General features: G+C 38.7%; 1 protein-coding gene across 6 annotated transcripts; it reads right to left on the reverse strand.

Moving 5' to 3' along the window:
- Nucleotides 1-27248: 27248 nt before the first annotated feature.
- LOC149140593 (calcium/calmodulin-regulated receptor-like kinase 1) lies at nucleotides 27249-208393 on the reverse strand. 6 transcript variants are annotated; one of them, XM_089446302.1, is made up of 10 exons: nucleotides 207812-208392; nucleotides 207575-207642; nucleotides 206740-207395; nucleotides 149598-149927; nucleotides 130545-130698; nucleotides 88543-88669; nucleotides 44681-44766; nucleotides 44465-44536; nucleotides 28655-28858; nucleotides 27249-28278 (listed from the first exon to the last, which is right to left on the reverse strand). In XM_089446302.1, the coding sequence occupies exons 4-10, from the start codon at nucleotides 149915-149917 to the stop codon at nucleotides 27913-27915; spliced, it is 1329 nt and encodes a 442-aa protein (XP_089302428.1). In that variant the 5' UTR covers nucleotides 149918-149927; nucleotides 206740-207395; nucleotides 207575-207642; nucleotides 207812-208392; the 3' UTR covers nucleotides 27249-27912. The 6 variants fall into 6 exon arrangements, with proteins under 6 accessions (XP_089302428.1, XP_089302429.1, XP_089302432.1 ...); XM_089446303.1 differs by having other exon boundaries at nucleotides 206744-207395; nucleotides 207575-207632; nucleotides 207812-207888; XM_089446306.1 differs by having other exon boundaries at nucleotides 149598-149874; nucleotides 207575-207632; nucleotides 207812-207888.
- Nucleotides 208394-288358: the final 79965 nt, after the last annotated feature.

The raw sequence follows: 288358 nt of genomic DNA on the forward strand, positions 1-288358 counted from the left end.
TTCACCTTTTTTTCAAAAAAATAGCACTGATGCTTAAAAAAAAATGTTAAGTATAAACAACACCTACTTAGACACCTCCCCGACAACGATGCAAAAAAGTGATGAGCCTTGGTATTGCACCAAGGATGTTGCAAGTCCCAAAGACTTCTCAACTTAAATTATCAACCCAGGGTTCATACAAACTTAAAGGTGACAATGTTATATGCACAATAGGTTAGGTTCTACTCATGTCACCCGCATTCATGAAATCAGATCTAGGTGTTCTGAGACCACTCCTCCAACTAATTACAGTGGAAACTTCTTATGAACGCATAAATGAACATGATTCTAAGTACAAAGGTGAAAATTCCATTCATTAAATGTAAATGCTAATTGAAATTGCATGAAAGGAAAAGGGTATTCTGTTTGCAGAAGTAAATCATGCTACTCTTCTTGCACACTTAATCAAATCAAAAACCTACTTGCATGCATAATTTTTCTACTTGCACTTGCTTGAAAATGAGGAATCCAATCTTTAAAATACTTATTAAGAAAAATACTAATTCTAACTCTGTTTTTCTATCTGATGGATGTAGTAAGGAAAGGATGAGGTTGGAGTTGTCTTAGAGTCTTCCCTAATCATCAAATCACATTTTGGGGGCCATTATTCAACTTAACTATGCCAGAGTCAAAGTATGGAGCAAAACTAGTTGAAGAAAACAACGCTACAGGTCTACTATAGGAGGTGCTACAAGAGGTCTTGTATTGCTACAGGAGGCCCTGTTTTGCTACAGGAGGAGGGTCTGAGAGATTTTTTAGGATAGAAATGGTGTCTTGAAGGCAGAGGAAGGTGGATGAAGGTAGAAGGAGGTGAATGAAGGGTGTGTAAGCCCCTGAGCCAAACTTAGTACCCGTCGAAGGTCTATCTTGCACCAAATCTGATGCCCAAGGTGTCCTTCATCTACCTTAACATAGTGACTTGAGAGAAAGAGTTTGGAAGCAAGGTAAGGTGCCTAGGAGGAAGATGGAAATGTCCAGGTGGATGCGGAAAGGTGTGCCCACCCCTGTAGGTCAACAAAATCCCTGCAAACCAATCAAACACATTCATCAAATGATCATTATTGTAGTAAAGTAAATTAACATGGAAAATATGAGTTGAAATTTATTGAAATCTACTCTAACCTACAACACAATTCCAATTTCCAAACCAATGTTTCTAACTCCTAAGTTGCAGAAATTAAACATGCAAAAATATTGCAATCCAATACTTAACAATTTCCAAAAAATCATAAACAAATATTGTTGGTTTGTTATTGTGGATCTTTCCAAGCACTCTTCCCATAAGAGAGGCGATAGGAAAGGCTACAATTACAAGTTTTTATGATATAACATCTATTGAAACAAGGAAAGAATTGCAATGCTTTGAACAAGAACAAGAAAGAAATACAAGAGAGGGACTAAAGCCTATGGGTTGGGCCCAAACCCAAGGGTTTCAACCCTCCAAAACTAACTCAGATGTAGACCAATGGTAAAATTCTCATTAATAAAAAATGATAGTCACATACATCATATGAAAGATAAGAATAACAATGTCAAGCACTAGGCTCTCAATAGCTACTCCTAGCTACAACAAAAATTCAAATCCTAATGAGCCTTTTAGCTGGTTTATTTATACAAAAGTAATTGAGGGGCATCTCCCTTGAAAGGAGGAATGATCCCCTCCAAAATATCGAGATTTGTGGATCTGGTTCCCTTTGACCTTGTCATGCACTTGGAGTTCCTCGGCTGCTAGTGAATTTGAGTTGTTGGTGAGGATTTTGTGATCTCAAGCCAAGTTAGGGAGTTAATGAGGTGGACAAGCCCCCTATATTCTCTCTAGGTGTCTCCATCAAGCCCCTACATGGTAAATATATCCAAAAATGATTCTTTTCCCTGCATATTAACCACATTAATCCATACAATATGACAAACACCCTTTAGTCTTCGTACTAAGTATATTATGGCTAAAAATGTGAATAGATGTGAGAAAAGGAGAGTTTTAAGGGATGGAGGATAGAAAAATGGACCTTAAAATATACCTATTGATGGACCCCATCATAGATCACGCTCTGAAATCATGTGATTGAGTGGATCAAGGTGAAATGGAAGCATTTTGGACCAATTGAATCCACTTTGGAAGTGGCTAATCAAATGAGGGTGTCTCACCCATTATTGTTTATTATATAAGTAAATGTAAAAAAAAAATTATGTATAAAGTTCGTTGTTAAATTTTATTTTTGGAAATAGAACACTGTTGAATGTGTGTGTTCGAGTGTAGAACACTGAGGAGGATGTTCCTCTAAGGGGATAGGGTTTGTGACATCCCTTTTGCTACCCCTCTTGTAAATTTCACTATGAATTGTAATTCATGTAAATAATATGGAAAATGTAAAATATGGATGAGCTACAGGAGTGAACATGGATTCAGAGACTAAGGAGGAGGATTTTCTTGTGCTAAGTGAAAAACTAGGCCACTTTATTTATTCCCCACCTAGCTCCCTGGAAAATTAAATTATATGCCGGTGCAGACATTGAAGTGTGTATGGGAAGCCTAAAGCAAGGACGAGTCCATGATGTCCCTATTCTCATGGGACATTTTGAGAAGTTCAACATGCAAGAGAGGGACAAGAAAAAGGGACGTGAAGAAATGGGGAGCAAGAAAGTGGAAGAGGAAGAGAGTTGTTGGCATAAAAAAACACAAGACTTATAATGATTTTGGGAAAGGATCCATTGGGAAATGGAGTTCCCATAATTATTAGCTTCCACCCATGATGAAAGTGGAAGAAGTTGGGTCTTTGCATGAGAAAGTGGAGTGGTACAAGGGAAGTATATGCATGAGCAGGAATGCTCAGGGGAAGGGGCATTGTAAAAAATCTTATGGTGAGATTGGACATCATTCAACTACATTTTGGTGATACCCTGCCTACATATTGGTGCTAATTCAACCAAGGGATATTAGGGAAATACTAATTCACTCAGTGCTTTCCTTGGAACTAAGAATACACCCTTTGGAGTGAGATTCTATTTCTAGACTAAGAGAACCTTCCCTGAATCTTGGTTGAGTTCCTATGAATGTTTTTTGAGAGATAAAGTGAGTCATTGTGATTCTTATTGCTTGGAGCAATTGATAAACCACCTGAATAGTGGACTTCTCCTCTTGAATACATGTCTGATTGATTACTCTGAATCTGGCTCAGGACTGGTTAGATGCATCAAATATTGCAGTGCAACTGGCCTACGATTGGGTGGAGAGTTGAAGTATGATTAGGTGGAGAGTTGAAGTCCCTCCCTCAGTTGCAAGTCACTCAAGATAATAAGATAAGTATATATGCTTATACACATGTAGCACAATGAATGATGAACATTGTATCAACATTGTGAATGAAGGAATATGATATTTCTGGTTGTTTATAATGAAACATTGATATGAGTGTTCTCATGTTTGAAGGTCTTGTAAAGCATATGATTTTTTATATGTGCTTGAGTTGCAAATTCATTTATATGTTTATGTCCAATTACTTGACATGATCAACTGACTATCATTGTGTGATATTTATCATGGTTTGTTATGCTCTGCGTACCAAGGATTTCTATGCTTACAAATTATTGATTGTCTCTCCTAGAGAGGGATTGTAAATGATATAATGTATGATATATCAATGGATCTAATCGTGTTGTTCAATACCCATTATGTGGCTTAATGTGATGTTATTGTGTTTGAAACTTTATAGCAGTGTTAGCCATGGCTAGGCTTTCTCTTGTTCCTATTAGAAGGCATGTTGATAACCTTATTGATCATTATATGACTGTGTAAAATATTTGGATTGTTAGTGGCAAAATCAAGATTTATTTTTAGAGCAAGTCAATGTTTTGAGAAACTCTTCACTTCAGGGAGGACTTGGGAAAAATACCTAAAAAAACCTTAGAATTTCTAAGTTGAATGATGTAGAATCAGGCTTCTATCTAGGTCTGGATAATTCCTTGTCAGGGTTCGTATCTGGTTCAGATGCACTTTACGTCCATTAGATGTATCTAGGAATCCAGACATCCGAGCCAACTACCCTTATGCATAGTCACAAAAGTGTCAGATTCAAGGTTGATATGGGTATGTGTTGAGAAGGGAGGCATAAGTTATATCTAATGTGGGTCTCATTTTAGAATCCAAAGGCTTGGGGTCCAAATTCCATCACGAGCTAGATTTCATATGAAGATCTGGGGCGGGGCTCTTTAGCAAAAGTGTGGCGCAATACCAGGAGACCCGAATGTGGGCTAGGCCTAGATGTCTTGCGAAGTGGTAGTGATCCAGATATATCTAAGGATCTAGGGGTCCGAGATTTTTTCTAAGAGAAAACTATATCTGCACCAAACTATCTCATGTGGGTAGATATAAAGGAAGTTGTGGATTTGCTTCAAGGTCAGGCCTTATGGGACCCGCAAGCTAGGTTGACATGGCAAGCACCAGAGTGTGTATTTCTTTTGACGTAGACATTGTGAATGAAGTGGGAGGGCCACTTAGGGCTACACGTGGGTGCCACATGGTAACATTTTGATGAAGTGGCAAGAGTTAAATGGTCAAAATTTGAAATGGCATAGTTTTCAATCTAGAAATTAGATTGAGATAAAATTTATATCGTCGAAAATCTCTCGACAAGTTGCACACAATGATATTATTCATGGTTAATTCTACTAACTTTGATAAAGAAGAAAATTATATAACCCCATTTCCATAGTGAGACCATGGAGGTTGGATTAATTAAAAGTAACATCTCTCATTTGCCTAGGAAGTCAAAGGGGGTGGGAGGGAGCATTACATAAATCACTTGGTGACTCAAAATTGACATGACCATATAACTAGGTCAATGCATAATTTAACTATAAGAAGCATGATCGATAGTTATATAGATTTCTATAGAGGTTGTTTATAGCTAGAATTTATTGCTTGTAACTAGAAGTTGTTATAAATGACTAATAACCTTCTTGTATAATTGCAACCCCTCACTCCAATGGAGGGGATTTTTCCTCTTAGATTCAGATTCTTCAATGTTATTCATTATTCCTAGTCCAAGAAATAGAGATAGATAATAGGTGTTTAAAGTTAAAAAATCAATACTTGGATTGGTAAATATTACCCTATAAGTTTGATATACCTTTTAAGAATATTGTGTAATTGAGGGAAATTTAAATAAAATATATACATGTAAGAATAATGTATAAATATCTTTTGAAGTTTTTCCTTGTTTTTTGACATGTCATTTCTATTAACTATATTGGATAGTGTGAGTGTACTCTATTAAATGCATGTGTACAACCTTGGATTGTAAATCCATTCAACCTAGGAAGGTTGAGCCCTAGATATCACTATCATAACCAAACTCATGATCAAAATTGAGTTTGACCCTCTATTTGGTACGAGTCTTAATACTTGATCAAATCCTATATTTTGATATTAGAGCCAATAGAGGTTTGAATCACTACATCACTTATTAGATTTCATTCAATTTTTTTGTTATTGTTGAAGAATGTAACTAATGTTGGTATTCATAATTGTATTTGAGTCATGATGTAATGTATTTGTCAAAATAAAGAAAATTAAATTTTATTATTAAAGAAATTGACTTATTAAAGCGTGGGTTTTATGCTTGGGTCAATTGTTTTTAAGTAAAAATTTCCATTGAAGACTTCTAGGGTTTATGTCAACTGTCCTTATCCATGTCATAATGTAAAAGACCCTTCTTGGGTTCTATTTGTCAAGAAATAAATTTCTTTTATTTGTAAAATAGGTCAATTAGGGCTCCTCCATCAAGTTGACCTCAAGAAAGGATGAGTTGACCTCAATAGGGGAATTCAACCTCACAAACTCACTATATATTGGAGCATCTTGACTCTTTTGGAAGAACATATCTCACAAGTTCGAATTGCAGTAGCTAGAAGAAGAAAAAGAGTGAAGTTCAAGAATGAAGTTGGAATAGAATTGTTTGGGTCTCTCTCTCTCTCATGGGCAGCGAAATTCTGAAGCTGCATCGAAGTTTTGAAACTGCATCGAAGTTGTGAAGTTGCATCGAAGTTGTGAAGCTGCATCAAAGTTGTGAAGATGCCTCAAGGTCAAAGTTGTGAAGCTGCATCAAGGTTGAAGTTGTGAAGATGCATCAAGGTCGAAGTTGTGAAGAAGCTTGGATGAAGCTACTGAAGTTGCTAGATAGAAACTGCAGTCCTAAAGTTGGGTCAAAGTTTTGAAGTTACATTTGAGAAGTTGGCACTTGGTAACTTTGGAAGAGATCATCTATTAGAAGGAAGAGCTGACTTGGTGGAGAAGGAAGGTCTTTTGGTCTAGGGTCTTGGCTTATCTCAATTTGAATCTACTAAAGAAAGAGTTTTGACTTGGTTTTCCCCTATAAAGGGGTTTTAGCCTTGACTAAGTGCTTACATTTCGAGTCCTTGATCTTCACGTTTTTACTTTGATGATTTCTTAATGAGAAGAACATAAAATAAGAACATAAAGGAGTTAGTGAGAACATAATAATATCACAAGTAATTATCAATATAATAAAATATTTTCGCCTTTCCAATTTTCTAACATGGTATTAGAGCTAAGGTGAAAGAAGGAAGAAAAAATGCAGTTTGAAGATCTACTGAAAGGATAATAAGGAGTTTCAAGGTTAGGTCATAAGGATTCAAATACGAAGTTTCAAGGTTAGGTCACAAGGAGTAGAAGACATCAATATGGAAACCTCAATGAAGATAGGAAACAAACTAGAAGGAGCCTCCAACTACAGGACATGGAAAAAGAGGATAGAGCTTATCCTCGAAAAACACAAAGTATTGAATATTATTCAAGGAAATATCAAGAAACCAACAGATGAAGCAGAGAAAGAGAAGTTTAGAGAATTTGAAATTGTAGCCATGAACCTAATAGTGGATGGAGTAAAGGACAACTTAATTCCATACATTTCCAACATAGATTTTTCTCAAGAAATGTATGAGGATCTCTCCAAATTATTCACAATTAAGAACATTGGTCAAAGAGAAAACCTAAAGAATGAACTAAGAACTGTTAAGATGATGAATGATGATACTATTTCATCATATTTTATAAGGATATCTAGAATCATAGATGAACTCCAAGCAATAGATGAGGTTGTACCAGAAAAAGAGCTTGTAATTACTTCTCTTCTAGAACTACCAAAATCTTGGAGTACTTTTGCATCAAGAATCAATAGTTGGAAGGATACACCAACATTTGAGAAAATGTGGAATGTATGTAGTCAAAAAGAAGCTCGAATATTGTTAGTAAACAACAAGAAGGAAGATGAATAATAAAACACCTCTAATGCCTATTCTACTCATCACAAGAAGAAGGGAACCTTCAAGAAGCTCAAAGGACCAAAGAAGAAAGTTGACCTATCAAAGATTGAATGTTATAATTGCCATAAGATGGTTCATTATAAAATCCATTGTCCTAAGAATCCAAAGAATAAGAAGAGAGACATGGATCAAGCAAATATTACTGATGAAGCACCACCGAAGAAGAATAAGACTGAGGAATCAAAAGTCAATGACTTATACTACTAAGTCCTATCCTACATATCCTTCTTAGTCTTGTATTATTTTCCTTTATGTTTTGATTTCTAGAGTTTGTAGGTCTAACATGTCTTGTTAGAACATTTTTGAATTATTTTTTATAGGTTGTAGGTATCCCTCAAAAGGATTGGGTTAAGAGGGAGCCTCCACCATTTCACCAAAAGATAAGTATTTTATTCGTTGTTTCATATTTTCATGTTTTCTTTCCTCCTCACATCAAGACTTATTTATATTATATGCTAATAAAAGTTTTCTTTATATTTTCCTTGGTTAGGAAAGACAACAGAATACACAAAGGTTTTCATTGGAGGAGACCTCAAAGGATAAACTTGAAGCATGGAAGAATTTATGCTACAAAGGAAGCCCTTCAAGCATAGAGACCACAAATTGTTGAATGAGGTAACCTTCTTGTTCACGGACATTTGTTACCTTGCCTATCAATTAGAATGATTATGATTATCTTCCTTCCTAGATCTTGTAGATGAGATCTTATGAAGATATCCTACATCCCTTGATACCCTTTACTTTCATGTAGATCAGATTTCATGTGACCTTCTTCACTGCATCTTTAGAGAATGATTTTATCATCTACATCACTTTGATGTCTCCAATATTGTTATGTGAGGGGATCTTTCATAAGCATCCCTTTCCATAAATTCAGAGACCTATTGATATGTTTAATGACTTCAACTGCTTAGAGGACTATGACTATCCTCCTTCTTCATGCAAGGAATCTTGATGACCCATCTAACCTATAGATGTCCTTGCAATCATGAAATCATTTAACTAAACTTAATTATAGAATGAAAAGATACTTACTTTTCATGTGAAGATGAAATCTTCACCTTGATCATGTTGGAAGTGGTTGAAGCAGATGCATTAATGCTTCCTCCGGATGAGATACGTGTTGTACTGATAGGAAGATTGCCTTCTTTGCCTTCGAGTTACTTCAACTTATACATCTAGAAAACAGTTGATGTACTTGGGATGGCGCTACATTGCTATCACATAAGTAGACCATGGAACCTTGTAGTATGCAGCGTTGTGTAGAATCATAGACTACTGAGGTCGCTTGTCATGAGACCCATTAGTTAGAATTGTTGTATCATAGGACTTCTTCATTTTATATTGAGTATTGTTTATACAAACTTCTATATATATGCCCTTGAATATATATCATCAAGCTCTGAGAATCTGAGATGTCAAGACTGTTCCTTTTATAGAAAGGATTCAATCTGAGGTTGACATCTTCATATAGTGGCACTGAGACTGTGGGTAGAATGGGACTTGTAAAATAAATGTCATCTGGTTGTGTATATCCGAACTGAACTATTGTATGAGCTCTCCTAATTGAGTCTTCTGCCTGTGATCATTTGCATCTTTTGTCCGAGTTTTCTGAGGCTGAGAATGTGGGAAGAATCTGAGTATAGGTCATCAAGTTGAGAGAGACTGTAATTCAAAACTGTGACATTGTATATTGTTGTTGTAGACTGATCCTTGAATGTCTCTTTTAGCTTCCCTTCCTTTGACTTTAGCACCTTAGCTCTGATACCATGTTGAAGAATCTAGGGCAGTTAGCATTAGTAAGATTCTTCTAGACTTGATAACAATTTGTGAAGTGCTTTTACAATTTATCTTAGCTTGATCTTCTTCTTATTATTAGTGTGTGTGTTTACTTCATCAAACTGCTACCAAAAACAAAGAGACAAGAACACAAGATGTTGGCATTCTGCCAGGGCCAAAACCTCTCCTTCTTGGAGAGGAAAACCCACACATAATTCTTCTTATAGAGATTCCAATTGACGAACACCAAGACCATGACCCTTGACCTATCAAGCCACTCCAAGACCAAGACACCAATCCTCTTCTAACTACTGAGATCATCATTACTACTTCACCGAGATCATCATTGTTGCACCATGACTACTACTTGAGATCACCATTGTGCCTTTACTGAGATCATCTTTGCACCTTCATTGAGATCATTATCGTAGTACCACAGAGGTCCTTACTTGTTGCACCATTGCTTGCTTCACCATGTCAACAAGTTCTTTCTATTGTTGCACTCCACTGAGACTTGTGACAACATTTAGTAGCATGCTCCATCGAGACTGTAATTGTATTCTCCTTGCACCGAGATCACAATTATGCCAAGAAAGTGTAACACTGTAATGCCTATCCGAAAATCACAGTGATCTGAGTTTCCTGCACCACTGTACCTTGTCTGAAATTTTGTTCTTCCTACACCCATCCGAGATTTCAGAGACTTATCCGAAGTTTCAGAGATGTCTGAAATTATGTTCTTCTGTGGTGACTTCAACTGTGTATATATAGTAGTTCTGCCTCCATAAATAAGCCGACCTGTCACCATGAACTATTGTGTCTCCACATATGAGCCGACTTGTCATTTAAATATATTTTGAGGCCGACATTGCTACCTTCTTCATCGTTTAGCATGCATACTTCTTCAAGAAGATTGTGCTTGTCTTGGAGGGTTGTTCTAGACACTAGGTTGACTCATATACATTACATATATGCTCAAGAAGAGCTCTTTACACATGATTTTGACTCTTTGACTTTCCTAGACCTATGGAATTAGCAAGAAACTCATTCATATAATTTATAAAAATAATATTTCATTTTTTTTACAAGTACAAAGATCAAAATTACATTGACGAATACCGAACCTAGCTACACTTTTCTTCAACACTGAGAACCAATCAGCAAATGTTGAGGCAAGGGTAACTCAGATGGACATGATGCAGTAGGTGATGGGGCTGCAAAAGGGTGGAAGGCCAAAGGTGGATCCCCATGGTGATGGAGGTTCCTAAACAAGAGGGGACAATCATACTTATCAGCCCACATATACTCCCCAGCGTGGGCAGGCTAGTCGTCCCACTATGCCTCGCTCTGTGGATGAGCTAGAGATGAAGAGGGAGCCAGACCCAGTTGCAGACTTGGTCAACTCAATTGTCTAGTATTGATGAGTATGAGGGGTTGGATGCCCAGATTAAGCGGGTTATGTCTTTTGGGGAGTACATACACATCAAGGAGAGATGTACTATTGGGATTGGAGCACACTACAGAGGGGGGCCATCTAACCAGGACGTGCAAAAGATAACAGGGAAGGTTACACTTCCTAACTTTGATGGGCCAGCCAAGAGTTCAGCCAGGGCTTGGATTTAGAAGTTAGACACATATTTCCACCTAAACCCTATGCAAGAAATCGATGATATACGGTTCACTACTCTTCACTTGGAGGAGGATGCCCAAGGGTGGTGGTATCATGGGCTAATCTTGTTGGGACACATCCACGTCACTTCTTACACATAGTTCACCCGGAATCTACTGGAGAGATTTGAGAGGAAAGACTCGGAGTTACATTTCAGGGAGTTAACCCATCTGAGGTAGACTAGCAGCGCAGAGGCCTACATTACAATGTTCCAAAGACTAGCAATGATGGTGACGAACATCTCAGAGGCCTAGTTGATCATGCTATTTGTGGAGGGGCTTGTTGAACCTTTGCATCAATGGGTGAGGGCCTACAAACCCATATCACTTACGGATGCCATCTCCCAGACCCAGGATATGATTGACGCAGTGCCCAAGACCTGAGCCTTTGCTCCCAGTAGACCCACAACCCCACAGGGAAATCGAGACACAAGACCACTTTAGAGGGATGGGGGGCGTGGCCAGATGGATGAGGAGATCTAGAGAGGCCTCAAGATGAGGAGGTTGTGCTTCACGTGCCAGTAGCCTTGGGCACCAGGGCACAAGTGCACCAAGGGCAAGGCCGATTTCATTGAGGTGTATTTAGACACTAAATCAGATGAGGAGTCTGACAGGGGAGAAGAGAAGGTAGATGAGGGAGGATAGTCATCAGGAGGGCCACCACCACCACCACCTAAAGGAGGATTGTTTGTCCCATCCGGGGGAGTCCTTGCTTCACTCCGAGGAGTACTGAAGTACTTGACACTCAGGATGAGGGGGACGGTACAAGGGCAACTAGTGTCAGTCTTGGTAGACAATGGGGCCACACATAACTTTATTGATGCTCATATTGTGGAGCGTAGGGGCATTCAGACAGAGAAATTTGAAGGGTTCTTCGTGCTAGTGACATGAGATTGGACCATGCAGTGCACTGTATATGTTCCCAGGTTCACTAGAAGGATAGGGAACTACTCGCTCACTGATCACTTTTTTATAGTTGATGTCTGAGACACCAACGTGGTGTTGGGTGTCCAGTGGTTGTACTAGTTGGGAGGGTCACCATTGAAAGGAAGAAGTTAGAGATGGAATTTATGGGGCTAGATGTGAAGCTAGTACTATTGAGGGGAATGCACTGTTACCCACCCTAGATGGTTTCAGCTCACCGGATGGAGGCAGATCTACAACATGGGGACATAGAGTAGGCAATAGAGTTGAGGATCTCAGAGACAGAGGCTATAACACAAGCTATGCATCTTGAGGAGATCCCATCAGGAAGACCACAAGATCATGGGTTCGAGTACACTATTGAGCTGGAAGAAGGGGTGAACACAATCATCATTACTCCGTATAAGCACCCAAAATCCTATCGGGACGAGATAGAGAGGACCATCCAAGATCTTCTAAGGTTGGGGCACATCAGGCCTAGCTCGAGTCCCTTCCCTTCTTCCGTGGTGCTGGTGAAGAAGAAGGATGGGACACTATGCATGTGCATTGACTACAAGGCTCTCAATAAGAAGACACTGAAGAATCGATATCCCATCATGTGCATTAACGAGTTGATGGATGAGCTTAGAGGAGAAAAATACTTCTCTAAGATAGATCTGCACTCGGGTATCATCAGATTCGAGTGAGGGAGCAAGACATCCCTAAGACTACCTTTTGTTTCCACTATGGACATTTCGAGTTCTTGGTGATGCCCTTTGGGCTAACCAATGCTCCAGCTACATTCAAATCATGTATGAACCACGTGTTTTATGGGCAGTTGGGGCGCTTCGTCCTTGTTTTCTTTGACAACATGCTCATCTATAGTCGGACTTGGGAGGAGCACCTTCAACATTTGGAGGTAGTGCTTCGCATACTAGAGGAGCAACAATTGGATGCAAAGATGTCCAAATGTGAATTTCAACTAACAGAGATGTTGTACCTTGGGCATGTGATTGGGGAGGACGGAGTGAAGGTACACCAGGAGAAGTTCAGGGCCATCTTGGATTGGACCACACCCAGGAACGTGACGGTGTTAAGAGGGTTCCTAAGAATTTGCATATACTACATGAGGTTCGTGAGAGGATTCCCATAGCTTGCAACACCCCTCACTGATTTGACGAAAAGGGGGGCTTTTGAGTGGACACAGGTGGCACAAAAGGCCTTTGAATGCCTCAAGAAGGTTATGAGAAACTGCCTTATTTTGGCTTTTCAAGATTTCACACAACCATCTGTGCTAGAGTGTGATGCTTCCGGTGAGGGATTTGGGGCCATGTGTTGAGCCCTAGAACTACCTCTCTTCTACATACTTTCCTAAACCTTTTCTCTTCTATTTTCCCATATCAGTGCCTCATAAGCTATCAAAAGTTGTTACATATTGATTTCAGGAGTGCATTTGAGTGATTTTAAAACTATATCCTTGTGTGTGCTATTTGATTTAGATTTTGTTCATCAGCTACAGAATGTAGCCACTTTCCATAGCTAACTCGCAATTCCGCATCCGTTTTCATTGTTCTGTAGGTTACAGGTGTCGGAAGGAGAAACGAAACACACGGGCAGCTCAGAAATGATCCACACATGGACAAGGTCCTATCTGCTTAGCCAAATTCGTGAAGAAAGGCATCGGTCAAAGGATGGTCAATAGAGAGTCCTACGTCAACTAGGACTCTGTTCCAGCACGTGAAAAAAAACCGAAACCGTTCCTGAATTCTTGGATCCATTTTTGCCATCTGCAGGTCGTCTCCATGACGTAATCTAACATCCACTTTGCGTAGATTTAATGCTTATGGCAACCAAGAGGCTGAACTTCCGGATTCTGACCTATTCACATGTCCATTGCTGAAGAATTTTCTCCAAAAGACAGTTATCTATTTCCTCTATAAATATAAGCATTTGCAATGCAAGTAATTCATCTTGATACTGTTGTTTTAGCGTTATTTTGCTATTGTAACTGAGAGACATATCCTCTGTTCCATAATACAAAAACTCTATTTTTTTTCATATGACTGTTTAAAGCGTGGTTTGAAGTGACAACGTGTTAATCCAAGGCTGTGCAGAGGGCCCCTGCTGGCTAAGGTTTTTCTTTTGTTTTGTATATTTTTCATGCATGTTTTCTCTTATTTGAGTTGTACATTTCTCATGTTTTGTTTATGGTATTAATCGTTTTACTCCTGTACATGTTTTTGCAGCATTGATATATTTTCCACTAACACTGATCAGTGCATTTCAAGATAGGTTATGCTCGAGATTTTTAATGTAGTTTTTTCATCAAGTGGTGATATGAGACTTGCTTCCTCTGTTGTACTTTAGCTTTTAATTCTAGTTGTTATGCTTTGATTTTAGTGAGATTTGTTTACTGCTTTTAGATAGTTTAGATATCAGTTCTTCATGCTATATGATGATATCTCTGGTGCCTTTAGCTTAACCCCGTTTTAGAAGTTAATTAGCGAGCTATTGTGATTATAGGTGAAGTAATTTGATTTTTCTTTCATCAACCTGCAAGTAGATAGTTTAGATATTAGTTATTCATGCTATATGATGATATTTCTGATGCCTTTAGCTTAACCTCGTTTTAGAAGTTAATTGGCGAGCTATTGTGATTATAGGTGAAGTAATTTGATTTTGCTTTCATTAGCCTGCAAGTAGATAGTTTAGATATCAGTTCTTCATGATGCATGATGATATCTCTGGTGCCTTTAGCTTAACCCCGTTTTAGAAGTTAATTGGCAAGCTATTGTGATTGTAGGTGAAGTAATTGTTTTGCTTTCATTAGTCTGCAAGTTGATAGTTTAAAAGTCATTCTTTCATGCCATATGATAATATTTCCGCTGTCTTTAGCTTAACCTCATTTTAGAAGTTAATTGACAAAATATTGTGATTATGGGTGAAATCAGTGACTAGTTTCCAGCTTCTTTACTTTTTGGTTTTGAGTACAGTAGTTTATTAGATTTTAATTTTGTAATTAGATGGACAACAGAGATAGTAACCTCATTTTCGGTACTTCATCTTTTGTTTGATTTATGTAGCTGCATGTTTACACTTCTGTTCAAGTTCTAATTTCATAGATAGCAAGTTTTGAGATCTTTGAAGTGCTAAGTTTGGAAATTACCATAAGAGGCATAAACCTTGTCTTAAATTCTACATCCATACTTGACCTTTAAAAGTATTCTTAAAACCTTAGACTAGGATTTCCATTTGCATTAAACACTTTAGGAGACCAACAAGAACAAAACCCCAAAAACAAGATAAAAACTGAAAACAAGAAAGTAAGAAAGAGGTTGTCTTGCACATACAGTGCACCACACTTCATCAATTTACGACTCTCGAATTGATAATTTATGTAGAAATTTAGGACACACTAAATTGACTAAACATTTTGGCGCCATTTTCAAGGAAGTGTAACTAGGTAGCCTATCTCTTACATTAAATAAAAAAATATAGGGAAAAATTAATAATTTCTTGAAGTATGCTCTCCTCTTGCACCTAGTGTGATCTGGAGGATCAAAAAAGAGAGTTATTAGTTCAATAATTTCCTGAGTGTGCTCTCTTCTTACACCTAGTGTGATCTGGAAGATCAGAAAAATGATTATTAGCCCAATTAAAAAAAAAATCATTAAAAAAAAAAAAAAAACAAACAAACAAACAAACAAACATGCATAGAGAAAGAGATTCTAGGGGAAGGTTTATAGCTAGGGGCAAAAGTTTGATTTTTACAACTCCAACAACTTCAAGGAATAGACAAGATACACCTCCATCCCAAACTCATACTCCCAGCCTTAAGATTCTTGGAATTCAAGGGGCAACAACTGAATTAAAAGATTCTCCCACACTATCTACTAAATCTGACCTAGGAGAAGAACCCTTCTTCACCTCTATAGGGGAACCTATTGCAGTAAAAGAAGTAGAATCACCTAGAGAAGAAGAAGAGGTAGAGACTCTCTCTCATCAGCCATTAATAGAAGAACCAGAAGACTCTGAGGAAACTATCATGGCAGAAGAAGTACAAGATGGAGAATTTTCACTATTTGGAGGAGGGGGTAGAGGTAGAGGTAGAGGAAATAATGGAGGTGGTGGTAGAGGTAACAATGGAGGAGGTAGAGGTAATAATGGGGGAAATAGGGAAGGAGATAACTCATTTGGATTCCCTATAGTCGATGAGGAAACCCATACAACAATGAAAAACATTTCACCATCTGTCCTCCCAAACTTTTATGGATTGCGAAGTGAGGATCCTGAGACATTTCTATTTGAGTTTGAAGTCTTATGCCAAACCTATGACTATCTAGAAGACTCTCAAAAACTCAAACTGTTTCCTTCAACATTGAAAAGGGCTACTCTGAAATGGTTCATGGGATTAGTCACCCAATCTATTAGGACTTGGAATGATATGAGGCAAACATTTTTGGATAAATATCTGGATTATTGTATGCCCACTAATCACAAGGACGAGGTATTCAAAATGATGCAAAAAGAAGATGAGAAATTGGAGGATTTACTTGAAATATTTCAATACAACTTAAAGAGAGAAAAAATGAACGATTTAGATGAGGAAACCTTGAAAGCCATTCTATTGAAAGCCATTAGAGATGAATGGATAGATATTTTAAACATGATGGGGAAGGGAGACATTTCTCAACTTCCACTACATGACATAGCAGAACTATGTGTCCATCTCTCAAGGGGAAAATCTAAAACTGGAAAAGGGCCTAGAGATCCTTCTTTTATTAGAGAAAACAAATCTGCAACTAAGTCCATAAGTAGGGCAGAGATTGGAAATATGCTTGATGAGTTCAAAACTAACATTCTAGGGAGCCTTAGTGAACAACTAGACACCCTCAAAATTCAAAACAAGCAAAAAACAGAAGCTAATGCCTTAGCCATCTTTTGCCAAAAATGTAGAAAGAAACATGCTCTAAGGGAATGTCCCTTGGATGCAAAAGTTGTAGAAACATGTATGATTTGCTCAGAAAGTCATGAGACCAAGGATTGTCCTTCAATCCCATGACTCAAAGTTGTCTTTTAGGAGGACCCAAATTCAGTAAAACCTCTTTTTTTTTGTTTCAAGAAGACCTTGGCAAGGGTAACAAAATCAAGGATTTAACAATCCTATGAATTTTCAACCCCCACCAAATTGGAATTCTTAGCAACAACCTTGCCCCCAACCTCAAAATCAGTATCAATCTCAATCATGGGCACAAGGGGTACAAAATCCTTATGGGAGATTTGCTCAATATTATCAATATCCTCCATCTTATCAGGGCTATCCTCTCCCACAAAATCAACAAAAAAAATCTGCAACTTCCAAATCAAAGCCCACAACTTTCATTGCCATTTCCACAACAACAACCTCCTCAACAAAATCAAAATCCTCAACTCTTGCTTCCATTTCAACAGAAGCCAAATCAACTACCAGTCCAACCATTACCATATCCCAATAACAAAAACTCTCAAAATGCATACATAATAGAAGGACAACAATTTCCTACCTACATGATTGTTCCTCTAGATCTTAATGATGTTCAACTTAGATCTTGTAGGATTTTAGAAAGGGAAAAACCTTCTATAGATGTTCAAGAGAAAGATGTTTCTGAGGAGGATTCTTTGAAAGTCAATAAAAGTTTTGAAGAAGCATCCCTTTAAAACCCAACCATTCAAAAAGAAAAAGAAAAAGAGTCAACCCCCACAACTCCTGCAGTTGAGCAACTTGTATCTACATCCACACCTCCTTTTCCTGAAAGATTACAAATTGACAAGGGGATGGAAAAACAAATCTTGTTGCCTGACTATGATTTCATAGATGAATTAAATAATGTTTATATCAAGATTCCCTTGCTACAAGCCATTAGAGAGATTCCTATTCTAGCAAAAACAATAAAAGAGTTGAGTATCAAAAAACCAGGTAGGAAACCAAGAAACACAAAAAGAATCCACCTGGTAGGAAAAATAGCAGATGTCATGATGGGAAAGACTACCATGCAGAAATATGTGGATCCAGGTAGTCCAATTGTCAAGACACACATAAATGGAATAGAAATTCCAAATACATTGATTGACTTAAGGCTACTATAAACATTATGAGTAGACAAACTATGGAACAGCATAAACTTCTTAATCTTCTTTTTACACCTACCTTACTACAACTTGCAGATAGATCAGTAATCAAACCAGATGGTGTACTAGAAGATATTTCGGTCTCCTTAGATTCTTGGGAATATCCAGTAGATTTCATGATTTTTGACTCCCAAGAATATCTTCAAAGTAAGAAGGAGGAATGGGTCTTCTAGTAAGAACAGAGCTGGATGGAGCTAAATTTATGGAGGGTTATCCACAACTAAAGAGCACGTTAAGGAAAGCAAGATGGTTGCAGTTTATTCAGAAGTTCAAGGGTCATAATAAAGTCACAAAAACGTATGCAAGATCCTTCAATGGCATGGAAGTCGAAATTGGGTACATCAAATTCCCGGTAACAGAGTCATCCATTGTAGCAGCAACAGAGCTTCCACAAGAAGGAGAACAATGGTTTAAGAATAAGGACTTCGATGAAAAGGTTTGGAGGGTCATTCTGCATAACCCAGGTATGGACATATCCATTTTTAAACGAGGAATTCATGTTTCAGCCCTAAAGTAAAAATGGACTAGTTTGTTGTTGATAATTCAGAAATTCATTACGTGTGAAGGAAGATATGGCTCTATGTACATGTACCATATAAGATTATTAATGAATTTCTTTAGGAGTCAAACCATCAATCTTCCTTATTTCTTGTTGATTACCTTGAGAAAAATGTCTACCACTATGAAAAAGAATCTAGATGATGTGAAGCCTCATCTCTATCATCATGGCCTTATTAAAATTCTAGTTGAAAACAATTGAAATAAAGGAAGGATACATGGGAACAATTCCTAATTAGGAATTTATTTCAGGACCCCCCTGAAATGCCTGAGGGAAGCTCAACAAGAAAAAATAGGAGAAAAAGAACAAATGTAAACATCCAAGATACTCCTACTAGTATAACCAAGGAAACCAGTAAAGAAGAAATGTTGTCTGAAACATTGACTGAGATTAGAAAACAAGTAAAACAGAAAGGGAAAAGAAATGTTGAAGATATTTATCACACCCCAGAGCCTTCTTCAGAAGAAGAACAAGTACTTTCTGAGAGACTAATTCATCTTAAGGAACAATTAGCTAAGGCAAAAGAAAAATGAAAGGAGAAACAGAGTATAGAAAAGGGAGATACAAGCTCACAGGGTTTAAGAAGGAGCTCTAGACTAAAGGGAAAATTGAAGAAAACACAAATCAAAGGAGCTCACTTCATAGACCTGGGAGGTGAAACTCTAGATCAGTCACCAAAAATCACTCTTCCTGATCATAGTCCACAGTATTCTCCTTCTCCTCAACTAGATCTTGAAATTAGTCCAAGAAAGACCACACCTGAAATTGATCAAACTCAGCAACAGATGTATGATTTTATTGAATCATTGGAAAAGACTGCAACAGAACAAGGAACTTCATCTAATCAGCATGGCATAGCTCGGGAAACTTTGATCCAATCATTAAAACAAGAATTTTATGAACTAGAAGTCCTGAACAAACATATCAAAAGGTAAAATGAGACATTGAAAGAGCAAAACAAATTGGAAAAAATTATCCATGAAAATACCATGCTGCATTTAGGACTATGGCACAAGAAAAATAGGAAATTGAAGAAGAAGAATAGGAGGTTGAGCAGAGCCCTCATCAACCTCAAATACAGGTGCCTTATGATGAAGCCCAGGATGACAATGACACCAAGGAAGAAGAAGAAAAGGTTAGATGTATTAACAGAAGTCTCAGAGCAAATGAATTAAAGGAAGGATAGTCACAGTTTTGGTTGCATGAGAACATGCAACATCTTCACAGTGGAGATATGTTGAGCCCCAGAACTACCTCTCTTCTACATACTTTCCTAAACCTTTTCGCTCCTATTTTCCCATATCAGTGCCTCATAAGCTATCAAAAGTTGTTACATATTGATTTCAGGAGTGCATTTGAGTGATTTTCAAACTATATCCTTGTGTGTGCTATTTGATTTAGATTTTGTTCATCAGCTACGGAATGTAGCCACTTTCCGCAGCTAACTCGCAATTCCGCAGCCGTTTTCATTATTTTGTAGGTTATAGGTGTCGAAAGGAGAAACGAGACACATGGGTAGCTCAGAAATGATCCACACATGGACAAGGTCCTATCTACTTAGCCGAATTCGTGAAGAAAGGCATCGGTCAAAGGATGGTCAACAGAGAGTCCTACGTCAACTAGGACTCTGTTCCAGCACGTGAAAAAAATCTGAAACCGTTCCTGAATTCATGGATCCATCTTTTCCATCTGCAGGTCGTCTCCATGACGCAATCTAACATCCACTTTGCGTACATTTAATGTTTATGGCAACCAAGAGGCTGAACTTCCGGATTCTGACCTGTTCACATGTCCATTGCTGAAGAATTTTCTCCAAAAGACAGTTATCTATTTCCTCTATAAATATAAGCGTTTGCAACGCAAGTAGTTCGTCTTGATACTGTTGTTTTAGCGTTATTTTTCTATTGTAACCAAGAGACATATCCTATGTTCCATAATACAAAAACTCTGTTTTTTTTCATATGATTGTTTAAAGCGTGGTTTGAAGTGACAGCATGTTAATCCAAGGCTGTGCAAAGGGCCCCTACTGGCTAAGGTTTTTCTTTTGTTTTGTATAGTTTTCATGCATGTTTTCTCTTATTTGAGCTATACATTTCTCATGTTTTGTTTATGGTATTAATCGTTTTACTCCTATACATGTTTTTGCAGCATTGATATCATTTCCACTAACAGTGATCAGTGCATTTCAGGATAGGTTATGCTCGAGCTTTTTAATGTAGTTTTTGCATCAAGTGGTGATATGAAACTTGCTTCCTATGTTGTAATTTCGCTTTTAATTCCAATTGTTATGCTTTGATTTTAGTGAGATTTGTTTACTGCTTTTAGATAGTTTAGATATTAGTTCTTCATGCTATATGATGATATCTCCAGTGCCTTTAGCTTAACTCTGTTTTAGAAGTTAATTGGAGAGCTATTGTGATTATAGGTGAAGTAATTTGATTTTGCTTTCATCAGCGTGCAAGTAGATAATTTAGATATCAGTTCTTCATGCTATATGATGATATATCCGGTGCCTTTAGCTTAACCCCGTTTTAGAAGCTATTGTGATTATAGATGAAGTAATTTGATTTTGCTTTCATTAGCTTGCAAGTAGATAGTTTAGATATCAGTTCTTCATGCTGCATGATGATATCTCTGGTGCCTTTAGCTTAACCCCGTTTTAGAAGTTAATTGGTGAACTATTGTGATTGTAAGTGAAGTAATTGTTTTGCTTTCATTAGTCTGCAAGTAGATAGTTTAAATGTTATTCTTTCATGCCATATGATGATATTTCCGGTTTCTTTAGCTTAACCCCGTTTTAGAAGTTAATTGACGAAATATTGTGATTATGGGTGAAATCAGTGACTAGTTTTCAACTTCTTTACTTTTTGGTTTTGAGTACAGTAGTTTATTAGATTTTAATTCTGTAAATAGATGGACAGCGGAGATAGTAACCTCATTTTCAGTGCTTCATCTTTTTCTTGATTTATGTAGCTGCATGTTTACACTTTTGTTCAAGTTCTAATTTCATAGATAGCAAGTTTTGAGATCTTTGAAGTGCTAAGTTTGGAAATTATCATAAAAGTCATAAACCTTGTCTTAAATTCTACATCCATACTTGACCTTTAAAAGTATTCTTAAAACCTTAGACTAGGATTTCCATTTGCATTAAACACTTTAGGAGACCAACAAGAACAAAACCCCAAAAACAAGATAAAAACTGAAAACAATAAAGTAAGAAAGAGGTTGTCTTGCACATACAGTGCACCACACTTCATCAGTTTACGACTCCCGGATTGATAATTTATGTAGCAATTTAGGACACACTAAATTGACTAAACACCATGTTGATGCAGGGAGGCCATTCTATTGCATTTGAGAGCACAAAATTGATATCCCACGAGTGGTTGTACCCTATCTATGACAAGGAAATGTTGGTCGTGATGCATGTGCTAGCCAAGTTTAGATAGTATCTGGTGGGCAACCATTTCAAAGTGAAGATTGACCACAACAATCTTTGATTTTTCCTGGAGCAACAATCATTGGAGGAGCGGCAACAGAAGTGGGTGAGAAAGATCTAGGCCTATGACTTTGAGATTGAGTACGTCAAGGGGAAGCACAACGTAGTAGCAGATGCACTTTTTCGGAGGTCCACAATACTATCTTTGATGTTACTCATGACTAGAAGGCTCAAGTTTCGGTTGAGTACTCCAAAGATAGACAGGATTAGCGAGATTTTGGATGGCACACACAGGGATGACATGTTTCGGGTGATGGATGAAGTGATCTACTATAAGGACATGATATACTTGGTGCCAGGATCCTAGCTCAAGGAGAGGATTATGCAGGAAACTCACGATTCCCCTCTAACAGGACACCCTAGGTTCCTCAAGGCATGTCGTGCCATCAAGGAGAGATTCTCATGGCGAGGGCTCGAGGGAGACATACTGAGGCATGTGTGAGAGTGCTTAGACTGTCAGAGAAACAAGGTGGAGTTGTCACATCCCACAGGTTTGCTACAACCACTTCCCATTCCAGAGAGGAAGTGGTAGAGCGTGTCCATGGACTTTATCACGGGGCTCCCAGTTGCACAGAGGCGAGATTGCATTTATGTTGTGGTCGACAAATTGACCAAGTTCGCCCATTTATTCGCCATCTCATCGAGATCTCACATTAGGGGAATTTTGAGGTCTAAAATGGGCCGCCTAAGGAAATTATAAAATAATAATGGAAATAATAAAATAAGATTATATTACATCATCAAATTTTAGAGGGGAAAAAAATAAAAATAAAAATCAACTCGTATTTTCAGCTTATCTCCCTATGGGTTTACTCAAATTTTGAGCGACAACACTCATTGAATGCAAAATTTGATTCATCATCCAAGGAGTACTCATGTTGCATATTTTCGATGGACCCTACTATACGAAAAATGAGAAATACATGGAAAATGTGATTGCAATCACATTTTTCATGTATTTCTCATTTTTTCGTGTGTCCATCAAAAGTATGCAACATGGGTACTTCTTGGATGAGGAATTAAATTTTATATCTAACAAGTACTCCCGTTCGAAATTTGATTAAAACTTTAGGGAAATGAGTTGAAAATACGAGTTGAAAAAATAGTTTTATTATTTTAGTATTTTTAAATTTTTTTACTTTTTTACTCCAAAAATGGTGAATCATCCCACATGGTTGACATCATCATCTTGAATCCTAGTGGTTCTTATAAAGTTTGTTTTGCTTGTACATTTTTCTTAGGAGACCCATTTTAGACCTCAAAATTCCCCTAAGAGCTTCCCAAGTGGCCGAGTTGTTCTTTCGAGAGATCTTCCGATTACATGATCTTCCCAAAACCATGGTTAGTGACAGTGATTTATGGGGGCTTTCTAGCAGGAGTTGTTTCTGTTGGTGGGGACAGATCTTACACCAAAAACTAGCTATCACCCACAAATAGACGGGTAGACCGAGATTGTGAACAAGTGGTTGGAAGGGTACCTATGCAACTGTGACAAGGAAACAAATAGCGCGGGTAAAGTGGCTTCATCTAGGAGAGTTCTGCTACAACACCACTTATCACATGTCGATTGGTATGTCTCATTTTTTAGCACTCTATGGATATGATGCACTTTTTTTTTTCTGATATGATGTTTGGAGATAGCAGGGCCCCAAGGGCAAAGGATTGGGTTCAAGAGAGCCAAGATATTCTCCGAGCTCTAGAGAACAACTTGCAGGTGGCTCAAAAGCAACAAAAAATGTATGCTGATAAGAAGAGGCTGGAGAGACAGTTTGAGGTGGGGAACATGGTCTACCTACGTTTGCAACCCTATAGACAGTCTTCACTAAGAAGGGGGCAGAAAAACTTCGACCACGATTTTATGGGCCATATAAGGTGATCAAGAGAGTCAGAGAGGTGGCTTATGAGTTGGAGCTATCTTTAGAGAGCCAAATCCACAACGTGTTCCATGTCTCATGCCTAAAAAAGGTGATGGGCAGCAGGTTACAACAGCAATTGAGTTGCCACCATTAGATGACAAGGGGAATTTAGTTTTGACACCAGAGTCCATATTGGAGACCTGGGAGAGGAGATTGAGGAACTGGGTAATCAAAGAGCATTTGATCAAGTGGAAAGATCTGCCAGAAGAAGATGCTACGTGGGAAAGTGAGCAAATATTGCAACATCTAACCTAGCAATTGTTTGAGGACAAAAACATCCGGGAGGGGAGGATTGTAATGTCCCTTCATAAATATTTTACCAAGGAAGGGGAACCCAATTTTGTAAATTTTGTCATTTTTGGCCTAAAGACAATTTTGGAGAAAATATTTAGGAGATGTGGGTCGAAATCTTTTTAGTGGGATGTGGGGGCCACCTTCCCACAAAATAGTATGCACCACTTGGTACAGAGTTCGAATTTCCTAAGGGAGGTTGAAATCATAGGGGGGACCCACATGAGACCAAGGGCCAACAAGTATAAATAAGGGGGAAGAAGCATCATTTGGGGTTGTTTGACATTTTGATAATCAATTGTTATTCTAGTTGTTCAACTAAGTTAAAAGTGCTACTTATCACAAGGGCTTCCCAATGAGTGAAGCTCAACCTTTCTTTAGTGGACCTTGAATTCCACCCTAGGAAGGATTTTATTTTTGTTTGGAGGCTAGAAGAGAGACATCACACATGCATCACGCCATTTTGGTTCAGTGGGGACGCAGAAGGAGAAGCCACGCAGTTATTGAGGGAGTGTGGTGTTGGAGTTGGGAATCACATTGTTGTTGGGGTGTTTCTTGGCCAAATTGTAGTCAAAGGAGGAGGATTTGCAGGAGAAGAGGAATCCCATCCCTTAGTATGAATTTCTGAACGTGGGGATTGCGTCATCATCTACAGGCCTGCGTAGTCACTTGTGGGTGCTAAGTGTGGGGAGTCTTGTGTGAAGGATTGAGGAGTTGGGCTGTCCAGATTTTGGTTGGAAGGTAATTTTGGGAAGGTTTCTAGCATTTTGGGAGCAACAAACATCATTCTCTGCTACAGGTCGAATTTTTTGGTTGTGGAGAAGGGTCAAACTATTTGGGACTGAATTTGGAGGGTCAAAACTAGGGCAAACCCTTTCTGGGTTTTGGACAAGGATCTCAGCACTAATTTTACAGAATTTTCTGGGCAGATCTAAGGAGCCAAATCAAGGTCTCAATACACCTAGCAGTGCACAAACACTGGGCTAGCATAGATTTCTGGAGCACAGACTTCTACAACAGTTGGGCACTGATACATTGAGCACCTAAGGCTTGTAGCTTGCCTTGTGCAAGCCCAAGTACACTCCTTCCATTTTCCATTGTACTCCAACAGTTCTATATATAATAAAATTGTCCATTTTGGCATTCTCAGCGAATTTTTTGTTTCATAGGTGTTTACTGAAAATTATTTGCATTGAATTGATTGATGTCTTTGGTTACCACTGTAAATTTCTATAAGGAACATTACAGCACATCACCAAATAAGGTAACATGTTAATACTAGTTCATATATATGAAAAATGTGAATATGGTCATTATATGTTGTTACAAAATTAAAAAAATTATCCATTTGTCTATTCTTATAATATTCTTCTTTCACTTTTCATTAATGGCCTTTTGGACATTGTGAACCGTCATTGGCATGCAATTATATCTATATTATTTCCAAAATCGCAAGTTGACGCTATGAAGGCTTTTATTCTATGTTATTATACTTTTTATGTACAATGTGTGTTATGATTAAATCCCACATGAGATGGAGATGATTTAAATGGCAATATCCTAACCAAAAATTTTGTTGATCTAGAAATAGGCTTTAAGATGCAAGTCTCCAGGTTATTGTGATAACATCCTCCCTTGTTATGTTACTAGAGCCATTAGTGGTTTCAATGCACAAAAGAGAAAACAAAACAAAAAACTATCATATATCCATGTTAATTTGAAGTGATTTAAGCAACAAGAGATTTTCTCCTTGAGAGTTATTTCATCCTTAATCATGCAATAATTGTTTGTGTTAAGGATTTAACTTTAAATTTTAACATATGTGCATAACCTTTTATCCTTTATTTTTCATCGAAATAACTCCCCATAAAGCTCCTAGGCACTTCCCTTCATTCCAAGCATCATAATAGGTGTAAAGAGGGCAGCACAAACATAGTATAACTAACCCTGAGGGAATCAAACTAGGGACATTTTTTTTCATCAAAGTAACTCCCCAAAAAGCTCCTAGGAACTTCCCTTCATTCCAAGCATAATAACAGGTGTAAAGTGGGCAGCACAAACATAGTATGACTAACCTTGAGGGAATCGAACTAGGGACATGCAGAGTGTGCTGGATTACCAATGACATCATGGCAACAAAGGCACCGACCAATTGAACTAATCCTTGGGACCTGCAAGTACGTTTATCTATTGCTCCAAACTTCCATTTACTTTTCTCTGTTTTGTCTCACACACTTATTTGCTTTGAGAAAAATGTTGAATGTATTTGTCTATCTATTTATCATGCAGCCAGGATTTGATTCTTCAACTTGTCCTGACGATGAACCACACTCGTTGTTTAGAAATGCGTCACCAAATACATTCTAATGTGATTTACGCTGAAAAACCTTCTCAAAACTTTTTAATAGTTTAAACTTTAACTTAATCTACCATTTCTAGCTTCCGCCTTCTCCATAGTTTATCCTATAATGTACACACCTGATCAATAACAAAGGCATCCCAGGGACCTCTTTGGAAACTTGTGGAAACAGTTTGTTAGAATCCTGCTCTAGACAATAATAGCATGAAACGTAATATGCACTTGAAAGGCAATCACTTCCTTAAGGGTGCCTCCATAACATCCAAGATAACTAGCCTTAGTCTCAGGCAGCATTAATTCTGCATTATCAACTTAGCTTTAACATAAACATCCAGCCTCCATAAACATGGATAAGCAAGCAAATAACTCGACTACGTGAAACTCTTTGTAATATATGAAATTGAAAGTTAAGTAAACAGTACATGCAACTTGGCTTGTTATATACAGTTTGATAAAAAATCTTGCTTCATTGACCATGAGAGTCCAAATCAAGCTCGAAGAGCTGTTCAAGCTGAAGAGTTCCCTTAATTGTTTGTCAGTCATACAGATTCAACATAGAAGCACCCTAATATGAACACCAACACTCAATAAAAGATCACTAGAAATACTAATTTTGAAACCTCTACACTCTCTTTCACACTACAGATTGGATCCCATTCATCATCTTGGCACTTAAGGTACAGTGACTGCATGAGCTCTTGTTAACTGATTTATGGGAAACAGATCTCTACAAATACACAATCCTTTTGGACATCTTAAACAAGCACAGTTTTTACATAAACCAGGTGACTGACTTATTTGTGCCAGCCACAGGTGCATAACAAGTACTGTCTTACTTCCGCTCAAGAAGAATCCACTGACGTTGAAGCATAAGGCTTACCATCGTCAATCTCCTGTGGTATGGCTTGCCAACAACAATTTCTCTCAATTTTGAAACAAACAATTTCAATCTTGCTTACACATCTCCTAACCAGTAAAAATTCTTGAGTAACCTCACAATAATTCCTTTGGCTGTTTTATGAATATCTGAGGTCTTTGGGCAATTTGTCATCGTGTTAAAATAAAAATTTGACAATTAGGCTGAAGAAAATAAATGATTCGAAATGTGCCCACTTGTTCCGATTAAAAAACGATTTATCCCGCATGCTGCATGACCCTATAGAGTGATGCAGCAAAAACTCTTCCTTAATATCTTAATATTGTGTTGAAGCACTCAACAAACGAAAGAATCGGTTACCTGAGATACAAACTGTATAATTGAATGTTAAGTTCCGGCACCAGAACTTATTGAGAGTTGCAAGTACACGAAAAGAGGCAAATGCATCAAAGCATCAGGTACAACTGTCCTTGCTGATGTTCAAACGAAAGTAATCGTCCCTTTCTCTCGTTACTAGACATTATGTTCATCATTCAGCTCGTCCATTGGAAAGTCAATTTCCTCAGCTTCAGAGTTTTCATCAGCTGTAACGTCTTCATTGTCGAACTCAACGTTTGAAGGCTCCTTCTGCTCAACTTCAGAGCTTACCTCAACTGTAATACTCAAGCACTTCCCAGGCTTATCAGTACGTTTCTTTCTTACTATTTCGGAAAGAGCCTGAGATACATCCCTCATAGTTGGCCTCTTTCTTGCAGACTTGTGAACACACTTGTATGCAGTAGCTGCCATCGCACCAGCTTCTTCCATATTACATTTCGCAATTAGCCGTGAATCAATGATCTCCTCCCACCCAGATTTTCCTTCTGCACTGATTGCAGCCTGTTTCATATGATGAATTTCAGAGTAGCAGTCAGTGAATATCCAAACATATGACAGAACCAGGCAAAACTTTTGGTTATATCACTGAAAACAAACATATCTCAGAGAGTAGGCATGCAATGGGATTGTTTAGAATCTACATAATATCTAAATTAAGCTTGTTAAGGTATACATGGTATGAAATCAAAAATAACGAGAGAACATGTCATGCTACTTCATTTGAGGAATTGTTAATCCACGACTTTAGCTCTTAATATGAAGAAAGCTGCAGATGATACAAATGCAAGACCAATATATCTATAAAAGTCTTCACACAAATAAGCTGTATTGAACAATGAACTTTAGAAGGAGAGAGCAAGTGAATGAAATAGATTACAAGATCAATATATTCAATGAGCCCTTGTTGAGGATTCCTCCCCGTGATCAGTTCAAAAAGTAAGATACCAAAGCTATAAACATCACTCTTCTTTGTGAAATTTCTTGTTGATATATACTCAGGGTCGAGATATCCATATGTTCCTCTAATATCTGACACATGTCCATCCAAGTTTTCCTCCTTTGAAAGCCCAAAATCTGCAACCTGATCAATCAAAATGCACTTACAACTTATTAGTCTCAAATTCCAAAAAATTACATGTAATTAGTTGTACCATGTAAGACTTAATACATGGAGCAGGCAAAGGAAAAATGGAGAATGAGAGCATGACCTGAAATAATATTGTGATGTCTCATGAGTTTACACTCTAAATGATAAGGTAGAAACATTGATGTTTTCTCTTAAGAGAAAGAAGCTGGTTGAAGCCAAGGTGCAAGGTTAACATATAAAAATGTTGTATGCCCTCTGACAAGAACAGACAGGCCTACTAAGAGTTACTTGCAAGTTGCATCTTTTAATTATCGCTCAGTATATTCTTTATTCAGCTGAGTTTGCATTGTCTAGACTGTAAACCTACGTTGTTCGGAGTGAAAGCAAAGCGGGAAGCAGGAGAGGGAACTGCCAATTTTCAACAGTTTCTGGGAGCAGAGAATTCCAGCAGTCTTTTATATATATATATATCTATATATATATATATATATATATATATAAGAGACTCCTGGAATTCTCTGCTCAAATATAACACATGCAGATTGTCAAACTAGTTGCAGGAAACATGAAAACATAGATTTAATCACTGGATTAATGATGGTCATTAAGACATCAACATTTAGTGGATATATAACATCAATCATCTAGCAGTTATAATATTGTCGTCAAATGATCAACCATAACATCAACATTCAAGGTTGAACATAAAGCATTTGTCATCAACAAATAGTAACAGATAACATCAACCACGAAATGAAATAGAGCATCATATTCATGACCAAAGAGTTGTAATATGCAGTCAACAATTCAAAGGTAGGTTCAAACTTCAAAGTGTCATATAATGTTCAAAAAAGGCCATAATAAAGAAAACGTACTCTTAAGTTCTAGAAAATAGATTCTAAACAAAAGACAAATAAATCTACTATCTACTAAGCTTCTCTCTTCCGAGAGAAACTTCTAGTTTCTTTCCCATGGTCTATGAACAAGAGAAGAGTAGAAGTAGGTGGAAGTGGTTGTGGAACACAACCATGAGTTATACGACCCCCGTGCAATGCTGGTGGTTGTGAAGCTAAAGGAAAAACTGATACATCTAGAAACCTGCTGTTGGAAGGGGGATGGCATCTCTGTTGCAAGATCACCATCATAAGTTCCATCATGATCACCCAAAAGTTCAAGCTCCAAGCATTCTAAAACTAAATCTCCATCCTCTAAACCAACCTCCTTTGGATTGTCATCCCAAATCATATATGCTATATCATTCTTCACTACCTCACAATAATGAGACAACAATCTCAAGCTGTAGTGCACATCAACCAATCTTTTTCCTACTCTACATTCAAACTATTTCTCTTCATGCTAATGGATGAAGAGGTAGGTGTTCTACAAAATCCCAAAAATACAATTTTAGCAGAAAATTTATTCAGAAATTAATGTCGTCAACTTGATAGATAAATTATGCAGACTGAATCAGAAAATTAACAGAAAACGGAAATATATTCTGCAACTGAAGAATAGACAAGAAAAACTTGCAGAAGAACTCAGCCTTATTTTATTAATATAAAACAGTACATAAATAGTGGAAACGGATGAGAGAATGGCCAGCCAAAGATATCTGCTACAAACTATATCAGGGCTCCAAAATAAACTGAACTGCCGAATACAACCTATGAATTCTGAATGAATTCACCAAGGGGAGAGATGGGTCCTCGCCCATTCACTGAATCACCCGAGGGTTTTCATCCAGAGGCTACTAAGGTAGAGAACTGAATTCTCCAATCCACACCAAGGAGAAATACTCAAAACCAATATGATCTAAAATGATCTCCTCCTCCTCCTCCTCCTTTTAAAGGACCAATAGATAGATCTTCAATCTTCTAGAAGTATTTTATTTTATTATGTTATTATTATTCTAAAAGATCCCCTTTAACGTTATCTTAAGCAATGTTCCACCAAGACTCCGGTGCGGGGAGACGCACAGGGGGGGCGTGTAGGACTACCCTCAAATTTTGGGAGATTTCGGGGATGCGGGGAGACGTCGAAGTATATATATATAATTCAAGTTTATATTCATTGTTCATTGTTCAATAATGAAAGCATAAAAATATTAAATAGACAATTGAATCATTGATACATCCTCATCATTCATTTTGATACATACATCATTCATATGACATACTCAAGTCTCATTATTGAATTATTCATACATACCATGAGATTCGATAAAAAAATTTAAAAATCAATAATGAAATATTCAAATACATTGATCCATATCATTCACCATTCAATGATTCATCATTCTACAATCTACATTGATTTAAAAATTAAATTCATCATTCATCATTCTAGAATCTAAATTGAAAGCAAAACATACTAGTATATTTTCAAAGTTTGAACACTAAATGAAAATGAGTGTTCCATTTAAGTTTTAACTTTCATTTTATTCAACCTAGGTATTAGACTTTTATTTATTTAATATTTTTTTGTTCTATTTAGTTTTAATTTTAAATTTTTTAATTGTTTTGATTTTTCATTTTTTTTAGTTTTTAATTTTTAATTTGGGTCTTATTAGACAAATTTAAAGGGGGCTCCCAGAAGCACCATTTTTGAAGGGGGATGCCCAGACGCACCCTTTTTGGGGAGTCTAGACTCCCACACTGAGGAAACGCACCCCCTTGCGTCTCCCCGAGACTCCCCAAAAAGGGTGAGTGGGGAAACGCACCCCCAAGGGACTCCCCGTCCCGGGTGCGTGGGGAAACGCACCCCCAAGAAACTCCCATCCCGAGTGTGAGGGGTGCGTGCACTCGACCCTGGGGGACGCGTCCCCGTGGAACATTGATCTTAAATGATTTTTTAATTTAATTTTATTTCATTTAAGTCACTTTTAGCCTTTTTCCTCCAATTAATTATTTTCCCCTTTTTAATTAAATGACTAATTAAAGCCATTTTTAATCTGGGAAAAAGGTAAATCACCCACCATACTCTCTGGCCATTGAAAGCGACTGCCAAGCATCCCATCTTGTAGATCTTCTCGTTTCGGTTCCAACGAGCTATTACACCATAGTGTTCCATCAAATATTCCTTTCGAAATGCCACCTTGAGCGTAATTAATTAAGTTATGCTCGGTAATAAAGGGAATAACCATAATGCAATGGAACCAAAAGCGAATGTACTAAGCTGCTCTTGATGGTAGAAAATGCCAAGTGAATACTAGTGTTATCACAACCGGACAGTCCGGCCAATTTTGGCCCAAAAATGGTCCAAACCAGGCCTCCAAACCGGAATAGGCCGGTTTTGGTCTGTAACGGAACCAGCTGGTTCAGTACCGAACTAGCCTATTCTACCAAAGCGACCAATTCGAGACCGGTTCTATGCAGTTTGTACGTTCCCGAGTCATCGTAAAGATTTTCCTAATTTTTTATTTTTTCATTTGGTTGGCCCACTTCCAATTGTCCCCTAGGCCAGCCTAATATTCAAGCCTATGGTCCTATTCTCCTTCATTTTTCATTTCCATCCCTTTACTTAAATTTTTAACATTACCATGAAATGATTCGAGATGTTTGAGAATGGTTCCAACCTCATTGGATTTCATATGGAGAAAGTAGAATTTTAGATTTCACTCAAATCCAGCAAACTTAACAATTTTTTAGGATTTCAGGATTGCGGGGATTGCAACGTTTTCATTGGATTTTTTCATGTATGAGGTTAAGGAACTAATATTTAATAAAGAGCACCAATCCTTCTATGTACTTTGATGTTAGTGGCATTGGTTTGAACTCCTCTATCATGACTCCACTGAACATGTACCCATCACTCAAACAAAATCTTGACTTGACATGCTATGTTTTTTCTATCTTATTTTAATGCTTAGAGGGTTATATTTATGATGAAGATCCCAATATATGCAATGATTTTGATGATATGTAGGTATTTGTTGTAGCATGATCTTTTTTGGATGCTAGAGGCCATCTAGAGCCTATTTGTTGGTGTATTTTCGGTTCAGGGATAGATTGCACTCAATCTTGTTTTGGTTATGTGCACCTTTACATGCTATATAAATGAGAACTTTTGCTTATTTGTGTATAAATGGTTTGGATTCATATGGATGCACATGCATATATCTTTTTTCTTTAAAATTTGAATATTTTGTATGTTTTTGGTCAACAGGTTTTTGGTCCAATTTTTTACTAGTTCTCGGTCTGGTTCTGACTGGTTCTCAGTCCACAAGGTTTTTCGGTTCGATCACCGGTTCAGTTCTATTAACATTCGTGAACACTGTCAAACCTCGTAAAACTCCTCAAAACTCCCCCTAGATCCCTGATGACATAATCCTGCTCCCATGACCTGGCCATCCCATGCCCTGGAAATCCACCGTGGTTGTACTATAGAGGAAAATAGCCCTGGTTGTATTATAGAGGAAAATAAAAATGGGACATTACATGTTCCAACACCTCTGTAAAAGAAGCGTTAGTAGACCATGGAAGCACTCTCAATGACAATTTATGTAGATGTGTGGTACAAATGCCATACATGTGAAAGTTCTAAAGCTCTATAGTAAGCAATGCACACACAAATTATTTATAAACAAAGAAGTAAACATCGACAATCATACATAATACACAAAGGTTTATCCTAGAAACCTTTAACCAAGAAACCAACAAAATGTTTAGAGTTGCACCTCTAATTTTTTTCATCAATCAACATCATCACTTACAGTACAATATATAAGATCTTGTAACATCCAAAACCATAATCCATTTACCTAGATTAGATTACAACCTTACTTCGGAAATTCCTTATCCGGAATTACAAAATCCATAGGCTAAAAAACCATGCACTACAAAACTGCCAAAAGCTAAAACCGTGTGCCGAAAAAAATCAAAACAAACACAAAAAACTGCCCAAAGAAAAAAAACAAAAAAATAAATCAGGGGCTTCGCCAAGAACCCTCGAGCAAGGGGTGCTACTGCCCACCTATCACTCACCTTTTGTGCCCAACACATACAAATGATGCACAGTACTAGTAATGCAAAGAATATAACACATACCCAACAATATGTGCCACCATATGATAGGATTTAATCTATCTTGATTTTTAATTGCATGCAAATTAGCAAAGACTCCATGTTCACTAATGTACTTGCTTAATTCATTTTGTACTAGAGCACACTCCTCATCATCAAGGATGAACTTATCTAATGCAAGCATATACCCACTTTGTGACCTTTGGATCTGTGTGTGGTTTTCTACTAACCTCACCCTTAGGTCCTATTTGGGACAACCAAGATGGACAATAGTTTCTGGGTGTAAGGACATATATTAACTTACTAAGGCATGAAGTGGAATATTCATATTATCCCACGTTTTGAGCACGCATTTATGTGATCATACAAGATTGTATCTCTTTGTTCAACGATGTCTTTGATTTGGCCTAGCATATTGTCCAAGTGCTCATACACCTCCCCAATCACTAGTTGACCTATATCTGCAAACCAAATATTATAAATGGGCTTGGTGAACTACAAAATACACCTAACTTGTGCCCAAAACTGATTGTCAAGGTTTATCAGATGTGGATGCAATGTTGTTTTTCAAACCCTACTATGAATCACTTGATACCTATGTTCCATGAAACCTCTAGGAACCTGGCGTTTCAGGCCATACCCATACCTGAAACTTGGAAACTTGGTTAAAACTTAAAACTCGACTGAAACTCGACCATCATGTAATCATCTATGAGAGTTATTATAGACTTGGTTTTCCTTATAAATCGTCATCTATGGGTATTATTCCTTTTTTTTTTACAAGATAATGTGTTATTCACTTATATATATATGACGTTTCGGCCAACGTTTCCATTTTTGGGAGGTGACGTTTCTAAATGTACCTGTTTCAAAAACTCTAAAACGTTTCAGCGCTTCGTGCAACTTAGCTTGAGACCATACTAGCCAATGCCTCTTTTATGTTCAAAAAGCACTTGAAGGTGAGGTAAAGCAAATATAGTCTTTTTGCAATTTTAAGTAGCTTCAACATGGACAAACAAAAGCTCAATCTTTAAAGCATTTCATAGGATATGTGGGATACTCAAAGGTGATTGCATTTGTTCCAGATGTTGTGGTAAAAGATATTGTATCATAACATGATTGTTTGGGACTAAGAGAAAAATGGATCTCAAGAATTCAAGAGTACTTTTCCATTAAATACCATTAATATTGTAAGACCAATTTAGGTAAATATAGCAGGTAATGTTTTGATGTAATTCTTCAGGATCCATCACATAGTATTTTGGTTCAACATTTCAAACCAACAAGTGTGGTTCATCATTAGGACAATAATCAAAAATCTGATCCAGTCCAAAGGAATAAATAGGGTAGAGATATAACAGAAAGGGACAAAAACCAGAAAATTCAAAAGCCACAAAAATGGGTCAAACACCAAAACTAAACGTTGGAAAAATTCTAAATCAAGCTATGAAGGTCAAAAGGAAATTTTCACCTCCCGAAATTAATAAAAAAATCTATATCCTCTTTAATAAATAAACCCCCAAAATAATCAACAAAGATCATATAACGTATAATTAATATTATAGTCCAAAAATTAACCAAAGCTTTAATAATAATATGGTTTAATATTAATAATAGTAAAAAACAACTCAATGCTATTTAATTAATAAGAATAATGTTTAACGTATCATAATAATAATTATATATTCAAATAATATTCAATATATCATAATATTAACTATATAATTAATTGATAATATCAGTAGTAAAATATATAATATTTTTGACAAATATGAGAACAATATTTAAATAAATAATGTAAATAGAACACATTGGAATAAATAATAATAATAACCTAAGTCTATTAATCAAATAACCAAAAAATAAACAATAAAAATATAATTCATAATATAGACTTTAAATGTATACAGAAACAAAGCTAGGGTAAAGGATTAATTTATATATAATTATTTTATTTAAATATAAAGGTAAAACCTACAAATTACGAGAGAAAACAAAGACCAAAACATTAAGCTCACAAGGATATAAAATAGAAAAAGAAAAGGGGTGGCGCAGCGTGGAACCAAGGACAATAACAAAAAATTGCGGCCGGGGGGGGGGCGCCAGAACAAGGATCATAAAATATAAATTTCAACGAAAACAAAAAGGACAGGCAAAGAATTAACACAATAATAACACAAAGACAAAAACCAAAACAGCAAGAAAGAGAGTTATTTCCAGCCACATACCAAGGGCATAATCAAGAGTAATCATCTCCAAGTTGGTAAGGGGCTGTCTTACACTCAATCTCGTGCTTTTTCAAGGATTTACTCTTCATTTTATTGAATGTTTGATTGCTGTTTTGCATTTTTCTGCAATAAAATATCATTTATAGAGTTGCAATAATTTAAACTAACTCCTAGAGCCCATCACCCAATAGAGATTTACAGGCACTGGTCTACTAATCCTATGGTGGATTGTTTGTTTGTGTAGGGAAGCCCGCCGTGGTATTTTATGATTTTGCCTAAACAATAGGGATTTATGTTGAGGTGACAGTGGGCACTTGTCTTGTGTGGTGCCGCATCTAGCATCTTGTTGGTCCTTTTGCAAGATTGCTAATTCGTGTGATAACAAGCCCCTCTATCCATAATACGATATATGTCTGACAAACCATGAAGAAGTAGACTGCTTCCCTAGATCAAGTGTCTATCTTATAGAATATGACCACAGGAGCTTCACTGGGGGAGCAATACGATACCATGTGCATTCATATTGGGGGATATATATTGAAGAAGAAATGACATAATATATTGGGGGATATATAGAGGCTAAGGGTTTTTATAATGGAAGGCTATGTCACATGGTTCGAGTTCGAATTCGAGTTCAACAACGATTAAGTTCGATTCGAATTCGAATTTTCCAATCAGGTTCGAATGAGGTTCAGCATTAGGTTCGACTATACATATTTTTCAATATATATATATATATATATATATATATATGACCTCGGTCTAATGGAGCAGGAATAACCTTGTATAATGGACGTTGCAAAGATTGAAGGATTAGACATTCTCGACATATCTGTTTTAGCATACAAATCTACCTAGACATATCACAATTGCACAGCTAGTGATCTCGACATACCTGTGAGGATCTCAGCTGAATGGAGTAGCAAAGATCTAGGACAAAGGCACAGTGTCAATGGATCTCGCATAGCAGTCTTGGCATCAAGGCCTCGATGATACTCTTGTAGAAGTCTAGACTCTAGACAAAGAACAGCAGTGATAGAACCTCTCTCTCGGCCTAATAAGATTGATGTTAGACGTTGTCTCAATCACATAAATATATATATACTACAATTGTGGCACAATAACAAAGCCGCAGAAATGATCATTCTCGGAGGATACAATCCCTGCATAACAAAGAGCCACAGTAACCATTACAGTCTCGGAATAAATGAGACAGTAAGGACCTCAATATAGTGAGGAATAGTATCTCATCTCGGTGAATCTATTTCTTAACAGTCAATGTATATATATATGTAATGGAAAGATCTTCGGATCCCTCACTATCTTTACATGATCTCACTGTCTCGGTGTAAGAAAGATCACAATGATCCTGCAGTCATGGAATACACTCTTGCATGATCACAGTCAACATGATGGTCTAGAGTACAGTGATGAAGGTAGGATAAAACAGCTATCATGGCTGTCATAATGAAGTTCTCAGTGCATCATTAAAAAAATCGAACCTTAAAAAATTCATTAAAATTCGCCTTCAGGTTCGTTGAGGTTCGTTTAGGTTTGAGTTCGTTCAAGTTCGACTTGAGGTTCGAATTTCAGGTTCGGCAAACCTGAACGAATTTCAAATTTTTTTCAGGTTCGCCGAATTTCGAATCTGAACCTTCAGGTTCGCCGAACCCTGTGACATAGATGGAAGGTATAAAAAATGGAGCTCAATGTTAATGAAAAAATATAAAGGGGTGTAAAAAAAGTTAATGAAAAAATGGATACCTACAATATCTAATGAAAGTACGGGTTTTTTACATTGGGAAGGTGTATTGGGTTCATATTGCTAGGGGCTTAAATAATGTGATTTTTAGAGGTATTTTCCAATATGTAGTCAAATTAAGGGTATTGTTTAGTATGTCACGAACGCATGTGATATGTCAGAAGTTCATTGAGTGAAGCCACTGTGAATACAACCAATATCAACAAACAACTCAAAGTCCAAGGCACTCTCATGAAGAATGCAATGTCATCCATCATCACCTATTTGCTGAAAATCATCTAAAAACTATGTCAAGTATTAGAAACACATCATAGAGGGGAGTGCATACCAAGATCACGTGTATGTCCCATCAAGTATGGCCATAGGACCATGATAGACACAAAAAAATCCTAGGGCACTCTATCCAAGAAGTGTGAGCCATTAACCATGCCAAAATTAGCCTTGAAACCCTAGTTTCTCCAAAATATGAGGTGAACACTCATCAAAAAGAGTTTTTGATCTCATCAAGTATCACTGTAGGAGTATAATAGACACTCCAAGAACTTGGATGCTCCATCACAAGAGTCTAGTAGCATATCACCATCGCAACCCTCATCAAACCCCATAGGTTGCTCCAAAGTATGGCAAAGAGGTGAGTAAACTTTTAATGTGTTCAATATAATCATAAAAGAAAAATAGACATGAGAAATACCAAAGCGCTCCTTCACAAGAGCCACATCTCAACCTAAAATGACAAACCCTAAAAACAGTGTTGATAATATCGATATCGGCAAAATATCGGCGAGGGTCCTGAGAACATCTTATCGGCAATATAGGCAAGCATAAAAAATGCATAATATATTCATTTTTTTCAAATTTTTAAACATATAAAGCAATAACAACATGAAATAAACACATTGGCACATAAATATGAAGAAAGCACTGATATATATGATGTCAAATAGAAATGATACATCAAAGGCGATGCCAAATCCTGTTGATCCCTGATAATTGTCCAATCAAGGACTCAAATGTGGAGAACCAATACAAAATAACATCACATATATAAAAGTATCCCATCATCATGAGTTATATGTAGCAAAACAAAGAAAACTAGCAGTTATCTATCTGAAATCAGTGCCCTCTCCCCCTTTTACGGGAAAACGTGATGGGTTGTTTATCAGGCCTGCCCCTAGCAGTAGAAGGCCCTAGCCCTACCCTAATGTCAAATAATGAGTGATAGGTATAGAGTTGTGCTCTCCTATATCTATAGCAGATGGTGTTGATGCTGATGTTCCCATAGTCTCCTCCTCCTCCTCTTCGTGTTGCTCCTCCTCCTCCTCCTCCTCTTGCTGCCCCTGTTCTAATGGATCATCTGGCTCTAACCATGAAGGTGACTCCTCCAAGATGGGCACCTCAAACTCCACCCTCCACTGAGACAATACATCAATATTGTCCAAGGAAATGGCATCTGGATCCATTGGTGCTTCTATTTGCTTCACTGGAAGTCGGATATTGTAATGCACATACAGTAAATCATTGAGGCGTGCGAACTCCAATCTATAAGAGTGTCAAAAAAACTAATGAGTCTTGACTCTTGACACTTGAGGGTCATGAATTAAAAATTAAATTTTACAATAAATGTAATTGCTCAACTGAATGAAGCTCAAAGTTATACCTGTTGCGTTTTTTTGAGTGTATTTTCTCAAATACACTCCAATTGCGCTCACACCCTGAAGAGCCACATGTTTGACTCAGGATTCTTACGACCAATTTCTACAAATTTGGTGCCCTTACACCATAGCTTCGCCACCAAATATCTACAACAAAATAAAGAAATAAAAAAGTCAAAAACTTAAAACATAATTAAAGTTTCAAATAAAAGTTACATAATTGAATTTTAAAAATCTACAATTATAAATAAGGAAATTCTAATGAGTGATGACTTGTCACTTACGTGGCATGAACAGGGTCCTTTCCCTAATAGCATCATCAAAGCCAAATAGGCCAACACAATCCCGATAAAAAAGCATCTCGCGATTGATTTTGCTACGAAGCTCAGGATCAGGTACCATCCTATGAATACAGGAATGGAGCCCTTCCATCACCTTGCCATCAAAATCAAAGGCACATTTGTATGAACATGAGAGGTTGAGGAAGAGTGATGCTACATGAATGGGTCGATGAAGCATCCCTGTCCACCGACTATCAATCACATCCCATAACATCATATGCCTATCAAGCCCAGCAAAACCCTTGTATGCATAATAAAAACGAATGGCCTCCTTGGCCCTATCCACGACTTCATACAAATAAGCCATTGCAAGCTTGTCCCCATCTACCAATCTCAGAACCTTTACTATAGGTTCACTAACTGAGCATGCTTCTTCTACTCCCTGCCAAAACGTGTTAGAGTACACAATTTTTGCAATGGCTCTACCATCTTGTCTCCTATTGTATCTATAATCACACCACTCATCAAAAACAAAGATTTGCTTCAACTCGCATTGGCATCGAAGCAAAGAATGAAAAGTAATAAAGTTGGTGGCAAAAAGTGTGATTGCAGGACACTACAACTCCTTGTTTCTAGTGTACCTCCTCATGAGGCTAAGAACAAAAGCATGGTTATAAATAAACTTGGGGACGCTCCTAGCCATATCAATCACCTCCTTTATGAAGGAGAGTTTCCCCATATCCTCAAGCAGCAAATGGATACAATGTGCTACACACGAATGCCAGAACAATGTGCGGTGCCTCTCCATAAGAATCCTGCTGACAGACACATAATTCGTTGCATTGTCTGCTATGACTTGCACCACATTCTGCACACCAATCTCCCAGATGAACCCATCTAACAACTCACATATCATTGTTGCATCTTTGATATGTGTTGATGCATCCACTGATTTAATAAACATGGTACCTTTAGGACAATGTACCAAGAAATTTAGAAGGGTCCTACCCTTCCTATCTGTCCAACCATCAGACATCACTGTGCATCCAAAAACTTCTCATGTTTGTTTCAACTCCGCCAATCAATAGTTGATGTCCTGCTTTTTTGCTTGAAGAATTGGCCCCGCAACTCCTCATATGCAGCACTTTTGTGCCTTGGACCCACAACAACAATAGCATAACACATTGGCTGCCAAAATGGATTGGTTTTGGTGATGTTGAGAGGTAAGTCACTCTAGAAAAGACACCTCCCCATAACTCTATCTGCTTCTTGCTTCTCCTTTTTTTTTAACAATCGATTTTATGGAAGGTTGTGCTCCATGTCCTGTTTGTGGAGCCCTTCGCACTATTCTCAACCTCAAAATCAGAAGAAGATATCCTGAAAGATCTACCTGCACGTTCAGCCTTGTTTCTTTCTGCCTCTTCCTTCTTTTTGTCTTTTTCATCAATTGCTTCAAGAGTTTTTCGTATAAGCTCCAAACTAGAGACTGTACAAAGCCCAACATCATGTCGAGGGAGTCTATCCAAATGGTATTTCAATCGTGTAACCCCTCCTGTCATCGTGGTCCCACACAATTTGCATGATAGATATGCTTGATTTGTCCCACCATCAGGCTCCCCATACTCCCAAAATGGGTCCAAGGCTTTTGGCATATTTGTAGTGAGCTAATTCAAACCTAGGGCACCAAAAAAACAAAACATTGGAATTAATGATTAAAGTTACTCCACCCATACACAAAAAATAATAAGTAATAACCACTTCATCTTACAAAATACTTTTTTGCTACATTATTTGCAATGTGAATTCATTGAAAATGACACTAAGAAAGTGCATTTGAAAGTTAAAAAAAGAAATGGAGTTTGCTATCCAAATATGGAGAAAACCCTTGCATTGGCTCATGGGCATGAAAATCATAGCAAATGGAAAAAAAAGAAGAATAAGCAAAATGCTGGTAGGCAAAGAGGCAAGCAAGAATAACCCTACATCTATGAAAAAAATCATTAACATAGGGGTTTTTAAGAACATACCTGTTAATGGAAGAAATGAAGTTTGTCAAATTGTTCTTCAATCTTTGATCAACAAAAAATTCGTAGTTGGTGGTGATAATGACTCTTCGATCCTCAATTCCTCCTTGACAACTACCACGACGCTCTCCCCTTCTCCAACACTCAGAAAACTAAAATGGGCAAAAAAAAAACGGTTTTTCCCTTTTCTAGGTGCAGGTTAGACGGATCAGTGATATTTACTATCGTCACACGATAATTTCACGAGATATCGGTGATATCTCAAAAATATCGCGATATTTCCGGGGAGCGAAAATATCGTGATATTTCCAAATATCAGGGATATATCGCCGATATTGTCAACACTGCTCCAAAACATGCATGACGAGGTAAACACTCCATGAACTAGCTTGTCTATCTTGTCAAGCATCATCACAAAAATACAGTAGATGCATGAAATGTTAGAGTACTATTCCACAAGAAATTTTTCCACCATACCATACAAGCCATCTAGGGGCAATACCATGAAGCAAGGAGCTAGTACCAAGAAGCTGATCTAAAGATATGAAAACCATCATATCAAAGCACCAAAGAGCATGTCATCACCATCATTCAACCAAGCAATATGTGGCTATGATGAAAGTAAAACGGACAAGACCATCAACTCCATAATCCATCAAGGAAGACTACTATGCTTAACCATCCCCAAGCAACATCATGGAGGATCTAGAGTCATCACTATCTCAAGATGCACTATCATCAAGCAAAAATAAGAGGTATGCAACTCAAGCTCATCATCATCCATGCAAGTTACCCTTGCAAAACTTTTCATGCGATGAGAATCACAATTTACTACTCACACCAATATGAGGGGTAACAGGTTCCATTTGGTTTCGTACTTTCATTTGTGAATCTCAACAATCAATAACCCAAACCCTTTTGAACCTAAGACAAATTCAAATACTAGCATGTCCCATTCTTAGAACAATCTTAATCAAAATGAACTTGTCTAGTGGCCTTGTTTTCAGTGTTTGGTCTCATGGTTGGCTCTACGCTTATCATATTCACTATAAATATAACAAAACATAATAATCTTGCATTACATGACCCTAACAATGCATTAGTGGGCATTCAAAATGTCTTTACCATATCTAGCATTGAAGCTTTGTGGAATCAATAATAAGGTACACACATATATTTTATCCTTGCCTTCATGCATATCCATATAAATCATATTATTGCTAGAAAAAATTGTTAATTGGCATTAACATCTCCACACACAGTCCAAATAGTGAAGTTACCATTGTAAGGAGATGGTAAAATGTTACCATGTTCAAAATAAATAACGATATTGGAGTAACAACTAGATTTGACCTAGATTTATATCCTCCCTAAATGTTTTTAAAGAAAATATGGCTGCTATCATACAAAACAATATTTGTGTAAAATATTAATGTAATTTTATTATGTATCATTTGCAAACATATGCACATTTGCACAACACCCTTACAATTAGGGGAGGAATAAAGTAGGTGGTACATTCCATTATGTAATTGATTTCATATAAGATTATTAGACATTAAGAAAAGCCCCATCACACTCTTATGCAAAATTCTCCTTTCTATTCCAGGAGCTCTTTTCCAACGTACCATCATCCAAAGTTGAGAATACAATACAAGCCTCAAGCAAGTTTTTGGCAATCCCATGCATATGAGAAGCTTCTTGTCAGTTCTTCCCTATATTATATATCCTATAAGTTAAAGAAAACATCTTTTTCCCACAAGGGTGTGGTCTAGCAGTAAGCAGTGAGGTGATCTGGAATTTATTAATTCAGAGACCTGGGTTCATAACCCTGAAGTGGGTATGCATGAGGCCAGCTCCAAGTTCTGGATGACTTTCACAGTATAGATACATCCCTCATAGCATGGTAAGCATTTCCTGATGATGGCTCAAATAGGAAGGCACATGGCACGTTATTGCAGAAAAAATTGTTCCATAGGACTTTTCACACTCACTGACATTACTAATCATTTCATCCCTTAGAAAAACATGTCCTACAGAATGTACTGGGAATATTGATGCCAATTTATTTTTTGGAAGACAAGTGCAAAAGAAGACAACAAAACTTGCCCCATCTGTAGAAGCTTTTAACGGCTCCAGAAAGTGGTTTTAATGTTTAACATTATTATTTGTTCAAGCAATGCTAGAACTAAATTAATTTATGTTAACATGATGAAATAAGAAACAAAGGCATTTTAAGAGCTTTCTTCACACGTAAATACATTATCAATCTCTAAAGATATGTTTGGTACACGGTGTTCTCACTTCAGTTTGTTAGCACACTGTTAATCATGCTTAAGAGAAAAGAAAAATACTTGGACCGATAGTAATACAGCTATAATTTTGCAGCAATTGCAATGGCTTCCTATAAAATTTATATCAATATTAAGTCATAGTTCAGGGATATTTGGGGTGTGTAAGGAGTTTCAATGAATTCTCGAAAACCAAGGAATCACTGCACAATATCGACCTACAAATTTCCACATGTTTATCACTGTTCCCTACTTCAGTTCTATTTTCAACAAGGAAAAGTGAAGCAAAAATGAAGATTCCGAACCTTGCATTCAAACTGAACAAAGTAAAATAATCATACCCTGGCTCTCATAGAATGGTCTAGTAATATGTTGGCAGACTTTATGTCTCGATGAAGTACTGAGGGTACTGCCTGTGACAAGATCAATTAAAGAATCAACTGCAATTTGATAGATTTTGTTTGTATACAATATTTGAAGGACTCAATTGCAGAAAAACAAAAAAAGGAAAAATGATTTTCAACTATTCTATTCATCATCAGAAACAGAAAGTATACCCCGTCATGGAGATATTCGATTCCTCTTGATATATCTTGTGCTATGCGAACCCTTCGTTCCCAATTTAATGGCTCCAAACTCTCGTCTAAATAAAAAACACAGCATAGAGGAAGCAATTTTATCAGTAGTAACAAATAAGCATTTCTCAAAGCATGACATATATAAAAGGAACCACTCTAATTAATTCAATTAACAAAATACTAAATATGTAAGAAGCATAACAGATTTTCTTAGATAAAATATTTCCAATCCCTCATTTCTTGTTAGCATAGTCCATAATATGTACGTGTCTTGTGTGGACAAACAATAGAATATTTATATAATATTGTTGCCTTTGCGAAAACGATAACGTCACTTCATTAACTGTTGATTTCGGGTAGCATCAGATGTAATCTAAACACAAAATTTGGTGGAGAGGTTGGGGCACATGAGATCTCCAATACCTAGAAAGGGTTTGGGCAGATACTAAACAGATCAGGAGATATTAAAATAATTAATATTTTTAATGGAGTTCCTAAGTCTAAACTTAGGAAAAATAAAATATCAACGTGTATTAATATGAATCTATGTTGGAGTGGTCCAAAAGACATGGATCAAGCCAGATCTAATCGTAGCCATTGATTAGGGACTTAATTTCGGCCGTTGAGATGTCAACAGAAAAAGTATAAGAGGAGGCTTGAGAGTCACTTGGAGAATACACCAGAGTGATCAATGATTCTATTCTCTAGAGCAGGGTTTGCTAAGAGAGATAGAATCAGTGATCGGGAGAGCCGCTGAGGGGCATTGAGTACAGAGAAACAGAGAAGGCAGAGATTGTGTCGGGAAAGCAACGCAACAGCCAAAGAGAGTGATGCAGAGCCAGCAAGGGCTCACGCAAAAGCAGCCAAGTGTTGCGCAGAACACTAGAGAGGCCAGCGTATCTGATGCAGAGGCCCAGAAAGCTGACGCAGGGCCTCCTGGGGCTGACGCAGGCCAAGAAAGGCTAACGCAAGGCCAGCATGAGACAGAGAGGGGTTAACGCAGTCCAAATTAGGCAGACGCTGGGGTTGCAGAGCAGTTTTGTGCTGAGGAGCTGTCGGAAGGATTTTCCGGGGTTTCAGCCAAGAGATTTCTCTCAAACTGTGAGGTATAGCTACTAAGGAAATTCTCTGTTGGGTAGGCCAGTTTTCGGCACTCAGATTGTACTCTGATATTGCTTAATAAGAAAACCCTCAAATAGCTACACCGGTTTCCCCCCATTGGGTTTTTCCGAGGACATTGGTCCAAAAATAATGGTGTCATGTGGTGTGTTTGTTCTTGTTTCTTTTAGTTGTTGATCTGTAATATGTTGAGCATGCACTGGTGTTTATTTTCAATATTTACTTTGTAAATAACTTGTTAAAGAAAAATAACAAGTAGGTAGGAATAAATCAGAAAAAATGCATGAAGGGTTTCTAAACTAAGTAAACTTGGAAACTTCAACATGGTATTGAAGCGTGATTGCAAATCACAGGAGGACTAAAAGACATCAACTGAGCGGAGTAATAGCAACAGAAAACAGCAGTCCCGAGGTGACAGAAGTTGTTTCTAGCAGCACAGAAGCCAAGAAGTGTGACGCAGAACCAGCCAGAGCCACGCAGAAGAAGTCGGGAACTGCGCAGAACCTCAGAGAGGCTAGCATTGCTGACGCAAAGGGCCAGGGGGCTGACGCAGACCCATCTGGGGTGACGCAGAGCCAGCGTTGGGCAAAGAGGGGCTGACGCAATTCAGAGAGAGACAGTTGCTAGGGTCTAGAAGGTTGCAAGAATATTGCAGAGTGGAGTTGGTGAGGTACTGTAGTTAGAACAGTACCTGACAGAGTAGGGCCAGAGGAGTTGTTACCAAGGGTTTCTAGCCGAGGAACCTAGATCAGCAGTGTAGTTACACAAGACGATCAGAGTAGTGGACATCTCGACAAGCGGCAGAAGGATTTCCAGGAGGGAAATCAGGACTCAGAGGGAATCCAGAAGAGAACTTTCAGATGGGAAGTAGAGACTCAGAGGAGTGGAACAGAGAACTTCCAGGAGGGAAGTAGAGGAGCGTCATGGCACTTCACGAGGTAAGAGACCAAGATAGACTGAACGGAGCATCGAACTTCGCAGTCTGGAAGGCCAGAATCTTATCAGTGCAAGACAGGAATTGTGTCAAGAACTTCGCCTTGAAGGCGATAGCTATCCCAGTCGACCCAAATGATAATGACAAGTACGAAGAGGTGATGGCGAGGGCCAAGTGCATTATCCTTGACAAGGTCAAGGATCATGTGGTACCACATATAGCCGAGAAGGAAACGGCAGTTGACATGTGGGAGGCTCTCAAGAACCTGTACCATCATACTTCTGTGCAGAGAAGAATTCTACTTGAGAATCAGTTGAGGTCGTATCAGATGAAGAAGGGTCAATCGATTGACACCTTCCTCAGAGGACTGAATGAGATCCGAGACCAGCTGACTACTATAGGAGCGACACCAAATCAGGAGCTTATGGTGAGGAAAACCCTAAATGTTGTCTCAGAAGATTGGGAAGTGTTTGTCCAGAGTATCTTGTGCAGAGGGACTCTCCTACCTTGGGACGAGATGTGGGCAGCCCTTCGCCAGGAAGAGATCAGACGACAATCAAAGACAAGTAGCAGCAGCAAAGGGATCAAAGTTCAGCAAGAGGAAGAAGATGTGGCCCTAACATCTGAGGGAAAGCAAGAGAAGCAGAAGAAGAAAGATCTCTCCAAGATCAAGTGCTTCCACTATGGGGAGATCGGTCACTATGCGACCCAGTGCCCAAGGAAGAAGAGTAAGGGAGAGTCTTCTGAGACTAAGGCAGTGCCAGCACGGGCAGAGAAGGAAGTTTTGACAGATGATGATTGTGCCATGAGTGCACACGCGCCACTTGAGCGGAAGTGGGGAGACATCAAGCTATAGTCAGGCAGACTACAGGCGATGAGGGGCAGGATCCTTGAGGTACCCAGCCTCTTGGATTAGACCTTGCTACAGGAGCCCTGATGAGTAGCAGCAGGAATGGCTGGGTGGGTAGAGACGGATGCGGATGGAGCAGCAGAGAGCTATAGTGCAGGAGTCCCGAGACAGCGCAGATCTAGCAGGCTGCAGCAGTGCGAGAGGCACAGGAGTGTTGCACCAGTGCAGGAAGGCACAGAGAGGTGTGCAACTGTGCGAGATGCAAGGAGTTGTTGCAGCAGCGCAGAGGTCAGAGAGGGAGCACTTGTCAGCGGCAGAGGGAGCTTTAGCATCAGTGGGTTAGTTGGGAGATCAGTGACTTACTTCTCAGTAACTGAGTTGCAGTGCAGCAGTGGGCAACACGATGCAGCTTGATGAGAGGAGGTGTAGTGCTAATGCAGTGCTGGGAGAAAGGACCAGCAGCAGCACGAATGCAGAGGGAGTTGTCGTACAGATGCAACAATGGCAGTGGAAAAACCATGGGCAGAAGTACAGGAGGCAGCAATGCAGAGGACATTGGGCAGGAAGGCCTAGCATCAGCACAATTACCGTTGTCGGATGATCAGAGTAATACTCAGTGAGGAGTATTGCTAGAGCACAGTCCTCGCTAAGAGGGAGTGTTGATTTGGGGTAGCATCAGATGTGCTCTAGCCATGAAATTTGGTGGAGAGGTTGGGGCACATGAGATCTCGAATACCCAGAAAGGGTTTGGGCAGATTCTAAACAGATCAAGAGATATTAAAATAATTAATATTTTTAATGGAGTCCCTAAGTCTAAACTTAAGGGAAAATAAAATATTAATGTGTATTAATATGAATCTGTGTTAGAGTGGTCCAAAAGACATGGATCAATCCAGATCTAATCTTAGCGATTGATTAAGGACTTAATCTCAACCGTTGAGATGTCAACAGGAAAAGTATAAGAGGAGGCTTGAGGTTCACTTGGAGAATACACCAGAGTGATCAGTGATTCTATTCTCTAGAGCGGGGTTTGCTAAGAGAGATAGAATCAATGATCAGGAGAGCAACTGAGGGGCATTGAGTACAGAGAAATAGAGAAGGCAGAGATTGTGTCGGGAAAGCAGCGCAACAGCCAAGGAGAGTGACGCAGAGCCAGCAAGGCTCATGCAGAGGCAACCAAGTGTTGCGCAAAGCACCAGAGAGCCAGCGTGTCTGACACAAAGGCCCAGAAAGCTGACGCAAGGCCTCCTGGGGCTGACGCAAGGCCAGCGTGAGACAGAGAGGGGGTGACGCAGTCCAAATTGGGCAGACGCTGGGGTTGCAGAGCAGTTTTGTGCTGAAGAGCTGTCGGAAGGATTTTCCGGGGTTTTAGCCAAGAGATTTCTCTCAAACTGTGAGGTATAGCTGCTAAAGAAATTCTCTGTTGGGTAGGCCAGTTTTCGGCACCCAGATTATACTCTGATATTGCTTAATAAGAAAACCCTCAAATAGCTACACCGGTTTTCCCCCATTGGGTTTTTCAAAGGACATTGGTCCAAAAATAATGGTGTCATGTGGTGTGTTTGTTCTTGTTTCTTTTAGTTGTTGATCTGTAATATGTTGAACATGCATTGGTGTTTATTTTCAGTATTTACTTTGTAAATAACTTGTTGAAGAAAAATAACAAGTAGGTAGGAATAAATCAGAAAAAATGCATGAAGGGTTTCTAAACTAAGTAAACTTGGAAACATCAACATTAACTGTATTAAGTCCTTGACTGCTGTTATTATTAATTATACACATAAATATCTTATCTAAGTTTTATGTACACTTTTGATGCAAAAATAGATTTAATCAAATATTCAAACCCTATAATTATACATAATGATGTCCATTAACAAATGCCATTTAAGCACATAACATTAATTTCATTTTCGTCCCATCGTAATAGCTTGAGTGGTTGCGAGTATGGTTTGCTCTACCATTCACCTGGGCTCAATTCTAAGAGACATGTTTGGCCCATTGTGATAAGGTTAGAATGTTAGGTTCTCCCAGTACGAAGGGCATCTTGGCCCTTGCTAATTCGTAAGTTATTGGTATGTCTGGCTTGTGGGCTATTGGATGTACTCTTGTTTTTATAGTGGCAGTCATGGTTAATAGAAATATTAATTCCATTTTTGCTTTAATCATATGAAAACCCATTTATTAACATGCAATATGAAAATCTTAAGATGATAAATATAATATGCACCATAAGTTATGCAACAAATGTTGAAGAATGTAACTAGGTTCGGTCTTCATAATTGTACTTGAGTCAAAATGAAATATATTTGTCAAAAGAAAGCAAAAAGAAATTTTATTATTATTTTAATTGACTTGTTAAAGCATGGGTTTCATGCTTGGGTCAATTGTTATAGGTCAAGCCTCCATTGTAGGCTTTAGGTTGTTGACAAAGTCAATTATTGTTTGGTCAAAGACTCCTCCATCAAGTCAGCCTCTTCATCAAAGTCTCCATCAAGTCGGCTTCCCTCAAAGAACACATGTCGGCCTAATATAGGGACACATCTCTTCAAGAAGTCATGTCGGCTTATTTACTATGGGAATCAACTATATATAGGCATGTGCACCTTCGACCAAAATTGCAAAGATGATTTCATGTGACTACAGAGACAAGTTCGGAGAGATAAGAGTTTGGTACTATTGCAGTAAGATTCTCGGCATATCTCTCTGAGATACAAGTACGGATTGCAGTTCGGTACAAACTCTCAGATGGAGACAAGTTCAGAAAAAGTCAGATAGAAGTTTTCAGTGCTATTACAGTGAATGAGTTCGGATCCAATTCAGAGAAGCAATCTCGGTGTACCACAGTCTCGATGTATCCACAGTCTCGGTGTATCACAGTGATGCAAAATCTCAGTAAGAAGCTCGGTTGTCACAGACTTCAGTATGCCTTAGTGAAGTTCGGATCACAGGTTGTCACAGTGATAGTGTATGAAGATGGCTCCTTTGTCACAATGAAGGTTGCCTCAGAACTTCAAGACCAAAGCATAATCTTATTGAAGGACCAAAGCATCTCATTGTTGCAAGGAAGTAGTTGAAGAATAAGCTACTGCTCAGCTGAAGAAGAAAATGCAAGGTTGACTTGATGGAGGAAGTCTCTAGTATAGGTTGTGAAGGTCTTGGTCGTCTCATCTTTTGAATCTACTAAAGGAAGAATTTTGACCGGGTTTTCCCCTAGAGTGGGGTTTTGCCCTGGCTGCGTGCCTACATCTCGTGTCCTCTATTATTTGTTGTTTGGCATTAGTCTTGATGATAAAGAAAAGATAAATCAAACAAAAGAATAATAATAATGAAACATCACAAGATAATGTCATAATAAGAGAAATCGATTAACTGCCACACTTTGGATTTCTCAACATGGAATCAGAGCTAAGGTCATGATCAAAGGCAGTTTGAAGATCACTTATACATCTTTGAAGTATTCTCAGTGAAAGGTTTTGTTTGCATTTGTATTAAAGATCAAGTCAAAAGGACATTTTCTAGGCTAATAAAACTAGGATTCAAAGGCATCTTGAAGGGCTGAGTAGCACATTTCAAAAGGTCTGAGAATCATAGTGAGGCAGTTCGATCATTTTAGAGAATGGGTAATTGTTAAAATTGGTAACTAGGGCCAAACTCCACATGGGTCATCTTATTTATTCAGCTGATATTTTTTTTGGGATTCCTCTCTCCGAGAGGTGTAGGATTGATCTAAAGATCATCTGATTCTGACATGTACAAATGAAGTTCTGAATTTATTTTGATTATGGTCAAATTGTCAAGGTCGTCCAGCAAACTTATGTAGGCTCAGAAGCCCAACAGTCATGTCTATTCATCATCAACGTTGCATATAAATAGAAGGTGACTTAGCCTCATTTGGACACACTCATCTTCACACTTCTCTCTCTCTCTCTTAATTGATTGGGTATGGATTTCTGAGCCTCTCTCTCTCTCCACACATTCGAAATTTTAGGAGAGCGAAATTTCAGGAGGCCAATTTCAAGAGACTGAATTTCTGGACAGTTTGACCAAGTGTTGACCAACATGCATTGACCTCCTTTGACTGTGGTTTTGTGAGGGCTATCTTTGTTTGGGCAGGCCGCATTTCTGGGCACAGAAATCAAGGCTAAACGTTCACTGTTGACCAACATTGACTGCAGCTAAGGCTGACCGCAGGTGGGTTGTTCAACCAGACTTTGACTGGGCTGAACTTGATTGTTTTTAGAGTTGTTTTATCTTGTTGTTTGGAGGCTGAAGTTGATAGAAGTTGACTGATTTGCTGAGGGTCAAATCTACCCTGTTGACTAGCATTGACTTTTTTGGTTAGGGCTCTTTTGTTGCTGTTATAAATTATCAGATTTGTAAATTGTACTATCTCTCTCTGCTGAACTATTGAAGACTAGAAGAAGATTTGATCAAGTGTTTCCCCACATTAGGGTTTGTCCCTGGCTGGTGCCACATCTTGTGTCCTCTTGTCTTGGCTTGTCTTCTATTGTTTATGTTTATGTTCTATTTGCGTTTTAGTATAATGTTGATGTGATTGCTAATTTGAATATTGATACTGGGCTAATAAAGAAATTGAAGTAAAATTGCTCTAAAGCATAGAACATACCATTGTTGCCTAAAATTAACATGGTATCAAAGCTAAGGTGAAGACAAAGGCCAAGCAAGAGTGAAAGAGCAATCACCATGTTGGAAATACTGAGAGGGGGGGTGAATCACTATTTCTTTTCAATTGTTACTTTTACCAGTTAGATCACTTATATTTAGAACACAAAATGAACAATAGGAATAAATGCTTTTATTAATATAAACTTTACAATGAATCAAGTACAATATAGATAGGGCTCCAACCCTAGATGAAAACACCCAGGCTCCAACCTAGGATGTGCCAAGCACCTACTTGGACTTTCCAAGGCACCGACCTTGTCAATTCTGAGGCAACGACTCCAAGGACTCCAATCCTATATCTTCTTCTTCAGGCACCAACCTGGATTCTTGAGGACTCTAATCCTCTAGGGCTCCAACCCTATCCTTCAAGGCACCTGTTAGGGTCCTATAATAATAGGATTCATAATTTTGAATTGGCTATGGTTAGTCTTGTAATATTGTACATACTTTTTCTTTCTGCAAAATGTTTTTCCATATTAAAATTAAAAAATGTAAAAAGGGTATGTCCTAAAAGAATAATCAAAGGATTAAAAGAAAGAAAAAGATCAAAAAAATATAAAATATAAACCCCAAAAAAGAGATAAGAATAGATCATGAAAGTGTGCAAATTCAAATGCCACTACTTTTACTTTACTTTGCAAAATAATATTGTGTGCAGCGTGTCAAAAATGCCACAATCCATGATGATCAAAGTAGTTTAAACTTGATTCATTCATGCTTTAAATTTCATGTTAATAGATAGAGAATAAAGAATTGGCCAAACTGTTTAATCTTGGCAGATCAATAGTTAGGTAGAGAATAAAAATGAGCTCAACAGTTTAATCTGAGCCATTGGAAGTTATAAGGTTAGAATTAGATAGTTTTCTTATCAAAAGAAAAAGAAATAAAGGGTCAGTAAGCTCAAATGCACCCAATGAATGAAAAGAAAATGCTAGGGTAAATAAAGGGTAGGTAGAAGAAGTTTTGCAAGTGCACAAGGTTACTAAGTCAAAAAGCACAATCATCATGCTTAATCCTATGTTTCATGTGCAGGAGGAATTGTGAAAGAGAAATTACATTCACTAAATTTTATTTACTAATTTCCCTTCATTTCACTAGCCCCCACATACTTACTTTATTAATTTCCCCTCATTATCCCTTCATTACTTGTAAAAACCCTTTCCCTTCATTTTGACCTTTTATCCCTTTGTTTCACACATTTCCCTAGACATTACCCTTCAAAAAACATTCCCCCTTCCCAAAATCCCTTTCCCTAGTGTGAAACCCATTCCTATCACAAATAATACATTTCCCCCCTTATTAATTTCCCCTTTTCCCCTTAAAAACCCACTAAAACCCTTTATCCTAAGTTATTCCCTAAAGTCCCGCTTTATAATTCCCCAACACCCTTTAACTCACCAAACCTTGGTGTATAGTTGAAACCCTCTGCCATATAAACCCATGGTCCCCACCTTTATTAACCCATTGTTTATATTTAAATCCTGTGATTACTTTTTAATTAATCACATTTCATTTGTCATTAAACCTCGGGCCTCGCCAACCACGTCCCAACTCCTTCCGTGCAACTTCACTGCACGATATCCCTCCGATCTCCCACCTCTAGATCCAACAGCGCATATCAATATCGCGCAGATTCACAATCTGACAGTTAACGGTCCAAAGGCACGCGAGATTTGCGGTTTTGGCCGAGCACTATTTGGCTACATGGCGGCACCAGGTTATATCACGTGCTCGCGAAAAATACTGCCCCCCACCCAAAAGTGGTGCGATATGGCCTAAAACCACCTCCCCGCCTAAACGAAAACTGCCCACTATTCATTCGCCAATTCTCACACCAAAATGTAACCGTTATTGGTTAAAAGGCCGAAAAAGCCCCATTTTGCTCTTTTCGCTGCAAACCTCTGTTAACCAATTCTGACACCCTGAACCTCTGTGCAACCTTTTTAGCCACCTCTTGCAACCAGAAGACGCTCCAGACACCAAATTGAAGCAGTGAATTGACAATTAAAGCCTCAGAAACCTTTGTTGCTACCATAGAACCCTGTCTGCGCACCAAATCACCAATTTCCAGGTATTCTTGAAAGAACCAGAACGACCCTATAATTTAATCTGTGCACAGTTATTATTAGAAGGTTAATTAATTAAATTAATTAAAAAACCTTTCTAAATTGAAGAAAAACTTATTGTGCATCCAAATCCTTTTCTACATATTATAATTACCCTCCCCACTGTTCCAGACCTTCTGACCTTACTCCTAAAGCCACAGAAAAAGTAATTCCATTGAATAGACCAAATTATGGCTTCCCAAACCTCTCTGGATGTAAGACCTCTGCAAACCCCACACCTGGATATTGACCACCTCCCATAGGCCAACAGAGAATTTCAAACCAAGGATACTGCTTCCCCTAGCCACTTACTGAAACTCCATTGTTGCAGTAGAGATAAATTCCTTAACCAGAATGATGACATTCACCTATGGGAATCAAATTTGCCCAAGTACTTGTTCCCACAGGTACACCTATTCCCAAAAATCATCCACTTCTGCCAAGCCTGCTATGTTCACAGTGAAAGAGGCTACTAAAGCAATTCAAAGAGTTAAGGCTAAACTTGGAAACATGCCAGAAGAAGCCACCAGAATAATTCAATTCCTTAACTCTAAAAATAAATATGAATTGCAGGAGTTGAACATAGCTGACAAGACTAGCACTATACTAGAGGTGAAGAAAGTACTCACCAAGAGGAATTTAATGATGCATCGAGGACAAATGCCAAACCATGGAGCTAGCTATAGGCAGGTTCATGGTTAAATTTGATGTTTTAAGGTAGAAAGGTCTGCAATCTCCCTTGGTAATAAATGACAGATTAATGCCACATGAAGACTATAACAGGAAAATCAGAGAAGTGGCAAGAGATCAAGCCAATAATTCCTCTATGAAAGGGATGCCTACAAGAAAAGTTTTGTACCAGACTTTCGAGAACCTATTTTACCTCCAGCATGAGGTAAAACACCTTTTTGTAAGCAAGCCCACCTTTGCAAAATACACAAAAGCAGATGAAGTCTACAGAAGAATGGTCAATATCAAATTACCAGATACAGAGACTTGGGAAAGATTAAATGATCTACTGTGAAATTGCAAGGTAAAAGTGAATACAGAGCAGTAAAAGAAAAGCAACAGGTCAACCTAGTTAAAGAGTATCAGTTAAAAGGGCAAAGTAAAAAGAACAGTCAGCGTGGAAGACGAACAGCAAAGGAGAAAAAATAGCAAAAGATCAAAGCATAAGACAACGGAGCTAAATAAACAGGGACAGATTGCAGCGGTTGAATATCTGTCTCCCATGAAGATATTTCTGTTTCCTAGAATAATTCCCAAAACAATTTGGGATATTTCGTAATAAGTTTTTGTATAAATACTTCATAACTCGAAGTATAGTGTGTGGATTGTTTGAGATTACTATAGTTGTATTGATCTGAAACCTGAGGGTTCATTGTACCAATTTTTCAAGTCAGCAGACTGGAATGAGTAATAAAGACATTGCATTACAGGATTCATGTGTTGGGTCACTTAAGTGAAGTATTTTCTGTTTGTCAAATTGTTAGCTTCTTAAGTGTTTCACATACTTGCATGTTATCTAAATTGAATGAATTAACTGGAACATTATAACAGAACTTGTTTAAGTACATTGTCTTGAACATTTAATCATTTTAATGTTTTCTTCTGATATCCAGAGTAGGGAGTCCTTCATTGCTCCCTAGTTTCGATTGACCCCTACCATTTCCCTCATTATCCGGTTTGAGGAACCCTTAATTGCTCCTTGACCCCGATTGAAAACCACTTCACCATCCAGCCTAATTCAGTCAGCTACCTTGCCCTGTAAACACTATTTTTAGAACTTGATCCAGTCCTTTTTTCTTGACACATGACCCCATAGCCCAATGGTAAAAGACATCCCTCTATCCATCTAAGTCAATGATTCCACCACCAACTCAAAATCAAAACCCAACCAAAGCTTAAATAACTAGCCTAAAATCAATTAACTAAACAAAGTTAAATCATAAAGAGAGAGCCCTCTCTGAGCATTAGGAAGGCTAGATCCTAATCTCAAAAGTAGGTTTGTGGTTACCTCTATTATTTCTTTCATAACAACTCTAGGGAAATTTTAGAGTGATAACAGCACCAACCTTGTTTGTTCGAGGCTCCAACCTTCCGAGCACCAAACCTCTGGGCTCCAACCTTCCGGGCACCAACCCTCTGGGCTCCAACCCACTGTTGTACTTTGTCTAGATATGTTTGATAGAAAATCACGACTCCCAAAGTCTTCTTCACGGATCCTTGTCAATCTTCAATTTTATCATAGTATCCATGTTATGTCATCAATGACAACCTTGTCATATAGAAGGTGTCACCATTGCTCTTCATCATCCCCAATCAATTTCTTCAAGTTACCTCATGATGACATCAACACTGCATTATGATCTTCAATACAACACTTCAATGTGTCTTCAATGAACTGCACCAAGTTCTGCACCAGCTCTAATAATAGTTCTACACCTTCTTCAAATCTGGTCCAAGGTTAGCCCCAAAGATTACTTCAAGTTACCTCCAAAGGTCTGCACCAAACTTACCTCCAATCAATCCACTGTACAAGAGCTTCTATTTCTTCACTGCTTGCTTTAATTGCTTCATTGTCCAATGCTTGCTCCAATTACTTCTCTATCCAACGCTTTGCTCCAAACAATGCCTAATCCAGGCTTAAGACTGAGCCTCTTCAAATGACTGTAACAAATAGGTACAAGTCTCCACAGGTCAAAGAATAGGTGACAGTTGTTTGGATAGTCCATTATTCATAAATCCTTAAGCGAGCTCCCACAGGTGGCCTTTAACTGCTTGTCAACGTCCTTAAGCAATCCTTCAATGCTGGAGAAGATCACAGTTCCGAGCTTGGTGTAGTTCTGTAGGTGTCTTACTTGCTGCAAAGACAAATGGTCCACAGGTGGTAGCTACAAGACTGAACTGTATGTTGTTCACAGTGATGAACCGAGCTTCTGAGCCTTCAATCTGAACTCCCTAAGAGACTGTATAGCTCACAGATCCGAGCTCACATAATGATGACAGGTCTGTAACTTGGTGCCAAAAATCCGAGCTCCAAAAGACTGAAATTTTGTGGTGTAAGAGTTGCAATAGGACACTGTTCAGCCTTTCGAGCTTCTACAGGAGTCTGGAGACCATGATCCGAGCTGTCCACAATCCTAAACAACAAATCTGAGCTGTAAGGTAAATGAGAATAGGTTCGAAGTGATTTTCTGTACACTATTCCTTTACACAGCTAGCTTATCACAACAGTATTCCTCCTCGGCCTCCTTAAATTTGCCCAAACAGAGGACTACTAAGTCCTCTCGGCCTCCTTGTTCTGTATCTTTTCTCTAAAATGATCACCGAAAAATTGATGCAAGAATGAAGTGTTTAACGTCATATTTATACACATTTTGCATTTTGATGAAGAGTCACGTCCATTGGCCAAGGGACATGAGTCTACAAGTCGGCTTAGGTCGGCTAGCCTTAAAAAATATTATATTCCAACTTAAAAATTCATTTTCTCTTCAATGGTAGGGAGTTTGGGGGCATGTAATAGCTCGTTAGAAAGCTAAAAATATGCTCTAAAGGATGGTGAAGGTCTCATAGGGAAATTCTTCCTCTAAGGTAGTAAAAATTAATTTTATTTGTGATTGTCCTTAAATTTCTGTGCATAAAATATTTGGAACAATATGAGGAATGTTTTGGGACAGCGTGGCTTCTCCATTGTTTTGCACCAATAATGTCATCATGATAGTATCCAGCATCATGATGAAGGTATAACATCATGTATTCAATGATAGTGCAGTAATATGTCATAGTGCAGCCTTCATTAATTTGTCAAAGACACCAAAGTAGTCTTCCAATTATGTCAAAGTGTGGTCATTCTTAAAGAGTATGACATTATCACGTGTATGATTTCATCAATTATAGTCCTCCACTTCAAAGGCTTGTATATTGGCACCTAAGGTCTAGATCACCAATCAAGGCACATGATTGGCACTCAACAACATTATAGTTAGTTCAAGGACTTGTTCGGGCAAGACTTCTTCATTAGTTGCTTGACATCTTCATGGTTTGACATCTTCTTCAAACAAGAGTTATGACATCATCATTTGGAACCAGGCATCTCAAGAATATTTTCCATCTCGGCTAGTGCCATATTGACATCAATGACAACCTAAATTAACAATCTCCCCCTTTGTCATTGATGGCAATATTCTTGCCCTTTCAACATTCTCTCACCCTTTGACATCAATGGGAAATGAGGTGCCCAAGTACTCCCCCTGTCAAGCTGCTTCTTTTCTTTACGAATAGTAGTTCTTCATAGGTATGTTACTCCCCTTGTCATGGTGCTCTTCTTTCTGGCAATGTGGTCCATGATAGATGTGCTTAAATTCCTTCATGTGATGAACCAACTCCCCCTGTCTGCACGACCTCCTCTAGCTCATGAAAGATTACCTGCTTAGTGATCAAGTGGAAGATATCTTCAATAGTAGTTCATGGATGAATAAGGGATCATGTTCTTTAATGGAAATGCTCCCGAGAGACGATCTATCAAAGGATGATTGTCCATGTGGCTCATCAAGGATTTCATAGGGCCCATTCATGGATAGCTTCTGCAAGAATGCTTAATCATCATAAGCTCCCCCTAGCTGTATGCATGGTATTCCTTTTGGCGAAGTCCCCCCATCAAATACTTGGAATATCAAGGATGACTTCATCAAGTCAACAACATGTGTTGTTGGCTAGAGTGTTCAAGGGACTTCCAGATTCAATTTGCTTCCTTCTCCATACTTGTATAACTTTCTTCTCTAGCATTGTTCTTCCTTGTGTAGGGGCCCAAGTCAAGTTACAATCACGTGATATATGTCCAATGTTGTGACACTTCACTTGAAGCACTCTATGTTCATGAATAAGAATTCATGGCTTCTTCTTGCAAAATTGCTTCTCGGAGATTGATGGGGACCATTATATTTATCTTTGTGATATGCCCTACAATACTTTTCCATGTGCCCAAAGTTTCTACAAGAATAGCAATAACCAAGAAATATACTTTGGTACCTGGGAGAAGAAGGTTTCCTTGATGTACTTCTAAAGTCTTTTTGCCTTGGGATCCTTTGAAAGTGTGCAACTCAGGAAAGCTATCCATTCTCACCACAATAGTTCTTTCTCTGACTTTTGGTTGGCTCTTCTCCAACTCAAGGGGGGATTCCCCAAGTTGAGGCTAAGGTTGTCAAGTGGAAGCACAAAGCGATTTAGTGAAAATAAAATCTAAGCAAAACAAATGGATGTAGTATAGATAGAATAATGAATTGTGTGAAAAATAAAGATGAAAGTAGAAACCCAAAGACCAAGTACCCAATCACAACCTTGATGAATAGGAATCAAGGAAGCATAGATCAGAAAGGATGATCACATGAAAATGTAGGGAAATAAGTGTTTCTATGCATGCCACAAATCAGCCCTAGCTTGCTGATTGCAGAAAATTGTACTAGGAAGCTAGCTGTTCTATTCATAATGTAAATGCATGCAATGTGCCACATGTGGCTCCTCAAGTATGCCACACACCTCTCAATAAAGGCCCTCCATAACCACCTCAAATAAAATATATATATAGTCCAAGTCAAAAAGGTTAAGGCACTCTCCAATGAAGGTAGAAATATGACAACTGTAACTGAAATATCAATGCAATAAAGATGGGAGAGCACCTAAGAGATGTCGAAATATGACAAGTCTAACTGAAATATCAATGCAATAAAGATGGGAGAGCACCTAAGAAAGGTCTTCCCTAGAAAATTATGCTATGTAACTAACTCAACCACCCAACAAATAATATAATATCTCCATGTGAAGTGTGCCCTGGAAAGAAATGCCAAGGTGATTAGAATTCATCAATGTCCACGACAAAGCCATGTGTTGTTTTCTAATACCATCAACAAATCCACCAAACCATGTGCAGAAGAGAGATCGTGGCCTAGAGAAGTGTGTCAACCTCTAACAATAAAATAATCATGAATGGCTTGGAAACTATAGGTATGCTCCACAAGTAAACCTCAAATACCCTCCAAATTGTTGATTTTTGTGTAGCAACAAGAGGTATTCCCACATGCCAAGAGGCCTCCTAAGTTGGTCTAGGAAAATTATGAAAATAGAAAATTATAATTATAATTTTTTGACTTCATGTAGGCTCCAAAATGTCAAGTCGGCCCCACCATGAAAGGGTGTGACTCTTGGTCAAATTCACCCCATTTGACTAATATATATATATACACAATGAGAGTTCCTTATTTCGACCATGCACAAGTGTCAAGAACACAACATATCTTCTCAAGCAGCCACAGAAAGGAGTAGAAAGGAGGACGAATTGACCAAGCTTCGACCAAGCCAAAAGAGCTATTATTTGATTGATTTTGACCTGTTGTTTGACCGAATTATATGGCCCACTTTTACCACATAAACAAGCTAAGTTTGATCACATAAGTGGCCTATTTTACTGCAAGTTTGATTGTGGGTTTGACCGTAGAGGTTGATCACAAGTCCAAGTTGACTGCAAGAGTCAACCGCAAGTCCAAAGTTGACCGCAAGAGATAAGTTGACCAGGCCGAAAGTTGCATAAAATTGACTATTTGGGTGGTTTTACCAGTGTTGACTGGCTAGTAGTTTGATCAACTTTGACTGGTGTTTAGACTTGGATTTTGGCATAGATTTCTAGACAAATTTGGATTTGTAAACCTTGCTAAAGAAAATTTCTCCTAGAAGAAGAGTTGTTGGGTTTTCTCCCAAGTTTGGGTTTCCCAGGGAAAAAATTGTTCTCTATTGTGCACGGCTATCTCTTTATGATCTTATTGTTTTCACTGCATTACTGTTAATATTTTCTATGTATAATTGTTCAATAATATCAATGGGATAAAGATAAATTGTTAAAGATCATTAGGTAGTAATTATCAAATTAGAAAAATTGGTTTCTATTATTCATCTTGTTGAAAAGTCAACATGGTATCAGAGCTTTGTTGAGAGAGAAGCCACTAAGGACAAGTATGATGGACATCATTTCTAAAGGACTCAATTTGTGTGCAACAGAGTCGCAGGTAAGAGAAGTAGGCCGAGTTACTTGGGGGTTTGTTGAAGCTCAAGAAAGGTTTGTCTATGGTGTTGGAAGGGATCCGCAACTATAGAAGGAGACACCATAGGATTGAGAAGATCCTTCTAAGAGTAATAAGCCATTGAAGTTAGGGTGTTGTAAGGTTTAGGGTTGTCTAACAAGGGGTTGAGGTTGGATAGAACGTTGGTGAGGCCATCTGCAAGGTTTGTATTATTTACTTGGAGGTGTTACTATTAAAGAAGCCAAAGGTAGCTAACAAAAGGATCCAGAGGACCAAACAGAGGGTTGGTTGGCCCTAATTCTGGTCACAGTCTGTTCAAGGAGGCAAAAGGGCATGCTCAGCGTATAGGAAGAGGTCGAATATATGTTTATGCTTGGGCAGGAAGGGTTGAGGATGTGGAACAAGCCTAGCATAGGTTGACCAAGATTGGCTAAGATCTAGATTAAGGGTTTGTTAGGATATCTAAGGTCTACTAAATAGGTCGAGAGCCTCAAGGCTGAAAGTATAGGGTTGGCTAAGCTTTGACAAAGAGGTCAAGAGTCTAAGGGCTAGAAGTAAGGGCTAGGTGAGATCTGGCAGATAAGAATAAATCAGATCTGAGTTCACAGTAGCTATAGCAGTTGGTCGAGATCCAACGAAAGGATAAAACAAAAAGATAGAGGGATGATTGAGGAGTCTTCTATAGAAAGAAAGCAGAGTGTGGATTGAAGGGATAAGCCCAAACCTGAGAAGTTGATCAAGTAAGTCTGTTAGGTGGGCAGTTGATTATGGTCTAAAGGAGTTGATCTTTGTGTGAGCATTGGATGCAAAGGACAACCTAGTACAAGAGTTAGAAAGTCCTAAGCTCGATGACTAGCTCACTAAGCCTAATCCGTAGGATGAAGAAACAATGGAATCTAAGCTTGATGAGGCTGCATATGGATTCATTGAGGAAAGGATCAAGGGGGAGTTGATAATTCCCTACAACATTCAGCTATTTCTTCCTTAATCAAGAGATAAGTACTTCATATCTTTCTCCCTTGATTGTTTTTTTTTTTTGGTGAGCCTCTTGTCTTTGTATTTTTTGCTAGGTTGTAATTGTTTCTTCCATGCCCTCCTAAATGAGGTTTCCAGGTACATCATGAAGGCTTCCAAAGTAATGATTTTGGCAGCGTATGGTAGCATCGGGAAGAACAAAGCAAAGTTTGTGGCAAGAGGGTTCTCCCAATAAGAGGGAGTACAAGTATATTTTTTGCTTCAGTCTTCGATGGTCAAGCTCTTGTGTGGCCTAAGAGCTTGAGCATAGACTCAGTAGGAGGGATTGATGTTTGAGAGGGAGGATTGTATATATTTCTAAGACATTCAAGACTGTGGAAAATGACTAGAAGAGTGTGAAAATTCGGTGACCCCGAATCCTACTACAGCAACTAATAATGTTTCTTCTATTTGTTAAATTAATCAACCAAATTATTTGCAATTTCCTACAGCAAATATCGAAACATATACATTGTAGCCTTCACAAATACAATACTATGGAAGAAATAAAAATACTAGAAGAATAGATGCACACACACAATAAAACACCATTATTTTTTTACCAATGTCCCTGGAAATACCCAACTTGGGAAAATGGTGCAGCAATTGAGGGTCTTATTATTATGCAGTGGTAAATCTGAGTACAAATCTATGGAAGCTTAAATCTAGCTTTCCATAGAGAGAAAATGACTAACAGAAGTCTAGTGAGAAAAATCTCACTTCCACCGAGATCCAACACTGATCTTAGCTCAAGATGAGCTACCCCTTGTTGCCTCTGTGTCAGCCTACGCAGATCTGTGTCAGCATGCTGGGACCAACGTCTCTCTCACTCTACTGATCAGCTGTTGCTCTGGAAACTCGATCTTCTAGCCTCTGGGCTCCCACTCCGGCTCCTGCCTCTAAATCTCAACTTCTCCTCAGCAAATACGAATCTCCCTCTAAAGCTCTGCGCTACCTCTCTGCACTGCGTCAGCCTCTCTATGGAGTACATTGTCTCTCTGTTATGCACTCACCGGACTGGAAAAACTTCCTTCCGACCTTACTATCCTTGCCCCTCTCTCATTGCTTCAAAACTATTGAATCACCTCCGGTAACACCCAACTGCTACTCTGGAGTTCAATTTCCTAGCAATATCGAATTCCTTACCTCACAAGTGTGTTCTCCAACCCCCATCGAATGTTTTGTTATAATCTCTCATTGAGGCTTCAACGGCCAAAATTAAAACATAATCGATGGCTAATATTAACTAGAAATCGATCTATGTCTTCTTCCAGAAGATTCTCACCATGACGTAATTAATACCCTTTAATTAATCATTTTTCTTAAGTTCAGACTTAGGTACCATTAAAAAAAGATTAATTATTTTAATTAAGTCATCTCTAAGTGAAATTTCTAGAAACGATTTCTGGGTTTTGGAGAATACATGTATTCTAGCCTCTCCACAAAGTTTCGTGGCTAGAACACATCCGATGCGAGGAATGTGTTATAGCGTTGCAACCCACTGAAACAACAACTTGCCTCTCTACCACCTCTTGTTACACTACTGATGTCTGCCTGCTGCTGCCCACCAACTACTACGCAACTCTGATAAACATTGTATCCGTGTTGTTGTTGGCCCTGTTGAACTGCTGCCAACACTGCAACTCCCTCTCCATTTCCTGTTGTTGCAACTACAACAACTACAATGGAAAATCATCCAAAATACTGAACCAACTGTGGTCAGTATGATGCATCTGTCACCCGAGTCCTAACTGCTGCTAGACTTTGCGTTGTCACTGAAGCCTCGGCATTGTTGTTGACTCTGCTCTGTGCCATCTGCATTGCTGCCAACTCTGCACTGTGCTGCCAACTCTGCACTGTGTTGCCCAGTATCTAACCTAGTATTAGATCTTCTTCGGGGGACCATCCGCGCCCACCTTAGGGAGGTTGTTCCATATATCCCACCACAATCCTGCTCCACCTCATCCTCCTAGTCATTGTTAGAAAAGACCTCAATGTAATGTGCGCTGCCTGCAGTGCACCTATGGCCAGGTGCCCAGGGCTCTCTGCATGTGAAGCACAGCTTCCTTCTCCAGAGGTCCTTCCATGTCTCTTCATCTAACTTCCCCCTCCCCTATGTGGTCCTCGGTGGTGGGGGTCTAGTCTCATGCCCCTTCTGTGGGAAAGGGGTCTGTGCAGGAAATGGTGCTCTAGTCTTGGGTATGGCCCCCTGTAGATCTCTAGCACACAAGACCAATTCCTGCAGCGTGTAGGGTCTGTGTGACTTCACTAGTCCACGCAGGGGCTCAAGCAAGCCCTCAATGAAGGTGTACACCCTCCTTGCCTCAGATAGATCCGGGACCATCACTAACACACACAGAAAATCTAAGAAGTACTGCTCTAGGTTGCCTGTTTGGCGCAGTTGTGTCAGTTCCCTGAAAGAAGCCTCCGGATCCCTCTGATCAAATCGCTCCACCACCCTCCGGGTGAAGTCCTCATAGGAAACTATCTGGGCATGCCCCAAAGTGGTCAGACCGTGAAACCACCAATCATGGGCTTCCCCCTCCAAGTGTAGCGCTGCCATCTTAATGGCTTCCTGCTCCGTCATCTAGTTGAGTTGAAAGTATGTGTCCATCTTCTCAACCCAATCCCTGGTCGTGCACTTGGCAGTGCCATCAAAGGTAGGGAAATACATCCTCCCTATAGTTCTTTGCAGCTCATAGTTTTGGGTCCCTTGTCCTCTGTATCCCTTGTTCTTCTCACTCTACTTGAGCTTGCAGTAATCTCTAAAGGAAAGGGCTTCTTTGAAGTCTCCATCCATAGTCTACCACTCTCTGAAGTAATCCCCCATCTGAGGAGTGTCTTCCTCCCTTGCTGGCTCAATTTGTGCCCCTGGCATGAAAGAAGGTAGTGTAGCCCGAGTCGACACACTGACTAAAGGGTGTTGCGCTGCTGGTGAGGGATGATCAAAAGGCTGAGAGGCCCCGGAAGTTTCTCCACATAGAAACCCTCTTGGCGTGGCCCTGTCCCTGTTCTCCTCTAGCATGTCTTTCTGCCCCTTGGCCAAGTCACTCAAGGCCCTCGGGTGGCTGTCAAAAGACTTGATCTCCTCCAGCATGTCTTTCTGCCCCTTGGCCAAGTCACACAAGGCCCTCGGGTGGCTGTCAAAAGCCATCTCCTCCCTGTTCTTGGGCTCTATCATTTCCTCCTCTTTTTCTATTGCTTTCGCTCTTTCCTCCATATCTGGCGTAATTTCTAACTCCCTTTCTCTGCTCCTGTACCTCTGCCTACGATAGGTGATGTTCTGCTAGTCCCCTTCTCTCATAGGAAACAAACCCCACAGCTAAGCCAAGAACTAGGCTCTGATACCACTGTAATGTTCCTAAGTAGGAATGTGAGTGATATTAAGCAAATAGATAGTGCAGCAGCATAGAAAATAAAAACACACATTAGACATCCATGAAAATGCTGTCAATCAGGAACCACTAAGCCATATTATTAAAAATCAGAGGGCTAGATACAATATGAAATGGAATGGTGCACCTGGGCTTGTCCCAATGAACAAGCAAGACCAACCCCAGGTGGGAAAATAATTGAGCTGAACGCTGCCCCGCTGCTGCACTACGCTGCCCCAGTGAACCGCTGCCCTACTGAACTTCGACCTGCTGGAAGGTGCCCAAAAACTGCCCAGAAAATTATATCCTTTCAGCCCCGGACTCCTTGGACAAAACCCAGAAGGAAATTTCACTGGTTTTGAATTTGGATTTTCAGCCTCCTTGGAGCCTCTCCCCGGTTTCGACTGCCAATTTTAACTTGCAAGAGACAACCTGCAAATCCCTCTGCAAACACCTCTAAAGTGTTGTTTTTACCTGTGCTATCCAACTCCTTGCTCCCTAGGTGGCTCTTGGCCAATATTAACTGCTCTCCCAAGTCCCCACGAATTGCTACTACAGGCTTCTACACAATCCCTCCACCCAGAAATTCGAATAATTGATGCACTGGTCTAGCTGGTTGCAAACTCCAGCAAAAATGTCCTCAACAAGCAGCCTCCTCAGCTCCTGGAACTCCTAGCAAGCAATGAACCTCCTTGCTGGCTTCCAACTCCTCCTGCGTGTTTCTGGTTGCCCAGGAAATCCGCAGTTCCCGCTCTGCGTTGTTGGTTGAAGTGTGTGACTGTGTTGAACTCCTTGAAACTCCTGTGGAACAGCCTCCCTAGGGCGGGCATGGATGGTCCCCCGAAGAAGAGGTTGAATCTCTCACGTGAGAGATTCATGGCTAAACAACCAGTAGACTCAATAAGCAGCAAAGTGTACAAAAGAGTGTTTGTTTGCAAATGTTCAAGATAGTCAAAAATGAGAGTTGATCCTCCTTTTATTACCTTGGGCCTCCTTAGCCTCATGTGGGCCCCTCCATCCACCCATTCGATTTCCCTCCAAGCTCATCGAATGGCCAAGTTCGAATTCCTCATGTGGGTGGCCCCCACATTCCACTAGCTGCAAAATAAAGTCGAATTTCCCCCATAGTTCCTAAGTCTAAGTGTGGGGTCCTCCTCCTAAGTCAAAATTGTGCCAAAAATGTGTAGCTGCACCCTGTGACTAATGTCCTTGAGAAGGGACATGACAGGAAGGCTCCCCAGATCTTAAGTTTCGGGAGTCGGCTGGTCCAATCGAGGACGTCCCCAAACGCCCAAAATATGTGAATAAAGATGACTTCTGCACACTTAAAATATAAGCTGTCAAATTAATAGAGGTATAAAATAACGATTACATCTTCAAAGATTGGAGATGCCTGCCAATCGAATAAAAATATTAATGCTATCTTAAAACCCAACAATTTAAGCAAGATACCTGTGCAATAAATTGATCTACAAGAGCTATCAACCAACAGCTTATAAATAAGATCAGCAAAAACTTAAACACACGTTACCATAAGATACCAAAGACGAATATTGTCATCAAGTAAAACCCTAAAGACTTTGCGTTGTATTATTCCATAAAAGTTTACACGAGCTTCAAGAGCTAGTACACAATCAAAAGATTAGATGATTTCAAATGACAAATGACCTCTAATTTATAGATTAATTCTCAACGTCTAGTTGGCTTGACCCCCATCAAAGTAATCTTAGTTGAAGAAAGTGTAACTAGGTTTGGTCTTCATAAATGTAATTTTGATCTTTGTACTTGTAAAAGAAAAGAAATATTATTTTTGTCATTTATAACAATGAGTTTCTTGCTCATTGAATAGGTCAAGCACATGTTTGAGTGCTTCTAGGAAGTCAAAGAATCAATGTATTTGTTGAAGACCCTTATGGGCTTGTTACACCATGTAAAAATATGTATTAGAGTCAAAAGAAGACCTCCAAGCAAAGTCCCAAGCCTCCTCCATATGTCAGCATCATAAAGGGAAGCAATTTGAATTATAAAGATCAAGTCGGCCTCAAGTCGGCCTAATAGGAGGGGCAAACTCCTATATAAAGGGCCATTCGACCTCTCCAATAGCAAGCAATTCATCTCTGAAATCTGCGAAGGAGAAGAAGAGAAAAGGGTACAAAAAAGTCAAGGAAAGGAGCCTCTAGTGCAGCGAAGAAGGAAGAAAACCGAGTTTTAGAGGGTTGTTTTAGGGCCTATTACAGTCACACGTGCGAAGGAAGGGAGGCTCATTCTGTTGTCATAACAGTCCTCCTATTGCAATCATTCAAAGAGAGTTAATTGGGCTAGAAAAGAGTGCCTATTAGGCCTCTTACTCAAGCGAAGAAGGAGACTACTCAAGCGAAGGAAAGAGAAGGAATCAAACACCATTTTCTTGAAGATATCCCCTCACACGTGCGAAGAATTAGGGCCACATTGTTGCTACATCAGATCTGCAACTATAATGTCCTCTTCCTAAGTGAGGAAGTCTACATCTCAAACAAAGGAACAAAGAAAAATATCTCTTCTAGGGAAAGCATAACTAGGGCTGCTATCAGTTGTTGGAAGAAGAACATAGTGGGAGGACGAAGTGCCGAAAGGAGGACGAAGTGCTGCAAAAGAAAAAGGCTTGACTTGTGCTTGGAGGATCTTCTTGTCAAGGGTCTAGGGTTTGGCATTTGTCAATTGAAGCTTCAATAAGAGAAATTTGTAGAAGGGTTTTCCTCTCTAGGAGAGAGAGGTTTTGCCCTGGCTAAGAGTCAATATCTTGTGTTCTTGTCTCTTGTGTTTTGGTAACTATTTGATGAAGTAAGAGAACATACAATAATAATAATAATAAGATCATGTTAATAAGAAAAGTAAAAGTACTTCACAAATTGTTATCATCGTCAAAAGAATCTCTTTATAATCTAGATGCCCTAGATTCTTCAACAATCTCGACCGTTAAAAAAGATTTAATTATCATTTAATCTCCTCCATCGAAATTATTTTATTTTTTGAGGAAATTCGAATTTTTCATTTAATTGAATTTTAATAAACTCAAATTAATTATTTTGAGTTGATTTCCTCATAAAATTGACTTTGACTTAACTACCAAGGCCTGAGGATCCAAAATCCCTTGAAATTTTCAATATCCCCTCAGCCGGGGACCTCCAAAAATTAATTTCTCTGGGACCCACGAAATTTTTAATTTGGAGAATTAATTTTTCCTAGGACACAAAATTAATCAAACTTCTCGCTTAGGATTTTTTAATTTATTTTTGCCACAAAATTTAATTAATTAACTTAAATTTGACTCTGATTAATTAAATTTCTGGCTTGGGATTTTTTTAAATTATTTTTGTCAGAAAAATTAATTAATTGACACATGAGGGGATTAATAATTTTCCCAACCCTCAAATAATTTAGCTATGGTGTCTAAATATGAGATACCATGCACTAAAATATTTTTTTTACATGATTTTACATTTTAATACAATAAGGGAGAAAACCCATTCATTATAGACCCTCAACATTTACCCATTTCTGCGACACAAAATATAATCTAGTAGACCAAGTGAATTGTAATAAAATAATTTAGCCAATTAGCTAAAATTATTCCCAAGTCACTTTTACAAAGACTCGATCTAAAACACTAGGACTCGCTTAATATCTTGAAGAAAAAATCCACCCTAGCTTTGGGGTGAAGGTGGAGGGAAAAACTCTATCGATTATTTGTGTCTAGAGACACAGATGAATCAATGAGACAAAAAACCTCCTAGAATGGAAATTGTCACCAAAATAATAGGTTTACCTAGGCTATTACATACAGACGTGCTCATACTAGGATTATTTACATAATACATATGCAGAATCGGTTGACATCTTTACAAAACTATCGACCGATGATGAAATCTGAAAGGCTTGAACAATCGAACACAATAGATCCCTCTTGCGAAAAAAGGGGTGTACTATTATGGGGTCATTGACACAGAGTGTTCAACATCTGGATCTATTTGGCGACACATTGCTTCATTGGAGGAATGTGAGAATCCAGAATCTACATCCAAGCAATACACAAGATTACATAAGTAGCGTCCATCCAAAAATCATCATATAGCATTAAGCACATGAAAATAGAAGCTCTTCTACCATTAACTATTCTGCTAACATGAAATGTAAATCTAATCTAACTAAAACATGAAATGTTGAATTAACAAGGTGTAGGGTTAGAGATACAATACAAAGGATGCCTTGTGGCATCAGATGTGTTCAATATAGTGCATGCTGAGCATTTCCTACTTTCTAGCAAATATGTGCATTGTTTTTAGGATGTTGTAATGTTCCAAACCCAAACAAATTGTGATATACAAAAGCAAATATGATTCATATAGAGAAAAATTAAACGATCGGCAAATCCTCAATACACAGTAGAAATGAGAACCAGCTGAGCCATTTTATTAATGGAATGGAGCAACTACAATAGTTTGGAAAATGCACCTGGGCTTGCCTCAAGGGCAAACTTGACAGAACCCAGGTGTCAAACAGTAATCTCAATGCTGGAAAGTAATTGCTCCTCTAATACTTTACGTTGTTATCCAAGTAACTACAACTGCTGGCTAGAAAGGAGCTGCAAGAAACCCTATCTCTGGTGCTCAGAAAATGATGAAACTTTAGCCACAAGCTCCTTGGCCAAAACCCACAAAAACCCAAGAAGGGTTTGGCTTGAATCCAACCTCCTCTATGGCCCACGCCCTCCAAACAGCTCCAGAAATACGACCTGCAAAGAATGGCTACAAAGTCCTCCTCCAAGCTCTGAAAAGGAAGTAAACACCACTCCAAATATCTCCTCCAACCTCCATGGCAAAGCTCAGCCTCAAATACGGATATTCTACCCACCAAATGAGCTCCCAAACATTGCCTCTGAACTAGCCCAGGTAGTGTGAAAGTCACACTGCCAAGCCCGAAGTTCAATTAGCTCCCAAACTCTCTCAAATGCTGACAATCCTCCCTAGCCTCCTCTCCATTGTGTCCTCCAGTAATGCAAACCACCTGGAAAGAAATGCTACTGCTGGAAATCACAATGTGATCCTCCTCCTAAAGAAATGAAGAAAACTTTCCTAGGGTGGCACTCGAAGTCCCCCAAAGAAAGGGTGAGTTCTTCGCCTGAAGAACTCGTGCTAAACAGCTAGTGACTCAGTTAAGCAACTCGAGAAACCAAAGAGAAATTGATATACTCCAATGATGAATGAGAAGAGGAGAGTTGCCTTCCTTATATAGTTTTCGTGGAGCACGTTTCCCTCCATTTCGTCCTCCATCGTGGGCCCTCACTTAACCACCATCATGCAAAAGTTAACCCCCTCCATGCAAATCGAACTAGGGAGTGCGTAATTCCCTAGTGAGGGTGGCCCCCATGTGTAACTTAACTAAAAAAAAACATCTTCTCCTAAGTCTAATCTCCTAATAAAATCGAATGGGGTCCACTAACTCCAAAATTGGCCCCATAATACAAAAATTAATCTTGTTCCAAAATGATTTAGGAAGGGACATGACAGTCCTCCCCTCCCAAATGTTGCTTGTCCCCAAGCAACTTCAATGCCAGATGCTCAAGAATGTGCTCTCCCTCCCAAGTGGCATCCTCATCCGGTAAATTCTTCCATCGCACCAAATACTCTCTGATGATCCTGCTTCTAAGCTTCCTTTCCCTGGTCTCCAAGATGGCTTCTAGCTCTAGGATCAAATGCCCCTCATCATCAAGTGGAGGCAACTCCATGACTGTTGTAACCTGCTGCCCCAACACCCTCTTGAGGCATGACACATGAAAGATGTTATGAATCCTGCTCCCTGGTGGTAGCTCCAACTCGTAAGCCACCTCTCCAACCCTCCTACTCACTCTGTACGGCCCAAAGAATCTCAGCTACAGCTTTTTGGCCCCCTTCTACTTTAGTGTGGACTATCGATACAGCTGCAATCGAAGGTAGACCAAGTCCCCCTCCTCGAAATGCCTCTCTACTCGATGTCGATCAACATACATCTTCTGTTGGTTCTGGGTTGTCTGTAAGTTATCCTTAAGAGCCTTGAGGATATCTTGGCTCTCTAGGATCCAATCCTTGGCCTTTGGGGCCCTGTTGTCTCCAAAAACAATATCAGCAAAAGACAAAGCATCATAACCATATAAAGCATGGAAAGGAGTCATACCAATGGACATATGATGGGTGGTGTTGTAACAATACTCTCCCAGGTGCAACCATCGAATCCAAGCCCTCTACTGCCCTGTCACATAATTCTTGAGATAGCCCTCTAACCACTAGTTCACCCTCTCTGTCTGACCATCGGTCTGCAGATGATAGTTGGTGCTCGAGGTGAGCTCAATGCCGACTAGTCTGAAGAGCTCCTGCCAAAATCCTCCCATGAATCGACTATCCCTGTCACTGACTATGGTCTTAGGGAGTCCGTGCAAACGAAAGACCTCCCTGAAGAACAACTCTGCCACCTGTGAGGTTGAATATCGTGTTGGTATGGCAAAGAAGTGTGCAAACTTGGTCAGTCGATCGACCACTACAAAAATACAATCCTTCCCTTACACTGAGGGAAGTCCAGTAATGAAGTCCATAGAGATGCTCTCCCATTTCCCCTCAGGGATGGGAAGAGGCTGCAACAATCCTGCTAGATGGGTCAACTATCCCTTGTTCCTCTGGAAAAATTCGCACTCCTGCACATGCCTCAACACATCTCCCTTGAGGCCCTTCCAAGTGAAGCGCTCTCACTGCCATATATGTCTTCCTAAACCCCTGGTGCCCGGACAAAGGAGAATCATGAGCTGCTCAAAGGACGCGCTCTCTCAACTATGATCCTGAAACCAAAAATATGCGCCCCTTATAATAAATAACCTCATCCATTACCCTGTAGCGCTCATCTACATAGCTACCTCCAAGATCTCGCATGCCCAATGATCCTTGGAGTACTCTACCAATAACTGAGCCTTCCAGTCATGACAAATGCTCATGAGTGAAAGCCCAACTGGTCTCCTGGATAGTGCATCCGCCACTACGTTGTGCTTCCCCCACACATACTCAATATCAAAATTGTAGGCTTGCACTTTGCTGACCCATCTCTGTTGTCTGTCATTAAGGCCCTGCTGCCCCATGAAATGGCAAAGACTATTGTGATCCGTCTTCACCTGAAATCGATTCCCCACCAAATACTGTCTAAATTTGGCCAATGCATGCATTATGGCCAACATCTCCTTGTTGTAAATGGAATACGACAACTCATGAGGTAGAAGCTTCCAACTCTCGAAAGCAATGGGGTGCCCTCCTTGGGACAAGACTACCCTGATCCCTACACCTGATGCATCACACTCCAATGTGAAAGGTTGAGTAAAATCTGGGAGTGCTAATACCGGACAACAACTCATCACCTCCTTGAGGCGATCAAATGTTTCCTGAGCTCCCTCCATATCAGTAAGGGGTGCTGCCAACTGTGAGAAGCACTTCACGAACTTCTGATAATAAATACAAATGCCCAAAATCCTCTCAACGCTGTCACATCTCGGGGCCCTGGCCAATCCTAAATGGCCCGAATCTTCTCCTCATGCACCTTGAGCCCATCTACACCTATGATGTGTCCCAAGTAAAGCATCTCAGTCAGCCCAAACTTGCACTTGGACATCTTAGCATAGAACTGTTGCTCCTCCAATATACACAAGACTATCTCTAAGTGTTGCAGGAGCTCCTCCCATGTCTTGTTGTAGATCAAGATGTCATCAAAGAATACTAGTACAAACCTCCTCAGCTAGCCTCAGAACACATGGTTCATTCATGACTGGAAAGTAGCTAGTGCATTATTCAACCCAAAAGGCATGACCAGGAACTCAACATGCCCATAATGACACCTGAAGGTTGTCTTTGGAATGTCCTACTCTCTCACCTAGATCTGATGATACCCTGACCGCAAATCTATCTTAGAGAAGTACTTGGCTCCTCTAAGCTCATCCATCAACTCATCAATGCACGGAATGGGATACATGTTCTTCAATGTCTTCTTGTTGAGGGCCCTGTAGTCAATACACATGCGGAGAGTCTCGTCCTTCTTCTTCACTAGCACAACCGAAGAAGAAAACGGACTAGAACTCGATCTGATGTGACCCAACGCCAACAACTCTCTGATGGCTCTCTTGATCTCGTCCTTATAGGCCTTGGGATGCCTATAGGGTGTAGTGATGACCGCCTACACACCAAGCTCCAACTCTATAGTGTGCTCAAATCCCCTGTCTGATGGTTGCCCCAGCGGTATATCTCCAAAAACTACCGGATATCTATCTAGTACTGTCTGTATGTCCGGATGTGGTGGTGTAGCCTTTCCCCCAGCCTCTGAAATCCTTAGCTCTACTTCCCATGCTATGTCTCCATGCCCAAAATCGGCCTCCATCCGGTGGACCAAAAATGTCTGAGGGGGTACGAATGCATGCCCCTAAGAACCACCGGCATGCCATTCAATCCAACAAACTCCATCACTGGTTGCTTCCAATCGGTGGTAACCCGACCAAGGGATACAACCATTGGACACCCAACACCACATTGGTGTCTGGTACATCCACCACTGAAAACACCACACTGGTGTCTGGTATTAGGACTGAAAACCCCTCAAACTTTGTTGTGGTGATGCCCCTCCTCTTAACCATCTGGACATGAATAAAATTGTGGGTGGCCCCACTATCTACCAAGACTGAGGCACGTTGCCCCTGCACCGTACCTCTAATCCTCATGGTCAAAAATCTGGGAATCCTGCACAAAGAAGCTAGGACTCCCCCTGCTGGTGCAAAAGATGCTCCTCCCTGAGGTGGTGGTGGTGGTCCTCTCCCTGCTAGATCCTCGCTATCTCCGCCATCAAACTCCAACTCCTCATCATCCTCCTGATCACTGTCTGAGAAGACCTCCATGTAATGGGCCTTCCCTGTTGTGCACCAATAGTTAGGTTCCCAAGGCTCTCGGCACGTAAAACACAACTTCCTCCTCCTGAGGTCCCTCCTCATCTCGTCATCCAACTGCCCATGCCCTTGACTTACTCTCTGCGTTGTGGGTGCTCTAGTGTCACTCCCCTTCTAAGGGTAGGGAGTGCATGCAGGAAATGGAGCTCGAGCCTTGGGGATGACCCCCTGCAAATCCCGAGTGCAAGATACTGCCTCCAAAAGAGTAGATGGTTTGCGAGACTTCACCAGTCCCTACAATGGCTCTGTCAACCCCTCTACAAATGTGTATACTCTCCTAGCATCTAACAAATTGGGCACCATGACTGAGACCCTCAAAAACTACGAGATATAATTCTTCGGATGCCCTGTCTGTCGGATTTGGGTCAACTCCCTAAAGTGAGCCTCTGGATCCTTCCAATCAAATCACTCCACTACTCACCGTGTGAAGTCCTCATAGGAGGTCACCCTGGCATGCCCCAGAGTGAACAAGTCGTGAAACCACCAATCATGTGCCTCCCCCTCCAGGTGCAACGTGGCCATCTTCATGGCCTCTACCTCTATCATCCGATTCAGCTGGAAGTATGTGTCCAACTTCTCTACCCAAGCACGTGTTGTGCACTTGGAAGTGCCATCATATGTAGGGAAATACATTTTCCCAATAGAACGATGTAGCTCATAGTTCTGCGTACCATAACCTTTCCCCTTCTTGTTTTTCTTGAGCTTGCAAAAGTCTCTAAAGGTCAGAGCCTCTCTGAAGTCTACCCCCATGGACTGCCACTCCTGGAAATGCTCCCCCATCAATGATGGATCCTCACCTCCACCAGTCTCTCCCTCCGTCAAGGGTATAAAAGAGGGTAAAATAGCTAGAGTTGGCTCACTCGAGGATGATCGTTGTGAAGTGGGTGAAAGATGGTCGAACTATTGATAGGCCCCTGAAGTCTCTTCAACTGCGAACTCTCGGTGAGTGCTTCGCTCCTGGTTCTGCATTTTGATCTCGTCCAGCATCTCCTTCTGCCCCTTCGCCAAATCACTCAAAGCCTTCAAGAGGCTATCGAAGGGCATCTCTTCCCTGCTCTTGGGCTTACCCATATCTTCTGCTACTGCAGTCTTCCCACGATCCTCCGTGTCTGGAGTAATTTCCAACTCCCTCTCCTTGCTCTGGTACCTCTGTCTTTTGCAAGTAATATTTTGTCGGTCCTCCTCTCTCATAGAAAAGTTTCCCCACAGCTGAGCCAAAATCTAAGCTTTGATACTACTGTAATGTTCCAAACTTAAATAGATAATGATATACAAAACAAAATATGATTCATACACAGAAATTTTAAATGATCAGCGAATACTCAATACACAACAGAAATGAGAACTCGTTGAGCTATTTTATTAATGGAATTGAGCAAGTACAATAGTGTGGAAAATGCACCTAGGCTTGCCTCGAGGGCAAGCTTGACAGAACCCAGGTGTCAAACAGTAATCTCAATGCTGGAAAGTAACTTCTCCTCTAATGCTTTGTGTTGTCTCTTAGTAACTATAACTACTGAATGGAAAGGAGCTGCAAGAAACCCCATCTCCGGTGCTCAGAAAATGATGAAACTTCAGCCACAAGCTCCTTGGCCAAAACCCACAAAAACCCAAAAAGGGTTTGGCTTGAATCCAAACTCCCAAATTCGACCTCCTTTATGGCCCATGCCCTCTAAACATCTCTAGAAATACAGCTTGCAAGGAATGGCCACAAATTCCTCCTCCAAGATCTGAAAGGGAGGCAAACACCACTCCAAATATCTCCTCCAATCTCCCTGGAAAAGCTTAGCCTCAAGGACTGATACTCTACCCTAGTACCCACCAAATGAGCTCCCAAACAATGCCTCTACGTTGGCCCAGGTAGTGCGAAAGTCACACTGCCAAAACAGAAGCTCAATCAACTCCCAAACACTCTCAAATGCTAACAAGCCTCCCTAGCCTCCACTCCGGAAAATCTCACATCATCCACTACTAAGCACCATCAACAAACTTAGCCTCCTCTCCACTACATCCTCCAGTAATACGCACCACCTGGAAGGAAATGCTACTACTGGAAATCGCAACGTGATCCTCCTCCTGAAGAAATGAAGAAAGCCTTCCTAGGGTGGCACTCGAAGTCCCCCGAAGAAAGGGTGAGCTCTTCGCCTGAAGAACTCGTGCTAAACAACTAGTGACTTAGCTAAGTAGCTTGAGCAACCAAAGACAAATTGATATACTCCAATGATGAATGAGAAGCGGAGAGTTGTCTTCCTTATATAGTTTTTGTGGAGCACTTTTCCCTCCATCTTGGGCCCTCACTTAACCACCATCATGCAAAAGTTAACCCCCTCCATGCAAATCAAACTAGGGAGTGCGTAATTCCCTAGTGAGGGTCGCCCCCATGTGTAACTTAACTACAAAACAAACATCTTCTCCTAAGTCTAATCTCCTAATAAAATCGAATGGGGTCCACTAAGTCCAAAATTGGCCCCATAATACAAAAATTAATCTTGTTCCAAAATGAGTTAGGAAGGGACACGACAGATGTGCCATGTCCAACCCTGCATATGGTAGGACTTTGTCTTATTCGAAAATCGAGCTACTCGCGGCCATCAAATGCATCAAACCGCTTCCTTATTCTTTTTCCTTTTTGCTTCAGGGTTTTCTTCCTGGCAGGTTGTATCGTTGATGATGTGGAACATTCTGCTTGAGAACTTTCGGACGAAGTATTTAAGATATTTGTGACATGCCTCTATTCTGTGATAAATGATGGATCGGTTTCACAAGTGTTATGAGTTATAACTTGATCCTTTCCAATTTCTTCTCTGATCATGTCATCCTCAACTAAATCTTCATTAATGGGGTGAGCCACTTTCTCAGGATATTCACAAGACGGGACCTGCTTTAATGGATTAGGAGAGTTATGATCTGTTGAAAGCTCCTTGATTTTCTCACATCTATCATCTGGATCAGATTGAAACTTTTGTACCTATGATTTCCTTTCTTCCAACCTCTTATGTATGGAACTCATTTCTCTGGCATGCCTTACTATTACTTTCGCTTGATTGAGCTCAGTTTTCACGAATCTGTCTTGCAGATTGATATGATTGGCCTCCATAGTTTTCATCTCCCGAGCATGCTTTGCTTCCATTGCAATCACATGATTCTAAATAATGGACATCTTATTAGAATGATTAACTGCCATTATCTTTAATCTGTTCTGAAGAGATATTTGACTAACTTCCATGTCCTTTATAATTTTATAATTTTCGCTTTCGTGCCCATGAAGCAATTTTGGATATAGTTTATGTCTTTCTCATGATGATTCTGCATATCGGTCCTCATAGCCTCCATCTTCTGAACACACTTTTCTACCACTGTGGCTATGTGATCAGATTGATTAATTTTTGTGATCTTCATTTCCTTAATGTGTTTTTCTTCTATAGCCAACAACTTATTTTGCATAGAACTCATTTCCATGGTGTGTGTGAAAATTTCTGAATCTAACAAGTCAGAAATCCTACTGTAGTAAATTGACTTGCATTACCTACTTGTGTTCTTCATTTAACAAGTTACTTTCAGAATTATTCAGAAAATATTAATGAAAATACACTGCAGCCTACACCAATATACAGATTAAGTACAGAAAAATATATAAGACAATCACACAAAGGACACACTTACTTTTGGACTAAACGTCTCCGAAAAACGCAATGCAGAAAAACCGGTGCAGCAGATCTGAAGGTTTTTTATTATTAAGCAGTAATTTTGAATATAAATGTTGGTTTCCCTCCCAGCAAACTAGTGACATAGAAATACAATGGCAAAAAACCTGAGTGAGTTTTACCCCACTTCATCAGGCAGATTTCGGCTGATCTGACAGCAAAACTGGCTAGCCCCAGGTACAACCGCGCTAGCCCTTCATAGTAACTGTGTGGGCCTACATGGAGCTCTCTGAGGCTCTGCGTCAGCTCTGCTTCAGTTCTTCTACCCACTGTGTCAGCTTTCCTGGCTGTTCCAGCTTTCTGTGTGGAAGGCAGCTTTCTCCTCTGCACTACCCTTCTGGCTCTGCATCAAGGCTGCATGCGCCCAGACTAGCCCAATGTCAGCTCTCCTGGCTACTACGCTACCTCCATCTCCACAAGCTTCTCTCCACCTCTCTGTTAGTATTCCCAAACTATTCCTACTCCTTAGCTGCAAGATCTCCCCAATCAATTTTCCTCTTGAGAACTTCTCACCTCAAAAAATCGATTTCCTCAATTTCTCTGTGTGTCTTCTCCAACTGACCCCAAGCCTTCCTTTATAATTTTCCTATTGAGAAATCAACGGTCGTGATCTAATCTCTGATCAATGGCTACGATTAAATTAGACTTGATCCTCGTCTCTTAGAAGCTTCTCACCCATATTTTCATTAATACCCATTAATATTTTAATTTTCCTAAATTTAGACTTAGGAACCCCATTAAAATATTAATTATTTTAATAAAATACAATCCGGGTGGAATTTCACTAAATGATTTTTGGGTCTTAGAGATCTCATGTGTTCTAGCCCCTCCACAAAATTTTGGAGCTAGATCACATCCGATGCTACCCAAAAATCAACAGCGTGATCTTATGTTAATCTAGCTTGGTTAAGCTCCATGTTCTTAATGAGTTGAGCTTGGTTGTCTTCCTTATTCTTGATTACCTACACTTGATTTAGTTGCATATCCTTCTCATGGTCAAAATTATTGATACTATAGGGAGATGTAAAAAGTCTAATTTATTGACTATGCTCTTTAATTTCTGCCCAATTTTCTTGAGACAAATGATATTCTTTATGAACAACATTAACTTGATTACTTGTCCCTGCCATTCTACTATCTATGATTCTTTTGATGACATGGCAAGTAGCCTCTTCATGAAAAGCATCACATGCCCTGCAAAAAGGCGAAGCCTGATTCACTCGATTTGCAGATTCAAGTGGATTGGGAGGCCTCTGCTCACTAGATTGGCCTCTTGTCTACCAAGTACTATTGCTTTGATTATTATTGTTAATCCTAGGTTGAAAATTTTGTGCTTGAGCTCTTTCCATTTGGATCAACCTAGACTACAAAGTACTTATTTCCTTAGCATGGTTAGAGATTAATTTCTCTTGGTTAAGCTCCATGCTTTCAAGTTTTTATAGTAATTTTTCCATAGGGTCATCATCCGATTCTTTAACCTATTTTTCTTTAGGTTCTTTCAATTTGGTTGAAGCCCTATCAAAACCTGGGATTTTAGACTTCCCAGATGCCTTCTTATCTTTTTCAAGCTCTATAGCTAAAGTCTGAGCAATTTTATAATCACAATTCTTAGCTCGTCTCAATTCATAACATGTATCAGGATTAAAAGCATCAATATAAAACTCTAGAAGTGATTTATCAGGAGGCTTATAATTTGTATATATTTCTTTAATAATACCATTAAATCTCTTATTGAACTCTTCAACTGTCTCGTTTTCTCTCTTTTTTATGACACTGATAGCTTTTACGAGATGTCTATCTTCTCTCTTATCTCCATACTTTTCCTTAAAGATATTAATAATCGATTGCAAAGAATCAAATGAATTATCATGCTTTTCCGCAAACCAATCCAAAGCATCTTTCTCCAAGGTAAGAACAAAGAAGCTCATTTTAACATCTTCATGATTATAATCAATAGCCCTTGCATATTGACCTACCCAAGAACCAAAAGCTTTCAGATGAGCATCAACACTAATTGCATTATTGCCCTGAAAAGAATGCAATTTATCAATCCCATTCTCTAGAAGATCATTAGGATAACCATGAATATTAGCAAAGTTACAAGGGGCGAACACATCCATGATGACTTGCCCAAAGGGAAAAAGAGGGGCCAAATGGATGCTAGATAGAGAAATCCTTGCTCAAGAAAAACAAGAGATCCACAAGAAGCGAGCTTCTAGCAGAAATCCTTGTAAGAAATGAAAGAAGTGGAGTCGCCACTTGAACATGAATCTAGCTCAAAGATCAAAAAGGCAAAAACCGAAATGTTAGTCAAGGAGAAGATGATGGATATCAGGGAGGGTTTCTCGTCTGAGAAATAATGGATGAATAAGTGGAATCGCCACCCAAACAGGAAACCAACTGAAATGTCCAGGTGCTAAATGTGTAGATAGACAAGATGAAAGGAATAGTGAGAGGAAAAAAGATAAGGCAATGAAAAAATGAAGAGATGAAATGGCGCCAGAAATTGTTGTGTCACTTGGCAGGCTAATGAATGGCGGAAAATATTAGATTATCAGAAAAATGTCGTGAGAACCAAGGGCAAAAAAACTCTATCCCCGACAACGACGCCAAAAAATGTTGGCGTTATTGGCTAAAATGAAAGATAGAAAGATGAAAGATGAAAAGGAAAGATGAAGAAGAAAGATGAATTTCGTAAAGCCAATGTCCAATAAATTGTTCCCCGACAACGACGCCAATAAATGTTGCTGCACAGAATGTCTAGGCACCGAGACAACGGCTCAGATCGGGGGTTGTCACCCTAATCCCCAATCTCTTCATTTAAGTTGTCTCCCTACAGCAGACTAAGGGGGGAGACCCTATAAAAATGAAATGAAGAAGGACCATTTGGGAACCAACCAATCTGGGAAACACAGTGGAGCGACCAAATACTTGTTTAGATCTAGAAAAACTAAAATGATTCGATTTAAACAATTGATATCAGTGCCTTGTGAAGTCAACTATCTTGCTAAGAAATTTAGGACCAAGTACAGGATGGACAACTGCTACTAAGGAAAATGTTATTATGATGAAAAGAGATGAAAGATGTGATTAGCAAAGGGATGAGTAAGTAGTATTGAGGTAAGATTGTTTAAAGCTCAAGTACTTAGTATTGATTAACTTTATAAAAAGAGTACTTAATGAAATAAAGTGATAATTTTATATAAGACAAGGTGCCAATAAGATACAAAAGATAACCAAGATGACCACAAGATATGTGCTCTTAAAGAAAGATCACTAAAATGCCAAAAATTTATAATAACCACAAGCCAATAATGAAATTAATGTCCAGAAAAAGAACTAGAGATTTATCCAATTTATGCTTCAACGACAATTATTTAATAAGATTATCAACGCTCCTTTTAGACAATTAGGATTCTTCCAAGATAATGCCAATGACAATTAGATTCAAACCATTCAATTATCTTCAGATTACTCAATATTATGCAAATGGAGTAAATCACCTTCAATGCTACTTAGCTCAAAGAGAATTATATTTCAATGCAATTACCATTCACAAGTCAAGGCACGAGAAATGCTTTAGAAAGATAAATATCGACTATTCCCAACTTAAATGTTCTTTAGGGCAGCAAGCTTATATATGTGATTTTGAAGTAGGAAATCAAAAGACAACAAACACTTAGACTCGAAATCCAAAATCCAAAAAACCACTAAAATTTGCTGATGTAATCTATGCAAACAACTGCCCTTACAAATGAAACAAAAGCACTTATTTTCAGAGATGATATCTATGACAACAGTTATGTTTTCAGAGACAATAAGAGCACCAAAAAAGAAAAAGATTTATGACAGCAAAGAAATGTTTGTTGCAAACAAATATATTAGTCCTCTGAAAACTTGTGTAGGTCACCTTCACAATGTTAGAGCACTTAATTTTCAGAAATTGTTTTTTAGGACAGCAGTAAGAAAAATTTTAGGACAACAACAAACAAATGTTATGACAACAGCAATATGACAATGAAAATAATAAACTATCAATGCTATCTTTACGCCAAAAATTTACCGAATTTTTCAAACTTTTCCATATGAATTATCAAAAAAATTCAGTGTGTTATGATGTGATTTTCAGAATTATATCAGATCTGATATACTTATTATAGTAAACAATTAAAATATGAAATAGGCTTAATGATGGATGTCCAACTCAAGAAATTAATTCTTTAATGTATTAGACAACTTAGGAACTGATTTTAGGCTAACCCGCATGAAATTTTGCCACTGTTGTATTTCAAACTTCAGAAACAGAATTATTCGGAGTAGGCCAAATTTTTTATACCCATCAAACATAAGTGACTTATTAATGTATTTAGCAATTTTTTAAATTTATTTCAAACCACTTAGATGTGTTTTTCACCACTATTAGAAAGATATATGACTGTAATAGCAAATAGTAAGGAAAAAGAGGGTTTAAAGATCAAACCCTTAAGCCCTATGCCTTGAAGATCACTTGCCCAAGTTGCCAAAAAAATTTCAATACTTGAAACACAAATTTTTACCAATTTTTCTGCAAAAGACTACCAAGGATCAGCTTCAGAAAATTTAAATATTCATATCAGAAATGGAGCAAGAGGAATCTAGAGCCAAGGAGGGCTAGCACTAGGCTCAATAGGGCTAGAGTTGGGCTAAGAGAAGGCAAATCTAGGCTAAGCAACCCCAAAACGTGAAGCCCTTGTTCTGAAAAAATTATTTTGCTTCAAATGCAAAATCTTCAATCGCTGGCCTTGCAAAAATTTTTGGAAACTAGATCTTGCCCTCCAGGGCCTAAATCTATCTTAAAAGCCAAAACATTCCTCAAATAATCTCAAATCTGAAGCCTTTAATAAAAGATCTTATCGTTTCTTCCCTGCAAACAAACGTTTGAGGCTAGATCTTGCCCTCCAGGGTCTAGATCTAGGCTTCTAGCTCAGACCTGAAGATCTCCTTGGCTGATTTCTCATATCTATTCCTACAAACAATCTTTGAGCCCAGATCTTGTCTTCTAATGTCTAGATCTAGCTCAGATTTGAATAATTCCTTGGTTGATTTCTCAGATCTATTCTTTAAATTTTAGGTACTAGTCCAGAAAATCCCTACAAAATATATTTGGTTAGATAATCTCGGAATTTTAATCCGGAAGGCTTTCTAGATCTTAAGTTTGGGGAGTCGGCTGGTCCAACCAAGGACTTCCTCAAATGCCCAAAATCTTTAAATAAAGATGACTTCTGCACACTTAAAATATAAGCCATCAAATTAATAGAGGTATAAAATAATGATTAAATCTTCAAAGATTGGAGATACATGCCAATCGAATAAAAATCTTAATGCTATCTTAAAACCCAACAATTTAAGTAAGATACTTGTGCAATAAATTGATCTATGAGAGCTATTAACCAACAACTTATAAATAAGATCGGAAAAAAATTAAATACACATTACCATCAGATACCAGAGAGGAACACTGCCATCAAGTAAAACCGCTAAGACTTTGCATTATATTATTCCATAAAAGCTTACAAGATCTTCAAGAGTTAGTACACGATTAAAAGAGCGGATGATATCAAATGACAAATGACCTCTAATTTATAGATTAATTCTCCAACGGCTAGTTGGCTTGATCCTCGTCAAAGTAATCTCGACCGTTAAAAAAAAATTAATTATCTTTTAATCCCCTCCGTCGAAATTATTTTATTTTTTGAGAAAATTCGAATTTTTCATTTAGTTGAATTTTAATCAACTCAAAATTAATTATTTTGAGTTGATTTCTTCAAAGAATTGATTTTAACTTAACTACCAAGGTCCAAGGGTCCAAAATCTCTTGAAATTTTCAATATTCCCTTGGCCGGGGACCTCCAAAAATTAATTTCTCTAAGACCCACGAATTTTTAATTTGAAGAATTAATTTTTCCTAGGACACAAAATTAATTAAGCTTCTCGCTTAGGATTTTAATTTATTTTTGCCTTAAAATTTAATAAATTAATTTAAATTACTCTAATTAATTAAATTTCTAACTTATGATTTTTTAAATTTATTTTTGCAAGAAAATTTAATTAATTGACACATGAAGGGATTAATAATTTTTCCAACCCTCAAATAATTTAGCCATGGTGTCTAATTATGAGGGACCATGCACTAAAATACTTTTTTACATGAAGATTTTACATTTTAATACATGAAGGGGGAAAACCCGTTCGTTATAGACCCTCAACATTTACCCTTTTCTGCGACACAAAATATAATCTAGTAGACCAAGTAACTTGTAATAAAATAATTTAATCAATTAGCTAAAATTATTCCCAAGTCACTTTTACAAAGACTCGATTTAAAACACTATGACTCACCTAAGATCTTGATGACAAAATCCACCCTAGTTTTGAGGCGAGGGTGGAGGGAAAAACTCTGTCGGTTATTTGTGTCTAGAGACACATATGAAGCAATGAAACAAAAAATCTCCTAGAATAGAAATCGTCACCAAAATAATAGGTTTACCTCGGCTATTACATACAAACATGGTCATACTAGGATTATTTACATTTTACGTATGCAGAATGGGTTGACATCTTTACAAAACTATCGACTGATGATGAAATTTGAAAGACGCAAACACTCGAACACGATAAATCCCTTTTGTGAAAAAAGGGGTTGTACTGCTATGGGGTCCTTCACACAGAGTGGTCAACAAGCCTAATAGCTGGAAGAAGGATTTTTAAATCACAATGGCCAGTAAAGATGCTAAGGTCCCCTAATTTGATGGAACAAATTATGTCTTTTGGAAGGTTAGAATGAAGTACTACTTAATGTCTGTTGGAGTTGAGGTTTGGCAATCTGTCACAATGGTTACAAAATCCCATCTCCTCCACCAATAGACCTGAACGAGAAGAAAGCATATGTGGCAAATGCCAAGGCTTTGAATTCTATAGCGAGTGGTTTGTCAGATTCAAAATTCACCAAAGTTATGGGTATTGAAATAGCTAAAGATATGTGGGACAATCTCATCAATATTTATGAAGGAGATGACAAGGTCAAAAAGGCAAAGCTTCAAACATTTAGAAGGCAGTTTGAAAGTCTCAAGATGAATGATGAAGAATATATTGCTGCTTATTTTCCCCGAGTAGATGAGGTAGTAAACTCTCTTAGAACACTAGGTGAAAAAGTCAATGAAAAGATGATTACCCAAAAGGTCATGAGATCCCTTCCATGTCGTTTTGATGCCAAGGTTTATGCCATAGATGAAGTAAAAGATTTGGACTCTATCAATGGATGAACTTCATGTTGCGAAATCAATGCTTATAGGATAGGGTTTGACTCTTCTTTCTTGATAATTACTTGTGAGTTATGTTGGCTTCTTTTACTTATTTATTAGTTTATCTTTCATCAAGCAAGTACCAAATTAAATGTACATGAAGACCACAAGAACAAGAGACACAACATGTAGGCACTCAACCAGGGAAAAACCCCTCCAAGGGGAAAACCCAATCCAATTCTTCCACTAGTAGATTCAAATCAAGATGAGACAATGCAAGACCCTTTAGACCTGGATAAAGACCTCCTCCAATCACCAAGTCGGCCCTTCCTTCCAATAGATGATCCTTGTCAAAGTCTCCATGTGATAGCTTCCCAGTCATGAGATCTTTTCCAGATCGTTTTGATGCCAAGGTTTGTGCCATAGATGAAGTAAAATAATTTGAACTCTTTATCAATGGATGCATTTCATGTTGAGAGATCAATGCTTATAGGAATTAGGGTTTGATTCCTCTTTCTTGATAATTACTTGTGAGTTATGTTGGCTACTTTTACTTCTTTACTTGTGAGTTATGTTGGCTTTTTTTACTTCTTTATTAGTTTATCTTTCATCAAGCAATTACCAAATTAAGTGTACATGAAGACCACAAGAACAAGAGACACAAGATGTAGGCACTCAGCCAGGGCAAAAGCCATCCAAGGGGAAAACCCAATCCAACTCTCCCACTAGTAGATTCAAATCAAGATGAGACAATCCAAAACCCTTTAGACCTAGACAAAGACCTCATCCAATCACCAAGTCAACCCTTCGTTCCAATAGATGATCCCTGTCAAAGTCTCCAAGTGATAGCTTCCTAGTAGCAGCTACAATCTAGAATTACGATCCCCAGCTACAAATTTTTGGCCCCCGGCAACTGAATTTTGGACCTGCAGTAGATTCAGAATTTCGATGCCAGCTACAGCCCAGAGACTTCACATGTGTGAGAGATAAATTGCCCAAGAACTCAATTTAGGTGTTCCAGCTTCTTCTATCCTTCTCCAGCAACTTCGCTCCCTTTTTTTGCTTCTTCTTCTTGTCAATAGAACTTGTCGAGCGAGTGTGCCAAATAGGTTGAGTTGCCTCTCAATATATAGCCTTTCTGTTGGGTCGAATTGCCTTAATTCAGGCCGACTTCATGAGGACAGGGCCGACTTGGTGTGGAGGTGACAAATGACCATTTTGACTCAAAAATAGTTCTTTTTACATGATACAAAAGCCCAAGAAGGGTCTAATAAAAATGAAAATGACTCTATTGAATCAAGACAAAACCTAGAAGCCTTCAATGGAGACTTTGACCTATGAAACATTGACCCAAGCATGAAACCCATGCTTTAATAAGTCATTTTCTTTAATAATAAAATTTCTTTTGACAAATACAATTATGAAGACCATGACTAGTTACATTCTTCAACACTTCATGGAATTCTCACAGTGTATGAGATGATGTCAGGAAATTCAACTCATAATGAAGTTGCATTCAAGGCATCCAAGACATCAAGAAAGGGAAATAATTGTGATAGCAGCAGGGATGATTATGATACTGAAATGGCACAACTTGTCAGAAAGCTAAAGAAAGGATCCAAACTCAAAGGTAATTTACCTCTCATTTGCTTTATATGTGGTAAAATAGGACATTATGCAGCAAAGTGTCCTTTTAAAGATGACAGTGATGATGAGGATGAACCTAAGAGAAGAACCTTCAAGAGGAAAGGCTCAAGCAAAAAGAATTTCTTCTCCAAGCAAGACAGTGATGACTCTGATGAAGAAGAAGAATATGGTGGAAGCAGTGAAGTATTGTTCATGGCCTTCAAAAATGAAACAGACAATCCAAAAAAAAGGAAGTCCAGGAGAAGTAAAAGGAAATATGGAAGAACTATTGATTAGTGCCATAGAATAAAATGAGAGACTTGGGAAAAAGAACATAAATTTATCTCAGGAAATCATCTCTCTCAAAACAAAGAAGGAAGAAGCTAAAAGAATAGAAGAAATATTGAGCAATAAACTAAAGGAAAAAAAAGAGTTTTGAAGAAAATTGGAGGCAGAAGTGGTATCTTTAAAAAGAGATTTGGACAAAGCCAACAAGAATTTGAAGAGTTCCCAAACCTTGGACAACATACTCAGCTTCCAAAGGCCACCACATATAGTGACATTTATTATTCCCTTCAATTATGTGTTATTAAGTGTGTACAACCATATAAAATTTAACAGTATGGGCAATTGTCTCAATGAGATTTTTGTGATGTACTTCTTATTTCATATGGAATAATACAATAATCTCTCTCTCCCTCTCTCCCTTTCTCTCTCTCACTCGTTCGTATGCTCATAATCTTATAACACATTGCAATTTCCACAGAAGCAAAAACAAAGTATTTATGTAGACGTAATTCAAGGTGTAGGGCAGCGTAGGAGCACAAAACTGGTTCACAAATCTTGTCATTCATCCAAGAACCTTTTAGGATTAAGAGAATAGTGGAAGAAACTTGATCTTATAGGCTAGGGGCATTTAAAACATAATAGGAATATTATCATGGGACTATGACAATACAGAATGAAATACTTATTAAATTGCTTCCTACAAAAGTACATCAAAATGAAGTTGTTTTATTGGACATTCTAGTTGGACACTGAAAACAGTTGAGATAAAAACTACAGAGACTCAAGCAGGTCATGCTGAAATTACCATACAAACGTGTCGCAAGACTTCCATTACTCATGAATTCATAAATCAACATGCGATGGCCTTTCTCAGCACAGTACCCTACCAAATTTACAAGATTTCTGTGATGCAATCTTCCCAACAGCATGACCTGCAGTAGAGCAATATACATTTTTTAGACCAGGAGTTAAATAAGCGTGATTTTATCAAAGATAAAATAATCCAAGAGAGGAAGAAAATGTAAAGCAAACAATAAAATAGAAATGCAATTAGCACCAGAGGAAAAATTGATGGTGCCATGAGAGAAACCAGAGCAGCTAATGGATCTGAAAAATGTTATAGAATGTAAACCCACAAACATTTTCTTCTTATAAGCAAAACAAGGCAAGTCAGAATTATGGCAACAGGTGTAGAAACTTAGCGAGGACCCAAGGAAATCAACCTTACTGCACTCAATGATTCCCAAATTCACCACAATGAAAACGTAACAAGCAAGACATCTGAAGGACTCACATTCTGCATAAACTAACCAAGACAGATATTGTAGACTCACCTTAGGAGATGACCAAAAGGTCCAAGTGGCTTATTTAAGAACAGTAATCCCTTCCTTTCCAATCTGTGAATGGATTCTAGCCCAATTATACCTAAGATTTGTTTCAAGACTATTTCAGCTCATGTAGGAAAGGAAATATCGCTTATTTGGGTTGGAAATCATGCTCAAAGGATGTGGAAAGTTTCATCAAAGAACAGTGGTAGCTTTCCCAGTGATGTTTCTTCATTTATTTACCAATTGCTATGATAATTCCAGATCATCTTCAGATTTACTCAGGAATAGGATTTTGGTCTCCAAGTGACACTAGATTTCGTAAAATGTATACATATCTTATATAGGAGCTTATTTATATGTTTTAGACATGGTTTTTTCAATAATATATTGTGCATACATCAGCCATGGAAATGCTAAACATTTCCCATAAAGTGGTGTAAGAGACAACTAACACCCATTGTGGACACGATGGAGGTTGAACAGGTGATGTACTTGATGGAATACATGTGTATTTTAGATTTATATGGAAGTGAATATTCACACCATGACATGGTACAAACAAAGGCTTAATTCTTGTGGTGGTACCATCTCATGACCTATTTCTTGCCATAGTGCTAGGTGATGGTAGTTTACAGTACACGAAAACTATTGAGTTGAAAGCATTTGAGCTAAGAGGTGACTAACAAACCTAAACTGCATCTGGGTTGGTGCTGATATCACATACTAAGTCAAAAAGTCATGTCAAGCAATAGATCCAAAGAAGAATTCTGCTTGCATCTTTACCTTGCAATAGCCAAAGTGATGGTAAACTGTAATTTGTTTGACTATGCAATCTCTTAGGCCTAAATTTGTTGTTTCCACTTTGATTTTTAGTTATGTTCTAGAAAAGCATGATTCATAAGGACTGAAAAATAAATATCATTGACATATGCTGAAGCACATCCACATCAAAACTTAACTGTAGTCAATGTTACCCACCAAAATGGGTAACCCCATAGGAGAACTTTTTTCTCCTACATTTGACAGCCAGCTAGCCAGCAGCCCCTGACATTCACTTCTTGATGATGATATGCCATCTGCCTCCATTTGCATCAGCCATGAACCTCTCACCATCCGGCATTTCCTATTTAGATCAAGGTGGGCTTCTACTCAACAAGTACTTTGATCATATTTTGGCCCAACCAAGATGGAGAGTAGTATTTTGGCATAAGGATATACGCCAAGGCATGTAGTGGAACATTAAGTTTATTCCACCGTGCACACACACAATTGTGAATCAATGTATACAAGTTGGGATCATTTTCCCGAACAATATCTTTTATTTGCGTCAACATGCTATCCATCTACTCATACACCTCCCCAATCACTGGTTTATCTGTATCTACAAAACGAATCATGCTATAAACGGGCTTGGTGAATTGCAAAACTTCCCTTGCACATTCCAAAAACAGACCATCAAGAGCGGTCTCCACCTATTCAAAACCTTGCTTGTCAATTGCGGTTGGAGCCTTGTCCTTTAATACCTGCGAGTGTTGACTTGATACCATGCTAGCCAATGACTCTCTTACCTTCAAAAGGCGCCTAAAGGTGAGGTAATAGCTAGCAAATCTAGTCTTCGCAATCTTCAACAGCTCCAATCTTGAGTGACTATGGAAAATCCCACGGGTATTGCTATGATTTGTAATAAATTTTATCATTTTTTTGCCTCTCTTGTATAAATCACCAATCCATTCGTATTGATGGTTTTTGTTCTTAATAATATCATGCATCAAAACGTTCATTGTGTGAACTAAGCACTCAGACCAAAATATGTTGGGGTATCTATCCTCAATAATTGCTCCCGCTATCTTACAATTAGCAGAATTATCAATGATGACTTGGATGAAATTGTATGGCCCAATACGTTCGATTGTTTCAAGTAATGGTTCTACAATGTTGATGGTGGTCTTGAAATTTTTTGAGTAATCATATGTTGAAATGAAGATTGCACCATTAATAGACAAGCAAGAACACTTATCAATGGCTTGCCTTTTACATTTGTCCATCCATCAGATACAATGGGCACCCCATGCTCATTCCAACAATTTGTCATTTTACTCAAAGAATGTGCTATTTTTTCTTTTTCATGATGAAGTCCCACGGTTTTAGCCTCGTCATAACCAAGGCTCTTGTTTCCTTTGGGCATCACTAATGGCATAAACCATTTCATGCCAATAAGGTGAGTGAAAAACATTGAATGGTATCCCACATGCATAGAGAAACCAGTAAAAATTTTAATCCACATCATTCCTACACCCTTCGTCAAGGAAATATGATATGGTTCTACGCCTTAAAGAGATGTTTGTTCCTATGCATCCATATTCACTGCCATGGGAGGATGCTGATGGAGTTCTTTGTGCATGTGATTGTGGGCTATGTTCAAAGGCACCCTTTGATCTTTTAGATCTGTATTGGGCTTCCTTCTCTTCCCTTATGTATTTGGCTCTTTGTGTTGTTGACACACTTACACAAGCTCTTATCCCTATTTGTTTCTCTCCATCCCATTGCCTTTTCCCACAGAGGTGCCTTCTGGCACCGGTGTATGAACCTGTGTAAATGTTTTTGCAATGGAGGCATGTACATTTAGTGGTTCCACCCCCTTTCCCACCTTCAGGACTAGAAACATATTTCCACAATGGGGTTTGGTCTGGTTTGGTTTTTGTGCCCTCATCTCCACTCTCCTCTTCCTCCTCACCAAGGTACTCCTCCTCTCCAAGGTTTTCATCAAATCCACTAAAACCCACTTCTTCATCCTCTTCATCATGATCAACCCTCCTTCTTCTACTCTCCAACACCATAATAACAAAAAAAGGAACCAACAACAAGAGAATGCCAAGCCATATAGCCATGATGTTTGAAGTTTTGAGCCTGCAATAAAATGGAGGAATGGGAATGGGAAAGAGAGAAGAGAACATTTTCATTTAGCAATGAACATATAAAAAACACAAATGCTAGATTAGAGTGTAGATCCTACCTCTTTGGTCTTCAATCCCAAGCTCCAATCTCCCTTGCAAGCTCCCTCAATCTCCCTCCTCAACTCAAGCTCCAAGCTCTCTCGTGCTCTCTCACGAAAGAAAACGATAAATAATGGGAAAGGAGGAAGGCCTTTTAACTTTTTTCCCCTCCCCTTCCCTTCCCTTCCCCTCGCCCCCCGTTCGCCGCCTATCCGCCATGTGGCTTTTTCGTCGGCGGGAGAAAAAAATTAGAGGAAGCAGTCGGGAGCGATCACTCCCTCCTTTAATTTTTTGCTCTCAGAGCGAAAGGGAGAGGTTGTGGAGCGACCACTCCTGACCGCTCCCTAAATCGCTCCCTTAAAAACAGGGAGCAGAAACTTGTTTAAGGGAGCACGCTCCCGAGGTCGCTCCCTATCTGCACCTGACCGAAGCGCGTTTCAGGAGAGGATTTGAGGGGGGGGCAAGGGGCGCTCCCTGCAATCCTAATTAGAACATCTCTAGGTGCATTTCATGGTCGCAACATCTTTGTGTTGTAAAACGACACTTTTAGGTTGCAGTCACACACACTTCACTCGTTATACTTGGGGAATGTGTATAAAGTGGTGTTTTGATGTATATTCATTGTTGATCAAGCTTGTCTAAGTTCTCTCGATGAGTTGGTATGTGTCGCATGTGGTTTTATGTCTAGAACTCATCTTGTTCGCCCCTTGCCTTATCACCCAGACTTAGACAAATTTCGATTGCAAAGCGAGCTCATTAAGGCCAAGAGCACATGAGCGCACTCTGAAGCCTTGATGGGAGACCCTTCGTTGTTCAGAACGGCACCTTGCGCCCTACTTGAGAGTTGGACGTACTCCCAAAGCACGAATCCCCTTCCTTGTTTTGAACTACGCCCTCCAAAATGACTAAGTCTTCCGTGAGCACACTCCTTTGACTCGAAGAAGTGCACCCTCCTCGAGCGCATAGTGCACTAGCACACCCTGAAGACCTGAAGCTCAATCCTTCAACCTTCCCTAATGCACCATGCACCCTCCAAACCTTTGAGTGCATGAGCGCACTTCGAAGGCACGAAGCTCTTCTCTTCAACCTTCAGACTTGTGCCATTCGCCTTCTTTGGTCTCTTGAGTGCATGAGCGCACTCCGAAGGAACGAAGCCTCACCCTTCAGCCTTCGAACTTGTGCCATGCGCCCTCTTTGGTCTCCTTTAGCGCACTCCTTCGACCTAAAGGAGTGCGCCCTCCTTGAGAGCACTCTTTCGACATAATGCACCCTCATTGAGAGCACTCCTTCGACCTGAAGGAATGCGCCCTCTTTCTCTCCCTTGAGCACACAACGCACTTGGGAAGCCTGAAACCTTCCCCATCGTCCTTCGGACTTGCGCCATGTGCCCTGCCTTAACTGCCTTATGTGGAAATTTCTAAATCTAACACATCAGAAATCCCTACTATTATTTCTGGTTTATTATCTCCTACTTGTTCTTTACATTAACAAGTTATTTAATCATATAAATATCGAAATAAACACAATAGCAGCCTTCACAAATATACAAATCAGCAACTGAAATAACTGAGACAACACAAGGGACACCGTTATTTTTGGACAATCGTCCCCGAAAAAACCCAATGCGGGAAAACCGGTGCAACAGATATGAGGGTTTTATTATTATGTAGTTTTTTGAATACAACTAGGGTGTCAGAAATGGCTCACCCAATAGGGAAAGCCCACGGCAGAAGTACCTTACTCCGAAGACAAATATTTCGGCTAATCAGCAACCAGATGATTGGCCCCACAATGACTTCGATTGTTCCTTAGCTGGACAGCGAAAGCTACTCCAAGCTAACTTCTAGAACTACGTCACCCTCCAAGGACTGCGTCACCCTCTACGGCTCTGCGTCAGTTGATCAACACTCACTCTGGCCCATGAAATCACCTCAGTGCAGCCTCTTCTGCCCAGCATCAGCTCTGCAACCTTTTGCGTCAGCCTCTGCGGCTTCTGCTTCAACCTCTTGGCTCTTTGCATCCTCTGCGTTGGCCTCCTCAGCCTCTGCATCAACCTTGGTTGCCTCTGCGTCAACCTTCCTAGGCTCTGCATTGTCTCTCCGACACTTTCTTTGCCTCTCTACTATGTATTCTCGGCCTTCTGTCGATCTGCCCCTCACTGCAACAAATCACTAACTCGATTTTTCAACAAACCCTGCCCCAGAAAATCGAATTGACTGATCAACTTGGTGTATCTCCAACTGACCCTCAAGCCTCCTCTTATACTTTTCCTATTGATGAATCAACGACCGAGATTAAGTCCCTAATCAACAGCTAAGATTATATCTAGCTTGATCCTCATTATTTAGAACTTTCTCACCCATATTATATTAATACACATTAATATTTTAATTTTCCTAAGTTTAGACTTGGGAACCCCATTAAAAATATTAATTATTTTAATATCTCTTCATCTGGGTGAAATTTCTCCAAACGAATTCTGGGTCTTGGAGATCTCATGTGTCTTAGCCTCTCCACCAATTTCCATGGCTAGAGCACATCCGATGCTACCAAAAATCAACACTCCCTCTTAGCGAGGAATGTGCTCTAGTAATGATTCATCACTAAAACATCACACTGATCCTCCGCATCAATACCTGTGTTGATGCTAGGCTGCTGCCCCACATCCACTGCACTACTGCTTCCTATACTATTGCCCCACATCCACTGCATTGTTTCTTCCTGCACTGGTGCCCATGACACTGCCACTGTCACTACTACATCTGTACTACAACTCCCTCTCAACGTGCTGCATCATGTTGCCCATAGCACTACGACTGCTAACTGCAACTCAGTTACCGAGAAGTAAGTAACCAATCTTCTCCCAAATACTGAAATCCCGGTGAGACTGGAAGCCCCATGATGTTGAAGCTACCTCAGTTGCTATCTTGTGCTCCCTCTGCTGCTACTACATTGTTGCAAACACCTTTGTGCCTCTCGCACTACTGCAACTTCTGTTGCGTTGCTATAGACTTCTGCACTCTAGCCCTGCCTTGCCGCTTCACCACACTTTGCTCCACCCGACACATATCATCATGCTACTGTCATTAAGGGCTCCCGTCACAGGATGTGATCCAAGAGTTTGGGCACCTCAAGGATCCTGCCCTGGCATGTAGTCCTCTCGACTACAACTCCAGATCACCCCACCTCCCTCTTGGAGATGTGGCTTCCATCTCTACCAAAATGAATGTAGAATTAGTTCTCTTCTCCCTCTTTAGTTGCTGCCCCAGCAAAACTTAGATCTAGATTTCTTTGGCACAAGAAACACTCTAAGGAACAAGCTCCTCTAGACTCCCTCTAAGTCTTGATTTCCTTCACGAAAATCCTCCGGCCAAATGTCGAATCACTCCTCTCCAATCCTCTTTTGCAATTGCATCTCGGATTTGGATTCCTTGGCTAGAAATCTGTCGAGGTAGTGATCCCCTCTACCTTGGTTCCGTCTCCTTAGACAATGTTCTGTATCGACAGAAACAACGTCCCACCAATTCCTCAAATCGCAATCTACCAACAGCTCCCCAAGCCCCGACAACTGAAGAAACCGATCCTTTCAGGCTCTGCACAATCATGACAAAGGTTGAATTTGCTCCTCCGGCCAACTGCATCAGTCCTACCTGGCTGAGCAGGATGATGTGGCTCTTCGTGAGCCTCTTCTACCTCTCTCTTCCTCTACGTTGGCCCTTCCCTTGGCTCGAAATGATGATGCATGCTCTGCATCACTTCTTCTCTTGCTGCTTCTGCTCTAGAATAGCGTTCTCTCAGGACAGCTGCTTCTGCTACAAATTTTCAGATTTTTGCTGGTGTCTTCAGTTCTCCTGTGATCTACAATCGCTCTGATACCATATGGAAATTTTTTAATCTAACACATCAGAAATCCCTATTGCTATTTTTGGTTTATTATCTCATATTTGTTCTTTACATTAACAAGTTATTTAAGCATATAAACATCGAAACAAACACAATAGCAGCCTTCACAAATATACCGATCAACAACTGAAATAAGTAAGACAACACAAGGGACACCGTTATTTTTTGACATTCGTCCCCGAAAAAACCCAACACAGGAAAACCGATGCAGCAAATGTGAGGGTTTTATTATTATGTAGTTTTCTGAATACAACTAGGGTGTCAAAAATGGCTCACCCCACAGAGAATGCCCTCGGCAGAAGTACCTTACTCCGGAGACAGATATTCCAGCTAATCAACAACCGGATGATTGGCCCCACAGTGACTTTGACTGTTCCTTAGCTGGAAAGCAAAAGCTGCTCCAAGCTAACTTCTAAAACTACGTGTGAAAATTTCTAAACTGAAATTCTATCACTACAGCAACTAATTTATTTCACCTACTTATTATTCTAAAAAAGTTATTTATGAAATTCCTTCAACAAATATTAAAATAAATTCTAATGCAATTATCACACAATTACCTAGAGAAACAAAAATACATGCACAAGAATCAATCACATAGACATAGTTACTTTTGGACAATTGTTCCCGAAAAAACCCAATGCAGGAAAACCGGTGCAGCAGATGAGGGCTTTATTAATCTTCAGCAGCAATTGCTTTTACAAGGAATGATTTTTACAGAGAAACTGAAAGAAAACACCTGAGACTTTCCCTTTGAGACTATCTGACACTTTGGAGACCCTGCTCCCACTTCTGTGTCACCCCTACGTCACTCTGATTGACCCAGCATGGCTCTAAGTGGCTCTGCGTCAGCCTGCATATGCCCTGCATCTCTCCTCTGGACTACGTCTCTCTTTTTGCATTGTCTTCCACTACCCCTGCATCACCTCCTCCTCAATCTTTGCTTGTTGTTGAAGCCCTCCTCTTCCTCCACCCTACAACTCCCTCTAAAATCGATCTCCTCTTCCTTGAGAATCAAATTTCCTTGAGATACTGAGTATCTGCCGGTGTGTCTCCAAATGATCCTCAAGTCTTCTCTTATACTTTTCCTGTTGATGAATCAATGGCTAAGATTAAGTCCCTAATCAACGGCTAAGATTAAAAAAAACTTGATCCTCGTCTCTTAGAAGCTTCTCATCCTTATCTTTATTAATACCAATTAATATTTTTATTTTCCTAAGTTTAGACTTAGGAACCCATTAAAAATATTAATTATTTTAATAACTCCTCATCCGATTGGAATTTCTCAAAATGATTTATGGGTCTTAGAGATCCCATGTGTCTTAGCCTCTCCTCCAAATTTCAAGGCTAGAACACATCCAATGCTACCACAAATCAACACTCCCTCTTAGCGAGGAATGTGCTCTGGTATGCTCAATCAGTGAAACATCACACTGATCCTTCGCACCGATACTTGTGTTGATGCTTCGCCTGCTACCTTACATCACCTGCATTGCTGCTTCCTATACTGCTGCCCATGACACTGCCAATGCCACTGCTTCATCTGTACTGCAGCTCCCTCTCAATCTATTGCATCATGCTGCCCATAGCACTACCACTGTTAAGTGCTAACTGTTGCACTGCAACTTCTGATACTTATCCATTATTGAAATGGATTCTTTACCATCCCCATCTTCTCCCTGAAATTAACAAACTTTGTCCTTCCTAGAGCCTTGGTGAGGATGTCTGCCACCTGTTCTCCTGTAGGTGTGTACCTCAACTGTACTGCCCCTCGTTGGACACAATCTCTGAAAAAGTGACACCTAATATCAATGTGCTTCGACCGATCATGAAATACTCTATTCTCAGAGAGCTTGATGCAACTTTGATTATCACACATGATCCTAGTCGCTTCCATCCTTCTCTTGAATAGATTCACAAGCAATTTCCTAAGCCATATGGCTTCATACGAAGCTATGCTAGTTGCCATATATTCTGCTTCAGCTAAGCTTAGAACCACGGGTTTATGTTTCCTAATGCACCAGGAGGTCATTCCTGATCCAATGTTGAAACAGTACCCAGTTGTACTTTTCCGATCTACTGAACTTCCAACCCAATCTGTGTAAGTGAACCCACTCAGCCTGATATCATTGCCTCTGGTGTACAATAGTCCATGCTCGACTATTCCTTGTATATACCTGAGAACATGTTTGGTTGTTGCCCAGTGCGCCTTCTTAGGTTCTACCATGAACTGACTGAGGGTGTTGACAATGTAACATGTTTGGCCTGGTATTGACCAAATACATCAGGGACCCTATGGGCTGCCTGTACAAGGTGGGATCAACATCTTTAACTTTTGATGCATCAATCTTCTTCCAGTTGGTGATCATTGGAGTAGCTATAGGTCTTCAGTCCTGCATCCCAAATCTCTTCAAGATTTTTGTAGCATATCTCCCTTGTCCCAGGAAGATCTCACCCTTCTGTTGCCAAACTTCCAAGTTCCAACCACATAAAATAATGTATCTGTCCCAAATCCTTCACGTCGAACACTGTGGCTAGGTTCTTCTTGTAGTCTTTGATGAGCCTGGATGATCTTGTCAGGAAGAGATCATCTACATATAACACTAGGATTAGAGGCTCATTCTATACAACTAGATAGTAGAGATTACGGTATGCGTCACTCTTGACGAACCCCATCTTCTGCAAGTAGCCATCAATTCGGCCGTACCATGCCCTAGGTGCTTGTTTCAGCCCATACAAGGCTTTCTTTAATCTGCATACATGAGATTTCTTCTCATGTGTCTCAAAACCTCCTAGTTGTTCGAATTATACTTCCTCTTCTATTACCCCATTCAAGAATGACGTTTTGACATCCATGTGATAGATATCCCACCCCATCTACGCTGCAAGAGATATCACGGTCCTAATAGAAGTATACCTGGCTACTGGGGCAAAGGTTTCTTCGTAGTCTATCCCTTCCTTCTGAGCATGCCCCTTAGCCACGAACTTGGCTTTATATTTCTCCACATTGTCGTCTGCAACATATTTTACCTTGTAGATCTATCTCGAACCTACCACTGATCTGTCCTAAGGCTTAGGTACCACTTCCTAGACATCATTAACCATTATAGAGTTGTATTCCTCCACCATAGCATCTTACCCATACTTGATGCTGAATGGCCACCTGAAAACTAGAAGGTTCCCCAACCTGAGCTACTAAGGCCTGGTATCTGTCTGGTTTTCTTCACTCACATTTACTATTCCTGGGTGCACCAATGAAGTCTTCTACATCCCATAGAATCTATCGGAGTTCCCGGCTCATTCTTCCACTGGTAGTAGGTACATCTATCAACTCCTCTTCATCCTGAGATTCCTCCGATTCTGAAGCCTTGTCTTCAGGAGGATTTCTGGTACCAATTTCTGCTGGTTGAAGTGGTCTGACCAACGGCTCGTTTTTCAACTGCTCCTCGGAAGGCATTTCTCGGGATTTTCTAAAAGATCTATCCTCCATGAACTTTACATCCCACCGAACTACTCCCTTTCTACTCCCTGGAAGATAGACTCTGTATGCCTTAGCTTTCTCGCTATATCCCACAAGATATCCTTTCTCAGCAGTTTGATCTAATTTCATTCTCTTATCTTCGAGTATATGGCAATATGCTAAACTCCCAAATATCCTGAAATGACTGACTTCAGGTGTCTTCCCAGTGAAGACCTTCTCCGGAGTGATTTTGCCCAATGCCCTGTAAGGAGTCCTGTTCTGGACATAAACTGTCGTGTTGCATGCTTCTGCCCACAAGGATTTAGGCATATCCTGATCATACAACATTTCCCTAGCTGCTTCCACAATAGCCCTGTTTTTCCTTTCTGCTACCCCATTCTGCTCTGAATTGTAGGGAGTTGTCCACTATCTTTTGATGTCTACCTTAGCGCAAAAATCAGTGAAGTCGTTGTCAACATACTCTCCACCATTGTCCGAGCGCAACACTTTTATCTTCTTTCCTGTCAGATTCTCCACTAGAGCCTTGAACTCTTTGAATCGACCAAAAACCTCATCCTTGGTTTTCAAAAAGTAGATCCAAGTCTTCCTGGAATGGTCATCAATGAAGGTGACAAAATACTCGGCACCACTAGGAGCTTTTGTGGACATCGGTCCGCAGATGTCTGAGTGTATCAATCCTAGCACACTCTTTGCCCTATTGTTACTTCTAGAAAACGCAGCTTTGTCATACTTGCCCAAAGCGACCCTCTGCATACATCATCCTGTTCAGTGCTTAGTTCAGGAACTCCTGATACTGTTTTCCTGAGAATTCTCAGAGCCCCATGGTGTAAGTGTCCTATCCTTCTGTGCCATAGCTCATTCAAGTCTTTGTCTTCGTTACTGCCTATCAATGCCATTGGTGATTCTAGTTGTAACTTGTACAACCTGTTACTTCTGATTCCAATCTGAGCCTTATTTTTCCAACTTGGGTGTTTGACATATACTTTCTCCTTAATGAAGAAAACATCATAGCCCTTGTTTTGAAGTTGAGATACAGAAAGTAAGTTCATCCCCAATCCCGGCACATGCAGCACATTGGTTGGCCGAAGTTGCTTTCGTGCTTCGGTTTGAAAAACTATGGTACCTCTTCCTACTGGAGTACACTTTGCCTTATTCCCCATGGTGATCTGAAAATTCATTCTTTCTTCCTGATAATCTGAAAAATATTCTTGGATTCCTATCATATGCCAGGAAACTCCATTGTCTATATACCAAACCTCCACGGAGGCAGAGCTTGCAAGGCAAGCAGCTTCTTCTTCTAATCTAGAAGTTGACATTGAATATTCGTTCCTTGTGCATCCTTCTGAAAACCTGCGTGAGTCCCCTTAAGTGGATGCCTCTGCATCATGCTCTTGACCCATAATCGATTTTCCTTTCCTGTTGTTGAATCTCTGCTCTGATACCATGTGAAAATTTCTAAACTGAAATTCTATCACTGTAGCAACTGATTTATTTCACCTACTTATTATTCTCAATAAGTTATATACAAAATTCCTTTAGCAAATATTAAAATAAATTCTAATGCAGTTATCACACAATTACCCAGAGAAAAAAAATACACGCACAATAATCAATTACATCGACACAGTTATTTTTGGACAATTGTTCCCGAAAAAACCAAATGCGGGAAAACCAGTGCAGCAGATGAGGGCTTTATTAACCTTCAGCAGCAATTGCTTTTACAAGGAATGATTTTTACAGAGAAACTAAAAGAAAACACCTGATACTTTCCCTTTGAGACTATCTGACACTTTGGAGACCCTGCTTCCACTTCTATGTCACCCCTGCGTCACTCTGATTGACCCAGCGTGGCTCTGTGTCCCTCTGCGTTAGCCTGCATAGGCCCTGCATCTCTCCTCTAGACTACGTCTCTCTTTCTGCGTTGTCTTCCACTGCCCCTGCATCACCTCCTCCTCAATCTCTGCTTGCTGCTAAAGCCCTCCTCTTCCTCCACCCTACAACTCCCTCTGAAATCGATCTCCTCTTCCTTGAGAATCGAATTTCCTTGAGATACTGAGTATCTGTCGGTGTGTCTCCAAATGACCCTCAAGTCTTCTCTTATACTTTTCCTGTTGATGAATCAACGGCCAAGATTAAGTCTCTAATCAACGGCTAAGATTAAAAAAGACTTGATCTTCGTCTCTTAGAAGCTTCTCATCCTTATCTTTATTAATACCCATTAATATTTTTATTTTCCTAAGTTTAGACTTAGGAACCCATTAAAAATATTAATTATTTTAATAGCTCCTCATCCAGTTGGAATTTCTCAAAATGATTTTTGGGTCTTAGAGATCCCATGTGCCTTAGCCTCTCCTCCAAATTCCAAGGCTGGAGCACATCCAATCCTACAACAAATCAACATTGTGTCACCCTCTACGACTCTGCGTCAGTTGATCAGCACTCAGTTTGGCCTACGAAATCACCTCAACGCAACCTCCTCTACCCTGCGTCAGCCTCTTGGCTCTCTGCGTCCTCAGCTCTATCCTCCTTAGCCTCTGCGTCAACCTTGGCTGCCTCTGCGTCAGCCTTCCTAGGCTCTGTGTTGTCTCTCCGACACTTTCTCTGCCTCTCTGCTATGTATTCCCGGCCTTCTGTCGAACTGCCCCTCGCTGCAACAAATCACTACCTCGATTTCTCAGCAAACCCTGCCCCAGAAAATCGAATTCACTGATCAACTTGGTGTATCTCCAACTGACCCTCAAGCCTCCTCTTATACTTTCCCTGTTGATGAATCAAAGGTCGAGATTAAATCCATAATCAACAGCTAAGACTAGATGTGGCTTGATCCTCATTATTTAAAACTTTCTCACCCATATTATATTAATACACATTAATATTTTAATTTTCCTAAGTTTAGACTTAGAAACCCCATTAAAAATATTAATTACTTTAATATCTCTTCATCCAGGTGGAATTTCTCCAAACGTTTTCTGGGTCTTAGAGATCTCATGCGCCTTAGCCTCTCTACCAATTTTCATGGCTAGAGCACATCAAATGCTACCAAAAATCAACACCTTATTCCCTTGAGCGCATTACGAAACCTCGAAGATTCCCTTCTTTAGCCCTTTAGCCTTTCAAAGTGCACCCATGCACCTAGAAGCACCTTTGACCCTTTTGAGCGCACCGAAAAGGCATAAACAGAAAATATGCATAAAACATGGTAGATTAGGAAATTTTCAGGCTAATAGTTGCTCATCATGGGTGATTGCAGAAGCAAGTATTCTAGGGACCTCATGGAAAGCACACACGAGGAAGATCAGGCAAAGAGGATAAACAAAGGAAGCATGAAAAGAACCAAGAACACACTTGAAACTTGATGATTGAAGCACCCCAAAGAATCCAAGATTGAAGACCCTTTGGAGGGTGAAAGTGCCACGATCAGAAGATAAACAAAGAGCAAAGACAAAGTGGCAGTTGTGTCACCACTGGAGAAAGTCCATGTCATCAGTCACTATCAGTCCCAGTCATCAAAGATAGTGACATGTCAAGTCTCATCATATGATGATGTGGAGGTTATGATGTAGTATTGTAATCATTGTAAAAGACAAATAAGTGGAAGTCCAAGAGTCATATGTGGAACATGAAGAGTCACATAGTCATATATGGACAAAGATTGTATAGAAGTCCAAAAGTCATTTAGAAGTTCAAGAATTGTTTAGAAGTCCAAAAGTCATTTAGAAGTTCAAGAATTGTTTAGAAGTCCAAAGGACATACTAGAAGTCCAAGAGTCATGGGGGTAATCCAAGAGTCATGAGGATATGAAAGGCCATTCCTCTTGTTATAAAAGAAACCTCATAACTCAAGCAAAGGGATTTTGGAGGGTTAAGCTTTGGAGAGCTAGTCTTGGCTTCTTTATTTGGCATAGGAGAGAAAACTATTTTTTGGAAAAGCAAGAAGTGACTTAATGTTCCACTATTGGATCTAGTGTCTCATCATTGTAACTGTGTACTTGGATATTTCACCTAACTGAAACTCTATGAGCCGAGACATTTTCATGCATGTATCACAAATGTTTTAGGACTATTCTTGGGATGTTTACGGTATATGTTGTGTTCATATCTACTGAAGAAATTGAACTATTTCGGTGGCTTCAGTGGTCATCTTTTGGATGTGTGTTGTATTCACTTTCACATTGTTATGTGAACTATTTCGCTAACGAATCTTTTTATGCTCTCATGTGTCTCTCTTAGGTTAGTACTATTACTTTCCTTATAAAGGCTCACTTCTGTCTCTCCCCTCGTGAAAGTCCCATTTTACATATTGCAATAATTGTTTCACAATGTCAAGTTACTTGCTTATTCAAGGTTTATGTATATAATCTCTTATGTTATCGGTTATCCACTGAAACTGAGACGAACCTTTGTGTTATGGCAGTCGGGCCGATACTCCAAATGGGGCTCCTACTCCAAACGGTGGGAGGTCTAACTAGGACTTCACATCGGGGAGACACCCTGTATGTTGACGGTATCCAACACCGTCAACATATCCCTACATTGTTCTTCCTTCTCCTATATAGGGATAATATTGCTCTTCCTTCTCCTCAGTTGAACTGGGCCTCACACTCCAAAGAATTCGTTCTCTCCTTCTTGAGAAAATCGCTTTCCCAAAAATGTTGTAGCTGCCTCTCTCTCTTGTGTTCTTGTTGTCTTCATCTCTTCACTAGGCTTCTTTTATAATATTCATTAAGCCCAAATCCCTAACCTTAATCTCCCTTCTACAAGATTTTGGAGATCAATGGTTGAGGTTATTTCTAAGTTACTTAAATAAATAAATTATTTTTCCTTAGAAAATGACTTAATAGTCCACAATACTTGACTTTAATTATTGTTCTTTTCCTAAGTTGAACTTAGGAAAGAAGAAATAAATCATTTAATCCACCAAGAAAGCAGCTAAAGAGGCAATAAATCATCAACCACATCTTAAGTCACCAAGTCTATGCAGAAGACCTTCTAAAGCTACCACAAGCTTCAACACTCCTAGCAAAGGAAGGGATTCTCCATGACCCTTAGCTTATCTTGATACTTCACAAACTTTCCTTTCACTAGAGGCTTAGTGAGAATATCTACCACCTGCTCTTTTGTGGAAATGTATTGTAATCTCACAACTCCTCTCCGGACCCCGTCTCTGATGAAATGATACCTGATCTCGATGCGCTTGGACCGATCATGAAACACGGGATTCTCGGAGAGCCTAGTGCAACTTTGATTATCACAGTGAATCATTGTTGGCCCCATCTCTAGATCAAATAATCTTGCAAGCATCTTGCGAAGCCACACTACCTCACATCTCGCCATACTCACTGCCATGTACTCTGCCTCTACTGAACTAAGTGTCACTTATTGTTGCTTCCCACTGTACCACGAGATCATGGTTGATCCCAAGCTGAAACAACATCTAGACATGGATTTGCTGCCCACAAAACTCCCTGCCCAATCATAATTTGTGTACCCCTACAACTCCAGTGCTCCAACTCTGACATATCTCAGTCCAAAGTCTATCGTACCTCGCAAGTACCTCAGCACATGCTTTGCTGCCACCCAATGAACTTGTCTTGACTCCATTACGAATTGGTTGAGTGTGTTCAAAGCAAAACATATATCTAGCTTAGTGTTGACCAAATACATCAAGGAACCTATCAGCTGCATGTACAATGTGGGATCCACCAACTCACCGTAAAAGAACTTAGTGTCTTCAAGTTAGTGATCATCAGTATAGACATAGGCCTACAATCCTCCATTCTGGACCTCCTCAAGGTCTCGACTGCATGCTTTCCCTATCCAAGGAAAATCTCTCATGGTTGTTGCCACACCTCCAATCCAAAAAGTAGTGCATCAAGCCGATGTCCATCTCGAACTCTGAAGCAAGATCCTCCTTGCACATCCCTATGAACTTCTTTGATCCTGTCAAGAAGAGATCATCCACATAAAGTACCAAGATGAGCAGCTCATCATCAAGTACATAGTACAACTTGGAGTTTGTGTCACTCTTGGTGAAGCCCAAACCAAGAAGATATCCATTGATCTTGGTGTATCATGCGCGTGGACTTGCTTTAGCCCATAAAAATCCTTTTTCAACCTCCATAGAGAATCTCTCCCATGCACTTCAAAGCCCTGAGGTTGCTCAATATACACCTCCTCCTCAATCACCCCCATTGAAGAAAGTCTTATTTTTGTAGCATCAGATGTGCTCTAGCCTCGAGATTTTGCAGAGAGGCTAAGACACATGCATTCTCCAATACCCAGAAATCATTTGAGAAAATTCCACCTAGAGATGGTTTAATTAAAATAATTAATCATTTTTAATGTATTCCTAAGTCTAAACTTAGGAAATGTGATTAATTAAAGGGTATTAATTAGAAGAAGAAAAGGATCAACTCCCAGTTAATCTTAGCCTTTGATTATGTTTTAATCTTGGTTATTGGTGCTGCAAAGAGAGATTATAAGAAGGAGCTTAGATATAGTGAGATTAGAGATCAAGATAGTGAGATTAGAGATCGAATTTCTCAAGAGTAGCACCGCTAAGTTGCCGGAGAGAGATCGAGTGATCTTCTTGCAGTGAGGGGCAGGGATAGTAGACCATAGGAAAATTTTCCCAATCTAGAGTGTGCAAGGCAGAGAAGGCATAGAGAGGTTCAGAGCAACAACGCAGTGCCACGTAGGGGCAACACAGAGCTTTAGAGGGAGTCTGAAATTTTGCTTGGAGAAATCAAGATCTAAAGCCAGAAGCTAGGGTGTGAGACCGGAGGGCCAAAGAGTCAAAGTTCTAGAGGCAAATTGACCAGCAAGAAGGGTGACACATAGCCTAGAGGTTGTGATCGAGATCTGCGTAGGCTAATGCAGAGGTTGCGCAGAGGCAACGTGGGGCTAGCCATCGAGATCCTGGATTAGATTCAGATCGCCAGTGACAGTGTGAGATTTTTCTCACTACCTCTTTGCTAGTTTGGGCACTAGAGATTTGTACTCAGATTACTACTGCATAATAATAAAACCCTCAACTGTTGCACTGGTTTTCCCAAGTTAGGTTTTTCCATGGACATTGGTCCAAAAACAATGGTGTAATTGTGTGTGTGCTTATTTCTCTCATGTGCAGTATTTTGTTTCTGTAGTGCAATAAACCAAAAATGAGAAAAATTGATATTTAGTTAGTAAAATACTAAGTAGGAATATCACAGTCCTCCCCACCAAAACGTTGCTTGTCCTCAAGCAATTGCAATGAAGGATTTTGGAGTATCTGCTCCCCCTCCTAGGTGGCATCCTCATCTGGAAAATTCCTCCATCAGATCAAAAACTCTCTGATGACCCTGTTACGCAGATGCCTCTCCTTGGTATCCAAAATGGCCTCTGGTTCCAGCACCAAATGCCCCTCATCATCCATAGGGGGTAGCTCTGTAGCTGTTGTAACCTGTTGTCCCAGTGCCTTTTTCAAGCAAGACACATGAAAGATGTTGTACGTCCGACTCCCCAGGGGCAGCTCCAACTCATATGTTACCTCCCCTACCCTCCGAGTGATAGGATATGGTCCATAGAAGCGGGGTTTGAGCTTCTCAGCCCCCTTTTGTTTGAGTGTAGACTATCGTTACAGTTGAAGCCTCAAGAATACCAAGTCCCCTACTTCGAACTGCCTCTCAACTCTGCCCCTATTTGCATAAGGCTTCTACTGGGTTTGGGCCATTCGCATTTTGTCTTTAAGAGCCCTCAAGATGTCTTGGCTCTCCTGTATCCAGTCCCTCGCCCTTGGGGCCCTATTGTCTCCAAACATAATGTCAGCGAAAGACAATACATCATAACCATACAAAGCTCAGAAAGGTGACAGACCTATGGACATGTGGTACGTAGCATTGTAGCAATATTCACCCAAATGTAGCCACCGTAGCCTAGTGTAGTGCGCTTCGGGAGCAAGTTTGAGGGGGGGTGGGCGCTCCCCTGCAACCTTGCCCACAACTCCCCAATATTTCTTGTCACTCAACCTTTACACAATTCTTCTAGTGAGCCCCTGCGAAGGCTCGAAAAGACACAAATTCGGTCTATGATAATCCCTCAAGATCATCCCTACAAACTGTTGAAAAATGTAACTAGGTTCGGTCTTCATAATGACATGTGTAATTGTGATTTTATGTAATTGATGTAAAGAAGAAAAATAAAATTATTTTTGTAATGCTTGTCTCATGGGTTTCATGAGCAAGGAATTTTATTTTTAGTAATGGCTCCCATTGTGAGCCCTTAGGATTGGTCATAAAGTCAAAGAGAGTCAATGTCATGTATGAAGGACCCTTCTTGGGCATGTTACATTTGTATATGAGTCAATGAAAGTGTCAAATAGCCCTCCAAGACCAAGCTCAAGCATCTACTTCAAGTTGGCCTTAAATAAAATAATGAATTTTCTCCAACCAACATGGCTCACCCATTGTTCAAGTTGGCTTATTAAGGAGGCTCCAACAACTATAAATAGGGCAGCTCACCCTCATTTCAGAGATAGGTTTTCGGTGAAGGTCTAAAGCTAGAAAGTAGTGCAAAGGTCATCAAGAAGAAGCCTTATAACTAGCGAGGAGAAGGGAAGGAAGAGCAAGGTCGTTGGCATTAATTCGGGACTGTTTGTGGGCCAATTAAGCTACACACGTGCAAGATTACAGACATGTCTATTGCAGGAAGAAGACCAAAATATGACAGTCACAGTAAGAGAGTATTTTGGGTGAAGAACAAGGAAGATATCAAGTCGAGTTATCAAGTAAGCAGTGTCCACCTAAAGTGAAGCAAATCAAGGTTCCAAAGCTGATACCTCACACGTGCTAGGGTTTCTGAAGGAAGCCGAGAAGTTGCAGGTCTAAAAAGGAAACTGAAATCTGAAGTATAAGGAAGGCAAGTAGTTGGACCAAGTGTTGACTTGGGTACGAAAGAGAAGCAGTCAAAGGGAATTTGTGTCTTGGTCTTGGAGAGGCAAATAGGTCAAGGGTCATGGTCTTAGTATTAGTCAATTGAAGTCTCTATAAAGAAGAATTTGTTCGGGTTTTCCTCTCAAGTAGGAGAGGTTGCCCTCGCTGATAGCCTACATTCTGTGTCTCTTTTCTCTTTATGGTTTATGCATTGGTAGTTGTTTGATGAAGAAGAACACTAATAACCTAAGTAAAGAAGATCATAATCTAAGAAAGTAAAAAGCATTCACAAGCAATTATCTAATGAAGAGAAATCACTTAATATTGCTTTGCCCTAGATTTCTCGACATGGAATCAGAGCTAAAGTGACAAAGTCAAGGAAGCACATCTTATCAAGGGACACTCAAGGTTCAAATCTCAAGGAAGGCATCAAAGTGAATCTAGAAGTCAAGATCTACAAGAAAGTGACAAAACCCAAGTTGAAGAAAAGGTCTACATCAAAAAGAAGTCTTGGGAACCTCTAGTCATCATCAAAAGACCACTAAGACCCTAATTAAGGTGAAGAGATATTCGAATCAAGGTAGCTTGAAGTTTATTCATCCAAGAGAAGCACTTCAAGATCAAGATAAAATCATCATCTTCAAGAAAGTAAAAACCCTAGATCAATCAAAGAAGCATTCATGGGATCCACTCTCAATCATTTTGACGTTGAAATATCTTGAAGAATATTCATCCAAAGGAAGCTAGATCAAAAGGCGTTGTCATTATCAAAAAGGCAATCTCCTTTTTATTGAAGCAAGGATTTCATCTGGAAGAAGATCATTCAGAAGAAATTAAGACATCTTCGTCAATCATCATCATCAAAGGGATCAAGTTGAAGATTTCATGTTCACTTGACAAGTAAGTATCTTTTCTTCTATAATCTAATCTAGTAAAATGACTTCATTTTGCAAGGAGATCTATAAGTTGGTTGGGTCATCAAACTTCCTTGCATGGAAAAGGAGGATAGACATAGTCCTCGAAGAAAATGAAGTCATTAGTCTCCAAACCATCTGAAGATCAAGCACTATCTGAATACATGGAAAGGGATCTAAGGGCTCAAGAGATTCTTATGGAGTCTGTCAAAGATCCCCTCATTCCCTATATAGTAGAGCTGGAGACATCAAAAGAGATATATGATAAGTTGGTAGAACTATTCTCTGAAAGTGTGATAAGAAAGGTCATATCACTTAGATCTGATCTATTCAAATTGAAGGTATCAAAGGATGAAGGGATATCTACATGTCTCTCAAAAGCATCTCAAATAAGAACTCAACTGCAAGATCTAGGAGAGATGATATCTGATAAAGAAATGGTCTCCATTGTTCTAAATGCATTAACTGATGAACAAGGTAACCTCGTATCAAATGCCCATAAGGAGAAGAATGCTATCCCATTCAACAACTTGTGGTTTCTATGCAAGATAGAAGAAGACAGGTTGAAGGCAAAAAGTGATGAAGGACCAAGTGAAAGGGGTCAAACATTTACTAAAAGGAAAGGGAAGTTCGAGAAGCATAGTTCTCAAGAAAACATGGCTAAGATTCAATGCTATGAATGTCAAGAATAAGGGCGTTACAAAAGAGATTGTCCTTGTGAAAATTTCTGAATCTATACAAATAGAAATCCTACTGTAGTCACTGGTTTATCATCTCCTACTTGTTATTTCATTCAACAATTTATTTAATTATAAACAATGATGAAAAACACTACTGCAGACTACACTGACATACAGATCATAAACTAAAACAATAGATGAGACAAACACACAAAGGACACCATTATTTTTGGACAACACGTCCCCGAAAAAACCCAATGCAGTAAAACCGGTGCAGCAGATAGAGGATTTGTATTATTAAGCAAGCAGAATCTGAGTATAATAGGTTGCCTTTCACACCGGCTAACCTTTCAGATAAATCACGACAGCAAGAAATACATACGACGGTCTACTTCATTCTCCAAGTCACAACTGATCCACTAAGTGGCCTGACTCCGACAAACACTGCGAAATCCCAGCGCAATCATTGCTTGGGCCAGCGTCTTGCCTCTAGGAGACTGCGTCACCCCTTCTGCTGGATCGATTTGCTCGAGGAAGACTATTGTTCAGCCCTCCCGGCTCAAAACCTCGCTTCTCCAGCAAAATCTCGAACTTCTGACGAATATCCTGCGTTGCCACCACAAGAGACCCTCTTGTCCTGCGTTAGCACTGTGTGGGCCCCTTCCTGAGCTGCGTAGGCCTCTGTGCTGCCTCTCTAATGCTATTGTTGCCTCTCTGCCTAGTACTCTTTGGCTCGAAACTCCTTTCCAATCCAAATCTCTGCTTCTGCCCCTCTCACTGCAACTCAGATCACTAGTTCGATTTTCTCAGCAAACCACGCCCCAGAAAAATCGAACTAATTTGATCAACTTGGTGTATCTCCAACTAATCCTCAAGCCTCGTCTTATACTTTTCATGTTGATGAATCAACATCCGAGATTAAGTCACTAATCAACGACTAAGATTAAAACAGACTTGATCCTCGTCTCTTAGAAGCTTCTCACCCGTATTTTTATTAATACCCATTAGTATTTTTATTTTCCTAAGTTTAGACTTAGGAATCCCATTAAAAATATTAATTGTTTTGATAATTCACAATCCAGGTGGAATTTCTCCAAACAATTTTTGGGTCTTCGAGATCTCATGTATTCTAGCCCCTCCACAAAATGTCAGAGCTAGAGCACATCCTATGCTATCCAAAATCAACACTCCCTCTTAGCGAGGAATGTGCTCTAGCAATACTTCCCAATAGAAGTATCACACTGATCCATAGCATCGATCCTCTGTGTTGTTGATGCTTGGCCTGTTGCCCTTCATCCACCGCACTATTGCAACCTGTATTGCTGCCCATGACACTGCCATTGTCATTGTTACATCTGTACTGCAACTCCCTCTCAATATGCTGCATCATCCTGCCCATAGCACTGCCACTACTAACTGTTGCACTGCAACTCAGTTGCTGAGAAGTAAGCAACTGAAAACTCACCCAAAAACTAACATGCTGGTCAGTATGGATGCCTCGTGATGTTGAATCTACCTCTGCTACTAATTTGTGTTGACCCTCTGTTGCTACTGCGCTGTTGCAATCTTCTTTGTGCCTCTCGCACTACTGCAACCTCCATTGCGCTGCTTCAGATTCTGGGACTCTAGCTCAGCCACTATTTCTCCATCATCCCTCGCACCAACTGCCTCCCGTCATTCTACTACTGTCATTAAGGGCTCTCGTAACCGTATGTGATCCAAGAGTTTGGGCACCTCAAGGATCTTGCCCTCGTGTAGTCTTCCTTACTACAGCTCAATGTCACCCCACCTCTTCTCCAGAGGTGGATGAGCACTCATGGCACAATCCTCGTCATCATCCTCCTTGTCAGCTTTCGCTGGAGCAGCCTTCGAGTAAGACTTCTCTTCCTTGCCCTTCTTCCGAGGGCATTGAGTGGTGAAATGTCCCAGTTCCCCAGGGCAATCCTGACCATGAACTCAGGATCTGGTGTAGACCCCATGGAAGTCAGTTGGTCTCAAATCCCTTGCAACCTGAGAAGGAAGGGATCGATTTCTTCTCCCTTCTGCATCTGATACTGTCTCAGTTGGTTCTCAAACAACATCTTCCGTTGAACGGAAGTTCCCTCATACAAGGTGGTCAAGGCCTCCCACATTTCCCTCCTTGTTTATTTTTCAGCAATATGTGGGATCACGTGATCCTTGACCTCATCCAAGATCATGCACTTCATCTTTGCTTGAGCCTCCTCGTATTTCTTGAGAGGATCAGCATCGACCGGAACAACAACTACTTTCAAGGCATAATCCTTGATGCGATTCTTGTCCAAGACTGCCAGGATCTTGGCCTTCCAGATGACAAAGTTGGATGCTCCATCCAATCTGTCATGATCCCTCAGTCCATTAATTGTCATCTTTGCTCAAACAAGTATAGAACAAGTTCTCTTCTCCCTCTCTCGTTGCTGCCCCAGCAAGACTTGGATCTGGATTTCTTTGGCACTAGAAATCCTCTAAGGAACAAGTTCCTTCTAGACTCCCTCTGAGTCTTGATTTCCTTCACGGAAATCCTCCCGCCAAATAATGTCGAATCACCCCTTCTCCAATCCTCCTTTGCTGCTGCTCAACAACCCAAACTTAGATTTATTTTGGTAATAAATCCGTCAAGGTAGTAACTCCCTCTACCTCAATTTCATCTCCTCAGACACAGTTCTGCAACAACAGTAACAGCATCCCACCAGCACCACAAATCGAATCTACACTGCTCCTACTGCCCTGGAAACTGATTGATCTGAGACCCTCAGGCTCTACGTTGGCCCAGAGAGCTGACGCAGTCACTGTGTGAGCTCCTCTCGGCTACTGCATCTCCTCCTCCTGGCTCAGAAAGTTGACGCAGGCACTACGTGAGCTTCTGCGTCACTCCTTCAGTTGCTCCTCTAGCTCTAAAACAACGTTCTCACTCGGGACAACTACCTCTCTATAAGAGATTTGCTAGATCTCCCGGCTGATGGCTTCAGTGTCCTATGATCTGCAATCGCTCTGATACCATGTGAAAATTTATGAATCTATACAAACAGAAATCCTACTGCAGTCACTGGTTTATCATCTCCTACTTGTTATTTCATTCAACAAGTTATTTAATTATAAACAATGATGAAAAACACTACTGCAGACTACACTGACATACAAATCATAAACTGAAACAATAGATGAGACAAACACACAAGGGACACCGTTATTTTTGGACAACACGTCCCCAGAAAAACCCAATGCGGGAAAACTGGTGCAGCAGATAAAGGGTTTGTATTATTAAGCAAACAGAATCTGAGTACAACAGGTTGCCTCTCACACCAACTAACCTTTCAGAGAAATCACAGTAGCAAGAAATACATACGAGGGTTTACCTCGTTCTCCAAGTCACAATTGATCCACTGAGTGGCCTAACTCCGGCAAACACTGTGAAATCCCAACGCAATCACTGCTTGGGCCAGCGTCTTGCCTCTAGGAGACTGTGTCACCCCTTCTGCTAGATTGATTTGCTAGAGGAAGATTGTTGTTCAGCCCTCCCGGCTCAGAACCTCGCTTCTCCAGCAAAATCTCAAACTTCTAATGAATACCTTGCACTGCCACTGCAAGAGACCCTCTTGGCCTGCGTCAGCCCCTTCCTGGGTTGTGTAGGCCTCTGTGCTGCCTCTCTAATGCTACTGATGCCTCTCTGCCTGGAACTATTTTCTCGGAACTCCTTTCGGATCCAAATCTCTAATTCTACCCCGCTCACTGCAACTGAGATCACTAGTTTGATTTTCTCATCAAACCACACCCCAGAAAAATCGAATTGATTCGATCAACTTGGTGTATCTCCAATTGATCCTCAAGCCTCCTCTTATACTTTTCCTGTTGATGAATCAACGGCCGAGATTAAGTCCCTAATCAACGGGTAAGATTAAAATAAACTTGATCCTCGTCTCTTAGAAGCTTCTCACCCATATTTTTATTAATACACATTAATATTTTTATTTTCCTGAGTTTAGACTTAGGAACCCCATTAAAAATATTAATTATTTTAATAACTCACAATCCGGGTGGAATTTCTCCAAATAATTTCTAGGTCTTGGAGATCTCATGTATTCTAGCCCTCCACAAAATTTCGGAGCTAGAGCACATCCGATGCTACCTAAAATCAACAGTCCTAAGATCAAGAAGGACAATAATAAGATGAAGAGAAGAAGCCCATATCACCGAAGAAGTGCAAGAAGTTGAAAAGAAGAAGTCCAAGAATGAGGAAGTAAGATATCTCTACTATGACTGAGATAGTCTTCCTCACCCAAGTTCTTTTCAAAGTTCTTGTTCTTAAGTCTTATGTTGTAAGATATGGCTATCATGATTCACTAAGAAAAATGGGATGCATTATGGCATCATAGTAGCATTGAAAGCAAGAGCTCGTGACATCACCATAGAGAAGCATGAAAGATGTGGTTGAAATTGAAATCTATGGCAGTCAACTATGGAAGGATATAGCTCTTGGAAACTTCATTGGAAACATAAGTGGCACTTATGAAAGGAAAAAGTCATCCAAGACAAGGCTCATCATACATCAGTCAAAAGGAAACATCTGCTGGATGGGGATACTCTAGATCCTCAAGATTCTTTGATGGAATCTTCATCGAAAGGTTCACCGATCAAGAGGGGAAGCAAGTGTTTCATCAAGATTTCCAACTTGTGGAATTCATGGGATGATTGTATGATGACAAAAGGAGTGAAGCAGATCAATGGATTGAAGTTCTTTCAATCAAGGAAGTTGCTGAAGAAACTCTGGATGACATAAAGGAAAATGAGGTATGTATGCTTGTGTTCAATATTGTAGAGTCATGTCATATGGTTGCAGTTAATCATGAATGCTCTATCCCGAGAGCATATGCCACTTTGAAAGGATGCAGGAAGACATAAGCCAAACATTGTCTAGATGAAATCAACATAATATGTCCTCATATGAAATATGAGGTGGTTGATCATGATTGGAGGAACTCTGATTAAAAGTTCTTGGGAAGAGAAATGTGTGAAGAGAGAAAGAAAGTAGGAAGAGATCGTGGAATACGCAACCATGGAAAAGGCAATCAACATCCTAGGACTAGAAGATCAATCAACATCCTAGGACTAGAAGATCTTACTAAGATATCTCCATGAAAGATATGAAGACTCTGAAGAAATCTGAAAAGGAAAGAGACCCTTGACAATGTATATCTTTGGGAGATGTGGCAATGTGTATGCAGGATGTTGATGCAAACCTAAGTAGCAGGAAACGCTGGGCAGGGGTCCGTTTCTGTACGGAAACGAAACGGAAACGGGTTTCCCCGTACCGTACGGCGTGGAAACGAGTTTCCGTCCGTACGAGCGCGTTTCCCGAGATGGAAACGCGCCCGTACGGACGGAAATTCGTTTCCACGCCGTACGGGCCCCGTTTCCTGTAAAAAAGCACTTGTTTTTTAAAAAAAAAAATTCTTAATTAGTTTAGGGTTTAGCTTAGGGTTTCTAATCACTTCTAGAAAGCGTTTCTAAAGTTATAAAAGAGTTGTGCCTCTCATTCTCTCATCACACTATTCAGCAAGGAGTTTCTCTTGGAGATTGGCAGTTGTTTCAGTAGCTGGTGTTTTGAGCATTGAGCAAAGTAGATTTCAGCAGCAAGAGAAAGAGATTTCAGCAGCAAGAGATTTGCAGCAGCAAGCTCTTCATCAGCAGAAAGGAATTGGAGCACTTATGGTTTTATTCATTCTGTGAAGCGCAATAGGTTGGGCTCACAGAAAGCAGAGGATCTTGTTTATGTGCACTCCAACCTTCGCCTTGCATCTCGTAGGGGTCCAGAATACAACAGTGGTCCTTCTAAAGAATGGGATGTGGATGCAGAAAATCCTGATTTGGATCTCTCTCTTGCTGCCCTGAATATTGAGGAGGATTCTGGAAGTGGAATTGGTGCATCATCTTCTTCAGCACCACCATCCACTGTTGAGCATTCTGCTGCTTCTATTTTTGATGAGGATTGTTATGATGAGGATTAGTCTTTTGTGACTTGTCTCTATAGTTCTTGCAGCCTTATAGTCTTTATTGTACTTGCAGCCTCATATACTAATATAAATAAAGGCTGATTTTGGATTTTCCAGTTCCTATATTTTTATTTTCATTATGTGATGACTCATGAGTAAATGTGATCATTGTGATGTAAATTTAATCTTAATGTTAAAATGTTTAAGTAAATGTATCATTAATGCTTTATGATTGCAGTCTTGCACATATATATATTAATAATTTTTAAATGTTTTTAATATATATATATATATATATATATTATTATATATATTCGCGTTTCCCCGTTTCCAAAATTCGGGGAGGTCGCGTTTCGTTTCGCTTCCGCGTTTCGTGTCGCTTCCCCGTTTCCCCGTTTCGTGCAACTTAGATGCAAACTAGAAGATGTCATGATGAAAGACCATCACAAAGGTAATTTTGATTTAATGATCATTCCTTTATTTTTAAATGATATCTGGATGGGTTTATGCAGGGCTACCAAGGGAAGATCTATGGATATCTTCCACCTATGATGTCCATGTAGTAGGACGAAAGATTCTTAATGAAACATGGCATGAAGAAGGGAGCATGGCATGAAGGAAGGCCAGATATGAACTGATGGATCGCTTTCCGATGAAAGGAACAATGACATGACTGACTCATGGATGAAAGTGATGGATGGTTTGTGCCCTACGAAGAAGTCCCAAAACATGAAGACTCTTGAATAAAGAAGAGAAGTTCATGACATCGCGAAGAGGAGTTCTTCAAGAAGTTGATTGTCCCATCATCTCCACCTGAGGAGCTATTGTAGGTCCCTAATTAAGAGGGAGCCTAGAAACAAGTTTCTTACTTCGTAGAAACTTGGAAGCAAAAGTTCCTAAGCCAAGAGGGAGCTTAGGTACATTCCTTCCATAGGAATGAGTATATTCCTTCATTTGAATAGGTATGTCCTCCCTAATTAAGAGGGAGAGATAAACACATCATTCTTGTCTTCACTTGGGAAGACAAAATGGAGGATTGGGTAAACATTTGGCATCCGATGCTCTTTGAGGATGAGTTAGGGCATCCAAGATAAGAGTAGTCGTAGAGGACTGATATTATTTGAGGACTGGGAATCCAAGATAAGAATAGTCCTAGTGGAACACACCTTGAGAACCCGGGTGGGGTATGTTCCGAGAGAGACAATGATGAGGGTGTCTATACATCATTGGTCTCACCAGCATTGAGCTCAAATCTTGTGGAGAGATAGAGTTGTTAGTCAAGGCCTTGATATGTGACAATGTTGGTTGATATGATGCTAAAAATATGGGTTACCAATCCGACTCTTCTTATGAGAATTCTTCAGATTGAGAATGACCAAGTACCATTATGAATACCTCCCTAGTTAAGAGGGAGTGTTGAAAAATGTAACTAGGTTCAGTCTTCATAATGATGTGTAATTGTGATTTTATGTAATTGATGTAAAGAAGAAAAATAAAATATTTTTGTCTCATGGGTTTCATGAGCAAGGAATTTTAGTTTTAGTAACGGCTCCCATTGTGAGCCCTTAGGATTGCTCATAAAGTCAAAGAGATTCAATGTCATGTATGAAAGACCCTTCTTGGGCAGGTTACATTTGTATATGAGTCAGTGAAAGTGTCAAATAGCCCTCCAAGACCAAGCTCAATCATCTACTTCAATTCGGCCTTTAATAAAATAATGAATTTTCTCCAACAGACATGTCAGCTCACCCACTGTTCAAGTCGGCTTATTATGGAGGCTCCAACGACTATAAATAGGGCAACTCGGCCTCATTTCAAAGAAAAATTTTCAATGAAGGTCTAAAGCTAGAAAGTAGTGCGAAGGTCATCAAGAAGAAGCCTTATAACTAGCGAGAAGAAGGGAAGGAAGAGCGAAGTCTTTGGCATTAACTTGGGATTGTTTTTGGGCCAAGTAAGCTCCACACATGCGAGATTATAGACATGTCTATTGCAGGAAGAAGACCTAAATATGACAGTCATAGTAAGAGATTATTTTGGATGAATAATAAGGAAGATATCAAGCCAAGTTATCAATTAAGCAGTTTCCACCTAAAGCGAAGGGAATCAAGGTTCCAAAGCTAATACCTCACACATGCTAGGGTTTATGAAGGAAGCCGAGAAGTTGCAGGTCTAAAAAGGAAACCAAAATCTGAAGTATAAGGAAGGCAAGCAATTGGACCAAGTGTTGACTTGGGCACGAAAGAGAAGCAGTGAAAAGGAACTTGTGTCTTGGTCTTGGAGAGGCAAATAGGTCAAGGGTCATGGTCTTGGTCTTGGTATTCGTCAATTGAAGTCTCTATAATAAGAAGAATTTGTTCGGGTTTTCCTCTCAAGTAGGAGAGATTTTGGCCCTCGCTGATAGCCTATATTCTGTCTCTTGTCTCTTTCTGGTTTATGCATTGGTCGTTGTTTGATGAAGAAGAACACTAATAACCTAAGTAAAGAAGATCCCAATCTAAGAAAGTAAAAATCATTCACAAGCAGTTATCTAACGAAGAGAAATCACTTGATATTGCTTTGCCCTAGATTTCTCAACACAAACCTCCCAAAATCTCCAGCAAAACATAAGACAAACCACTCCCGAAATTCCCAAAAATTAGCACGCACAGTAGATGTCTCTCTCAAGTGGTGCGAATTTCTCCCCAACGTCCTGGCCAAATGCAAAACTGGTTGTAAGGCTCCTACAATAGCTCCAAATATGTCCAAAGGCTCCTCTAGGGTGACACTCGTGGTTCACCAAAGGAGTTGGAATTTCCGCCCAGAAATCCCCTTGTGCTAAGAAGCACGATGTTGACTTGGCTAAGCAGCTCAAGCAAATAGTATGGTTCAGTTGTCAAATTGTCAAAAAGCCCCAAATGTTAGCCCTCACCTCCTATTTATGCTTGTTGCCTCCCTTCTTTCCTTGTGGGCCCCATTCTCCACTAGTTTGATTCCCTCCTCTTTTCTCTCTCTCTCCACAAGTGTGTGTTTCCTAAGGGGTGCATATTCCCTTGGTGTGTGGCCCCCACAACCCACCAAAAATATGATTTTTCCCTCTTCCTAAGTCAAAATGTCAAAAATTGCTCCCAAGGCCAAAATATATCAAAATTGTGATTCCTCCTATGTAGCTTAAGAAATTGGGGATATTACAGCTACAAGTGAAGTTTGTTTTCATACAAATGTAACAATTATTATATTTCTGCATGAGAATGGATTCACAGTCTCCTTTACAAAAATTGTTGAAAAATAAATACATAATAAATATCAGTGAAGAGAAGCTCCACTAGAACAAAATTCTCTATAAATAGAATAGTTCATTTTTTACAAACAATAAAAAAACTGCATAACTAAACTGAGCAAAACCATCCATAAGTCACTTTTCGAGGAAATATTAACTCTAGTGTCCAATATCTATAGCTCCTCAGCTACCTACTTCTTAATAGCAATCGTACTGGGAATTTATTATGTGCAAAAAAATTGTCCCAAACAACTCCATGTTTATTATTTAAAGTTTATACTTTATAGTACTCTTAACAGATAGCTACACATGTTCGAAATGAAACAAAAATAGGAAGTTAAGGTGAGTAGTCCTTGTAGCTAAAGAGACATCACATGCACCAATATGCTCGCTAATACAAGATGGTTTCTAATTCTCTACCTTGGCATGAAAAAATTATTAAACAAACAATAATATGATTCCTTATGCTAATGTTTATTATTTGAAGTCTATGGTACTCTTAAGTTTAAACAGGTAGCACACATGTTGGGAGTAAAGCAAAAATAGGAAGTCAAAGTGAGTATTCCTTGTAGCTAATGAGACATCACATATAGTATTATGCACGCTAATTCAAGATGGTTTCTAATTCTCTATCTTGACATGAAAAAATTATTAATATAACAACTGTATTTATAGTTTGTAGTACTCTTAACAAATAGCTACATGTTGGTAATGAAACAAAAATAGGAAGTCAAAGTGAGTAGTCCTTGTAGCTCAAGAAACATCACATGCATCAATATGCCCGCTACTTCAGGATGGTTTATATTTCTAATTCTCTACCTTGAAATGAAAAAATTATTAATATAACACCTGTACGAATGATTTAAACATTCCTTGAACTGGAACTTTGTATAAATCCCTGTGCTTATTCCATATATTTTCTAGTTTTCATAACCCTTTGCTAGACATCAGTGGTAGACCTTTGTGTCGTCTTGGCCATGAACCATCAATAGGGCTAAGAGTTTTTGTTATTCTAAAGAGTAGTTGATTTTCCTAAAGACGAAATTCAAATTATGTTGAACACCACCTCAAAAATCCGATATATGTTGAGTACAACATTTCCAAAAACCTAAATCAAAATTGAAAATTCCTCGAAGCCTGCTTGGAGATGGCTTGTAATGGTATTTCTCTAAAAGATACTATTTTGGGAGTTATGAGGCCTACTTTGAGATGGTTGGCATTGTGATTGTTCTGAAAGATACTTTCTTGTGAGCTCAATTGCACAAAATGTGGAAATATCTGGAAGTTTCTGAATTGGGTATGGCCTTGTGGTTTCACAGCCTATTGTGAAAATTTCATCTATCACAACAACTGGAAATTATTTTCCTAATTGTTAATTTATTTAACAATTTATCCGCTACGAAAAATATCAAATAATTCACACTGTGATTTTCACCAATAAACTACAGAAGAAAATAGCGCTGGAAACTGAGAAATATGCTATCGCACACGCATCAAAGTTAACACAATTATTTTTGGACAGATGTCCATGAAAAAAACCCAACTTCGGAAAACTAGTGCAGCAGCTGAGGGTTTTTATTATTATGCAATAGTGAAATTTTGAGTACAATCTAGATGCCAGTTTATGCACAAATTGGCAATCCACTACAGGAAAAACTGGCCACAAAAATTAGTGAGACAAATTTTGACTCACCCGGCACTGATCCAACTCCAAAACTAGCTCTGAATGGGCTCCACGAAACCCTTGAATCAGCCTCTGTGTCAAATCTTCACAAGCACTAGGATGCTCTACCCAGAACTACAACTGATCAAGTCATTTGCCCAATCCAGCCTCTGAGAATCACTGGCTGACACCTTTCGAAAATTTTCCCGGCGTCCAGCAACTGAATCGACCCTCTGTCTGGCTAAATCAATCTTCTACCTATGAATCTTCTACACTAGAACTGCGCAACCTCACTATGAACTACAACCTCTTGTAGTTGACTCTCCAGATCTAGAATAATTTCCTCCATACTCACTGTCCCTGTCCCTCTTTGTCTCTACTTCCCTACTGAAGCTCGAATTCTTCCAACACTGCTGATTCTCTGGACAATCAAACTTTTTTAAGGAAATCGAACCCCACAAGTGTATCCTCCATCTACCAATCAACTTCTTATAATCCTCTGTTGGAGCACCAACGACCAAGATTAGAACTTAATCAAGGGCCCAAATTAATTCCCTGTCGATCCATGTGAGTTTCTAGATGATTCTCACCTTATCTCAATTAAGTTTGATTAATTAACCATATTCCCTAAAAGTTTATAATTAGAAAATATTTAAAAATTGTCTAATAATCTAATTGAGCCAGATCTAGGTGGAATTTCCATAAACGATTTATGGTCTTGGAGATCTCATGTGTTTTAGCCTATCCACCAAGTTTTGAGGCTAGACACCTTCGATGCTACAAAAACTAACACTCCCTCTTAGCAAGGAAGGTGTTCTCTCTAGTGCTGCACATTCTGTAACAACACCCTGCCTCTGTACCACCCTCTGTCACGCTATTGATGTTTGACAAGAAACTCTGCTAGAAATAACTGCACTACTCCCTCATTCATAGTGTTTCTCCCTCAATCACAGTGCTAGTTCCTCAGTCCTTGTGTTGTTACCTCACTCACTATGGTGTTCCCTTAGTCACTTTGTTATTCCTTCAATCATTGTTCATCAACCACTACGAAACTCTGATGTTGCATCTATGCTGCTGCAACTCTGCATCTGCACTGCAACTCCCTCTTGATTGTTGTTGCAACTGAGAAGCATCCAAAATACTGAATCAATTGTGTTCAGTATGATGCATATGTCTCCTGAGCATCTGACTGCTACTAGCCACGACACTGTCCACCAAGGAATCTACGTTGTTGCCAACTCTGCAGTGTGCGACTCTACACTGCTGCCAACTCTGCACTGCTCTCCCCAGCACCTGACTACTACTAATCTGCAAATGTCACTCTGGAATTTGACTGCATCTCTAACACTGATCCATCTTTCTCCTGAATATTGTGGGGCCCCCGTAGCCATGTGATGATCCATGAGGTGGACTCCTCAATGTTCCCTGCCCTATCTTTGCAATCTTTGGGACTACAGCTCCAAGTCACCCCACCTCTCTCCTGGAGGTATGGCTACAAACATGGAAAACTCTTCCTCTAGCCTGGAGGACAACTTGTCAATCTCAGCGAACGTTGTTGCCTGGTCCTGCTTCTCCTACTTGTCCTTCTTCCTAAGAGGACACTGCGTGTTGTAGTGAACGAACTCACCACACTTGAAGCACTTGACCTTTGACAGGTCCTCCTTTTGCTCCCCCTGCCTCTAACTGGGACCCTTAAATACTAGGGCCACATTCTCCTCCTCACTCTTCAGTCACTTGTTGTTGTTGTCACTGATGGTACTCTTGAACAGAGCCCTCCTCAACTCCTCTTGTTGTAGATCGGATCACATCCTGTCACACTTAGGTATCTCTGCCCAAGATGCTCTGGATAAATACCAAATACCAAATACAATTTATCTGCTACGAAAAATATCAAATAATTCACACTGTGATTTTCACCAATAAATTGCGGAAGAAAATAGAGCTGGAAATTAAGAAATATGCTAGAACGCACACATCAAAATTAACACAGTTATTTTTGGACAAATGTCCTCGGAAAAACCCAATTTGGGAAAATCAGTGCAACAACTGAGGGTTTTTATTATTATGCAACAGTGAAATTCCGAGTACAATCTGAATGCACAAATTGGCAATCCACTGTAGGAAAAATTGGCCACAAAAATTAGTGAGACAAATTTTGTCTCACCCGACACTGATCCAGCTCCACGAAACCCCTGCGTCAAATCTGCGCAAGCACGAAGACAATCAGCCTAAAACTGCAACTGATCAAGCCATCTGCCCAATCCGGCCTCTAAGAATGACTCGTTGACACCTTCCGAAAATCTTCCCAGCCTCTAGCAACTGAATCGACCCTCTGTCTGGCTAAATTGAACTTCTATCTCTGAAGCTTTTGCGCTAGGACTGCATGTTGAAATTTCTAAGTCTATCCGTTAGAAATTTAATCTGTATACTTCTGGTTTATTTCTTCTACTTGTTAATTTTGAAAAAGTTATTTTAAACATTTAAATACTGAAATAAACACAATACGGTCACAACAGCTACAGATCAATAGGTAAAAGAAAACAAACACACAAGTGACACCGTTATTTTTGGACAAATGTCCCCGGAAAAACCCAATGTGGGAAAACCAGTGCAACTATTCTGAGAGTATATTATTATGCAGTATTTCCTTGAGTACAACTGGGTGCCAAACTGGCTCACCCGACAGAGAAAAATAACTGGCATCAATACCTCTCTATTCAGAAACAGGAATTCAGAAAACCTGTCCCACAAAACCCTCTCCAGCGACTTTGAAGCTCTACATTGGCCCTTCTGGCCTCTACGTCAACCCCAAACCCCTTTGCGTCAGCCCTCTAAGGCACTACATAGCCTCTGGGACCCTCTACGTCACTCTAGCTACCCTCTGCATGGATGACGCAGCCCTCTGGCCTCTGCGTTGTCTCTGTTGGGCTCTGCGTGGCCTGCTCTGGCTGCTGCTTCTCGCTCCCTGCCTCTACGTTGGTCTCTCAGCACTATCTCTGCCTCTCTGTCCAGTACTCACTGCCCCTCGTTGTTGATCATTTATTCGACTTTGCTTAGCAACCCCACTCTAGCAAAAGGAATGATTGATCACTATGGTGTATCTTCCAACTAACCATCAAACCCCTTCTTATACTTTTCTCGTTGGTCCTTTAACGACCGAGACTGAATCTCTAATCAAAGGCTAAGATTAGATTTGGCTTGATCCATGACTTTTGGAACCTTCTAACCCAGATTTATATTAATACCCATTAATATTTTATTTTTCCTAAGTTTAGACTTAGGAACTCCATTAAAAATATTAATTATTTTAATATCTCCCAAACCAGGTACAATCTCTACAAACCATTTTTGGGTCTTAGAGATCTCATGTGCTTTAGCCTCTCCACCAATTTTCATGGCTAGAGCACATCTGATGCTACCCCAAATCAACACTCCCTCTTAGCAAAGACTGTACTTTAGTAATACTCCACACTCAGCATCACTCTGATTATACGGCACCGGTACCTGTGCTGAAGCTAGGCCTCCCCGCCCAACATCCTCTGCATTGTTGCATCCTGTACTGCTGCCCATGGCTCTACCACTGCCACTGCTGCATTCGTACAACAGCTCCCTCTGCATCCGTGTTGTTGCTAGTCCTTTCTCCCAACACTGCATCTGCACTGCAACCTCCTCTCATCATGTTGCATCGTGCTACTGCATACTGCTCTCGCACTGAACTCAGTCACTGAGAAGTAAGTAACTGATCCACCCAACTTCTAACATCCCTGTCAGGCTAGAAACACTCCTGATGTTGAAGCTCTCTCTGCCGCTATCAAGTGCTCCCTCTACTTACCTCTGCACTGCTTCAACAACTCCCTGCATCTCACACCGCTGCAACCCTCTTTGTGCCACCCTGCACTGTTGCAACACTCTCGTGCCTCTCGCACTGTTGAATCCTGCTAGCCTCGCGCTACCTAGGGACTCCTACATTGTAGCACTCTCTGCGGCTTCATCCGTATCCGTCTCTACCCACATCCGCCAGTCCTGCTACTCTCTCTTCGGGGCTCCCGTAGCAAGGTATAATCCAAGAGGTTGGGTACCTCAAGGATCCTGTCCCTCATCGCTTGTAGTCCGTCTTACTACAGTTCAATGTCTTCCCACTTCTTCTCTAGAAGTATATGAGCACTCATGGCACAATCGTCATCCTCCTCGACCTCCTTATTTGCCTTCGCTGGCGCTACCTTAGAGTTAGAAACCTCTCACTTACTCTTCTTCCTCAGACACTAGTTCACATAATGACCTAGTTCCCCACAATGGAAGCACTTGACCTTGGAGAGGTCTTTCTTCTTGCTCTTCTCCTGCTTTCCCGCAAATGCCAGAGTTGCAGCCTCTTCCTCTTACTTCTTGATCCTAACTCCCTTGCTGCTACTTCCTGTCTTTCTCAACCGCTTGATCTCCTATTGGCAAAGAGCCGCCCACAATTCTTCCCAATTTGGAAGATCCGCCCTACCCAGTATGCTCTAGAAAAATGTCTCCCACTCCTCGGGGACTGCGTTAAGTGTCGTCCTCACCAACATCTCATCCAGCGTGGCCCCTATGGAAGTCAACTGGTCCCGGATCTGCTTCAACCGACCGAGGAAGTGATGTATCTGCTCCCCCTTCTGCATCTGGTATGACCGCAGCTAATTCTCAAGTAACATCTTCCTCTACACGGAAGTATGCTGGTATAATTTCTTCAGGGCTTCCCACATCTCATATATCGTATTCTTCTTGGCAATATGTTGGACCACATGATCTTTGACCCCATCAAGGATGATGCATTTCGCCCTGGCCATTGCTTCCTCGTACTTCTCATTTTCAGCTAGGTCAACTGGGATCGCCACTGTTCTCAAGGCGAAGGCCTTGATGCGATGTTTGTCTAGAGTGGACAGGATCTTGGCCTTCCAAACCACAAAGTTGGACGCTCCGTCCAGCCCATCCTGATCCCTCAGCCCATTCATGGCCATCTCTCTGCTCTTCTTTGTCGACTCCTTCGAGTCTCTCTACTTGCTGCTTGGAAGTTCTCTGTTCAACTACTGCTGAGTCTCTTTACTTCCCGTCTGGAAGTTCTCTGCTAGACTCCCTCTAAGTCTCGATTTCCCTTCTGGAAATCCTTCTGCCAATCGTCAAGTTGCCCCTCTCTGATCGTCTGTGCAATTGCAACACTAATCCGGATTCCTTGGCTAGAAATCCGCCTTGGTAGCAACTCCCTCTACCTTGGTCTTGCCCTGTTAGGTATTGTTCTGCCCACAGTACCCCACCAACTTCGCTCCCGCAAACTGCCCACAGCTTCCTATGCCCCAGCGACTGAAGGACTGAGCCTCTAGGCTCTGTGCAATCCCAACAATCGCAAAACAGCTCCCTCAGCCAACTGCATCAACCCTCCTGGTCTCTGCGTGGCTCTGCGTGAGCCTCTTTCTGCCCTCCTCAACCTCTGCGCTGGCGTCTTTCTGGCCCAAACTGATGACGTAGTCCCTCTGCGTCAACCCTTTCCAATGTTGCACGAAGCGGGGATGAAGCGGGGACTTTTTTTGGAAGCAGGGACGCGAAAGCGTCATTTTCCAAAAATCTAGGAAGCGAAGCGTCTGCCGAAGCATCTGCTATATATATATATATATATATTGCATTTATACTCAAAATAAACATCCCAAACAGGCAGAAGCGTCCAGGAAGCGTCCAAAACAAGCGGAAGCGCACTTCCGAATTTTGGAAGCGCGCTTCCGGGGACGCTTCCTATATGAATCCGCACGGGATGCACTTCGGGCCTTAGAACCGGGGGGGGATGCTTCCTGCAACATTGACCCTTCCTCTATCGCTTTCTGCAAAGATCAGCTTATCACTCGGGACAACTGATTCTACTGCAAATGCTCTGCTTAGCTGACGCCTTCAGCTCTCCTATGATCTGCAACCACGCTTTGATACCATGTTGAAATTTCTAAGTCTATCCATTAGAAATTTAATTTGTATTCTTTTGGTTTATTTCTTCTACTTGTTAATTTCATACAAGTTATTTAAAACATTTAAATACTGAAATAAACACAATACAGTCACAACAGCTACAGATCAACAGCTGAAAGAAAACAAACATACAAGTGACACCATTATTTTTGGACAAATGTCCCTGGAAAAACCCAATGCGGGAAAACCAATGCAGCTATTCTGAGGGTATATTATTATGCAGTATTTCCTTGAGTACAACTGGGTGCCAAACTGGCTCACCCGACAGAGAAAAATAACCTACAGCAATACCTCTCTATTTGGAAACAGGTATTCAGAAAACCTATCCCACGAAACCCTCTCCGACGACTCTGAAGCTCTGCGTTGACCCTTCTGGCCTCTGCGTTAGCCCTCTGAGGCACTACACAACCTCTGGGACCCTCTGTGTCACTCCAGCTACCCTCTACATGGATGACGCAGTCCCTTTGGCCTTTGCGTTGTCTCTACTGGGCTCTGTGTGGCCTGCTCTGGCTGCTACTTCTCACTCTCTGCCTCCATGCTGGTCTCTCAGCATTGCATCTGCCTCTCTGTCCAGTGCTCACTACCCCTCGCTGTTGATCACTGATTCGACTTTGCTTAGCAATCCCGCTCTAGCAAAACAAATGACTGATCACTCTGGTGTATCTTCCAACTAACCCTCAAGCCCCTTCTTATACTTTTCTCGTTGGTCCTTTAACGGCTGAGATTCAATCTCTAATCAACAGCTAACATTAGATTTAGCTTGATCCATGACTTTTGGAACCTTCTAACCCAGTTTTGTATTAATACCCATTAATATTTTATTTTTCCTAAGTTTAGATTTAGAAACTCCATTAAAAATATTAATTATTTTAATATCTCCCAAACCGGGTACAATCTGTCCAAACCATTTATGGGTCTTGGAGATCTCATGTGCTTTAGCCTCTCCACCAATTTTCATGGCTAGCGCACATCCGATGCTACCTCAAATCAACACTGCACAGCCTCACTAAGAAATACGACCTCCTGTAGTTGACTCTCCAGATCTGGAAATGCTTTCCTCTAGACTCACTATCCTGCCCCTCTCTGCCTCTACTTCCCTACTGAAGCTCAAACTCTTTCAGCACTGCTAGCTCTCTGGAAAATCAAACTTCTCTAAGGAAATAGAACTCCACAAGTGTATCCTCCATCTACCCATCGACTTCTTCTTATAATCCTCTGTCGGAGCACCAACAGACAAGATTAGAACTTAATCAAAGGCCCATATTAATTAAATGTCGAACAATGTGATTTTCTAGATGATTCTCACCTTATGTCAATTAATTCTGATTAATTCACCATATACCCTAAGTTTATATTTAGGAAATATTTAAAAATCGGCTAATAATATAATTGAGCTATCTCTAGGTGGAATTTTTAGAAACGACTTCTAAGTTTTGTAGATCTCATGTGTTTTAGCCTCTCCACCAAGTTTCGAGACTAGAACACCTCTGATGCTACAAAAACTAACACCTATAAGAATGTTTCTTTTGAGTTTTTATATTAAATCCCTGAGACCAATTTAGTTAATTTCACTCTGATGCTAAACAACCTATATTGTTAGCATTGGAGTTATAAGAAACCTTCTTCTGCTACAACATTAAATGATTTAATGAGAAAATTAGGCCAAAAGAACAACTAGCAGAGAGGCTCAATAGAATATGGAGAACTCAAGACATCAAGGACTGATTGATCAAAAGATGCCAGTCTGTCAAGAAGACTAAAAAAGCCTTCAAGCTCAGAGTGCTTGGTGAGATGGCTATTAATCATAGCATAGAAGTTAAGAACAGGCTATACTTCACTGAGCTGTTGAATAGACTTTGTGTTTACAAAAAAGAGGAGACAGTGATACATGATCTTTGAAGATGCAATGCGGCAAAAGCTTCTAGAACTGAGCATCATAAAAGTTTCTCCTCTTTGTCAGCCCTGTTCAATCTTCAATAAAGAGGAGAAGCACTGGGAGCCCTTTTTTGGATTATTAATCATTAGAGCACATTGTAGAGAGATCTGGCATTGCATCTGCCTCAAAGGATCACAATTCTTGTGGAGAAGGTGCAGGGCAAAGATCCAATGGAGATTCCTTCCTGATTCATTTACAGAAGCTGTTTCCCTTTAAAGCAGAAGTAGAAACTTAGATTTCAGCCAGGATATGCTTCTTTAGGAATCATATAGACTCATTGGTACTGGTGACTAAGGTTGACATGTTGGCCTTTTTTATCTATGCTGGGAGAGGAAGGAAATCAGAACAGGCTCTAGACCCCTAAGTTGATACATGATGCAATCTTTTTGTTCTTCACTTTAATACAAGATGCACGCTCTTTAAAACAGAGAGAGAGAGAGAGAGAGAATAATCATTAGGATAACATATTCATAAAGCACCCCAGCATATTTTCATAATTTAGAAAAAAATCTCACATATTTCTCAATATGGTGTAGACCTAAGTTGCATGAAACACCGAAACATTTCGAAGTTTCCGAAATGGTATGTTTAGAAACGTCACCTCCCAAAAATGGAAACGTCAGTCGAAATGTCATATATGTATATATAAAAAATATATATATAAATAAATAAGTGAATAACACATTATCTTGCAAGAAAAAAGGGAATAAGACCCATAGATGACAATTTAGAAGGAAAAACAAGTCTATATTACATCTAATAGATGATTACATGATGGTTGAGTTTCGGTCAAGTTTCGGAGTTTCGGGTATGGGTACAGCCCGAAATGTCAGATTCCTTGAAGTTTCGTGCAACATAGGTGTAGACCTTTTTAGAAGAGTTATTAATTTTCCAACTTGTATAGATCCAACAGATTCATCCCAAGACATGATGCTGTGAATTTATGAGTATTCTTAAGAACTGATAAAATTTGAACATAACATATAGATAAAACAGATGATGGTGCTCGTCTCTGTGTTATTCATGTCTATTTAAAGAGACAAACAGAATGAATAAATTCAGTCATGTTCCAGTCCTTTGATGCTCTGCATTATAATTTTCCTAAACACGTTATGTGTTCAGTTGGTCAGTGCTTGGTATCATGGTTTATGATTTCCTAAAAGTGTGCAGAAACAATACTGATGTGAGTGTCAAATCTAGTAACAAACATATGTTCGAAACATCACCAGTGCAACAGGCCTTGGCTGATGTACATCCAGTCACAAATCTAGAAGGATGTCACCAAAAAGCGATAAGAACCTTCATTTAGTCCGATGCTTTGAAGCCCATGTAGCAAGTACAATCTTTAACCCTAGACACAAGATGCCATCTCTTATTTAGGCCCCTAGAAGCAAAAGACAGCTGCAGCATTCTCCCAATTTGATGACTTGTCCTATCACATAACTATAATATTTTAATTTTTGACAATTGATTTCCTTAATAAGAAAACAGTCCCTTCCTGGAAGGAATTGCAAAAAGGAAACTCTTTATGATTATTAACATGTTATATCATCTAATCTCCATTTCTATATGGTCAATTTGATCAGTTACACATTTCAAACTGTATTTTACAAAAAAGCTTGTTCTACACTAGTGGTATAAGTAAAACCTGCAAGGAACCCCATCACCTTAAGGTGTCAGATATGCATATACATGGCAATCTTATGTACAGTTAAAACTGTTACAAAACTACAAAATCCATTTCATGAAGGGTATCAGTACCTCTGTTTGGAACTCCCTCTCCCCCTGCTTAGAATTCATTGCAAGAACTTTCACAGCTACAGTTTCACCGGTGGCCATTGTAGCCTTGTAAACTGGACCAAATGCACCCTGACCTAGTACCGTTGTAAAATTATGTGTAGCCTTCTGGAGATCCCTGAAAATGCATGACCGAAAATAAGAAAAGAACCATTAAAACTGATCCAATAAGAAATAGGAACTTCGAAAGTAGCCATTGCTAAAATAAAGTTCTTATGCATTGAGTTCATAAATATTTTCCTAAAAATCTTTTACAAGCAGCAGGTATTATGTTCTGAGGAAACAGCCTATATGCATCTCCAAACAGCGAAGTCACCTGAGACCTGGAAACTGTTTCAGTTTCTGAAGCAGGTATAAGGTTGAAGAAAAGCCATCAGTTGCAGACAGCACTATTAAAAATTGTAAAAATATGCAACATTATCTATAAAATCAAAAATTCTAATAGCTTAAAACAATTTACATAGAATTGATATATATGATACAACTATTCAAATAGCATGATATTGATTCATTGAGAACATAGATGACAATATCAGTGCAAAATCAAGCTTCATCTCGATATATTATAGTTCTAAATGTGATTTTTACATCATCACCAAGCATCGAGAGTCAAGACACACATACTTGGATGAGTAGGGCCTTTCCACCTAGGCCACAAGTCATATAATAAAAAAGAGTCAATATCATCAAGTTCAACATTATCATACAATATTTATGTTCAACATATTTACTTTTACTCCTACCTAAATTTATGCAATGAATTGCATTTCTTTGCATAAATTTAGGTGGGCAGTAATTCCTGGTAAATATGTTTAATTACTGAAATATAAAGAATGTACTGCATATTTATTTTTAACTTCTACCTAAATTTATACAAAGAATCACATAAATTATGGAGGAACAATTTAACAAAGTCAAACACTAAATGGATGGATAATAACCTAATTCATGTTGATCTTTGGGTAGCTGCAGGAGGTATTCCCCAGCGATTTAGAAAAAAGAAAATTTAATTTAATTTTAAATTTAATTTGCAAAGAGACGTGCCTCTTTGGGCACCCTGATATCACTATAAAAACTTAAAAGACACTTGAACTTCTCAATTACTCATTCAATCATCACTCACATTTTGCTCTCTCACACACATGTGGGAGGTAATCTAAGGAAGAGGTCGAAGTTTCTGAGTCAAATTTCTGAGACAATCAATGTTTGACCAGTTGAATTTTCTGTGTAATTACTTATGATGTTCTGGAGTGTGTTCAAGTAATATCATTTATCATTGGAAGTCATTATCAGTTGCAGAAAATTGTGCTCGTCTAATTAGCAGTAGAAAATCAACATGGTATCAAAGCAGAAAATCTCATTGATCAATGTAGGAGGGAGTTGACCTTGAGTTTGAGAGGAAGGATCTAGGTTTGATGCATTACTTCTTGGGATTAGAAGTGTGGCAGAAACCGGGTGTAATATCCCCAAGGAAAATTAATAGTAAATATGCAAAGCAAAATAGACAAAAACACCATGAAACAATAACAAGCAATCAGTCCACAAATTAACACCCAAAAACTGCGTTGTGTACTCTTTTTATTAATGGAAAGAGGTGTACAAATAGGTGCTGGAATGAGTGCACCTGGGCTTGCTCTAGGCAAGCTAGCAAAGCCCAAAATAACAAGTGAGACACCCTCCTCCAAAACTGTTGCTATGCTGCCCAAGTACTATGCTGTAGATGCCCAGAAATGTGTTGCTGCCTGAAAGGATCTGCTGCTAGGGCCCTCTCCACTGCTCAGAAAATTCTGGGAAATTAATCCCGGCCTCTCCTCAATAAACCCAAAATAACCCACGAAGGGTTTGGCCAAAGCTTGACCCTGGAAATTCGACCCTCTTTGGCTTGAGTGGCTCTGCTGTTGGGCAAATCAACCCACCTATAGAATATGTTGCTAAATGCTCCAAATGCTTGCAATCCCTGTTAGAAGGCTCCCCAGGCCTTCCCTCCAAGTTTCCACCTCAAACACCACTCACTCCTCAACCTCCCAGAGTGTCTCTACCCAAGACTGTACAGTCCTTGCACTGTTGCAGCTTCCTCTTTGTTGCAGTCTGACCTCACTGCTGCTAGTACGATTTGGGACTAAGTAGAACTCCCTCCTTGGGTTGGCACTCGAAGTCCACCGAAGCAAGGGCTAGGATCTCTGCTCGGAAACACCCGTGTGTTGAACAGCACATGCAGACTTGGCTCACTGCTCAAGCGTGCTATGTCAAGAGACAAATTCTGAAACGATAGATGAATGAGCCAAATGAGAATCCATGTGGGCCCACATCGAATTCCCCACACCAAATACACTCCAATGAGAGCGTACTCTCCATGTGGGTCGAAATTCCCTTGTGGTGGCCCCCACGCTCCACCAAGGCCGCAATCTTTCATCTAACTCTAATGTTGGAGTGCCTCCTACGCCAAAAATCAAATGTGGGTCCTCTAAGCCCCCTTCTCCTAAGTGTAACCGTGTAATAAACCAAATTTGAGCAAAATTTATATTTACTTAGTAAAATAATAAGTAGGAATATCACAATCCTCCCCGCCAAAACGTTGCTTATCCTCAAGAAACTGCAACAAAGGATGTTGAAGTATCTGTTCCCCCTCCCAGGTGGCATCCTCATCCAGTAGATTCCTCCATCGGATCAAAAACTCCCTAATGACCCTGTTACGCAAATGCCTCTCCCTGGTATCCAAAATGGCCTCCGGTTCCAACACCAAATGCCCCTCATCGTCCATAGGGGGTAACTTTGTAATTTTTGTAACCTGTTGTCCCAGTGCCCTTTTCAGGCAAGACACATGAAAGATGTTGTGCACTTGGCTCCCCGGGGGTAGCTCTAGCTCATATGCTACCTCCCCCACCCTCCGAGTGACACGATATGGTCCATAGAAGCGGGGTTTGAGCTTCTCGGCCCCCTTCTGTTTGAGTGTAGACTGCCAGTACGGTTGGAGCCTCAAGAACACCAAGTCCCCTACTTCGAACTGCCTCTCAACTCTGCCCTTATTTGCATAAATCTTCTATTGGTTTTGGGCCATCTACATATTGTCTTTCAGAGCCCTCAAAATATCTTAGCTCTCTTGTATCGAGTCCTTGGCCCTTGGGGCCCTGCTGTCTCCAAACATAATGTCAGCGAAAGACAATGCATCATAACCATACAAAGCTCGAAATGGTGACATACCTATGGACATGTGGTGCGTAGTGTTGTAGAAGTATTCACCCAAGTGTAGCCACCATATCCATGCTCTTTGCTAACCTGTCACATAGTTATGCAAGTATTCTTCCAACCACTTGTTAACTATCTTTGTCTGCCCATCTGTCTGAATATGGTAACTGGTACTCGGGGTGAGCTTAGGACCCACCAACCAGAATAGCTCCTACCAAAATCCACCCATGAATCGGTTGTCACAATAACTGACAATGGTCTTGGGAGACCATGTAGCCAAAACACCTCTTTGAAGAGTAACTCGGCCACCTGTGAGGCCGACTACCGGGTTGGGATGGAGAAGAAGTGAGAATACTTCATCAAGCGGTCCACCACTACATAGATGCAATCTTTGCCCTGTACTGTGGGCAGCTCGGTAATGAAATCCATCGATATGCTCTCCCATTTCCCCTCCGGAATGGGAAGCGGCTGCAATAGGCCTGTGGGGTGTGTCTGCTCTCCCTTGTTCCGCTGGCATGTGTCACACTCCCGGATATGCCTCAAAACATCATCCTTGAGGCCCTTCCACGCAAAGCGCTCTCTAATGGCCCAGTATGTCTTTGTGAACCCTTGGTGCCCTGCTAATGGTGAATCGTGGGCAACCTGTAGAATCTTCTCCCTCAGTGGGGAGTTGGGTACCAAGTAGATCCAGTCTCGATAGTAGATCACCTCGTTCATCACCCAATACTAGTCATCTGTCACCAACCCATCAAGGACCTCACACGCGAACTGGTCCTTGGAGTACTCCACTAGTAACTGCACCCTCCAATCCAGGGCAATGCTCATCAAGGAAAGAGTGGCTGGCCTCCTAGACAACGCATCAACCACTACGTTGTGCTTCCCTTTGACATACTCAATGTCAAAGTCATATGCTTGGAGCTTGTTCACCCACTTATGCTGCCTCTCGTGCAATTGTTTCTGCTGACCCTGAGGCTGTTGTGACCTGTCTTGACTTTAAACCTGTTCCCCACCAAATATTGCTTGAATTTGGCCAACGCATGCATGATGGCCAACATCTCCTTATCATAGATGGAGTACAGTAGCTCATGGGGTAGTAGCTTCCAACTCTCGAAAGCTATGGGGTGCCCTCCCTGCATCAACACGGCCCCCACACCCACTCCTAATGCATCACACTCCAACACAAAAGGCTAAGTGAAGTCAGGAAGTGCCAACACCGGACAACTACTCATGACCTCCTTGAGGCGGTCAAATGCCTCTTGCACTGTAGTGGTCCACTCGAAAGCCCCTTTCTTCGTCAAGTCTGTGAGGGGTGCTGCTAATTGGGAGAAGCCCTTCACGAACTTCCTGTAATAGGTGCAAATGCCCACGAAATCCCTCAGCTCAGTCAAATTTAGGGGCTCTGACCAATCACGGATAGCCCTGACCTTCTCCTCATGTACTCTAACACCGTCCACCCCGACGATGTGCCCTAGATAGTGTTAGTTTTTGGTAGCATCGGAAGTGCTCTAGCCTTAAAAATTGGTGGAGAGGCTAAGGGACATGAGCTCTAAAGAACCCAGAAACTGTTTGGTGAAATTCTACTCGGATTGTATTTTATTATAATAATTAATATTTTTAATGGAGCTCCTAAGTCTAAACTTAGGGAAATTAAAATATTAATGGGTATTAATCAAAATATGGGTGGGAATGATCTAGAAGGCAAATCAAGTTATGTTTTAATCTTAGTCATTGATTAGAGACTTAATCTCGGTCGTTGAAGAGTCAACAGGAAAAGTATAAAATGGAGGCTTAGGGTTCATTTGGAAATACACCGAGAGATTGAGGAAATTGATTTTCTGAGGTGAGAAGTTCTGAGGAGGAAAATCGATTGGGGAGATCTTGCAGCTGAGGGGCAAAGATAATCCGGGAGATGGACTTTCCGGAAAATACAGAACAGAGAAGAGGCGAGAGCTTGCAGAGAGACAGCGGAGTAGCCGAGAGAGTTGATGCTGGGCGAGTCTGGGCCCATGCAGTCCTGACGCAGAAGGGCCAACGCAGAGTAGAAAAGTTGCCTGTCACGTAGAATCCAAAACTGCCGGAACAGCCAAAACCATTGAAACTACTTGAACTGTCGGGAACAGCCGGGAGAGCTGACGCAGAGGGCGGAGAAGGTGACGCAGGGCTGACACAGAGCCTGAAAGGCTGACACGGGGCCTACGCAGGGCCAGCGTAGAAATAGCCGAGGTTAGCCAATCTTGTGTCAGATCAGCCAGAATTCTGTCCGGTGAAGTCAGGTAAAACTCACTCAAATTTTCCGCCAGTATTTTCTCTGGAAAGGATTGCTAGATGAGCATCCTAGATTGTATTCAAATATTTACTACCAATAATAAGAATCCTCAGATCTGCTACACTGGTTTTCCCACATTGGGATTTTTCGGGGACGATTGTCCAAAAACAAGTGTGTCAATGTGATTGTTCATATGCTGATGTTTCTCTTGTCATTTAATTTTCAGTTCTAGTTTGTGAAGTCTGCAACTGAATTTATTTTGGTATTTACTGAAGTATTGGTAAATAACTTGTCATAAATAAGTAGGAGAAATAAATCAATTATTGCAGCAAATTTTGGTATCGGAACAAGGTTTAGGCAAGATGGAAGAAAAGAAAAAGGGCATAGAGAACAATAGGAATCAGAATATTTCTGAATTAGCTTCCAGGCTGGAAGAGGAGTTTGCTTGCCAATCAAGTTCTGCATCAACCGAGGACTGGTACATTGATAGCGGGGCTTCAGCTCATATGACTGGAGAACGAGAATATTTCTCGAGCTATCAGGAGGAACAGATGAACTTTCAAATCACAATGGGTAACAAACAGTGTTGCGGGGGAGCCCCCCCGCCTCCCTGATCCCACTCCCAATCCGCACTCCCGGCAAGAGCGACTCGGGAGCGAGTCGGGAGCGCACTCCCTAAAAAAAAATGCTCCCTGCCTTTTTAGGAGCGTTTAGCCTTTTTTGCAAAAAAAATTTGCAGTAATGTTCCAAATGCAATTTTTGTCGAAGAAACAAATAAGTTTCGAGTGGGGCAACTTAATGATCAAGCCTATGGCCCTAGTATTGATATGCGATTCATGGTAATGTGGCATTCTCCTTAATCTTCATTTTTATCCTTTTATTTAAATTTTTAACATTACCATGAAATGACTTAGGATGTTTGAGTGTGGTTCCAACCTCATTGGATTTCATATGGAGAAAGTAGAATTTTAGATTTCATTCAGAATCCAGCAGACTTATCAGTTTTTCAGGATTTCAGGATTGCAATGTTTCCATTGAATTTTGTCATGTATTAGGGTATGGAACTCGTATTTAATCAAGAGCACCAATCCCTCTATGTACCTTCATGTTAGTGACATTGGTTGTCGAACTCCTCTATCATCACTCTCCGAAAAATGTACGCATCACTCAAACAAAATCTTGACTTGTCATGCTATGCTTTTTCTATCTTATGTTAATGCTTAGAGGGTGATATTAATGACAAAGATCCCTATACAGATACAGAGGTAATGATAAAGATACCTCTGGATATTAATGCTTAGAGGGTCATATTAATGACAAAGATCCTGATTTTCCAACAAGACTAAAAAACTAGACATTTCTCGTGGTGGCAAGAGGCCCAAGCATAAGCAATAGATAATAGATTTACTTGTCTTTTCTAGTTTCTAGTAGTTTATGATATTTTTTTAAACAATATATGACAATTTAAGTTTGAATTTGGCAATTATAACTCATTAGTAATGAATAATGAATATGATGCTTCATGAAAGTTGAAAGTTGTTTCATTTCATTTTATAACATTTCATTTCATGTTAGATATTATTTGTTGTAATGGTTACACTTAGCTTACAAGTACAACTTTGGTGATCAATGATGATACATGTTATATATTGAATTTTGAGAGCTTGAAACTTTAAGATCGATGAATCACAAGACTTAATATGTTGTATGTTACTATGTTACTAACTTGTGGACGTGGTTGATGAAGATTATAACTTCTAGATGATTGTTGTTATATGGTTCAATCTATGTTTTTTATATCTAATTCATAATTCTACATGTTTTTGTTGACATATGTATCAAAATATAAAAATATAAAAAATATATATATTATATAAAAAACGCTCCGAGATTCGCTCCCAAACCGAGAGCTTTTGAAAATGTCGCTCCCGCACCCGTTTTTGCTCCCACTCCCACTCCCAAGTAACACTGGTAACAAAATAAAGTGCACCCCAGTAGCAAAAGGAACTGTTATATTCCAGACAGCGGCAGGAGATAGTCTTCGAGCCACAAATGTACCGCATGTACCAAGTATGGAAATGAATTTGATTTCTGTCTCTCAATTACAAGATAAGGGATATGATGTATACTTCATTGGTAATAGAGTATATGTCAAGCATCCAAGGTGGAAAAAGAGGGCCCAGATTGGAACTCGAAGCAACAGATTATACAAGTTGCAAAGTGAAGCATCCAAGGTGGAAAAAGAGGGCCCAGATTGTACACATTGTAAGGTGACTTGTAACTGATTAGTCCACTTTTGGAGGTCCATTTGCACACTTATTATGAAAATAACGTGGACCCACTGCACAATCTCCCAAAGTGCACTTCTTATGGTGGCTTCTTCATGATTGACTTCATCAAAGGGGGTTATGAGTGCACAAATTCCAAGGGCGTATCACCAACTTTCTTCAAGGGTGCATTTATGGCATGGAGTATTTAACTGTGGTGGTGGTTTTAAACTTTTAATGTGGACCCAAGTTTCTCTCTTTTCTAAGGCACACCTGTTAAAGAAATATTTTAATGTTATATTGTAGTCAAATGGTTTAAAGGAATATGTTATTGTTATATTCCAATCAAGTGGTCAATATAGCACACATTCTATGGGCACACCTAAGATATTTTGTATTATTCTTGGTCAAATGGGCCTCTAGAAGAATGCCCTCATCATGAGAGTTGTACATTTGGCCTTTATGCACCTATTTTAGAGATGTGGCTTACCACATTAACATAGCATGTTATATTATTCCATTTCAGGTAGTTATTTTGAGAAGCACATTGCACATGGAGAGGGAAAGTGGCACTTTGCATGCATCTTGAATGATTTTGGAGTTTGAGGAAGATGACATGTGGCACCACATGCATTTGAAAATTTTCTTTGGATTTTGTATGGGCATTTGTAATATACCCTCTTAGGGATATCTCAAATTTTCCAATAAATTTTCAGAGTTTAATAGTTTTTCTCACTAAGGAATTTTGTCAAACATCTCATAGGCATGTGGTTGTAGGTGCATTTTCTCAGTTTTAAATTTAAATGAACATTCACAGTGGCTAACACATGTTGTAATGTCCCTTCCTAAATATTTTACTAAGGAGGGAGAACCCAATTTTGTAAATTTTGTCATTTTTGGCCTAAAGGAAATTTTGGAGACAATACTTAGGAAAAGTGGGTCGAAATCTTTTTAGTGGAATGTGGGGGCCACCTTCCCACAAAATAATACACAACACTTGGTAGAGAGTTTGAATTGCCTAAGGGAGGTCGAAGCCATAGGAGGGATCCACATGAGACCAAGGGCCAGCAAGTATCAACAAGAGGGAAGAAGCATCATTTGGGGCTTTTGACATTTTGATAATCAATTGATACTCTAGTTGTTCAGCTGAGTTACAAGTGTTGCTTAGCACAAGAGCTTCCCAAGGAGTGAAGCTCAACCTTTCTTCGATGGACCTTGAGTGCCACCCTAGGAAGGCTTTTACCTTTGTTTGGAGGTTGGGAGAGAGACATCACATAGGCATCACACCATTCTGGTTCAGCTGGGACGCAAAAGGAGAAGCCACGCAATCATTGAGGGAGTGTGGTGTTGGAGTTGGGAATTACATTGTTGCTGGGGTGTTTCTTAGCCAAATTCTAGTCAAAGGAGGAGGATTTGCAAGAGAAGAGGAAGCCCATCACTCAGTTCGAATTTTTGGACGTGGGGACTACGTCATCACCTACAGGTCTGCGTAGTCACTTGTGGGTGCTAAGCGTGGGGAGTCTTGGGTGAAGGATTGAGGAGTTGAGTTGTCCAGATTTTGGTTGGACGGTAATTTTGGGAAGGTTTCTAGCGTTTTGGGAGCAGCAAACATCATTCCCTGCTATGGGTCAAAAATTTTAGTTCAGGGCCAAGCTATTTGGGGGCATATTTGGAAGGTCAAAACCAAGGCAAACCCTTTCTAGGTTTTTCTAGGTTTTTGACAAGGATCTCAGCTCTAATTTTACAAAATTTTCTGGGCAGATCTAAGGGGTCGAATTAGGGTCTCAAGATAGCCAGCAGTGCAAAAATACTGGGTCAACGCAGATTTCTGGAGGACAAACTTCTACAGTAGTTGGGCACTGATACATTGAGCACCTAGGGCTTCTAGCTTGCCTTGTGCAAGCCCAGGTGCACTCCTTCAATTTTCCATTGTACTCCAATAGTTCTATATATAATAAAATTGCCCATTTTGGCATTCTGGGAGCATTTTTTGTTTCATGGGTGTTTACTGAAAATTATGTGTTGAATTGATTGCATGTCTTTGGTTATCACTGTAAAATTTCTACTAGGAACATTACAATTGTATCAGAGCACGTTCTTGGCCAGGGTGGGGAACAAGAGCAGGTAATGTCACCTAGATATCAAGGATTGGTTTTCCAGACAGGCCGTGGTAGAGGTAGAGGTAGGGGTCGAGGTAGAGAAGGAGGCCCAGATCCATTTTCGGACACCGATGTGGAAAATATTAGAGGCAGGATGGACAACCAAGAAGAGAACGAGTAGCCCAAGCAACTGGGCCAAAATCACATTTTGGAGAAGCTGCTAAGAACCAATCAGCAAATGTTGAGGCAAGGGTAGCTCATGATGGACATGATGCAGCAGGTGATGGGGTTGCAAATGGGTGGAAGGTCGGAGGGGAAGCCCCATGGTGATGGAGGTTCCAGAGCAGGAGGGGGCAACCATACTTATCAGCCCCCACATACTCCCCAACGTGGGCAGGCTAGCCATCCCACTATGCCTCACTTTGTGGATGAACCAAAGCCGGAGAGGGAGCCAGACCCAATTGCAGACTTGGTCAACTCAATTGCGTCTAGTATTGATGAGTATGAGGGTTGGATGCCCGGATTAAGCAAGTGATGTCTTTAGGGGAGTACATACACCTCATGGAGAGACGTACTATCGAGGCTGGAGCACACTACAAAGGGGAACCATCTAACCAAGACGTGCAGAAGATAGCAGAGAAGGTTACACTCCCTAACTTTGATGGGTCAGCCAAGAGTTCAACCAGGGCTTGGATTAAGAAGTTAGACACATACTTCCACCTAAACCCCATGCGGGAAACTGATGCTATATGGTTCGCTACTCTTCACTTGGAGGGGGATGCCCAAGAGTGGTGATATCATGGGCTAATCACGTTGGGACACATCCACATCACTTCTTACACAGATTTCACCCAAAGGATGCTGGAGAGGTTTGGGAGGAAAGACCAGGAGTTGCGTTTTAGGGAGTTAGCCCATCTTAGGCAAAATGGTAGCGCAGAGGCCTACATTACGAAGTTTCAGAGACTAGCAGTGATGGTGACAGACATCTCATTGAGGGCTTTATGACGTGGTTCCAGCAATGCAATATTAATGGAAATAAGCTTCAAGATGATTGTAGCTTGTCCCCCTTTCACATAGAAATATTAGTCCGTGCAAAGGCTATCTATACCAGCCTCTAAATCAGCTACAAATCAACCTCCTCTTTCAAATGCAGTCTCACTTCAAATTTTTGTGATTAACTATAGCAATATATGCTTCAATATATCAATCCTTTGTTGGCATCTCCAACAGTAGAAATCTTCAAAAATATCACTCCCATAATGACTATGAACTTGGCCTTTTCCCACAAAAACATCAGCCCACAAAAGTGCTATATATATAGTCCATTTGAATAGCAATTCGTGCTTCAACAAGGTTGGTTGTAGCTTGTCCCAATGACTAATAAACTCATCCCAGAATTGCCTCCCACGAACAGTCGCTCGAATGGATAATCCCAATGAGGGATTCGACCTCCCTTAGGCAGTTATTCGACCCCTTGTTAAACTTTGCCTCTATACCAGAACTTGGCCTTTACAACAACGTTCAACTTGGCTCTCTTCCACAAGAATCTCAACCTTGGATTTATCACAATGTTTGGCCCTCAAAATGTGACTCTAATTTGTCTCTCCACCTACAATGAACTTGGTCTACAATAAATATGTTGAAAGCCCGATGTTAGAAGATAAAATAAACTAGTAACATTGTTACCTCCTTTATCTTCCACGAATTTTCTTCTCCAATGAAGCACAATGGCAAAATCTGAATGATCTCACTCCCCAAACTAGTTAGGGTGTATGGTTTCAACACCAAAACTAGCAACTAGACTTAGGGTTTCCAAAACCCTAGACTCTTCGCCAAGAGCTCTCCAAGAATTCTAATTCTCTAGTGACAAAATGCTCGAATGAGGAGAGACCCCCTCATTTCCCTTTTTTATAACTCACTTAACTCTTTTGCCACCCTTTTTACCTTTCCCCCCATTAAATGATAAATGCACGTTTCCTTTCTTACTTAATAAAGTAATTTTTATTAACTAATTAAAGCCACTTTTAACGTTGGAAAATGCTTAATTCGCCTCCATGGTCACACTGGCAATCCAAAGCCCCTTTTCATCATCTTTTCCTGTAAATCTTTTTGCCCTAATTCCAACAAGCTATTACACTAAGGTGTTTCTCCAAGTAATTAGCCCAAAACAACATCTTAATTGAAATTAATTAAAATATGCCCCTTAATAACTTTGTTTTACGAGAATCGTCGAAATGCAACAGAACCAAGAGTCAATCGTGCGGAACTAATCCTGATGATGAAATATGGTAAGCAATCCCAGTTTGACCCATAAAACTCCTCTAAAACCCTGTCAGCCCACCAATGGAGTAATCTCGCTCCTATGAATGGGCTAACACAAGCTCTGGAAATCCCTCCTAATCACCTCACAAGGTAATCCAATATTTAGGGATATTACAGTCTCCCCTCCACAAAATTGCTTGTCCTCAAGCAATGCCATCGCATGTCGCCACTCCACATGCTAATCCAAGCGAATACCAAGGTCCCAAACCATCCTAATCATCGTGAAGCATCTCTCACTCCACTCACTCTCCAACAAGGAATAGACCCCAGAGACCTACATACTACCAATAAGTAGAGCGTCTTGAAAATGCAAAATTCTGATCAACTCCTCAAGAAGTTGCTCTACCAAGAGACCAATCCCATGTACCTCACAAGTGAACTCCTAAAAGTACAATCCAAGTCCTGTTGAAAAAGGTCCTCGCCCACATGAACTAACCACTACCTCTTCCTTTGATACCATCAACGAATCACTGAGAAGTGAAACATCCTCCATCAAATTGAAATCCAACAAAAGATCTAGGAGATCTTCCCCTATAAAGGCCAACTCATCCATAATGGTAGATGAGTTGTCAAGACCTGTAATGCAATGGTCCCATGTTGATGTCAAAAGGAGACATCCATGTTGCCACTGCACCACTCTGATCATAACTGACTGTTGCAGCGAAGTACTGCTAACTGTTGGAACCCATCCATGCCTCCCCTCTGATCCCTGCATGCACTCAACAGAGATACACCATGTATCGATAATAAACCTGGTGCTTGCTAAGCCACCCTACTCCCACCAAATCACCTAGATAAATCTAATGACGCACCCCAATATTGCCTAGTGTCTAGACACCCTCTTGTAAGAGAGGTTTACCATCTGTTGTATCTCATGCTCATAAACTACCTCGGAATGTCTTGCCCAAAGTGCATCATGCACCTCCCTAAGTGTGAGCTCAGGGGCGGAACCTATGTTATCTCTGTAGTAAATCAGGCCATCCCCAAACCTGCTTCTACCAACTCACATCCTGACCATATGCCACAGCTGGGAAGTCCCTCTCTTGATGCACCCTGTCCCATCCAACTGTCTCAAGTGAACCTCCAACGTCCTACTACTTGTGACAAGAGCATCAAGGGACAACAACCAAATCCTTTGTGATTGTAAGCAATACGAAAGAGAGATAGGTGTGTAAGTCCCTGGGGATATGATCAAGAGAAGCTCATATGTGCCCTCATCGATCCTGGGTAAGCTAAACCCAACGGTATGCCTGACATCCCTGTCAGGAGATCTCTCTAGAGGCCACACTCCAAAATCCTATTATGCAACATCATACACTACTACATACAACCATGTATCCCTGCACTCCTCTACATAATATTGCACTCCAGAGCATATCTCTGTGCACCATTGGATACCACTGCCTACTACCATACCACCCTTTATTGTCTAGTATCGAGCATGTGTTAATGTATCTGCCACTCTGTTAATGAACCCACCATGATGTGAGTCATTTCTCCTCATCTGTCCTAGAAGACCTCAATGGCATAGCTCCTCACATGCTAGCGGGGATGTCACTATTGTGTCGATCCTCGATGGCTCGTGTGCCCAATACATCAATGGAAGTGCATCAGCTCCATACATTACCCTTCCTAGTGGCATACCAATGCCTTCCCACCGAGTAACTCCTTCCCATGACCCTAAACACAAACAATGTGCCAAGACGTCTCCCAGAGTCTGCTCATGAACTAAATGGCCACTATTGTTGACTGAGACTCCCCTAAAGAATGTATGTGTTCGATCATTGGGTCAACCATGCCACCAATGCCATATTCATCCTGCACCTCTGGTATACGATGGAAAGCCCCACTTGGATCCCAATGCCACCCTGGGCTTCCAGTATCCACTCCACTCGTGTCAACTGAACCTAAATCCCAAATGGATGTATCTTTGTCTGAAATATATCTGTCTCCACATCCCATGGGTGCATAATCAAGAATCTCTTGGACATACCTCTCCGCAAATTCCAGTTCATCTGGGTGCTCCTCGTGCTCCAACTACCACATGAGGCTCCTCTATCAAATCATGAGTGCCCCGAACATCCTCTTCCGTGATAGTTCCATAGTTAACTAATTGTTTGCCATGGAGGTTGAAGAGTGTCCACAACTCAACCCCATACAAAGTTGCTCAACCTGCAACTCCAATTCTTGAAGGGCCATCTAAGTCCTCTTCAAAGACTCCTAGGTGGTCTCAAGCTCAAGTGTAAGTCTATCAACTTCCTCCTCTTTCCCTACTAGCGCATCATGATATATCTCAGCAAGCATGAGTAGGTGATTTTTGTTTGAGAGAAGGTGTAGGTAGTTAGATTTCATCTCTACCAATGCCTTCTGAGAGTCTTAAAATCCGCAAGTGAAGGCTTCCCTCCCAAACTGTCATGTGCCACTAGACCCTCCAACAATAATCTTCCACCAATGCCTGTGTATCATCATATTGGCCTGTGGCTGCCATAATCTTGTTTGTGTTCATCTTCAATTGGTTTTCCAAGTTATGGGCACAAGTAGGCTTATGAGCAACATTTATTTCATCAATTGATGGGCCTGTGTTTGCACTGCTGACAACCTATGTATTATCATCTTTGCACACCTCTTGGGGATTGTCATCATCTGTTGTAGCCTCATGATTTTCTTTCTACTCATCATCTAACTCAACAATCTCACTAAGTGACGAAAGGCATTATGTCGCCATTTCTAACTCTCCTTCATCTGAAACCCTTGTACCAATATGTTGGGATGAATCTGTGCTAGCTTCATCTTCAACGGGTATGACTTTTCCCAATTCATCCTAGGAGGTTTGGTCATGGTATTCACCTTCAACTATAGGAGTTGACTCTTCTGTATGAGTTAATACTTTTCTCATGTCCTTATTTAAACTATTATTCTCCTTTGGGCTACTTTCAATCCTTGCTACCTAGTCCTTAAATACCTTTTCATCTTTGGAACTACTATTCCTTTTTTTATTTGCTACTTTTGATGACACCCATACTTCCATGTGCTCTATCATCTTTACAAAGGTTTTGTCATAATCTTCAAATTTTTGGGCAAACAGTTGTTCTTGAATTGGAAGCACTTTTCCCTTGTTATAAGTTGTCCTTTAAACCCAACAGCTGTCCAAGAACATGCTCTGATACCACTATAAGATACCTATTAGGGATATCTCAACTTTTCCAATAAGCTTTATGAGTTTAATAGTTTTTCTCACTGAGGAGTTTTGTCAAACATCTTGTAGACATGGTTGTAGGTGCATTTTCTCGGTTTTAAAGTTAAATGAACATGCACAGTGGCTAACGCATGCCAAAGAAATACTTTGGAACAACATTATGTGCTTAGAACTAAACCCAAAAATTCATATATAACCCATACCAGTCTGCATAACCATAACTTGAACATAGACTGTCATTTTATTAGCATGGCACAAGAATACACAGTGAGCAAAAGGAGTAGAGGAACCTGGGAATAACTCAGCAACGTGAACTTCAATACATTGAGGGCTTTATGATGTGGTTCCAGCAATACAATATTAATGGAAATAAGCTTCAAGATGACTGTAGCTCGTCCCCCTTTCACATAGAAATATCAGTGTACAAAGGCTGTCTATACCAGCCTCTAAATTAGCTGCAAATCAACCTCCTCTTTCATACTCAGCCTCACTTCAAACTTCTGTGATTAACTTTAGAAATAGAAATCTTTAGCAATAGAAATCTTTAGAAATACAGTCCCAGAATGACTTTGAACTTGACCTTTTCCCACAGAAATATCAGCCCACAAATATGCTATATATACAGTCCATTTGACCAGCAATTCATGCTTCCAGAAGGCTTGTTGTAGCTTGTCCCAATGACTAATAAACTCATCCCCGAATTGCCTCCCACAAACAGCAGCTCGAATGGATACCCCCAAAGAGGGATTTGGCCTCCCTTAGGCAGCTGTTCGACTCCTTGTCAAACTCTGCCTCTATACCAAAACTAGGCCCTTACAACAACGCTGAACTTGGCTCTCTTCCACAAGAATCTCGACCCTAGGATTTATGTCGGTGTTTAGCCCTCAAGAATGTGACACTAATTTGGCTCTCCACCTCCAATGAACTCGGCCTGCAATAAATATAAAGAAAGCCCAATGTTAGAAGATAAAATCAACTAGTAGCATTGTTACCTCCTTTATCTTCCACAAATATTCTTCTCCAATGAAGCGCAATGGCGAAATCTAAATGATCTCGCTCCCCAAACTAGCTAGGGTGTATGGTTTCAACACCAAATTTAGCAACTAGACATAGCGTTTCCACAACCCAAGTCTCTTCTCCAAGATCTCTCCAAGAATTCTAACTCTCCAGTGACAAAATGCTCGAATGAGGAGCTGACCCCCTCATTTCCCCTTTCTATAACCCACTTGACTCTTTTGTCGCCCTTTTTACTTTTTCCCTCCAATTAAATGATAAAAGCACTTTTCTTAATTAATAAAGTGACTTTTATTAACTAATTAAAGCCACTTTTAATGTTGGAAAATGCTTAATTCGCCTCCACAGTCACACTAGCCACCCAAATCCCCTTTTCATCATCCTATCATGTAGATCTTTTCGCCCCAATTCCAACGAGCTATTACACTAAGGTGTTTCTCCAAGTAATTAACCCGAATCAACACCTTACGTGAAATTAATTAAAATATGCCCATTAATAACTTTGTTTTACGGGAATCGTCGGAATGCAACGGAACCAAGAGCGAACCATGCGGAACTGATCCTGATGATGAAATATGGTAAGCGATCCCATTCGGACCAATAAAACTCCTCTAAAACCCTCTGGCCCCACCAATGAAGTAATCTCGCTCCTATGACTAGGCTAACACAAGCTCTAGAAATCCCTCCTAATCACCCCACAAGGTAATCCAATATTTGGGGACATTACAGCATTTTGGTCATAGTACACCCACTCAGGAATTATTGTAATCTTTTGTAGCATTTTTAGTATTTTCCCTTGGAAAACAAAATAAGATAAATATTTCTTTATTGTAGAAGGAATTGAGCTCAAACATATATAAGGGTTTGATCTCTCCTTCACTTTTGCGGTTGGGTTCACGATAAACACCTTGGAGTTTAATGCAATATCTATTGGATGCATTTGAAGTATCTTGACATATGCAGACAGAGTACAAAATCGGTACACTCCTTACATTTTCATTTATGTTATCAATGGAGTATTGAATATGATTGCATCACTCTCTACTTTAGGATTGCACATATATATTATTTGTAATAGCAATAATCTTCACGAGTGTTGGAAGTTATCTATTCTTGTAATATCCTTGGTTATATTTCTGCAATTTGGGACAGCAAGGAAGGGGTATAATTAGCTTGTACTTTTCAGCCATGTTGCTCTTCTTTCTATCATTAGGATAACTTCCCATGTGAACTTTGTTTTGACCCCATGTGTCCAATATGATCAGACACTGATCTTCATTCCATCCATTCAATGTATTTACTCAACTCTTTAAAAAGCTGTTTTGCTTTATACTTCATTTCACCTTTGAACTTACTGCCTAAATGCCTAAAATTCTAGCAATCCTATGATAGGAAAGCCCCCCTTGAGTTGGATCAGAGCCATCCTAAGTGTAAAGAGGATTGGTGAGGTGACAGGAGCCTTCCCTCTTAGTTTTTCTTAGTTCCTCTAAGTCCTTACTGGAGATTTTGGACTTAATCTCTAGAAGAGAGGGTTTAAGACACAACAGATAAATTGAAAGAGCTAGAATCAATTAAATATCAACATACATCAATGTTTCATTAAAAGATGCATAGATGGTTACCCTTTTCAGAAAATAATTTCTTCAAGTATTTAGAACTTCTAGATATATTATGCAAGCTTCATAAAAAAACGTCGAATAAGATGTAAGCCTGTCTGTACTAATCAAAGCCAAGAAAATCACCCTTCTAACTGTCAACAGGCCCCTAAATCATATATCACTCAAGCCAAGCTAGTCTGATTTCTAGACTTTAATACCTGCCATAGGGTAGCACCCAAAGATGTGTATTCTTATTCTAAATGTTCATATAAATATCCTGAATATTTATATGCAATTCAACCTGAACGGGATGTGTAAATGGTGATTGGGGTTTATGCTATGAAACTGATAATCTAGTGTTTCTGTAATAAACTAGATGGAGCAGTCACTAAATCTCAATGTCTTATGGCTCTGGTGACTTTTCCAAAGTCATAACCTGCTATTTCCCCACCATACTGCTTTCTTTATTCTGCACCTTAGATACAAACATATAATCCTGAAGGGACATTCTTAAAGTAAGATACTAAGATGGAGCTGTTCACATTTGAAGCAAAATTTCTCATCCCATAAATAAATTCATACACTCTTGAATTTCACAAGGCTATTAGGTGGCAACTCAGAGGATACTTACAGTGATAAAAATTATGCCAAGAATAAAAAAGTAGTAAAACATGATCTTTCTTTCAAAATCCATATAAATCAGAAGATTACATTCAAAATAATGTGGACGACCCCTTGAAGATAGTTGACAATCTACACTGAACGTGAAACTAACTGATTATGACTTGTAACGATAAAAAATGAAAAAGGAGAAATTATTTCAAAAGCAACAAGGATCACAACAACTAACTCTAACTTAGTGTGAAACTACAGTCAGTAGGTTCCTACCTTAATGAATATTGTAAAGAGTTTATAAATAAAGGTTCAACATATCACGCAATATTATCGAGCTAGATATTGAATATCATGATTACTTGTTGGATTCTTAGGCCATTTACAACTACAAGCTCCAACTGGGCAAAGATTCAAACCTCATGTCCATTCCCCCCGGAGAGAGAAAGAGATATACCTGAAGGGATATCTTGGAATTCCAGAAGCTGTTGCAAGCAAGTTCCTTTCTGACCTTGCAAACCATGAAAAAAACCCAGTCCGTTTAATTATTTCCACTGAGTCATGGCCCCCAAATGTCGAATCTGATAGCACTGTGCTAGAATCTGCAGCATTAAAACGTATAGGAAGAGATAAGCCCCTCTGCTCATTGCCAGTAACTTGGACTTTCGCGTGTTTCCTACGTAATCTCATGCATAGGAGGATCCAAGTAGCTAGCACTGCTCCAATGGCCACACCTATGGAAATTCCGATGATAATCCCTTTATATTCCCCTTTCATTTTGCTGGTGCTTTAGAAAGTAATGGTGAGCCGAACATGAAAGCCAAAATAATGTCAAAAGTTTTGATACATTGAATAGAAAGCAAAACAGAAATAGATATTAAATATGCTATCATCATTTATTGAAAATATGGCTTTGAAAGAGTTCCTAGAAGTTAATCCACATGAGTAATATCCTTGTAGAAGCAACTATTCTTCAACACATTCAACTGATATTGATAAAATGAAAAAAACTACAACAGTGCAGCACTAATTTTGTGAAGTATTTCCAAATCAGATCAGATAATAATCCAATCTTACCTTAAGGCTAAGATCAATAATGTCATATCTTCTTGTTATAGGCAAACACAAAACATATAAACTGTAAACATTAATGATTATAATCCTACATTGGGGAAGGTATCAAGAAGGAAAATTATGAACCCTTTTTGTGAGAATAATATGCGAAAGAAAAAGAAGAGCTGAGAGAGAGAGAAAGAGACTGCAAATAGGGCCATGAATTTCTTTGTCACAACTTGTAAAAGTTTCAACGCTTGACCAGCTTTATCTAGCCAAGAATCTTGGTCCATGGTGTTACCTGCTCAGTTGTACCTAGCATATAAAGGAGGACTCCTGCCCATTGGACAAGACACTAGTCAAATTTTCAAGTCCAAAATTCCTGCAAGGCAATTTTTTCCCCTCTTCTCTCTTCTTTCTCTATGCAAATTTTGTAACCCATGAGGGAGTTGTAAAAATGGTTTCTAGCATGATAGACTTATGTAAAATATTTAGCCCCTTGGGACCTAGTTACAAAGGAATTTGTTCCAAAGTGTTTTTTTCACTTAATTAATTATTTTTTCTTTTTAGCAATAAATAATTAATTAAGTTTTTCCACAAACATCCTCCAAAGCTAGAGCGTGTCTTAATAACTAGGCCTTGAGTGTGTTTTTTAAGTCTAGGGTCAATGTATATTCCCATGTTAGGCATTATCTTGAGTCTCACAGAATTGCATTAGGTTTTAGTAGGATTTTTTAATAATTAAAAATTTCCCGCAGAATGGGAATTTTTAATTAAAATTATGTAACAAATAAAAAAGTGGTGCTAGGAAATGTTGTATGGCATGTGAGTACTTGGTTTTCATCCTTAGAGTACCAACATTACCTTAGTACCCACTTTTGGGTGGAAAATATTAATTTTTCCTCATGAAAAATCACTTTTACTCAAAAAGTGAGGAAAAAGACATAAAAATCAAGATATTAAATCAGTGTTGACAATATCGCCGATATTCGCAAATATCACGATATTTTCGGGGAGACTAGATATCGCCGAGGAAATATCGCGATATTTTGTCTCCCCGAAAATATCGCGATATTTCCGAAATATCAGCGATATCTCAGGAAAATATCGCGCTACGATGCAAAATATCGCCTAGGCACAGAAAAAAATTGCCGTCGCGGCTAGAAAAGACCGATTTTGTTTTTTTTCATTCATTTTCATTTCTGATTGTTGGAGAAGGAAGGGGAGAGCTATGTGCTTGCTGCCAAGGAGGATTTGAGTGTTGAATAGCCATTATCGCCACCAACAACAAATATTTTGTTGATCTAAGATTGAAGAACAGTGAGACAATTTCATTTCTTCCATTAACAAGTATGTTCAAATAAACCCCTATGTTAATGAATTTTTTGATAGCTTTAGGATTATTCTTGCTTGCCAATTTGCCTACAGACATTTTGCTTGTTTTTTTCCATTTGCTATGATTTTCATGCCCATGAGCAAATGCAAGGGTTTTCTCCATATTTGGACAGCAAACTCCATTTTTTTTTGAACTTTCAAATGCACCCTCTTATTGTCATTTATGGTTTTTCATTGAATTCACATTGCAAATAATGTAGCAAAAAAATTATTTTGTAAAATGAGGTGGTTATTACTTATTAATTCCAAAAAAATTTTTGGTGCCCTAGGTTTGAGTTAGCTCACTACAAAATTCAAATATGCCAAAAGCCTTGGACCCATTTTGGGAGTATGGGGAGCCTAATGGTGGGACAAATCGGGCATATCTTACATGCAAATTATGTGAGACCAGGATGATAGGAGGGGTTACACGATTGAAATACCATCTGGCTAGACTCACTGGACATGATGTTGGGATTTATACAATTTCTAATCCGGAGCTTATACAAAAAGCTCGAGGCAATTGATGAAAAAGACAGAAAGAAGGAAGAGACAGAAAGAAACAAGGTTGAACGTGCAGGTAGATCTTTCAGGATATCTTCTCTTGATTTTGATGCTGAGGGTAGTGGGAGGGGCTCCACAGCATCACCTGCTACTGCTAGTGCGAGGTCATCATTTTTTGTTCCACGAACAGGACATGGATCACAACCTGGCATAAAATCACTTGTTAAAAAAAAGGAGAAGCAAGAAGCAGATAGAGTCATGGGAAGGTGTCTTTTCTGGAGCAACTTACCTCTCAGCATCACCAAAACCAATCCATTTTGGCAGCGAATGTGTGATGCTATTGTTGTTGTGGGCCCATGGTACAAAAGTGCTACATATGAGAAGCTGCGAGGGCCAATGCTTCAAGCAGAAAAGCAGGACATGAACTCTAGATTAGCGGAGTTGAAAAAAACATGGGAAGTTACTGGACGCACAGTGATGTCTGATGGTTGGACAGATAGGAAGGGTAGGACCCTTCTAAATTTCTTGGTACATTGTCTTAAAGGTACCATATTTATTAAATCAGTGGATGCATCAGAATATATCAAAGATGCAACAACGATATGTGATTTGTTAGATGGGTTCATTCGGGAGATTATTGTGCAGAATGTGGTGCAAGTCATAACAGACAATGCTGTTAATTATGTGTCTGCCGCAAGATGCTTATGGAGAGGCATCACACATTGTTCTGGACTCCGTGTGCAGCACATTGTCTTAATTTGCTGCTTGAGGATATGGGGAAACTGTCCTTCATCAAGGAGGTGGTTGATATGGCTAGGAGCGTCCCCAAGTTTATTTATAACCATGCTTCTGTTCTTAGCCTCATGAGGAAGTTCACTAGAAACAAGGAGTTGCGGCGTCCTGCGATCACATGTTTTACCACAAACTTTATTACTCTTCAGTGTTTGCTTCGATGTCACTTCGAGTTGAAGCAAATGTTTGTGTCTGATGACTGGTGTAATTGTAGATATAGCAGGAGACAAGATGGGAAAGCCATTGCAAAAATGGTGTACTCTGAGACATTTTGGCGTGGAGTAGAAGAAGCATGCTCAGTTAGTGAACCTATAGTAAAGGTTCTCAGATTAGTAGATGGGGAGAAGCCTGCAATGGCTTATTTGTATGAGGCCATGGATAGGGCCAAGGAGGCCATTCGTTCTTATTATGCAGACAAGGGTTCTGCTAGCCTTGATAGGCATATGATGTTATGGGATGTGATTGATAGTCGGTGGGCAGGGATGCTTCATTGACCCATTCATGCAACAGCACTCTTCCTCAACCCCGCATTTTCATACAAATGCAGCGTTGATTTTGATGGCGAGGTGATGGAAGGGCTCCATTCCTGTATTCATAGGATGGTACCTGATCTTAAGCTTCGTAGCAAAATCAATCGCGAGATACAGTTTTATCAGGATTGTGTTGGCCTATTTGGCTTTGATGATGCTATTAGGGAAAGGACCCTCTTCATGCCACGTAAGTGACAAGTCATCACTCATTAGAAATTAGAATTTTCAATTTAGAATTTCCTTACTTATAATTCTATTTTTTTTAAATTCAATTATGTAACTTTTATTTGAAAGTTTAATTATGTTTTAAGTTTTTGAATTTTTTATTTCTTTATTTTTTTGTGGATATTTGGTGGCGAAGCTATGGTGCAAGGGCACCAAATTTGCAGAAATTGGCCATAAGAATCTTAAGCCAAACATGTATCTCTTCAAGGTGTGAGCGCAATTGGAGTCTATTTGAGAAAATACACGCAAAAAAGCGCAACAGGTATAACTTTGAGCCCTAGCCTTCAGTTGAGTGATTACACTTATTGTAATTTTTAATTTTTAATTTATGACCTTCAAGTGTCAAGAGTCAAGAGTCAAGACTCATTATTTTTTTTGACACTCTTACACGTTGGAGTTCGCACGCCTCAATGATTTAGTGTATGTGCATTACAACATCCAACTTCGAGTGAGGCAAATAGAAGCACCAATGGATCTAGATGCCATTTCCTTAGACAATATTGATGTATTGTCTCAGTGGAGGGTGGAGTCTGAGGAGCCCATCTTGGAGGAGTCACCTTCATGGTTAGAGCCAGATGATCCATTAGAATAGGGGCAGCAAGAGGAGGAGGAGCAGCAGCAGCAGCAGCACTCGGAGGAAGAGCGGGAGGAGGAGGAGGAGGACACTGTGGGAGCATCAGCATCAACACCATCTGCTATAGATATAGGAGAGCACAGCTCCATACCTAGCACTCATTATTTGACATTAGGTGCAAAGGCAGGGCTAGGGCCTTCTACTACTAGGGGCAGGCCTGGCAAACAGCCCATCATGTTTTCCCGTAAAAGGGGGAGAGGGTAGTGATTTCAGATAGATAGCTGCTAGTTTTATTTGTTTTGCTACATATAACTCATGATGATGAGATACTTTTATATATGTGATGTTGTTTTGTATTGGTTCTCCACATTTTAGTCATTGACTAAACAATTATCAGGGATCAACAGGATTTGGTATCGCCTTTGATGTCTCATTTCTATTTGACATCATATATATCAGTGTTTTCTACATATTTATGTGCCAATGTGTTTATTTCATGTTGTTATTGCTTTATATGTTTAAAAATCTGAACAAACAAACAAACAAACAAAAATGAATATATTATGCATTTTTTATGCTTGCCAATATTTTCACCAATATTGTTGATAAGATGTTTTCTAGACCCTCGCCGATATTTTGCCGATACCGATATTTTCAACACTATATTAAATATCTCGGAACATGTCAGAAACATGTTCCAGTTGAACAGAGTCTCTCAACTCCCTGAGGTGAGGTAAGTGAGCACTCAAGGGTGTGTGAAAGGGTAGAATTAAGAAGCTTGAGTCAAGGGTCGAGTTGGCTCCCAGTTGCTACAATTAAAGGCCCACATGGAGGCCGAGTTGTCTCATTTATGAGGGCCGAGTTTTGGACTCAAGTGAGGCCGCGTTTGAAGTGGATTAAGGTTAAGTTAAGCTATTAGTTGTGAGGGATTTCACTCCCTCCTTACTTCCTCATCCCCTACGCTTTCCTTCCACTTGGCCTATGCATTGCCCACTTGAAGCTGCATTGGCACACTTGGAAACTCGTGCTCATCTTTGGGATTGACATTCCTCCTTTGGATCCACGAACTTGCTTTGGGATCTCCTCCCTCTTTTGATATAAACGAAAGCATTCCCCTCTTGTTCAAGCTAGTATTGAAGCTTGGAAGAGCTTAGGGAATTGTCGTTATTGCACTGTTCCATAATTGTTGAAATAATAAAGGCTTTGGAGGCTACATGGTGTGTTGATTTGTGTGGAGGATTGGCTCTAAATTTGAGGTATAATAGTTTTATATGCATTGCTTTGAATTTCTTTGTTATAGTAGCCTTGAAGGAGCATTGTCACCCAGTAGGAATACACTCTCAAAGTCGTTTATTTGTTAGTCTATTTGCTAAATCCCATGTTGAAGTTCTAGATTATATGTGCTTCTCGGTTGACTGACATTCTCTAAGCTTCATGTGTAGGGAACAAGTTAAAATTGGCAACTAGGGCCAAACTCCATGTGGGTCACCTCATTTATGGCAGCTGATATTTTTCCTAGATTCCTCTTGTCGAGAGGTGTAGGATTGATCTAAAGATCATCCAATTCCGACAAGTATTTATGGAGATATGAATTTATTTGTATTTACTTGACAAATTGTCAAGGTCGGCCAGCAGTTAAATGTGTGGCACACATGCCCAGTGAATCATATAAATACAAGAGGTTGATTCATTTTCTCATCATCTCATCTCACTCATTCTTCTCTCTCTCTCCTTAGCTTTGGGCTATACAAGGAGCAGCTCACACGTGGGAAGAAGGAGGACACATTAGGGCAAGGAGGACGCTGAAAGGAGGACGCAGAAATTGCTGAAGGTCTCTTTGACCTGTGTTGACCAAGCGTTGACTCATCAAGGGTGCGGTTTTGGTGTGGCTGCCTCTCCTAGGCAAGCCACAGGTTTTGGCACAAAAATTGAGGCAATCTGTCCACAGGTTTGACCAGCGTTGACTGCCCTAGTTTTGGGCAGCAGTTTGACTGTGTTTTTGAGGCTATTCAAGGGTTGTTTCTTTAGGTTGTTCGAGAGCTAGTTGACCGGAAATTGACCAAGCATATTGGAGGTCAATTTCAACTCGTTTGACCAAGTTTGACTTTGTTGATCTAGGCTTTGTTGCTAGTGATATAAAATTACAAAATTCTGATTTTGTATTATTTCTCCCTGCTGAACTATTGAAGATAAAAGAAGATTTGATCAAAGGGTTTCCCCGCATTGGGGTTTGTCCTTGGCTAGCCGCCACATCTTATGTCTCTTGTCTTGGCTTGTTTTTTGTTGATCGTTTAATATTCTATCTGGACTTTACTTAACGTATATGTGATTGCTAATCTGTGGCTAATAAGAAGAAAAAAAGTAAACTACTCTAAGCATAGAACATACCATAATTTAACATGGTATCGGAGCTGAGGTGAAGACAAAGACCAAGGAAGAGCAAGAGCAATCACCGAAGAGAAGGTTGGCAAGGCTATCCTAAAAACTTCATGGGGTCCTCAACACTCTTCCCCGCCGAAGACAAGCTTTGTGAGAAGTCTGACTATCGCGGATGGAAATGTCTCTCAATCTAACTTTAGAAGATTAGGAAGTGTTGAACCATGTGAGAGGCAATATTGTTGCGCTTCCATCAAATGCATCCGCTGCTGCCAAAAGCAAGTGGTCCAAGGGAGAAGTCAAAGCAAGGAAGATCATTCGGGACTCTATCGACAAGCGCCTGGTGGCCTATGTTTCCGAGCTAACAACCTCCAAGGAAATCTATAATAGATTGGTGAGTTTATTTAAAGTTAATGTGCAAATCAAGTTATCTTCCTTAGAAATAAGCTGAAGGAAATTAAGAAGGGCAAAGATGAGAGTATGCAAGCATATTTCTTAAGGATCACCGAGATCAAGAATGATCTCCTATCTATTGGCAAAGTAGTTCTTGACAGGGAAATGACTATCACAACCCTTGGAGGACTACCACTTGAATGGTATATATTCAGGACTACTCTTCTCGACAATAATGTCATCCCAGGATTTGAGGAATTGATGGCCAGATGTATTCAAGAAGAGACACGGATGGAAGAGCAAGAAATGCCCGCACTTAAAGGCCATCCCTCTACCTTTTCTTCTCATGCTAAAAGAAGAAACAATTCTGGGGATAAATCCAAATGAAAGGTTGGAAGAAAAGGTCGATGTTACAATTGCAACAAAATGGGCCACTACGCGAGGGAGTGTCTTGATAAAAGGGACTCACACCATGACGATGACCAAAATCACTCTCAAGGCAATCAAAGGAATGGCAGGTCCAATGGCAGAGGTAAAGAAATGTCAGAAATCAAGGAAGAGGACAACCCTTCAAGGAGGCAAGAAACTCCAAGTATGAATCTAATGTTGTTAACAATAAGCAAGATGAATATTGTCTACCAGCGGCCCTCTCTACTACTGCTCCCCGGGAATCGCTGGGAAATTGGCTTATTGATAGTAGTGCCTCAAGGCACTTCACTGGTTACAAAGAAGCTCTCTCCAATCTGATAGAGAAGGAGACCAACGTGGAAATTGTTCTTGGGGACAATGCTAAATATCCTGTGAAAGGCGTAGGGAATGTCACTCTTCAATTGAATCAAGGTAATACAATTCATTTGCAAGAAGTCCTATATGTACCTAATCTCAAAAAGAACCTAGTGTCTGTTGCGGCAATGGAGGACAAAAGCTACAAGGTAACCTTCATTGATGGCAAGGTACGTGTATGGAAAAAGACTTTTAAGGAAGCTTTCACTCTTCGGTTTCGAGTCGATTCATTATATCAGGTTGGAGGAAGTCCGCTGGGTGTCATGTCTTGTGACACATCACTTCAGTCCGAACTATGGCATCGGAGGTTTGCTCACCTTCATTATAAAGCTCTACCCAATGCAAGACACATGGTGACAGGGATGCCCGAGTTCCAAGTAGAGCAAGAAGGTGTATGTCCTGGATGTGCCGAAGGGAAGCTCAAAAGGGGACCATTCCCCTCAAGTCAAAGTAGAACCTTCGATATATTGCAGTTGGTTCACTCAGGCATATCTGATATGATGCATGTGAACTCTTTGGGAGGATATTTATATTACCTCACTTTTACAGATGATTATTCTCACAAGACCTAGATATACTTCTTGAAAAAGAAGGATGAAGTGATCACTTGGTTTTGTCACTTCAAAGCCTTGATCGAGAATTAAACCGTAAAGAAGATCAAGATCTTAAGGACTGATAATGGGACTGAGTATGAATCCAATGAGTTCCATGACTTTTGCAAAGAGGCTGGCATTAAGAGGGAGACTACAACACCATATACTCCTGAGCAGAATGGTGTGGCGGAAAGGAAGAATTGTACGATTGTGGAAGTTGTCCATGCTATGCTTCACGATCAAAGACTTCCGAAGTTTCTATGGGCCAAAGCTGCGAATACCGCCGTATATGTGCAAAACCGATGCCCTCATCAAGCATTGGGTTCCAAGACTCCCGAAGAGATGTTCACTGGTAAGAAACCTGACGTATCTCATTTTAGAATTTTTGGAAGTCCGGTATATTTTCATGTGCCGAAGGAGAAGAGGAATAAATTGGGTGCATCTGGAAAGAAAGGAATCTTCGTGGGCTATAGCGAAAACACTAAGGGCTATAGAATCTATGTGGCTGGTCAAAGGGAAATCGAGATTAGCCATGATGTCACCTTTGACGAAGATATGGCTCTTAGCAAAGTTGACAATCTTCCTACTCAAAGGGGATCTAAAGAAGCTGACACCTAGGAACCAAAGGAAAAGGAAGATGAGACGATGCCCGATGTGGAAGAACCTATGGATCCTATTGATCCCCCTCCGCAAGAGCCTTCCTATTCTGGGAAGGGGCCTTCATGGCTTAGGGGGACACTTAATGATGCTAAAGGGCACGTTGCACCCAGGGGAACCTTCTAGGAAAGTAAGACGCCGACCAGGTATCAAGGATACTTGGCCATCATGAGCACGATCATCCAAAATGAGCCTTCATCATATGCAAAAGTTGTCAAGCATCAAGTATGGAAGGATGCTATGACTGAGGAATATGAGTCCATCATGAAAAACGATGTCTACGATGTGGTCCCCAGACCCCAGTACAAAGCAATTGTCACTTCAAAATGGCTTTACAAGATAAAGCATGCAGTTGATGGAAGTGCAGAAAAGTATAAGGCTCGTTTTGTCGCTTGTGGCTTCTCTCAGAAGAAAGGTATAGACTATGACAAGATATTTGCATTTGTTGCCCGACATACCACCATCCGCTCGATCATAGCCCTTACTGTTTCGCAAGGATGGAACCTACATCAGATGGATGTCAAGACCACGTTCTTGCATGGTTCGATCAAAGAGGAGGTCTATGTGGAGCAACCCGAATGATTTGAGATTCATGATCGAGTATCTCATGTGTGCAGGTTGAAGAAGGCCCTCTATGGGTTGAAGCAAGCACCCCAAGCGTGGTATGAGAGGATCGATAGCTACTTGATGAAGCTGGGATTCACTAGGAGTGAAGCCGACCCTAACCTTTACTTTAAGGTTGAAGATGACAATCCTCTCATACTGGTGTTGTACGTTGACGACCTCTTTCTAACAGGTGCAAACCCTCTCATTCACAAATGTAAGAGGGAGTTGGCTTCTGAATTTGAGATGGACCTAGGACTGATGCACTATTTCCTAGGACTAGAAGTCTGGCAGAAGCCAGGGGAGATTTTCCTATCTCAAGGAAAATATGTGGTGAAGATATTGGAGAGATTCGGTATGGTGGACTGCAAGCCCGTGACTACCCCGATGGAGCTTGACTTCAAGAAGTTAAGCGGTAGTGCTGCCGGACCCATTTTACGAAATGCTACCGAGTATCGTCAACTCATCGGAGCATTGATGTTCTTGGTGAACTCTCGTCTGGATATATGTTTTGCAATCAACACGTTGAGTCAATATATGGTTGAACCTCACCACTCACATTGGATTGGTGCCAAGAATCTATTGAGATATCTTCGTGGCACAATCACTCATGGGTGGAGATACACTACCGAAGATGTAAGACTACATGGATATATCGATGCTGGTTGGGCAGGGAATGTGTTGGACCGAAAGAGCACTTCTGGGTGATGTTTCTCTTTGGGATCAGCCTTGATATCCTGGATGAGCAAGACGCAGAAGTCGGTGGCTTTGAGCACCACCGAGGCAAAGTACATTGCTGCTAGTATGGCTTCTTGTGAGGCGGTCTAGTTGCGAAATCTCTTCAGTGAGCTGTTTGGATTTACATTAGATGCCATCGTGACCCTGTGTGACAACCAGAGCGGGATTTGTTTATCAGAGAATCCTGTATTTCATGATCGCTCCAAGCATATCGATATCAGGTACCACTATATTCGGGATATGGTGCAGCGGGGAAAAATAAGGCTCCAACATATCGGTACAGATGAACAGGTCGCTGACATTTTGACAAAGCCCCTGGGAAAGGTCAAATTCTTGACTTTCCGAGAACGACTTGGTGTCGTTTAGAGACCCTCTTATGAGGGTCGAGTATGATGTATTGAGCTCTGGGAGCTCCAGGGGGGCGCGGGGTACTTCTTGGAGCGACATGCGACCACAGGGCGACTCACCATCCCCTGGTGGTGCACTATGTACAGGGTGAAAGGTTCAACCTTCCCCTGTGACACCCCGTGGCGACTGTAGGACAGGATGATTAGTTCTCCTGTGGGCCAGGATGATTAGTTCTCCGTGGCAACTGTAGGACAGGATGATTAGTTCTCCGTGGCAACTGTAGGACAGGATGATTAGTTCTCCTGTGGGCCAGGATGATTAGTTCTCTGTGGCAATTGTGGAACAGGATGATTAGTTCTCTTGTGGGCCAAGATGATTAGTTCTCCTGTGGCGACTGTTGGACAGGATGATTCGTTCTCCTGTGGACAAGATGATTAGTTCTCCTGTCGAGGCATCCTACCCATGCAGTCTGGGACTCATGGGAAGTACCTCTCATCTGATCAATGAGCAGGGAAATGGGGTTAGGGACCATAGTAGTACTATCGATGGACACATCGTTGTATCTACCATACTCCCTATGCTAGGATGACCTCCATTGATCTGGGATCAGTGAGAGTGGTATGACACACTCTGTCTCTGACTTCAGGTCAGTGGAGGATGGTATGATACATCCTCGATCATTTCTTCTTCTTCATAGTTCGAGCAAAGCAGAGCAAGGCCAAGCAATGCAGGGCAGTGCATTTGATGGCTGGGGTAGTAGCGACGGTCAGACGGATTGTAGATGGAGTTCTCCCTGGTTGAGAGAGAGTGTTAAAATTGGCAAATAGAGCCAAAATCCATGTGGGTCACCTCATTTATGGCAGCTGATATTTTTCCTAGATTCCTCTTGTCAAGAGGTGTAGGATTGATCTAAAGATCATCCGATTCCGACAAGTATTTATGGAGATATGAATTTATTTGTATTTACTTGACAAATTGTCAAGGTCGGCCAGCAGTTAAATGTGTGGCACACATGCCCAGTGAATCATATAAATATAAGAGAGGTTGATTCATTTTCTCATCATCTCATCTCATTCATTCTTCTCTCTCTCTCTTTAGCTTTGGGTTATAGAAGGTGCAGCTCACACATGGGAAGAAGGAGGACGCATTAGGGCAAAGAGGATGCTGAAAGGAGGACACAGAGGTTGTTGAAGGTCTCTTTAACCTGCGTTGACCAAGCGTTGACTCATCAAGGGTGCAGTTTTGGTGTGGCTGCCTCTCCTAGGCAGGTCGCAGATTTTGGCACAAAAATCGAGGCAATCTATCCACAGGTTTAACCAGCGTTGACTGCCCTAGTTTTGGGTAGCAGGTTGACTTCAGTCAACAGCAGTTTGATTGTGTTTTTGGGGTTGTTCAAGGGTTGTTTCTTCAAGCTGTCCGAAGGCTAATTGACCGGAAATTGACGAAGCATATTGGAGGTCAATTTCAACTCGTTTGACCAAGTTTGACTTTGTTGATCTAGGGTTTGCTGCCGCTGATATAAAATTACAGAATTCTGATTTTGTACTATTTCTCTCTGCTGAACTATTGAAGATAAAAAAAGATTTGATCAAAGGGTTTCCCCACATTGGGGTTTGTCCCTGGCTAGCTGCCACATCTTGTGTCTCTTGTCTTGGCTTGTTTTCTGTTGATCGTTTAATGTTCTATCTGCACTTTACTTAATGTATATGTGATTGCTAATCTGTGGCTAATAAGAAGAAAAGAAGTAAACTGCCTTAAGCATAGAACATACCATAATTTAACAGAACACCTATCTATTAACAAGTTTTCTTAGCAAGGATTTGTGAAGTTTTACATGTGCCTCAAGCTTTGAAGATTTGGAATCCTCCTCGATAGTAGTATCCATCTTCAAACACATAAGAAGCAAATTTCCACTAAGCACCAAGTGCCTCCAAGTGCCTTGAAGACCCTATTCTCTCTTCCTCTTCTCACATACAATTCTCTAAAAATTTCTCAAAACTTATTGGTTTGATTTCGCAAACTTTCACTAATAAATCTAGCATATTTGAAGGCTAATCTTATTGTTGCCATAGCAGCAATAGAAAATCAGCAAAGACAAGCCAAGTTACTTTGGTCTTTCCTTATCACACTCACCCTCCTCTCCCTTTTGTACCTTAACACCCTTCTCCTTTCTTTCTCCCTTTCATTAGCCCTTCTATAGGTCAAACCAACTCCTCTCCTAACTATAAAAATACCATTAAGCATTATAAAGAATAAATTCATTCTTCAATATAGTAACTAGACATCATATTAAACTTAGGTAAGATTCAATTTAGAACACTTCAACAATAATCTAAAAACATAAACACATATGAGGTTAGAATCTAATTATTAACATTACATTAATCTCCTACAAATTAAACTATCAAAATTAATTAAATAAAATTTGTTGTAAAATAAAAATTTATTACAATAAATTAAAAAAACCAAAAAACATAAGAATTTAAAAGTAAACCTAGAAACAAGCTAATTTTATATTTTTATTTAGAATTTTTTGGGCATTATCTACTAACAATTGTGGATGTCCCAAAAGCATTTTGGGAATCTTTCACATCATTTTGCTTGCTAGCTTTAGCAGGTCAGCGAAAATACAAGTGGAGGTGCTGGCCAATTTTGGTCAAATTGGAGCATTCAAGCACCCAAGAAGGAACCCCTAACCATCTACTTTGTAAAACAACAATAAAACCATTTTTCCCTTTATATACTAGATACCCATCACTACAAAGTCATTGTAATTTTGAGGGAGCTAGGAGAGTCTCCTAGGCATCCCATTCCCCCCTACCCAACGGGGGGGCCTCTTGTGTCTTGTGTCTCATTTTCATGGTGTGCTTTATTTGGGCTTAAAATTAACCCTGCACCGCAAAACATTAGAGTAGTTTAATTTCATTTAATAGACTAGATTTCAATTTTTCTTTAGATTAGATTTCAATTTTGCAAAAGTAACGAACCCCTTCAAACCCTGATATGCTCTCTGTTGTTGCAAGGTTAGCTTGATCCTCACGCATGATCAAAGAGGACTTGTTGGTTGAATTAGTTTAATTAGGGAAAACCACTTTTACCATTTATCATAAGATTGGGGGAAAGAAAAGGTTGACTTGCGAAATCAAAGGTGTGGGCTAGTTTCCCCTCTTGTTGGATCTCCTTGCAACTAGTCGACTTGTGAAATCAAGGGAGTACTCATTGAAGTGAAGCTTCCTCCCATTGGATCTCCTTGCGACTTTCTCAAACCCATTCAAAGGATAAGGGTGGAAGAGGAAACACACATTAGATTAGATTTATTTTCATTGCAAATCACACAAATCACCACATATCCCTTACTTCACATTCACTAGTAATTCCAAAGTAAAACTAATCTAATAAAATTTACCAAGAACATTTTCCACAACATTTCACGTCATAATATTTTATTTTGGGCCACGATCACATTCGCCAGATTTACTTTCAAGCAACACAACATTCTTTTATTGGCACTAGTCTATATTGTTATATCTTTTGCTTACGAGTATTTCATTTATGTGATTGTTATTGTTATATCATTTATTTATGAATTGTATTTATATGCTTCAAAGTTGCATGTTGTAAATCATATGCTATTGGTGAATATACTTTTGGTAACTCAATTTAACTCCTAGAAAATTTTCCTTGTTTACAATAGCTTAATCAGCTTTAGTTGTTTTTAGGGATCACTCCACTTGGCTTCACTAGGAGTTAGACTAGATAGAAGAGTTGAGATTTGAGTGACAACAACTCAACTCAAGGCTTTCCCCCGAGGCCACACTTAGTGGATTAAAGAGTTCTTCCATGTAGCCCAAAGGTGTGGATTAGACGAAAACACATTGAAAGGGAGACGCCATGCCACATTCAATACGGATGAATACTCTTTTCATTAAAGTGAGACAAACATTCAGAGCAGAATTGGTAGTTCCCATTTCAACTAAAATTGGCATTTTTTGTGACAATGTAGATGCATTTGAAATTGGGACTCGAGTGGAAAGGTTGGCACTCCTCATCTAAGAAGGAAGAGGTGGTTTGTCTAAACACAACATCACCCATCAATTTATACAACTTGATGTACCTTTCTTGGTGCAGTATCATTGTGATATTCCCACTTAGCATTTTGCTAAGTGAAATATGAATTTTGACCAATTTTAGTGCATGATTGTACTTAGGAAATGTGGGATTAGAGGCCCCACATATGATTTTTGACTTAGAAGCACCCCAAACATTAGAGCTGGGGGAAAAATTGCGGCTTTAGTGGAGCGTGGGGGCCACCTCATGGGAATTTCGGCCCACATGGAGAATACGCATGCCTTGGAGGGAAATTCGGTGGGAGGAAATCGAGGAGGGCCCACATGAGGGCGTTGGAGGCATCTTGACAAAAAGGAAGGGAAGGCACTCATTTGGTCATTCAATCATCTATTCAAAAATTGTGTCTTTGACATAGCACGCTTGAGCTGAAGCCAAGTCTACAATGTTGTTTAGCACACGAGTGTCTCCGAGCGGAGATCTCAACCCTTGCTTCGATGGACTTCAAGTGCCATCCCAAGGAGGGAGTTCCATCCTTTTCCAGTTGGTCCAGCAGTGGAGTGTGAGTTTTGCATGGGGGAGAATCAGCCAGCAGCGCAAGGACTGCACAGTGTTTGTAGAATGCTCACTTGGGAGCTGAGTTGTGAAGGGAGTTTGAGCTTGGCGTTTGAGGAGTCGTCTGGGAGAGCCTTTGCTAGGAGTTTGCAACCATTTTTGGGAGCATTTGCAGCAGGATAGATAGAGGGCCGAATTTCCTAGCAGAAGAGCCATAGAGACAAAAGAGGGTCAAATTTTTGGGGTCAACCATAGCCCAATTCCTTCGTGGTTTATTCTAGGTATATTGAGGAGAGTTCGGGGTTAATTTCGTGGAATTTCCTGAGCACTACAGGAGGCCCTAGCAGCAGATCTTATCACCAAGCAGCGTATTTCTGAACAATTCAGCGCAGAGCCAGGAGACAAAGCAGCAACGTACTTGAGGGGGATTTCATATTGTTCATTTGGGCTTATCGAGCTTGCCTTGAGAAAGCCTAGGTGCACTCATTCCAGCACCTAATTGTACCGTCTTCAGAATTTAATAAAATGGCTCAACAACGCAGTTTTGGTGCATTTCTGTGATCTCCATCTCCAACTTCCTCCAATCTGTAGTGACTCTACCAAATGAATAGAGCCACTGGACCCCGAATACCATGTTGGTGTCTAGTACGTCCCACAAAGAAGTGTTCTGTCATGGAGTAGTTCCCCATGGTCACTGTCAAGGCGGGAATGTAGCGTGTGCACTACATGGTCCTGACCCCAGGCACAAGAACTGAGAATCCCTCAAGCTCCTCAGTTGTTGTTAATTTTAGGCAATAATGGTATGTTCTATGCTTTAAAGCAATTTTACTTCAATTTCTTTATTAGCCCAGTATCAATATTCAGATTAGCAATCACATCAACATGATAGTAAAATGCAGATAGAACATAAACATAAACAGTAGAAGACAAACCAAGACAAGAGGACACAAGATGTGGCACCAACCAGGGACAAACCCCAATGTGGGGAAACCCTTGATCAAATCTTCTTTTAGTCTTCAATAGTTCAGCAGAGAGAGATAGTACAATTTTCAAATCTGATAATTTATAAGAACAGCAAAAAAGGAATCCGTAACCAGAAAAGTCAACGTTGGTCAACAGGGCAGATTTGACCCTCAACAAATCAGTCAACTTCAGTCAACTTCGGCCTCCAAACAACAAGATAAAACAACCCTCAAAACAGTGAAATTCAACCCAGTCAAAGTCTGGTCAAACAACCCACCTACGGTCAACCCTAGCTGCAGTCAACGTTGGTCAACAGTCACCGTTTAGCCTTGATTTATGTGGCTAGAAATGCGGCCTGCCCAAACAAAGATAGCCTTCACAAAAACACGGTCAAAGGAGGTCAACGCACGCTGGTCAACGCTTGGTCTAGAATTTCGGTCCCCTGAAATTTCAACCTCCTGAAATTTCACTCTCCTGAAATTTCGGACGTGTGGAGAGACAAAGGCCCAGAAATCCGTACCCAATGAATGAGGAGAGAGAGAAAAGTGTGAAGATGAGTGTGTCCAAATGAGGCTAAGTCACCTTCTATTTATATGCAACATTGAGGATGAATAGACGTAACTGTTGGGCTTTTGAACCTACATAAGTTTGCTAGCCGACCTTGACAATTTGACCATAATCAAAATAAACTCATAACTTCATTTGTACATGTCAGAATCAGATGATCTTTAGATCAATCATACACCTCTCAGAGAGAGGAATCCAAGAAAAATATTAGTTGTCATAAATAAGATGACCGATGTGGAGTTTGGCCCTAGTTGCCAATTTTAACACTCCCTCTCAACTAGGGAGAACTCTATCTCCTAATTCATTTGCCAATCTGTATTATCTCTGCCATCAATGCACTACTCTGCTTTGCTCTGCTCTGCACTTCTGAACTATGAAGAAGAAGAAGTGATCGAGAATGCATCATTCCATTCTCTATTGACTTGAAGTCAGTCCCAAATAAAAGGGAGTGTCTCATACCACTCTTATTGACCCGAAGTCGGTTCCAATCAAAAGAGAGTGTCTCATACCACTCTTACTGACTCGAAGTCAGTTCCAATTGATCCCAGATCAATATTGGTCATCCTAGCATAGGGAGCACGGTAGTACCCAATGCGTCCATCGGTAGTACTATGGTCCCTATCCTCATTTCCCTACTCATTGGCCAGATGAGAGGTACTTCCCATGAGTCCCAGACTGCATGGGTAGGATGTCTCAGCAGGATAAGGATGAACCACTCACCCTACCTACATGTCGCCAAGGTGTATCGCAGGGGAAGGCTGACCAATCACCTTGTACATAGTAAAACACTAGGGGAAGGTTGAACCACTAACCCTATAGTTGCTTGTCGCTCCAAGAAGTACCCCAAGCCCCCGGAGCTCCCAAAGCTCAATGTCCATCTCATACAGGACCCTCATAAGAGGGTCTCTCCACGACTCCAAGTCGTTCTCGGAAGGCCAAGAACTTGACCTTCCCTAGCCTTCGACAAATCTGGCACCATCACAAACAACTTCAAAAACTCTGAAATATATTCCTCAGCACCCTCGGTTTTCTTGAGCCTTGTCAGCTTGCCAAAGTACTCCTCAGGATCTTTTCTCTCAAACTGCTCCAACACCCTCCTGGTGAAATCATCATAAGTAGTCACTCCTGCATGTCCCAATGTGGTCAACCCATGGAACCACCAATCATGAGCTTCCCCCTCCAGATGCAACGTGGCAATCTTGATTGCCTCTCCCTCCGTCATTTGATTCAGCTGGAAATAGACATCCAACTTTTTGACCCATGCTTTGGCTGAGCTCTTGGAAGAGCCATCGAAAGTTGGGAGAAACAACCTCCCCATAGTGTGCTACAAGTCTGTCCCCTGCGTGTAGCCTCCTCCACTCTGTCCCTTGGGCCTATTGTTGCCCTTCAACTGGAAAAAATCCCTAAAAGTGATGGCTTTCCCAAAATTAGGTCCATAGGACTGATACTCCAAGAAATAGTCCCCATAAGGCATATCCTCCTACTCCTGTTGCCCACCAGCTCCAGATGTTAGGAACGTGGGAATGGTGGACCTAGAGGGTGCGTTTGGAATACGAGGCGTGATGGGATTAAGGGATGCGTGGTGCTGCGAAGTGCCAGATCCTTCCCCCAATTGGAAATCCCCTTGGATTCCCTTACCCTTGTTGTCGTTGTTATTCCATTGACCCATTTCTTCAATGTTCTTGGACAAGTCCTGCATTTCCTTCAACAAAAGATGAGCGAACTCCTCATCCTTACTCATTTTGTCTCTGTCATTGTCCCCCATGTTTGTTTCCACAACCTCCATTCAGTTGTTACAAGATCTAGGGTAATCTGCAACTACCTTTATCTGCTCCTATAACTCTGCCTCCGATAAGTCACGTTTTACTTATCCTCTGGTGTCATAGACCGTGTTTCTCCCACAGGCTGAGCGAAGTCTATGAGCTCTGCTACCACTGTAATATTCCTAGGGAAAATTTATAGTAAATATGCAAAGCAAACATAGAAAAAAAGCCACAAAATTTAAACACACGAATCAGATCACAGAAATGCACCAAAACTGCGCTGCCGAGCCATTTTATCACAGGAGGCTTTTGATCGCCTCAAACGGGTCATGAGCAGTTGTCTTGTATTGGAACTTCCAAATTTCACCCAACCCTTCGTGTTAGAGTTTCATGCATCCGAAGAGGGTATTGGCGTAGTTTTGATCCAGGGAGGGCACCCCATATCTTTCGAGAGTCAGAAGCTATTGCCCCATGAGAGGCTGCACTTTATTTATGACAAGGAGATGCTAGCCATCATGCATGTGCTAGCTAAGTTCAGACAATACTTGGTGGGGAATCGATTCCAGGTCAAGGCCGCTACAACAACCTTAAGTTTCTCTTGGAGCAGAAGTAGTTGCAGGAGAGGCAACAAAAGTGGGTGAGTAAGCTCCAAGCGTACGAATTTGACATCAAGTATGTCAAAGGGAAGAACAACATGGTGGCAGATGCATTGTCCAGGAGATCGGCTGCCCTTTCGCTGATGAGCATGGCCCCGGATTGGAGGGCATAGTTACTGGTGGAGTACTCCAAGGACCGATTTGCATGTGAGGTCCTTGATGGGGCAGTGATAGATGACCAGTACAGGGTGATGAACGAGGTGATCTACTACAAAGACCGGATTTACTTGGTGCCTGACTCCCAGCTGAGGGAGAATATTTTACAGGTTGCCCATGACTCACCACTAGCCGAGCACCAAGGGTTCACGAAGACATACAGGGCCATTAGAGAGTGTTTTGCACGGAGGGGCATCAAGGAAGATGTTATGAGGCATATTAGGGAGTGTGACACATGCCATAAGAACAAGGGTGAGCAGTCACACCCTGTAAGCCTGTTGCAGCCGCTTCCTATCCCTGAGGGGAAATGGGAGAGCATATCGATGGACTTCATTACTGGGTTGCCCACTGTAGAAGGCAAGCACTGCATTTACGTGGTGGTGGATCGCCTAACGAAGTTTGCCCATTTCTTCACCATCTCAGCACGGTACTTGTAATATACCATATCAGGAATATACCCCAAACACAAGCAAACTCCAACCAGAGATGGACTGGGAGAGCATTTACCAGATATATTGCCTCTAAAAAGAGGACGAGATCCGAAGGCTACTTGGCCCTTTCTAGACTCTTTCTAAGAGTATAATAGAAACACACGAGTGGTATAATAGCTGAGAATGCTCACAGAGATACAAGTCACAATGATACTATATATATCAAATAAACCATAAACAGATACACAAGAAATGCAGAGAGAATGCTAAGCCATTTTATTATACTGAGTAATAAAATGAGTACAGGAGGTGATCAGGAAGATGGCACCTCTACTTGCACAAGGCAAGTGAAGAAATACACTCAGAATAGCAAAGGAATGGCCCCTCTCTGATCTGCGTCCAAGCTGCTGGGAAAACTGTTGCGCTGCTGCTGCTGCTAGAAATCAAATGAGGATTTGGGACTGCTCCCCTCCTCAGAAAAAGCTAAAACTCTGGAATCGGACTCTACTCAAGAAACCCAGAAAAACCCAGCAAGCTTTCCTGGAATGGTCGACCCCCGAAAATCACCCCCTTGGGGTTCTACGCAGTTCCTCACTGCTCTGTGCGCCACTGAATAGAACCCTCCAAAACTCAGCCCAAAATTTTGCCAAACTCCTCCAATATGCAAGAGCTGATCTCTTGCTCAATCCCTCGGCTCAAATCCTCCACAAACCCTCAATCCAGACTGCTCCCAAAAAGAACTGCATCCCTCTCCCAGTACTGCGTAATCCTCCAGAACACTGATAAAACCACTGTTGAAATGTTGAAGATACTGTTGCTGAAATGCCAACGAAAATACCTTGCCCAAGCAGGCACTCGAAGTCCCCCGGGGCTAAGGGTGAGATCTCCGAACGGAGACACTCAATGCACTAAACAGTGTTGCAGACTAGTTAAACAGCCAGCATGCTCTAAGCCAAAACGACTATCACAAATGCACATAACCGAATGATCAAAATGAATGGGCTCCTCTCTCTTTTATAGCTTCTGCCTCTCTCAATCCCAATGCTCACCTTCTCTTGCGTGATTCCCCTTTTGCCACGTGTCCTCCATGTGTCTGCGTGGGCTCCATTTCTGCATCCCCCTTTTGGCCCCCTTGGCTCTCCCTTTAAGTCACAACGTTGTGCTACTAGGAAGTGACTTTTATTCTAAAAGTGAGTTATGTCCCCCTTTCTCACTTTTTTATTTAAAAAAATAACTATAGAAGGCAAAATTTGGCAAAATCGAATATTCCAATTAGTTGGGGCTAATTAGGAATATTACAGTACTCAACCTCACAAGTGGTCAAACTGTTCTTCAGGGAGGTGTTTCGGCTACATGGTCTCCCAAAGACCATTGTCAGTGACCGGGACAATTGATTCATGGGTGGATTCTGGCATGAGCTATTTCGGTTGGTGGGCACTAAGCTCACTCTAAGTTCTAGTTATCACCCTCAGACAGACAGGCAGACGGAGATAGTTAACAATTCGTTGGAGGGCTACCTGCATAACCATGTAACAGGTCAACAACGAGCATGGATATGGTGGTTGCACTTGGGTGAATACTGCTACAACACCACATACCACATGTCCATAGGTATGTCTCCATTCTAAGCTTTGTATAGTTACGATGCATTGTCTTTTTCTGAAGTTATGTTTGGAGACAGCAAGGGCCCAAGGGCCAAGGATTGGATACAGGAGAGCCAAGATATTTTGCGGGCTCTCAAAGACAACATGCAGATGGCCCAAAACCAGCAGAAGCTTTATGCAGACAGGCGCAGAGTTAAGAGGCAATTCAAAGTAGGGGACTTGGTCTTCTTTAGGCTTCAACCGTATCAGCAGTCATTGCTCAAGCAGAAGGGGGTCAAGAAGCTGAAACCCCGCTTCTATGGACCATACCATGTCACTCGAAAGGTTGGGGAGGTAGCATTTGAGTTGGAGCTAACCCCGGGGAGTCAGGTGCACAACATCTTTCATGTGTCTTGCCTGAAAAAGGCATTGGGGCCACAGGTGACAGCAGCTACAGAACTACCCTTATGGATGATGAAGGGCATTTAGTACTGGAGCCAAAGGCAATTTTGGATACCCAGGAGAGGCACTTGAGAAACCGGGTCATCAAGGAGTTTTTTATTAGATGGAGTAATCTGCCAGATGAGGATGCCACCTAGGAGGGGGAGCAGATACTTCAGCATCCTTCATTGCAGTTGTTTGAGGACAAGCAACATTTTGGCGGGGAGGACTGTGATATTCCCACTTAGCATTTTGGGGAGCGGATACTTTAGCATCCTTCGTTGCAGTTGTTTGAGGACAAGCAACATTTTGGCGAGGAGGACTGTGATATTCCCATTTAGCATTTTGCTAAGTGAAATATCAATTTTGGCTCATTTTGCTATAGTGCACAATTGTACTTAGGAAATGTGGGATTAGAGGCCCCACATATGATTTTTTACTTAGAATCACCCCAAACATTAGAGCTGGAAGAAAATTTGTGGCTTTAGTGGAGCGTGGGGGCCACCTCATGGGAATATTGGCCCATATGGAGAATATGTGTGGCTTGGAAGGAAATTCGGTGGGAGGAAATCGAAGAGAGCCCACATGAGGGCGTTGGAGGCATCTTGACAAAAAGGAAGAGAAGCCACTCATTTGGTCATTCAATCATCTATTCAAAAATTGTGTCTTTGACATAGCACGCTTGAGCTGAAGCCAAGTCTGCAGTGTTGTTTAGCACACAAGTGTCTCCGAGCGGAGATCTCAACCCTTGCTTCGATGGACTTCAAGTGCCAGCCCAAGGAGGGAGTTCCATCCTTTTCCAGTTGTTCCAGCAGTGGAGTGTGAGTTTTGCATGGAGGAGACTCAACCAGCAGCGCAAGGACTGCACGGTGTTTGTAGAATGCTCACTTGGGAGCTGAGTTGTGAAGGGAGTTTGAGCTTGGCGTTGGAGGAGGAGTCTGGGAGAGCCTTTGCTAGGAGTTTGCAACCATTTTTGGGAGCATTTGCAGCAGGCTAGATAGAGGGCCGAATTTCCTAGCAGAAGAGCCATAGAGACAAAAGAGGGCCGAATTTCCGAGGTCAACCATAGCCCAATTCCTTCGTGGGTTATTCTGGGTATATTGAGGAGAGTCTGGGGTTAATTTCCCGGAATTTGCTAAGCACTACAGGAGGCCCTAGCAGCAGATCCTATCACCCAACAATGTATTTTTGCGCAATTCAACGCAGAGCCAGGAGATAGATCGGCAACGTACTTGAGAAGAATTTCATATTGTTCATTTGGTCTTAGCCAGCTTGCCTTGAGCAAACCCAGGTGCACTCTTTCCAGCACCTAATTGTACCCTCTTCAGAATTTAATAAAATGGCTCAGCAGCGCAGTTTTGGTACATTTATGTGATCTGATTCGTGTGTTTAAATTTTGTGGCTTTTTGTCTATGTTTGCTTTGCATAATTACTATAAATTTTCCCTAGGAATATTACAATCATCGATGATGTGTTTTCCCCAAAAAAGTTTTCATCTAGACAGATAATATTATAATAAATTCAAAAAAGGCACAAATTGTGCATACCCATTTACTTCTTTCTTTTCTCCACAAATCATTTCAACATGATATCAGTGTATAATTCCACTACAATTGTGAAAATATGTTGTCTTATGCTTATCAATATAAACCTAGATTAGCTTGCAATTGTAGTAACTAATTCCAATTTCTCAAAGTGCAATATTATACAGGAGAAGAAAAACTCTATCCTATAATTGTTTTGGATAAACAATTACTAGAACCAGGATTGTAAGAGTAAACGACATTAATTTGAATTAATAGGGAGAACAGTCCCCTTCTTCTCAAGATAGGGAAACTTTGTTGATTTGGGGTAGCATCGAATGTGCTCTAGCCATGAAAATTGGTGGACAGGCTAAAGCACATGAGATCTCCAAGACCCAGAAATTGTTTGGAGAAATTCCACCTGGTTAAGGAGATATTAAAATAATTAATATTTTTAATGCGTTCCTAAGTCTAAAATTAGGAAAATAAAAATATTAATGGATATTAATATAAAACTAGGTGAGAAGGTTCTAAATGACATGGATCAAGCCAAATCTAATCTTAGACATTGATTAAAGATGTAGTCTCGGTCGTTGAAGACTCAACAAAAAAAGTATAAGAGGAGGCTTGTGGGTCAGTTGGAGATACACCAAGTTGATCAGTCAGTTCGATTTTCTAGAGCGGGGTTTGCTAAGAGAAATCGAACCAGTGATCAAAGTTGCAGCGAGGGGCAGTGAGTGCATAGCAAAGAGGCAAAGATAGTGCCAGAAGACAAGCGCAGAGGCAGAGAGGCAGACGCAGAGCCAGCAGAAGCTACGCAGAGTGCCAAAGTGACTGCGCAAAGGGCCAGAAGGCCTGCGTGAGTGACGCAAAAGCTGTAGAAGTGACACAGAGGGCCAGAGAGCCTGCGCAAAGCATTAGAGGGCTGACACAAGAGGGTTTCAAGTTGACGCAATGCCTCAGAGAAGCGTTGGAGAGTTTTTGTGGAGCAGACTTGCCGAATATCTGCTTCCGAAGAGAGGTATTACTGCCAAATTGATTTCTTTGTTGAGTGAGCCAGTTTGGCACCCAATTGTACTCAAGAAAAGTTGCTTAATAATAAAACCCTCATAACTGTTGCACCGGTTTTCCCAAGTTGCATTTTTCCGGGACGATTGTCCAAAAATAACGGTGTCCCTTGTGTGTTTGTCTATTTCTTTCAATTGATGATCTGTAGATGGTTGAGACTGCATTGTGTATATTTCAGTATTTATATGGTTAAATAACTTGTTCAATAATTAAACAAGTAGGTGAAATAAACCAGATAGTGCGGGAAAATTTTACCGGTTAGACTTAAAAATTTCAACATGGTATTAGAACGTTGCAGATCACAGGAGAGCTGAAGGCACCAACTGAATCAGAGAATTTGTAGCAGAAACCAGTGTTGATAATATCGGTATCGGGAAAATATCGGCGAGGGTCCAGAAAATATCTTATCGGCAATATCGGCGAAAATATCGGCAAAATATCGGCAAATATCGGCAAGCATAAAAAATGCATAATATATTCATTTTTTTTAGATTTTTAAACATATAAAGCAATAACAACATGAAATAAACACACTGGCACATAAATATGAAGAAAACACTGATATATATGATGTCAAATAGAAATGATACATCAAAGGCGATACCAAATCCTGCTGATCCCTGATAATTGTCCATTCAAGGACTCAAATATGGAGAACCAATACAAAATAACATCACATATATAAAATTATCTCATCATCATGAGTTATATGTAGCATAACAAATAAAACTAGTAGCTATCTATCTGAAATCACTGCCCTCTCCCCCTTTTACGGAGGCCCTGACCCTGCCTCTGCACCTAATGTCAAATAATGAGTGCTAGGTATGGGGCTATGCTCTCCTATATCTATAGCAGATGGTGTTGATGCTGATGCTCCCGCAGTGTCCTCCTCCTCCTCCTACTCCTCCTTTGAGTGCTGCTACTCCTCTGACTCCGAGTCCTCCTCTTGCTGCCCCTGCTCTAATGGATCATCTGCCACTGGCTCTAACCATGAAGGTGACTCCTCCAAGAGGGGCTCCTCAAACTCCACCCTCCACAGAGACAATACATCAATATTGTCTAAGCTAAGTCACATGACACGAGGACACGAGACACAGAGGACACGTAAATACGAGTATTCATTACGAAACGCAACGACCTGGAAACAAGACATGGGGGACACGTTTTATATATATATATACCGAAATATAGTTTTTTATCCATATTAAATTGCAGGTTGCAGCTTATCTAATCAAATTAAAATATAATTACTTCTCAAAGTTCATAATTCACTTTAAAAAAATAAATAGAATCAAAATTTACTATTTAGAAATTAGAATGTGATATGCTTGGTCTTGATTCTTGAATATTCAATGTTCATTGTTCATGTACAACTTACAAGCACATAAGAAAATAACTAAAGTCTAATCCTATTGATTTCCTCTGCCCCTCTTGCGAGAAAATGCCACAGCTTTCCCTTTCCCTCTAGATGTAGTTGCTGGTGCTAGTGGAGTTGGCAGTGGAGTTTGCTATGCTCTAGAAGCTGAAGAACTAGAAGTAGGAGCTATAGGAGGTAGACCACGTCCTCTACTGGTGGCAGGGGTAGCCTGGGCAGGTGGTGTCACCTGGAAACATTACAATCTCCCAATCCTGAAATCCTAAAAAACTGATAAGTCTGCTGCATTTTGAATGAAATCTAAAATTCTACTTTCTCCATATGAAATCCAATGAGGCCGGAACCACTCTCAAACATCCTGAGTCATTTCATGGTAATGTTAAAAATTTAAGTAAAAGGATGAAAATGAAGATTAAGGAGAATGTCACTTTTACTTTAAGAATTTAACATTACCATGAATAGCATATCAATACTAGGGCCTAGAACGCTCAAACCCTCCTTGGCAGCAACCGCATAGCCCTCCCCTTCCTTCTCCAGCAATCAAAAATGAAAATGATATGAAAAAAACCAAAATCGGATTTTTATAGGTCATGCGGAAATTTTTTACAGTCACCGGGCGATATTTTCGATTGTCGCGCGATATTTTCGGAAATATCGGCGATATTTCGGAAATATCGCGATATAAAATATCGCCGAAAATATCGCGATATTTTGTCGGCGATATTTCGGCTCGCCGAAAATATCGCGATATTTCCGAATATCGCCGATATTTCGGCGATATTATCAACACTGGCAGAAACAGCTGTCCCGAGAGACAGAAGTTGTTCCTAAGCAAACAGCAGCAGAGGAGTGAAGCAAAAGGGCTTGCATCATCATTTCGAGCCAGAGAGAGGCCAGCGCAGAGGCAGAGGAAGGCAAAAGAGGCTCACAAGGAGCCACGTCATCCTACTCAGCCAGGTAGGAGTGACGCAGTTGGCTAGAAGAGAAATTCAGCCCTGTCGGGATTACGTAGAGCTAAGAGGCTCAATTTCTTCAATTGTTAGGGCATAGGAAGTTGTGGGCAGATTGTGGAGTGTGACGTTGGTGGGGTGTTGTTGTTGTCGAAGCAGAACAGTACCTAATGGGACAGAACCAAGGTAGAGGGAGTCACTACCTAGGCAAAATTCTAGCCAAGAAATCCAGATCAGTGTTGCAGAAGCAAAGGGGATCGGAGAGGTACGATTCGACTGTTGGCAGAAGGATTTCCAGGAGGGAAATCAAGATTCAGAGGGAGTCTAGAAGAGAAATTCCAGAAAGGAAGTAGAGACTCAGAGGGATTTGAAGAGAGAACTTCCAGGAGGGAAGTAGAGACTCAAAGGAGTTGAAAAGAAGAGCAGAGATGGCAATGAACAGACTGAGGGATCAGGACAGGTTGGACGGAGCATCCAACTTTGTCATCTGGAAGGCCAAGATCCTATCTATTTTGGATAGATATCGCATCAAGGCCTTCGCCTTGAGAACCGTGGCTATCCCAGTCGACCTAGCTAATAACGAAAGGTATGAAGATGTGATGGCCAAGGCAAAGTGCATAATCGTTGATGGGGTCAAGGATCATGTAGTTCATCATATTGCCGAGAAGAATACAGCAAAGGAAATGTGGGATACCTTGACAACATTGTATTAGGGCACTTTCATGCAGAGGAAGATGCTACTGGAGAATCAGTTGCGGTCATATCAGATGCAGAAGGGGGAGCAAATAGATCACTTCATCAGCAGATTGCAAGAGATTCGGGACCAATTGACTTCCACAGGGGCCACGCCGGATCAAGAGTTAATAGTGAGGACCGCCCTAAACGCAGTCTCCGAGGAATGGGAGACATTCATCCAAAGCATTTTGGACAGAGCAAATCTTCCAGATTGGGAAGAACTGTGGGCAGCTCTTCGCCAAGAAGAGATCAGACGACTAACCAAGCCGGGAAGTAGCAGCAAAGGAGCCCGGATCAAGAAAGAGGAGGAAGAGGATGCGTCTCTGGCATCTGCGGGGCAGTAAGGGAAGAGGAAGAAGAAGGACATCTCCAAGATAAAGTGCTTCCATTGTGGGGAGTTGGGTCATTATGCAACGGAAAAGCTTCCGGAAAAGCGTTTAGAAAATCGTTTTTTTTTTCAATTTTTTTTTTTAATTTTAGGTGAGTTTGCTTGTTGGGGGTGGGTCCACCTTGGGTTAGGGTGACGAATGAAGGCAAAAAAAATATAAATATAGCAGATGCTCCCTCATGGTAATGTTAAATTCTTAAAGTAAAAGTGACATTCTCCTTTATTTTTCATTTTCATCCTTTTACATAAATTTTGAACATTACCATGAAATGACTCAGGATGTTTGAGAGTGGTTCCAGCCTCATTGGACTTCATATGGAGAAAATAGAATTTCATATCCTATTCAAAATTCAGCGGACTTAACAGTGTTCAGGAATTCAGGATCAATGGGATTGTGGCATTTCATTAGATTATATCAAGTATGAAGGTATGCGATTAGCATTTAATCAAGAGCACCAAGCCCTATATGTACCCTAGTGTTGGTGGTGTTAATTGTTGAACTCCTTTGTCACGCGGCACGCCCTTAGCAAAAAATTACCTTTCAATCAAGTCAAAATCATTGATCAAACATGTTAAGCTTTTTCTACCATATTTTAAGTCTTGAATTAGGTAGTTTGATCAAAATTGGGCAATGTTGACTAATATCCCTAGACAATCGAGGTAGAGGCAAAGGCTAGACAAAAGGAGAAGAATCTAGATTCTAGATCATTAATGTACAATGGATGTTATATCTATCTTGATTTATGCAAAAATATGCATGTTTTCATGTCTTCTACAATTAATTTGGTATTTGGGATGTTTGTTTTGAGTATAAATGCAAAAAAATATAAAAAGATATATATATATATAGCAGACGCTTCCGCGGACGCTTCGCTTCCTAGATTTTTGGAAAATGACGCTTCGGCGTCCCCGCTTCCAAAAAACGCTTCCGCTTCGTGCAACATTGCATGCATCCCTAGGATGTGTTCCAACTTCCCATGATTCGAAAACTTGTTGGAACATTGGAAAAACATGAGTTTCACTTTTATGGTTAAGTTACACATAAAATGAAACAAAAAAATTTTGCTTTTGCCTTTATAGGAGAAATATGCAATAGAATTCAAAATGTTTCAAGTAAAATAGACTTAGAACTAATGATCACACACCATGAGACCACCTTAACCAAGGGAACTAGCTATGGACAAATCAAAAGCTAGTTTCAACTAGTGAGGCTGCATACTTGAGCGTACCTGAAGAGCCTCAAGGCTTGAGGAATATATTATATTAGCATTTTTAATGTCTAGTGGAAAAGGATATTGTCAGGCATCCTTTGTAGTAGTTTAAAATCAATGGGAAAATAAAATAGTTGTTTCAAGTGGGATGGGTTTGCAAGAATGTTTTATCCATCACTTTGTTGCCACCTCATGTAGCAATCTCTATATAGGGACAAAACTATGCAAGAGAGTCATCCCTTTGAATTATTAAGCATAGCTTTCCACAAAGATTCTCCACTAAACAATTCACACTAAGAAAGCTGGAAACCACAAATATTATTGTTGTGAGTGTTGAATTTTCTAGAAGAATGAATAGTAGACTTGATTTTCTTGATCTGATAATTACTTCCTAATGATCCTTATCAAAATTCCTTTTAAGCCACTGATATCATTGAGTAATTATACACAGAAAAATTTCAACAGTAATATAAAGAAAATCAGTAAGAACATAAAGAGACAGCCATGCACAATAGAGACAACAAATTTCCCTGGGAAACCTAAACTTGGGAGAAAATCCAACAACTTTTCTTCTAGGAGAATTGTTCTTCAGCAAGGTTCAAAATTACATAAAATTTCTAGAAATTTGTGCCAAAAACTAGACCCAAGATACCAAGCAAACCTTATCAAATGTCACCCAAAACTAGAAAAGTCAACATTGGTCAACTGTCAAAATTTGGCCTATGGTCAATTTGTGGTCAACTCTATCTACGGTCAGATTTCGGTCTAACTTCAACTCGATCAAACTTCATATCCCTTTTGTAGATGATGTTGATTGGACTGGTCGAAATGGTGATGACTTCTTGTGTATTTATATTAGTGAAGTGGGTTTGACCAAGGGTCACACCCATTCATGGTGGGACCAACCTATCAACTTGGAGCTTACATACAAAAATTAACTTTTTAATTTTGATTTTCATATTTTTTTCTTGGCCGATTAGGGAGGACACTTAACGTGTGGGAATACATCCTGGTGCTACATAAAAAAAATCAACACTCCCTCTTAGCAAGGTAGCTATTCTCCGTAGCAAATTTCCCCTTAGCTAAAATTTCTCCTTCATAAGAAAAGTTCATGAGCTTGCCATATACAATGTAACTCCTCCAGGGTTGGCCAAAATCCTTTATGGCTCTTAAGGAAAATGTATCAATCTCCTTTTGGTCATGACCCAACCTAGGCATTCAAATTTCTAGTTTCTTGGGAGAGAATTTGCCTTTGGACCATTCACCTTTTCTGGTCAAAGTCCTTTATGAGCTAGCCAAGTCCTTCTATATCTATCTCCTTCGGTTGACATAGCCAAGTCCTTCTGGCTCATAAGGAGAAGATTTGTGCAATCAAATAAATACACTGGGAAATTCACCTTTGGTCGACCTAGCCAAGTCCTTCTAGCTTCAGAGGTGAATGTATCCATCTCCCTTGGTCAAAATCCTATATGGCCTTAGGAGATGGTTTCTAATTCCTCATAAGTCATCAACTCTCCCTCTCAACAAGGCATTTGGCATCACGCCAAGCTTGTCTCTGAAGTATACGAACTTCACTCTAGATAAAGGATTGGTGAAAATATCGACAATCTACTCATCTGTAGATATATACTGAAGCTCCACTACTCCTCTCTGCAACATGTCTCGAATGAAGTGATATTTGATCCCAATATGTTTCGACCTATCATGAAAATTGGATTCTCTAAAAGTTTGACACAACTTTGATTATCGCAAAATATCACGATCGGTTCAAACTCCTGATCAAATAGCCCTGTAAGTAGTTTTCAAAGCCATATTGCTTCTTGACTTGCAGCACTAGCTGCAATGTATTCTACCTCTATTGTACTGACTACGACTGAAGTTTACTTCTTGCTAAACCAAAGTTATCATGGCAGATCCTAAGTTGAAGCAACAACCTGATGTGCTCTTTTTGTCTTTAGCTTTCCCAGCCTACTCTGAATATGTATATCCTTTGTAGGGCTCCAAACAATTTAATCAGATATATACACTAAACATAATATGAAAGCTGCTTTAAATTTTAACCAAAATTCATAACATTAGAATTCATTAATTTGTAGTTGAGTACCTGCCTAATTTACTGTGGTTGAAGATGCTTCAAAATTGCTCCCGCTACCAAAATACCAAAACATCCCAGCCAAACTGGGTACAACCTAGGTACTCAGTCTAGAATGCTTCTCAATTGATGTAATTTGTTCCCCCGTGCCCAAAAACTTCAAGGACAAATAAGGCTCAATCCTTATTGTCTGTAATCTTCTATTACAAATTTTCCTCCTCTCAACATTGTGCTCCCAAGCAGCAAAAAGATCCCCTTTCAGTCCTACTCCCTTCTCCTTTTATTTCTTAGAACCACCGCTCATTCATCCTTCATTGCCTTCGCTGTGTGCCCCTTGTCTATTACATGGCTCCTCATCATGAATTAAAGAGGTAGTCATGCTTTATATTGACACTCATCACTTACGTAGTCCTTTTGTTATTAAGATTTATTTAATATTTTATTATATTATACCTTTTTTAATGTTTAACCTTTAGTTAAGAGTTACTTTTTTTATAACAATATAACTCCCTTTTAAACTTTAATAATTAAATTTAGAACTTTTGGATAATGTTCTATGGTTACCTATTATGATGATGACACATACTAAAATACATATTCCAATATATACTTTTGCGAGTTAGATATTTCTTTAATATCTTCAACAATTACGTATTTTATCCTATGCTTGGAATTTCTTCATAATTTAATATGACTACTAGTGTAGTGTAGGTGACGCATGCATATGTAGCTATCATATGCATGCATCGTATGCATGCTAATAATTCACATTTCGTTTGTACTGGTAGTTGGGTCATTACATCCTTGTAGTTTCACTTCACCTCCTGAGACATATCTCAAACCATGTCCAACTATACTACATAAATACCTCAACACATGTTTTGTTGCAACCCAATGTATCTGCCTTGGCTCAAGTATATATTGGCCTAAGGTGTTTATTGCAAAACAAATATCTGGCCTAGTGTTAACTAGGAACATCAGAGATCCAATCAACTATTCGTACATAGTGGGATCTACCAAATCTAAATCTAAGGTGGAGTCATTGAGCTTCTTCAGATTGGTCACCAGTGGTGTAGCCATGGACTTGCAGTCTGTCATACCAAACTTTTTCAAGATCTAAATAATGTACTTCCCTTGTCCAAGGAAGATCTCACCAGGTTGTTTCCATACTTCCAATCCCAAGAAATAATGCATTAGACCAAGATCCTTCATCTCAAATTTTGAATCCAACTCCTTCTTGCGTCTAGTAATGCGATTTGCTACCCCTGTAAGAAAGAGATCATCAACATATAGTACCAAGATCAAGGGGTCATCTTTAACAACCATGAAATAACGATCAAGATCTGCAATACTTTTGGTGAAGCCCAAACTCATCAGATATCCATTAATCCTGGAATGCCATGCCCTAGGTGCTTGCTTGAGCCCATACAACACCTTTAACCTACAAACATGGGACTCCTTCCCAAGCACTTCAAAGCCTTCCTCTATGTATACTTCTTCCTTAATTACACTGTAGAAGAATGCAGTCTTTATGTCCATTTGATGTATCTTCCAACGTGTTACCCACCATTTTGTGGGTGATATCGCTAGGAGAAAAAAATTCTCCATAATGGTCCTCAGCTGACAGTCGGCAGCCCCTTGCAGCCACCATCTAGCTCATTGTTCCATTTCTCCGCCACTTGAACCAGCCATGTGGTCCCTCACCCATCTGTCTTGATTGTATGTTTGAAGGAGGGCCTCCCAAACCTAAAAGTATGCCTTGTCATTTGGTCATTGATTATTTTAGTTTACTTATCATGGAAACTCGGGCATGGATTAACGGGGGGATTTGGCGGAAAGAGTGGACTAAGTTTGTGCTCTTGTTCCCTAGGTCTCTTTTGGATGTTAACCTTGGACCCTAATCCCGTGGGATCTCTTTTACTGACCTTTGGGCTTTAGGGATGGTACTACATGGGAAATCCCAATTTTGGTTGTGTGGTCCCACTCCCTAATCCACATATATCGCCCCCTTTATGCTCATTATAATCCCATTCATCACTCCTCCCACCTAGGTCCACATTCCTCCATTGGGTCCACAAAGGGTCAGCCACCCCCTCCCCTTTGCCCACACCTTGGGTCGGGCCTAGAACGATGCCCGGAGGTTGATGCAAAAGAAAAGAAAAGAAAAAGCATAATTGGCCACATTCAACAGGAAATTGTACCACAAAATGCAAAAGATGGTCGAGACAAACACATTTAGCACATGGGCAAAAGCCAATACATGAGCTCTACCCCCTTCCATGGCCATCACCCTAGTTCCTATAGGCCCTAGATGAGCCTCCTCTATCATTCAGGAACCCATGATTGTCCCAACCCCTGGTGGGCGATGAACTACCCCACCTTAAAGGAAGTATCCACTGCCATATTTTATATATCATGCTCTTACTCCTTGAGCCCCGAGTAGTTAACCAAATAAAAATCATAAGAGGCAAAAGGCATATGAAGAAGGGTGGAAAAATCAAGGTCGGGGTAACTCATGTACCAAGATTGCTCCCTCCTATACATTATATACCCAACTGTGGGCATCCCCTTTATTAGCTACCCTTGTACCTTGGCATGTGACCTAGGATTGTGTAATGTTCCTAATAGAAATTTTACAATGATAACAAAGACATGCAAAGATAGCAACACAAAAAATTTCAGAAATGCATACACATAAACCAGAAATTTCTCCAAATCCACAAACTAGCCAAGATTTTATTAATAATAGTTGTTGTGGTACAAATGAGTTGGAGAAAATGCACCTGGGCTTGCACAAGGCAAGCTACAAACACTAGGGGATGAACACAAGAAATCCCAACAGCTACAACAGCAAGCTCCTCCAGAAAACTGCGTTGTTGCTCCAAAATTGCACTACTGCCGGACTTCGCCCCCTGATTTGCCCACTCTAGAGTGCCAAGAAAATTCTATAAAATTAGGAGTGTGCTCCTTGCCCCAAACCCAGAAAAACCCAAAAAGGGTACCCCTTGGTTCCAACCTTCAAAATTTGACCCTTCACAGCTTGGCTCTCTTCCAGTTTCGAATTATGTTACTATGATTGATCCTGTCAATCTCTGCTCTCCCAACTCCAACAATCCTCCTCAAATGTCCCTCCAAATGATTTCCAACACCCCAGCTCCAAACTCCCCCAAATGATGCTACCCCAAAAGAGTCTCACTCCAATGACTGCGCAGTCATGGAGGAGATGACGCAGTCCTGTGTATGAGGAAGTGAGAACTATGTGTAGGCTGGTCCTCTTGGCTGTAGCTGCCCTCCACACTCCTAAAAATGATGAAAGAACACTCATGTAGCTTCTCCGGTCAATTCCCCAACAACAGTGCTCCACAAACAACAAGTGACTTCTCCCTCTGCGCAGTGGTGGTTCCCAGACTGCATGCTCTACCCCCAGAAATGTGTGGGACCTGTAGCTAATGCTTCTTCCAGTATTAGTGATGAAGGAAACCCTTCCTTGGGTGGCATTCGAAGTCCACCGAAGAAAGGATGAGCTTCTCTCCTTGGGAAGCTCTTGTGCTAAACTGCACAATATTGGCTCAGTTGAACAACTAAGGCAAATTCGATTTTCAAATAGATAAAAGACTCCTATTGCTCCCTCATTCCTTCCTTTTAGAAGTGTTGGCAATGTATTCCTTGTAGGTCCCTCCACCAATTCGATTTGCCTCAAGGAATTCGAATTCCTTCTTCCCCAAGTGTGTACTTCATGTGGGCCCCATATTCCACTAGCATGCAAATAAAGTATTTCTCCTATGTTTTCCACCAAAATTTGCCTTGAGCTAGTATTAATCAAAATTGTCAAAATTTTATTTTCCAAACATTAGGAAAATTTAGGAAGGAACATTACAATCCTCCCCTCCCAGATGTTGCTTGACCCCAAGCAACTGTAAAACTGGAGGCTATAAATTTTGCTCATTCTCCCATGTAGCATCCTCCTCCGATAAATCTTTCCACTTGACCAAAAGCTCCTTGACCACCCTATTTCTCAACTTCCTCTCCTAGGTCTCTAGTATGAGCTCTGGTGTCAAAATCAAATGCCCCTCATCATCCAACGGAGGCAACTCGGTTGCTGCTACGACCTGTTGTCCCAACGCCTTTTTCAGGCATGAGACATGGAACACGTTTTGAATCCCGCTCTTTAAAGGCAGCTCCAACTCATAGGCCACCTCACCTACTCTCTTGACCATCCGGAAAGGCCCATAGAAGCATGGTCTCCTAGAGAGGGCATCTGCTACCACATTATGTTTTCCCTTCACATACTCAATCTCAAAATCATAAGCTTGGAGCTTACTCACCCATTTTTGTTGCCTCTCCTCTAATGATTGCTGCTCAAGGAGGAATCGAAGACTATTGTGATCAGTCTTCACTTTGAACCGGCTGCCCACTAGATATTGTCTGAATTTGGCCAGTGCATGCATCACTGCCAACATCTCCTTGTCGTACACGAAGTACAACCGCTCATGAGGCAGCAGTTTCCTGCTCTCAAACGCAATAGGATGGCCCCCCTGTGTCAAAACGGCCCCAACCCCTTCACCGGAGGCATCACACTCCAGCACAAAGGGCCGTGTGAAATCCGGCAAGGCTAAGACTGGGCAGTTGCTCATGACCCTCTTGAGGCACTCAAAAGCCTCCTCTGCCACCTGCGTCCACTCAAAAGCTCCCCTCTTCGTCAAATCCGTAAGAGGTGTTGCAAGCTGTGAGAACCCTCTCACAAATCTCTTGTAATATGTACAAATGCCCAAGAACCCCCTCAACTCTATCACGTTCCTGGGTGTGGGCCAATCCAGTATAGCCCAAATCTTCTCTTGATGCACCTTCACTCCATCTTCCCCAATCACATGCCCCAAGTACAACATCTCCATTAGTCCAAACTCACATTTGGACATCTTCGCATACAATTGTTGCTCCTCAAGTATGCAAAGCACTTCCTCCAGATGTTGAAGGTGCTCCTCCCATGTCCTATTGTAAATGAGTATGTCATCAAAGAAAACTAGGACAAAGCGTCTCAGTTTCCCACGGAACACATGGTTCATACAAGACTGGAATGTAGTTGGAGCGTTGGTTAGCCCAAAGGGCATCACCAAGAACTTGAAATGTCCATAATGGCAGCAAAAAGCAATCTTCGGGATATCCTGCTCCCTCATGCGGATCTAGTGATACCCCAAACGCAGATCTATCTTAGAGAAGTATTTAGCTCCTCTAAGTTCGTCCATCAACTCATCTATGCATGGAATGGGGTATTTGTTGTTGATTTTGGGTAGCATCGAATGTGCTCTAGCTTCGGTTGTGGAGGGGCTAGAACACATGAGATCTCCAAGACCCAAAAATCGTTTGGTGAAATTGCACCCAGATTGTATTTTATTAAAATAATTAATATTTGTAATGGGGTTCATAAGTCTAAACTTAGGAAAATTAAAATATTAATGGGTATTAATGAAAATATGGGTGAGAAGCTTCTAAGAGACGAGGATCAAGTCTAATTTAATCTTAGCCGTTGATTAGAGATTAGATCACGGTCGTTGATATCTCAACAGGAAAAGTATAAAGGAAGACTTGAGAGTCATTTGGAGACACACCGGGCAAATACTCAGTAACCCGAGGGAAATCGATTCTCAAGAAGTAAGAGTTTGATTTCAGAGGGAGAGTTGCAAGGTGAAGGAAGAGGAGGGCATCAACATTAGTCAGAGACTGAGGAGGAGGTGACGCAGTGCATCAGAGAGATAGCACAGAGAAATGGCTCTGAGAGATAGCACAACTAGGGACGCAGTCCTCACACAAAGATGACGCAAAGGTGACATAGTGAAGGCTGGTGGGTCTCTAGGGTATCAGAATTTCTCCAAGGGAAGGAGGAAAATTATATTAGGTGTTTTCTCAAAGGTTTCTCTATGTTCTGCAAAATCATTCCTTGTAAAGAGATTGTTGCTAAATAAACCCTCATCTGTTGCACCGGTTTTCCCGCATTGGGTTTTTCCGAGGACTATTGTCCAAAAATAACTGTGTTGATGTGATTGATTCTTGTGCTTGTATTTCACTGTTCTTTTCTCTATGCTATTATATGTGATTGATTCTTGTGCTTGTATTTCATTGTTCTTTTCTCTGTGCTATTATGTGACACTGCAGTAGAATTTATTTTGATGTTTACTGAAGGGTTTTGTAAATAACTTATTGTGGAAAATAAGTAGGAGAAATAAATCAGTTAATGTAGTAGAATTTCTTGTTTGAAATTTTCACATGGTGTCAGAGCTGAGGTGAGGCAATAGGATTTGAGAATCTACAATGAGTCGAGAACATGATGCTAGAGCAACAACTCAAAAGGACTCACGCATTTCTCCTGGGAAAGAGGAAAGCACGAAGAATATGGATCACGACTATTATATGTTAGCTTCTGTTGATTTTGGATAGCATCGGATGTGCTCTAGCTCCAAAATTTTGTGGAGGGGCTAGAATACATGAGATCTCCAAGACCCAGAAATCATTTGGAGAAATTCCACCAAGATGAGGAGTTATTAAAATAATTAATATTTTTAATAGGTTCCTAAATCTAAACTTAGGAAAATAAAAATATTAATGGGTATTAATAAGATATGGGTGAGAAACTTCTAGATGACAAGGATCAAGTCTGTTTTAATCTTATCCGTTGATTAGGGACTTAATCTCGGTCATTGATTCATCAATAGAAAAAGTATAAGAGGAGGCTTGAGGGTCAATTCGATTTTTATAGGGCGTGGTTTGCTGAGAAAATCGAATAGGTGATTTGAGTTGCAGTGAGAGGGGCAGTTCGGCAGAGGGAATTCAGTCCAAGGCTGAGAATAAATAGCAGAGAGGCAGAGCAGTGCCAAGAGAGATAGCGTAGAGCGAGAGCTCTGACGCAGTGTCACAGTGACACAATGGAGGCTAAGGGGTCTCAGTGACGCAGTGATGCAATGACGCGATGGAGCCTAAGGGGTCTCAATGATGTAGTGTCGCAATGACGCAACTACTAGAGGAGGTGACGCAGTTCCAGTGCAGAGCTTGAAGCAGCCATCGCTGCCCAGCACTGGGAACAACGTAGTCACATGTGGGGTTTTTTCATCTGTCTCCAGATAGAGGTACTTCTATCGGGTTTATTCTATGTTGGGTGAGCCAGATTTGGCACCTTAGTTGTATTCAGAAATTTGCTTAATAATACAAACCCTCTATATGTTGCACTGGTTTTCCCGAATTGGGTTTTTCTGGGGACGATTGTCCAAAAATAATGATGTCCCTTGTGTATTTGTCTCGTTCTATTTTCAGTTCATGATCTGTATGTATGTGTAGTCTGCAATAGTGTTTTCATCGTTGTTTAAATAATTAAACAACTTGTTGAATGTAAAAACAAGTAGGAGATGGTAAACCAGTGATTGCAGTAGGATTTTTGATGTGTAGATTCAGAAATTTTCACATGGTATCAGAGCATTGCAGATCATAGGAGACTAAAGACACTAGCTGGGAGATCCAGAGAATTTGTTGCAGAGAAGCAGCTGTCCCGAGTGACAGCATTGTTTCAGAGGCAGAGGAGCAGCTGCAGGAGTGACGCAAAGCCAAAGAAGTGACACAGAGGCTTACGCAGTGCCTGCGTCATCATTTCACCTGCAGAGGGTTACACAAAACCATAGAGGAGCCCACACAGTGACTACATCAGCTCTCTGGGCCAACGGAGAGCCTAAGAGGTTCGAATCAGTCAGTTGTCGTGGCTGAGAGCAGATTCGATCTGAGGAGTTGGTGGGACGTTGTTGTTGTTGGTGCAGAACAATGTCTGTGGAGACAGAGCCGAGGTAAAGGGAGTCACTGCCTTGACAGATTTCTAGCCAAAGAAATCTAGATCTGGGTTGCAACAGCAAAGGAGGATTGGAGAGGAGTGATTCGACATTTGGCAGGTGGAACTCTGTGAAGGAAATCAGGACTAAGAGGGAGTCTAGAGGAGCTTGTTCCAGATCCGAGTCTTGCTGGATTAACAATAGGAGAGGGAGAAGAGAATCAAGTCTTATATTTTTAACAGAGATGGAAGCCACATCTCCAGGAGGGAGGTGGGGTGATATAGAACTGTAGTTGGAGCTACAGTGAAGTATAGACGGGCAGGATCCTTGAGGTGCCCAAACTCTTGGATCACATATGGCTACGGGAGCCCTTAACGATAGTAGCAAAATGACGAGTGTCGGTTGGAGCGAGGTGTGATGGAGTGCTAGTGGAAGAGCTAGAGTGTCAAAGTCTGAGGCAGCACAGGGGATGTTGTAGCAGTGCGAGAGGCACAAAGCAGTTTGTAGCAGCGTAGTAGCAACAAAGGGTCAGCACAGATTAGCAGCAGAGGTAGCCTCAGCATCACAAGGCATCCAAACTGACCAGCATGTCAGTTTTTTGGGTGAAGTTCAGTTGCTTACTTCTCAGCAACTGAGTTGCAGTGCAGCAGTTAACAGTGGCAGTGCTATGGGCAGCATGAGGCAACATTTTGAGAGGGAGCTATAGTACAGATGTAGAAGTGGCAGTGGCAGAGTCATGGGCAGCAGTACAGGAAGTAGCAGTGTAGTGGATGAAGAACATCAAGCCAAGCATTAGCATCACAGAGGACCGATGCAGTGGATCAGTGTAGTACTTTTGTTGAGAAGTATTACAAGAGCACATTCCCCGCTAAGAGGGAGTGTTGATTTTGGGTAGCACCGAATGTGCTCTAGCTCCGAAATTTTGTGGAGGGGCTAGAACACATGAAATCTCCAAGACCCAGAGATTGTTTGGAGAAATTCCACCCGGATGAGGAGTTGTTGAAATAATTAATATTTTTAATGGGTTCCTAAGTCTAAACTTAGGAAAATAAAAATATTAATGGGTATTGATAAGATATGGGTGAGAAACTTCTAAGTGACGAGGATCAAGTTTGTTTTAGTCTTAGCCGTTGATTAGGGACTTAATCTCGTCCGTTGATTCATCAACAGGAAAAGTATAAGAGGAGGCTTGAGGGTCAGTTGGAGATACACTTGAGAGATCAGTCAGTTCGATTTTTCTAGGGTGTGGTTTGCTGAGAAAATAGAATAGGTGATCTGAGTTGCAGTGAGGGACAGTTCGATAGAGGAAATTCAGTGCAAGGCCGAGAATACATAGCAGAGAGGCAGAGCAGCGCAAGAAGAGACAGCGCAGAGGGAGAGCTCTGATGCAGTGTCACAGTGACACAGTGGAGGCGAAGGGGTCTCAGTGTCGCTGTGACGCAGTGATGCAATGACGCAGTGGAGCCTAAGGGGTCTCAATGACCCAGTGTCGCAATGACGCAGCTCCTAGAGGAGGTGACACAGTTCCAGTGCAGAGATTGGAGCAGCGATCATTGCCCAACACTGGGAACAGCGTAGTCACCTGTGGGGTTTGTTCATCTGTCTCCGAATAGAGGTACTTCTGTCAGGTTTATTCTCTATTGGGTGAGCCGGATTTGGCACCCTAGTTGTATTCAGAAATCTGCTTAATAATAAAAACCCTCTATATGTTGCACCGGTTTTCCTGAATTGGGTTTTCCGGGGACAATTGTCCAAAAATAATGGTGTCCCTTGTGTATTTGTCTCGTTCTATTTTCAGTTCATGATCTGTATGTATGTGTAGTCTGCAATAGTGTTTTCATCGTTGTTTAAATAACAAAACAACTTGTTGAATGTAAAAACAAGTAGGAGATGGTAAACCAGTGATTGCAGTAGGATTTCTGATGTGTAGATTCAGAAATTTTCACAGCTTCCAGACTGAAAGAAGAAGTTGCTTGCTTGGCAAGTTCTGCTTCCTCAAAGGTTTGGTATATTGATAGTGGAGCTTCTACGCACATCACAAGAATAAGAGAATGTTTCTCAAGCTATCAAGAAGAACAGATGAACTTCCAAATCACCATGGGAAATAAGTCAAAATGTACCCCCGTAGGAAGAGGTACTATAGTTTTTCAAACAGAAGCAAGGGATCGGCTTTGAGCTACCAATGTGTTGCATGTGCCTGGATTGGGGATGAACTTAATCTCTTTATCTCAATTACAAAACAAGGGTTATGATGTTTTCTTCATTGGGAAGAAAGTATATGTCAAACATCTGAATTGGAAGAAGAAGGCCCAAATTGGAGTCAGAAGTAATAGACTGTATAAGTTACAGCTAGAATCTCCAATGGCACTAATAGGCAGCAGTGGAGAAAAAGATTTGAATGAACTATGGCACAGGAGGATGGGGCACTTACACCATGGGGCTCTAAGAATTCTCAAAAGAACCATCACAGGAGTTCCAGAATTAAGTACCAAACGAGACGATGTATGCAGAGGGTGCGCACTAGGCAAGTACACCAAAGCGACTTATTCCAAAAGTAACAGTACGACTAAGAGTTTTGTGGGATTGATACACTCAGATATCTGCAGACCCATGTCCACAAAATCTCTTTGTGGTGTCGAATACTTCGTAACCTTCATTGATGACCATTCCAGGAAGACTTGGATATACTTTCTAAAAACCAAGGATGAGGTTTTTGATTGATTCAAAGAGTTTAAGGCTCTGGTTGAGAATCTGAGAGGGAAGAGGATAAGAGTGTTGCACTCAGACAATGGTGGAGAGTACATTGATAAGGACTTCACTAATTTCTGCACAAGGGAAGGCATCAGAAGAGAATGGACAGCTCCATATAATCCGGAGCAGAATGGAGTAGCAGAAAGGAAGAACAGGACTATTGTTGAAGCAGCAAGGGAAATGTTGTATGATCAAGATATGCCCAAATTTCTATGGGCAGAAGCATGCAGCACAACAGTATATGTCCAGAACAGGACTCCTCACAGGGCATTAGGTAAGATTACTCCGGAGAGTGTCTTCACCAGTAAGAAGCTTGAGGTGAGTCATTTCAGAATATTTGGGAGTTTGGCATACTGCCATATACCCGAAGAAAAGAGGAAGAAGTTGGATCAAACTGCAGAAAAAGGATATCTTGTGGGATATAGCGAGAATGCTAAGGCATATAGAATCTACCTTCCGGGAAATAGGAAGATCGTAGTACGACGGGATGTAAAGTTCATGGAGGACAGAGCTTTTAGGAAATCCTGAGAAATGCCTTCCGAAGAGCAGTCAAAGGATGATCCATTGGTCCAACCACTTCGACTAGCAAAAACCAGCACCAGTATTTCTCCAAAAGACAAGAATCCAGAGGTATCACAACAAGTGGAGTCTCAGGAGGAGGAGCAAATAGATCTACCCACTACCAGTGGAAGAATGAGCCGAGAACTTCGACAGATACTACGGGATGCAGAGGATTTCGTTGGAGCTCCTAGGAACGAGAAAAGGGAGCATAGACAACCAAATAGGTACCAAGCCTTGGTGGCTCAGGTTGGAGAACCCTCTAGTTTTCAGGAGGTCGTTCAGCATCAAGTATGGGTAGATGCTATGGTGGAGGAATACAGTTCCATAATGGTCAATGATGTTTGGGAAGTGGTACCTAGACCTTAGGACGGGCCAGTTGTAGGTTTGAAATGGATCTACAAGGTTAAATATGTTGCAGATGGCAGTGCGGAAAAATACAAAGCCAGGTTCGTGGCTAAGGAGTATGCTCAAAATGAAGGAATAGACTACGAAGAAACCTTTGCCCCAATAGCCAGGTATACTTCTATTAGATCCGTGATATTCCTTGCAGCACAGATGGAGCGGGAGATTCACCAAATGAACGTCAAAGACTGCGTTCTTGAATGGGGTGATAGAAGAAGAAGTATACATTGAACAACCAGAGGGTTTTGAGACACGTGAGAAGCAATCTCACATGTGCAGGTTGAAGAAAGCCTTGTATGGGCTTAAACAAGCTCCTAGAGCATGGGACGGTCGAATTGATGGTTATTTGCAGAAGATGGGATTTGTCAAGAGTGACGCAAATCCCAACCTCTACTATTTGATTGTAGAGAATGAGCCTCTAATTTTGGTGTTATATGTGGATGATCCTTTTCTAACAGGTTCATCTAGGCTCATCAAAGATTACAAGGAAAACCTAGCTACAGAATTTGACATGAAGGATTTGGGACGGATGCATTATTTTCTAGGACTGGAAGTTTGGCAGTAGAAGGGTGGAATTTTCCTTAGACAAGGAAGATATGCTACAGAAATTTTGAAAAGGTTCATAATATAGGATTGTAGACCTATGGCTACTCCAATGATTACCAATTGGAAGAAGATCGATGTGTCTAAAGATAAAGAAGTCGATCCCACCTTGTACAAGCACCTCATAGGGTCCCTAATGTATCTGGTCAATACCAAGCCAGACATTTGTTATGCTATCAACACCCTCAGTCAGTTCATGGTGGAACCAAAGAGGGCCAGACATTTGTTATGCTATCAACAACCTCAGTCAGTTCATGGTGGAACCAAGGAGGGCGCACTGGGCAGCAACCAAGCATGTTCTCAGATATGTACGAGGAATAGTCGAGCATGGATTAATGTATACCCAAGGCAACGATATTAGGCTGAGTGGGTTCACTAACGCAGATTGGGCTGGAAGTTCAGTAGATTGAAAAAGTACCACTGGGTACTATTTCAACATTGGATCAGGAATGACCTCCTGGTGTAGTAGGAAACAAAAATCCGTAGCTCTGAGCTCAGCTGAAGCTGAATATATGGCAGCTAGCACAGCATCGTGTGAAGCCATATGGCTTAGGAAGTTGCTTGTGAATCTACTCAGGAGAAGGATGGAAGCAACCAATATTTTGTGTGATAATCAGAGTTGCATCAAGCTCTCTGAGAATCCAATTTTTCATGATCAGTCGAAGCACATTGACATCAGGTGTCACTTTATCAAAGATTGTGTCCAGCGATGGGCAATACAGTTACGCTACACTCCGACAGGAGAACAGTTGGCAAACATTCTCACCAAGGCTCTAAGAAGAACAAAGTTTGTTTATTTCAGGGAGAAGATGGAGATGATTGAGAATTTGTTTCAGTAGCAAAAGCGGATAGTGCAAGGAGTTGTAGTGCACCAATTAACAATGAGAGTGCTATGGGCAGCATGTTGCAACATATTGAGAGGGAGTTGCAGTACAGATGCAGTAGTGACAGTGTCAGTATCATGGGCAGCAGTACAGGTTGCAACAGTGCAGTGGATGAAAGGTAGTAGGGCAGGCATTAGCAGCGCATAGGACTGATGTCGTGGATCAGTAGGATACTTCTACTAGCAAGTATTTTTAGAGCACATTCCTCGCTAAGAAGGAGTGTTGATTTTGGGTAGCATCGGATGTGCTCTAGCTCTGAAATTTTGTGGAGGGGCTAGAACACATGATATCTCCAAGACCCAGAAATCATTTGGTGAAATTCCACCCGGATTGTATTTTATTAAAATAATTAATATTTTTAATGGGGTTCCTAAGTCTAAACTTAGGAAAATTAAAATATTAATGGGTATTAATGAAAATATGGGTGAGAAGCTTCTAAGAGACGAGGATCAAGTCTAATTTAATCTTAGCCGTTGATTAGAGATTAGATCACGGTCGTTGATATCTCAACAGGAAAAGTATAAAGGAAGACTTGAGAGTCATTTGGAAACATATCGGGCAAATACTCAATAACCGCGGGAAATCAATTCTCAAGAAGTAAGAGTTCGATTTCAGAGGGAGAGTTGCAGGGTGAAGGAAGAGGAGGGCATCAACATCAATCAGAGACTGAGGAGGAGGACTCCTTACTTTTATGGACCAAAAATTTAACTTGATCACCAATACATGTTGGTGAAGCTCCATTCTCAGCATCCCTCGAATCTTGAAACCCTTCAATAAAATTTTATTATGCTTCAGGTATATTTAGTATATTGGCTTGTAATGTTCAAACTAGGAAAAACAGTGATAAGAAAAGCAAACAATAGAAACAACACCAAGAAATTGAAACATTCAATGCACACCCATAGAAAGTCAAGAAATAACCATCAACTGAGCCATTTTATTATAATCTGGGAGCAAAGTACAATAATGTGGAAGAGGTGCACCTAGGCTTGCCTCAATGGCAAGCGTGATCAAGCCCAAGTGATAATATGTCAAGCCCAGATGGCAGAAATAGTTGTTGTAATGACGCCCTGCATTGCCCTTGTGAAGTCGTGTGGTCTGCTGCAAAAACGTTGTTGGAAACCCCACCTTCGATGCTCAGAAAATTCCAAAAAATTAACCTCGGGCTCTCCAACAAATACCCAGAATAACCCAGAAGGGAATTGGTCAAATGTTGACCTCGGAATTTCGGCCCAAATTCCCCTAGCTCCTCTAGTTGTCAGCTGAGTTGGGACCCCTGTTTGGCCCCTCAAATCTACCCAGAAAATTCTGCCAAATTAATCTTCGCCTCCCCTCAATAAACCCAAAAAGGGTTTGGCTTGGTTTGGACCCCGAAAATTCAACCTCCCAAGATCCACGTCCTCCTCCAACTGCTGAAAGGTACGACCTGACTGTAACTCTAGAAAGAGACCTCCAAAACGCTCCCAAATAGCTGAGATAATCTTCCTAGAACTACCCCTTATCTCACCCAGCACATACTCGCTCCACGAACTGACCCACAAATTCCCACATGTGCCCAGTGAGAAGCTTTTGCATTGGCCCTGCATGCTGCAACTCACATTGCTCTCAAACAGCAAGCTCCTGCTCCCAAAATCCCCCAAAGGACTAGTGTCTCCCTGTACTTCCTTCACCAAAAATTCCTCCGGCAATTGCACCCCAGAAGACCCCTGAAAAAGCTCTTGCGTCCTCCTAAAGTACGCACTGGCTGAGTGACAGTTGCGATTAATGCCCTCAATATACTCCAGCACTCCTCTGGAATGGTAGAATGGAACCTCACTAGGGTGGCACTCGTAGTCCACCGAAAAGAGGGTGAGTTCTCTGCTTGGAGAGCTCGTTGCTAAACAGCAAGTGACTCAACTAAACAGCTCGAGCAACTAAGATTGAGTTCAATAGACAAAAGATACCAAATGAGGTTGAGCCTCCTCTATTTATAACTCGTGAGCCTCTTTTCCCATGTGGGCCCCCCTCCAACTAGCAATTCGACCCTCTCTCTCTAGCCATTCGAACTTCCCTCTAAAGTGGTGCGTATTTCCTCATGTGGGTGGCCCCCACGCTTGGCCAACAAGATATTTCGGCCCCCATTTTCCTTCGTGGGTCTCTCTCCAAAATTCCCATGGGTCCCATGCTCCCAAAATTGTCAAAATTGTAGAATGGATAAACCTGTAACAAATTAATTTAGGAAGGGACATTACATAGCTAATCCCCTAAAAGAAAAGACACATCACTATGAAAAATACCTTCACCTATATCATGTTGTCCATGATATTGTTGCTACTTTGCATATGTGGTTGCTAAGAGAATGATCATTAGACATGTTGTCTACAATGATGCTAATAGTAAAAATGTTGATGACCCTAGCACAAATCCAGATGACCAGAGAAAGATACAAATTTGAAGCACAAGCTCTGGGGGAGCAGTCCTTAGTAGTAGAAAAGGCAAGGGGAGTAGATGACAGGGGGAGCACCCCATTTGCCATTGATGTCAAAGGGAAAGAGAATACCAAAAGGGAGAAATGGCATGTATGTTGCCATCAATGATAAAGGGGGAGATTATTGAGAGGTTTGTCATTGATGTCAAAGTTAGATGGTTGATAGGCCCACGAGAATATCCCTTATTTGCTTTAGTGAAGGATATTGCTTGGTTTGCTAGTGCTATGTTAAATTTCCATGAAACTCTGCAACTACTTAGATGAATAACTAAAAACTGAAAGCTAGTTTAATTTCACCAAGAGACGGAGTTTCTTAACAATTCATAAGCAACAGAATAAAAACACAGAGATAAAAACATATGCACAGATTGACAAACTTGTTTTCTCAAGAAACCCAATAGGGAAAACTTGCTTTCTTGATGTGGTATTTTATTGATTGTTTTGGAGCAATCGAATCTATTACAAAGCAATCTATCTCTCTGAGAAAGTGTTTTGCTTCTCTCACAAATCTCAATTAATATGGTTGATCTCAGCCTGCCTTGATCGTTGCTTGAGCTCGGCCCTCTAGCTCGCAACAAATCCTCTACTGACTCCTTGACTTGCCCTGCAAACCCTCCTCTCTTGCTCAATCCTGCTCCTCCTTTCTTTCACACTTGGCAGCCCTATTCCCTTGTGCAAATCTCTTATTTCCTAGTGCACTTCAAGTTCTATTTTCTAGCGCACTTTCTACCTCCTACTCTTTAGGACCCAACTCCTATTCACTATGCACAAATAACCTCCTAAGTTATAGCGCACCTGTGATCTCCTAAGACTTAGGACACAATCTTTGCGCTCTCCACAATCAAGGCTCCTCTCACAAACTCATGAGTTGTCTTGTCACACAAACCTTGTGCACAAAACTTATCAATTCTTGTGCCTTCGTCCTCCTCTTTATAGGCCCAATTCGAACATGCAAGGAGGCCTAGTTCTATTTTAGAACTCGAGTTCTAATTGATGAGTTAACTAAGAGTGACACTCTTTCTCTCTCCAATCAACACTGGAGTTCTTAACTTGTCCTTCCTTCAATCAAGATTGAAGACAAACTCATTCTAACTGAACTTGTAACTGCCACCTCGTTCTATACTCAAACTAATGAAGACTTCCACTTACCTAAAGCTCCAACTCTACGCATGTTAAGTTCTTGATTATTCTAGTAAATTGGAAATAACTCATCCTAACTGAAGTCTAATTCATGAGCAAGGACAATTCAAGGTCTTCATTGGCTAAGGCACAAGCCAGAAGACCTTGCTCGCTACATTTTCAACACTCCCATTTAGCAAGGAAGGTACTTCTGGAAGAACCTCATCCACCTGGACCTGTCTTCAACACCACCACATTATCTGTTGCTGCAGTTGCTCCCTCTAAACTAGAAGAATTCTGTGCTTCCTACAAAATCTGACCTGAAGACATGTTCCCTCCAACCATGCTCCTATGATCTGAGTCTATCACCTCGGTCAAAGGTACCATGTACCGTGTCTCTTTATGGCTGCTTACTCTGCCTGAATGTGGTACTGGGAGACCCAAACCTCTCTCGATCCCCCTTAAACAACTCATTTGCCCACTTGGCTCGAACTCTCCCTCTAATAGGAGTCACTAACTAAGTGGCTGCCTCTGCTTGCCATGGGCTCTACTCCTTATCATCCTGCTGATCAGCGCAACTGCCAACTAGTCGAAACTCAAACTATGATATTGGCTGAGGTTTCTTCTTGAGTAACTTCTTCTCAGGTTCTCTAACCTACTCTTGCTCTAAGGACTCCCTCAAAGCTTTGCTCTCCTCAACCATCACTACTCTTTTTTGTGCACTTCCTACCTAGCTACTCAAGGTTGTGCCTGTCTCTACCTGGACCTTGTAGAGATTCTTCATCCTCAAACCTCACTGCTTCACACATCCAGAAGCTAAGTGCTTGACGCAAGCCTTACCTCTGTTGAAGATAACATCATAACCCTTCTCCTCAAGGGTAGCTACTGAAACAAGATTTCGCTTCAGGCCCGAAACATAGAGGACACCTCTAAGATGGAGAGGGTTACCTGACTCCCTCTAAAAGATGACACCAACTCCTCTAGTCGCATATTTACCATCAACTCCTAACTCAATCTAAAACTGCATGTCCTTCTCCTTCAAGTGGTTGAAATACTTCTTGTTCCCAATGTTAGTTTTGGTAGCAGTGGACAAGTGTTCTAGTCTCTATTGTGTCTATGAGGCTAAGGAACACAGAATAATAATTATCTCCAAGACCCAAAAAATATTTCTAAGGAAAATGCATCAATAAGATTAATTAGCTAATTATTAAATATTTTCCTAAGTCTAACTTAGGAAAATTGGTTAATTAAATCAGATTAATTGAGGTAAATAGATTTTTCTCTAGAGACTTCCAAAAAGGTCACTTTACAGGGTTAAGATGATCTTATCCATCAATTGAGATTAGATCTTGGACGTTGATTCATCAACGAGAGAATATAAGAGAAAATTGATGGGTCGATTGGAGACACATTAAGGAGTTCGACTTACCCAGTTGTAGTGATTAGCAAGGGCGCAATTGAGCAAGGGAGACATCGGATAAGGGTTTCAGCAAAGAAGATTGCGGAGAAAATTTCTGAAGGAATTTTCTCAATGATTTCCAGTTTCCAATGGGAGGAAGGAGATCGATTTCATCAGCAGAAGAGGAGGCCGAATTCAACAGTGTGAGTAGTCAGTTAGCCAGTGCAAGTGACAGAGAAGAGCTCATTTCAGTTTTCCAGTGTCGGATCTATCACCCGGAAGCAGTGCGAGTTGGTCGAACGAAGTGCTGGAGGCAATTTTGCTTGCAAAAGATTTTTTCCCAAAGGCAATGCGAATTTTTGGAGTAGCTAGTGCGAGTTGCAGAGTTAGTGTGAGTAGCACAAGGAGGTTGAATACATCTCAACAAAGGGAGACTCTTGGGTTTCCAAATCATTTCGTGAAGAGAAAAATATTTTCCGAGGCTTTGACAGTGAAAGGCAAGCAAATTGTAATTCTCAATTTTTGCTGAAGAATTAATAATAAAACCCTCATCTATAGAACTGGTTTTCCCCACACTAGATTTTTCCAAGGACCATTTGTCCAAAAATTTCGGTGCCATCTATTTTTTTTTGTGCATTATTTCTCAGTTCCTATTATTATTTGTGAGGATTGTAGTAGGGATTTAATTATTATTTGTCGTAATTAATTTCTAAAGAAAAATAATCTCCAGTAGATAGAAGATTAAATTCCAATTGTTGCAATTAAGGAAATTTCACACTCATTCATGTGGAAGGATGCTCCTAAATCAATATACTGCAAATTGTTGTCTGTTGAGCTTGCCATGCAAGCTATCAATGAGAAATCTTTCTCGAACCTAGCAGAAAATGCATCTACTACAGTTGATGTAAACACATGATCCTTACTGGACTCCTTCCGACTAGGACACTTAGTGGCATGGTGTCTGAACTCATCGCAATGGAAGCACTTGATCTTGTTCAAATCCTTCTTCTTCTCATCACCCTTCTAACTGGAATCGACCTCTCCTTGGCCCTTCTTGCCCTTGGCTTTGCTAGGGAAAAGTTCTCCTCATCCTCTGTCATAGTTGATCTCCCAACTCTCATCCCTCTTTGAATCTCTTCTTGAACGCAATCACTTCATAGTCTTTCCCAACTAAGAATATTCTCTCTACCACTTACTGCATCCTGGAAATTCTCCCAAGACTTTTGAAGTCCCAGAAGTGTAAGACTCACAAAGTCACTATCTGCTACAATCACGCCAACTCCACCTAGCTCATCCCAAACCTAAGTGAACTTAGAAAGATATGTGATGATGGGATCTCCTTTGCTCATCCAGATACTTCTTAGCTTCTCCTTGAGAACAATATTCCTAGCATCACTAGAACCTTGATACAAATCTAAGATGGCTTTAAACATCTCATATGTTGTCTTCTTCTCATGGAGATGAGGGATAATATGATCTTTGATCCCCTCTAGAATGATCCTCCTCGCCTTGGTGTCATTCTTGTTATGTTGGATCAATTATTGGGCATCGTGAGGTGGAGCTACTTGGCTCTTTACAAATTCTAGCACCCCATTATCTTCAAACACCACTGAGATCCGCTCCTTTCATGAGCAGAAATTCGAGGCTCCCTCCAAACTATGATCTGACCTTAGTCCTTGGAATGCCATACTACTATCCAAAGAACTGCTTTGCTCTTCAAACTCTCGCGCAAGCCTTCTGCTTGATCTGTGTTGTTCACTAACTGGTCAATCTGGTGTCGGTCTTTATATTGATCTTTGGTCTAATACCATGTTAAATTTCCATGAAACTCTGCAACTAGTTAGATGAATAACTGAAAATTGAAACCTAGTTTACTTTCACTAAGATACAGAGTCTCTTAACAATTCATAAGCAGTGGAATATAAACACATAGATAAAAACACATCACACAAATTGACACACTTATTTTGCTCATGAAACCCAACAGAAAAACCATGCTAAAGAGGATACCTCAAAGCAAAGTCAAGGAACAAGGCATTGATGAGAGGACTACAATTGAAGAGTCTAAGAAAGGAATGAAGAATATGACTCGGGTTGAAGTTGAGCTTGAGGCTGAGCTGAAGCAATTGGAACTGAACTCGAAACATCAGAGAAAAAATTATGGTCTTAGTGAGATTGATCCAAATTGCATGGCAAAATGACAACCATCTAATGAAGGAGAAATTGTCAACAAATCCACAGTATAACTTGGAGCTGGGTTGGTGCCCATGAGGTTTTGTTGAGTTGGTGCTTAGCTGAGAAGGTTGGAGCCTACAAAGTTGCTGAGTTGGTGCTCAGCTAGGGGATTGGTGTCTCCTGTGGGTTGGTGCCCACGAATTCACTGAGTCAGTGCTCAGTTAAAAGATTGGTGTCCCCCCCCTCTCAGTATTTCTAACACCGAGTTGGAGAGAGAGAGAGCTGAGTACAGCAAGAGAAGAAGGCAGGTTCGCTGAGAGGAGGCCGAGTATAGGAGGCTGAGTCCACACGTGCGGCAACAGCAAGCTGAGCCCACATGTGCAACAGCAAGGGTACTGTATAGCATGCCGAAAATTCTAGTAGGCCAATTTCTTCCAGCTGACGGTGAATTGTTGAGGTCGATTTCAAGAGGACACTGAGTTACAGGTTTCCTTGCAGCAGTAAAATTTCTGTGTGTAAAATTTTCCGTGTGGGTCTAACCGATATTTTCCAGATTTTAATAAACGTGATAGAGAATTGTTTGGGTGGAGTTTCTGTTGTTGCATTTTGTTGCATGTCTGATTTCCCACAATTATTTTCTGCTGCAAATTAATTTATCGAGTTAGAATATCAGTGTATTTATTTTACAGCAATTTCGAAATTCATTTGAGAGAAATATTTTTTGGGTTTTGCATTTATTGCTGAGATAAAATAGATCAGAGATGATATTAAAATTCCAACATTATGTCTATTGTAGAAAGCCCATTTAGAATTTTATAGTTTTCAATAGCCAAATATGTGTTGTAGTTTAGTGATCATATGCATAACTAGCCAGATTCTTCTACAGTTGAGTTCATGTGGAATTCTAATATCATCTTGACTCTACTTTGTATCATAGTAGTTCATAGATAAAGAAATTTTAGGGTAAATTTCTGAATATTAGGTGCCATGTTCCCTCAAAGGAGTTATCGAGGAAATCAAGTGCAATGTTCCCTCAACGGAGTTATCAAGGAAATCAAGTGCACCACACCTACAAAGACAAACGAAAAGGCTACAATGCTTACTATGAATTATGAGCAATTAATAAGGCAAGAAGACATCAAAGAAAGAGTTGGTGAACCATTATAAGATGGTTTTCCAATCGCAAGCCCTCATAGATGAATGTAAGCTGACTATGCAAACTTGCTCAGACATCGTAACATCATTGACTTTGGATGAGTGGACACTTTCCTTAATGGAAATGAATGATAAGAAGCCAGTAGAGTTAGATGCCTTTCAGTGCAAGCTTTAAAGGGTCACATAGGAGTTTGTTGGGCCTAACCACTTACAAGTCTATAAGGAAGATGGCAGAAAGCGATCACTAGGAGCGAGCATATATTAATAAAAGGATTAATTAGATTTATCCCCAAGCCCAAGGATCTTGAACACATAACCAACGAGAGGCCTATAACTCTATTAAATGTTTCTTACAAAATCCTAGACAAAGCATTGGCTTCGCACATCAAACATATCCCACCAAAAATAATTAAGCCAAAGTAGATGGGCTATATTAGAGGTTGCTTCATTATGGATAACATGATTTTTTATATGGGAAGGTATGGAATAAGATGCCTTGACCTTGATGTTATTATCGTTCAACTTAATTTTGAGAAAGTTTATGATAGAATTGAATGGCCCTTCATCTTGCTAATGCTCAAATTCAAATCCTTTAGATTTAGAAAGTTTTTCCTCGAGGCAATTGAAACTCATTTTGTTGAAGCCTCAATTGTTGATTTTTGGTAGCATCGGATATGCTCTAGCCATGAAAATTGGTGGAGAGGCTAAGGCACATGAGATCTCCAAGAGCCAAAAATCGTTTGGAGAAATTCCACCCGGATGAAGAGATATTAAAATAATTAATATTTTTAATGGGTTTCCTAAGTCTAAACTTAAGAAAATTAAAATATTAATGCGTATTAATATAATATGGGTGAGAAAGTTCTAAATAACAAGGATCAAGCCAGATCTAATCTTAGCCATTGATTAGGGACTTAATCTCGGTCACTGAATCGTCAACAAGAAAAGTATAAGAGGAGGCTTGAGGGTCAATTGGAGACACACCAAGAGAGATCAAGAATTCGATTTTCTGGGGCTGGGTTTACTGAGGAAATTGAGTAAGTGATCATTTGCAGTGTGGGGCAGTTCAGCAAGAGGCTAAAGAATACATATTAGAGAGGCAGCAGAGTGTCGGAAGAGGCAGCGTAGAGCCTAAGAGAGCTGACGCAGAGGCTAAGGAAGCTAACGCAGAGGCTATAGTCGCTGACGCAGAAGACGCAGAAAGCTTCAGAGGCTGCGCTGAGGTGATTCAGTGGGGCAGACTGAGAGTTGATTGGCTGATGCAGAGTCAGAGAGGGTGACGTAGTTCCAGAGAGGGTGACGCAGTTCCAGAGGAGTGCGTGGAGCAGCTTTCGCTATCCAGCACAAGGAACAGTCAGAGTCATTGTGGGATTGTTCATCCGGTTGCTGATTAGCCGGAATATCTGTCTCCGGATAGAGGTATTGCTACCAAGGATATTCTCTGAAGGGTGAGCCATTTCTGGCACCCTAGTTGTATTCAGAAATCTGCTTAATAATAAAACCCTCATATATGTTGCACCGGTTTTCCCGCATTGGGTTTTTCCGGGGACGATTGTCCAAAAATAACGGTGTCCCTTGTGTTGTCTCAGTTTATTTCAGTTGTTGATCTGTATATTTGTGAAGGTTGCAATTGTGTTTATTTCGATGTTTATATTATTAAATAACTTGTTAATGTAAAGAACAAGTAGGAGATAATAAACCTGATATTGAAGTAGGGGTCCCTGATGTGTTAGATTCAGAAATTTTCACATCAACCTTCCTTCCCATCAACAAATATAAATCTGAGGAAGTTAACCTTTCCAAATCCATCCTTCAAGAGTGCTTTCTTACCTTAACATTGTATATTTTCGTTGTTAAAGCAATGGAAAATCATATTCACCATATGATGGTGCGACGCCTTATAATAGGCATTCCTCTCTTTGAAACTAGAGCAAGTCAAATGGTCAATGGGTGCTTTGTTGATGATTCATTTCTCACTATCCTTGAGGACCAAACTTCAACAGAAAACACCATGGATTCACTGCAAATATTTTATGAGGCATCAAGGTTCAAGATACAGTCTATTGAAACTTAATGTTATGGGTAGAGTCCATAGGATCTTCCTCTTTCGTTGGTTGGCAAAAGATTGTCATGGATCCTTCATGACCAAATCAATAAGTTGTTCAAAATCCCCGTTATTTTTCAAGCTTTCCCTAAAGAACCCTAGGATATGTAGAATAACAATCCCATGACGTTAGTCGCAAAATCTCAAATCTGCATAAAATTCCTGGCTTCTAGTCATGTCTATTATTCCTCACAACGGATGCTCTTCATTAGCTTTTATTGAAGGGTTGAGAAAGCCTTACAAAATTATATGTGGACCAATATAGATGATAGTGAGGGATTTTACAGAGTAACTACGAATTGTGCAACTTGTCAAAGGAATGTGGGGCCATTATTAAAATGCGCACTCCAGACCAAGACCTCTATGCTCAATGGGTCACTGGGCAGATTGCAAGGAAGGAGGCCTAGAAACTCTTGCTCATAAATTGTATCTTGTCCAAGGCCCCTCTTGGTAAAACCTTTGAAAATAGCCTAAACCTTCAAACTCTTACTGTTTCCCTCACCTTGGTCAAGATTAAGGGAACTTTCATGACCCAAAGCATATGCAAGGCTTGGGAAGCTTTCAAGTCTCGACTAATCTAGAAATGGAATTCCTTAGATAATGCCTTTGTCTTAATGATCATTATATCTCGTGGTCCCTTGTGTTGCTTCAAATGGTGAAGTTTTAGCTAAGAATGCTTGGATCTTCACTTCTTCGAGAGGGGCATTCACATGAATAAGGATCATTTTGACAGACAAAATTGAGACAAGGTGCCGTAGTCCGACTCTAAGGCCAAACTTCATCTATCAAACCTGGACAAGCTTGTTATTGAGTACATCAAAGAGACCATTCCTTCTTTGGTGGAAATACTGGAAACGGAATACAGCAAAGGCCCTTGGGAAATACAAGCCTATTGACAGATATAAATGGCTATGACAAAAACCCATTCAAAATGATCGACTGAAGAAGCTATGTAAGTTTATGTCAAAGTAGAAGACTTGGCTCTTCCAACTTCATAGAGTGTGGAAGCCTCTCATAGAACCTAAGAAGGCCTTTTTCTTTCTGGTACAGGATTCTTGGATGCCTGGTATGGGCCAAACACTTGTCCAACTGGGCATATCACAGTCCAAATGTTCTTTATGTGACAAATGGGAAGTCTGAAACATCTATTCTAGTTTTGGCCCTAAGTCTACAAGGGGATGGGTGTCTAAACTCTGTAGCCAGTTACTCCCAATAGGCATCTCCTAGAAAATCACCTTAACAAGTGACAAACTCCTTTTGTCCGTTGAATTTAAAGCAAAATGGCAGCTTCTTAGCATCAAAGTCTACTCCCTGATTTGGAAGAAAAGAAATGAAGCACTTCGTAGCAAGGAACAAACTGAACAATTTTTTTCTGGGTATGTCCATACCCTGATATGGGCAAATCTTCACTTGCAGAACACTGTCCAAGTCCAGAAGGTTGAAATGAAAGCGGCAGACTTGTGCAGCAAGGAGCCCTCTAATCACTCCGTTTTCCCCTCAGCTCGTTCTAGGCAATCCCAGTGCTTAGAATCAAGGCACAGACATTGTGTTTGCTGGGCTGTTCAACAAAGGACATGGGAAGAATGGCATCACAGTTAGCCTCCCCTGCTTCGACAACACACTGACAAGTTCCTTCAGCTAGTTCTCACTATTTTTGAAGCCAAGAAACCCCCCGAGCCCAAACAAGGGAAAGATGGGCGGGAACCTTTATACCAGACCTTGAACCTGCTATTGATTGCTGGGGCCCACCACCAAGGATCGTGATGACACTCCCAACACAGGAATGATTCCTACTGCGGCCCAATTGATGCTTCTTGTTTTCTGGGTTTTTCTTAGCATGTGTGACAGTTTGCTGGACTTGGCTATATTAAGGACTATTAGTAGTTTTTGTATGGCATCTAAACCCAAGTGGCAATGTTGTAATTATGATCGAGGGCAGTTTTGATCATAAGATCTGCACAAGAGACACAGCTTGTAAAGGCTTCTTAAGCAGCCGACCTTATTTTTTAATAAAATGCCTTACATGGACGTATCATTTTTAATTGATAGTTAAAGGAAGCATATTTATTGAAAAAACAAGAACTATCTGGATTATATAGCAGGTCTCACCTACTTTAATTTCTTCAACCTTGAAAAAGAATTGAAGCAATGTTTTCTCTGAACAGGTAGACCAACTCAAACAGGGCAAGACCCCGAAATCTCTTCAATCATAGCAAGTCTTCACGGCGAGCTCTCTGAGTAGTATTAGGTCAGAAACTTTTGCGCTCTCAACTGATCAAAACAGGCCTTATCTTCTGTTCGAACCATTTGTACTCGCGATATTAAAATAATCCTTCCCCTTCAATGTCTCAGGTCTTGTACCTTGCAGAACTATATTGCGTCGGCATATTACGCCATATATCTCTGTGAGCATGAGCTTTTCATCTATTGGCCTCGTGGGTTATGCCAGTCTAACCCAAATTAAATTCTTTGCAAAACCATCCTCGTCGCTGAATTATATGAAATTTTCAGCAATTCAGTGTGGCTTTCTATCATATCCGAACTTTCGTCAGTTTGTATGCTCTGAATTTGAACAGAATGGGTGATGAATCGGCTTGTATTTAGTTCAGAGATGCTTGAGTTAATGCCTTGATGTATTTAATAATTCCATTGGCAAGCCTTCAGATGCTGCTGGTCTACAAGTCCCGTCTTGAAGCCGATCTTAATCAGAGATTAATACAAGTCTAACAAGCCACGGTTCTGAACGGGAATTTTTCCAAAAAGACCTACAAAAAAATTATATATAATCTTTTATCCTTCTAAGTAATTCATTAAGAAAATTGAAGCACCTGCAACTTAAAGGGAAAAAAAAAATTGCAAATCTCGTTTTTTTAGCAGATTATTCATGAAGATGCAACCAACTGCGAGATAACATATCAAATATACGCGAAAGAGGATTTCAGACCTGAATAATTGCCAATTGCGGACTCCAACACGAAGTCCAATATCTTCAATCCTGTAGTCTGTTGTTATCTATCGATCAGCTTCGATAAGCATAATGTGTTATAAATAAAATAAAATAAAAATGCAAATTCATCAATAAGAATTCAAAATCCCTCGCTTTTTTTTTTAAATGGTGGACGAAAATCCAAGGCCCTTGTAGAATAACGGATAGATGGTACAGGAAAAAACGATATCGGACCTGAATAATTGCGAAATACGGATTTCAATCCCAAGTCCTCTGAGCAAAAATTCATATATCCATCCTCTGTAAAGATCCCAGCAGTCGTGCCACGATTCATGGGAGTACATATAAATCGTTATCTTTGACAATTTTAATATTTCTTGCGAGCGGATCCAAGCAGTACAGGCGAGATCCACGGTCCCTTTCAGTCCAAGACACGCTGTTCATTTTACAAAGAGACTGTCAGGTTCTAAGAAGGCATTACCACAAGGTGCGGGGCTCGAATCGGAGTGGTATTACGGAGCTGGATTTTTGACAGAGACCGGGCCCGGCATGGCATGAAACGAGGCGATTTGTGGTCGTTGAATAAATTAGATTTAGTGGAATCACCGGATTCAGGAATTGAGGACCTGGGAAAGACGGCCTGTTTAAAGGAAAGCCCGCCGGTGGCAATTCAGATCTCTATTGTCGTGGCCTTACTGTCTGTTTCTCCGCAATTTTACTGTCTGTCTCAGGGAGCCGGGTGGGCGGCGAAACGGAACGGGATGTTTCTGGCGTGGAAATGTCCGCTGCGGCCTACGCTGAGCTGGCAGCCCTGCGTCTGATTAGGATTATGTTATTGGCGCTCAACAGAAATTACTGCAGTTAAACATAGTGGATATTTATTGTCCCTTCTGCCACGTAGGCCGCGAATTTATAAGTGTACTATTTTTTTTTCTTAAATTAAGTTGGTTGGAAGGTCCATTAGGAAATTCATGGTTATAATGTTAAATTAGTTGGAAGGCCTATGAGGAAATTCACGGTTTGGCTTCTCCAGGTGTTTTAAGCCAATGGTTTAATATAGGACATTCCTTTTACCCAACCCCACCCAACTCATTTATGTTAGGAAGTTATTTTCATTATAATTCTAACACCTTTCCCATAATAACATGATAATTTTGTAGTGTCCCACTTCTTCTTATTTATTGTGATTACTTGATATTTAATGGAAGATTTATGGGTATTTATTTCATTTTAAGAATTTCTTTCATATTGATCAAATTTAAAGTGCAATTAAAAGTAGGTAATGTGTATATATAAATTGTGACTTCTAGTTTAACTTTTTTTATATTTGAGAATGATATTTAAAGGTTTGAATAGTCAATGAAAATGAAACCCAATCTAATATGGTGGTGATTGTAAGAAAACATATATTTTTTTATTGCTAGTTATAATATCATTAATTTGTTGAGAAAAAATAATATTTTTTAAAATAATATGTTGTTTGTTTGTATTTTTAATATTGACATATAAATAATGAGTTTGCTAGTTTTAATATTGTTTAGATCTTCATATTGTTAACAATTTTTTACTCTTTATTGCTAGTTACAATATCATTAATTGGTTGAGAAAATTTAATAATTTTTAAGACAACATGTAGTAGGTTTGCATTTTTAACACTGACACATGAGTAATGAGTTTGCTAGTCCCAACATTATTGAAAAATTGTAGACTTTTAAGGAAACTTGTAGCAGACTTGTACCCTTAATATTAACACATGGCTCATGAACTTCATGTACTCTAAGATTTGGCACTTACTTCTCAAGGCTCCTTTGACTACCTCAAGGTGTTAAAATAATTTGTAATCGTGAATATTAGTTGAAATACCCAATAAAATTTGTAATAGTGAAAATTAATTGAAAAAACAAATAAAATTTGTAGTATTTAATTTTAACTAAAAATGTAAAACTTTATACTCTATCAATAATCCAAATTATTAAAAATTATAAACTTCAAAATAACTTAAATTTATCATAACTTTTTAACCTTATAATTTTTATTTTTAAACACTTTCCTAACTATATAAAAATACTAAACCATTATAAAATCAATTTTTATTTTTAAATACTTTTTATTATCTATATAATTTCTTAAAAAAAATCAAAACATTACTAAAACCAACTATAAAATTAAAATATAAAAATTTACACATTATCTTTCACAAAAATATTTATTAAATATAAATATTTATTGAAACTACAATATTCAACTTGCCAACACTGATTCAAACCAAAATTTAAACCTTTGACCAAAAATGCAAAATTCATCACTTCCCACAACTAACCCAAGCCAATTGGGCCCAACTCACAACCCATACAATATTTTGTGAAGGAAGTCAGTCCATTCAAGTAAAAGTCCCCATCTTGTTGGATAGGAGTGGACATGAAGTCGATGACTTTAAGGCTAAAAGGAATATTTAACTTAAAGTTTTACCTTCATGTGGCAACACATAGTTAGTTGAGTAAAATGATACACTCTACCTCGACCTTTAAATGTGTTTGCTTAAACATGACATCGAGCAAGTAGACCACCTAATTTACTCCAGCTTGAAACTTCATGGAAGTCTAATCAAGCAAGTTAATATAATGCGAAACAAAATAAATATAGATGGATAATTTAATGAAAAATATTTTGGCAGAAATTATATTGTAATATTTTGGTCGATGCTTTTCGTGGGATGGATAATTTAATGAAAAATATTTTGGCAGAAATCATATTGTAATATTTTGGTCGATGCTTTTCGAACCCACGAATGTAGTTCATTGTCACACATTGATAATTATGATTAATAATTGTGTTTGTTTGGAGATCAGAGGATCGACGGTTAACTTTTAAAAAGTGTTTTTGCATAAACATGAATAATATATAAGTTGTAGCTAAATGTTGGGGTTGGAGTGGAGTATGTTTTTTAATAAAATTATAAAGGTTAGTTTTCAATTAATTATAAAAAAATTATTAATAATTTTAATTAAGGTTAGATTATTTAATTTTTTTAAATATATTGATATTATGAGATACTAAAAGTTATAAAATATATTGATATTATGAGATATTAAAAGTTATTGGTAATATCATATATATGATTATTATCTCCAATATTTTTAATATTAATAATCAAATTGGTATTCACACTAGTTTAAATAAAAATTGTTCTTATTTAAATTAAGTTAAAAATTAAGGATTACATTTAAACACGACTCTTGGTTTATGAGCACATTCATAGGGCACATTATTTATTAATGATTTTTCACCTAGGTGGAAAAACCTATCAACTCAGGTGTCAAAACCAACAGTGAGGACAGCCATCTCTGGCTGCTATCCGCGAATGTCGGTTTGACTCATCATAGTTAGATAGGAAAACCATGCCACCTGAAATAACCCGCTGGTGGTCCGTAAGGGAGCAGGCTCATCACTCCTGCCAGATGCCTCTGGGTCTTGGGCCGTTAACCTGTTTCCTTAAGTCCGAGGAAGACGAGCTCTTAGCCAAGCAGAAGCAGTTTTACGGCATACTCCAGGCCCATTATTTATTAATGATTACTAGTAATATCATGTAAATAATTATTATTTAGAAAATGTTAAGTATTTTTAATTTCTGTATTCAAGCTTCTGTGATCCATAATGAATTAAGCAAAGTCTTTGGGTAGAAATCACATAAGAGAAACCAACAAGTGGGGTTCATCATCAGGATCAGATGAAGAGGCGGACCATGGCAAAGGCTTAAATAGAGAGCAATGTAGAGACATAATTTCCAAGTAACATCTATATTTAAACAATAATATTTAAATTATGATATTAATTTATTAATATATTAAAAACAGTAATGGCTATATTAAATAGCTAGTTTTTCAATATTGATAATCAAATTTGTATTTATATTAATTTAAATAAAGATGTTTCAATTTAAAAATTAAAGATTATAATTAAAAGCGACTCTTGGACTATGAACACTTATAGAGCATATTGCCTATCAATAAATATGCAATTATAGAACATATTGCCTATCAATAAATATTTTGTTTCAATCATAGACATATGCCGGGCATATTGTATATCAATGCATACCGATAATATCGCGTAAATAATTATTATCTAAAAAATATTAACAGTATTTTCAATATTGATAATCAAATTTGTATTTACATTAATTTAAAAAAATGCTCCAATTCAAATTATGTTAAAAATTAAAAATTATAATTGCATGTCAATGAATACTTTGCGTCAATCATAAACATGTGTTGATTCATGTTCGCACGCTGCAAAGCTTTCACATATATTTAAAGGAAGGGAAGAATTGAAAGCCCATTCTTGTGGGAAGATTTGAAGGCAACCCACCATTACATCAAGTCAATGAGGAACTCAATGAATATCAGTGATGTTGGTAAAAAAACTATCTTGTTTCCATTTAAAATTATTATTGTAATGATACAATCATGACAGACAAAGCAAATTTTTAGGATCATATTAATACAATAAAGTTTTTTTTTAACTTTTAATTTTTTGGGTATATTATTTGTTAAGTATTAAGGGATTTATTTATTTCCCTCTTATTAAATATAGAAATAATAAATACCAATAGGTATATCTCATGATACATCTCACATTGCCCAAATCATAAATAAATATAAAAACACTTACCTCATGATACATCTCACATTCCCCAAATCATAAAAAATCTTAACTAAATTATAACTTATTTTAATTTTTTATTATTAATAATTATAAAAAGAATTAATAAATGCGTTAAACATATATACAGTTTAATAATCTTAACTATGAAGATACAATCTCACTTTACCATGAATATTATTATCTTGTAAACAACTTTTGTTACAATACCATGGGCCAATACTATGATTTATTAATACCGCATGCCCAATATGACATGTGTTGATATGACAGTTTCTTTAATTAACTAATTTGAGATCAACAACAATATAACCGTAAACAAGTAATGGTTGTCTACGTGTCAATAATTGAAATTGTGCTTTGTGCTTTCTACGGTTAAAATCAACCACTTCACAACTATTTTATGCTTAGCAAGTCTTAAAATCGGGGTTAAATGACATTCTTTTCCATTTGGATATGATCGAGATTCGAAAATATATGCAAGATGAACATGTGATGATTTTGGTTGGGCCAAGATTTTGTTATTTTCATAAAGGTATTCTTTGTGAACACGGCTGAGAAAAATTTCCTGCAAAGGAAAGTTCACCATTCACAGATGTTATTGCCTCAATCTAGGGGGAATGCTTGTGACGACAAGGCATAGTACTTGAATTTGTTGCTTATGGTTTCTTTAAAGTAAGTATTTGAATTTGGACACTAGCTTCTTGCTGGTCAGATTCTGGCTTTCTGCAAAGCAAGTACAATTTCAATGGTTAGAAATTCTAAATTATATGATTATTGCATACTTTGTTAGAATGTCAACACGAATCAGGGCATGTAAGCCGCAGGACTTGTGATTTGTTATATTTAGAACAATGCGTCATTTTGGTCAACTCGTAAAAAGCTCAGTGACAAGGAAAGCTGATATCTAGGAATTCATCGAAAAGATTGAATCTGAGCTTTGTTGTAGTTGTGGAATACATATCTGTCTAAGAGACTTACCTTCTAGCAGTACTTTTATCGATTTTAATAAGTCTTGCACGTGTTGTGTGATGAGATAAAATTTCATGCGTTCTTAGAAGTCAACACATTTGAAAAATACTTCAAATAAAGCATAGAAGCTTTGAGAAGTGGAGCACATCCGCTATTTCTGGCTTTTGTATGTCTTTAAAGGCATTGAACAACTTCAATGGATGCTGGTTCCATAGACGGAGATTCTGAAAGCTTTAGTGACAGGCGTCCTTTACTCATGGAACATATGTCTAGTTTATCAAGTCAAGAGCATGTTGTTATAGATGTAAATTCAGGTAGCTCCGTGGTTTCAGTGACTCCTCAAGGTGAAGTGGCAACTGTCATGGATGCACAGGAAGGGGCAACATCGACAAGCAGACATGCAACATCTCGACTGCCTCCATCATCTTCGTCATTGAGAAGCAGCTCCTTTTCCAGACCTGCTGACTTATGAAACTATGACTGCCAACAATGAGCGAGCCCATTGAATTCAGGACTTTGGATATCAATTGAACTTACCATAACAGTTAGTCAGATAGTAGCTTCCATTATTGTTATATCACTCTCAAGAAATGAGAAGCCTCATGCCCTATTATTTGTTTGGGTCGTGGGTTATGCTATAGGGTGTTTTGCCACACTTTCTCTGTAGTATTTCTAGTAGAAATTTTACAATGATAACAAAGACATGCACAAATAAATAACACAAAAAAATTCATAAATGCATACACATAAACCAGAAATTTCTCCAAATCCCCATACTGGTCAAATTTTATTAATAATATCTATTGTGGTACAAATTAGTTGGAGAAATTGCACCTGGGCTTGCATAAGGCAAGCTACAAGCACCAAGTGATGAGTACGAGAAAGTCAAATGGATGCAATAATCAACACCTCTAGAAAACTGTGTTGTTGCTCCAAAACTGCACTACTGCCTAACTCGCCCCCTAATTTTCCCACTCTAGAGTGCCCAGAAAATTCTATAAAATTAGGAGAGTGCTCCTTGCCCAAAACCCAGAAAAACCCAAAAAGGGTTTCCCTTAGTTCCAACTTTCGAAATTTGACCCTTCACAGCTTGGCCCTCCACCAAATTCGAATTTTGTTATTGTGGCTACTCCTGTCAATATCTTCTCTCCAAACTCTAGAAATCCTCCTCAAATTTCCCTCCCAATGATTTCCCAGCACCCCAGCTCCAAACTCCCCTGGATGATGCTGCCCCAAAAGAGTCTCACTCCAATGACTGCGCAGTCATGGAGGAGATGATGCAGTCCTGTGTATGATAAAGTGAGAGTTGCGTGTAGGTTGGTCATCTTGGTTGTAGATGCCCTCCGCACTCATGAAAATGGTTAAAGAACACTATTGTAGCTTCTTCGGTCAATTCCCCAACAACCTTGCTCCACAAAAAATAAGTGAATCCTCCCTCTGTGTAGTGGTGGCTCCCAGACTGCGTGCTCTACTCCATAAATGCATGGCACATGTAGTTGATGTCTCTTCCAGTCTCAGTGATGAAGGAAAGCCTTCCTAGGGTGGCATTCGAATTCCACTGAAGAAATGTTGAGCTTCTCTCCTTGGGAAGCTCTTGTGCTAAACAACACAATATTGGCTCAACTGAACAACTAAGGAAAATTTGATTTTCAAATAGATAAAAGACCCCTATTGCTCCCTCATTCCTTCCTTTTATAATTGTTGGCCATGCATTCCTTGTGGGTCCCTCCACCAATTCGATTTGCCTCAAGGAATTCGAATTCTTTCTTCCCCAAGTGTGTACTTTATGTGGGCCCCATATTCCACTATCAATTTAATCTTTCATTTTCTCTAATGTTGGTGGCCTCCATCTCTCCAAAAATTAAGTGGGGACTCCCTCCACCCACTTTTCCTAAGTTTACATGCCAAAATATTTCCCAACACCCAATTGCAAAATAGAAATTCATCTTAGCAAAATTAATTTAATTGGGGACATTACAGTCCTCCCCACCAAAAATTGCTTGTCCTCAAGCAATGCCTGAACAAGCACCCTCTCGATCAATTGACCCCAACAGTCTCTGCACACAATACCAGGGTCCCAAATGTACCACTCAGCCATCCCTGATCTCTGACTCGTCCTGCCAGGATCCCAAGCCATCCTGATCAGCATGAGGCATCCCTTGCTCCACTTGTTGTCCAACTCAACATAGGCACCAGACGTCCCCTGCATACCGCCACTAAGTAGAGCATCATGGTAGTATAAAATCCTGATCATCTCCTCATGAAACTGCTCTACCGAATAGTCTCTCTCGTGCACTTCAGGAGTAGACCCCTGAAGATGCAATCCAATCCTTGTGGGATGGAATCCTCGCCTGCCTACGCTTCCCCTGATCTCCTCCTGTTGATCACCTTGCCACACTGGTGAAGTCTGCCACACCACCAACAAGTCACTAAAACCCAATGGAAGATATGGATGACCTTCCCCTATAGAAACCCGCTCACCTCCATGGGTAGTTGAACTGCTAAGCCCTACTAGGCCAAAATCCCAAGCTAGTCCAAAAGGGGTGCCACCATGATGTCGTTGTGCCACTCTGATCATGACGGTTTGCCCATCACGCACAAGTTGTATCCCCCTCTCCTGGGACCTGATGGAAAAATATCTATGGAGTCCCAATGCATCTGGCCCAAGAATCCCCACAATGTCACGACCTACCCATCCAACACTCACTCTGATTTGTAGCAGCAACAAGGAAAACCAGTCTTTCCATGCGACAAAGGCCTCAACGCTCCCCCACATGTCAAACCAAGTGGGAGTTGGGTCATCCTTTGTCCTGCTCCCACTCATCATGAAACAAAGTGTCCAATCAACCAGCCAGATCCCTGGATCCCACAGCCAGAATGACTACGACATAGTCTTGACAGCTACTGGCGCCAACCCGTACCACATCTCAAACCCTTGCATGTAATCGATATATGGCCTCCTTACATCACGAACCAATATAGTGCATACAAATCTTCCCTGTGCCGGCCATACCATGCAGTGGGATCTATCATCCTACCTCCTGAAAGCACTTACCAACACCACCTGGAGTCTAAACATCCGCCTGCATGTAAGGTCCACAAACTATTATGGATGCTCTTGAGACACCTTGGAATGTCTCACCCAAAGGTGGTCATGCCTCTCCCTGAGTGTGGGCTCAAGTGCGATGCAAGTGTTACCTCTACAGAAGATTGGAATACCCCCAAGCTTGCATCCACCAACTTGCACCTTGCCCATATGCCACAGCTGGAAAGCCTCTCTCCTGATGCACCGTGCCTTGTCCAACTGTCTCAAATGAACCTCTTGGGTTCTGTTGCTTGCAATGAGAGCATCAAGGAATGGTATCAAAGTCCCTGACATCAGTGTGCAATGCTAGTGAGTGATAAAGGGCATATCACGGTCGACCCTATGATCAAATCTCTTTCCAAATTTGAGTGTGCCAAATCCAATGGATTTCCTAATGCCCTCGTCAGGAGATCTCTCTTGCGAAGACACCTCAATAAACTGTTGTGTGTCATCATGCTTTGCTGCACACAAATACACACCCCAACACTCCACTACTTAGCCCTGAACTCTGTGGCATAACTTCATGCACCATTGGGTATCAACGCTCAATGCCATGCCACCATGTACCATAGGCCATCCCACATGTGCCCATGAATCCGCCACTCTGCTAGTACACCCACCACAATGTGATCTACACCTCCTCATCTGCCCAGGTACACCTATGTGGCTCAATTCCTCACATGCAATCGAGACTAACGCTACCATGTCAAACTTCAGTAGCTCTAGTGCCCAATATATCAATGAGAAATCACTCTCTCCATATGATGCTCTGTTCGGTGGCTTGATGATGCCACCTCCTCCTACCAACTCCTCCCAGAGTAGTCTAACCATCCTACAATCCCATGTCAACCCAACATGCCATGAAAACTCATGAAATCTTCCTGCTCCTCTGCTAATCCATCCTGTCACTAATGTTGTTAGGAAATCTGAAGGGGATATGAAAAGGTGTGTGCACCCAACCACCGAGTCCATCACGTAGCTACTACCATGACCTACCAACTCCACGATGTGATGGAGAATCCCACCTGGATCCCAACAACAGTTTGGCCCTTGAGCTCCTCTGGTAATCCACAGCCTTCGCTGAGTTGTGGCCATGGATGCATCTAACCTCCTAGCTAACTCCACCAGATACCAACTCAATATATCTCGCCATCCAACCCCAAGGGAAGGATCGAGAGCATAAACTCTCGTACATGGAACTAACCCTCCATCCTACCAAGGATGCACCCTGCGCAACTCATGTCGCCTCATCTCACCATCCTGGTCAACACATAAAATATGTCGAGGTGACTCTGCCTCTCCCTCTCCAATGTGTAGTGGTAACCTGCTAGTGCTACCGGCCAGTAATGTTTGAGTAGGGTTGCCCCATCGCTCCAATGTGAACTCCAACTAAACCATTAGGGAACCCAACTGTTCCCTAACGTGAGTCAGTTTGATTGCCGACTCAGTACAAACTGCTTTCATGCCCTCCAACTCCTCGTTTTGTTGTAGAATGGCCTCTCACGCTGTCGTGGCATTCTTTCTCAATGCTAGAAGGCTAGCCTAAAACTGATGAAACCGTGGAGGACAATTATCCTCTATAAAATCAGTCACCACTCTAGACCCCTATGTCGCTTATGGTACCTCCTAAATTCCAAGTATGCCTCTAGGCACCTCATTAACCTATCGTGGGCGGCCATCGTCTAGAAACTGGCTCATAGCACTAGGTACCTTATCAACTGCTGGCATCTCATCAATAGATGGCCCTCAGATTGTATGCTCTACTCCCTCAACTGGGGTGTCAACTGGAGCTACCAAAGAGGCCTCCAACAATGGTGACTCCTGCGCCACACCGGGTATATCGATGTGTCCCTCACCATCCTGCGTGTCATCCTGCTCAACCTCCTCCTTGAGCTTCTGACTTCTAAAGTCCAGTCTCCACCAGCAGAAATGCCTCCTGGTATCATCATCTAGCTTTCCTCATCCTATCCACTCCCTTTGAGGGGGTCTGGTGCCCTTTCGATCAAAGCTCTCCACGAGCCTCTGTGTGAAATCTTTGTAAGATGTGATATGTACATGAACCAAAGAGATCAGCCCTCGGTACCACCATTCCATAACATCTCCATCCAAATGCAAAGTGGCATGTCTAATAGCATCTGCCTCCCTCATGGGGTTTAGCCGGAAATATGTGTCCAATTCTTGTACCCATTTTCTAACAGAACTCCTAGCTTAACCATCAAAGTGGGTGAGGTTCATTTTTCCTTCAATGATACTCGCTCTCCCTTGAGCCATGGTTTTGTCTATAGTTCACCCATCACAGTGCATACATGCCCAAATCTTCCACGATCTTGTTGGATACTCCACAACTGGTCAAGATCATGCTCTGATACCACTGTAATAATCCTAGTAGAAATTTTGCAATGATAACAAAGACATGCACAAATAAATAACAAAAAAAGAAAAAATCAGAAATGCATACACATAAACCAGAAATTTCTGCAAATCCCCAAACTGGCCAAATTTTATTAATAATATCTGTTGTGGTACAAATTAGTTGGAGAAATTGCACCTAGGCTTGCACAAGGCAAGCTACAAGCACCAAGTGATGAGTACGAGAAAGTCAAATGACTACAATAATCAATACCTCTAGAAAATTGTGTTGTTGCTCCAAAACTGCATTGTTGCTTAACTTCGCCCCTTGATTTGCCCACTTTGGAGTGCCCAAAAAATTCTATAAAATTAGGAGAGTGTTGCTTGCGCAAAACCAAGAAAGGGTTTCCCTTAGTTCCAACTTCCGAAATTTGACCCTTCACAGCTTGTCCCTCCACCAAATTTGAATTATGTTATTGTGGCTACTCCTGTCAATATCTTCACTCTAAACTCTAGCAAACCTCCTCAAATTTCCCTCCCAATGATTTCCCATCACCCCAGCTCCAAACTCCCCCGGATGATGCTGCCCCAAAAGAGTCTCACTCCAATGATTGCGCAGTCATGGAGGAGATGATGCAGTCATGTGTATGATAAAGTGAGAGCTGCGTGTAGGTTGGTCCTCTTGGTTGTAGCTGCCCTCCACACTCATGAAAATTATTAAAGAACACTCATGTAGCTTCTTCGGTCAATTCCCCAACAACCTCGCTCCACAAACAACCAACGAATCCTCCCTCTCTGTAGTGGGGGCTCCCATACTGCGTGCTCTACTCCAGAAATGTGTGGGACCTGTAGTTGATGTCTCTTCCAGTCTCAGTGATGAACGAAAGCCTTCCTAGGGTGGCACTCGAAGTCCACCAAAGAAAGGTTGAGCTTCTCTCCTTAGGAATCTCTTGTGCTAAACAACACAATATTGGCTCAGCTGAACAGCTAAGGAAAATTTGATTTTCAAATAGACAAAAGACCCTTATTGCTCCCTCATTCCTTCCTTTTATAATTGTTGGCCATGCATTCCTTGTGGGTCCCTCCACCAATTCGATTTGCCTCAAGGAATTTGAATTCTTTCTTCCTCAAGTGTGTACTTTATGTGAGCCCCATATTCCACTATCAATTTAATCTTCCATTTTCTCTAATGTTGGTGGCCTCCATCTCTCCAAAAATTAAGTGGGGACTCCCTCCACCCACTTTACCTAAGTTTACATGCCAAAATATTTCTCAACGCCCAATTGCAAAATAGAAATTCATCTTAGCAAAATTAATTTAATTGGGGACATTACATTCTCTTTTGTATTGGTAATACACCCCCCGATATATTCATGTGCAGGAGCAAGATCTTGTATCTTCATCCATTGCTTGCCATTTAGTTCTCCTCCTGCTCAAACTGCCTCTTACACTACAATGTCAGTTCCTCAAGATTCACGAGAGGAAGAAGCCCTAAGTACATCTTAGGCTTCAAGGAGCCATCAACATATGACGGGAAGGAATCCGAGGTAATGAAACATTTTTAAACTACATCAATCCACTCAAAAACGCTGAAACTGGTCCTAAAAATTAGTTGGAACTAAATTCTTGGAGAATAGGAGGAACTCTCACTAAAAAATTGTTTAAACGCAACAATACTCAAAAAGTGCCAACATTAGCAAAATTCACCTTAAAAACTGACAAAAGAACGAGCATGCACGCATGTTGCTCAGAATTTGTTGACTTATTACTAAAAGAGTTACCCTGACATTACAAAATTTGGAAGAAAGCGGCACAGACAAAAAGAAACACATCCATGAAGAACTGAGAATTTGTGAAGGCATAATAAGCCTTAATGAGGCTAAATTAGATACAAAGCACAAAATACAAACTTGGTTACTGAAGTCCAATGGGTGAAGCAATGCATCTTTCTGAGACCTCCATTTGATGTTGATGCTGCGTGGAACGCCCTGCTTTGGTCCCCCGGGGGGCGAATTTTGCTACGACGTAGAACATTCAAACTGCATGTGCTCGTCCTTCAGTTGATGTTGCGACAGAAAAATGCCAAAGCTTGCTGCTGCAATAACTCATCTTGCAAATTACTTTTGTGGGTAGATGATTGACATTTAACCCATTTGTCTCTTGCCACGGATCGACCTGGGAGACACACACTGTTTTCCCATCCACAACAAACATGCCAGTCAATTTTCCATTGCCTTTAACGCCTTACAGATTGAAGCACTCATTGTCCATGCGTACGTTTTTTACTCACCGGAGGTGGACGAAAATGGGTCGCTCGGATTGGCTTCCATTAACAGTGTTTGGACATACAAACCCCATAGTTCACGCCTTCAACGTAATTATTGTTAATATAATTAGAGTTATATGAAAATATTATGATAATTCTATGATTATTGTTTAACATGATTTGAGTTGTATAAAAATATTATTATAATTATAAAATAATGTTCGTTAAATTGGTTTAATGATTTTTTTTTCCTATAAAATTATATTTTGTATTTACATTTTTTAAGAAAAAAATATTTAAATAACCTTGTATCTAGACAATATAAAATTATATTTTGTAATTACATTTTTTAGGAAAAATATATTTAAATAACCATATATCTGGACAATCATTTCCAGATAAACATGTTAGAGATTGTTGAGTATTCCAAGTTTAAATATCCATACATCATTGATGTCAATTTGGGACTTGACCATGTCTGTAATTTTTGAATGAAAAACAATGTACGTTGATAATTCCTGAAACCATTTCAACAACTATTGTAATCTTGCATGTAGGCAATCATTTCTAGCTAATTAAACAAGTCAGAATATTAAGAAGGTAGATCGATATCAAGATATTTTCGGGAACTAACAAAAGTAAAACATCTTCTATTCAAAGTATAGTTCTGCTTAAGAAAAAAACCAAACGAAAAAAGAATGAAGGTAAAGTTTGTTCCATACATCCATCAACATGTTGAACATAATGTCTTCACATAACAAATGTAAAAGGCTTCTATAAGTAAGCTTTGGTTTCTTTCCATAATTAGTTCATTATCGAATTGTAAATTGTGTAAAAGTGCTTTTGAAATTAAAAAATGATGAAGAATTCTCTATCTTAAAACAAGCTAGAGATTGGTGAGTATTCCAATTTTGAATTTCCATATAAACAATGGACATGGTTAATTCCTAAAACCATTTCAACAATTATTGTAAATTCAACATTTTTGTTTAGAGACCATTTTTTGGGTATTGGCTCATTGAGCTAAAAAGTTGGTTTGGCATGCCAATTTGCAAATAGTTTATAGTAATTTTCATATGCTAAAATGAAATTTGTTTGGTAGTACAATGTTTTGAGCGGGGACAATTTCTAGCAGATAATACGATAAGTCGCAGTGTCGAATGATGACTACAATTATCAAAATATAATGAAACAATCTTCATCATATACAAGTGTTAGAAGTCAAGATCATATCTTCTATAAAGACCAATATTGGTAATGAATTATACAACACCCAATACATACAAGTTAAGTCTACTTTCCTTCTTTCCCTTTTCTTGTTCTTATCTTGGTGGTTATATATTCCACTGTTGCTCCCCTAACCTATAATAAAACACTGCCGGAAAAGAAATAGAAGCTACTTATGGTTCTTTCATTCAAAGAAAAGATAGGGTTTTGTATTGGTTTCAAACCTAGAGAGACAATTGGTACTTTAAACAGATACCCTCCCTTTGTATGTTAAAGTTTGTAGCGGGCATTTTGATTTGTTTACCTCATTTGTTAATTGTGCTAGTGGTCAAATTCAGATGTTGATTATTGTTACAAAATGCATAGTTGAGATGTTAGATAGATAGATACTCAATGTGATCCTTTATTTGGAGATTCAAAGGAGCGAGTAGTTGTCCATGTCCATAGCCCAAAAAAAGAATGCTAAAAGTATTATCTAATCCTAGTTTTCTTTCTAACAAATTATCCCTGTATATAATTATTTAATTTTTTTATTTCCATGATTTTCCAGAGATATTGCTCGATCTAAATTGTGATTTCAAGGAACTGCACAATAAATAAGGCGTTTCAGAAGAAATAGAATGCAAATAGAAGGGTTTGAGATATTCAAAGTATTGAGATCACATTGACAAATGCATAAAGCATTATGAAATAATTTCAGAAAAACATAGACATTTCCTATAGACAAGGCCTTCTAAGCTATTTGAAGTACAAATATCACATTGTCAAATGCACAAATAATCTTGAAATAACCTAAGAAAAACTCAAACATTTTCTATAGACAAGACCTTTGTGACGAAGTTTGAAATTCATCACACTGAATTTTCTATAGCTAATGAACTTCTTTTGAAGTATGGTGTGAAATGCTAAGAAACAAAGTATAAAATGGAAAAAAAAACTTCTTGCAACTATAGTAGAAACATGCAATTGCAGGATACAACAAAGAATTGTAGAAATTGCATATGGAAAAAAGAAGAAATTATAGAATTTGTTGCATGATTGTAGATTCAATATTCATATCAATAGTCACTTGACAAGAAATAATACATAAAAACTGTTATCCATGCTTCTTGGATTTGAGATTTGATTATATTGAAACTTGCACAAAACCATTTTGTCATTGCTATTGTATATTTAAACCCAATTTTTTTCATGTGCAATTGAATTTTTTTTTAAGTAACAAAAAGCATAAAAAACTATTTTCTTTGTTCATACCAGACTTTGTGAAACATTTTCTAGTATTAGTAGCTTTGGTTCAAAGCAATGCAAAGGAAAAGGAACATCTGGGCAATTGCAGTTACTGGTGACACTATTGTGTAATCAATGATTAGTTTAGCTACAAGCATGTTTTGATTCCTAGGTACAACAAACCTGCAACAAGAGAAAAGCATACAAATATATTAATGGATTAACACTATTTTGCAAAACATAAATGAAGTTTTTTGTTTTTTAAAAATATTCAATGAAGAAAAGACTATGCACTATTGTTATTATTATTATTTGTTTACTAATGGGCATATTAAAATAGAGTGCTTACATCTATTATTGTTACTATAGGTCAATGTTTGACTACAATGGTTCAATATCAATGATAATGTTGTCAAGTGTGTTGGAAAATTCAAAGTGGCACCTAATAATTCCAATTTTCCTTAACCTTAATACTTGCTTGTGAACTTAGTTAATATTCTTGTGTTTTTTATTTCGATCTTTTCATCAAACAAATATCAAGAACAAAAATAGAAACAATAGAGGACACAAAAATTAGGCTCTTAGAGAGGGAAAAACCCCTCTAAAGGGAAAACATGAAAAACTATTATGTCTTATAGAACCTTCTTCAAATGAGACAACAAAGACCTAAACTCTAAACCAAGTCCTCCTCCAAGTACCTGGTCATCCCTTCAACAAGTCCTTCCCTGATCCTGCACCAACTAACTTCAACTTGCAATTTCAACTTGCCAGCTTCAATACTGCAACTCGACCTACAATTTTCATCCTACAACTTCAACCCTTGTTGCTACTTCAGAAACCCTAGTTCAAATTCTTCTTGAGACCTTCCTAGAGCAGGATAGCTCCTACCAAGGTCAACGAGATCAATATAGAGTATTCTTCTTTCCAACAATTAGACACTGCACTTTGTCTTACTGCAACTCGGTCCTGCAATTTTGACCCTTATTGGGAGTTGCAAAAACCCTAATCCTTTACATGTGTGAGAGATATTGAGCCCAAGAACAAGATTTTCGTCCTTTCTTTCTTCTTCTATACCTTCACTCTCTTCTTCTTCTACTTCCTAGCTACAGATAAAACTTCCTTCTTGAGGTCGAACTTGATGAGTAAGTGAGTGAAAAATGAGGTCAAATTTCCCCTTTATATAGCCTTTCCAAGGGGTCGAATACCCTCATTTAGGCTGACTTGAAGCTTCCCGGGGTGACTTGTACTTTAGGAGCTTCTAGGACTTTTTAGACTAAAAAATAATTCCTTTTCCAATTACATTTTTCTTAGAAGGGTCTTATAAACATGACGTTAACTCCTTTGACTCATGACAATAAATCCTAAGACCTAACAAACCCTAGAAGCATGAAGAACATGATTTTACCTAGAAGACCATCAATTAGAAGCATGAAACCCATGCTTTAATAATAATAACTTTTTTTTTTCTTTTTTTTTTTAGATGGGATACATATTGAAATGAGTTCAAAAACAATTATGAAGACTGAAACTAGTTACATTTTCAACACTCCCTATTAACTAGGGAGGTATTCATAATTTTACAACCAATACAACATCATTCTCAAATTGAAGAGTTCTCTTAAGAAGAGTCACACTGATAAGACAAAATGTAAGCATCATCATTATTACTAGCATTGTTACTAAGGCATAACTTAACAAGCTCAACTTCATTCGAGAGCATTATGCTGGGAGGCTTTACGTGTGAAACCGCACTACCTATACAAGGCACATACCCGATCCAGATGTCTACAAGGTATGTCCTTTTAGGAATATTCTTATCTTGGATCTCCAATCGTAAACCCTTAAATCATATCGGTCATCGTCGACCACTCTTCTATTGGATACCTGTCCTATCCTCAAAGAGTGTTGATACATTTCCTTTCTTAAATTCTATATACTCAAGAAAACCGCAGATGCTTATCCAATATTCCACCATTCTCTCTTCATTACCTGAAGAAAAGAATGCACATGTGATGTCCAACATCACTCCCTCTCAACCAGAGAGGATAACCCTATTTCTTCTTGTCTAGGGAATATATCCTTGCTCCTATTTAAGGAGACTCCTTTGCTCCCTCTCAAATCTAGAGGAGATTCCAAACTTCCTTTCTATTTGGGAAGTCAACACCACATGCCTTATAACTTGTCTTCATAAGAGTATCGGCTACCAGTTCTCCATAGTTGCATGGCTCCCTCTTTTCTCGGCATCTCCATTTATCAAGCTTGCTTCCTTTCGAGGTATCATGGATCCATATTCACTCTTAAATCTTGTGACAGGATCCATGTCAATTTTCTTACTGATCACTTTCATCTTTGGCATCATAGAAGAAGGCTTTGCATTGAGCCTTTCCAAACTTCAAGTTGATCATAGATTCCTCATGAAAGCTTCAGGTTATCTTCTTGCACTACTACCTTTCAATACCAAGATGGACACATCTTGAATTCATAGTTTTCAGGTACTAGATATTGAGCTTCCCTCAACATTATTCATACATTTCCATTCATATAGTTTAACTTGTCTCATCTCTCATCATGTATTCTTGCAACATTCTTCCAGGTAGCAAAATAATATGTAAAACATATAACCAACAATAATTAAAATCAACTTCACCTCATCATGATGACCTTCTAATTCCATCAACCATGGTCCATCTCCATATGAATCTTCCTTTATGCATCAGAGTGCCTGAAGATCAAACTTGATTACCAAGTTGCAACCTTTTCTTCCAGAGATTATACTAGATGTTTAATCATTATTCTACATATTCTAGAGAAAGTATTAATCTTTTATACATCCTTAAGTAAGTAAAAATTTCCTTTTTAAGCATCATACGAAGCATGATACACAATTCTATTCATATGAATCTTATCAAAGAGTTAACTTCAAATGTGAATTCCTTTGCTTCTTATTCCATCATCTAGCTATATGTCTCATAATGAGCCTACATCATGACCCATTGCATTCCTTCATCCCTTTACCAATATTGTTTCCACATTACATGGAATTTATACTAACTTTGTCATAATGCTTCTCCCACGAACCTTCCATAATGATGGTTCTTTTGTGATCATAATTATCCATCTAAGCAAGATGACTACCTCTTACATAATGTTAGATAATTCCTGGAGATTAATATTCAAAATGGTCTATCTATATATTCTTAAAGACTAGATGATTTCTACAAACAAACTTAACCAAGTAAAGTCTACATATGTTGCTACCACATGCTTCTCTCTATGATGCTATACAAAATCAAGTAAACAAAAATGCATGCTATCTGAAGGAAAGACCACTTCACCAAGAATATAACCAAAAAGGCGCCTTCTTTAATAGTAAATATATTTCACTTCTTCATTCTTTGGCTTCTTCTCAGGTTCTCCTACTTCCTTAGCTATGTGAGACTCACTTCTTTCCTTTCTCTTATTGTTCTGTTGCCTTAGACAATCCCTTTTTGATCCATATTTATACAAGAATGAAATTAAATATAGATTTAACTGACACACATAGCTACAAAGAAAACTAAAACTTCAATTCATTAATAACAAATACTGAAAAATTGTTTACATGTAGAATGGACAATAACTAGCTCAAGTAATGGTAGCTATCTTTGAGAAGAGATGTGTCAGTGACACACCTTCTAAATTGTTTTACAATGAGGCTCAAAGGCCTTTTTTTATTATTGAGAAACAATGGAAAACCTTAAACATCCAAAAACCTAAACCTAGGAGATGAAGCACCAAAAGTCTGTGGGCTCTATTAGGGTTAGTTGGTACATCAACTTCTCCGGGTCGTAACTTTGGCATACGATCTCTGTTTGACGCGTACGATACCTTGTTAGAAAGATATATCTAAGGACTACAAGTTTCAATCACAACCAAATGCCATTATTTTTCAGTCTTCCCATTTTCTAAAAAGCGTCATTTTGAAAAAATACCAAGAATAATAAATTGTGCTACAATTAAGGAGTTGAAAGAAATAGTGGCGAGGGTTCAAGTGGAATAGGTGGGTGGCCACCAATATCCACCTAAATTAGTCCTCCCCCCTTAGGAAGCAATGGTCACCATTGTGTTGAGTGCTTCCATTAGATGGGGAAACTTTTGCTGAACTTGGTCCCTAATGAGCCACTTTCCTTGGTGTAGGAGTTGGCTAGATTTGACAACCCGATACAGCTGGATCTTCCGTTGGCGAGTGTTATTGATCTGTTTCCATGATCTAATTAGTTGCGACTTGTTCCATGTAGTTTGGGTTGATCTCTATTGGTTTTAGTTGTTTTGCATTATCTAATGTGTCCAACAATAGTGGAAATCATGGACAAAGGAGGTCCGCATTGAACAATGGGTGCAAGTCGAGGAATGGGGGAATGTTGAGCTCGAAATCGTTGTTTCCCATGACCTTGATGATTCTATAAGGCCTATATTGGAGTGTTTGGAACCCCCGATGGTCTCCGACAATGTGTTCTTTCTGCAAATGTAACCAAACATTGTTTCCCATATAAAACTTATGTGGCACCCGATGTTGATCATGTTGTTGCTTGTACTTGGCATTAGAATTATTCAAGATGTCATTCACCTACTCGTGGATGTGCTGGATGCATTCAATAAACCTAGTTTCTTTATCATCCTCAGACTGCACATGTGTGAATTTTGTCTGTGTACTCACATGAGGCATGGAAACACCAATAAGACATAATAGTTGAAATCCCAAACCCACCTAAAGGGATTGCGGCCAGTCAAGCTATGGAGAGCTCTGTTATAACTATTTTTCACATAAGGGGGGCTCTCATCCCAGGTTCATGGATGCTTGGACTTTTACACACGTAGTATGTGCATTATCATCCTATTGATGATCTATGTCTGGCCATCATTCTGGGGATGGAATGTAGTTGACTTGGTGAGCTTGGTGTCCAATAATGTCCAGAGGCTCAACCAAAATGTGTTCAGGAACCTGCTATGGAGAGCTATGGAGAGATCTGTTATAATTGTGCTTCACATAAGGGAGGCTCTCATCCCAAGTTCATAGATGCTTGGAGTTGCACATGCGTAGTATGTGCACTATCATCTTGTTGACGATATTTTTCTAGCCATCAGTCCGAGGATGGAATGCATCTGACTTGGTGAGATTGGTGTCTAATAATTTCCAAAGGCTCGACCAAAATTTGCTTGGGAACTTGCTATCCTAATTTAATATAATGATCTGCAGGATCCAAAAATGTACCCATACTCATTCAAAGAAGAGTTTGGCAGTGTCATTTGTTATGATACTCTTCTTGCAGGTTGCCAAAAATTTGTCCATGACCACGAATACACAGTCATTACCATGTTTGTTAAAAGGGAGGCCCGATAGGTAGTCCATGGAGATGGATTCCTAGGGTTGGCTGGGAGTAGGTAAAGGACTATACAAGCCTTTATTCTCAATGGTTGGCTTGGCGATGACACAGGGAGTGTAGGATCTAATATATTTTCCAACATCATGTCAGAGTTTTGGACAATAAAAATACTTCTATAGCATGGCCACAATTTTCTCCATACCAAAATGTCTTGTGACTTGACTGTAGTGCACTTGCCCAATTATCTTGGCACGCTCACTTGAAGGAACACAAAGGTGGCTTGGGTAGCATAATAATTAATTCTGGAGGTGGAGATCTGGAACTTGCATTCCATCCACTAGAATTTGGTATGTGATGGTGTACTCAGGATCATTTTTGTAAAGTTGTGGCCATCTATAGGTCTCGTGGCCATAAGAGTTGAGAAAAGGAGTTAGTGCCAACTGAGGCAATCTGCAACATGAATGGTGTTTCCCTTCTTGTATTTAATGTTTAACTAGAATTGTTGTATATATGTAGACCACTTCTGATGTTGATCATTCTGCAACTTCCCTTGTGTCTGTATAAATTGAAGAGGTTAGTAATTTGTGTGGATGACTGCCACCTTCCCCAAAATGTAATTTCTCCATTGTCAACATGCCTACATGATAGGATACATCTCTTTATCATAAGTGGGGTATTTCCAAATTGTATCGAAAAATGTATCACTATGATAGTCCACATGATGCCCTTACTTGGTGAGGACTGCACCAATAGCATAGTCAAAGGTGTCTGTCTCAATTTCAAATGGTTGTTGTAGGTCTACCAATGTGAGTACAAGTGTAGAACAGAGGTGGTGCTTCATCTCAAAAAACGATTCTGTTAGGACTCAGACTAGGAAAACTTTTCTTTTTCTTCGCCCTTGGTAATCTGACTTGAAAGAAAAGTGATATGAGAGAACCCCAACACGAACCTTCGATAAAAATTGGCAGGGTCGAAAAAGATGCGAAGCTCTGGTAGAGTGGTCAGGGCTAGCCAATCCCAAATGACTTGTATCTTAGCTGGATCCACATGTACGCCTTTCTCATCAATGATGTAACTGAGATATTGGACCTGACTCATTCCAAAGTTGAATTTCTCCAAGTTGGCACATAGTTTGTGTTGCCGCGGGGTTTGAAGGCCCTACGAAATGTGTTGCAAGTGCTCTTCCCAACTCTTGCAGAAGATGAGGATGTCATTCAGTTATACAACCATGAACAAGTTGGTGAAAGGTCACAAGATGTCATCCATCAACTTCATAAAATTTGCAGGTCCATTTGTCAACCCAAAAGGCATAACCAACCACTCGAAAAGGCCCTTCTTGAATTTGAAGGAAGTTTTACATACATCTGTTGGTTCTATTAGAACTTGGTGATAACCAAACTTCAAATCAATCTTGCTAAAATACTTGGCCCCCTTAAGCTATTCAAGAAGGTCATCAAATTGGGGGATATCTTATTTAGTGCTCGATAATCAATGTAGAGCCTCCAGGTCTCATCCTTCTTTTGTACAAGTACAATCAGGCTCCCACAACATGAGGAACTTGGTCGGATGTGCCCTTTTTGTAGCAATTCATGGATCTGTCACTTGATTTCTTCGTTTTCTAGAATAGAGTGGCGGTATATTGGCCCATTGGGTAGAGGTGCTTCAGGAGTCAGATCAATCGAATGCTTGAACTGGTAGTGCAAAGGTACCCTTGTGGGTGAGGAGAAGATGTCCCTATATTCTTCCACAACCTTATCCACCTGCTTTTACTGCATCGCGGAACCCTTCCCCCGGGGCCATGGATGTGGCCATGATCTCCCCCTTACTTTGTGAGTGAATTAGAAAGAAAACAAATTTCCCAGTATGGGAGAAGATCTTACTACATTGCTTAGTAGAGATCAAAGATATAGTGATAGGAGGGGCTACCTCTGGTATTACGTATAATTTTTTTCCCAAAGAAATAATGGCTTTGTGAGGCGTGGACTGATACACGACATGATGCTTCCACAAGTATGGTTGGCCTAATAATACATCACAAACTTCAAGAGGAGAAACATCACACAGTACCTTATCCTGGAAGGGCTTGATGTTGTAGGGAAGGTGACACTATTGGCTGACGCGAAGATCTCCTCCTTTGTGGAGCCACCCAATGGTGTATGGTTATGGGTCTGGTGTGGTCGATAGACCCAACGCTTAATGAAATCTGCTAAGATGAGGTTCTTTTTTATCCTGTTGTCGACAACGAATTGCAATGAAGACTCTTTCACCCACATCTGTGAGTGGAAGAGGCACCCCCCTTCCTCTGGATCTTTAGGATTAAACTTCTGGACCTTGGTGGTAACAATGGTGGAACTAGGCTCCACATCAATAATCTACTTCCCTTTGTCATTTCCCTTGTCCTGTTCCGACTTAGAGTTGGAACATGCCTAAGAATCTGAAGCCTTCAACTGGGCCACCAGTGACTGCTTGGTGTTATACTCACTTGTGTTGTGAGTGGGGCTCTTATCGAACTCACACCACTTCCCTATGTCCTTCTTCATCCTCGTGTTGCTATTATTTGTATGTGGCTTCGAAGGGTTGTATTGGGTCACCCTGCCTTGGATTTTTCCTTTGTTCTATTGTTTGGGGGCACCTTTTCCTTTCTTTGAATTCGCAGATCCAAAGTCTCGCTTCTTCTACTTAAATTTTTGCTTAATCTTGACAACATATCAGTATGCGGTGCCAAGCAAAGAAATGTACAGGAACTCTATATCGTCCTGAATGTATTTATGTAGATAGTTGCATTATTTAAGTACCAAATGCCACTCAAAATCCTTCATACCCAATTTTGTTCGAAGGGTATGAAAAAAATTTGTGAACTCCAACACGTCTTGGTCCCTTCCCTACCACAATGTTGTCCATTTTATGTACTTATGTTCATAGCTCCCGACAGGGTAATATTGTTCCTTGACAACGTCGAGGAAATAATTCCAAGTGGGTGAAAGTGAGAACAACGAGGGTTCATTCTTGTCCCTCTGCTCATAGTAGGTTTCCCACCATTCCTTGACATGGGGGCAGCTTTGAGGAGAGCAAAAGTAATCTTTTCCTTATTGGAAAAATCATGAACCGAAAATATCCTTCTAGCAGATTTAACCATTTATCTACAACATCTGCATCTATTTGACCTTCAAATATAGGAATTCCAAAGTTAACTTGTACCTTAAAGGGAGTGGCACCTCTATGGTGGCTTCCAGATGAATATGCTTCGCCTGTTGATACCCGCCAAAGGATCTGGGAAAAGTTATCCATCATCTCGTTCCTTTTTCACTCTAGGGCTTCTTCGAGCAATATTTTGAAAGGTTCTCCTGCTCCCTTGTCTTTCTTTTCCTCCGCCATGGGAGGTTGTTGAGGTCAGTGAGGCCGATTTCACAAAGGCTCAACTATTTCAACTACTAACTCCCCATACCATGACCTCGTTGGGGACATGCACATAAAAACATAGAATGAGAAGGCTGCTATGATACCACTAATCTAGATTTATGCAAGAATGAAATGAACCACAAATTTAACGGAAACACAGAGCTACAACAAAAATTGAAATTTCAATTCATTAATAATAAATACTGAAAAATCATTTACATGTAGAATGGTAACAAACTAGCTGGGGAAATGATATCTATATTTGAGAAGGGATGTGGTGGGTACATGCCTTTTGAATTGTGTTAAAATGAGGATAAGAGGACTTTTTATTTTTGAGAAATAATGGAAAACCCTAAACATCCAAAAACCTAACCCTAGGAGATGAAGTGCCAAAACTCTATGGGCCCCGTTAGGGTTAGTTGGTACATCAACTTATGGGGGTCGTAACTTTGACATAAAATCTTTGTTTGACAAGTTTGATACATTATTAGACTCAAGGGCTCTGGAAGTCTAGGACCCAAAAAACTACCAAAAATATTAAACTGTGCTATAATTAAGGACACTTAAAGAAATGGTGGTGGGGGTCTAAGTGGAATAGGTGGGTGGCCACCAATATCCACATGGATCAATTTCATAGTATCCATATTCATTGCATTTAAAGCATTGAACCTTGGACATATATTTCTTCTTAGACTTCCCGAACTTTCCTTTCTTCAGCTTCTTGACTCAAGCTAGAAAGGACTGAGACAACTCATCTGATCCAATGTCATCTTTTACCTTGACCCTTGATTCTTCCAAAATTCATTATGCCCACAACTCATAAAAGGGGGTTGAATATTTCTGAGAGTATTTTCTTGTGGAAAAACTGCTCCATTCTAGTGGCAATGCATTTAATACACATATGGTCATTTCTGAATAAGAAATTGTCTCTCCAAGTCCATATTAGTGATCTCTTAATTGAGATATTTTCATTAGGAAGGATTCCATGTCCTCGTCCTTTGATTTATTCATCTTGTATAGTTTATTATTCAAATACATCTTTTGTCCCGATGTACTCACAGAGTACAAGTTCACTATCTTCTCATACATAGCCTTAGAAGTTTTCAAATTTACAACAGATGGAAAAAGAGGATCCTTGATTAATTCAATCCCTTACTTCCCATTTCTTGTATTTTGATATATATTGAGTCTTGTCTTTGCTAGGTTCAGTGGTTTCCCCAGTTACATATTCCATTACCTTCTGCTCTACAAGTGCAAGGTCAATCCTTTTCTTCCATGCAAGATAGTTTGATTCTCCAATGAGCTTATTTCTCTCCTTGCAGAAAGAACCCATATGACCAGTAGATTCAGAGATAGAGTAATAATATGATACTTACTTGATAACCAATATTCCCCTCTTATTTAATAATGTCTTCAACCTATCCTGATGCCCTCAAGGCCTTTGAATAAAATTCAATAATTTCCTTGAAATATGTTTCCTAATATTCCTCCAACAACAACTTTCAACAAAGATGAATGATACCAATATCTTTTTGATGCCTCCTTCAAATATTCCTTTCAAAGCTCAAGAGACAACCTTTCTTGTAGTCTCACTCCCAAACCTTCCTTAGATGACAACTTGATATGGTCTTGATCTTCTTCAATGTAGAAACCCTCCTTTGTGATCAACATGTCTTCTACTTATTTGATTCCACAAATGATTTCCCTTGACAAGCAAACTCTTCTTTGTGTCCACATGATGATCCTTCCACCTGACTTCTTGTTTACCTTAGCTCTAATACCATGTTGGAAAATTTAAAGTGGAAGCCATTAATTCCAATTTTCCTTAACCTTAATACTTACTTGTGAACTTAGTTAATATTATTGTGTTCTTTATTTAGATATTTTTCATCAAACAAATATCAAGAACAAAAATAGAAACAACAAAGGACACACAAATTAGGCTCTTAGCTAGGGAAAAACCCCTCAAAGGGGAAAACCCAAAAAACTCTTATTTTCTTATAGAACCTACTTCAAATGAGACGACAAAGACCCAAACCCTATACCAAGTCCTCCTTTAAGTACCTGGTCATCCATTGAACAAGTCCTTCCTTTATTCTGCACCAACCAACTTCAACCTGCAATTTGACCTGCCAACTTCAATACTACAACTCGACATGCAATTTTCGTCCTGTAACTTCGACCCTTGTTGTTGCTTTAGAATCCCTTGTTCAACTTCTTTTTGATACCTTCCCAGAGCAAGACAGCTCCTCCCAAGGTCGACAAGATCAAGATAGAGTATTTTTCCTTCCATCAACAAGATAATGCACTTCACTTTACTGAAACTTGGTCCTGCAATTTCAACCCTTCTTGTAAGTTGCAAAAACCCTAATCCTTCACACATGTGAGAGAGATTGATCCCAAGAACAAAATTTTCGTCCTTCCTTACTTCTTCTAGATCTTTTCTCTCTTCTTCTTTTACTTCCTAGCTACAGATTGAGCTTCCTTCTTGAGATCGAACTTGATGAGTGAGTGAGTGACAAATAAGGTCGAAATGCTCCTTTTAATATCCTTTCCAAGGGGTTGAATTCCCTCCTTTAGGCTGACTTGTAATTTAGGAGTTTCTAGATTAAAAAATAATTATTTTTCCAATTACATTTTCCCCGAAAGGGTCTTATAAACATGATGTTGACTCCTTTGACTCATGAAAATAAATCCTAAGACCTAACAAAACATAGAAGCATGATGAACATGCTTTCACCTAGAATACCATCAATAAGAAGCATGAAACCCATGCTTTAATAATAATACATTTTTCTTTTCTTCTTTTGTTTGTTACATAGGATACATATTGAAATGAGTTCAACAACAATTATGAAGACTAAAACTAGTTACATTTTCAAGAAATTGTTAGAGTAAAAATTCCTTTGACAAAAAGCTTGCATAAGTGGAAGATTGTCGATGACATGTTGTCCTTGTATTGTTCAAAGTTTGTGTCAGTAATCGCTAGACAATATTATACCAATTGTGGCATTTTCAATTTGCATTCTATTTTTCCATCATCAGTGTCCAATATGTATTTAACATTATGTTTGTGGTTGCATGTTTTATTTTATTTACAAATTGCACATTCAGATGAAAGCAAAAGCATAGGTTGTTTACAATTGCTGCATATTTTTTGAAATGATGGAGATATTTTTTTTGGCTTTAATGTACTTTCTACCTGTTTCACAGGTCAATGGGATTTATAAGGGAAAAATATCTTTGGAAAAAATATATAAGTTTTTGCAGGGAAACATGAAATATATTATAGTTAAAAGAAAAAAAAAGTTGATAAACTTGTGTTTTTTATTAGACAAAGGAGAGTAAATAAAACACAAGACAAAGGAAAGTAAATGTGTCTTGGGAAAGTCATCATTGAGAGTTTCAATGAAGCTTGTTGCAAAAGGATGTAGTGTCTGGACTCATCTTGGACTGGTTCTTACGTTGTTCTTTAAAATGTATAGTGTTGTGATTTTTGACTATAGCTCGTATTGTATTTTTAGAAAGTGTTCTCTGTATATCTCAGTAAGTTGCAATTGTAACGGAATTGCAGAAAGTGCATGCATGTTGGTGAATCAATAGATATATAAAACTAAGGAAGAAAATAGGATAACTACTTTTTTGACCCATGGAAGAAAATAAGCAAATGTTTTATTGTAATATCAAACTTACAATTGCAATATCATTTGTTGTTACACCATCTTTGTTAGTAAGTTCAAGCAACTTATTGTTTTGCTGGCAACCTATTATTATTGCTTCCACAAAACCAAATGCGTATCTGTCAAGTGACATAATGGTATTATGTATCATACTATCTAGTGCCAATCTACGACTTTTGCAAAATAGTGGTATTTTTTGAACTAAATTATTTTCCAGTAGAAGAATGCAATACTGCACATCCCCTCTCACATATATTCCTTTGATTTTGATTGCAAATTCTTTAACCCAAAGACAGTTTCCTAGTTCAAAAAAACTATTGAAATGTTTTATGAAGTTATTGTTTATGTTTACTGTTATCATCATTTGCTCATCCTTGTCAATCAAGTTGGCATGAAGAAATTGGACCTTTGAAGGAGAATTTGGAATTTTGTATTGGATATGACATCTAGATGAGATATGGATAATTGAACAAGGGTGTAGTAGCATTTTCTTATATTTGCATAGTTGAAAAGGCAATTTGTTTGTTAAAAAGAAACGCAATCGACTAGAAACAAAAGCATTTCTCAAACAAAGGAAACTAAAATCAAAGTGCAATCTGACCGTTTTGTATCATGTTCTTATGTTGTTTGTTGAGCTACAATTTTAGAGCTAGCATTTGATGTGTTGCAACTATCCATATCGATGTTGTGCAATATTTTGGAATCTGTTATCTTGGAGGAAGAAAACTGAGTTAATGATCTATTTTGACCAAGTGATAACACGGTTAATGCAAAAATATTTTAATTCAATATGCTCTTATCAAAGGATAACTGTTGAAAGCAAAGTGAGAGAACCATGAGACCAATTCCATACTCAACTATTCAACTATATGGAGCATAGTTCAACTCTATTCATATGTAGCTAATTTCTATCATAAGGTTGATCCAAGAGCTTACAAGACTTATGAAACTTGAATTAGTATAATGGAGTACTATCACAACTTTTATGCTCTAAAAACATATGTTAGTTTTTTCCTTTGTTTCCTTGATGGAAATTGTTGTGTCTGTGACTATGATTCTATATTATCTATTTTTATTATATATGATCTTCACTCAACAATAATGTTTCATGTAATGGGAACTGAGATTTGGTATGTTTGGTGTAATGATTTCAAAGATTACATATATGAAATCTAAACTTATTTTCTGTATGCAATTTTCAAGTTGACTTTTTGATATGTTAGATTCTTATTTAATCTTGATATGCGAATAAACAATATTAAAGTTTGTAACTTAGTATACGATGCTTAAATTTATAATCTTAGAATTTTTTGACCAAAGGATGTGAAATCAATTTGATGTTAAAGTACGATGAAGATGACATTGTACAAAAATATCATAATAACTTGTATGTAAGCTTGGAACATGTCACAATCAAAATACTTAATTAAATGATATTGCAAATAAATAAAAACTTGTATGTATGATGTATCAATGTGTTTTACTTATAAAGGGAAAAAATGATTTGTCTTGATGGGTAAATACAAATTTTTTGTGGTGAAACTAGAATAAGAGATTCGAATTTGATGGTTAGAGCAGTTTATTCTTTTATCTACTTTTTGTTGTTGATAGGATGTTGTTTGTGTGATGTCTTGGTAACTTTATTTCCTATTGTTTGTTTCAAGTGCAAAGGGAGAACTTGTCAATTTTGAGTATTTTTTATTCCTGTTGCTTTATTTCGAAAGTATTCCACAATTTTAGCTTATATGTTTAGCATCCTATTATCAAAATAGAATCATGTATCTTAAAGGATGTGGGATGGAAACTAATTTGAAATCAAATGTAGAGTTAAAAACAATTAGAACTTGTGGGGTTTTATAAATCGTTTTTCTATATTGTTATAAAAAAATACAAAAAATCGCTTTGCAGTACTAAAAATTGACAAGTTTGTTCTTTTGATTTGAAACAAATTGTTGGCTATAAGACTAGCTAGACGTCATGGCAACAATGTCATTTGAATAAGAAAATAGATAAGAGCAAATATGTTTCAATATCTAGATTCAGATGTTTGTTTCTAATTTTGTCACAAAAATGTTGTTGTGAAATGGTCATAATGAATTTACTAGAAAATGGACAGGGAAAGCCAACTAATTGGTATTGGTTATTTTGGATTGACATAAGCATGGAAAAATGTCATTGTCATTGATTCTAATTTTAATTGAAGCATTTATAATGATTAAGTGTTTTTTTCTTTTCTTTTCTAATTGTTAATTCTCATAAAACCCTAGTAGGAAAACTTGATAATCCTGAATGCAAGTTAAGAAAAGTAAAAAAAGTAAGGACCCTTGATACAAAGGTGAGTGGATCAATGACGGGCATTGGTTCAAGACTAGGCACAAAAAACGATAAACCAATTTCATATACCTATGCTTAGGCAAAGGTTAAATAGGTGAACACAATCAACAAATGTAATTTGTGTTGAAAAGATGGGAGGCCTAATGGTACTTGAGTGTGTGTGGTTATGTATGAACAACATATATCAAAATTGTTCACAAAAAAGAGATATGATTGGTTTCTTGTGTTTGCAATATATTTACAAAGAAGGTCGATCAATGCATAGTCATGCCAAGTCCTTTTGTGTGGAAGATAAAAACAAGAGTTATAGAACTATCAATTCTTCAAACTTGAAATGGCTAGAACAAATAAAATTTTAGAAGAAATTACAAAACGATATTTCTCCAAAAAAGTATAGTCATCTTATATCGATTGAATATACTATAGACATAATGCAGAGAATTTTTTTTAGTCCTATAAATCCATGTTAAATATACAAGATGGAACTAGTTGTTGTAAAGAGAGATACAAATACAATTTCAATTTAATGAATACAAAATTCTAGTAAATTAAGTCAAAGAATATGATGATGAATAAACAATATTGAATTGTTTAGTATCCTTTGTATATCGAAATCTATATCGATTTAAAGTGCTAACAATCTAAGTGGCCGATTGTATGGCTTTTTGTTTGGTTTTTGCGGCAAGATCTCGCCAGCATTTAGCTTAGATACATCTATATGAGACATATATACTCTCATGTCATTGTCCATATATGCTATGTTTATATTTCTTATATAAATACAATTATGCTTAAAAAAAAAAACAATCTAAGTTACAAGATCTCTGTATTTTTCTATATAGATAGTAGAGTTAAAGTCTCGATTGAGGATTTTATAATTTGTTGACCATTGACAATAATAAATAACATGACTACAATAAGCATAATGCTATAATAAAAATTGTGGTTAAGAGAGAGAATATAACTAGATACCTTGGCACATTTGTTGGAAGTAATGTATCTCAAGCCTCCATGTTCTTCCATGCACATTTTCCAGTCATATAGATAAAGAGACCTAAATGAACTAAATTCCATAGGAAAACATGTTTGATTCTACATCAAATAATAGCCAATATATAGCTTGTATCAATTAATAATGAGTTCACAGACAATAAGTATCTAATTATTAGGAACTAACTACACAACTATAAGTTTATGTGATTAAAGATATAGTTAGAAATGGTAGCAAGGAATAGATTCATAACTTGATTAATTATTCAAGTTGGTACCATTGGCACTATAAGACAAATATCATGATGGTCTATTCAATAAGCATCAAAGACAAAATCCAATTCTATCAAATGGAAAATTTGTCCAAAAGTGATCTAACATAAATCCAAAGTCAATTGTTGTTTTTTTGTATGAAGAGTGAAATCATTTGCTTACATAAATGATAATAGTTCTTTATGCATGTTGTGGTTTTGCAACATGTTCATGTGGAAGTTACCAACAATTACAATTGGATATTTTTCAATTGCATTTGTCAATGTGGTATTGACAAAATGAATGCTTTTGATTCAATGTAGACATTTGCAATTGTCAGGGCAATTCCATGGGAACAAAAAGTAGTAATCGTGACTCAATGTGGTCTGTTCTATAATTGTATGGTTTTTTAATTGACAATTTTTTCTTGTAATATGTGTTGAGAAATCTAGGGAAACTTAGTTAGGGATTATTTAAATTGATTTCTATTATCTTTGACACTTTATTGTGATGTTTCTTATATTATTCTTTGTAGTTATTATTATCTTATCATCAAGACAAATGACAAACAATCAAGATCACAAACAAGGAACACAAGATGCAGGCACACAGTTAGGGAAAAACCTCTATGAAGGGGAAAACCCAATCAAACTCTTCCACTAGTAGATTCATATCAAATTGAGATAACCAGGACCTAAGACCAAGATAAGTGACCTCCTTCACTCCACCAAGTCTAACTTTCATGAAATTGTCATCATGCCAATTAGCTTTTTCAGTTCTTCTCTTCCAACTTTTACAATTTCTAAACTTCAGCCTACAGTAAGTCAATCCCCAACCCACACGTGTGACAAAAAAGATAGATATTTTGGATTCCTTCACTTGTTTAGGATGACTCCTTTCTTCACCCTTTTTTCCCTTCTTTATCAAAGCCTTTTCACTCCTCTTTTATGTGCCTTAAACTTCAAATCAAATGCCTTGATGTCACATACTAAATAGGTCGAATTCATGGCTGTTTATAGTTGTTCGAAGCTAATTTTTGAGGCCGACTTGAATAGTGGGTAGGCTTACTTGATGGAGGAAGCTAATTTTACAAAATTGACTCTTCTACAAATTTATTTCTCAATGTACAAAGCCCAAGAAGGGTCTACAATTTTATGAAATGGACAAGGACTTATGACTCAACCCTAGAAGCCTTCAATGGAGGCCTTTTACCTAGAAACAAATAAACAAACACATGAAACCCATGCTTAATAATAATTTTCTTTTTATAAATAATTTTTCTTTTTCTTTCTTTTGACAGATAGATTACATCATGACTAAAATAAAATTATGAATATCGACACTAATTACATTCTTCAACACTCCCTCTTAACTATAGAAGTATTCACACACACACACACACACACACACACACAAGGGTGAAATCAAAATGATATGTTCCACAAAGAGTCATAGCATACGCAATACTAAAGATTAGATACTTGACCAAGGTATCTAACTGGTTAGGACTAAGGTGTTATCCAATATTTTCCCACTATAGGAATCATCAGGCTTCAACTCTAACACCAACCCATAGGGATCTAGGTATCATATCCAAGGTTGGAGCTCCACAAGACCAATCATACCCACCCTACTTTGGGATCTAGACATCATCACGGGTCGGCTAGATGTCCTCCCAAGCATCATACATGTACACAACCCAATATGCTTTTGCTCTCCTTATAAACTAAATCAGATATATCCACCAGTCCAAGCATGCTTCCAAAAATGTTCAACCTTCTTATGGAGAGATCTACCTATACAATCACAACACCAGTTAGTATCAAACTTTCAATATATATATTTGTGTGTTAGCATAAACCTTCGAGGTCCTCAATCATTCTGATGTTGCTTAGATCATCACAATATCCAAACTCAGTTTTACGGAAGCTTCCTTATTCAACTTTTCTAGTAGCACCAAACTCAACTCAACACTTCTTCCAAACTATCCAAGTCTTGTTCATCAATCACAAATAACCTTCTGTAGTGCTTTAACTATTCTCAGATCTCAATCATCCCTATGGTATTTACATCACGTTATCATTAGAGGAGACTAACTTTTCAACCAATCTCACTCTTAACTAGGGAGATATACACTTTTTCCTTCATCCAAGTTTCTTCTTAACTAGGGGATAAGTCCATCAACAATTTTATTCTTGTTGAATTGAGACTTCTGTGATCCATATTAAGTTTAAGAGGAATTCTTCGACGTAAATCACAAGATAAATCATTTGTCGACGCGTTTCGAACCAACTAGTGTGGTTCATCATCAGGACAAGTTGAAGAAACAGATCCAGCTTAGCATGTTAAATAGCCTAAGCAGAGCCTCCAACGGCTATCTTGTACAACGGCTAATTTTGACTTTAGGACCAGAGTCATACAAAATATTATAATTTAATGGAAATAAATTATATTAGGTGACCAATAAAAATTATATAAAATTATAAATTAATTTAAATGGTGTTAATGGTTAGTTAAAAAGATATTGTTTGATAATTAAAATAATAAGTTATTTAGTATTTAAATGGGAATTAGTTATATAAAGGACCTTTTTTAATTATAATATGAATATAAATTATATGAATAGATATCTATATATATATATATATAAAGTAATATACATAAAAGTTAGTTAGAATAAAAATATAAATATAAAGTAATAAAAGTTAGTTAGAATAAAGATATTGGAACGCGAAAAAAATAAAATAAATAAATAAATAAAAATAATAATAAAAAAAATAAAATAGAAAATTAAAAAAATAAATAAATTAAAAAAAATTAATAATAATAATAATAATAATAATAATAATAATAAAATAAATAATAAAAAATATTAAATAAAATATATATATATGAATAAAAATAACAAATATATAAAATAAACTTAAAAAATAAAAATAAAAATAAAAATAAAAATAAAAATAACCAAATAAATAAATGAATGAATAAAATAAAATAAAATAAATAAAAATAGAAAATAAATAATAATAATAATAAAAATTGAAATAAAATTAATAAAATAATAAATAAAACAAGCGAGCGACACATTCTAAAAAGAAGAAGGATAAGAACCGGATCAAAAGAGAACTACAGAGCCAACAGGAGAAACCCTAGGAGGAAAGAAAAGACAAGGCTCCAAGGAAAAAGAAACGTGAAATAAAGGAAAAACAAAGAAAGCTAGAAAAAGCAAGACTAGGAAGAGAGGGCAGGGATCCAGTAGCTACTTATTCTTCCAGCCACACAAGCTCTTTCTTTCACATCATCATTTCACCAGAGAACTTTGATCTTCCAAAAACTTTATTTCATTATTCCTTATAACTTCAAATGGAAGCAAGGTCATCTATCAATCATTAACATTCTTATATCTTCCTCTTTCCATCATGCTCAACATCATCATCATGAAATATGAGGTAGGTAAGCATCTTCAACATCTTGAAGACTATGTACCTGCAAACAAGTACATGAGTATATATGTAAAAGAGCATGAAGTCAACTTTATCAATATAAGATTAGATTGTCATCACAATGGGAGCATTTAGGGTTATCAAATCAATCAAACTTTAAAACATAAACTTAGTTAGCAGTCAACTAGGGTTTCACTTTCAAGCATAGATCTTTACAACAAATTTTGCCAGGGTTTTTGTTACAAATCCTAGATTCCATTCATCAAGACTAAAGCCTTAGATATTAGCAACTATATCAGGTTTAGAATTTCAATTATAGAGAAAGAATTTTACATCTAGGGTTTCATTATCAAGCCCTATAAACTTATAACAATTTCTACTAGGGTTTTGTCGTAAACCCTAGATACAAACATCAAAACTTCAATATTAGGTATTCAACAAATTTACCAAGTTAGGATTTCAAGCATATGGAAGCACATATAGCTAGGGTTTTATTCTTAAGATCTTACATTAACTATTATAAGGGTTTTTCCATAAACCCTTATTTAACGAACCCTAAAAATCTAGGGTTTCATCATATAACCTAGACATCAACAATAAACCGTAAAAACTAGGGTTTCATATTAACAAACCTTAAACATCAAGATATTAGGGTTTCATTATATGTTTTAGACTTTATCAACAAACCCTATGTAGACTATGGTTTCATCATTAATGTCAATATACCCTAAGCATCAAAAGTTTTATGGTTTTACCAAATTAAACAAAAATATAATGTGTGATAAGGGTTGAGTTAATATAGAGATTAATCACCCTAACAATATATAATATTAATGATTTTATAACAAACCCTAGATATGAAAAAGTTATTAAATACAAAGAAAATTTCAAAATGATCGTACCTTTTAATGAAGACGATTAGCTACAAATCTTGTGGTCTTAGACATATCTTGAGTTGCTACTTTTAAAAATCTTGTAAGGTTTCCTTATTGAAGGGCTTCCTCTAAATTATGACAACATCTTCATGGTTCATTGTGAGTCAACTTGTGCCCAAGGATCCAACTCTATTTACCAAGTCACCATTCTTAATATGTACCTGCAATATTTATTAACAAGCACAACCAAAATATACAAGAACAATAGTGTGATGATTATTTGGGTTTTCCATTACTCCTTTTGGAGAATGGATTTCAAGAGATTTTAAGTACAAACCCTTACTTTCTCTAAAGAGAAATATGTCAAAAACTAAACATAATTCACTTCTAATTTGCAAAGGATTATCATGTAATTTGTATTGCTTACAAACCCTAGACATTATGAAATATGTTTTCTAAGTGAATGAGGTTTTCATATATATACTATCTAGGTTTTACAATTATAAATATTCACAACCTTTAACACAATGAGAACTTGAAACCTAAGAAACTAAAAATTTCATGTTAGACTCTTAAATAAACATGTTATACATACCTCAACATTACAGACCTTTTTATTTCATGATTGAAGGATTGACATACCAATTGAGCTTGTAGCTTTTTCTTGCAATCTGAATACATATTGTTAGATGACTTAAAATAAAAGAGAAATATCAATAATTACTTTAGAAGTGGACTTCAAGCTTGATGCTTTGTCTTGACTGTAGTAAGAATGGGCTTGCTACATGTCTTTAAATAGACTTGTCTCACACCGATATAGTCCGCTTCCTTCAAAGAGACTTTAAATAGAAATGATTACATTGCTCTTCAATTTTTTGGTTAGGGTATAAAGAGCTGATATAGGACTTGAGTGTGATCCTATGATTATTGTTTCACTGATCCATTGATATAGCTTTTCCAAATAAACTTGGTATGAATGTTTAGGCAAAGGCTTTCTTGTTCTTTAAGGTCATCTTTCTCTGCTATAATAGATCTCGGTCTTCATATATATATATATATATATATATATATGATGTTTCCTTTATTCCCCACTACGAGCAAAGAGAAAATACTAGGAAGGTATTTTTGGTAGACCAATTCTGAGATTACAGTCCTTACAAAAGTTGAGATCCATGTGTAGGAGTAAACAAATCTATGGATATATATACATATATATATATATATATATATATATATATATATATATCACAGATTTGTTTACTTGTACACATGGATCTCGACTTTTGTAATGGTTGTAGTCTCACAATTGGTCTATCAAATAGACTTTCATGGTCTTTTCTCTTTGCTGGCAGTGGGGAACAAAGGAGACACCATAGATTTTAATTTGATCACACATAAAGCTCAGATTTATAACATGTGCCTAGGTCTTTCATTCCATAGGAGTCTCGGCCCCTTTAGAGATTATGGTGACTGTGGCTCAGTAACATTCCTTCAAAATAGACTCACAATGCTTCCAATTAGCTCAACACTTGATCCTTTTCCTTGCTTACTATTTAGGACTTCTTCTAGTCCATAATGAGACTACTCAAACTTGGATTGGTCACCCAAAATTTGTGCATAAGCTTATGAACTTTTGGATTTTTGAGATTTGAGAATTCATATTCTTTTGAAGTGATTTTAGAACTTTATTTTTAAGTCTAGGACTTCGTTCCTCTTCCCAGAGGGCTCGTCCTTGATGAGGCTAGTTAACCTTTCAACCCTTAAGAAATATTCCTTTATACTCTTAAAACTTCTTTACTTCACTTTCTTAGGCCTGTGACCTAATCATAAAGGTATAGACTTGAAGATATACCCATAAAAGAGTTCTTTTAGGGATAAAATTCTCCTTCTAGGAGTAGGCCTTCAAGGGTAGGCTAGAAAACCTTTTCTTCTTCATAAAAGAGCGATATTCGCTGCCCTTATGCTACATACCATAGCTTTGATGCCATGTTGAGAGATCTAAGGCAACTTAATTAGGGCTTGTTTAAATTGATTTCTCTTATCTTTGACACTTTCTTGTGATGTTTCTTATCAAATCTTCTTTGTAGTTGTTATATTGTTATTATCAAGACAAATTCCAAACAATGAAGATCACAAATAAGGAACACAAGATATAAGCACTCAGCCGATGCAAAACCCTTATGAAGGGGAAAACCTTGTCAAAATCTTCCACTAGTAGATTAAAATCTAATTGAGATAACCAATACCTAAGACCAAGATAAGTGACCTCCTTCACTCCATCAAGTTAGCCTTTCATGAAAAATGTCATCATGCCAATTAGGGTTTTGGTCCTTCTCTTCCAAACTATGCAATTTATGAAATTCAACTTGCAACAAATCAGTCCCTAGCCCACACATGTGAAAAAAAACTTGATATTTTGGCTTCCTTCACTTGTCTAGGATGACTCCTTTCTTTGCTCTATTTTCCCTTATTTATCAAAGCCTTTTCGCTCCTCTTTTTTTCTCCTTAAACTTCAAATTGAATGCCTTGATTCCACACACTCAATAGATCAAATGCATGGCTATTTATAGTTGTTTGAAGCTCCTTTTTTAGGCTGACTTGATGAAGGAATCTAATTTTACAAAATTGACTCTTTTACAAATTTATTTCTCAATGTACAAAGCCTAATAAGGGTCTACAATTTTATGACATGGACAAGGACTTATGAATCAACTCTAGAAGCCTTCAATGGAGGCATTTTACCTAGAACCAAATAAACAAAGCATGAAAGCCATGCTTAATAATAATTTTCTTTTTATAAATAACTTTTCTTTTTCTTTCTTTTGACAAATACATTACATCATGACTCAAATACAATTATGAAGACCGACACTAGTTACATTCTTCAACAATATGTGATAACACTGTGCAAATGGAACAAAGAAATAAAGTCATAGTCATTTGTAAATGGTTTATTTATTAGATCTACATTTGTTTTTGTTTCTTGGGAACATAGTATATCAATACTCATTATATCATAATAATTTTTGATATCTTTAAAATGCAATGTCAAACTGCATGTGTTCAATGAGCATATAGTTAAGCAGTGATTTCTTTGTATTGTATGCAAACTAAGTTCAAGTTGATAAGAAGCATGTTATGAAAGTATTTTTATTTTAGTAGCAACCTTTTGAGAAAGAGATAAGTTTATTTGTTGCAATTTGTTTATTATATAAACATATATAATGTCTTTGACACAAGAAAGTGCTATGTAGACAAGTCCACGTTGCTTGAATCCTTTCAGATCAAATGCCAATTTTTCCATATCAATCCTTGCAATTGGTGGATTGTTTGAGCAAATGCCAATTGAAAATGGCATTCCTCTTGACTAAGATAGATTCTATTGTTTGATTTAATATATCTATATAATCGGCTAATAGGTGTCCAAGTAGGAGGTATGTTGTTTTTGAAACAACAATACATTTTGTTTCATTCTATTTTGCCAATTGTTGAATCTGTAAATTCAATCCAAACAATTCCATTGTCATCATTTGTGTATGTTTTAAAAATTCCTTCAGCGCCATTGACCCATTTGCCCTGTATGTGATAATTTCCACCTATTAATTCGATTAAGATTCCTTTTTTAAGGACAATAGTAGAAGGCAAATCCATTTTCATGTTTCCATAGCTATTTGTTTTTGTTGAATCTATTTTCTTGTCAATTGCTTTCAAAGTGATTATTTATGAGTCAATGAGAGATAACATTTTTGCATTGTGCTCTTGGACATCTTTGTTTAAATAGAAGAGATATGGGAATGTTGGGTCATTTGGCGGTTGTCTGTAACAATGTTTATTTAAATAAGCAATGTCATCATTAGTCTGTGAACATGTTCTAATTCTGTTTAGAATTGATATGAAGTGTTTGTTTTCTTGTCGCATGACTATGTGAAGCTCAAAACATTTGACATTGTCTCTCCAAAAATTGTAAGCAAGTGTCGTAGTCTTACAAGTTGTTTGTTTAAATATCCATTGATCACATATAGGTTGTGCTTGGAAAATATTACCATAGAATATAATATCAAGATTTCCAAATGGTGTTATTGGTGTATGCATGATTTCATGGAGCCTTTTGTCAATGTTGTATAGCATTTGAGATCCTATTAATGATGCCTCATCTATGATAAAAATTCTAAGTTGTTCATATTATTTGCTTAATAGATCCAATGTATTAGAGTTTAATGGCATCATGTTCCATGATGACAATGGAAAATGTAATGTTGAATGCACTGTAACACCATTTGCAATATATGCAACTTTTCCAGTAAATGCAACAATGAGTCCCTTTTTTTTAGAGGATCACTTTGTAATGCTTTATTGTAATATCACAATAGTGCATGATAAATTACTTTTGTAGTAAATGTTTTCCATGTTCCTACACCTCCAATTAAAATAGGTAAATTGGTGTTGTGGATTGGTTTTTTTCCATATAATAATATCTTTTGTTATTTCATGTTGCCCTCTGTTAAGTTTTCTTCTAATGTCATAATAGGATATTGTGTCCAAAACAAAAGGTTTTTTAGTTACTTGAATTGATGTTGCAATGGATGTAGAATGCATCTTTTGTTTTATTTCATATTTGATATCATATTTTTCATTCATTTCAATCACTATGATTATCATAAATGCCAAATGGAAAGAATTGATCATTTTGGATTTCAATTTTAGCTCATACAACATCAATGTCACCCCATGATGTGATTGCAGGGAAGATTTTTTTTCAACAGGGTCAATAACATGTTTTTGAGAGAAATATGTTGTAGTCCATGTTGCATGGTTTGTTTTTAGGCTGTTTTTGGTTTCTCTATATGGAATGTATAATATGATTTTTTCTCTGCAATAGTTTCTAGGATCTTTATGTTGGTTATAGTGTATGAATCATATGATACATAGGCACTTTCTTCTATTGGAAGGTGGTTTTCTAGTTAAGTGGTTTGAAGTATACTCCATTGAGCAAATGTGTTCAAATTTAGGAGGGTGTGCAATGTATTTTTCAATGGTTGATGAGCACGTGATATCTTCAGAATCATCAGGCTCTTGTTCCAAGAGAATAGGTCTTTTGAGCACACATGTTCGCTTTTCAGTTGGAGATGTGTTAATAAAGACCACTTTTAGGGAAGATGAATACAAAGGAAACGAACAAATAATATGCACAAATTGTCTATTTGACATTTGCTACATATTTAGTAACACATTACTAAGTTTTCAAATAATTTTAATTTTTCTATTTGATTGCAAGAACACTCCTCCCTAATATTTTTGAATGCTAATGTCATTGTCTGGTCCATTTTTTTCATATAGGAACTACAATATAAGGTTGCAACATATGCATCTAGGATGAATTACACATCTATATTTGCTTGTGACAATGACGGGATTTTCTTTGCAAAGGAGTTTATCCAAATGTCAGATGGTTTCCTTTATAGCAATATGACAAGGTGCGGAATACAAGAGCGAAGAAGGAAAATATATTCAAGTAAAACACCAGATGTTGTGTTTTTAGCATAGGTTTTGTTTTGTAAAACAAAACAAAGTTTTTTTTCTCAATTGTTCATTTTTGTTAGCACTTTATTCAAGTGGTTCTAAGATAGATGTTCTACTCATTGGAGGAAATGGGAAATTTTACCTACAAGTAGAGTGACGATATTTTTTGCAAGTTATTGTATGATGACGTGTCTAGATTTTAATCATTTCTTCGGGCAACAATTCTAAATTAGAATATAGACACTGGTCAATAAAAGAAACAAGATCATGTTCAGAAAAATGTTGATATACTGGTGCATTTCGTATCCAAAGCAAGCCATGGTATTGTTTAGTTCCTCTACTCTGGAATTCCGTAATAAAGAAAAAGTCTTATACTTTTTTCGAACAATTCATCGTTCTTGGAAATCAAATTGCGAAGTGTTGAGATTCTATGCTTGTAGTAACAACTGCAGATGACTGGATGATCTTTGATCAACATGTCAATGGATTTTTAAGGAGTAACATTTTTAATTAGACACATGTATCTGGATTCATATTTTTTCAATGCATTTGTTAATGGACACTAAAGATGGCCAGCACTTGTGAAAGCCACAAAAATTATAGGCAAACCAAGTTGACATATCATTGCAAAAATGTCTTTTCTAATGCTTTCAAAATAATCAGGTGATGTATGCATTTCTTTTAAATAACGATATGGGATTGGTGTTTTTTTTTTTTTTTTTTTTAATATTGTGTTTATTATTGGTGTGTCTCTAGAAAGTAGTTTTTTTTCCCTTCAATTCACCTTTGCAAATAGAAATCCATGTAGAATTCAAAACTTGGTTTATTAGTGCACAAACTGCTTCGAAAAAATGTTGGTAATACGTGTTGAAAAGTGTTTACAACTATGTAAGAGTTCCCATTGTGCTATTTTTTTATAGGAAAAGTGTTAGATCATATCAGTTGGTCGAGCACATCCATAAAAAAATGTGGGGAAGTTTAGTTAAAAAAAATGTCTTGGAAAATGCTAAGCGACTGAAATACTTCAGAAGGTGCAATTTGCAGTATTTTAGTTTGAAGATCATCGATCAAGTATGGTTCTGAATATCCATGTACAAGAGTTTCCATGTTGGTTCAACATCATTGCCATCATAAATTGACTCAATTGACTATATATCTATTAGTTTGGTATCATGTTCTTCCTTATGTTGGTTGAAATGATTTTCCCATTTGTTATTAATGACTATGCCTTCGCTTTGGTAGAGTGATGTGTTGCACAAGTTGCTTAAAGAAACCATGACATGATTTGGTGGAATTTTACTAGACAAGTAAGCATATTCGTACTCGATTTTTCTTTTTATCATGATGGCAATAGTCATTGCTTCATTTATATATCTAGGCTATGTTGTTTGAATTTTGTTTAAGCAAATAAGAACATTTATAATTGTGCCAGTTAGCCCTATTTGGGATCTTTTATAAACAAGTTTGCATATTTGTGCAAAATCCATGCTTGGTGCAACTAAACTTTCTTCTAGATGTGTCAATAATGCAATAGATTCAATTATTTGATTTCAACGAATATGCAAAGGTGATGCAAAAACAAGTATCTTTTCATTAGAAGTAGCATTATTACAAGATAAGCAAATTTTATCATTGATATTGATCCCCTTTGAGCTTGTGCTAGGTACAAGGGATCTAAAAATGCACAATGTGCTATTGCAGATGGCTTGTATATCTTTTTCAAAGTGCAATCTCTCACAAATAGAGCATGCAAATGTAGGAATGTCTTGAATTGATTGCAAATATGCCTTAGTTTCTTTGATTGAGTTTGCATGTCTTCTTTGTTGTTGTTGCAACAAACAACCATGCATGTGCATTGCTTCTTTTAATCACCATAGGTGAATGAAATATTTGCCATCATTTTTGTAGGAAGAATGTGATATTAATTTCCTTTCTACATTGGTCAAAAACAAAGTTTCCATATTTTGATTTAATAGTGCATTTCAAAGAGCTTTCTTTCTTGCATTTTTTATTTTTAAATGGTTGAAGGCATGGAACAAAGATAAGATGCAACATGGCCATGGTCATTGTCAATTATCTTGTGAATGTGAACAACATGAGTCTTATTGCAATGTTTTGTATCTTGTTTACATGCAAGAATTGTAGAAATAGAATGATAACATGTGTTATTGTCCATATTGTTGATTTTTGAAAGCAATTGCTAATGTCCATGTGATGAAGTTATGGGAAAATGCATCAAGTATTGTACGTTGTTTGTAACACTTGATTGATGAAATACTATAGATATGTTCCTTGTTTCAGTAGTCCAAATGCATATATTAATGTCAAGCATTTCAGAAAACCATTGGATTGAAAAATATTTTCCTTCTATGCCCATTTGTGTGGCATTGCTAAATTAGTAATGGAAGCCTGTCAATTGACAATGCAATGTTCTTGTTGAATGAATTTAGTATCTAGATACATTTTCAAATATATTATTTCTCTATTGTCATTAGAAACATAACAATTGTAAAAAGTTTGTGCAATTTTCTTTCTCATAGAACATGTGTTAAACCATGTTGCAAATTTGCAAATGGATTCAAACATTGAATCATTACAATAATTGATAATCACGCCATTCACTAAAAAGCCTTGTTCAAATAGTGATTGTTAAATAGACAACATGTCAAAGTGTATAGATGGACAATGATATGAACATTGGCATGTAGCAATTGGTTTGGGAATTATTGTTGTAAGCCTTGTTGATTGATATGATAACAATGGTTCAAAGTGGCTACAAGTAGGATTTTGGTTGTAAACAAAAATATTATATACATAATTAGATATGTCATCATTAAAATGAAGGTATTGTTTTCCAGTTGTGTATAACCAAAGGTTCACAGGGACTGAAAACCACTTGGAGAACCATTTTATGCAAAAAGCATCTCCCCATAAGCTAATTGCAGATGAACCTTGTGCAATGGAAGAAGGAGTAAACAGTGTTTGTAAATATGCTTCGACGTTATCAACATTATGAAGGATTTGCAAATGGTTGGGAACTATTTAATTTTGCATTCAAGAAATAGTTGAATCATCTTCGCAACTTAAGCAGTATCGAAATTGGTTTACTATGACTTCTCGTATTTCTGTTGAGTTATATCAAAAGTGTAAAAAAACAACAAGTGAATCAAATAAAAAATCTCCTGGATAGTAGTGGAAATATTGACACTGAAATAGATTGAAGCTATAAAACATCAAATCATTTTATTACATATTTATCTTGTTCAATGCAAATGAATTTTTTGTTTGCATATTTTATATTCTATTGTATTACCATGATAAGTTGTTTTGTTGCAAATTTATGCTATAAAAAGAAGGCTTTGAACAATGTTTTTTCGAAAAGCAACAAACACAATAGCAAGTGACTTTAAAGATTAATACCATTGACTATTTGAAACGTGTTAACCAAGCTTCCAAGTCATCAAGATTTTTGGAGACAAATCTCCAAATTGGTTTCTACATGGAAAAGGAATTTTATTTCCTTGTTGTAAAGATTTTAATTTCTTTATTCCTAGATAACTATAGATAGAGATAAGATTTAGTAGATAATTTTTTTAAGAGGAAAATCTATGTTTTAAGGCATGAAAAATTTAGGAAATAAATCATGAGAGGTTGTAGGAGAAAAAACTTGGTAGCAATTAGCAAGTTGTTAGGATAAGAAAAAGTTCATAAATATTAGAGACTATTTGGGGTGCTTTTAGGATTTAGAGAAGCTATGGATAGGAAAGATTTTGTCAATAAGGCAAAGCGATTCTACCTTGCAAAACATGAGTGATTTGTGGATTGATTTATGGATCTAGGAAAATTTATTTTGTTTGTATATGTTATTATAAATATTGTAAGCCTAAAGTGAAAACTAATGGCCAAATGAATGTGAGATTATACCAAGAGAGGAATGGATACTTTTGTTATTGTATGGACATGCTTTTATTAATGAGAAAATTTTTCATTATGTTCACAAATTGTATTTGTGTGTAATATGATCATAAAGGATATTATGGTTAGTTGAGTTTTGACCATATGTTTATTAAATAATATGTGTGTGAGTGAATTTTGTAGGAAAACTAAAATTTTCCTGTATCAAGTGGTATCAGAGCTAGTAAGCTCTTTGGAATTGAGGATTGCAACCAACATAATGAATGTTGAATAACATCAGTACAAAAGCATGACAAAGCCGATGATCAACAAAAAAATTATGTATGGGATCCAGGAGGACTTCAACAACAACAACTCATGGTCAGGAGACCATGATTTTTTTTACCTTGGGAGTTTGATGCAAGAGCATTAGAGCTTCCAAGTCATTAAGATTTTTGGAGACAAAGCTCCAAAATGGTTTCTACATGGAAAAGGAATTTTATTTCCTTATTGTAAATATTTTAATTTCTTTATTTCTTAGAGAATTATAGATAGAGATAATATTTAGTAGATAAGTTTTTTAAGAAGAAAATCTACGTTTTAAGGCATGAAAAAATTAGGAAATAAATCATGAGAGGTTGTAGGAGAAAAAAACTTGGTAGCAATTACCAATTTGTTAGGATAAGAACAAGTTTAGAAATATTAGAAACTATTTGGGGTGCTTTTAGGATTTAGAAAATCTATGGATAGGAAAGATTTTTTCAATAAGGCAAAAACGATTCTACCTTGAAAAACATGAGCTATTTGTGGATTGATTTATGGATCTAGGAAAATTTATTTTTTTTGTATATGTTATTACAAATATTGTAAGCCTAAGGAGAAAACTAATGGCTAAATGAATGTGAGATCAGGACAAGAGAGGGATGGATGCTTTTGTAATTGTTATGTAATTGAATGGACATGATTTTATTAATGAGAAAAAATTTCATTATGTTCACAAATTGTATCTGCGTGTAACGTGATCATAAGGGATATTATGGTTAGTTGGGTTTTGACCATATATTTATTAAATACTATGTTGTGTGAGTGAATTTTTTAGGAAAACTAAAATTTTCTTGCATCACACCCACAACCCCCCCACCCCCCCCCCCACGCCCCCTCAAAAAAAAAAAAAGTTGTACCTATGAATGGAGAAAAGCAATAAGACACTATGAGAAATGTTGCACATGATTTTTTTTGCATGAAAGACAAAACATCAAAACAAAATCAAATAGAATAAAACCAAGGACTAGTTATTGATTTTTTATTTATTTTTAGTGCATAAGCTATATTTCTTAAGCCATTCATCTAATTAGAATTAATGAAACATTAGACTATAGACAACAAAATCTAACACATGAGAGCTATCTCACTAAAGTTGTTTACAAACATGCATTGCCGATAATAAATATTTCCTAACAAAACATTTGCAATTGTACAGGAATACTAATAATTGAATAGATATAAAATAGGACCCAGTTTCAAAGCAAAGAATGTTTACATAACCTATGGATGTAAAGAAAATGTGCACATAGGTTTGAAACTTCCTCTAAGATAAAGCTTCCAAAAACAAATTTCCATATATTAATGAAGAAATTTTTCATATGGTTAAATATGAAACATAGTCCGGGTATTCAAATATCTAATAGACCCAATTCTTGTATCTATTCAATGTCCTATATTCATTGAGTAGGACTAGGTTATATTCTCTATAGACTTTAGGATATAGAGTCTATGCATTGCTTTATTTACAAATTCATTTGCATAGGCTACTAACATTTACGCTGTGTGGCAAAAAATATATTTGATAGGTGGAGACTCTTATTTTTTTTGTTGTTTACTCAGTTTATTTGTAACACCCTCCTCCCACATCTACCCAAGAAATCGTCCAGTCGGGGTAAACATGCGACGAGAGGCCACTATGATATGATTCGACCTCCTAAGTCACATTAAAGAAATGGAACCGATGGAAACACACCATACATACATCCAACATCATCAACAGAACCCTCAGAGTATAAGTCAACCACTCAGATAGCCTGTCCCTAGGTCCCACTGCTATTTTAGGTCTCTTGGGCCATAGTCTCTCTCATGCTATGGGCAAGGGAGCGAACAACAACCTAAATTCGTTCTCATAGGCCTGCCTGTTAGCGACTGTGGACCAAAATTGTCAGTGTTGTGCCAACGACCCTAAGATTTAAGCCACTTTTCAGGCTCAGAGCCCAGGACACTTCCCAGAACTGATCCATCTCTTCAAATTAGTGAAGTAACAGGGAAATGAAAGTACTAAAGCAAATACTTGTTCAAGACATTGACTGGATCCCTACTAGCCATGTCAAGTATTTCATCAAACATATCATCGAAAGGTAACCTATAGGCGTAAACAACATAATTAAGGGTAGGGATGTCATACTTATTTGAGAATCACTATGAACCATTATTCCCTCATGCCATTTGCTACATTATCATCTATTAGGTCATATACACATTATCAATTCACATACAAGTAAAAACATGTTGAAATCCATACATAACTGTTGTCATAAAATGTGCATATAACCAACATAATAGGAACAAAAATACAATAAACATGACAACCATCAAATCCATAAATACATCAGTAACTTTACACATGGAAATCAAGGGAAAATATTTCTCATTAATGAATGTAATAAACCAACCAAAGATGGAATACCATGTTCCACCCGACGGTAGAATGGTTGAGCCAAATCTCTCTTCAACCATTCACCCTCGTGCCATATTCCAAGCATGAATGTGGGATTTCATAAAACACATCAATAAAAAATCATCCAGGGATTCCAGAGGCCATCCACCTCAACCCATAAAATAATGATTCCACCTCACGGTCTCACATCACCAAAACCATCATCAGATTGGTCTCCATCCAAGCCTTCCAGGGCTTCCAGAGCATTTGTTCAACCAATGCTTCCAGAACTAGTAACTCAACCGACAACTTATACAGGGCTTCCAAAGCGTTTTCCCAACCAAGGATTTGAGGACTAGTAACTCAACCCACCAAGGGATTCCAGAGCATTTGTCCAACCAGGGCTTCCAGGACTAGTTACTCAACCTAAGATGTTACGGGGCTTCCAAAGTGTTTGTTCAACCAGGTCTTCCAGGACTAATAATTCAACCCAAGCTAAGGAAACATGAGAACCAACCAAAACAAAACAATGAAAGTAAACCCAAAATCACCATGGCTATCTAGGAAATGGCAAGGCTAGGCAATCCACTATTGATCCAAGCAATATTTCATGCCAATGATAGATCACAACCAAGAAACCACATGCATATGCCATGCATGTCAAAACTAGTGAAGAAATCATACATGCAACTTCGTACCTGCAAGTATATTCTGATTTAGTTGATGATGTCGATGCCTTCTTGCACTTTCCTTCTCTTCCTTTGCCTTCTTGCTCCAAGAATCCAAGTATGACACACCCTCCAAGAGTGCTCCAAGAAATATCTAAGTATCCAAAAGTATGAGAGAGAGAGTGGGAGAGAATAATGAGAGAGCTCCAACAATGAACTGACAAAAGGTTACCCACTGATCCTTAGAAGCCTTTTTATGAATGAGGCCTCTATTTTCTTCATTTTCTATTATTTTCCTTCATTTTCCTCCTCACATGCAACCTATGACCTTTCACCTCCTTTTTCTCCTAATTTCCATTATTTTCATAAATAAATGTGTCAAAAATGCCTTTTTTCCTTTTAATGCCTTAGCCATTGCCTTTGCCAATTTCCTTACCCATAAACAACCAATTGAACACCCCTTATGATGTATTTCCCAACATTCAGCTTGGAATAAGTGTCACATTCATTTGTGGTTATTGTTTTTAAATTTTATTACATGGAATTTTCACCAGGGCTATTACAGAACCCTCCCCCTTGGGGGACACCGTCCTCGGTGTTCAATCACACATATACCTCAGCAATATTTTGAAAGAATACATACTGCTCATGGAGCTTTATAACACAACTCGATGCAGATATTACAATGAAAAATCTACTCAAGAGAAAAAACATCATGACAACATACTGCATAATGGAGCTTTATAACACAACTCATTACTGTATTTACAATGATCATCCTGCTGAGTGCCAACTCATATAACATCACAACATCATGATAACATAACCACATGATATCATAATAACATGACACCCATACCGCATAGTGGAGCTTTATAACATAGCTCATTACAATATTTACATCCATACACGGGTGTACATATAGCAACATCATCAAAATATAGATACCAAAACATATGCCAAATCATATACCAAATCATATATCAAAACATAAACACCATGTATAAGCATTAATCATAACATCATATAGCATACATCAAACCATCATAAAGCATGTATCAACCACCATAATGTAAATATCAAACCATCATAAAGCATATACCAAACCACCATAAAGCAAATACCAAACCACCATAAGCAAATACCAAACCACCATGTCAAGCTTCTTTGCCTCAACCGAAAAACAAGGAAGGATACATAGCTTGCATATGATCCACCATCTCCCATGTAGCTTCATCGGGCCCAAAGTGCTTCCATTTCACTTTAACTTGTTCTATTACTCAGTTCCAGAGCATGAGCACCTTTTTCTGCAATATACATTGAGGCTTCGGTTGGAATTCTCCATCTGGTTCCACCTGCAATACAAACTAGTCAATCACATGATCAACATCCTTAACATACTTCTTAAGAAAATATACATGGAAAACATCATGGACTTTCATTGTCGGAGGCAGTGCAAGTTGATAGGCTACTGGCCCAATCCGCTCAATAATACTGAAGGGTCCACAAAACCATGGTGCCATCTTGGCACATGAGCCAATTTGCAAGGAGCTCTTCTTTGGTTTGATGCACAAGTACACCTGTTCCCCAACCTGGAACTCCTTGAACAACTTGTTCCTGTCTGCATAACTCTTCTACCTATCTTGTGCTGCCTTGAGATTCTTCTTGATCACCTGCATCTCTTGTTCCATGTCTGCCAACATATTTGGTCCAATCAATACTATGTTAACCGGATCACTCCAACTAATGGGAGTGCTACAACTCCGCCCCTATAATGCCTCAAAATGACTCATCCTCAGTGACTCCTGATAACCGTTGTTGTATGCGAACTCTACCAAAGGGAGATACTCTTCCCACTTGCACTACTGATGCATCACATACATCCTCAAAATGTCCTCTATATCCTGTTGACCCTCTCTGTCTGTCCATCTGTCTACGGATGATAAGCTATGATGAAGGCCAACTTTGTGCCCAAACCTACAAATAAATCCTTCCAAAACTTGGAAGTGAACTTCGCAATCCCGTCTGACATAATCTTCTTTGGAACACCATGTAGTCTAACCACGTCTCGGATGAATACCTGTGCCACATCACTAGCTGAGAATGTATACTTTACCGGAACAAAGTGTGCAACCTTTCTTAACCTGTCCACAATGACCATGATGGAATCATGGTGCTTCACTGTCTTCGGCAATCCTGTGATGAAATTCGTTGAAATGACCTCCCATTTCCACCTAGATGTTTGCACTCTGACTTCACTCAATGACAATTGAACCATTTAGCCACAAACTCTGCTACATCCTTCTTCAGGTTTGGCCAATAGTAATACCTCTTCACTGATGTGAGTGTCTTCTGATAACCTGGGTGACTTGAATATGGCTTCGCATGAAACTACCTCAAGATCACCTTCTTGAGCTCACTGTTATCCGATACACATATCTTGTCTCGGAACCTGACCAATCCATTTGCTGCAAGACAATAGTCCAAGTCTTGTTCACCTACACCTGTACCTATACCTGTACTATCACATATACATGTACATGTATTTGTATTCTGCTGCAACCTATGCACAATCTCCATATATCTGACATCCTGTTGTCTTGTCTGAAAGATCCTGTCCTGTAAATCTATCCCATAAGAGCTCATACCTGTTAAGTGATTCACTTGTACCTGCCTGCTAAGAGCATATTCCACTCAATTCTCCTTGCCTTTGATGTACTTGATCTCGAAGTAAAACTTGTTGATCGTGGCCAACCATCTAGCCTTCCTGGCATTCAGATTTGGTTGGCCAAACAAATACCTCAACCTAATGTAATCACTCATAAGCACAAACTGCATGCTAAGAAGATAATGTCTCCACATCTTCAATGCATGTATAATCACTGCCAACTCGAGATCATGCATCGGGTAGTTCTGCTCATGTTTGTTTAGTTTCTAGGACTCATAACACACCACCTATCCATCCTGCATAAGGAATCCACCGAGCCCTCTCTTACAAGCATCTGTACATACTACAAACTCTTTGTCTGGATTTGTAATCTGTAGCATTGGTGCATGTGTTAGCAACTACTTGAGCTGCTCAAAGCTAGCCTCACACTCTTCAGTCCATTCAAACTTCTTACCTTTCCTCTACAATGATTTAATAGGATAAGCAATATGTGAGAAGTTCCTGATGAACCTCCTATAATAGTTTGCTAGACCCATGAAAGATCTCACCTCATCCACACTCTTAGGAGTTACCCACTCCATGATGGCCCTTATCTTCTCTGGATCTACTGCAATGCCTTCCTTGGAGAAAACATGTCCCAAGTAGTGCACCTCAGTCTGAAAGAAACTACACTTGCTGAGCTTAGCATACAATTGATGCTCCCTCAACAACCTCAACACTGTTGCTAAATGCTTAGCATGCTCTTCCTCATTTTTAGAATATATCAGTATATCATCAATGAACACAATAACAAACTTATCCAAATATGGACGCAATACATTATTCATCAAACACATGAATGTAGCTGGAGCATTCGTTAAGCCAAATGGAACAACAACAAACTCATAATGCCCATACCTAGTCCTGAATGCAGTCTTGTAAATGTATTCCTCTTTGATGCATACTAGTGGAAAATGCATTAGTTGGTTTCAAAGAAATGTGTAAAATTTGAAGATTGAATAGCTTGGATGAGAAGAAAGTAATATTCAAATACTATATGTTTGTTGTTACATCTTGTCAAGAAGTTAATATCAATGTTTCTTGCATCTTACTACTTTGCATTTTGTAAATGACTCAATTTTGAGGACTATTTTTCAAATTATGTGAGGCAAATTACTTACAAATATCTCGACAATACAACTACAAGTGGAGGTGTAGCATTTTGGTCTGCTCCAAACCGTTTTCCAAAGCACCTAGAATTTATTTCCATTGATCCTAGTCATATACCCTTAATTGTTGCAACATCAATTTCATGAGCTAATACATATGACATTTCCATTCCTAAATGGGCTTCTAATTCAAAAAAAGTTAGATGAGGCGATTGTTAAAGTGCAAATTTCAGTTTTTAAGCCAAAGCAAGGGTGAAGATTGTGACACATGAAAAGGCTAAAGATATGCATCCTTCAACAATTGATGATAGTGCGATGATTGATAATGTTAGTATGATGCTAGAAAATGAGGTTAGAACTATGTCATCAAGATTTCATATCAATCATATTCAGTTGTAAAAGGAACTGATTATATGGAACTACAATATATAGTCATTATGCATGTGAATAAATTTGGTGGCCATGGTTTTGAGCTTAAATTTTTGGTGCTTTGTTGAAATGTAGGATGATGAGGAATTTCCTAAATATGAATATTTAACTGTTAGGTAATGATTCCCCGTCTTGAAAAATATAAACACAAACCTCAAACAACCTTTACGATTAAACAATAGTAGCACTCAAACTAATGCCTCAAAATTCCATGGTTAAAACGACTTAATTTAACTCTTAGTCAGGAGGAAAACAAGAGTTTATTTCAATCGTAAGGAATATCAAATATAACTTTTGAGGCTGATAATGTAATTTTTTCCACAAGCTTAGAACATAGTTAGATCCCAATAACGAGGAGACTACAATAAGCATATAGTTAACATGAATAATGATGAAGGATAATAGAAGCCTTACGATGATCCTAAAAAATAAATTGTACAAGGCAAAGTAGGGAGGATAGTAAGACTTTTTCAAAGGTAGGTTACGACACAATGCTATCATGGAAAAAAAAACAAATTTATTGAATCCAAAGGGAAGCTGACCACAAAGGGCTAGAACTTCCTGTAAATTCATAATTAGGATAAGTTTTGTGTTGTTTTTCCAAGCAACATGTACTAAATCCAGGTTGAATTGAATTTGGATAAAACAAGCGGCCCAAAGGTAAATTAGAATCACATAACATTTTAGAATTGATGCTATTTTTTTTTTTTTAATTTTTTGTTCTTTTTGTTTACGAGAAGTTGTTAACATAGTTAAGATAGTGAATGTTGGCAATTGCTCCAACAATTGTAACAATAGGCTACTACTGCGAATATAGTGAATACTGAATTGAGGCTTCTATGATCCATATTGTGTATATTGAAAATCTTTTGGTAAAAATCACATGAGAATTGTTGTGACGACATGTTTCAAACCATCTAATGTGGTTCATCATTAGGACTAAGAGGGAGAGTATGATTATGGCAAGAGAATAAATAATGAGAACGATGTAGAAAAAGTTAATTTCAATGGTTGAAATATAACGATAAAATCCAGAATAAAGAATATATCGACTAGCGGTCCAAACAAATTATTTAATAAATTAAATGATGAATTCAAATAATTAAAGAAAAATATGAAGAATAAAAACAAAAATAAATTAAGATATGGAAAAAAAGCAATTCTATTAAAATTCAAACAAAAATTATGGTAAAAAACGAGACAAGGCTATAGATATGCATCCTTCGCCAATTGATGATAGTGTGATGATTGATAATGTAAGTAGGACTATAGAAAACAAGATTAGAAATCTATCATCAAGCTTTCATATCAGTCCTATTCAGTTGCAAAAGGCACTAATTATATGGAACTACAGTATATAACTATTATGCATAGGAGTAAATTTAGTGCCCATGGTTTTGTGCTTAAACATTTGGTTCTTTGTTGAAATGTAGGATGATGAGGAATTTCCTAAATACGAATATTTAGTATGTTAGGTAATGATTCCACGTCTTGAAAAATTCAAGCACAAGCCTCAAACAACCTATGCGATTAAACAATAACGACACTCACTTTAAAATAATGCCTCAAAACTCCATGGATAGAACGACTTAATTGACCCATTAGTTAGAAGGAAAATAAGAGTTTAGTCTAGCTATAAGGACTTTCAAATATAACTTTGAGGCTAATAATGAATATTTTTCCACAATCTTAGAACATAGTTAGATCCCATTAACGAGGAGACTACAATAAACATATAGTTAACATGAATAATGATGAAGGTTAGTAGGAATTTTACGATGTTCCTAAAAATAAATCATATAAGGAAACATAGGGAGGATAGAAATATGTTATCAAGATTTCATATCAATCCTATTCAGTTGAAAAAAGGCACTAATTATATGGAACTATAATATATAGCCATTATGCACGAGAATAAATTTATTGCCCATGGTTTTGTGCTTAAACATTTGGTGCTTTGTTGAAATGTACGATGGTGAGGAATTTCCTAAATACGAATATTTATTTTGTTAGGTAACTATTCCACATATTGAAGAATACAAGCACAGAACTCAAAAAACCTATGCAATTAAATAATAGAAAAACTTACTTTAAACCAATGACTTGAAACTCCATGTTTAGAATGACTTAATCTGTTAATTTGTTAGGTAATGATTCCCTGAATTTGAGGCTGACAATGAAAATATTTACACAAGCTTAGAACATAGTTAGATCCCATTAATGAGGAGACTACAACAAACATATAGTAAACATGAATAATGAGGAAAGATAGTAGGAGCATTACGATGATCCTAAAAAATAAATTGTACAAGGCAAAGTATGGAGGTTAGAAATTTGTCATCAAGCTTTCATATCAATCCTATTCAATTGCAAAAGGAACCGATTATAGAGAACTACAATATATATCCATTATACATGGGAATACATTTAGTGCCCATGGTTTTGTGCTTAAACATTTGGTGCTTTGTTGAAATGTAGGATGATGAGGAATTTCCTAAATACGAATATTTAACCTAATGATTTCTTGTCTTGAAAAAAAGAAGCACAAAACTCGAACAACCTATGTGATTAAACAATAGAAACACTCACTTTAAACTAATGCCTCAAAACTCCATGGTTGGAATGACCCCTTAGTTAGGAGGAAAAAAGAGTTTAGTCCAATAGTAAGGAATTTACAATATAACTTTTGAGGTTGATAATGAAAACATGACAAGGCTACAGATGTGCATCCTTCGACAATTGATGATAGTGTGATGATTTATAATGTAAGTAGGACTCTAGAAAACAAGACTAGAAATCTATCATCAAGCTTTCATATCAATCCTATTCAGTTGCAAAAGGCACTGATTATATGGAACTACAATATATAACTATCATGCATGGGAGTAAATTTAGTGCCCATGGTTTTGTGCTTAAAAATTTGGTGCTTTGTTGAAATGTAAGATGATGAGGAATTTCCTAAATTCGAATATTTAGTCTATTAGGTAATGATTCCCCATTTTGAAAATTACAAGCACAAACCTCAAACAACCTATGCAATTAAACAATAACATCACTCACTCTAAACTAATGCCTCAAAACTCCATGGTTAGAACTACTTAATTTACCCCTCAGTTAGGAGGAAAACAAGAGTTTAGTCCAATAGTAAGGACTTTCGAATCTAACTTTTGAGACTTTAAAATATCAATCATATTACGGATCCTGATACAACTAGATTGGTTGAAATTTTTCTTACCTCTACTTTCTTTAGTTTGAAGGGAAATTCTATGAACAAACTTGTGGTGTTGCTATGGGTTCTACTCTTTCTCTTGTCATGGAAAACTTGTTCATAGAGGACTTTGAATCCAAGGCATTGGCCTTGGATCAATTCAAACCAAAGCTTTGGAAGAGGTTTGTGGATGACACCTGTGTCTTCTGGCCTCATGGACGAGAAATGTTGGATCCATTTTTCCAAAATATTAACAATCAGTCTAGCTCCATCATGTTTACTATGGAGCATGAAATCAATGGGAGCACGCCTTTCCTTGACATTCTTATATCTAATAAGGATGCTGGTTCTTTCTCTCACCAGGTCTTCCATAAAAAACTCACAGGGAGCAATATCTTCATGCTAACTCCCATCATTATCTTGCTCAAAAGCTAGGAGTTCTCAACACATTAGCTACTCGCGCTTTAAGAATCTATGATAAAAAGCACCTTGATGATGAGAAAACCTATCTTCTTAAGGTTTTAGAGAATAATGGCTATAGTAGGCACCATTGTCTCAAGGCTTTCCTTAAAGCAACAAAAGTTCCTAGGATAAAAAAAGAACCCAGAGATTAGGTTTATGGGGAATCTTCCCTTTTTCCAGGGGACCATTGACAAGATTGCTAGGATCTTGAGGAAGCCTAAGATTCCTTCAACCATTAGGCCCCTAAACACCATTCGAAGCTCCCTAAGATCAGTCAAAGATTAGGTGGACCTTAAGAATATGAAAGGTGCTTATGTAATCCCATGTTCATGTGGGACACCTTACATTGGCGAAATTGGCTGCTAAAAAAATCAAAGGATTCATGAGCACACAACTGACATCAAACATGGTAAGACTCGCTCCTCAACATTGGTAGAACATACAAAAAAGACAAAACACCACATCTGTATCGAAGAAGCCTAGGTCATTGCAAGGATTGATCATTTCCATCATCGAAAGTTTATGGAGGCCATAGAGGTTGAAAGGAGGCCTACTAATTTGAATAGAGATGATGGCTGGAAAATTAGCAATTGTTGGATCCTTGCCCTATCTTCTTAAAGTTTTTCCTCTTTTTATTTCTTCCTTTTTTTGTTTTGTTCCTTGTTTGTCTCCTCCTGTGGTTCTATTTTGTAAAATTCTTCCCATTTTTCATGCTTATTTGTTTCTAATTTTTTAAATAAATTAATAAATTTTAGCTAATAATATTTTCCTTAAGGTTTTTATTTTTTTTTATTTTTATAATCATGTATTAATTCTTTCTTTAAGTTTATCTTAGTTTTATATTCTTTCATTTTTCCATTTTATTGTTTACTAGGTAGGTTTTCTTTTACTTTTGTAATTGCTTATAGAATTATGGATTTATATTGATTCTCTTCCATGGTTTTTAAAACTTATGTAAAATTCTTCCCATTTTTCATGCTTAGTTGTTTCTAATTTTTTAAATAAATTAATAAATTTTAGCTAATAATATTTTCTTTTAAGGTTTTTTTTAGTATTATTTATTTTTATAATCATGTATTAATTTTTTCTTAATTTTATATCCTTTCATTTTTCCATTTTATTGTTCACTTGGTAGGTTTACTTTTACTTTTGTAATTGCTTATATAATTATGGATTTATATTGATTCTCTTCAATGGTTTTTAAAACTTATATATTATATCAATATTTTTGTATTTATTAGTTTATTAAGGGATACATACTCACCCCATTTCGTTTTGAACATATGACCTTTTAGGAAGAAACACATGCCCTTAACCATTAGGCCCATTCTTTTTAATCATTTATATTTCGTTTTTCTTTATTTTTAAATTTTTAGTTTTTGAAACTTAGTTTTTAATGTATTAATTTATTGTTGAGCTTGATACATTCTTTTTATTTGTTATTATATATTTATTCTTTATTTTTTACCATAATTTTTTGTTTGACTTTAATAGAATTGTTTTTTCCCCTCTTCTTCTTCTAATTCATAATTAAATTTATTAAACAATTTGTTTGGACTATTAGTTGAAATATTCTTTATTCAGGATTTTACTGTTATATTCCAACCTTTGAAATTAACTCTTTCTATATCGTTTTCATTATTTATTTTCTAGCCATGATCAAACTCTCCATCTTAGTTCTGATGATAAACCACACTAACTACAAAAAACGCTGCTCATATAGTTAAGATAGTGAATACTGACTAATGCCCCAACCGTTACAAGGATAGACTATCGCTACATAGAAGAATGTAGTACTTATTTCAGGTGTGGATGTGGATCATTTATGGAAATGATCAAGTAAAAAATGTACATCCTTTAGTTTCACATACAAAAGAGAAGAAGCTGATTTTTAATTTAAAAAAAAAAAAAAAAAAAAACAAAACAAAAAACTAATCCCAAATAGAAAAATACTAACGTAATAGGGATGATGGCTGGAAGATTAGTCGTTGCTGGGTCCCAGCCTTGTCTTCCTAGCCTCCTCATTCCCCTATGGGTTAGGTCTTAGGGTTTCTGTCTTCCCCCTCCTTGTATTTTTCTTTTGGCAGATTTGTCCTAGTATTATGGAGTGTTTTATGTATGATTCTATTGGGCTCGTTATTAGATTTGTTTTTTCCATAATTTCATCCTTAGAATTGGGTTTCCCTTTAACTAATAAAACCTTTTCAAACCTTATGGTTAATTATTCATTTACCTATTGACATAGGTAACCTTAATGATTTTATTGGAATAAATAGATTTTGAATAAATATGGATTACTATTAAATATAAAATATCTGACCATTATGGATAAAGTTTGATATACCTTATAAGTAAATATTTACCTATTGACTTAGTTAAACCTTAAAAAATCTTGAATTAATACTGATTATTTGACCATTGGGTTTAAAGGATTTTTTATGATGTTGGACTTTAACAACCCTAAATTTACCTAATGTAATTAGATTCTAGGGGTTATTACGTCTGTTTATTTATTTATTTAATTGATTTTATTAGTATTATGAGTACGATTATTTTTATTTGTTTATAAACTATTACTAAATACTACTGTTTAGTAATTTAATAAACAATTTCGAAAAAATTTATTATTTGGTAATCGTTTTTTACTTTATTATTTTATTTCTATAACTTGATTCTATTATTATTACTATTATTATGATTATTATTAACAAAATTCTATTATTATTTTTATTACTCTTATTCTTTTCCTTCTTATTTGTTTATTATAAGGAATGGTCCCTTATTTCCTTTAAAAATATTCTTTAATTCTTCATTTATATATTTATAAATAATTTATTCTTCTTTATTTAGATATCTATATATCTATTACCTACTAATGACACCATTTATTTTTATTTTTCATTAAATAAATAATTTATACTATTATTAGTTTATATTTTTTTCATTTAATCATTTATTTATTTAGTAGATTAATAATTTATTTATTATTATTTTTCTTCATTTATATATTTAGTTAATAAATAAATAATTTGTTTATTTTATCTTACACCTAATATAACTAATTTTTTATATATCTATATGTAAAATTTATTTATTTATTATTATATTATAATTTATTTATTATTTATAATTTTATAATTAAATAATTTATTATTATTCTATAATTCTTTATCTATCTTACACCTAATATAACTAAAAATGATACCATTTAATTTTATTTTTTCATTAAATAAAATATTTTATACTTTTATATTCATTAATATATAATTTATTATTAATTTATATTTCTTCATTGATTTATTTATAAATAATTTATTATTATTTTATAATTCTTCATATGTTTATAGTTTTATCTCACACCGAATATAACTAATTTTATACATTTATATATAAATTTATATATATTGATTTATTTATTATTATATTTAATTTAATTTTTATCTATTTTTTACCTAATATATCTGAATTGGACCTTGCTCCCTTAGTTAGGTAACCGTTGGTGTCTCTGCTCTAGCTATTTAAACAGGCGAAGCTGGATCTGTTTTTCAACTTGTCCTGACGATGAACCACACTAGTTGGTTCGAAACGCGTCGACAAAAGATTGATTATGTGATTTTGCCGAAGATTTTCTAAACAATGTTATGGATCACAGAAGTCTAAATTCATTAGTAATAATAAGACTTAGCTCTTTTATAAAGACAAACAAATATGACCTCTATGGTATATGTGATTTTTTTGAGAGATATGAGTTTGAATGTAAATAGATTATGAACAATATATAAAGAACAAAACATAACATTAAGTCTGCATAACATTAAGTAGTCTACCCAAAAAACTTGCAATTGTCCTTAAATGAATGTTTATGAACCCATATGAATAAAAACAATTTGCATTGAGCCATTGTTTACAAACCAACAAATTGTAAATATCTCTATATTACCTCTATGGTATATGTGATTTTTCTAAGAGATATGAGTTTGAATGTAAATAGAGTATGAACCATATATACTGAACAAAACATAACATTAAGTCTGCATAATATTAAGTAGTCCACTCAAAAAAACTTGCAATTGTTTTTAAATGAATGTTTATGAATACATATGAATAAAAACAATTTGCATTGAGCTATTGTTCACAAAGAAACAAATCATAAATATTTTTTTAACATTTTTTTTTGTACGGTTGGCAGGACTACATCTTCATCGTGTCCAATATATTATCTATATCTTCATCGTGTCCAATATATCATCTTGATCGAGGCAGAGCAGAGAATTGACCGAGTGACTTCACATCAAGAAGTGTGTTAATATAACACCATCTATTCAAAACCCCGTAACAAATATCCCAAAAAATATAATAAAAATACATTTACATTAATTTTAAAAATATATCTTTTCTTTTAATTATAATTTATTTATATACATAAACCAATCAAATATATATTTAAATAACATCATTGTTAATTGTTAATTTTTATTAAATAATTATTACATATTTATCATATATATATATATATATATAACAATATTTTTTTTTACGAAAAACATCCTTCATTAATATATAGAAGTTTACATAATTCTAAAAAAGGAATAACATAAACACCGCAGCATGCTTCTCAGAAAATACATGTGAAACCAAAAATATAGGTGACCTTCGGAAAAGCAGCATAGAACAATATGTAACAAGATCTGAGGAGCCAAACCAGGCAGCTCAACAAAAAGAATCTGGAGCCTGCACGGAAAAGCCCCAAAGGAAAAACTGGACAACAAATTTATTGTATCAGGCCTTGTTAATTGTGTTTCAAAGAGTACGAGTAGGGTTGGAATTCCAAAACAGACATATTCATCAAATTTATTGTATCACGTCTTGTCAATTGTGTTTCAAAGAGTAAGAGTACGAGTACGAGTACGGTTGGAATTTCAAAACAGACACATCCATTAAACTTGACAGTTTTCGTATTTCCTTATTAATATTTATAATTTTAATAAGTATTTTTTTTCACAATTTTATAAAATTTTTATCTCTATTTGACGAACAAATCACCCCTATGAATATTTATAGTTTTAATAATATTTTTAACAATTTTACAAATTTCATATCTGTATTTGACGAACCAATCACCTTATAACATAAAATTTATCCATCAAATTCCATCCCTCAATATAAAATAAATAATATAATTATTACACATTTATAATGTATCCCCACGTCATTTATTACGCCCTTTATTGTATGTTAGAGCCTCTCATTGTCAATAATTATTTTGCACTTAATAACACCATGTCATACATAGAGAATCCATCCATAGGCACCTAATTCAATTTACTCCAATTAAATATTCTTTATGTTAGAGCCTCTCATTGTCAATAATTATTTTGCACTTAATAACACCATGTCATACATAGAGAATCCATCCATAGGCACCTAATTCAATTTACTCCAATTAAATATTCTTTAAAGCGTGTTGACTATTACACCTTCGGATTGAACATTTTCAATAAAATACTAAATTTAACTGTGGTACACTATTTTATAAAGAATGAAGTGTTATAATTTTACAACTTATGCCTCTTTTTCAAATGTATTAACCAATTGTCGTTTCCCTAATTTATAAAATGAAGTCTTATATAATATGACAAATTATGGTTTTTTTCAAACGTATTAACCAATTAGGGTTTTCCTAATGTTTCATTCATTCTATTAATAATTTTGACATATCTCAAGAAATTGTCATGTTATTGTTCTTTTATGATTGGAATTTGGAGTCCTACGTATTGCAAAATTATATATCTAAATATTTTTGTTATGTAATTATTATAATTAATTTAGAGTTAATTTAATAAGTTGGTTTTATGTAAAGTATAATTTTTATTATTTAAATATTTTTGTTATGTAATTATTATAATTAATTTAAACATAATTTAATAAGTTGGTTTTATATAAAGTGTATTTTTTTTTTAAATTTATTTTATATATATGATTTATTTAATTATAAAGATGAAATATTTTTTTGTTATTTTTTCATATAAAAATAATTTATATTTTTATTATCGAAAATATACATTGTGTGAATCTTGAGAGTTTATTTATCGTATATAAAAAACATTAGTGAAGGTTTAAATATTTTTGTCAAAAAAACTAAAAATGTTTAAATAAATAGTTAAGTCAAATCTTGAAACCAAATAACCACAATATTCAAGGCTTGATCACCCCTATATTCTATGATCTCCAATGTACTTGTTTGAACTCTTAATGCCTCTTTTGACAAATGATCAACCAAATTGTTTATTTATCTATAAATATGCTTAGCCTCATACCATTCCGTCTTTCCAGTCTCTTTTGTGATTTCCTCTATGATAGGAACTAAGTGTGGGGCAACAACCTCTTCCTTCCCATTTTAACAATGAATCATCTTATTTTAGTCTCTAAAAATACTAAGCTTCTTGAGATTATAGAGATTTGAGACATGGAAGAGAGCCCATAGAACTACAGACTCAACTCTTGAGTTTGAACCTCTACTCGGAGCAAAGTGTATATGATAGAAATGTTGATTAGAGGTGAAAAGAGCTGCACCTGCCCCACATATGGGTCGTTGACCCTTATTGGCTCCATCGAAGAATCCCCAAGGGACCTCTTCCATCAGTTGAGGCATGATAAGGATTTTTTGCCTTTTATGTTTTGGAAATGGTTTGAAGTTCTTGACTGAGGATTATATGACCCCCAAAAAACATTCGTAAGTATTAATTTTTCCTGAAAAATTGCACTATTTCATGTCCACCATACTTTGTGAACACAACTAGCAGTGAATGTAGGGTATTCCCAGATTGATTTTTCATTTGCCCATTCCATGACGTAGTCCACAAAAGAAGATTTGTTTCAAGTTGTAGAAGAGGGGCTGAAATAAATTTTGTTATTTTTATTTGTATTAAGATGATTTTTTTTTTAGTAATCCATTGGTATGAGATACAAGATAATGCATGGAGGATGTGGCAACATGCTTATGTCTATTTATATATGATGTCATGAAATGACGATACTGTGATATGGTTGTACATAATTGTAGTATATTTGTTTTGTTATTGCATTCAAAGTTGTTGAAACTATTACGTAATTTTATTGTCGGTTTATGTTTTTATTCTTATTAATTTAGCCATTGAATCAAGTTGGGTTAGATGCTTTACAAAAATCACTTTTTTAACCAAAAAGGACATATAGTTCCTTTAATAACTTTACTTTGATCAAATATCCAATTTTTTTCTTGATCTAACTCACTCAACCCATTGGCACTTGCAAAAATGACGAAGTACACTAAGGTAACATTTAAGCCAAACCATTATTGCATTTGTTATATGAAAGTCCTTTCAACAACAATTTTTATTAGATGATTAATATGATTATATAAAAGTAGTTAATTTATGATAATAATAACGAAAGTGAGTAAGACTAATGATGGAATTGTTTTGCACATGTTTTATCAAGGATGTGATGGATACATGAAAATTATTAAAACCTCCAATTTCTCAAGCTTTAACAAGGCGCTAAGATTATTGTTGTCTTGATTAAAATACATTTTTTTAATGAATCAGTAGGGGAATTAGTAAATAGGAAAAATATCATCAACATGACACATGGTTAAAGCTCTCAAGTTAGCACTATAACCTTAATTTTTTCAAGCAAATCCTGCCATCATGCACTAGGGTCTATCCAAGGATTTGAACTGAGGTGGGTGGCATTAACTTTTTGAACTCCAACCATTTTGATCTATAAATTGTTGAGTATATTCTACTGGATAATTCGTCACAAAAAATCTACTAAAATATATTTGGAACTCCAAAACCTACATCATGAGGGTTAATTTCTTCTTAGATTTATGGATTTGTTAATTATTAAGTTATGCTTATGCATGCAATAGATAAAATTTGAAAAATAGAGAACAATGAAATAAAACTCACAAACCACAATGAAAATAAATATGATATAGGAAACCTTTACAGAAGGAAACCCAACTAGAAAGTAAGGCCACTTTTCTATCTCTTTTTACAAATGGAAATGGATGTAGGTATAAAAGAGTGAGACTTGTCACCCATGGGCTACTACAGTTCATAGTGAGTGCATAAACACTCTTTGTTTTCTCACTCTCTCTCCCCACTATCAACTACTTTTCTCATCTATGGAACAAAATGCACTTGAATAGAATGGAACTCCTTTTTCTCCTAGTGGCCTCATTATAACACAACCCGATAGCCTACTAGTGGTTAAGTTTGACTCCTTCAAATCTTAACTAAAGTAACAATATTGGTTCTTCTAGAATATTCTTCATTATGATCACATGGATAGCCCACTTTCCATGAATAATGGGGGTTGATGTGGTATCCTCTCAAATCATGGTGGTCAAAACAGGAACACCAACTTTTACGTGGCATAACATTTGCATACAGACTCCGATTGAGGCAATTCTTGTGCAATTGGAAAGGAATTTGGCGTAGAATAGCACTACAATGTAGAGTGCTTAAGGTGAAGAGTTTTACCCCAAAAAAACATCATCTAATGCATCAAACTACTTTCAAAAGGTTTCAAACCCAAAATTTCCAAACTGGGACTCGCCAATAAATGGTCGTGTGAGTTGATTCCTCTGATTTTTCCACTTTGAAGGCATCAAGATAGATGAAAAATAACATAATGATCCAATTTAGATCATACCTCCCCATCTTGGGAGGCTTTTGGTCTCCTATATATTTCAATGAATGAGGTGAGGAACTTTTCCTCTTCCTTCTCCCTGGAGTACTAGTTAGCCTTGTTTGGAAGTTGTCCTTTCAACCCAATTTTCCAAAGTTCATGTTGCCCTTGTAGTTCCAGACCTCTTCTACAAAACCATACTCTCTTTCATCTCTGTCTAAGATTCTAGTCCCAAATATTCTATAGAAGGTAGGACTTGTTTTTCTTCCCGATCCAACATGGAAAGGTCATAAGTTTCAAACTTTCTACATTCACCCGTAAGTAAATGCGCATGTGTGAGGGTAGGCTAAGTGTATAGGAGTTATCTCCCACCTTCTTCAATATATCAAAGCGACCATATTACAGAGCCTTGATTTTCTTACTGGGACTGTATAGCCTCTCCTTGTTCAACTATAACCATACTATGTCTCCTACCTTGAGTGACTCACGAGGGCTTCACTGAGTAGCAATACCATACCACATGCGTTCATATTGGGGGATATATATTGAGGAAAAATGACATTTTATATTGAGCATATAATATGGGGTGGAGGGTTTTTATACGTTGTGTCTAAAAAATGGAGTTCAAAATTAATGAAAAAATATAAAGGGGTATATAAAATGTTAATGAAAAATTGATACCTACAATATCTAGTGAAAGTAGGGGTCTTTAAATTTGGAAGGTGTATTGGGTTTGTATTGGAAGGGGCTTAAATAAAGTGATTTTTACAGGTATTTTTCTATATGTAGTTAAATCAAAGGTATTATTTAGTATACCAAGAATGAACGTGCTATGTTAGAGGTTCATTGAGTGAAGCCCTCATGGAATGACTTCTCTGTTATGTGTTGATCATTTGTAGACTTGTATTTTTCCTATGGCTTCTATAGTGTCTCATGTACCTATAGCTATATCGATCTAATCTTCTCATTTTTTTTTCTTTTCTTTTAAGGCATCCCTAGTGAGATCCTCTCTCATCCCTCCTTGCTGCCCATATGCAATCTTTGTAATACTCGTACCTGTCTTGCTGATGTAAATACCATGGGGGCTTCACTGGGGGAGCAATATCATACCACGTGAGTTCATGTTGGGGGATATATATTGAGGAAAAAATGACATAATATATTGGGGATATATAGGGGGTAAAGGGTTTTTATATTGGAAAATATAAAAAATGGAGCTTAAAGTTAATGAAAAAATATAAAGGGGTATAAAAAATGTTAATGAAAAATAAATACGTACAATATCTAATGAAAGTAGGGGTTTCTTAAATTGGGAAGTTGTATTAGGTTCATATTGGTAGGGGGTTAAATAATGTGATTTTAGAGGAATTTCCAATATGTAGTCAAATTAAGGGTATTGATTAATATTCAATGAGTGCACGTGATATGTTAGAGGTTCATTGAGTGAATCCCTCGTGGTAAATACCTATTTTGATGATGTAAATCCATGTACTTTTGATATTAGGTTGCTGAGTTGGAAATTTGTGAATATTGGGCTGGTGAGTCATATGTTTTATTATGTGGTCTGCATGCCCATGTAGTTATCTAGATATGTTTTGGGGCCACCGCACCTAGATATTGATATGTTAGTTTTGGCTGAGTGACCAAATGAGCTAAACAGTAGATATTTTACATTTACATATATTTTTATATTAATAAAATAAGGTTGGTTGCAGAGTCCACTCCACGGAAAGAGTATAGGGGATGAAACTCTAGGGACAAGGAAACAATTGGGTGTCTCTCAATGAAAAGTGCACCCTCGGGCCTACGTGGGCTTTAGAGGGTGCCACATGGCAAGTTAGGGCCATGCATACATAAATAAGTGTAGTTAGTTTTTGCTATTATTTAACCAGTTTATCATTTAGTTGGTTATTGATTAGTCAGGGGGTCTTGGGGTGGACTATGGAACTAGTTGAGGTGTGATTATCCAGTTAACCATGGTGAATTGGATACATCCTATTTTATGTGAGCCCTTGTGGCTCCGGGAGTCTGATGACTCTGAGAACTAGGTGCCTCTATTTATGGCTTGGGGGCCATGGAGTTTTGGTTGGAGAACAAGGTTCGAAGATAGTCAGAGAGTCTTGGTTGGGCTCTAGCACTGGTTGTGGGGTTATTTCAGTTTTGGTTGTTGGTGCTTGGATACCTAGACAACAGCAAATCCCCTGGGGCTACAGGCAAAGACTATCTTGGTTGATTGTAAGCCACCTTGGAAGGTGGGCACCACCAAGAGACTTAAGTTTTGCCACTTGGGAACCATTTAGGGGGGATGTGAGCCTATGGTTGGAGACTGAGGCTGCTAGGGTTGGTGCCTTGGCTAGGGTTTTGTTGTGGTTTGAAAATTGTTGCCTGGAGTTGTTGTCCCAGCTCAGGGGTGACCCGTGGTTGAGATTATGAACCACATGGATTATGGCTGGGTAAAGTGTGGAGATCCAACAACTAGTCATATTTTCATTACTAGATAAGTTCCTAAATTCCCATGGATGGTTGTATATACATATGTCGTGTTAATCAATGTTTTTGTGTTCAAACCCTAGTTTTAGGGTTTTGGCTAATTGTTGTTAATGTACATTCATTTATGTTGCATTATTATGTCTTTATAATTTAAATGTGAAAAAGTTGCATTCATGGCATGTAGTGTTGCATTCATATTAATTATAATAGCTAGGCATCAGATAAAAATTATGGCTAATTCAAGTATGTACGCTTCTGCATTTAATTTAATCATGATTAAGCAATGTTGGTTGGGTGGTGTTGCCCGGTTGTGATCAGATATTGATCTAGGACCTTAATGATAGCTCAAATTTCAAAGTGTTCAAAAGAGTGTTGAACCTAAGTGACCAAATAGATCTCGTCTTCCTGATTCTGGTGCCATGAATGGTTCGAAAAATCGATACCGTATGAAGGAGTTATCGCAATTTGAAAAGTCTAGTAAACTGCAAATTATGGACATTTGACCAAGATTAATTTGGTTTTAAGCGCTAAACCTTTCCTTAAGCGCCTTTCTTAAAAGTGTGAATTAAGCATGTGGGTAGTATTCGGAAAGTGGAAACTAGTATCTCGTGCGCCCTAAAGGTGGGAAGCGGTATTCCTAAATTTCACGCGATTACCCTTAGCGGGCGACACGTAGCACAGGAAAACTACTTTTCTTGCGCGCTCTCGATCTGATATCGATCGAGCAAGATTTCACGCGAGATTGCGCGACAACCATTCGATTGGATGGGTTACATCGATGGTGGAGATCATCCAGGTTAGTTGGTGAGCGAATGACATGATATCCGTTGGATCAAGCGGGATAGATCGACGGTGGAGATTCCGCTATTTGAAATGCTGGAGGATTATCCCTAACCACTGGGATTATAACCCCTCATATGCGCGCCCAAAATTAATTGTAATAGTCACCTTTGACGGTCAGCCTAGTGGAGCGGATAAACTTATTCGGATATGCTAAGTTTAGCTGGAGTTAGGTGTAGTTCACCAAATTTGGTGGAGTATCCCTAGGGGATATTACTTAAATACACTCCAAGAGTAGTTTTCATGCAGAGACAAAAAAATAGAGAAAGAGAGAGGGAGTGAAACAAGAGGCTAGTTAGGCTAATTGGAGCCTTCTGAAGCCAAAGGAATAGTCCAGAGAAGTTGAAGAAGTCATATTCATGGAGATTTTCATCCAGGGAGGTTTTGGAGCTCAGGGAGCTACCAGTACTTGTTCTCAGCGAACTAACAGTCATTCCTGACTGTAATGAGCCATCTGAATCCATTTCAAGGATTTGCAGAAGCATTTGGAGACTTCTAAAGGCTGAGATGCTACAGGGAAGTTTAAGGCAGCCCAGTTCCAACCATGGAGGAAGGCCTAGTTTGGGGATGCAGTGCTCATTTTGAGCAAATGATCAGTCTATTGTTGGTGTTTGATATGTGTTGGAGATAGTAGAAGAGGTTTCAGTGACAGTTAAAGAATTTTGAAGGAGCTAGTGCCATCAAGAAGCTCAGGGTAGCTCAGTGCACAAATTGAAGGAATCAAGTCTAAGGGAGCTTCGATCTGTTTGCAGGGTGATGACAGCCATGACAGGGATATAGATGGTATTCTCAACCCATTGGTTTAGTTCAGTAACCTTTGGAGTTAAGTGTGGAACTTGTAAAAGAAACTTTGCTATAATCCCAAATAGCTATGTCAAGGTGATAAAAGCTCAAGGAGACGTAGCCCACGATATTCGAGTGAACATCTAGATTAAATTTTCTGTTATATGTGGTTGTTTATTTGCTGCATTATATGGTTTTTATATGTGTTTAATATTAGCAAAAACAAATGGAATTAAAGAACTTAAACAGTTAAAATAAAACATACACCTGTTTCAAGTATTTAATTCTGCAAATGTCATATATAAGCTAGATCATTTATTTGTTTAACTAGGTGGGAGGTTCTTGTAAGCATAACAAGTTATCAAACCCCCATTTCAGATTAGGTGGTATCAGAGCATAGTTGCTTGATTGACATAGCAATAGGTTGCTTAATTGATAGAGCAATAGGTTGCTTGTTTGACTTGAAAGGTGTTTAAATAGTATAAATAATTTGATTGTTTGACTGTTTGTAAACTGACTACTGTTTGCAAAGGTGAAGGGAAAGCTATTGATAGCTAAGTCCAGGAGAGGACAAGAAGGAAGAAGAGCTAAAGGCATTCTCCTTACCCAAAGGACCTCAAGGCAACCCTTGAAGCACAAGAGGGTTTGTTTGCAAAAGGTTGCTTGAATAAGAGTTTGACTCTACAACCATTAGTTCTTTGAAAGCTTTGTGAATTTTGTTGAAGTTCTTTTGTTCATTTCTATAATGACAACTTCTACAAGTGAGTTCTCAAAATCCTCCTCCTTCACAAGATTCTTTGATGAAGATATGAAGCAAGACTTGTTCATCATGATGGATACGATGAAACAAATGTACGAAGATGAAAGGAAGAGCACAAAACTTCGAGAGCAGTTGAATTCCATGAAGGAAGAGAAGTAGTTTCTTTTTGACAAATTGCAGGAAATGGAGAGCCAACTTCATATTGCAAATATGAACCTAGAAAGGATGCATGAGTTGGAGACACAACTCCTTGTTGCCAAAGAAGCCTTAGTCAAGCATCAATTTGAAGAAGAGGTAAACAATCCTAGTTTTTCTTCAATTTCCTCAAAGAATGTTTATGTTGGTTCTTTTGAAAAACATACAAGAGGTATAGGGTCCAAGTTGATGTCAAAAATGGGCTATGAAGGAAAAGGATTGGGCAAACATGCACAAGGCATAGTTGAGCCAATAACAGTTGAGGAAATGCCTAAGTATTTGGGTCTTGGCTATGGACAATCTTATGGAGAAAGTTCCAAAGCAGCTATGAAGGCTATTGAAACAGTTCCTAGAAGGAGTTTCATTTTAGGTTCTCTACCTCAATTTTGTAAAGATTGTATTCATGGGGAATGCAATCATTTGAAACATACTTTGCAAGAAGAAGGTGTTCATAAGCATGCACTCGAACAAGAGAGTTGTGAAAGCTCTAAAATCATTGAAGATATGAAGTCCACAAGCAATACAATCTGAGGAGTAGAAGGATAGATGTTCCTGAAACCAATAAACAGAAGGATACTAAGCGAACTAGCAAACCTACAATCAAGAACCCTCCTGTACAAGCCCCTCCTAAAACAACTCCTAACCCAAATCATCCAATAGTTGAAGATGTATCAGACAATCAACAACCTAACAGACAACCTTCCACTTCTACTCCTCCCAAAGGAAAGGTGGAAGAACCTCCAGAAATTGACATAGAAGCAACTTCAGCCCATAACAACACTCCTATAAAAGAGAAAGACAGAAAATACAGCAGAAAAAGAAAATCTCACTGCCCGAAATGCAAAAATGCAAACAGAAAAACCTTTCAACCTTGAGACTGAAATAGGCAAATTAAAGATAGCAATTCCATTGTCAGAATTGGCTAAGCATGATGTCTACAGAGATCAAATTAGCAGATCACTCCAGATTTCGGAAAACAAAGATGCAGTAAATGTCTTGGATGACCAGCCTGAATTAATTTTTGGCCCTGAGGTAAATGGTAAATCAGTAGATGGAGGGGTCCCTCCTTTCTATGTAAGTCTGAACATTCATGATAAAATACTTCATAATGCAATGTTTGATTTTGGTGCTTCTCATAACTTAATGCCTAAATCTGTAATGGAGAAGTTGGACCTAGATATTACCAGGCCATACAAAGACTTGTTCTCTTTTGATTCAAGCCAAGTCAGATGTCTAGGGTTGATCAAAGATTTATGTGTATCATTAGTTCAATACCCTGCTAAGACAATTTTAATGGATGTAGTGGTAGCCGATATACCACCAAAATATGGCATGTTGTTGTCTAGATCTTAGGGTGCAAAGCTCCAAGGATCTTTACAGTTGGACATGTCCTATTCTACCATTTCAGTATTTGGTCAGCCAAAGAGATTGTATCGAGAAACTCTAATGAAATATGTGGTGAGTAGCCAGGAAAAACCCCAGAATTTTCCCATCTATTCCATGCATTCTGACATGGACTCCTTCATTCTATACAATGCTGAGGTTAATCCTGCAACTAATATCAAGGTTTTACCACTTCAACAAGAAAAGGTTATAAATGAAAAATTTATTGTTCAAACTCAAGAAATTTTTGAAATAATTGATATAACAGACACTCAAGAGAAACCATATGAAACTAAAAATCCAGATTTCCCTAGTAAGCAAATTTCTAAGACTTCTGATACTAACCATGAACATGAGATCCTTTGGTACTTGGAATTTGATGGATCAATCAATAAACTAGGAGCAGGAGCAGGAATTTGGGTACACAATCTAGAAAATGATCATGCTGAAGGACATGCTTACAGGTTGAATTTTAGATGCACTAATAATATGGCTAAATATGAAGCCCTCTTGCTAGGACTCAAATTGATCAAAAGTTTAGGGGCAATTAGGGTATCAGTTTTGGGAGACTCTGATTTAGTCATTCAACAAATAAAAGGCAACTTCCTCATGAATGATCCAAGATTAAGATCTTACAGAGGGGCATCAATTGAGATCCTAAATACATTTCTAGAAACACAGCTTGCCAAAATTCCAAGAAAACATAATTTACATGCTCATAGTTTGGCAACATTTGCCAGCACTTGTAAACTGCCATTTGAACCCAATCATTAGTTTATAGCTGAGATTAGGCACAGGCCAACCATACCTGACAATGTAAGAAACTGGAAAGTGTTTGACAGTGACACTCAGATTAACAATTTCTTGACCCTAAAGGAAGAGTTTTGTAATACTAATATGGACACGGACACTGTTGGAGGATGTTCATAGTTTTGATTGTAATACTGAAATCTTTTGGAATAAAAAGCTGTTGGAACCATTTTTGTCTGGCCTACTGGATGAGGAATTGATGCTGAAGATCTGTTACAGAATTCTTGAATCATCTTATGGATCAATAAGTCCCTTCTAACTTGTGTTTTACAGTTTCTACGTTTATTATTTCACCTGTGTTTCATGATCTCAATAGTAGAGAAAAGGAATAATTCAGAATTTGCTTAACTGCACTCTGTCTTCAATCTTTATTATTTTCTATGTTTTCTTCAGAATTAGTATAAACAGTGAATTCTTAATTTCTCCTGTTTCCCCTGATTCTTTCATCTTGACTATTTGCTACGGAATTCTTAATTGCTCCTTAGCAGTATTCAACCATTTTCCCTCTGTCAACCTGATGAAGGATTCTTAATTTCCCTTCACCCATTGACTCCATTCCATCTGATTCCAGCCTATGAATTGTTCCATGTTTGATTACCTTGCTCTGTGATACCATCCTCTGTTTAGAAACCGAATCTAGGAAGCTATCCTTCTTTGACTCCATCATGCCCAATGGACTGAAACTTTTTAGGTCTACCTCACTATTCTATTGAATCCTTCCAACCAAACTCAAAACAAAACCCTTGTACATCATAACTAGCCTAACACACTTCAGAAAAATGCTAAATCATAAAGAGAGAGCCCTCTCTGGATGCTAATGGGCTAGAATCTGCATCTAAAAGATTGGTCTGTGGTTACCTCGGCCGTATTCCCTTTCTTACAACTTTTGGGAACAACCTGAGTGTTAACATCATTGGCGACTCTGCTGGGGATCGAACCCAGTTTGTATACCTATGTATGACATATATGGTTATAAAATTTATATCACATGAACCCCCTCACCAAATGCGTAACCCAAGGCTTAAGGAGAAGAGTGGTTTGGACGTTGGTTACATAGTGGTATCGATGTGCGATTGGTGCATATATTGAATTTTTGGAATTGTGCCAAAAGTAAGAAGCATTAATTGGTGCACATTAATATAGAGATTGCAATAGTTGTCTAAAAGTCAATTGCAACAATTTATATATGTGCTATTATTCCTCAATAAGTGAAAGAAGCCATGGATTTAGTCTGTGAAATTTTTGGGTCATTTTAAAGAGGTCGACATATCTATAGATATATATGTATATATATATATATATATATATATATATATATATATATATTTGGAAATAATTTTTGATCATTCTTCAAACACAACACATATTAAAATATTGTATTCTTTAAATTATACAAGCGAGTGTTGCTAGACATAGGGAAATGATGTTGTTATAAAATTCACTTAAGGCAAAGTGCGTGTGAGGCACTGAAAGAAGTCAAGAGAAATCGTCATAAGGTGGCAACGCGGTGAGTATAAGCCATGATCACTGACATATAGATGGGGCTATGAAGGGTATCATGATAGTTTATAGAGTGGAGACCGAATCCTTCATCAGGCCACAGGCCACAGAGCTATGGAGAGTAAGATGTGGGCCACAAAGTCCAGTGGGTTAGTGCTTAGATCACAGAGAAGGGTGGTGGTGGTAGGGCCACAAAACTGACAACATAGGTGGGTGTTTCCCATGAGCCACGATGGTGGTCAGCTAGTGACGAGGAGGCGACTAGGCCATGGGGGCATATGGGTCGACATTGGGTCATAACCATGCTGGGAAAGGCAAAAACCTAGGCCCATCAGGTCACGAGGAGTATGTTAACAGACCAACAAGTTGAGATCTTATGGAAATATCAACCATTATATGGAGTTGATCTAATCCATCGAATATTTTGGGGTGCATCTTCGCATTAACCCCCCATGCAAGTCCGAGGTTTGATGACATCACAATTGTCTAATCTCTTAACCATCAACCATGGATCAGCCGGAGGGCCCTGCAGGGGTAGGTGGGGCCAGTCATTTCCATTTTAAATATTATTATTTATATAATATTATATCTTGGCCATGGAACCTATGTCATGGCGCAGAAGACGTGGAGGTTGGGCCCACGTTATATATATATATATATATATATATATATATATAGATTGTGGTTGATGCATGGGGCCTAGCCGAAACCACAAGCCCATTAACAATCAGGTTTCGTGCTCATAATTTTTTTTTTTTTAATTACATAGGCGACAAGGTGATGTTTCCCACAGGTTTTTTTATAATTGAAATATGAAATTTCAATAAAATGTTATTATAGTGGGGAAACTATGTAATTTTAAAATATAATAATAATAATGATACACTTAGGGGCCTTTGGTAAAAAGAGCTAGCATGCTAGCCACGTGGAGGAAAAAAGCTAAAAAGTCAGTTTGCGTCCAATAAGGAGTTGGGAAAAACCTAAGTAGAGTAGAGAAAATAAATGGAAGCAGGAAAAAGGAGTTTGTATGCAAGTATAGCCAGTTACCAGCTGAAAGGAGTGTAGTTACAGGCTTCATGAGAGCAAGAAGAAACTACATTTTTAGCTATAGATGAATTGGGAAAAATAAACCAAACTTTAGAAGGCCATAATTTCTATCTCGTAGGTCAAAATTCGACATGTGACCAGTCAAAAGAAAGGTAATTTCGAGTAGATTGGGATCATATTCTTGGAGTTTTGATTTGGGGCCAATAATTTTGAAAAAAATTAGAAGAAAAGCTACCAAAGTATTCAAGATCTAAAAATTCCCTAACAAGCTGCAAATTTTCAATGGGCATAGCTTTCAGTCTGGGTATCGAAATAACGTAAGTAGATAGTCAATAGAAAGCTATCGATGAGGAGAAAAACCTAGTAAATCCAAATTTTGGAATTTAATAAGAATTTTGTGGCAAAAATCACAGGAAAAGATACAGGTAATTAAGAAGTAAAAATTGAGTAATGGTAGATAGGAGTCTAGAAGATGTCCAAGGGCCTTACAATGAAGCGGAAAAATTTAGGGATGTGAACATAAGCATGAGTAATGTTGAAACCGAATCTAATGGTCATGGAGTGGACTAGCCTTAAGGTAGAAATTTGGAAGAAATTGTGAAGAGTTTCAAATTGGAAGTGCTCAACTATGAAGTTGACAATGAGAAGCTCATGAAGGAGCAACAACAAATTAATAACCAAATTTTGTAGAGTTTAAACAATATTAAGATATAATTGGGCTAACAAAATGAGTCTAGGCTAGCACATGAATGCAGTGTTGGGTTTAAGAAGACAGGTGTTGGAATTTAAAAGCATTACAAGAGGAGGACCAACAAAAGCGCTACTCTACTTCTAAATCTAGCAGTAGCCCCAATGTCTCACTAGTTGGGAAGACAAGGAGAGAAACCAATAGGGAAAATCTATAATGGGAGATGAAGAAAATCAAACCTTCCAATTTTAATGGAGACAAGAAAGAAGAAGAGATTGAGGCCCGATTGTTGGATATGAGAAAATATATTTATCTATATAGTTACTCTTCTAACTTGGAGGCCAGAATTTTCATATACCATTTGAAGGGCAAGACCAACCTATGGTGGGAGAAACTCAAAGTAGTGTAGTGTCTCGATGAAAGGTAGATAACATGGAAGAAATTCAAAGAATATTTCCAAAGAAAATATTTATCAGAACAATATCATGAGCGAAGAATGTAGAAATTCTTTGACCTTTAGTTGGGAAGCATGACCATGGAGGATTATGGCTAGAAATTCATTGAACTAAATTGAGGTACGTCTATTTCATCAGAGATGAAAAGGTTAAAATATAGAGATACATAAGTGGACTACCATCCTTTTATGCTAATAAGTTGAAATAGGATGAACCTAAAACCCTAAAGGCAACCACGAGGAAGGCAAAGCATGTGTATGAGAAAAACAAAAATAGATTAGTTTTACAGAGAACTTTGGGCAACAACAAGAGGAACTTTATGGATCAAAGGAAAAAGGGGCTTAAACCCTCTTCATTCAAAAATATTTCTCAGGAAAGCCAACTTACAACTTGAACTCTTGGTGAGCCAGAAGGGGGTGATCCTTTAGGAAATAAACTTCAACTTCCACCCATGAAATGTTGGGGCTGTAAAGGAGATCATAGATACAGAGACTGCCCTCATAGGGTTGACAATATGAGGATTGTACACAACATACAAACAATAACTAATGTGGAAGATGTGGGCAAGGGAATTCCTAGAAAATGCAGTGTTAGACAACAGGAATGTGAGGCAACATGCACATATGATAGAGGTTGAAGGTAAGCTTAATAATCAACACATTGTTATTTTAATTGACTCAAGAGCCAGTCACAATTATATTCACTTGAAATTGGTTGAAAATTTTAATTTGAAGAAAACTAAACATTCCAAAGTGTGGTTAGTACGATTAGCTACAAGTGTAACAAGGAAAATTACTAAATTGGTCAAAGAATGTCCAATTGAATTTAATGCGCTGAGTACAAATGATGACCTAAACGTAATTTCATTGGGACCATATTATTGTTTAATTGTCATGGATTGGTTAGAGAAACACCATGCAATTCTTGATTGTTACAAAAAATCTTTTATTTGTATTGATGATGAGGGAAGACAGAGATAGGTCCAAGGAATTCCAAGGCAAATATCTATAAGAGAGATATCAACTATGCAATTAAAAAGGATGCCAAATCCTTGCACCTCGTATGGAGGAAACATATATGGACCATCAATATAATTTAGAAAATTACCTAGTGCTACATGAATTTTCTAATGTATTTGTAGAGATACCCAGAGTATCTCGAAGGAGGGATATTGATTTTTCTATTAATATGGTGCTAGGTGTGGTTCTAGTGCTACGACACCATATAGAATGAGTACCCCTTAACTTAAAGAATTGCGGATGCAGTTGGAGGAATTGTTGAAGAAATGTTATATACACCCTAGTGTATCACCATGGGGTGCCCCGATTCTTTTTGTTAGAAGGAAAAATGGCACATTGCGACTATGTATTGATTTTTGGTGATTAAATAAATGCCCATTGCCGAGAATTAATGATATGTTCGATTAGCTCCATGGGATAATTTTTTTCTTTCTAAAATTGACCTGAGATCAGGATATCACTAGCAACAGATCAAAGAAGAGGATATCGATAAAACAAAATTTTGAACTCAATATGGGAATTATGAGTTCGCAGTGGTGCCTTTTGGTTTATCCAATGCATCGAGGGTTTTTATTTGTTTAATGAATGGAGTCTTAAGGGAATATTTAGATAAATTTGTCATTGTTTTTCTTGATGATATTATGATAGATTCTAAATCTGAAGAGGAACATTAGTAACATTTGCAATTGATTTTGCAAGTACTTAGGGAGCATCAACTGCATGCCAACTTGAGTAAATGCTCATTTTACCAGAGGTAAATCCATTACTTGGGTCACATTATTTCAGAAGATGGAATAACTATGGACCCGAAGAAAATTAAAGCTATCGGAGAATGGACAACACCTAAGAATTTTATAGAAGTTGAGTCTTTTATGGGCCTATTTGGGTATTACATGAGATTCATCGAAGGGATTTCCAAGATAGCACACCCAATTACGTCATTGCAGAAGAAGGGTGTAAAATTTGAATTGTCACTTGAATGTGAAAAAACTTTTCAACATTTTAAAACTTTATTGACAAGAGCTCGAGTGTCAGATCTAAGACTTTTGTGATCCATTATGTAGATAAATGTCTTTCGGATTAATCACATCATTAGGATTTGGTCAACGTTTCGAACCAACTAATGTGGTTCATCCTCAGGACAAGGTGAAAAAATCAATCGATCTTCAGGAATAAATAGCAACGATGCATCATTGCCCAAAGTTAGCCGTTAGTAAATTAGTTAATAAGGTAAATAAAAAATATTCTAAAATTGGTTGTTAAGAGTTATTTATTAAAATATTATATATTTAATTATAAAGTAGTTGTTAGGAATAATTATATATAATTTTTTCTTTTTAATATAGTGATAATGATTCTTAAATTAATTAAAATAATACTATATGGGTTAGGAGTTAGTTACAAAATATTATTTATTTATAAGGAATTTGTTAGGAGTTAATTTATTTTAATCATAATAAATAAATTAATATATAATCTTGCAAAATTTTATAATAATAAAGTTATAGGGTTAAGAATTGGTTCCAAAAATATTATTTACTTATCATAATTATATATTTTAATTCTTAATATAGTAAGAATGATTCATAAATTAATTAAAAAGAGGTTACAAATTATTATTTATATATAAAGTAGTTATTAGGACTTTATATATTTTAATTATATTAAATAAATTAATTATAATATTGCACAATTTAAATAATAAAAAGGTTATAGGGTTAACAATTGGTTCCAAAATTTTATAATTTATTTAAAAATAGCTAGGAGTCTATCTATTTATTTTAATTATAATAAATAAAAGAACTTATAATATAGCAAGTAATAAAGATATAGGGTTAAGAAAAGGTTACAAAATATTATTTAATTTATAAAGTAGTTGTCAGGAGAATAATTATTTAAATTAAGTTAAACAAATTAAATTAGAGTATAATTTTAAATAGTAATAAAGTGAAAGGGGGCCCATAAATGGTAAAAAACAAAAGGTAAATAATATTACAAATAAATAATATTTAGAAATAAAACTTAATAAAAAGGGAAAGAGAAAAGGGGTGGAATCATGAAGAGAGCCAAAATCCAGCTCTTACTCAATTTCCAACCATCATCCTTGTTAAGATTTCTAGCATGCCTCTCAATCTCAATAGCCTCTCTAAGCTTCCTATGGTGGAAGTGATCAACCCTAGAAATGACTCTAGAGTCCTCAATACAGACATGGTGTTTGGATTTCTCCATATGTTCAGCAAGAGCTGATGAACAAAAGCGATTGTGCCTAATGTCTGTTGCATGTTCATGAATTCTCTGGTTAATGGACTGACCTGTTTCTCCAATATAGGGAATACCACAAGAACAAGGAACAAGGTAAACACCTTTCATGTCTTTAGGGTCAACAGGGTCTTTAACAGATCCAAGAGAATTTCTAATGGTACTGAGAGGCTTGAATGAAGAGGAGACATTATTCTTTCTAAGGATATGGGCAATCCTATCCATGGTCCCTTGGATAAACGAGAGATGAACCTTGGAGATAGGATCAACATGAGCATTTTTAACTCTTAACGTTGTACAAGCTCTATGAAAGGCCTCGAGGCCTTGAGTTCTACTATACCCATTAGTTTTAAAAACTTCAAGAAGATTAGAATTCTATTGATCTATGTGGTTTTCATCAGATATTCTTAGAGCATGGGTAGCAAGAGTGCTGAGAACACCAAATTTCTGAGTAGGAAAATGATGAGAACTAGCATGAAGATATTGTTCCGTGTGAGTTTTCTTTCGAAAAACTTGGTGAGAAATGGAACCATCATCCATTCTAGAAAGGAGAATGTCAAGGAAGGGAAGGCACCCATCCACCTCAACTTCCATCGTGAACTTGATGGAGTCTGATTGGGAATTAAGGTGGTTAAGAAATAGATCCAACTTCTCACGACCATGAGGCCATATGAGATAGTATCATAAACAAACCTCTTCCACTTTTTAGGGCAAAATTGAGTTGAGGCTAAGGCCTTGGTCTCAAAATATTCCATAAATAAGTTAGAAACTATAGGGGAAAGAGGGGAACCCATCACAACACCGCAAGTTTTCTCATAGAACTCACCTTGGAAACTGAAGAAAGTTGAGGTGAGGCAAAGGCCAACTAATTTGGTAGTGTCTTGGTCGGTGATCTGATTTATGACACCAATGGCCTCTTGAATGGGGATTTTGGTGTATAAGGAAACAACATCAAAACTAACCAACAAATCCCCAGGGTCCAACCTGATATCCTTCCATTCTTTAACAAAGGAGGCTGAGTCCTTAACATATGAATCAGTGCGACCCACAA

This window comes from Pinus tabuliformis, chromosome X (assembly GCF_031772625.1).
Source record: "Pinus tabuliformis cultivar Carrire ecotype Pingquan chromosome X, CPIR1, whole genome shotgun sequence".
Taxonomy (NCBI): domain Eukaryota; kingdom Viridiplantae; phylum Streptophyta; class Pinopsida; order Pinales; family Pinaceae; genus Pinus; species Pinus tabuliformis.

Bases quoted from the DNA above. Each gene is read 5' to 3' on its own strand.
- LOC149140593 (XM_089446300.1), bottom strand. From the start codon at position 207,911: ATGAATCGTGGCACGACTGCTGGGATCTTTACAGAGGATGGATATATG. The intron at 149,928-207,574 runs GTCTGAAATCCT...TACTTTCTAAAG, and splicing joins CGCAATTGGCAATTATTCAG to CACCAGCAAAATGAAAGGGG. The intron at 130,699-149,597 runs GTATATCTCTTT...ATGCATTTTCAG, and splicing joins ATTCCAAGATATCCCTTCAG to GGATCTCCAGAAGGCTACAC.